Below are 288,358 nucleotides of genomic sequence, written 5' to 3'. Positions count from 1 at the left end.
TTACTTCTAATACACATAATAATTCACAAAATAATCATCCACATTTCCTGTTGCTGCAAGATTATGTTCCTGCTGTAGCAAACTGTCTCAAATTAAGATCCTACATGCAATACCAGTCAAAGGTTTGGACACACCTACTCATTCAAGGGTTTTTCTTTATTTTTACTATTGTATTATAATAATAGTAAAGACATCACAACTATGAAATAACATATATGTGATCATGAAATTACCAAAAAAGTGTTAAACAAATCAAAATATATTTTATATCTGAGATTCTTCAAAGTAGCCACAAGGTATGTCAAGAACTTTGAAAGTTTTTTCAAGTGCAGTCGCAAAAACCACCAAGCATTCATTAGAGTTACCAGCCTCAGAAATTGCTGCCCAAATAACTGCTTCACAGAGTTCAAGTAACAGACATATCTCAACATCAACTGTTCAGAGGAGACTGCGTGAATCAGGACTTCATGGTCGAATTGCTGCAAAGAAACCACTACTAAAGGACACCTATAAGAAGAAGAGACTTGCTTGGGCCATGAAACACGAGCAATGGACATTAGACCGGTGGAAATCTGTCCTTTGGTCTGATGAGTCCAAATTTTAGAGTTTTGGTTTCAACCACCGTGTCTTTATGAGACGCAGAGTAGGTTAACAGATGATTGTCACGACTTCCGCCGAGATCGGTCCCTCTCCTTGTTTGGTCGGCGTTCGGCGGTCGACGTCACCGGTCTTCTAGCCATCGCTGATCCATCTTTAATTTTCCATTGGTTTTGTCTTTATTTTCTACACACCTGGTTTTCATTATCCAATTCCATGTTCCTGTATTTAACCCTCTGTTTCCCCCATGTTTGTTGTGCGTGATTATTTCTATGTTCAGTTCGGTTCATGATGGCGGGTTTTTCCACAGGTGCTGTGTTTACCCGTGCGTAATGTTTACCGTTGGTTATTGGTCAAGTGTATTTGTTTACCTTGTGCCTTTGTTTTTTGAGTAAAGTACGTTGCTCACTCATTTTGCTCTCCTGCGCCTGACTTCATGCACCAGCTACACTCACCTTCTGACAATGATCTTCCCACCGTAAAGCATGGAGGAGGAGGTGTGATGGTGGGGGTGTGCTTTGCTGGTGACACTGTCTGTGATTTATTTAGAATTTAAGGCACAATTAACCAGCATGGCTACCACAGCATTCTGCAGAGATACGCCATCTCATCTGGTTTGCGCTTAGCGTGACAATATTTTTTCCAGGCTGTGTAAGGGCTATTTGACCAAGAAGGAGAGTGATGGAGTGATACATCAGATGATCTGTCCTCCACAATCACCCAACCTCAACCCAATTGAGATGGTTTGGGATGAGTTGGACTGCTAAGTGAAGGAAAAGCTGCCAACAAGTGCTCAGTGTATGTGGGAACTCCTTCAAGACTGTTGGAAAAGCATTCCAGGTGAAGCTGATTGAGAGAATGCCAAGAGTGTGCAAAGCTGTCATCAAGGCAAAGTGAATACTTTGAAGAATTTAAAATATAAAATATATTTAGATTTGTTTAACACTTTTTTTGGTTACTACATGATTCCATATGTGTTATTTCATAGTTTTGATATCTTCAGTATTATTCTACAATGTAGAAAATAGTAAAAAGAAAGAAAAAACGTTGAATGAGTCGCTGTGTCCAAACTTTTGACTGGTACTGTATGTATGGAGAGTTTTGTTCCAAAACACTATATTCACCAATTTTCACATTTGTGTTTTTTCATCAGATATTATTGCTCATGGGTACCTCCATGTGTGCGTAAAACATTGTTGTTCTCAGATTTTTTATTCATAGAATTTAGAAGTGTATTAAAATGTGTTTTGTTGCAAAACGCTATACACTGATTGTACAAATATTAAGAACACCTTGCTAATAATATTGAGTTGAACCCTTTTTCTCTCAGAACAGCCTCAATTCGTCGGGGCATGGAGTCTACACGGTGTCGAAAGCATTCCACAGGGATGCTGGCCCATGTTGACTCGATTGCGTCACACAGTTGTGTCAAGTTGGCTGGATGTCCTTTGGGTGGTGGACCATTCTTGATACACAAGGGAAACTTATGAGCGTGAAAAGCCCAGCAGTGTTGCAGTTCTTGACACAAATCGGTGTGGCTGGCACCTACTACCATACCCTGTTCAAAGGCACTTAAATCTTCTGTCTTGCCCATTCACCGTCTGAATGGCACACATACACAATCCGTGTCTCAAGGCTTAAAAATCATTCTTTAACCTGTCTCCTTCCCTTCATCGACAATGATTGAAGTGGATTTAAGTGACATCAATAAGGGATCATTGTGTTCACCTGGTCAGTCTTTTTCATGGAAAGAACAAGTGTTCTTAATATTTTGTATACTCTGTATATAATGCACCCCATAATCTCACCCTATTCCCTATATAGTCCACTACTTTTGACCAAAGCCCCATGGGCCCTGTTCATAATGTTCATAATGTTTTGTACGCTCCGTGTATATTCATTGTTTAGCTGGAATGGAATGTTCGTATTCTGTACATTTGACTTTGATATGTCAGCCAGGTCACCCATGATACAAGTCAATATTCGACGTCCATCCATGTGTGAGGAAGTCGGAAGATGAAGTGGAAACCGGTCGCTAGGGGCAAATTTTAACTAGGTTTAAGTTTTGCTAGGGCGTTGTGGCAGATGGGTGTAAGCACCTGCCTCTGATTCTAAATATTGCATGTTCGAATCCAGCGATAGAAAGTTGTTAGTGAGATTTTTATTTTAAGCCTATCCCAAACCTTAACCCTTACCTTAACCATTCTGAGTTAATGCCCAACATTAATATTTCTAAATTAATTCCTAAACTTAACCTTAAATACTTTGAAATGTGAAGTTTGCAACAACTTCAAAATTTGACGTTTGAGAAAGATGGATGAACGTCTAATTCTGACGTGAGACTGTGAGAGCTAGTTGGATATGTGGTTGTCTCAACTAGCTATCTTAAGATGAATACATTAACTGTAAGTCGCTCTGGATAAGAGCACCTGCTAAATGACTAAAATGTAAAATATACTACTGTATTGATCATTAAATATTGATGGCACAAATGTATCATTTGTACAGTACTTTATTAAAAAATGTAGTTATTTATTACATTTTACTGTGTAAAACCTAGCAATACTACTTATTTTCTGAGAGTGATACGGATATATAGCGTTTTACTACAAAACCTGATTATTGTCTCTCTGAAATGAAACCATCAAGTGATACATTTCAAACAAACACATGTCTGTCATTGAACTACCCCATGTCATGATTAGATGGTGAAGAAACACACTAATCTATTTTACAAGTTCTTTAAACAATAAAAGCTCATTTATCAACATTTCTTCTGAAAATGGATGTATAGCGTTTTGGAATGAAACTCTTCATTTGTAAATCTAAGCTATGCATAGTATCTGACTGAAGGAACATTGTGTAAAAAGCCCACCCCGCTCAACTTTATCTCTACCAATGCTGATGGACAAGACTCCATCTTGTGGTGCTAATCATAACTATTATGGTCAAAACTCACCATAACGAATGTCATCTGTGGGCAGCGGTTGGCCGTCCTATCGCCTCTGACCACAGAACATCGGCTGTCATTTTCTGGTAATTTCCCAACAATTCTACATGTTGAATCGCCTCAATACACGCCCAGCAGGTGAGATATTGCACACAGCCAACGTTTGTTATGGTATGTCTTGTCCTTTAGATGGTAAAAGTCTCTCAGATCTCAAATCAAGTGCTTAGGGGCAGCTTCATCCTCCATGTCACTCAGGCCCCAACCTGCCTGGTGGGAAGGTGATCTGGTCTGGGAGGTATGACTAAGCCTTAAACATGGCTGAGTGATATCTGCCTACCTGTGGGGACAGAAAGCACCATGTAAAGCTAGCTACCCCTGGAGCATCATGATGACTCAGCATTTCAAGGTTAACTCATCAACAGTGGGAAATTCACTGAGCTGAAAATGACATTAAAGTCCCTTAAGCTTCGTTAAAAACGTTTTCTTTCTCAATTTCACGGTAGAGAAAAAAAGGAGAAAAACTCACTAATTGTGTTGGGGAATTAGTTCCAGCACCGACGAGCAGAGCAATACCATAGATCTTTCGAGGGACGTTGTGCATGCAAATGTAAGTGATGAAACTGCAATAAAATTATAATTGTTTTAGAAATTTCTCTCGAGCTTGGTGAAAAGTTTGACTTACCTATTTTTTAGAGGCATTGTTGAGAACAAATGAGGAGGGAGTACATGGATAAAACCATGCCTGTGTAATCACAGCTCACCACAATCAATGTACCCTCTAAATAGGGTGATTTTGGGACAGTCAGGAGGACATATGTAAGGCTGTGTGTTCCAATGCCATGCTGACTGCACTACAGGGCACAGCAGTAGCAGACAGGGAGTGTGGGGTTGAGGAGGGTAGGTGGAGTGGGGGTTGGTACTCACTGCTCAGGCTGAGTTAGTGAGCCCTGTTTCCAGGCAGGTTTCAGGAGACCAGACAACGCCCAAAGGCTTTTTTTCTCTATCTTTCTCTTTTCTGAAAGAGTGGCTGTTACGTAATGCCGCTCGACAGCTCAGGCCTTACACGGCGGCCTGGGTGATCCACTTTGCTGGCGGGAAGAGAAGCAGGATGGGTGTGTGTTAGAAGGGGTGTGGGGGTGGAGGTTACTGGCATCTGTCAGGGGCACAGCCACTCCCCGGCTACCTCTTCCCCCCACACACACACACTCACACACACAGAGGGAGAGTCCTGACAAAGCAGTGTCTGTGTCGATGTTCCAGCTGGAATCCAGGGAGTGGGTAATGGCTACTCTTACCTCTAGCCATAGTACTTCACATCTCCTCCCTCCTCGCCCTTCTGTTGACCCCCCCTCTACACACACTCAGATGGCTGTAGCTGTTACCGTTAACCACACCTGGTCTCTTTTTTTCTTTCTCTGTCCCTGTGACTCTCTTTCCCTCTCTTTTTCACTCGTCCTCGCTATATCCCTCTCTCTTTCCTCTCCCTCCAGAGCTGGTGCAGTATATCAGACATCCTCGGAGATAAAGCCTGGGCTGCGGTCGTTGAACCCATAACACGTCTCTGACACATTAACGTGTCACTGAACTGTGTCTGTCTAATGAGGTGGGTGAGGCTGCTGACTGACAATGGTCATACATAAATGAGATGAGAGGATGGTGACCAATTGACAGTACAGTGCTGCTTTTGTTCTCAGTGACTCATTAACAGCACAACATAAAAAATGTATTAGATTCAGGTACAAAGCCCTATAGCTTTCTCTGGATTATGTTGACGTCTGTGAGTGTCACATATTTCTCTGGGGAGTATGAAATATAAGATTTAGCTAGGACAGAAAAATTGCCATGTGTTGTATCATTCTGCCCCTGGCATATAGGGATGGGATAACAGCTCAGAAGAACATTCCAGACTTCCAGAATCTGGTCCGTAGGTAACTGACTCTGCTAGGGAGAGAATCACATCATTGTTCTAGCTATCAGCAATAGAACATTTTGCAGACCAATAAACCCTCTCCAAAGTTTTCATCAAAGCTTTCCTAATACTGGAGGGCGTAGCCAAGCACAAAGTGGTAAAAAGCTCAGATAATGCTTCCTTCTAGTTCCACTGACACATACAGCTCTGTCTCCCCTGTCTATTGACTGTTCAGCCTTTCCTCACCATGCATATGCCCAGACTTGCCTTTCTTAAAGCCTGTGTAATACCATAATTAAACAGCACAACAGGAGACGCAAGACACCTCTTTCCTTGTTTAATGGGATTTGTTTTGTGCTAATACACAGATTACTCTGTGTCTTGCTTTTTAAAAAACACACCTTTGACATAGACAGACTGATTGGGTGCATGTAATGAGTAAAGTCAAAGTGCCAATGAATCTAATGTCCTGAGGCGATTCAAAGTGCCACATTCGGAAGAGTTCACACTTAAACTCAATCATCCTGTGGTATTCGCAGAATGGGGTGTTTTCCTGGCTGACACACCAACAGGGGTTTCATTGCATCAATGTCTTTTGTCGTAGATACACATGGGAGATGAAAGGTTGTCTGTGTCTTCTGAGGGATAGGGAATTCTACCTCCAATCAGTAGCGGTAAGTGGGTAAAATGACTGGGGAAGCCAAGCCCCCGCCATATTACAACCTATGTGTTATGATAATTGCATTGTCAAATAGCCCTTAGACAGCCTGAAGGTGTGTTGGTTCATCGGCCTGAAAAACAAATGATAGTCCCATGAAGCGCAAACCATGGCGGATGGTGATTCGCTGCAGAATGCTGTGGTAGCCATGCTGGTTAAGTGTGCCTTGGATTCTAAATAAATCACAGACAGTGTCACCAGCAAAGCTCCCCCACACCATCACACCTCCTCCATGCTTCACCGTGGGAACCACACATGCGGAGATCATCTGCTCACCTACTCTGCATCTCACAAAGACACAGCGGATGAAACCAAAAATCTCAAATTTGGACTGATCAGACCAAAGGACAGATTTCCACCGGTCTAATGTCCATTGCTCGTGTTTCTTGGCCCATGCAAGTCTCTTCTTCTTATAGGTTTCCTTTAGTAGTGGTTTCTTTGCAATAATTCGACCATGAAGTCCTGATTCACGCAGTCGCCTCTGAACAGTTGATGTTGAGATATGTCTGTTACTTGAACTCCGTGAAGCATTTATTTGGGCTGCAATCTGAGGTGCAGTTAACTCTAATGAACTTATCCTCTGCAGCAGAGGTAACTCTGGGTCTTCCTTTCCTGTGGCGGTCCTCATGAGAGCCAGTTTCCTCATAGCGCTTGATGGTTTTAACGGCTGCACTTGAAATTTTCTGGATTGACTGACCTTCATGTCTTAAAGTAATGATGGTTGTTTCTCTTTGCTTATTGAGCTGTTCTTGCCATAATATGGACTTGGTCTTTTACCAAATAGGGCTATCTTCTGTATACCACCCCTACCTTGTCAAAACACAACTGATTGGCTCAAACATATTAAGATGGAATGACATTTCACAACTTAACTTTTAACAAGACACACCTGTTAATTGAAATGCATTCCAGGTGACTACCTCATGAAGCTGTTTGAGAGAATGCCAAGCGTGTGCAAAGCTGTCATCAAGGCAAAGGGTGGCTACTTTGAAGAATCGCAAATATAAAATATATTTTGATTTCTTTAACACTTTTTTGGTGACTACATGATTCCATATGCGTTATTTCATAGTTGTGATGTCTTCACTATTATTCTACAATGTAGAAAATAGTAAAAATTAAGAAAAACCCTGGAATGAGTAGGTGTGCCCAAACTTTTGACTGGTACTGTACACTACTGTTCAAAAGTTTGGTATCACTTAGAGATGTCCTTGTTTTTGAAAGAAAAGCACATATTGTGTCCATTAAAATAACATCAAATTTATCAGAAATACAGTGTAGACATTGGTAATGTTGTAAATGACTATTGTAGCTGGAAACGGCAGATTTTTAATGGAATATCTACATAGGCGTACAGAGGCCCATTATCAGCAACCATCACTCCTGTGTTCCAATGGCACGTCATGTTAGCTATTCCAGGTTTAGCATTTTAAAAGGCTAATTGATCATTAGAAAACCCCTTTGCAACTATATTAGCACAGCTGAAAACTGTTGGTCTGGTTAAAGAAGCAATAAAACTGGCCTTCTTTAGACTAGTTGAGTATCTGGAGCATCAGCATTTTTGGGTTCGATTACAGGCTCAAAATGGCCAGAAACAAATAACTTTCTTCTGAAACTCGTCAGTCTATTCTTGTTCTGAGAAATTAAGGCTATTCCATGTGAGAAACTGCCAAGAAACTAAAGATCTCGTACAGCGCTGTGTACTACCCCCTTCACAGAACAGAGCAAACTGGCTTTAACCAGAATAGAAAGAGGAGTGGGAGGCCCCGGTGCACAACTGAGCAAGAGGACAAGTACATTAGAGTGTCTAGTTTGAGAAACAGATGCTTCACAAGTCCTCAACTGGCAGCTTCATTAAATAGTGCCCACAAAACACCAGTCTCAACCTCAACAGTGAAAAGGCGACTCCAGGATGCTGGCCTTCTAGGCAGAGTTCCTCTGTCCAGTGTCTGTGTTCTTTTGCCCATCTTAATCTTTTATTTTTATTGGTCAGTCTGAGATATGGCTTTTTCTTTGCAACTCTGCAAAAAGCAATATCTGTAGAGTAGTTTCTACGAAAACCATATTGGTGCTCATATAGAACACAGTGTTGATTTACATGTTTCAACATTCTCTTATACACCAAATGTCCCTTAATGTAATCCAAGGGATTTCCATCAGCTTTCAAAAATGTATTTGACAGAGAGGAACCAACATTCACAAAAAAATTATTAAATTCACATGAAATAACATTGGTGTAACTATAGGTCTTATTTCGAACAGTAAATTTAGATGGAATAGTTGTACTCTATCTAGATGCCTTTTCTTAAACAGTTGTTTGAAGATTTTCCAAGATGACTTCATATTATTTAAGGATTCTTGGAATTTGTTAGTAAAATATATTTTTGGGGATATCCAAAGTAGGTGAGTAAATTTGTTCTTATACTTTGTGTAATTTGCAGAATTCAGGGGACAGGGATTTTTAAGTGAGAATTCTTTGAGACCGGTTGTAAACCAAGGTTTCCAGAACCCTTCTGCTGCTCTCTTATGTGGTTTAACTACGGGAAAGCAGTGGTGAAATACAGAATTGAAAGATGTGAGAAAAGTCTGGTAAGCAGACTCTACATCGACTTGATTATAAACATTTTCCAATGAAATATCATCAAAGCGCTCACAATTACTTTTGTTAAATATTCTACATTTAATGCTACTAATCATCCTAATGTGTTCATTTCCTGCTGCCAAAGAGAAGTCATACCCTATTCCCTACATGGTCCACTACTTTTGACCAGTGCCCTATGAATAACTATTTCCTTAACCCATGACTGGAGGCAATCTATCCTATGCAAATATATCTGACGCAGATAAAACAAGTGTACTGATTCATAAACCTTGTAATAGCTTATTCTTTAATCCTAGGTGGTCACACTTTTGGGAAAAACAGAATAGGCTGATACATTCATCAATTACATGTTAAATGCAAAGTTTATTGCAAAGCTGTGTGTATCATTTCCCCCTGCCACACCCACTAGCGGCCTACTGATACTGTTTGTGTGTTGGTGTGTGTGCGTTTTACTGCGTTCAAAACAACTGGGAACTCGGAACTGGGAACTCGGAAATCTCCGACTTTGGAGATTCAAAACAACTGGGAACTCGGAAAAAACGAGCTCCAACTGGGAAAATCGATTTGAATGGTCATCCACCTCGGAATTCCAATTCGGGAACTCGGACCTCTTTCGAGAGCTCCAACTTTCCCGACCTGAAGATCACTGACGTCATGATTTGTCTTCGCATTTTTCGTGTTCCAAGTTGTTTTGAACGCGGCCTATGTGACGAGGAAAAGTGTTAGATATCCATGGTAATGATGACGTCTTCTCCCTTGCTTTAATTTGAGGAAACCCCGTGGCCTCAAAGCCCGCCTCTTCCCCCGCGCTATCATCCTATTGATTCTTGTTCTTAACAGTGTTGGTTGATCCGTCTCAAATACGGGTTCTCATTGGGCTACCGTTTTGTTGGACACGCCCTTTGGTCAGGTTTGGTTGAAGGGATAGATTATTTCCCTGCCCGAAGATCTTCGTAACGTATTTACTCCGAGTGGCGGATTGGAACCAGGTAAAGGTTGGGAAATATATTAACCTTTTTTTCTTTTTTAAATCTTGGTATTGAATGTGTAGGTTATTACATTTAACATGAAGTTCGATTGTTCCAATTTTGTAAGGAAACGTAAACTGTCAATGGATAGTTGGTATACGGTGTCGTTTGGTCGCCTGTGCAGTGGTGCTTCATAAAAAATGATTGATTCGGTCTCGCGCGGGTTAGTCAAGCAAGCTAGTTAGCATTAGTTTATCAAGGCAAAACAACACGGGGCAAACCATAGAGAAACCAACACACTTGCTTGTAAACGAGATCGCAGCAGTTGTAACGGCTAGGATGTTAACTCTTGAACAAGTATTTTTGAGTTACAACATATCAGTCCTCCAACCATTAACTGTCTAATGTTAGCTAGCCAAGTGGTGAATGCGTTTTTATTTTTGTACCTTCTTATTTAACTAGGTAAGTCAGTTAAGAACACATTCTTATTTTACAATGACGGCCTACCCCGGCCAAACCCTCCCCTAACCCGGACGACGCTGGGCCAATTGTGCGCCGCCCAAAGGGACTCCCGATGACAGCCTGTTGTGATACAGCCCGGGATTGAACCAGGGTCTGTAGTGACGCCCCTAGTACTGAGATGCAGTGCCCTAGACTGCTGCGCCACTCGGGAGCCTCGGGAAATTCACTTAGCAACTAATTAGCTAAAGTAACATACTCTTCTAACTAGCAGAAAAGTTTTTAAAGTATATCCAAAGATATAACTAACCCAAGATGGTTCACCTGTGTCGTTTTCAATGGGAGCAAATTAAGCATAGTGGAGAGAACAGGCAAGGGAGGTGGGCAGAGCCAAGCAGGAGTTAGTGAAATCCTTTTGGCATGTTCTAGTATGCCTATTTCCTTTAGGGAATGCCTTCTCTGTTTAGTGTGTTTGTGCCCTTGCACACCTTTTACTCCTTTTTTGAAACCAGCAAACATTATCTACATATCTCGGGGCTGCAGGGTAGCCTAGTGGTTAGAGCATTGGGCTAGTAACCGAAAGGTTGCAAGTTCAAATCCCCGAGCTGACAAGGTACAAATCTGTCGTTCTGCTCCTGAACAAGGCAATTAACCCACTAGGCCATCATTGAAATTAAGAATTTGTTCTTAACTGACTTGCCTAGTTAAATAAAGGTAAAAGAAAAACTTGGTGCAGTCTATTCGTAACACTGATCTTCCTCTCCTCACTATATTTGTTGTGGAGTGGAAATTCCAACCAGATGCTTCAGATTTATACATCCAGTGAGACATCTGGCTCCATGTTCATTATGGTATAATCAGAGATATTAGAGGATGGAGGAGATAAGAATCCCATTGGGAAATGTATGGAGAAACGTATTAACGCCCCACCCAGCAGACTGTCGACCAATCGTTTCATGGTGCATCATGCGGGCGCAATCCCTTCTCAGTCAGGATATGAGGCGCGAAACCTTCCCATTTTCCTCGAAAGTACATAATGTGATTCCAAATCTATACAATATTATAGAGAGCAAGTTAATTCTCACATCTCTGAAAAGATTTGCAATGTTGTACTTGTTCATGAAATTCATGCTAATGTTGGGTTTTTTGGAGCTAGCGCTCAATTGACTCCTTCAATGAGAGCTCAGAATTGTCCAGATTGCACCGTGCGGCCCATTGACGACTCATGGGCATTAGTACAATTTGAATGGCGTTTCCCATCTCCTCAAAAGTATCTCTGGTGTAACGTTATCTGGCTAGTCTCGGTTGCAGATAGCTATCTAACGTTAACTAGCTAAGTGTCAGCATACGTTTTCAAAAGCAGTAATGTTACTGTATTATTGGGGATGCGGGAAGGGTACACATTGTCTGGCTAGGTAGTGCTATTTCACTGAACTGGGTCACTCACCATGACTGAGTTGACTGATGCTGGGAGTGAGAGCTGTGTGCAGTCAATGTTAGCTGGCGTAAGAGGTGCCAAGCCAAGGCAGTTCGGTATCCCAGCTAGCTAATGTTATCTTAACAAATTATTGAATTGATTTATTTTTGTTACAGGTGAACTAACAGGAGTTAAGTTGACTAGCTAGCCAACCAAACGGCCTTACAAGGTGTGCATGCATTGACCATCCTAAACAATCATCAAATTTTCTTCCCCAGGTGTCTGGATAACATACCTGTACCTCCACCCACCTCCCCAACGATTATAACTATCGTTATACACGATCTGTCCCCACACCGTTGTCCCCTTCTCACATCTTCGGACTTTCTTTGAAACGGCAAGCTACAGTTTGAACATACGATAACTCATAAACATGGATAAAACGGAGCTGATTCAGAAAGCCAAGCTGGCGGAGCAGGCGGAGCGTTACGACGACATGGCTTCGTCCATGAAGGAGGTAACGGAGAAGGGTGCAGAGCTGTCATGCGAGGAGAGGAACCTTCTCTCGGTCGCCTACAAGAACGTTGTCGGGGCCCGGAGGTCTGCATGGCGGGTGATCTCCGCCATCGAGCAGAAGACAGAGGGCAGCGACAAGAAGCTTCAGATGGTCAAGGAGTACCGGGAGAAGGTGGAGACAGAGTTACGAGACATCTGCAACGATGTATTGGTGAGTTAATGTATTTCTTCTAGCCAGTATGGGCATGCAGGGCTTTGAGAGAGCCACATTTGATTTACCTCGTTCACCTTCTCTGCTGTAAATTGAGGACAGATACTCGGTGACGACAGTAATAAACCATCTCTGAGCCTGTAGGCTCAGCACAAGCAACAAACGGGGTCACTTGTGTTATATAAAGCTTTTTGATTGATAGAATCACCAACACACTATGTTTCTGTGAGGCTGAGGGTGGCACCAACTTGGATAGATGGTAGCCAAACACAACAGGATTCATACAATTACCAATGGGCTCTTGATTTGAGATACTGAAAAGCAAAAGAAGCTGTCATCCATTCCTTTTCTTGGGGAATGAAATGGTGATTCGGTTGCCTGAGTAGTGGTATCCCCCTCTGTATGAAAATAATCTATTTACTAGTAGTGCACAATGGAGCTGTCATAAGTCCCTCATTCATGGACTTTGACATTGCAATGCTTCTATTTGTGTGACGTATATCTGAAACTATGCAGAAAGGCTGCCCCCAATTGATTCTGACCCACAGTGGTGAAGTGGCATGACCTCCCCTTTCCACTGCTGCTCCCATTCAATGTGTCATAAGGCAGGCAGCACCTCTTTCCTTCCTCTTTAAATTTCACTGAATAGTTTATTAGGGTTGTCAACAGAACAGTCAGACATTCTGAGTCAAAGGCTATGGCAAATGTTCACGTAAGGGTATATTCACGTACTTTTACTTGGCAGACTTGTGTGGTTTAGTTTGATTGTCTGCTTGAGTTTGATATGCCAGGTCAATAACGCAGAGCAGCAGCCAGTGAACTGGGCCTCCAGTGGAGATATTACAGCATCTAGATATGATGATGCGTAAAACAAAACCAAAAAAATACTGTGTATTTGAGTTGGACCTGCGCAACTGATAATATTGGCCAATTTTTTTTTATATTTATTTATTTATTTAACCAGGTAGGCAAGTTGAGAACAAGTTCTCATTTACAATTGTGACCTGGCCAAGATAACGCAAAGCAGTTTGACACATACAACAACAGAGTTACACATGGAGTAAAACAAACACAGTCAATAATATAGTAGAAAAATAAGTCTATATACAGTGTGAGCAAATGACGTGAGATAAGGGAGGTAAAGGCAAAAAAAAGGCCATGGTGGCGAAGTAAATACAATATAGCAAGTAAAACACTGGAATGGTAGATTTGCAGTGGAAGAAAGTGCAAAGTAGAAATAATGGTGCAAAGGAGCAAAATAAATACAGTAGGGGAAGAGGTAGTTGTTTGGGCTAAATTATAGATGGGCTATGTGCAGTAATCTTTGAGCTGCTCTGACAGCTGGTGGTTAAAGCTAGTGAGGGAGATGAGTGTTTCCAGTTTCAGAGATTTTTGTAGTTTGTTCCAGTCATTGGCAGCAGAGAACTGGAAGGAGATGCGTCCGAAGGAGGAATTGGCTTTGGGGATGACCAGTGAGATATACCTGCTGGAGCGCTTGCTACAGGTGGGTGCTGCTAGGTGACCAGCGAGCTGATATAAGGGGGGACTTTACCTAGCAGGGTCTTGTAGATGACCTGGAGCCAGTGGGTTTGGCGACGAGTATGAAGCGAGGGCCAGCCAACGAGAGCATACAGGTTGCAGTGGTAGGTAGTATATGGGGCTTTGGTGACAAAACGGATGGCACTGTGATAGACTGCATCAATTTGAGTAGGGTATTGGAGGCTATTTTGTAAATTACATCGCCGAAATGAATGATAGCGCTGCAATAATTCTGTTACTACTACATTTTGAGAATGTGTGCCCCCCCCCCCCCCATCTTTTTTTCAATCCAAGGCCATTTTATTTTTGCTTTTATACAGGATGGTTGTTTCATGCATTTCCTGTGGAACTGAACTAATTTTAAGCACACACCTTCCTTCCCATGTAGTACGGAACACTATTTTGGGGATCAACTGTAAGTTTGGCTGTCATGGGCTGGTCATATCCCCCAACCCTATCTGGTGGATCCTGTGGCCTTTGCTGTCCCTCAGTTCTTTGTTCAACAGAAGGCCATGGTTGCTTCTGAAATGGCAGCGCGTAGGGCCCTGGTCTAATGTAGTGCACTATATATGGAATAGGGTGCCATTTGAGACGCATACGTGTGTTAGCTGGAAGTTACCTGACTTGTTTGCTCCCAGTGTCCCATCTACTGCCACTATAGGAAAGTGTATTGTTGCACCTGGCTGTAGGGTTTGAGTAGGTGTGGCCATGGTGAAAGACAGCACCTGTAATCTCTCACAGATTACATGTCACAGCCCCTAGTGTTCATCCACTTTAACAAATACTGCTGCTTGACATCCAAATTGTACAGAGGCTATGGGCTAAATGTCAAACAAGGCTAATTTACTCTTAATTCCACACTGTGCTTGCAAGTATCACTTGTGTTTATTTATTTTAAGTATCGACCCTCGCCACCTTTTATCACAGCTTCTTTGGCGTTCTTGACATACTTGCCCAATGCGTAAAACCGAGTTTTAGTTTCTCATTGGTAGTTCATGACCTTCCTGTGGGCTTACTGTATTCAGCTTTAATGTAGTACTCTATTCTCTAGTGTTAACTACTCAACCAGCACAATAACTGTGTGTGTAAAGAATGTATGTAGCAGCCCTACTCTAAATAGGGCAGCGATATTAGTGCTGTTGGCAGATTAAGAAATGTTTGCGCGACGTCTAGCTGTATTGTTCAGTTTATCCCTCCGAACAGTGAGGTGTCCTCCACATCAGGTCTGCGTCCCTAATGGCACCCTATCCCCTATATAGTGCACTACTTTTGACCAGGGCCCTTGGGGAATATGTCGTTTGGAACGCAGACCTGGGCCTCAAAGGAAAGGGGATGGATTGGTTCTAAAAGCCAGGCTAGTTTGATACAGAACCTAATGCACATCCTTGACACCGAGGAAGAGTGGTTTCCTGTCAAAAGGGGGACTTGTGTGGCAGTGACTTCATTCAATAGGCTGTGTCTGAAACATATAGCAAGGTAGACAGGCACACAAGTCCTGAGCACATGTGGCTTTTACAGTTGTCCAGACACACTTATTGTACATTAGCTAGATGTTTGGTGATGGAGGAAAAGCTCACTTGCGTTGTCTCTTGTAGATCAGGCTTAGATCAATCACTCTGGTCGATTAAGCTGATCACTAGTAATCCAGATGGGTCCATCCTCTACTCAACACCCTTTGATCTGGTCTGTGATGGTGTCGGGGTGTTCATCGACGCAAGCCAAGCTCTCGTCCACACAGACCCTGAACTTAACCTACACATGGCGTGCAGAGCCATGATCAAGTGGGTGACACTCGGGGCACAAGCCATGTGTACACTCCTCCCAACGAGGACCAGGGTTCAGTCCCAGTCTCCACCCTTCATCTGATGTCTCCCTTCTAGATCTACGCCTGTCTAATAGCCTCATATGGTTAAGTGGAACTCTCGTTTAAAAATAAACTACACATATGGAATTATCCTGCTGTCACTTCCTGTATAGGAAGCTGTGACCCTGATAGACGGATGTTCGTTGAGGGTGTGCTGGTGTGGCAGGTTCAGCACTGAGCTAGCGCGCACACTGAGCCACATCTGGGTGCTCTAATTCTGCACTGGCCATCTGTTAAAGCGCCCTGCTTTACAGGGCCCCTCTTGGCCAGTGTGCCAAACACTCTACACAGGGCCCCTCTGGGCTAGTGCCCTACACTCTCCAGTTGCCCTCTGTCTTGATTATTGCAGGTCATTTGTGTAACCTACGGTAAGCTTATGAACTCTTATAAACTCAACCAATGTTTATGATTTTATTTATTTAACCTTTATTTTACTAGGCAAGTCAGTTAAGAACATTCTTATTTACCTTGACGGCCTTCCCCGGCCAAACCCTAACCTGGACGACGCTGGGCCAATTGTGCGCCACCCTATGGGACTCCCAATCACGGCAGTTGTGATACAATCTGGAATCGAACCAGGGTCTGTAGTGAACGCCTCTAGCACTGAGATGCAGTGCCTTAGACCGCTGTGCCACTCGGGTGATGGATAACTATGCAGAATGATTACAGCTGCTGATATACTGGAGTCTCAGTATTATTGTGTATGGTACTGATAACCTTTACCATATAGGTCTACTCCTCTTGTGATCATCGTGATTGCTGTTCGTTTGATCTGACTACAATGGATAGTAGGGCTGGGATTTGCTGGGGACCTCGCAATTTGATCTCACTGTGATTCGATAATGCGATTGAATTGCAATTTGATTTTACAAGCATATTGCTTACTATATGTCTGCTGCAGAGATGTGCTGAACCTGTTGACTCACCTGCCTCCCTGCTCCGTTATCAGCTATGTTAACAATGTGGGTCAACAACCAAGTTAACTTCCCTATCTTAGAATAAAGTGTGACATTTCTGTACTATCTACAAATACCTAGGTTTCTGGTTAGACTGTAAACTCTCCTTCCAGACTCACATTAAGCATCTCCAATCCAAAATTAGATCTAGAATCGGCATCCTAATTTCGCAAAAAAGCATCTTTCACTCATGCTGCCAAACATACCCTCGTAAAACTGACTATCCTACTGATCCTTGACTTTGGCGACATCATTTACAAAATAGCCTCCAACACTCTATTCAGCGAATTGGATGCAGTCGGTCACAGTGCCATCCGTTTTGTCACCAAAGCCCCATATACTACCCACCACTGCGACCTGTATACTCTCGTTTGGCTGGCCCTTGCTTCATATTCGTCGCCAAACCCACTGGCTCCAGGTCATCTACAAGTCTTTGCTAGGTAAAGCCCCGCCTTATCTCAGCTCACTGGTCACCATAGCAGCACGCGCTCCAGCAGGTATATTTCACTGGTCACCCCCAAAGCCAATTCCTCTTTAAGCACCAGCTGTCAGAGCAGCTCACAGATTATTGCACTTGTAAATAGCCCATCCAACTACTTCATCCCCATACTGTTAGTTTTTTGCTCCTTTGCACCCCAGTATCTCTACTTGCATATTCATCTTCTGCACATCTATCACTCCAGTGTTTAATTGCTACATTGTAATTATTTCGCCACTATGGCCTTACCTCCCTCATCTTACCTCATCTGCACACACTGTATATAGACTTTTTCTCTACTGTGCTATTGACTGTATGTCTGTTTATTCCATGTGTAACTCTGTTTGTCACACTGCTTTGCTTTCTTGGCCAGGTCGCAGATGTAAATGAAGTTGTTCTCAACTAGCCTACCTGGTTAAATAAAAAATGTCTTGCCTCCTGTCAGTAACAGTTTATGGTATAAAGAATATAGACAAGCTTTCATGTTTAATTTAAGCAACGTTTATTGTACTTGTCAATGTTATGGATGAGTGCGTGGTTTGGTTCTGTTCCTCTCTCTCCATCTGTCGCTTCCGGGTATGCTGGGATAAGGACCAGAGCTACGGTAATCGGGCTGGCTTTGTAGTTCCTGTCCCGAATGGCTCGTTCATGTGAATGAGCATATTGGAAGACTCCATGTCAGTAGGGATGGGATTTTGTTAATGTGTTATATTATATTGGTATATTGTATCATGAGAAATGTGTTGCAATGTGTATAATTCATTATGTTTTGCTGAGTGGAAAATGTAGGCTTTGAAGGTAATTGCTTCATTAATTAGTTCTGGGTATGTTCTGATGGGAGGGGCTTCCCGTTCAAAAGGAGTCTCTCCTTTTTTCTCACCCGTTCAAGGGAGGAACCATTTTGGTTTGAGCTGTTGATGGGGCAGCATTGTTTTTTAAGCTGTCCCCTTAATGTTTACTTTGGATGGCAGTACTGTTGTTTTTCTTCTGGATTCACTATGTAAATAAACACCCTTGCACAAAGTACTTTTGTGGCTCTCTTTTGATTTGATAGAGGTTAGGTTTTTCAGTTTAGCCTTCTGACCTACTCTACGTGACATAAGCCAGTGAGGAATTATTGATAAGGTTGGAACCCAAGTGCTGTTCAGTGTTTCCAGGTGACCCTAATTAATGTTTCTTACTTCATGTAGCTAGCTAGCTTATAAGAAATCCCACAATGTCCTCCGACGAACCATCACACTGTCAATACAGAACTAAGATTGAATCGTACTACACCAGCTCCGACGCTCGTCGGATGTGGCAGGGCTTGCAAACTATAAGACTACAGAAGGAATCACAGCCCCGTGCTGTCCAGTGACACAAGCCTACCAGACGAGCTACGAGGCAAGCAACACTGAAGCGTTCATGAGAGCCCCAGCTGTTCCGGACTACTGTGTGATCATGCTCTCCGCAGCCAATGTAAGACCTTTTAAACAGGTCAACATTCAAGGCTGCAGGGCCAGACGGATTACCAGGACGTGTACTCCAAGCATGCGCTGATCAACTGACATTTTCAACCTCTCCCTGTCTGAGTCCATAATACCAACATGTGTCAAGCAGACCACCATAGTCCCTGTACCCAAGAACACTAAGGTAACCTGCCTAAATGACTACCGATCCGTAGCACTCACATCTGTAGCCAGGAAGTGCTTTGAAAGGCTGGTCATGGCTCACATCAACACCATTATCCCAGAAAACCTAGACCCACTCCAATTTGCATACCGCCCCAACAGCTCCACAAATGATGGTCTCTATTGCAGTCCACACTGCCCTTTCCCACCTGGACAAAAGGAACATCTATGTGAGAATGCTATTCATTGACTACAGCTCAGCATTCAACACCACCCTCAAAGCTCATCAATAAGCTAAGGACCCTGGGACAAAACACCTCCCTCTGCCACTGGATCCTGGACTTCCTGACGGGCTGTCCCCAGGTGGTAAGGGTAGGTAACACATCCGCCATGCTGATCTTCAACACGGGGGCCTCTCGGGTGCGGGCTCAGTCTCCTTCTGTACTCCCTGTTCACTCATGACTGCATGGCCAGGCACGACTCCAACACCAAGTTTGCAGATGACACAACAGTTGTGGGCCTGCTCACCGACGAGGCAGCCTACAGGGAGGTGGTCAGAGACCTGGCCGTGTGGTGCCAGGACAACAACCTCTCCCTCAGCGTGATCAAAACAAAGGAGATGATTGTGGACTACAGGAAAAGGACTGAGCATGCCCCCAACAAACTAACATGGTCCAAGCACGCCAAGACAGTTGTGAAGAGGGAATGACAACCTATCCCCCCTCAGGAGACTGAAAAGATTTGGCATGGGTCCTCAGATACTCAAAAGGTTCTACAGCTGGACCATCGAGCATCCTGACTGGTTGTATCACTGCCTGGTATGGCAACTGCTCGGCCTCCTACCGCAAGGCACTACAGAGGGTAGTGCGTACTGCCCAGTACATCACTGGGGCCAAGCTTCCTGCCTTCCAGGACCTCTATACCAGGCGGTGTCAGGAAGGTCCTAAAAATTGTACAAGAATCCAGTCACCCTAGTCAGACTGTTCTTTCTGCTACCGCACGGCGAGCAGTACCGGAGCGCCAAGTCTAGGTGCAAGAGGCTTCTAAACAGCTTCTACCCCCAAGCTACAAGACTGCTGAACATCTAATCAAATGGCTACCCAGACTATTTGCATTGCCCCCCCCCCCCCCCCAATAGTCACTTTAATAACTCAACCTACATGTACACTAACGTTCAAAAGTTTGGGGTCACTTAGAAATGTTCTTGTTTTTGAAAGAATAACTTGATTGATTACAGGCTCAAAATGGCCAGAAACAAATAACTTTCTTCTGAAACTCGTCAGTCTATTCTTGTTCTGAGAAATGAAGGCTAACCATGCGAGAAATTGCCAAGAAACTAAAGATCTCATACAGCTCTGTGTACTACTCCTTTCACAGAACAGTGCAAATTGGCTCTAACCAGAATAGAAAGAGTGGGAGGCCCCGGTGCACAACTGAGCAAGAGGACAAGTACATTAGTGTCTAGTTTGAGAAACGGATGCCTCACAAGTCCTCAACTGGTTGCTTCATTAAATAGTACCCACAAAACACCAGTCTCAACATCAACAGTGAAGAGGCAACTCTGGGATGCTGGCCTTCCAGGCAGAGTTCCTCTGTCCAGTGTCTGTGTTCTTTTGCCCATCTTAATCTTTTATTTTTATTGGCCAGTTTGAGATGGCTTTTTCTTTGCGACTGTCTAGAAGGCCAGAATCCTGAACATCTAATCAAATGGCTACCCAGACTATTTGCATTGTCCCCCTCATCCCCCCCTTCTTTTACCCTGCTGCTACTCTGTTTATTTATGCATCGTCACTTTTTAATTACTCTACATGTACATATTACCTTAACTAAGGTAATATGTGCCCCCGCACATTGACTCTGTACCGGTACCCCCTGTATATAGCCTCGCTACTGTTTATTTTGTTGCTCCTTAATTTTTATTTAGCAACACCCTGCTAAGAAAGAAACTAGCAAACAGTATTTTGCATATAGTAAGACACCACACACTATTAGTGTAGTTATGGAAAGCAGTATGTCACCAACATTGTGTCCATCTGACCATGAAAAGTGAACATCAACAAAGTGCTTGTGACTGGTTGAGCAACTGCTCTCTCCTTGAGTGACGGGGCAGGGCTTTGTGTGGTTAGCAGGATGAGGGCGAGAGATGACTCAAGTAGGAAACGGAGTGAACTATAACTGACATACACGCTTGAGTTGCGTATCACATTTAACAAACCAAACATTGAAATACATTTTTATAGAAGGTAAAGTAAACTCAAACCGGTCCCTGCATCTGTGTGTGTGTAGTAAAATAGCCCCAGTGGCTAACTATTTGTGGTGCAGAGGGAAAGACAGTGCTAGGGTTAGGGACATGGCAGGGCCCAGCTCTTTTGCTGTCTCTTTTAAATGGATGTCTAAAATGGCATCCTATAGTGCACTACCCATAGGGCCCTTGTTTAAAAGTAGTGCACTATATAGGGTACCATTTGGTACGCATACTGAATGTCTGAGCACATGTTGTGAGTCGACAAAGTTGCTGCCGACGACAGGTGGAGGAAAGGGATCTTCTGTCCTGCTCCCATCCTTCTTCTAGGGATGACTCAAATGGCACCTTTTTCCCTACATAGTGCACTACTTTTGACCAGAGTCCTATGGGTCCTGACCAAATGTGGTGCACTAAATGGGAAGTTAGGTGTCATTTGGAGTTCACCCATAGAGGATGAAGGCAGAAGTTGTCTATATAATTCAATAAGTCTTGACCCTTCATGTTCATTTGAGGGATCTACAATTGCGCTCTTCACTATAACTCTCATGCTGGATTATGAGGTTTTTATTTTTCCTGGTAAAATGGTCAGCGGTACTAAATCATGCCTTGAGCCTGTGAGGAGAGGGATCTCTGCTTCACTAGCCTGCTCCTAACACCCACACGCTGCTGAGGATACAGGAGTGCCCTTTTCTCCATGTTGGTGGTGATGCCACGCAGAGGAAATGGTGGTCAGTCCAGCCCTGTTCCTGGGTTGGCTGCTCAGCTGAAACGTGTGTTTAAGCAAGTGACTTCTCAGAACAAGCAGCAGTTAAGCTGTACTCTCCCCTCTGGCTGTCCATATCTATAGCAGTATTATATCATCTCACTGAACAGTTGGTAGGGCAGTGTATAGTTGCCTGTAAGTGCGTCTCACTCAGGTTGTCGTCAGCCCATGCCGAGCTGATAATCGGGTATTAGAGAGCCAGCATGAACGGCAGCTTGTGGATGGTATCACCTTCACTCAAGCCTTCTTCTGGTTTATCTCTATGCCTCAGCATCTTTCACTGAGTTATCCGGGTTCAGGTCAGTGCTCCCTCTGGACCCAGATTAAACAGCCTTTGTATTTCCTCCCTCCTTCCTTTGGGCTGAACAGTGGCCTCTCCATGTGGAACTATTGACCTCCGCAGGGAGCAGGCAACTGGTTAGCTGTTACCATGCCACACGTGTAGTCTTAGAGCCAGCGTTTGTGCTGCCATGCCAACTCCCTGTCACTCATTGCCATGTGAAACAAGTTTGACGTGCCAATGACGGCAATGGAGGAGACAAGAACACAAACTGATGTGGGACCAGGCTACCTGTCACACGTGGTCTCTAGGCAGGACACGTGGTCTCTAGGCAGGACACGTGGTCTCTAGGCAGGACACGTGGTCTCTAGGCAGGACACGTGGTCTCTAGGCAGGACACGTGGTCTCTAGGCAGGACACGTGGTCTCTAGGCAGGACACGTGGTCTCTAGGCAGGACACGTGGTCTCTAGGCAGGACACGTGGTCTCTAGGCTGTTAGCAGCTTGCCCTTAAAAGGAAGTGGAGAGGCGTTCGGCTCACACAGGAAGCTGGCTGTAGAGTGCTCATTGTTTCGTACCGGTGTTATGTGAATGCCACCACAACCTGTTTTTGTGTTACACCCACAACAAATTGAGGCAGCGGTGAAGCCATCGAGTACAGCTTGGATGACTGATGGGGATCGAAAGTGAGATGCCCCTTTTTGCAACTGAAGTTAAGGCATGACACTGTAGATGCTCTGATTTTCACGCCTCAACTAATCGAATGATGCATCAAAGTAAAGTTACTACATCCTGTTTTTTGGTGTTGCACAAAACCCCCATTTTCCATTGTTTTTGTGAGACAGGCAGGCAGATTAGGGTGTTTTTAATGAGATGGAATGAAGCCAAGTGAAGGAGTCATCACATTTTATGGATGTCACAAAAAAGATCTAGCTAGTTGTGATAGGATGCATCCCATATGGCACCCCTATATAGTACCCTTCTTTTGACCAGGGCCCAAAGTAGTGCACCATCTAGTGCATAGGGTGCCATTTGGGACGTACTCATGGAATTCGTAAAATTAACTCTCCTGTCTGTCTTCTCCCACAGGGGCTGCTGAGCAAATATTTGATTGAAAATGCCCCTAATGCGGAGAGCAAAGTGTTCTATTTGAAGATGAAGGGAGACTACTACAGATACCTGGCTGAGGTGGCCTCCGGAGACGACAAGAAGGGTAAGTGGGTCTCCAGTCTACGTCCCATATGGCACCCTGTTCTCTACATAGTGAACTACTTTGGACCAGGACCCATGACCCAAATGGCCCCATATTTCCTATAAGGTGCACTACAGTCATATGGGCCTTGGTCAAAAGTAGTGCACTATATTGGGAATAGGGTGTCATTTGGGACTCAGATCTAGTCTCAGGACTTCTTGGGCTGCTGGCGCCAACTGGCCTCGCTGTCGCTCCCTGTATTAGTACCAGTCAAACGTTTGGACACCTACTCATTCAAGTATTTTTCTTTATTTTTACTATTTTCTACATTGTAGAATATTCGTGAAGACTTCAACTATGAAATACACATGGAATTATGTAGTAACCAAAAAAAGTTAAAAACAAATCTAAATATATTTGAGATTCTTCAAAGTAGCCACCCTTTACCTTGATGACAGTTTTGCACATTCTTGGCATTCTCTCAACCAGCTTCATGAGGTAGTCACCTGGAATGCATTTCAATTAACAGGTGTGCCTTAATTTAATTTGTGGAATTTCTTTCCTTAATACGTTTGCTCCAATCAGTTGTTGTGACAAGGTAGGGGTGGTTTACAGAAGATGACCCTATTTGGTAAAAGACCAAGTCCATATTATGGGCACAAACATCACTAACAATTACTCTGACCAGAGGCCAACATTGGAATAATATTCCAATCTATTTTGAATATACATCAATAAAAAAGCCTACATGTCAATGTGTAGGTGATATGCATATTTGCTACAGCATCATGTCCAAACTGATGCTGACATGAGGGAGGTGGCAGAAAATGTAGCTTAACTTTAATGAGACTTACAGTTACATAAAGTTAGACTAAATGGCAGTCCAGTTTTGACAAATATAATGAAAGATAATCAACTTTTAGAGGCTTGATTCTGTCGACATACTCGAGGCACGGTTCGTTCAGATCAAATGGTCACGAGACGGAGAGTGTAGGACTGTTGCGCACTGCACATCACTCAGATTCAAGGTGGGTGGAGGTGCTCAGCATTTTTTAAACCACTTACCATGAATTTAATTGTTTAAAACCTTATTTTTTAAAAATATTTTATGAAGCATGTCTTACCTTGTTTCAAAGTAGCCATAGAAATGTTGAAGGAATTATATTAAACACTTAATATGCCATTGAAATCAACTTTTTTTTTTTTTTTCTTGTGCAGCCAAAGGCATAATCCTAGTCATGTTAGTAACCCATGCTAATTGATACGTCTTTAGAGCTCCAGTCTTAATTTCTAACGGATAGTTTCATCTGTCACATGAAACCGCTCACACGTGAGGTGTGCTTTTGAGAACAGTGTTCCTGCTAATTGCAGTTTGGAACATTCCCGTGTAGCCTACAGCCATGTGCACATTGTTGGTCTTATAATATGAAGAAATAAAACTTGATCAACATTTTTAAGCTGAATGGTCCGATCGGTTGCATCAGCCTCATTTGCTTTTTAATATATTTCTTATTTAATGTGCAATGGTTGTATTTAATTTTGAGTCCTGGAAGGAATTATTTTATAAAGACAAAGTATTTGGTGGTTATTTAGCAATATTTTGTAGGCTACCAAGCAATGTTTCATCAGATTTTTCGGCACTAAGCAAATTTCGGGTCTGCTGCTCGCACTTTAGAACTTTGAAAATGATCTGCATCTTCTGCCACGCGTTTACTGTGAACACTAAGGCTGTACCTGCTTTTAAGTTAGTTAGAACAGTGGGCCTACATTACGATCAAAATAGCCACAGTAGTCTATCAGTGGCCTACCATTTAAAAAAAAAAAAAAATGTGTCCCAAAACATTTTAAAAAGCTGTTTTATCATTCAGCCAATGTGTGGTTTTCAATGTAGGCCTACATTCATGAGACTTAAAAAAAAAAAACCTTCAAACTGACTGAATGTTGTTTGATTCAAGAAACCACTTTACAAAATAAAATTCATTATTATTCTCATGCCATTATTTCAGCGACTCAGACAAATTATGCTACCCTCTGTCTATTGCTGAGGGGTTGGGTTAAATGCCTTTCCCTTATTGGCTACTTATCTTATTCAAGCCTGTCTCAAAATACAACACTGCCCCTTTAAGACAAAAAAAAGCTCTTAACCTGACTTGCGTTCCAAAGATGGCTAGAAATGCACGTTTTGTTCTCTTTTAGGAAGCAACCCCTCCCCCATTGCTGACGAGAAATGAGCTGTAACTGGGCTAATAACTCACTAACAAAGAATATGAACAAATGGTTACATGCAGCTCTCACTTTGATCTAAAAACAAGCACATCTAGCAAATGTTCTGTGTGTCTGGAGCTCCATCCAGATCTCTCGCTCCAGGGGATGCAAGCTTGTTGGTTTAATGCAGGCTCAGTGAGTTTGGGCTGTGAATGTGGTGATGGGTATATGAATGTTCCCTCCCTGCTGCTGCGGGGTTCTTTCCCTCCCTCATCCCTCTCCCATGTCTCCCTATCTCATCCATCCATGCTTACCTTCCCTACCTCCATACTTCTCTCCCCTCCTTGCCTCCCTCTCTCTTTTCCTCCTGCCATGCCCCCCCCCCCCAGTGAGTCAGCCCTATCTGCCAGCCGCCTCCTCCCTGGCAAACCTTAGCCACTGAACACGAGACTACACAGAATTACTGTCATGGTTTTCCCCTTACGGCACCGCCCCGACTGAGGAGGTTGAAATATAGGCCTCGTTAGTTAGTAGCCTAACGCTTGCTGGCTTATTTTGGCAGCCAGGCCAGGGACTTTGCAACTTGATCCACATGTATCATACCCAGGGATTATTTGTTACATTGTTGTTCTTAGAAAATGCCATGGCACTATTCAAATCAAAATCAGATTTTATTTGTCACATGCTTGGTAAACAACCGAATTTCACTGTTAGGTGTAGACTAACTTACAGGCCCTTCTATTTGTTATAGAGAAATAATAGAAAAGTAAAACGCATTAAAAATAAACGATGAGTAACGATAACTTGGTACTGCTACCCTCCGTGTGTGTGTAGTCGATGTCCAGGGGTACAAGGTCATTTGAGGTAGATGTGTACATATAACTAGGAATAAAGTGACTGATAATACGCCGTAGCAGCAGCATATGTGGTTAGTGCAAAAAGGGTCAATGCAGATAACCAAATAGCTACCTGGACTATCTATTTAGCTGTCTTATGGCTTTGGGGTAGAAGCTGGTAATAGACAGAACAGTCTGACTTGGGTGGCTGGGGTCTGACAATTTTTTTTTTTGACAGCGTCCGGTATAAAAGTCCTGGATGGCAGGGAACTCAGCCCCAGTAATGTACTGGTCCGTACGCACTACTCTCTGAAGCGCCTTGTGGTCGGATGCCAAGCAGTTGACATACCAAGCGATGATGCAGCCAGTCAAGGTGCTCTCTGGTGCAGCTGTATAACTTTTTGAAGATCTGAGGGCCCATGCCAAATCTTTTCAGCCTACTGAGGGGTAAGGGGCATTGTCGTGCCCTCTTCGCAACTGTTGGTGTATGTGGACCATGATGGATCATTAGTGATGTGGACACTGAGGAAGCTCTCAACCTGCTCCATCGTTGTGAATGGAGGCGTGCTCAGCCCTGTTTCCTGTAGTCCACGATCCGCATCTTTGTCTTACTGACGTTGAAGGAGAGGTTGTTGTCCTGGCACCACACTGCCAGGTCTCTGACCTCCCTATATAGGCCGTCTCTGACCTCCCTATATAGGCCGTCTCGTCATTGGTGATCAAGCCTACCACCGTCCTGTCGTCGGCAAACTTAATGATGCTTAATGTAGCTCCGGTGCTCAACAAAGGATATTTATAAGCCCATTACCTCGTAGCCTAGCTTTCAGGAACGCTTAGTGGCCAGACCAGGGAAAGTGACCCCATTTGCAGCAATGATGGATAGGCCTATCTAGAGGAGTAATATTTTATATTTAAAATTTTACAAAGTTTGTAATGAAACAGACTGGTTCTGTCCCAAATGGCACCCTATTCCCTTTATAGAGTACTACTTTTGACCCTATGGGCCTTGGTGAAGAGTAGTGTACTATATAAGGAATAGGGTGCCATTTGGGACGTAGACAATGTTTTAGAGTTGGAGCTCTATCTCAGTGGTTCCTCCCCTTTCCACAGAGACGATATCCAACTCTCAAGACTCCTACCAGGAGGCGTTTGACATCAGTAAGAAGGAGATGCAGCCCACACATCCCATCCGCCTGGGCCTGGCCCTCAACTTCTCTGTTTTCTTCTACGAGATCCTCAACTCTCCAGAGAAGGCCTGCTCACTGGCCAAACAGGTAAGGATGATGAGACAACACAGCAGGCCACACAAACGGCACCAGATCCCCTATATAGTGCTTTCTTTTGACACAGGGCCTATGGGGCTTTGGTCAAAAGTAGTGCTCTATATAGGGTGAGATTATGGGGTGCACTATATACACTGAGTATACAAAACATTAAGTACACCTGCTCTTTCCATGATATAGACTGACCAGGTAAAAGCTATGATCCCTTATTGATGTCACTTGTTAAATCCACTTTAATCAGTATAGATGAAGCTGAGGAGACTGGTTACATTTTTTTTTTCAACCCTTGAGACAATTACAACATGGCTTGTATGTGTGCCATTCAGAGGGTGACTTGTCAAGACAAATGTGTAAAAAAAAGTGCCTTTTGAACTGGTTATGGTAGTAGCTTTGAATGTGTCAAGAACTGCAACACCCCTGGGTTTTTCACGCTCAAGTTTCCTGTGTGTATCAAGCATGGTCTAGCACCTAAAATACATCCAGCCAACTTGACACAACTGTGGAGTCAACATGGGCCGGCATCCCTGTGGAACACTTTCGACACCTTTGTAGAGTCCATCCGCCGACGAATTGCGGCTGTTCCGAGGGTAAACGGGGAGGGGGGCGTTAACTCAATATAAGAAAGGTGTTCTTAATGTTTTGTTTACTCAGTGTACACGCACAGCTGCATTATGTGCCATCTCTCTCCTGTCCATCTCTATCTTCGCCTCATCTCCCTGTTCATATGCATATCAACCATTGTTATTTGTGTGTTCGCAGGCCTTCGACGATGCCATCGCCGAGCTCGACACGCTGAGCGAAGACTCGTACAAAGACAGCACCCTCATCATGCAGTTGCTTAGAGACAACCTCACAGTAAGTATCCTCTGACCTCCCCCCACCAAGCCACGGGATTGGTCGCTTCATCAACACATCCCACGCACACCATACACCCACAGGCACTGTGACTGCAACCCAGTCTAGTGTATGTGCATCTCATTTCAGTATTTTAATGGCAAGCAGGAGCCAGTGCCATTTTGTGAGTGATAAGCTATGATATAAGATTTGATCCAAGTGGAGTGTAGGTATTTTATATATATATATATATATATATATATATATATATATATATATATATATATATATATATTACACACACAGTGCATTCGGAAAGTATTCAGACCCCTTCACGTTTTCCACATTTTGTTACGTTACAACCTTATTCTAAAATGGATGACATTTTTCCCATCAATTTACACACAATACCCCATAATGACAAAGCAAAAACGTATTTTTCAGACCCTTTGCCATGAGACTCGAAACTGAGCTCAGGTGCAGCCTGTTTCCATTGATCATTCTTGATGTTTCCACAACTTGGAGTCAATTTGTGGTAACTTCAATTGATCAGACATGATTTGGAAATGCACACGCATGTCTATGTAAGGTCCCACAGTTGACAGTGCATGTCAGGGCAAAAACCAAGCCGCGAGGTCGAAGGAATTGTCTGTTGAGCTCCGAGACAGGATTGTGTTGAAGCACAGATCTGGGGAAGTGTACCAAAACATTTCTGCAGCATTGAAGGTCCCCAAGAACCCAGAGGCCTCCATACTTAAATGGAAGAAGTTTCGAGCCACCAAGACTCTTCCTAGAGCTGGCCGAACTTGGCAATCGGGGGGGCCTTAGTCAGGGAGGTGACCAAGAACTCGATGGTCACTCTAGAGCTCTGTCAGAGTTCATCTGTGGAGATGGGAGAACCTTCCAGAAGGATAACCATCTCTGCAGCACTCCACCAATTAGGCCTTTATGATAGTGGCCAGACGGAAGCCACTCCTCCAGTAAAAGGCACATGACAGCCCGCTTGGAGTTTGCCAGAAGGCACCTAAAGGACTCTCAGACCATGAGAAACAAGATTCTCTGGTCTGATGAAACTGAGATTGAACTATTTGGCCTGAATGCCAAGTGTCACGTTTGGAGGAAACCTGGCACCATCCCTACTGTGAAGCATGGTGGTGGCAGCATCATGCTGTGGGGATTTCTTTCTTTTTTTTTGCTGTGGGGACTGGGAGACTAGTCAGGATTTAGCAAAAGATGAACTTAGCAAAGTACAGCGAGATCCTTGATGAATACCTGCTCCAGAGCGCTCACGACCTCAGACTGGGGCGAAGGTTCACCTTGCAACAGGACAACGACCCTAAGCACACAGCAAAGACAATGCAGGAGTGGCTTCGGGACAAGTCTCAATCTCCTTGAGTGGTCTAGACCTGATCGAACAGCCTCTGGAGAGGCCCGAAAATAGCTGTGCAGTGATGCTCACCATCCAACCTGACAGAGCTTGAGAGGATCTGCAGAGATGGGGAAACTCCCCCAAATACAGGTGTGCCAAGCATGTAGCGTCAAACCCAAGACTCGAGGCTGTAATCGCTGCCAAAGGTGCTTCAACAATGTAAAGGGTCTGAATACTTATGTACATGTCATATTTATTTAAATTGGAGAAAGATTCTAAACCTATTTTTGCTTTGTCATTATGGGGGGGGGGGGGGGGAACGAATAAATTTTAGAAATGGCTGTAACAACAGTTGGAAAAAGTGAAGGGGTCTGAATACTTTCCGAATGCACTGTTTACCATTTAGCAGACACTTGATTCTAAAGTGATTTACAGTACAGTCTGTACATACATTTCGTCTGACTTCACTCCAGCAGGGTCTTTTGGATATCTGAGATGCTTATTGTCAGTTGAATGGTGTTTTGTCTTGTGTGTTTCAGCTATGGACGTCTGACAATGCAGCAGATGAGCCAGAGGCTGGAGATGGAGGAGAGAACTGAGATGCTCCCTGTCAGCCCTCGCCAAGAAATACAACAAAAAAATGAGGAAAACAATCATTTTTACACCTTCATTCCTTATTGTTCCACTTGAAATTATTCTAGTAATGAATGCCCATCGTACAATGGAGCTGCAGTGTGTGTGGGACATTAATCATTTTAGTTTTCAACACGACTGCTTTTTGGTATGAAGAAAAGCTCAATTAAGTAAATAATCTCGCCATTCCTCAGTTTGCTTGTCCCCGCCTTCCTGATGTGCAGTTTTTGCTTTAGAAAAATATTAGCTTCACTTTACCAACTGTCTGTTCAACATGACAATATAGGATGTGTGTGTCCAGAAAGATCGTTTTTTTTAATTTTGAAAGGCCATTTGCAAACGGCAAGTATCGTGCAGCCTGGGCATATGGTGGGGAGGGAAAGGCATGTCAAGCTGACAGGAATTCTGGCTGCCTCCACTGTCCCCCTGTGTGTTGGTCTTCCAAAAAGGTTGCTAGGTAGTTGCATCTGTCAACACCTGCTGGCCCATGAAAGACAACCTGACATTGTGTTTATCCCAAATGGCACCCTATTCCCTTTTATAATGCACTATTATTGACCAGAGCCCTCGTAATGCACTATGAAAGGTAATAAGGTGCGATTTGGGATACAGAATATCTGGTAACTTGAACACTCCTGAAACCTGTATTTTATGAGCCTGTGGGCTATCCAACCAGTGGTTGCATCCCTATCACCTGTATAGTGCACTACTTTTGACCAGGGCCCCTAGGGCTGTGGACTAAAGTAAAGTAGTGCACTATAAAAGGAATAGGGTGCTATTTGGTATGCTGTCTGTCAACAGAACAAGTCCTATCCATGGGCTCTTGTAACAAGGTCTCTCCCTTGATGGTTACAATAAACTCCTTCCTAGTTATATTATTCACCTCAATGTGTTACTTTGTAGCATGTCTGACAATAAAAAGTTGGTACTTTAAGACAAAAAAAAGAATGTGGAATGACAATAGAATAAGTACATGCATGCATGCCCCTTTAAAAATGTTTCAATGTACACTGGAATGGGAATCAATATTGCATACAGAAAGTCCCATTTTGTTTTTGTTCAGTACTTTTCTTTGCAGGTTTGTGCACATGTCAGAGGGTGTTTGGTTTGTCCAATGATTGTCATTAGAGATTGAGACCACTAGTGTTTTTGCTAATCATTGATTGTAGGCCCCAAACCTTTGTGAGAATGTTTAATGCCCTAATGTTATGTAACACCTATGTAACATGAATAAAAATGACATTTTGTAAACCATAATTTGTGAGCAGACAGTGTTTATGAACAAGTCATGTTGTGGTTTTGTTTGGTGCCCAATTTGTTTCGTTGGACATTACTAAAAACACCAGGTAATCAGTTCTGTCATTTATATTTTGGAAATCTGTTCCAAAGTATTCTCACGCATAATAGAGCTGTGACCATATACAAATATAAGCCAAGGTTCGAAATGACATTTTTTGTCATCAGTTTTTTTTTTTTTCGGCCAATTTCTAATTATACTCTGGCACCACTACCATACGCTCAAGAAAACAATCCACTCGATCCCTGCTATACAGCATGTTTTACTTGGTTGTGTGTGTAACAATATAGCTTCCATCCCGCTCCTTGCCCCTACCTGGGCTCAAACCAGGGACCCTCTGCACACAACAGCCACTCTCGAAGCATCGTTACCCATCGCGCCACAAAAGCTGCAGCTCTTGCAGAGCAAGGGGGAACAACTACTTCAAGGTCTCAGAGTGAGTGACATCACCGACTGAAAGGCTATTAGAGTGCACCCGCTAACTAGTTAGCCATTTCACATCGGTTACACTGGACTAAACCTATTCACTTTCATTTTGTCTTGGAGCTGTACATGGACAACAAGCTGTCCTTTCCCAAATGGCACCCTTCCCTATAGCAGGGTTTTGGGGTCCCTGAGCCCCTGAGTGCATGTTTTGGTTTTTGACCTGGCACTACACAACTGATTCAAATAACCAACTCATCAAGCTTTGATTTATTTGAATCAGCTGTGGGGGGGCCCCAGAACCAATTTTGGGAAACCCTCCCTTATAGTGCACTACTTTTGACCAGGGCCCTAGTCAATAGTATGGTGCTGAATGGGGAATAGGGTGCCATTTGGGACAAAGATAATACAGTATGTGTCTGGTAAAACTGTGACTGCATGAGGTTCATACAGTCTATCGTACAGAGTGGGAATTCCATGTCCCGGTAGCCTCATTAAAGCCCAGACATAGTAATAGACTAGTAGGGACTTCAGAATGAAAATAGCTGGCTTTAAAGCCCATCTCACATCACTTCAAGAATAGTGTTCGTCAATTTAATGTACGTCATACTATACTTCATTTGACACAGATTATTACGTAATGTCCGTTTGTGCAGGAATAGATGTCAAACAAATGGAATAGGCTTGCTACTGTATAATCATTTAGGTTATTTCATTGTCTTGTCAGTAAATGGCAAAAAGAAAAAGTTATATTTGACTGTAAAAATTACAGTAATTTCACATTATGGGTCTATACAAACACTACAACCCAGTCAAATATTGGTTCAGATTTTAAACGCAAATGTTAGAAGTTAAAATGGGATGACCAAGCATAAAAAAATTGATCAGCCCAGATGTCGCTCGGGTCCTGCTGCTAAAGCTTTATTATCCTTATGTAAGAGTGCTGCAGTAACCTAAGCTACAATTTTCTGCAATATCTTCCGAACGCAGATCGACAGATGAACAGAACAATTTCTTATTTTCATAACTAAAAGCAGTCTATGATAGCAGGTAGATTCACTGCGAAAGAAATATTCGAGTACCGCATCCTGTTACTGTCATTGAGATATAATATGAACTCGAGTGAACATTAGGCGACTGTATATCCCCCCATCATTTCTGTGAATTATTTTATCTCACAACACTTCCAAGTATGCGGCCCTGGTTTCAAAAAGAAGAAACATTTTTGCCCAAACTAGAACTCCGATTTTACAATCTGAACTCCAATCTTTTACAGTTTGCCGAACGACAGAACGTTTGGTTATATTGTCACTGTACTAATTTCGTCACATTGTTACCTTCCTTGAGTATGCGAGAAAAAAAATGGTGCGCTTTTGGGAAGATCATATCCCGATAGGACAAATTCTGTCGAAGCTGTTTTTTGACCAGCGTATCGATTTTTTAGTTTTGACTTATTGTTTAACCGATACATGCTGATATGCAGATATTCTATTTAAAATGTCCCTATTTTTAACGGATGGTGCAACAAAACCAGCGGCTGAGGTTGTAGATCCGTAATATGGTGAGTGGAGAGTAGCCTAACTTGATGTTCCGTTAAACAAGTGAGTTATTTATGATGATTCCCGAGATGGGAATGGTCACAAACATCCCACACACTGGCGCGGTATGGGCCAATGTAGCAATCATGGGCATGGCAGCATGGGAGCATAATGATGATGATAGAACCAAGAACCAATAACCATCCTTATTATTTGGCAGAGATCTGTTTCTCTAAACACTAGGTTAGCTGGCACTGAGAGTTATGAGAAAACTGTTCTGACATAGAATAAAACTGAATAGTTTGAGGTTGAATATGATAGAATAGGTTGGTATATGAACGTTCTTCCTCAGTTCCATGCTCTCAGACTTCGAGGTGCTGCCCCTTGCCAGTCTCCAGACTCACTCAGTTAGGCGGCAAGATGTCCAGACACAGACCCATGCTGAACGACATCTAAGCTTTACTGCCTTATCCAATTTGTAAGTCGCTCTGGATAAGAGCGTCTGCTAAATGACTAAAATGTAAAATGTAAATAGAGGTAGGAACTCCAAGGCTGTGCCTGGCCTATGGGCCTGGTCTAAAGTAGTGCAATATATAGGGAATAGGGTGCCATTTGGGATGTACATCAAATGTCAAGCCTCAGTTGCACTTGTCGCTTGTCTTAATCATCATGAGCATTGTGATTCCCCGTTTCTCACTTGTGCTAGGCATTTTAGGCTGTACCTGAGGACCAACACAGAGCTGTTCACAGAAGACTTCAGGGCCGTGTTCATGGATGAGGATGCACAGGAGGACAGCTACGAGGTCAACAGACAGAACTTTTTCAACGGCCATGTCATTGGTAAGACAAACACCACTGGTTGGACACAGAAACCATCAGACTTAGGTCACATACATTGTCAAGGGGCCTTTAAGTGCATTCATTTGAGATTGCGGCATATAGCTGAATCTACAGGTAGCCTGAGAAATGGACTCATCAACTTTACACCACTTTTGAGGTCTGAAAACATCTGTGGCGAACATCTAATTTTGGAGGGAACTATCACTTTAAAATCTCTTAGAGCCTCAAGAATTTGCTTTGGCTTTGTCCCATGTTTATATTTTGTGCTCTTTCTCAGCAACGTTGTTTAGTCAGTGTTGTCCATTTGAAGGAGAGGAGAACTCCAGAGTACAGGCGCACATCGATGACAACAACTTCTCGGCACACATCCTCACTGACAAAGCAGAGTACAACATAGAGGCATCATATTGTACTATTTCAACGACAGATTATGATACGAAACCAATATGACAATCAACTGAAATGCCTCAGTGTTGTGGACATACTGTATATAAACACCTGGAGTTTATAGGTTACCTTCCAAATGGCACCCTATTCCATACTGCACTACATTTGACCAGGACCCACAAGGCTCTGGTCAAAAGTAGTACACTTTCCTCTATATAATGCACTACTTTTGGCCCTATGGGCCCTGGTGAAAAGTAGTGCATAGTGAATAGTGTACCATTTGAGACACGCATACTTGTTATCCTTATCAAACCTCCTAACAAGTCAAATTAAATCAAATCTCTTTCCCTCCTCAGCCCCTATGGCGGTTCACGGCGGCGCCCCCCGATGGCCATCTGCTGGTATACCGCTCTGAGGACATCAGCCGACTGGCCTCGCCCAAAGTCTGTGGAGACTGACTATAATGACCTGCTGCCTGAGAGCGTGAGGCCAGCTAGACTGCAGGAAGAGGAAACACTGACCTCAAACCGACCTCCCCTGTGCTTTCCCAAATGAATCCTGTCCCTCATAACTCTTAAATCCAAACCACATGTAGACTACATTGGACTCCCAAGTGGCGCAGCAGTCTAAGGCACTGCATCTCAGTGCTAGAGGCATCATTACAGACCCTGGTTTGATTCCAGGCTGTATCATTTTATTTTTATTTAACTAGGCAAGTTATTTACAATGACAGCCTAGGAACAGTGGGTTAACTGCCTTTTTCAGGGGCAGAACAACAGTTTTTTACTTTGTCATCTCAGGGATTCGATCTAGCAACCTTTCGGTTACTGGCCAAACACTCTAACTACTAGGCTACCTGCCACCCCAATCACAACCAGTCGTGATTGTGAGTCTCATAGGGCGGTGCACAATTGTCCTAGCGTCGTTAGTGTTTGGCCGGGGTAGGCTGTCATTGTAAATGGCACCCTATTCCCTATGTAGTGCAATACTTTTGACCAGGGCCCATAGGGCTGCACTACTTTGACCAGGGCCCACAGGGCTCTGATCAAAATAACTGCACTATAGGGAATAGGGTGCCATTTGGGATGCAGTCGATGCCATGTGAAGTAGTCTTTGGCTTGATGGTTGCTTGTGAAAAAACTCTATTTACATTCTCCCTGATGTGATTGGTCGGGCAGATTGAGCTGATTGACTGTGTGGATGACATCTATAGGACGACGTGGTGGGACTATAAAGGATACGGTGTTTAGATCCAACAGGAAGCTAGCTGCAACAGGCTGATGAACCAGGATATGTTCAGATCCAACAGGGAAGCTAGCTGCAACAGGCTGATGAACCAGGATATGTTCAGATCCAACAGGGAAGCTAGCTGCAACAGGCTGATGAACCAGGATATGTTCAGATCCAACAGGAAGCTAGCTGCAACAGGCTGATGAAGCAGGATATGTTCAGATCCAACAGGTAAGCTAGCTGCAACAGGCTGTGGAAAAAGGATATGTTCAGATCCAACAGGGAAGCTAGCTGCAACAGGCTGATGATCCAGGATATGTTCAGATCCAACAGGTAAGCTAGCTGCAACAAGCTGATGAACCAGGATATGTTCAGATCCAACAGGGAAGCTAGCTGCAACAGGCTGATGAACCAGGATATGTTCAGATCCAACAGGAAACTAGCTGCAACAGGCTGATGAAGCAGGATATGTTCAGATCCAACAGGTAAGCTAGCTGCAACAGGCTGATGAAACAGGATATGTTCAGATCCAACAGGGAAGCTAGCTGCAACAGGCTGATGATCCAGGATATGTTCAGATCCAACAGGAAGCTAGCTGCAACAGGCTGATGAAACAGGATATGTTCAGATCCAACAGGGAAGCTAGCTGCAACAGGCTGATGAACCAGGATATGTTCAGATCCAACAGGGAAGCTAGCTGCAACAGGCTGATGATCCAGGATATGTTCCACTATAACCTCTCAGATGATCATTGTCTTTTCCCCGTTTTTTTCTTAAAGAAAATGGAAACTTGTTATCCTTCTGTATTTTCACTTCATTTGACCATTTGTAATGTAGATTAATCAAATCAAAGTTTATTGGTCGCGTACACAGATTTGCAGATGTTATCGCAGGTGCAGCAAAATGCTTATGTTTCTAGCTGCAACAATGCAGTAATATCTAGCAATACAAAACAATACACACATAATCTCCCCCCCATTTTTAAAAAATATCAGAACAAGCAATGTCAGAACATGTCCGGAATATACACTACATGACCAAAAGTATGTGGACACCTACTCGTCGAACATCTCATTCCAAAATATGGAGTTGGTCCCCCCTTTGCTGCTATAACAACCAACAACCTTCGCTCCTCTGGGAAGGGTTTCCACTAGATGTTGGAACATTGCTGCAGGGACTTCCATTCAGTCACAAGAGCATTAGTGAGGTCGGGTACTGATGTTGGGCAATTGGCCTGGCTCGCAGTCATGGTTCCAATTCATCCCAAAGGTGTTCGATGGGGTTGAGGTCAGGGCTCTGTGCAGGCCAGTCAAGTTCTTCCACACCGATCTCAACAACATTTTTCTGTATGGAAGTGGGAATTGCCATGCTGAAACAGGGAAGGGCCTTCCCAAAAGTTGGAAGTACAGAATCGTCTAGAATGTCATTGTATGCTGTAGCATTAAGATATCTCTTCACTGGAACTAAGGGGCTTAGCCCAAACCATGAAAAACAGCCCCAGCCAATTAGTCCTCGTCCACCAAACTTAACAGTTGGCACTATGCATTCAGGCAGTTAGCGTTTCCTGGCATCCTCCAAACCCAGATTAGTCCGTCGGACTGCCAGATGGTGAAGCGTGATTCATCACTCCAGAGAACACGTTTCCACTGCTCCAGAGTCCAATGACACCGAGCTTTACGCCACTCCAGCCGACACTTGGCATTGCGCATGGTGATCTTAGGCTTGTGTGTGGCTGCTCAGCCATGGAAACCCATTTCATGAAGCTCCCGACTAACAGTTATTGTCCTGACGTTGCTTCCAGAGGCAGTTTGGAACTCAGTAGTGAGTGTTGCAACCGAGGACAGACGTTTTCTACGCTCTTAAGCACTCGGCGGTCCCATTCTGTGAGCTTGTGTGCCCTACCGATTCGATTCGCGGCCGAGCCGTTGTTGCTCCTAGATGTTTCCACTTCACAATAACAGCACTTACAGTTGACAGGGGCAGCTCAAGCTTGGAAGAAATTTGACTAACTAACTTTTTGTAAAGGTGCCATTCTAAGGCGGTGCCACGTTGAAAGTCACTGAGCTCTTCAGTAAGGCCATTCTACTGCCAATGTTTGCATTGCTGTGTGATCGATTTTATATACCTGTCAGCAATGGGTTTGGCTGAAAAAGCCAAATCCACTCATTTGAAGGGGAGTCCACATATTTTTGTATATACAGTGCATTCGGGCTCCCGAGTGGCGCAGCGGTCTAAGGCACTGCATCTCAGTGTTAGAGGCTTCACTAAAGACACCCTGGTTCGAATCCAGGCTGTATCACAACCGGCCATGATTGGGAGTCCCATAGGGCGGCGCACAATTGGCCCAGCGTCGTCCGGGTTTGGCCGGTGTAGGCCGTAATTGTAAATAAGAATTTGATCTTAACTGACTTGCCTAGTTAAATAAAGGTGAAATAAAAAATAAATAAATACACACACCCCATAATGACAAAGCAAAAACATTTTTTTAAATTTATTTTTGCTCATTTATAAAAAATAAAAACGTAAATAATCAAATCAAATTGTATTTGTCACTGAATACAACAGGTGTAGAACTTACAGTGAAATACTAAAATATCACATTTACATAAGTATTCAGACCGTTTACTCAGTACTTTGTTGAAGCACCTTTGGCAGTGATTACAGCCTCGAGTCTTCTTGGGTATGACGCTACAAGCTTGGCACACCTGTATTTTGGGAGTTTCTCCCATTCTTCTCTGCAGATCCTCTCAAGCTCTGTCAGGTTGGATGGGGAGTGTTGCTGCACAGGTATTTTCAGGTCTCTCCAGAGATGTTCGATTGGGTTCAAGTCCGGGCTCTGGCTGGGCCACTCATGGACATGCAGAGACTTGTTCCGAAGCCACTCCTGCGTTGTCTTGGCTCTATGCTTAGGGTCATTGTCCAGTTGGAAGGTGAACCTTCACCCCAGTCAGAGAACCTGCTCCAGAGCACTCAGGACTTCATCAAGGATCTCTCTGTACTTTGCTCCATTCATCTTTGCCTCGATTCTGACAAGTCTCCCAGTCCCTGCTGCTGAAAAACATCCTGACAGCATGACTCTACCACCACAATGTTTCACTGTAGGGATGGTGCCAGGTTTCCTCCAGACGTGACAATTGGCATTCAGGCCAAATAGTTAAATTTTGGTTTCATCAGACCAGAGAATCTTGTTTCTCATGGTCTGAGAATCTTTAGGTGCCTTCTGGCAAACTCCAAGTGGGCTGTCATGTGCCAATTTAACCACAAGTGGACTCCAGTCAAGTTGTAGCAACATCTCAAGGATGATCAATGGAAACAGGTTGCACCTGAGCTCAATTTCTAGTCTCATAGCAAAGGGTCTGAATACTTATGTAAATAAGGTATTTTATTTTTTTATTTTTAATACTTTTGCAAACAATTCTAAAAACCTGTTTTGGCTTTGTCATTATGGGGTATTGTGTGTAGATTGCTGAGGATTTGTATTTATTGAATACATTTTAGAGTAAGGCTGTAACTTAACAAAATGTGGAAAAAGTCAAGGGGTTTGAATACTTTCCGAAGGCACTGTATAAATATATTTTTTTCACTGTAGTCATCTTGGTTATCTGGCCCTTGGCTTTGACCCTGTGTGTTTATCCAGAATGCAGAGTTTATGAGCAGTCTCAGTCTTGCGCTTCCAGGCCTCTGGCCCCCAGCAGACCAGCACTCCCCGGATCCAAGCCGCAACTCCATCCCCAACCCTTGAGGCCCCTGTTCCGACCTCCACCCCCATCCCCAGCCAGAGCCCCATGCCCCCCCTGGAGAGCCCACGCATGGACACCATCCGGAAGGACCCCAGCTTTGATGAGGAGGCCCTGGAGGGGGACTTTCCCATGGGGAGTTCAGCTCCACAATCCTTTGAGGACCTGACAGAGCATGGGCCCTTGGCCCTACACAGCGACAAGGCCCTACCCTTCAGACTACAGAGACAGACCTGCATCAACAGCAAGGAGACAGACTGCTGAGAGAGAGGGAGACAAAGAGGGAGAGGGGGAAGAAGGGACGGGAGAGAATGAGAGGAGGAAAGGAGGAAGTGAGGGAGGGGGAGAGGAAGGGAGAATGGAAGAGAGAGAGGGCGGAGGAGAGGAAGGGAGAGAGGGCGGAGGAGAGGAAAGGGTAGAGGAAGGGAGAGAGGGTTAGATGAAAGGGGAGGGAGAGAGGGAGGGAAGAGAGTGAGAGGGAGAGGAAAGGAGGAACGGAAGAGAGTGAGAGGAGGGAGAGGAAAGGAGGGAGAGAGGGGAAGGGAGAGGGAGGGGAAGTGGAAAGGAGAGAGGGAGGGGAGAGAGTGAGGGAGAGAGAGGAAAGGGGAAGAGGAGATGAGAGGAAGGAGGGAGATAGATAGAGAGGGCTCCTAACACAAAGGAGACTGAGAAAGAAAAAGGCAGTGAGAGAGACTGGAGGAGGAGGAGAGGACATAGAGTGGGAGAGGATGCTCACTCAGTCAGCACTGAAGGGCAGACCGCAAAGTAGAACAAGCAGGACTTGTGTAGGACAGAATATGTGGGCTGACAGTTATATAATGTATTATATGGAGTTGGAGAGCAGCTTCAGTTGAAAATGGGAATTCAGTTGAAAGTACCCACAGGGCTAAAATTAAACCTATTGAGCATTGAAAAGCCATTTTCTTCTGAACAAAAAATATAATTCAACATGGTTTAATCTATGAAAGATTGACAATCAGTTCTAGAATGTTCTGTATAAATTGTACCATATTATGTTGTGATGTGAACATTTGCTAAGAACACTACAGAGCACTCCCTATACTTCAACTACTGTAGCAGTGGTAACCCTGTTCACTGCTCTGGTTCCATACCCTCATTGGCTTCGACCCATCCGGTATATTGAAGACGACAATAGGATCTAATGAGAACCAGAGTTGACCTGCCCGGGGTCGTGTTCATTAGGGCAGGGTTTCACAAGCTCGGGCCTGGGGCCCCCCTTGGTGCACATTTTGGTTTTTGTCCTAGCACTACACAGCTGATTCAAATAATCACAGCTTGATGATGAGTTGGTTATTTGAATCAGCTGTGTAGTGCTAGGACAAAAACCAAAATGTGCAGTCAGCAGGGGCCCCAGGACCGAGTTTGGGAAAACCTATATTAGGGCACAGAGTAGCAAAATCTTTTGCTATGGAACCCCCCCTCCGGAACATTCCTTATTGGACAAGAACAACTCCATTGTTTTTGTTATGTTCTTGTTTCGTGCCTTTTGATCACAACCCTATTCTGTCTTTCCCCACACAGTGCATAAGCTAATGAACATTGTCTGTGGTATTTTCATTGTTGCTTCATTGTGATCTACTAGCGACGTTATCTCACTGACGTGTTATGCTTTTATCGAGTTTACATTGTACTTCTCCAAAAATCCCTCTGATATTTCTGAATTTCTTTGTGATTATTTTATGGTCTCACACATCTTTGATCTGGATGAAAGAATGCCACATAAGCCTCCATATTGGATGTGTGATTCACTTGCATCATGCCACAGGCAGGTAGTGGCATGATGACACACCTACTCATTCAAGGGTTTTTCTTTATTTGTACTATTATCTACATTGTAGAATACTAGTGAAGACATCAAAACTATGAAATAACACATATAGAATCATGTAGTAACCAAAAAAGTGTTAAACAAATCAAAATATATTTTATATTTAGATTAGTCAAAATAGCCACCCTTTGCCTTGATGACAGCTTTGCACACTTTTGGCATTCTCTCAACCAGCTTCATGAGGTAGTCACCTGGAATGCATTTCAATTAACAGGTGTGGAATATCTTTCCTTCCTTCTTGAGCCAATCAGTTGTGTTGTGAAGGTAGGGCTAAAATATGAAGTCCATATTATGGCAAGAACAGCTCAAATAAGCACTGCAATTCATCATTACTTTAAGACATGAAGGTCAGTCAATCCGTAAAATTTCAAGAACTTTGAAAGTTTCTTCAAGTGCAGTCGCAAAAACCAGAGGATAAGTTCATTAGAGTTACCAGCCTCAGAAATCGGCAATTAACTGCACCTCAGTTTGCAGTCCAAATAAACGCTTCACAGAGTTCAAGTAACAGACACATAATAACATCAACTGTTCAGAGGCGACTGCGTGAATCAGGCTTTCATGGTCGAATTGCTGCAAAGAAACCACTACTAAAGGACACCAATAACAAGAAAAGACTTGCTTGGGCCAAGAAACACGAGCAATGAACATTAGACCGGTGGAAATCTGTCCTTTGGTCTGATGAGTCCAAATTTGAGATTTTTGGTCCCAACCGCTGTGTCTTTGTGAGATGCAGAGTAGGTGAGCAGGTGATCTCTGCATGCGTAGTTCCCACCATGAAGCATGGAGGAGGAGGTGGGATGGTGTGGGGGTGCTTTGAGGGTGACACTGTCTGGGATTTATTTTGAATTCAAGGCACACTTAACAAGCATGTCTACCACAGCATTCTGCAGCGAATCGCCATCCCATTTGGTTTGTGTCCAAAATTTGACTGGTACTGTATATTTTACTCTGTTTAAGAGGATTGCCACATCCCTAAAATGTCCATAAAATAAGTGGTCGTTGCTCCTCCAAAGTGTTCTTGTGGGAAAATCTCAGAAAGTGTACGTCGCTTTATCTCTTGACCAGAGTTCAGATTTTGAAACTATTAAAGCTGCTATCCTTTGGCCTTACGAGTTGGCCCCAGAGGCATACAGACAACAGTTCTGTAAATTACGAAAGACAGAATCACAAAGCCATGAGTTCGCAAGCATGTCTTTTTGATTGGTGGTATGGTTCTCAAGAGGTCAATGATTTAAATACATTCATACATCTTGAGCAGTTCAAGAATTGCCTCCACGAAAGTTATCCCTACGCAAAAAGCTATCCAGAGAAGTCACCTCCTACTGCCAAGGTTTCAGTCCATTTCTACAGTGCCCAAAGATAAAGAGCCACAGAAAACTGGTTTTTCGTATCCTACAGTTTGTCATTACTGCCGTGAGAAAGGACACATTATCTCTGAGTACCCTAAGTTTTAACAGAAAAATTAGAGAAATGGCTGTTTCTTCTTGTGGAAGCACTTCAGCCCATTAAGACTGGTGCAGCTAGCCTAGCGGTTAAGGTGAAAAATCTGTCGATGTGCCCCTGAGCAAGGCTCCTGTAAATCGTTCTGGATAAGAGTGACTCCTACATGACAAAAATGTTTTGGAGGGTGTTTCACCTTTGTCTGACACTTCAGCAACTGGTTACAGTGTGTCAGTACAAGGGGTGGAGATGGAAGTTCCTTTGTATAATGTGGAACTAGAGTCTGATCTTATTTTTGGTTCCGTTGTCGTTGGAGTAAAGTCTACCGGTGAAGGTGGTCTCATATATTTTGGGAAACGATTTGGCTGGAGGGAAGGTCGTGCCAAATCCTGTACTTTGTAAGGAACCCAGAGTAGAGGAACCTGATGGGTTATCAGAAAGTACCCTTCGTGTTCCCAGCATGTGCCGTTACACGTGCTATGTCTAAGAAGGTCCCCGGGAGCAAGCATTGAGGAGGATGTCAGCGATCCCACCATGGTCAATCCTTCTGAGACGTTTGTAGGTGATCCTGAACCTCCTAACTTGACCTCTCCTTTGAAAACCCCAAAGGTGAGCGAGTTTATAGGACCGCTGAGGGAAGAGAGTGTCCTTACAGCTGACGCTTCAATGTCTAAGAAGCAGCTGATTGCAGAACAGAGTAAAGCCGTTTCCCTCTCCCCTCTTTTTGCTGAGATACATTTGTGTGGGTTACTTTGACAGAGATGGTGTTCTAATGAGGAAATGGTGTTCTCGCACCACTTCTTAGGAAGACGATTGGCCCAGTGTATCTTAAATTCTAGGTGTCACTGAACTGGTTAATTTTCCACCAACCCCGGATTGTCTTGTCTAATTATGCACACCTGATTCCTATTTTCCCCTGATTAGTAATTGTATATATGTGTCCTGTGTTCACCATTGTCTTGTTGGTTATTGTTCCCATATCCGTTGGTCTTGTGAGTACCTGTGCTTTGTTGTTTCGGCTGCGTGTATTGAGTACACGTTATTACGGGTCCCGTGTAGTATTGTGCAATTGTTATTACGGGTCTCGTCCTGTGCGTTATTACGGGTCCTGTTTATTTGAGGTTTAACATCACTCGTTTGTTTTTTGCTTCGTCCCCGTGCCTTGTCATGGCATGTTATATTTTGGGTGGAGTATTAAAACCCCCTATAACGTATTCCTGTGGCTGTCTTCAAACATTTTATACAACGTGACAGGCAGGCCTTGGGGTCAAGACGTATGACCATTTCTTGCATAACTTATTCTGGTCTGAAACAGGCTGTTGTCTTACTGTAAATCCTGTCGTGTTTGCCAGTGGAAGGGTAAACCAAACCAAGCTGTACCGGTTGCACCTTTTGAAGCTTATTCCTGCTTTTGACAAACCTTTCAGCAGTGTTCTGGTGGATTGCATTGTTCCTTTGCCCAAAGCAGAGAGTGGTAATCAGTTTCTCTTGACCATTATGTGCACTGCCACTTGTTTCCCTGAGGCCATTCCACTGAGGAAAATCACAGCTTCCAATATTGTTAAGGCCATGGTGAAATTATTTTCAACTTTTGGACATCCGCAGGTAGTGCAGTCGGACCAAGGTTTGAATTTCATGTCAAATCTTCCAGCAAGTGCTACAACAGTTGGGTCTTACCCACTGCCACTCTAGTGCCTACCACCCAGAGTTTCAAGGTGCTCTTGAGATTTTATCAGACTTTGAAGTCTATGTTGAGAGCTTACTGCTTTCAGTTTGAGAGACTGGGATGAAGGGGTCTTGTGCTGTTTGCAGCGTGGGTGGTTGTTCAGGAATCTCTCGCTTTTAGTCCGAATTATGTGTTTGGACATCATGTCAGAGGTACTTTGAGAATACTGAGAGAGGTTGTTGCAGGGCAACAAATCTGTTGGAGCACGTTAGCACTTTTCAATGTTTTGGTTGCGCTCTTTCCAGGGGGATGAGTTTTAGAAACATACATTATAAACTTATGAGTTTTCAGCAGCTATAAGAAAATAAAGTGATATATTTACCAAAAAGTGCGTGTCTTTTATTTCATTATTGAGCGCCAGTAGATGCCATTTTTACATTGGCGACGGTGATGCATTTAAGTTGTGAGATGGCTTTTTTTTTTTTTTTTTTGGTGTGCAAACTTGTCCAACATAAATATACTGAAACAATATAAAACGCAGAGTTGGACCCATGTTTCATTAGCCGAAATAAAGGATCCCAGAAATGTTCCATATGCACAAAAACCATATTGCTCTCAAATTATGGACAAATTTATTTTCATCCTTTAGTGAGCATTTCTCCTATGCCAAGATAATCCATCCACCTGACAGGTGTGGCATATTAAACAGGTGCAACTTGTGCTGGGGACAAAAGGCCCACAACACAATGCCACAGATGTTTTCAGTGAGTGTGCAATTGGCATGCTGACTGCAGGAATGTCCACTAGAGCTGTCGCCAGAGAATTGAACATTAATTTCTGTACCATAAGCTGCCTCCATTGTTTTAGAGAATTTGGCGTGGGGGAGCGGTTTGCTGTTGTGGAAAGAGTGCGCCATGGTGGGGTTATGGTATGGGCAGGCATAAGCTACGGACTACAAACACAATTGCATTTTGGCTATTTGAATGCACAGAAATACCATGACGATATCCTGAGGTCCATTGTGAGGCCCATCTGTGACCAACAGATGCATAGCTGTATGCCTAGTCATGTGAAATCTATAGATTATGACAGATTTCCTCATGAACTGTGACTTAGTAAAATCTTTGAAATTGTTGCAATATTTGTATAGTATAGGATATTTGTTGTCTTAAGGGGGAAGGTGTTACAGGCTTTGGTTTTCCCATTTGTTTTGAGGTTGGATTTTAACACATAGCTCGTTACCACGTTATGCACACCGACTGGTGTCACCTCGTTAGTCAGTATGTGTTACACCTGCCCTGGTCGCCATCTCGTTAGTGGGAAGGTGTTTACCCTGTGCTGGCCCAGGTGCTATTTAAAAGTGGAGATGTCTTGAGCGATGTGGAGGGTCAACACCTTTAGTTGGCTTGCCCTATTTGAGTTCTAGAAAACATTCCTTTCCCTGATTTTGGGAGAGGAGAAATGTTCTAACCAATACAGTCCACTGACATCTGCAGCTCCTGTCCTGATGTGGTGGTGGTCTCCTCTGGCTCTGCTGTACTGATGTACTGAGGATAGAGAAACAGTCAAGTCATGAACAGATCATACACTCATAGCTTGGTCTTTAAATTACTTCATTCTGTTTCATTGTGTTTATCTGTCATTTGATTATAAATATTTCATCACACTGTAGGATTATTGTTGGTGTCAGCGTGACTGAGCAATGTCTGCTTTAAAAGGGCAAGACTAAGACTGAGCCCCAACTTGATGAGGGTATCCTCCACGCTGTATACGGCGATGATGATAGTTCCTTTTGCACCAGCTCTCAAACAACTCTCAGGACAGACTGCTCTGCATCATACCTGGAGACACCATCACCACACTGGGTCCGCCGTCATCAAAGTGGTCCATACTCTGGGGAGAGGGGTACAGCAGAGTTAGCATGGACCGAGGGGGACAACAGAGTCAGAATTATTAGCGCACACCATAGCAAACCTTTTTGCAAAGGAAATTAAAATTGTTTCTTATTGAATAAGTACAGGTAGTCCCTCCCCGTTTCAGGCTATCTACTATTTGGTGCCTAATAAATATATAAAAAAGTAATAAAATGCCACTAAAATCAAATTTTATTTGTCACATGCCGAATACAACAGGTGTAGACCTTACAGTGAAATGCTTACTTACAAGCCCTGAACCAACAATGAAGTTAAGAAAAAAGTAAGATAAGAATAACAAAATGAAAGAGCAGCAGTAAAATAACAATAGCGGGGCTATATACAGGGGGTACCGGTACAGAGTCAATGTGCGGGAGCACCAGTTAGTTGAGGTAATATGTACATGTAGAGTTATTAAAGTGACTATGCATAGACAATAACAGAGAGTAGCAGCAGCGTTTGGGGGGTGGGTGGGGCAATGCAAATAGTCTGAGTAGCCATTTGATTTGCTGTTCAGGAGTCTTATGGCTTGGGGGTAGAAGCTGTTTAGAAGCCTCTTGGACCTAGACTTGGCGCTCCGGTACCGCTTGCCGTGCGGTAGCAGAGAACAGTCTATGACTAGGGTGGCTGGAGCCTTCCTCTGACACCGCCTGGTAAAGAGGTCCTGGATAGAAGGAAGCTTGGCCCCGGTGATGTACTGGGCCGTACGCACTACCCTCTGTAGTGCCTTGCGGTCAGAGGCTGAACATTCATCTGATTAATGTTATCCACCATGAGGTTTCTGATGTGCTCGAAGACAAAGGGGTTGTTGACATTGATGGCCTTGTGGATCTTGTCGTTCATAGCGTTGATGTAGGTCTGGTAAGCAGCACTTCTTTCAGCCAGAGACTATGCGTACTAGACGGGAATGCCGTGACGCTCCGGGTGGTTCTGCTAGTACACCTCTGAGAAAAAAAGCACACACACACACTAGAGAAGGGTTGTGTTCATTAGAGCACGCAACGGAAAACCTTTTAAAGTGCGTTTCTAATTGGAGGCCAGGTGTCGTTTGGTTCCTAATGAACATTTCCATGATTGAGAGTGACTGGAGCTGTAGAACAGAGGAAGATCCCTGCTCTATAAGCAGGCTGAAGCGGGGACTGGTTGGAGAATCTCATCCAGGATGAGCAGAAATTCCTGGCCTTTTCCCAAGGCAAACACGGGGATGAGACATGGAAACAACATCGCATGAATGGCCTTGTACAGGAACATTTGTCCAGCATATGGGTGCCATCTACTGGCCAGAATAAACAACACATTCTGTATCTATGTGATGCATTGGGGAGATGGTTATTACACTTTATAAAGGCACATCTACAAAAACAAGGTGGAGATGAGTAGATATTCAAGAATAATAAAACTGGACAAAATCAGGGGAAATCATGTACCAATTTCAAGAAGAAGTTGAAAAAGCTCTCCTCATTTTCTAAACTCAGTACTCACTTCTACCCCTGCTATCTCCATCATAAACATGGCTGTGCCCAGGACGTGACCCGCGTGGTAACAGCGTAACATAATGCCGGCCACCTCTTTCACCTCGTAGAGGTTGATGGTCTCAATCTTCTCCATGCTCTTATCCAAGTTGGTCTCTGTGTCCAGCATGTCGTCTGCAGAGATGTTATCTGGAGGAAAAACGGAGACAGTCAGCGACACCATGTGAACCCCAGTTGTCCATAATGGATGATGGCATCTCTACAACGACTCTACACTGCAGCATCCTGTAGTTTCTTCCCCTGAAGACATGGCTGTGTAGATCGAATTCCCAAGTCGACAAGATACAAATTTGCCGTTCTGCCCTCCAAGGCAGTTAACCCCCAACAACAACTGCTCCCCGTGCGCCGATGACGTGGATGTTGATTAAGGCAGCCGCCGCACCTCTCTGATTCAGAGGGGTTGGGTTAAATGTGGAAGACACATTTCAGTTGACTGCATTCAGTTGTGCAACTGACTAGGTATCCCCCATACTGAAACATAGGGACGACCTGGATTTGTCCAATAAAAAACACTTGTTTTCTATTGTTTATTGTGTTTTCTACAGAACAGATGAGAGGGAAGGAAGACTCACTCGCTGATGAGAAGCAGGTCTATCAAATCTATACAGGGAGAGGGCATGCGTTCCATCCAGTCCTTGGTGAATTCCACAGTCCAGCTACAAACGATTGTGCTTATCAGGTTACTTCTATTTAAGTTTGACTAACACATTTTAATGTGTGACAAATGAATTCAGCAAAAAAAGAAACACCCCTTTTTCAGAACCCTGTCTTTCAAAGATAATTTGTAAAAATCCAAATAACTTCACAGATCTTCATTGTATAGGGTTTAAACACTGTTTCCCATGCTTGTTCAATGAACCATAAACAATTAATGAACATGCACCTGTGGAATGGTCGTTAAGACACTAACAACTTACAGACGGTAGGCAATTAAGGTCACAGTTATGAAAAGCTAGGACACTAAAGAGGCCTTTATGCTGACTCTGAAAAACACCAAAAGAAAGATGCCCAGGGTCCCTGCTCATCTGCGTGAACGTGCCTTAGGCATGCTGCAAGGAGGCATGAGAACTGCAGATGTGGCCAGGACAATAAATTGCAATATCTGTACTGTGAGACGCCTAAGACAGTGCTACAGGGAGACAGAACGGACAGCTGATCATCCTCGCAGTGGCAGACCACGTGTAACAACACCTGCACAGGATCAGTACATCCGAACATCACACCTGTGGGACAGGTACAGGATGGCAACAACTGCCCGAGTTACACCAGGAAGGCACAATCCCTCCATGATTTTGACCCCCCCCCCCTTTGTTCAGGGACACATTATTCAATTTCTGTTAGTCATATGTCTGGGGAACTTGTTCAGTTTATGTCTCAGTTGTTGAATCTTATGTTCATACAAATATTTACACATGTTAAGTTTGCTGAAAATAAACACAGTTGACAGTGAGGACGTTTATTTTTTTGATGAGTTTATGACTGCGTGTGTTACATTACCATGATTTTTGGTCCCCTTTAACTCCAGAGTGATGCATGACCTGTCCAGCTCCACTGTTGGAGGGAAACAGGAGTCGACTGTCAGATGATGACATTTGACACAAAGTGACGTTCTGACAGATTCAGAAAAACCACGCATTATGGCAATATTTTGACAGCAAAATAGAAAATGCATCTTGATGAGAACTCATAGTAAGAATGCATAGTGAATTAGTTGGCTAACTACTTGGAAATACCAACTAGCCAGCTAGCTAGCTACATATTTAGCCCGGTAAAAACACTTGGGCATCTTTGGACAATAACTGAGGTAAGGCAATTAATAGGCCATGGAGGAAAAATAATTACAATTTAGCATTTACACTGGAGTGATAGACGTGCAGATGATGATGTGCAAGTAGAGATACTGGGGTGCAAAAGAGCAAGAGGATAAATAACAATATGGGAATGAGGTAGTTGGGTGGGCTATTTACAGATTGGCTGAGTACAGGTACAGTGATCGGTAAGCTGCTCTGACAGCTGATGCTTAAAGATAGAAAGGGCGATATAAGACTCCAGCTTCAGTGATTTTTGCAATTCGTTCCAGTCATTGGCAGCAGAGAACTGGAAGGAAAGGTGGCCAAAGAAAATGTTGGCTTTGGGGATGACCAGTGAAATATACCTGCTGGAGCGTGTGCTACGGGTGGGTGTTGCTATGGTGACCAGTGAGCTGAGATAAGGCGGGGCTTTACCTCGCAGAGACTTATTGATGACCTGGAGCCAGTGGGTTTGGTGACGAATATGTAGTGAGGCCCAGCCAGCGAGAGCATACAGGTCGCAGTGGTGGGTAGTATATGGGGCTTTGGTGACAAAACGGATGGCACTGTGATAGACTGCATCCAGTAGAGTGTTGGAGGCTATTTTGTAAATGACATCGCCGAAATCAAGGATCGGTAGGATAGTCAGTTTTACGAGGGTATGTTTGGCAGCATGAGTGAAGGAGGCTTTGTTGCGAAATAGGAAGCCGATTCTAGAGTAAATTTTTGATTGGAGATGCTTAATGAGTCTGGAAGGAGAGTTTACAATCTAACCAGACACCTAGGTATTTGTAGTTGTCCACATATTTTAAGTCAGAACCGTCCAGAGTAGTGATCGTAGTCGGGCGACAGAGTGTGGGCAGCAATCGGTTGAAGAGCATGCACTTCGTTTTACTTGCATTTAAAAGCAGTTGGAGGCCACGGAAGTAGTGTTGTTTGGCATTGAAGCTCGTTTGGAGGTCTGTTGCCACAGTGTCCAAAGAAGAGCCAGATGTATACAGAATGGTGTCGTCTGCGTAGAGATGGATCAGAGAATCACCAACAGCAAGAGCAACATCATTGATATATACAGAGAAAAGAGTCGGCCCGAGAATTGAACCCTGTGGCACCCCCATAGAGACTGCCAGAGGTCCAGACAAAAGGCCCTCCGATTTGACACACTGAACTCTATCTGAGAAGTAGTTGGTGAACCAGGTGAGGCAGTCATTTGAGAAGACAAGGCTAGTGAGTCTGCCAATAAGAATGCGGTGATTGACAGAGTCGTTCATTGCTGCGACTTGCTTGCTAGTTGAGATTTCTGTTCTTCACTCGGTCAGATTAGCCTACATTTCACTGATCTTAGTAGCAGAAAGCATTTTTGTCTGCAGTTTTCGGTTTGGCTATTTGTTTCAAGTGTATGTGGCGGTTATAGCTTGTATGCCACCCCGGGCGGCTGCCCATGTTGCCCGTACTTAAATCTGCTACTGATTTTGTATTAGTCTATAAATAAATCTCTGTCGAAATTCATCATCTCTCCCATGTCTTAGTCGATTAGTATTTTTGAAAGTGGAAGGATAATAATTCATCCATAGTTGTTCTGAAATGTTTATTGCTTGCCAACATTTGACTCCCTCCTCTATGTTTAATATAACATACATACATGAATTATTCATTTTGGTTGTCTATCCTGACGTGAAATTTGTTCTGGCAGGGGGGAGATGTTCGGCACGACACCGGTATTGTAACAACATTTTAGGGCATAGCAGCAAGAGCAGTTATTAGATTGCTATGATCTGTCATTTCATCATCATCTGGACTGTCATTACAGTACATGTAAGTAGTGACCACTATACTGATCCGTCATAACATAATGAATTGAAGACAAAACACACGAGCCATTTCAAGTTTTAATGACCTTGTAAAGAACAAGAGGGAAGATGATTGTACAGCTACAACAATGTACATACAGAGTTACCCTGTAACCCTTTTGATAGCATTATATATTCACAAATGCTTTCTTGATAAATTACATTTTTTTCCTATGTTAGGATCAAACATATCAGTTTCCCATCAGCAGAAGTGGTCAGGGATGACCATGCACTGTGGCAAGTGTTTGTGATTCACAGCAGTTTAATGACTATGTAATATGTTAAAAAAAACTTTGAACGTCTGTACAACAGGTTTTCATTACATTAGGAATTTACTCTTTTAATACCCATCTGAGTTGATAACACAATACACATTACTGGATTTGAGGGACAACACACCATTTAAAGGTCATCTTTGATTAAGCTAACATGTGCAGCGTATACCATGAATGTGGTCTCCGCGAACAAGGGAACATTGCCTTTAAAATGCACATTGTGGACGAAGCGCGATTGGATTGAATTCTAGCCATAGTCTAACCAGAACTTTTCTCCAGTTATTTCCAGTTGTTCCAACAAATTGTTGAAGTGGAAGTTAAGTTTCTCAACACTTGGGGTGCGGGCTGAACAGTTTCCTCCTTGCCTCTTATTTGGTTAATGTCGTTACATAGTTTGTCACACATTTTCCAGCATTGTAGAACATTCTGTTGGCAGGTCACATAGTATACATCCCCTATTCCGTGCCCTACCTTTGATCAGGACCCATAGGACTCTGGTCAAAAGTTGTGCACTATGTAGGGAATAGGGTGCCATTTGGTGTTTGGATGCATGAGAATAACATCATACACACACACACACTGTGCACATTCCACATCTTTTTCACTCACAGTCTCACATACATAATAAAGTCCAGTGGAGGCTGGTAGGAGGAGCTGTAGGAGGACGGGTTTATTATAATGTCTGGAATGGAATAAATGGAACAGTATCAAACATATGGAAATCCCATGCTTGACTTTGTTCCATCAATTCCATTCTAGCCATTACAATGAGTCTGCCCTCCTATAGCTCCCCCCACCAGCCTCTTCTGATACAGCCATAGATAAAGACAGCCTGGAGGCGAGAGACAGCTTCGGTCACACCATCAGATGCATCAGTCAGTGATGAAGTGTACAAATTTCACAGGGAAGACCCCTCTCCTGGTCGGCTCCCCCTCCATATGTCCAAACTGCAATATACACAGGACAGGATACAGTCAGTGGTACAGATACGACAACACTTGAGTGTGAGTGTGTGTGAGTATATATACACTACTTACCCACCACTCCGGGTCCTCCTCTCCGTCCACTACGATCACCTCTCCCTCTGTGAACGTCAACTCATCTGAGTTATCAGCAGAACAGTTGTAGATGGCTTTCACTCTCTTGGGTTTCTGTTTCTGAGTGCGATAAGGGCCAAATAATAAAATGTAAGTTTATGATTTTGCAAGTGTTCAATCAGTCCTGATGGTAAATCCTAAGACTGTAAATATGACTTCATAATCAGTGTAAATGTGATATTACTGTAGTGATTGCACAGCTCTAATTGGCTAATGTCAGGAGCTAATGATTGGCTGAGGTCAGGTCCTGTGTGGATCATTTGGTAGAGCGTGGCGTTAGCAACATCAAGATTGTGGGTTCCTTTCCCGCTAGGGCCACCCATATGAAAATGTATGCACACACTACTCTAAGTTTGCTTTAGATAAAAGTGTCTGCTAAATGGCATATTTTATTATTATATTAGGCGCTCACAGGGTGGTTGGAGCGGGGCTTCAGTGTCGGAGGTGGGGAGGGACCAGAGCTGTGAGGGGAGCCAGGTACAGGTGCAGCCTTTACTGCTCACACAAACAAAAAAGACACACAGAGACAGGAATCATCAATTCATTGACGTAACACATAGAATAAAGCCACAATTGTATAAGAAGGTTTAGAACTGCAGCTTAATTCTCTTCAATGATGTTTATTGCTGAGGCGTTTCGGCTCCTTTGTCAAAGCCCATAGAGTTGAAGTCGGAAGTTTACATACACTTAGGTTGGAATCATTAAAAGTAGTTTTTCAACCACTCCACAAATTTCTTGTTAACAAACTATAGTTTTGGCAAGTCGGTTAGGACATCTATTTCGTGCATGACAAGTCATTTTTCCAACAATTGTTTACGGACAGATTATTTCACTTATAATTCACTGTTTCACAATTCCAGTGGGTCAGAAGTTTACATATACTAAGTTGACTGTGCCTTTAAACAGCTTGGAAAATTCCAGAAAATTATGTCATGGCTTTAGAAGCTAATAGGCTAATTGACATAATTTGAGTCAATTGGAGGTGTACCTGTGGATGTATTTCAAGACCCACCTTCAAACTCCCTCTTTGCTTGACATCATGGTAAAATCAAAAGAAATCAGCCAAGACCCCAGAATAAAATTGGAGACCTCCACAAGTCTGGTTCATCCTTGGGAGAAATTTCCAAACGCCTGAAGGTACCACAATTATCTGTACAAACAATAGTACGCAAGTATAAACACCATGGGACCACGCAGCCGTCATACCGCTTAGGAAGGAGATGCGTTCTGTCTCCTAGAGATGAACGTACTTTGGTGCGAAAAGTGCAAATCAATCCCAGAACAACAGCAAAGGACCTTGTGAAGATGCTGGAGGAAACAGATACAAAGTGTCTATATCCACAGTAAAACGAGTCCTATATCGACATAACCTGAAAGGCCGCTCAGCAAGGAAGAAGCCACTGCTCCAAAACCGCCATAAATAAAGCCAGACTACGGTTTGCAACTGCATATGGGGACAAAGATCGTACTTTTTGGAGAAATGTCCTCTGGTCTGATGAAACAAAAATAACTGTTTGGCCATAATGATCATCGTTATGTTTGGAGGAAAAAGGGGGAGGCTTGCAAGCCGAAGAACACCATCCCAATCGTGAAGCACGGGGGTGGCAGCAGGAGGGATTGATGCACTTCACAAAATAGATGGCATCATGAGGAAGGACAATTATGTGGATATATTGAAGCAACATCTCAAGACATCAGTCAGGAAGTTAAAGCTTGGTCGCAAATGGGTCTTCCAAAAGGACAATGACCCCAAGCATACTTCCAAAGTTGTGGCAAAATGGCTAAAGGACAACAAAGTCAAGGTATTGGAGTGGCCATCACAAAGCCCTGACCTCAATCCCATAGAAAATGTGTGGGCAGAACCGAGTAAGCGTGTGCGAGCAAGGAGGCCTACAAACCTGACTCATTTACACCAGCTCTGTCAGGAGGAATGGGCCAAAATTCACCCAATTTATTGTGGGAAGCTTGTGGAAGGCTACCTGAAACGTTTGACTCAAGTTAAACAATTTAAAGGCAATGCTACCAAATACTAATTGAGTGTATGTAAACTTCTGACCCACTGGGAATGTGATGAAAGAAATAAAAGCTGAAATAAATCATTCTCTCTACTATTATTCTGACATTTCACCTTCTTAAAATAAAGTGGTGATCCTAACTGACCTAAGACAGGGAATTTTTACTGGGATTAAATGTCAGGAATTGTGAAAAACTGAGTTTAAATGTATTTGGCTAAGGTGCATGTAAACCTCCGACTTCAACTGTACATTAAAGCTATTTGAATCAGAACAGACCAGTTATTTAATATTTTATAATAATTGTATTTGTCTGTTTACCTGGTCCATCAGTTGGTCCAGCAGTCCTGGTGGGAGGTCCTTTAGGAGTGGGTTTATCTGAACTGAACCCACACACACATGAAGGGTCTTAGTTAACTGATAATCACTACATGGAGAACGGGGAGTGAAACCAATCCATCCATCCATCTACTGTATCTATCTATCCACAGGTTTCTCCCTCATTCTATCTTCACACAATATGCAATACTCTTGAATGAGAACTCATGAGCATGCAGTTTAAGAATTCAAAACATCATCCTTCCATGGTCAGTGGCCATATGTATGAAGCGTCCCAGAGTTGAAGTGCTGATTTAGGATCAGGTCCCTCCTATCCACGTAATCATATTCATTGTGATTTAAAATACTAAACTGATCCTAATTCAGCACTCTTACTCTGAGATGCTTGATAAATTCTGCCCCAGTTCTTACCTAGTCGGTGATTTAGGTGACTTGGGCCCTGTGGCTCTCCTGCTGGGATGGTGTGCGGGGACAGGAGAGGGGTGTGCGGGGACAGGAGGGGGCTGTGTGGGTTTGAAGGGGGGTGCTGTTGGTAGGACTGGTGCTCCTGGGATGACCGTTGGCTCTGGAGGCCCAGGTAATACTGAAGGTAAAGGTGGTAGAGGAGCAGTCTTATGGCCTCTAGGCTCCATCACATTGGTCCTCTTGTTCACAGGGGGAGGGGGAGCAGTTGGAGGAAGCACTACATGGAGAGAGGGGAGTGATATCAATCTATCACATAGTTATAAAGGCCTTTTTACATCTGCAGTTATCAAAAATGTACTTATATCGTGTAATACAGTGCTTATATTGTGTTATTTATTGTGTAGTATGATATAGTGCACTTACCATACATGGCGCTGTTGGGGTCTGGGGTGTGAGGGTTTGGGGGGTCTGAGGAGGACCTCTGTCTACCCACCACCTCCATAGGAGCCTGCTTCCACCGTGGACCTGCAAGGTTACAGTCATAGGGTCAACCATTTAGGGTCAACCATTTGTCACATAGGGTCAACCATTTGTCACATAGGGTCAACCATTTGTCACATAGGGTCAACCATTTAGGGTCAACCATTTGTCACATAGGGTCAACCATTTGTCACATAGGGTCAACCATTTGTCACTATTCCAGCAACACTTTCAAGGACCAATGGTCCAGAGCAGGTGTGACAAACTCAATTCCTGGAGGGCCAAGTAGCTGTGGGTTAGAAAAGGAGAAAGATAACATGATTTGAGTATATGAGCAGTAGCAATAAGGAGAGAGGTTGGTTTATGCCCTATTGGGGCGGTCGTATTTTCCAGTAATACATTTGCAGACGCTATAGTAATGGTTCTAATGCAAGGTATTAAGTGCTGTGACCAATTAATAGGCACAAATACCATAACTATTCTCCGGGGTAGTGGGTGGCGCTACCTTGGAAAATAGTTAATAGAAGGAGTAGAGACGGGAGTGAAGAAATCTAAAACACCCTGGACACCGTCGGGAGAGGTTTGGGAATAATAACTATTGAAATGGTGACAAACGGCCCCGATTCTCCCTGTAAAGTGGAGCTAGAGGATTTTAATAAAGCCATGGAGGCGCTGAAAGAAGGGCACAAGCATTCTACCAATTCGGCTCGAATATGGGAAAAATTTAGCAAACTGGATAAAATTGGTCAGCATTTCCTGGCTAACGGAACATTCTAATCTGATAGAGAATTCAGGGAGGCAATTATGACTTGACATAGAACCAGAATCAAAAGCACAATATACCAACGTTTTGATGTCAGCATTCTATCAACAAAAAATTCAAACAGATAAACCCGGAATTAGTAGAAGTACTCAGCCACAGAAAGACTGGGTACGGGAGTGCATTGACAGAATTTGCACTTCAGCTTTGATGGCAGGTTTGAAACCTGTGATCAAAACGGCAATTGCGGGGGTTGTGGATGAAATAGAGCAGGATGCTTTGAGAGTGGAATATAACTCGGCCACAGTGGAAGACACTAACAGTGGTTTCAATGGCCAAGGTAAGACAAAGAACAGTAGCGAAAAAACACCACCGCGTAGGGAGATAGATCCCTGTTTTAGATGTGGGGCCGCTGGGTATTGGAAGAATGAGTGTAGAGTGGAAGTGGAGCCTGTTGCATTCGGAGGAAATGCTGCCATACAAGCGCTTGCCTCTTTTTCAAAAGAGCAGCAACAAATCCTCCTGAAAGTAGCGGGAATGGAAATTTACACATAGCGGTGTATGGCATCGGTTCGATCGATAGTGGTTCATAGAGATCACAGTTTCTATGTGAAGGAAGACGGATGAGATCACGTTTTACACAACTTGTTAATAGAGGCCAGGGATCAAATATCGCGGATTCGGTATGATGAGAAATTGGCTAAATTTGCCACAGGAAAAAGTATTTTGGGTTAAAGAATCTAGGAGAAACGCCCAGGGAATGGATTCTAAAGAGGTAACAAATGAAAAGTATCTGGCCAAACACTCCTGGTAACTCAGAAAACCTTGGGTTTTTTTAATCTCATGAGACATTTTATGTCGTTTTATTATGAAATAGATTTACATTTTACGTCGTCTTATTCTGAAATATATTTCTAGAATGGACGAAAGGGTGGAGGGGTCACAAGGAATTAGCATTGGGGTACCAAACCTAAAATGAACTTCCCTATTTTTTAGTTCATTAACATGGTGGTGCGGTAGTTATGGAGAATCCTGGGGGAAAGAGACCAGTGAAACGGTAGACTCGGTGGTGAGATAATGTCGGAGAAAGTTGAAATGGAAGGAGTCAACGGCTCCAGCTGACATGTTATGATCAGTGTTCTGAAGGGAAATAAGGTTGTGTATGGTGTGATCATAGAACATAGGCCATAAATCTCTGCGTTTGTAAACGGCACTGTGAATGTTAATCATGTTTATTTACTTTTTGGTTTTATTGTCATCGTTTGTCCATTTATAAGTAATTTCCAAGTTTATGTAATGTTGAACAGTAGGATGTCAAATGTTCAAAAAAGGGGGGACTGATGGGTTTGGATTTCTGAACTTTAAATGTTATTAATCATTAGTTATACTAGAGACATGAGGGGTGCCGTAGCCCAGGGGCTACACCAGAGGTTAATGGTTATCTGTAGGAGGAATGTATATGGTGGATGCAGTTAAGCTTGGAATGTATTGAGTGTAGGGAAAACGATCATGTGGCAGGCATTGATAAGGGGAGAGAACCATGGATTAGTGATGAAGGGGGTCGAGGACAGATCAGGTCACGTTAAGGGAGAGTAAAAGTTTATTGCCGTATCACTTAGTTTCCTGCCTAGCAATAAAGATACAATGTTTTGCGAGATGGAGGAGACTCCACCAAAAGTGGGGTACAAACACCACCCCTATTGTAAACATGTTGTGTTCGATTCAGCTGTTTGATCCTCGGGAAGAATAAACTTGGTTTGAGCTTTCATTGTGTCTGTTGAGTTCTTACTCTGATAATTTGGACCTAACGAAAGGAAATAAAAACCAGAAGACACTCTCCAGGACTTGAGTTTGACACCCCTGACCTACCTTTGGTGGCTGTCCTGGAGGGAAGGTGAGGGATGGGTACCACCGGTAACGCTGGCACGCCGGTGGGAGGGGGGCTGAGTTCCAGGATGGTGCCATAGGTCTCGTTGTTCATCATCATGCTGGGGAGATGTGCTCTCTGCTTGTCTCTGACCAGGCTGGCTGCGTCGCGGGCCAGGGAGGCCATGTTGGGACCACCAGGCATTGTACCCATGAGACCACTGCTCGGGACGAAACAGCTGACAGGACGTTCCTGCTCTGACCGTCTGTGGGGGATGGGCTGGTTATGGGGGATAGGGCGCACAGGTAGAGATCATTAGCAGGCTAGTAATGCTATCGATGCCATCTCTTTTAACAATTGGAAACAGATGGTGATATGCTACATGCACAGCATAGCACAGCCTACATACACAGCATAGAACAGCTTATATGCATGGCAAGTGAGTCTGGTATACAGTAGGCAGCACCGATTCCCTTGGGATGTCATAAACACATACACTACATGACCAAAAGTATGTGGACACCTGCTCGTCGAACATCTCATTCCAAAATCATGGGCATTAATATGGATTTGGTCCCCCCTTTGCTGCTATATGTTTTTGAAAGAAAAGCACATTAAAATAACATCAAATTGATCAGAAATACAGTGTAGACGTAGTTAATGTTGTAAATGACTATTGTAACTGGAAACGGCTGATTTTTTTTATGAAAAATCTACATAAGCGTACAGTGGCCCATTATCAGCAACCATCACACCTGCGTTCCAATGGCACGTTGTGTTAACAAATCCAAGTTTATCATTTTAAAAGGCTAATTGATCATTAGAAAACCTTTTTGCAATTATGTTAGCACAGCTGAAAACTGTTGTTCTGATTAAAGAAGAAATAAAACTGGACTTTTTTAGACTAGTTGAGTATCTGGAGCATCAGCATTTGTGGGTTCAATTACAGACTCAAAATGGCCAGAAACAAAGAACTTTCTTCTGAAACTCATCAGTCTATTCTTGTTCTAAGAAATGAAGGCTATTCCATGCGAGAAATTGCCAAGAAACTGAAGATCTCATACAACGCTGTGTACTACTCCCTTCACAGAACAGCGCAAACTGGCTCTAACCAAAATAGAAAGAGGAGTGGGATGCCCCGGTGCACAACTGAGCAAGAGGACAAGTACATTAGAGTGTCTAGTTTGAGAAACAGACGCCTCACAAGTCCTCAACTGGCAGCTTCATTAAATAGTACCCGCAAAACACCAGTCTCAACGTCAACAGTGAAGAGGCAACTCCGGGATGCTGGCCTTCTAAGCAGAGTCTGGACACCCGTTTAACGTCCCATCCGAAAGACAGCACCCTACACTGTATTTCTGATCAATTTGATGTTATTTTAATGGACAAAAAAATTGGTTCTCTTTCAAAAACAAGGACATTTCTAAGTGACCCCAAACTATTGAACGGTAGTGTATGTGTTATGGCTTTTCAACCTCTGCTATATTGTGGATTCAGAGCTATCTACTGTATCTAATAGAACTCAGAGGGTTTACTTTAATGGAAGCTTCTCTAATGTCAAACATGTAAAGTGTGGTGTACAGCAGGGCAGCTCTCTAGGCCCTCTACTCTTTTCTATTTTTACCAATGACCTGCCACTGGCATTAAACAAAGCATGTGTGTCCATGTATGCTGGTGATTCAACCATTCAGCAATTTTCAACACACTCCACAAAGCAAGTTCTGCAGGCTCTAGCTTGATCTTATCTTGATTATTGTCCAGTCATATGGTCAAGTGCTGTAAAGAAAGACCTAGTTAAGCTGCAGCTGGCCCAGAACAGTTTGGGATGAGTTGGACCGCAGAGTGAAGGAAAAGCAGCCAACATATGTGGGAACTCCTTTAAGACTGTTGGAAAAGCATTCCAGGTGAAGCTGGTTGAGAGAATGCCAAGAGAGTGCAAAGCTGTCATCAAGGCAAAGGGTGGCTACTTTGAAGAATCTCAAATCTAAAATATATTTTGATTTGTTTAACACTTTTTTTTGTTTAACACTTTTACTACATGATTCCACATGTGTTATTTCATAGTTTTAATATATTCACTATTATTCTACAATGTAGAAAATTGTAAAAATAAAGAAAACCCTGGAATAAGTAGGTGTGTCCAAACTTTTGATTGGTACTGTATGTACATTTTAACGTTTTTGTTTTTAAATGTTTTTTCTCGTTACGTGTCAGACCCCAGTAGGACTAGCTGTTGCCATGGGGATCCTAATAAATCAAATCAAAATAAAGGTCAACTAGCTCACCTTGTCCTCCATCTCATCTTCGCTCTCGTCCAGGTCGTCGTCGTTGCTGAGCCGCCACTCATACTCCACGTGCACATGGACGTTGAACTTCCCCGTCTCGGCCTGGGTCAGCTGAACACCACAAAGACAACAAACGTACAGTCAACCTCTATCTGTTGTTACCCATGTTGATCATATGGCACCATGGACCCTCCTCTAATAAAGAGGATCATCGTGTTGTTATAGGCTGTATCCTAATCCTCCACCCTTTTCCAAAAGTGTGCCTTTGCCCTCTCATGGATTTAAAAGCATATGAATGGTTTAAGCATTGTCTGGTGGGAGTTTTCACTATTGTTAAATCCATGACGAGAAGTGTGCAAGTTCACATGTTGGGAAAAGGGTGGAGAATTGTGATGCAGTCATTGTGTTAAAATGTCTATGACCTTCAGATTACATTGCAAGCCTACACTCACCAGCTCCTCACACTGCGTATGTTTGAGGCGCTTGGCGATGTCCATTGGTGTTTCTCCTGCCTCGTTGGCTGCACACACAGGCAGACAAACCAATCAGAGCTTCATTAATGTGTTTCTATGGGACTTGACCAGCCCTTTATCATTTGTTTATGGGTTTGTATCTCAAATTGCATCCTATTCCATATATAGTGCACTACTTTTGACTAGAGCCCTATGAGCCCTGATTAAAAGTAGTGCACTATATAGGGAATAGGGTGCCATTTGGGATGCAGATGGATCCTATGAGGGTACTTACCAATACTGACTGAGGCCCTGCCCCGCAGTAGCAGTTTGAGACACTCGCTGTTGTCGGTCAGGCAGCAGTAGTGCAGTGCCGTGCTCCCTTTGGCTGTCTGCTTCTCCAGGTTCCCACTGTTACACACACAGACAAAAGTACAGACAGAGAGACACACACACACACACACACACACACACACACACACGTTGGTTTTACTATCCAAGTGTGGGACAAAAAATGAATACCCATTCAAAATTGTATTTTCCCTAACCCTAAACCTTACTCTTAACCAAACCTTAACCCCAAACCCTAATTCCTAACCCCTTACCCTTACCCTAATTCTAACTCTAACCCTAACCCCTAAGCCTAAAAAGCCTTATTTTACTATCCTTAACCCCAAACCCTAATTCCTAACCCCTTACCCTAATTCTAACTCTAACCCTAACCCCTAAGCCTAAAAAGCCTTATTTTACTATCCTTGAGAGGACTTTTGGAACATAAAAAGAAAAGTTAAGTTAGACACGCAGCTGAGAACTATCACCACAAGGGGGCAACACTGCCGTTCATTGATATTGACAATTATTGGGAGAACAACTTCTGCTCCTATTTAAATATTTCATTATATGCTGTTAAATAACTTCCCCTTTTCACATTTGATATCTGAGAGCTTGTTTGCTTCTGCTACTATAAGCTATAAAACCAGCATCTTTTCACCCAGTACTTTAGTACCTATTTTGGGCCAGGAAGTCCACAATATGGAGGGAGTTGCGGTCCACCATTCGTACTGCTAGGTGTAGTGCTGTCTCACCCGGTTCCTGAGGGCATGAAACAACGACAACTCACGACAACAGTTCGACAACATCAGAATAGCCAATATACCTACCAATCAGAGGTATTCAAATATGACAAATCACACAAAAACATCATTATAAAACTAGAAAAACCAGTCAAGCTTTCTAAGACTAATGCTTCTCTCATGTCATTGTTAGAAGGCAATGTCTACTCCCCAAATGGCACCCTATTCCCTTTACAGTGCACTATTTTTGACCAGGGCCCATAGTGCTCTGGTGAAAATTAGTGGACTATGTACGAAATAGGGTGCCATTTGGGACGCAACCAGTGTCAATCATCTCACATGCTCATTGGCCAGCGGGATGGTCTCCATCAGGTCCACTCCTTCAGCATAGACCTGGATGAGAGAGAGGATGTCTCGGGTCTTCACTGCCTCACACAGGACGTGCAGTCTGGACGCCAAGTCCGCACACTTCCTCTGAGCAAAACGCTTCTCCGTGTACTTGGCTGTGATGTAGTCCTTCCTCGTCTGCCTGAGGGAGACCAGAGCCCAGACAGATAGATGATCAAATACCAGGAAAGAGACAGGAAACAAGTGCAAACCTACGTACAAATTGGCACACTCTCCCTTATATATTAGTGCACAGGAGGTTGGTGGCACCTTCATTGGGGAGGACGGACTAGTGGTAATGGCTAGAGTGGAAGGGGTAGAATGGTATCAAACACATGATTTGTTGCCATTCCATTCACTCGGTTCCATCAGGTTATTATGAGCCGTCCTCCCCTCAGCAGCACAGTGCACTACTTTTATTTGTAAAAAATGTTTTTATTTAACCTTTATTTAACTAGGAAAGTCAGTTAAGAACTAATTCTTCTTTACAATGATGGCCTACACCGGCCAAACCTGGACGACGCTGGGCCAATTCTGCGCCACCCTATGGGACTCCCAATCACGGCTGGTTGTGATATAACCTGGATTCGAACCAGGGTGTCTGTAGACCAGGGCCCATTGAATTGGGTGCCATTTTGGACGCAACCTGAGACATTCAGGACTATAAACAGTATAAAAAAAAAGAAGTGAAACGTATTCGACTTAATGTGAAATGAAATCTATTCAGTGTTGTTCCTGTTTTGTTGGCCTGCCCTGCAGTCTGTCACTTACATGTCACTGGAGGGGTTCGGTTTAATCACGCTCTGTGCAGACAGGTCCGCCTCCATGATCTCATTGAAACCTGCGTTCCCTACATTCTTAGCCAGCTGGGGAAGACCAGGTAGAGCACACGTAAATTTCGTATCGGCTCAGCCTTTATTAATATAGCCTGGTCCCAGATTTGTTTGTGACGAACATGGACAATGACCAATGACCATGTCAAGACACCATGAACAGATCTGGGGACCACACTACTGATAATCTTGCTAACTATACTATAGTACAAAAGTCTGTCAAATAAAATCCTAAAAGCCTGTAGTATCTACCAGGAGCTCTGAGGTTCCCAGGACATCCAGTGTGAGAGACTGTATTCTAGAGTAGTGGACACCCATCTCCCTGTGGATTCCAGAACACTCGATGCAGATGAGCACTCCCAGGTTAGTGGAGAGCCAGGTGGGATCTGAAGACAGAGATAGAGGATATTATCAGTGTTAAGACTAGTGTGCTGTATCCCGGGGTGGTCTGACGCTAGCTAACATTGCCTCAGGGCACACATGTAGAGATGTAGGATCTTAATTTGACCCAGTTTTCTACAGCAGGAAAATAATCCTGCAGCAACAGGAAATGTGAATTATTATGGGGATTATAATCAATGGCCATTTTTTGTAGGAGTTGATAAATTTTTCATTAGGGTAAATCAAGTCTGACATTTTAAAATGGAAGTTACACACTTTAGAAGCCTTTTTAGACCTCGAATACACTACAAGTTTGCATTTCCTCCTGCACAGGAAAATTCTCAGCAACAAAAGATTGATCAAATTAAGATTCTACATTTGTATGCCAGCGCTGGAGGAGAGGCACACCATTTCTCCTCTTCATTTTCCTGTCTTTCTCAACTGTCGCTGTCCAATAAACTTGAAAAATACTTTAAAAAAAGCAATAAAAAGAAAAAAGACTAGAGTGATCCCATTATAAGTTCTCACCTGAAATAGTTGCACCGTTAAATAAAGTTCCACTCCTAAGAAGGAGCTGTAGTTTATTGATGCACTATTTTCAGTGTCCCATGAGTGTAAATTCTACACTATTCCCTATATACACTGAGTGTACAAAACATAAAGAACAGCTTCCTAATATTGAGTTGCACCCCCTTTTGCCCCCAGAACAACCTCAATTCGTCGGGTCATGGACTCTACAAGGTTTTAAAAGCATTCCACAGGGATGCTGGCCCATGTTGACTCCAATGCTTCCCACAGTTGTGTCAAGTTGGCTGGATGTTCTTTGGGTGGTGGACCATTCTTGATACACACGGGAAACTGAGTGTGAAAAACCCAGCAGTGTTGCAGTTCTTGACACACTCAAACAGGTGCGCCTGGCACCTACTACCATACCCCATTCAAAGGCACTTAAATCTTTTGTCTTGCCCATTCAACCTCTGAATGGCACACATACACAATCCATGTCTCAATTGTCTCAAGGCTTAAAAATCCTTCTCTAACCTGTCTCCTCCCCTTCATCTACACTGATTGAAGTGAATTTAGCAAGTGACATCAATAAGGGATCATAGCTTTTACCTGGATTCACCTGGTCAGTCTGTCAGGGAAAGAGTAGGTGTTCATAATGTTTTGTACACTCAGTGTATAGGCCCAGTGGGATTTCAGTAACATCCGACGGCCGGAACAGCCAACACTCTTTCTTCTGTCTTTGCGGAGCTAATCTGACTGACCTAACAAAGACTCCTAAGAATGTGTGTGCAGCACATGGAGAAAAGCCCATGTCAATCGTCAAACCATGCAAGGTTGTACATTCAGCCTTGTAAATTACTAAACCCACATCAGACCCTCACACATTCACATATATCACATATGTACACTGTGCTTACTTCACTTTGATATAATAACCCTCTGGGAGGAAGACCACAAAACGTTCATGCTGCCTTTTCCCAGCATGCTCTGTGTGTCACTCACTGGGCGCTCCGCAGTCGCAGCACACATCGTTTCCGCTCATCCTCTTGACCTCGCTGACAATGGCCTTGGTCAGCTCCTGGACTATGTTGTTCTCCCCTCCCTCATCCTGGTCTCCTTTGAAGGCATCGTTCAGGGCTTCCTCCTTACTGTTCTGCAGGACTGAGATCCATCTGAAAACACAGGCAGCCGAGAGAACCAGTGAGCTCTGAGGGCAAAGGTTGAGTCCCATATGGCACCCTATTCCCTATGTAGTGCGCTACCTTTGACCGGAGCCCTATGGGGAATAGGGTTCCATTAGTGACGCGAAAAACTTTAAAGAGAATCTGAGAGACCAATTACATGTACCACCTGTATGATATACACACCACGTTCACACACAAACCTGCATAGTGCAACAGGCCCAGACAGGTACAGTACTTACATCTGACACTCTGCCTCATCCTCAGCTTGAAAGTGATAGGTTCTATCATCTGTTTAGACAAATAATAGGCTGATTGAGCAACATGCAACTGGCATTTGCAATAAGAGGCATTTGCAGTAAGGGATGCTAAGAGACTCGATGGAAGACACATGTCTGTCATTCAATAAATATCATATCAGAGAGTCTAGGGAATAAAGTATGTTTTCTATCATGCTTTTGCTATTTTAGCTAGATATGCAGACTAGTGTTGCAGATGTTTGAGATGGAGCATCAAAGTGTTGCTTAAGTTACGTGAGAAGAGATCAAAGCTTTTCTTCTCATCCGGGTTACGCTTCACTTGACAGGTAAGCAGGTTGAGTTTAGCTGGTGGTGTGTTAGCCTATGAGAGAGGAGCAGAGAAGAGTAAGAGAACCGAGGGGGCCAGACTGCTGAAGTTGATCATGTTGTATTCATGCCACTTTCCCAGTTGGGTAATGCCAAACAGTAAAAAAACATTTAAAAAATAAAAAGAGAAAGTCAAATGCAGCAGCCTCCTAAAAATGTATCGTTGGCCTTTTCCTCTTTGTCCTGTTGAATGAAACGTTATGCTTACAGCCACATCTCTGTAAAGGCCCAAAGAACAGCAGTGTTGTCGCACAATTACTGTCAGTTATTTCATGTAAAATGCAGGGAAACAGAACAAATGTGATCCTTTTCTTCCATTATCACTGGACAAATTCACTGTGGAAACTATTTCAAATGGCTACCCAGACTATTTGCATTGCCAACCCCCCCACCCCCCCCCGATACGTCGCTGCTACTCTCTGTTATTATCTATGCATAGTCACTTTAATAACTCAACCTACATGTACATGTTACCTCAATTACCTCGACTAACTGGTGCCCCCACACATTGACTCTGTACCGGTACCCCCTGTATATAGCCTCCACATTGACTCTGTACCGGTACCCCCTGTATATAGCCTCCACATTGACTCTGTACCGATACCCCCTGTATATAGCCTCCACATTGACTCTGTACCGGTACCCCCTGTATATAGCCTCCACATTGACTCTGTACCGATACCCCCTGTATATAGCCTCCACATTGACTCTGTACCGGTACCCCCTGTATATTGTCTCTATTGTTATTTTACTGCTGCTCTTTAATTACTTGTTCTTTTTATTTCTTAAACTGCATTGTTGGTTAGGGGCTTGTAAGTAAGCATTTCACTGTCTACACACCTGTTGTATTCGGCGCATGTGACTAATACAATTTGATTTGATGCTCGGGGGGAATTCACTGTGGAAGCCATGCTCAGGGGGAATTCACTGTGGAAGCCATGCTCAGGGGGAATTCACTGTGGAAGTCATGCTCAGGGGGAATTCACTGTGGAAGCCATGCTCAGGGGGAATTCACTGTGGAAGCCATGCTCAGGGGGAATTCACTGTGGAAGTCATGCTCAGGGGGAATTCACTGTGGAAGCCATGCTCAGGGGGAATTCACTGTGGAAGTCATGCTCAGGGGGAATTCACTGTGGAAGTCATGCTCAGGGGGAATTCACTGGGGAAGCCATGCTCAGGGGGAATTCACTGGGGAAGCCATGCTCAGGGGGAATTCACTGTGGAAGCCATGCTCAGGGGGAATTCACTGTGGAAGTCATGCTCAGGGGGAATTCACTGTGGAAGCCATGCCCAGGGGCAATTGTATCTTTCAAACAATATCTCAGTACTGTGTCTGGTGAGAAGCTGCTATAATGTTAGAGGTTTTAGGACCTGACACAGGTTTGTCAGTTACTGAAATGATCAGTCACGACATTCTGTGATCACAACTGAGACAATGCTATGCCTTACAGAATCCCACTGACTGACATGTACTATGTACTGTATATTCACACCGTAAGGAGAGGGCCATGCATGACAGCATGCATGAAGGAAAGTGAGTGACCAATAGGAGAAGACAAAAACAGGAAGTCTCTTACCGTTCCATGGGAGATAGTCAGGAACCCGTTCTTCACCGAACACTTCCTCTTTTGCCACACCTTCCTGAGACTGAAGAAGAGTAAACATTCATTATTTCACTAGAACACTCTATTCCTCTACGGCACAGCTTCTATATCACAAACCACAACCAAATCCAGAACAAATTCCAGAAAGTGTACAGTATTATATAAAGCCATTATTGCATGGAACTCCCTTCCATCTCATATTGTTCAAATGAACAGCAAACCTGGTTTAAAAAAACAGATAAAGTAACACCTCACAGCACAACACCTCTCCCCTATTTGACCTAGATAGTTTGTGTGTACGTATTGATATGAAGGCTACGTGTGCATTTTTTTTAATGTATGTAGTTCTGTCCTTGATGTTCTTGTCTATTAATGTTCTGTATTATGTCATGTTTCATGTTTTGTGTGGACCCCAGGAAGAGTAGCTGCTGCTTTCACAACAGCTAACAAAATACCAAACCATACCATTTCATGAACAGCAAATGGAATGATGTATGTGATAAGGCCATCATATCATCATATTACCCCAGCGCCTCGATTCAAACAGCTCCTCTTGGCTCTGTGTAAGAGACCAGAGGCCAAATTGGTGATTGAAGCTCTGTCCACTCACCCCTCACTCTTCTTGTACAGCATTCCACAGCGTTCTGTACCGTGGGCCTTATTCCCCTGGAGCTGGTGAAGGCTGTATCCAGTCTGCTTGACCTGGGTATCCTAATGCATCAGAGACACACTCAGTCACGAGGACATAACACTTCTCCCATAGCACAGGTGTTCATCTGAATCAAGTTTCTTCAATGTCCTCTCCTGAAGGCCTATTCTACTCTGCTTAAAAATGATGGTGCGTTGCAATTCTATACAGGCCTTTTTGAGAGCCATATATGAAGCAAGCCATTGAGCACTTTTTTGGTTCTACATAGCACCATTTCTTCTAGCAGTGTAGGTGTACACCTTGCAGCCTTATTTTGATATATTCAAATAGAGTGAGTGACTCTAGAATCTGGAAGCAATTGAGATTTGAATGGAGGGCTTGAGTAGAGCCTTGCATTCAGAAAATATTACAGATATCAATGTGTGCAGTGGTCAGGAAGTTTGGAAGGATTTTAAGGGAATAAAAACAGCTATCAGTGTTTAAGAACATTGATTATGGCAATGTCCCAAATAGCACCCTATGGGCCATGGTAAAAGGTAGTGCACTATATAGGGAATAGGGTGCCATTTGGAACTCCGCCTTGATTGGGGAAAGAGCTAAAGTTCACCAAGAAAGCAGACATTCACTCTCCAAGCCACTGGTGGAAACCATGATCAGTCTATTGCATTGTAACATGACACAACACACAAGACTAGTCATCTATACTCCTGTAAGTAGACTAGGGTCTTGTGAGGTAGAACTACTGGCTTTTCCTATTTTCCTATGACAAGACAGGTAAGACTAAATACATTACAGTATATGTGCTATAACTGGTCTGTCATTGGATTATGTCCCTTCCTCTCTGCTACCAAGCTAATGTAACTGGTGGGATCTGAATACTGGTCTCCTACTCAGTAAACCATAAGAACAAGAGGAAATTCCCTCTTGGGCCAAAGGTGACACTAGTTTTAAGTCGCAGGCAGGCAGGGCTACCTCATCCCACCTAAATCACCTGCGCTACTTACTCCAGTGATTGAGAGCTCACCTCTTTCTGTTCAGACTGTAGGGAGGACTTGAGAACGTCTCTGAGCTCACTAAGCTGTTTCCTCTCTCCATCTTGGGTCTGTTTGATCTGAGAAACAGGAAGTGAGAGAACTGTGTGAGGTGAATGACACATTATTGACAGACAAGCAGTAAAACCATGGTAACATCCAAAGAGAATATTAGAAAATATGGATGCTTGGAGAGAGTGGCTCACTATAGTCAAGTCTGTAGCCAGTTTCTCTATGGAAGGTTTGAGGCTATTCACTGTGTTCAGACCATCCTGGAAAAAGCTGCGAGGAGAGAGGAAACAGAGGTCACCAGGAGTCAAGATGGGTCAAGCATTAGCCTCCTACAAAAGACAAATGCATTGACTAAACAGTGCTAATCTGACATCACTTGTAAATGAAAACAACATACTTGCATTGGGCGTGGAAATATTTTATGAGGTTCTGGAGAAAGTCGACCCCCTTCTTCGTTTTAATTTCATTCACTTTGAGAAGATACTGTAGACAAAATAAGACATACCGAGTAACAATATTAACGAACATGTGTAAATACTCCTCCGTGGACCCTGTTGTGTCTTCTATCCTGCATAGCCTCTGATAGGTGAAATAATTAGCCAGTTTCAACCTTCTCACCTCACACATCTGGAGCTGAAAGAGGCGTCTCTCCTTCTCCATCTCCTCAGCGATCTCTCCTCCACTGAACTCTGTCCGTATCATCCCATGTTGCTTAGCATGCTCCTTCTTCTCCTTCTCTATCTTAGTGCTGCAGGGAACACAGAGGGCTCAGTGAGGATGATGAAGCACAGGATGAATGGATGAAGAAGGAAAATCATTCACTAATTAACATGATATCAATATCTGCTCAATCAAAACTTACAACCAACCGATTGCAGCATTACCACAAAAATGGAGGAGGCAAGTGGGAAAGGAAGAAGGTAGGAAACTTGTTTACCTGCCATATATTAAAGATTGGCTGAAAGGAATTGGCATAAATAGAAAAATATAGCAGTTTTATTTGAGGACAAAAATGTTGACAGCTGCATACAGGTTGCAAAATAAATGGGAAGAGATTTTCGATGTACCGATTCCATGGCACATGGTTTCTGAACTGGTACAAAAAAACAACACTTGATTTCGACACTTCGATTTAAATTATTATATACAATTCTTGCCACCAACAGAATGCTATACATATGGGGCATACAACAATCTCAGCTCTGTAGATTTTGCTGCGAAGAGACAAAATCAATAGATTATTTATTCTGGTACTACCCCTATGTAACTTGTTTCTAATCACAGGTTCAGGAAGGGTTAAAAAAATCACAACATGCACTTCAAATTGACCTTAGTGTTGGGCAATTTGGAAAGCCATAGTCAGCCAATCAATAATATAATAATACTCATAGGAAAGGTTTTCATCTTTAGCTCACAATCTGCGAATACTGTGCAATTAGAAAGCTTAAAAATGATGTAAAACATCACAGTACAATTGAAAAATATATGACACATGGAAACCAAATGAGGGTGGTCTATGGTGATAGGTGGGATTAAAGAGCTTATGTTTGGTAATGTATTATTGTTATGTGACAGCTTTCTATAAAAGTACCATGTATGTAAAAGGTATATGTCAAATGTATGTACAAGTAGCAGAAAAGCTGTAAAATATATATATATATATATATATGTCCTCCGAAGATGGGATGGGTTAATAAAAAATAAAATGATATCAATATTTAAACCGTTCTCATTCCCTTAGAGTGAGTCATCAAACCACCAGTCAATCACATCAACCAAAAGGCTCTATGACTACGCCACAGGTGTTTTGTACAAGGCAATGGTCTTTAGTAAACTAGTAACTTTTAAATGCCCTGCCCAGCCCTCATACAGTGAACTAGAATGATCTCCCTGTGAAGTAATTTATCAAATAAATGTATAAAAGAGCTTATTCACGTCTTTTACGCCTGTCATGCTGAAAATTAAAAGATACTGTTGGGACGTCCAACATGTACTGCACAATTTCAGAAATGCAAACCCCTTGTCTGTCCATACCGTAGTTCATTCAACACTAAATAAATCTCAGACAGACAAAAATCAGTGTTCACAAAAAATGTGTGGAGTTTTGTATTGACATACCAACAGGTGCCGCAATAGTAGGTCTAGTGTCATTTTTTCTCTCTTAAGGTCTGTCTGCCTTATCAGCTGTTTCATGAATAGTAGCAGTTGACCTTTTACTAGCTTCCATTGTGTCCCATTTCTAGTTGTTGTTAAGCTGAACCCACACATGCAACTTCATGGTGCAGCTTACTCTTATTCTAACAGGTACGCAGGCTGTTCAACAAATCTATTCCCCCCCACCCCCCTCTGACACATTTTCCTTGTGCTCATAAGGTACAATCACTAACTTATGCTTAACCCACATACAGTAACAGGTTGTGTAGTTTTGAAACTCTCAAACTGTGGTGGTAGTGATGGTAGTGGTAGTGGTGGTTGTAGTGGGTGGGGTGGGTGGGGGATAGTAGGGGTGGTGGTGGTGGTAGTAGTGGTGATGGTAGTGGTGATAGTAGGGGTGGTGGTAGTAGTGGTGGTAGTGGTGATGGTAGTAGTGGTGGTGGTGATAGTAGGGGTGGTGGTAGTAGTGATGGTAGTGATAGTAGGGGTGGTGGTAGTAGTGGTGGTAGTGGTGGTGGTAGTGGGGGATGGTAGTAGTGATGGTGGTGGTGGTGGTGGTGGGTGGAGTAGTGGTGGTGGTAGTAGTGATGGTGATGGTAGTAGTGATGGTAGTGGTGGTGGTGGTGATGGTAGTAGTGGTGGTGGTAGTAGTGGTGGTGGTAGTAGTGGATGGTAGTGGTGGGTGGTGGGTGGTGGGTGGTAGTGAGTGAAAGTGGTGATAGTAGGGGTGGTGATGGTGGTAGTGGTTGTAGTGATGGTAGTGGTGGTGGTAGTGGTGATAGTAGTGGTAGGGGTGGTGGTAGTGATGGTGGTGATAGTAGTGGTAGTGGTGGTGGTGATAGTAGTGGTAGTGGTGGTGGTGATAGTAGTGGTAGTGGTGGTGGTGATAGTAGTGGTAGGGGTGGTGATAGTGATGGTGGTGATAGTAGTGGTAGTGGTGGTGGAGATAGTAGTGGTAGGGGTGGTGGCAGTGGTGTTGGTAGTAGTAGTAGTAGTAGTGGTAGTAGTGGTGGTGGTAGTGGTAGTAGTAGTAGTAGTAGTGGTGGTGGTGGTGGTGGTAGTAGTGGTGGTGGTGGTGGTGGTAGTAGTGGTGGTAGTAGTAGTAGTAGTAGTAGTAGTAGTGGTGGCGGTAGTAGTAGTGGTGGTGGTAGTAGTAGTAGTGGTAGTGGTGGCGGTAGTAGTAGTCGTGGTGGTAGTAGTAGTAGTAGTAGTGGTAGTGGTGGCGGTAGTAGTAGTCGTGGTGGTAGTAGTAGTAGTGGTAGTGGTGGCGGTAGTAGTAGTCGTGGTGGTGGTAGTAGTAGTAGTGGTAGTAGTGGTGGTAGTAGTGGTGGTGGTAGTGGTGGAGGTGGTGGTAGTGGTAGTAGTAGTGGTAGTAGTGGTGGTGGTAGTAGTGGCGGTGGTGGTAGTGGTAGTAGTAGCAGTGGTAGTATTGGTAGTAGTAGCAGTGGTAGTGGTGATAGTGGTAGTAGTAGTGGTGGTAGTGGTAGTAGTAGTGGTAGAAGTAGTAGTAGTGGTAGTGGTAGTGGTGGTAGTAGTAGTGGTAGTAGTAGTGGTAATAGTGATAGTAGTAGTAGTGGTGGTAGTAGTAGCAGTGGTAGTATTGGTAGTGGTGATAGTGGTAGTGGTAGTAGTAGTAGTGGTAGAAGTAGTAGTAGTGGTAGTGGTGGTGGTAGTAGTAGTGGTAGTAGTGGTAGAAGTAGTAGTAGTGGTAGTGGTGGTGGTAGTAGTAGTGGTAGTAGTAGTGGTGGTAGTAGTAGTGGTGGTAGTAGTAGTGGTGGTAGTAGTAGTGGTGGTAGTAGTGGTGGTAGTAGTAGTGGTGGTAGTGGTGGTGGTAGTAGTGGTAGTAGTGGTGGTGGTGGTAGTAGTGGTAGTAGTGGTGGTGGTAGTAGTGGTAGTAGTGGTGGTGGTAGTAGTGGTGGTAGTGGTGGTGGTAGTAGTGGTAGCGGTGAAACAGAGGAAGTTGTGATAATAATAACGTTGCTCAAACTCACACTTTAGTTTCATAATCCTTCCAGGCTTTATCAAAAGGCTTTTTAAGATCCTGTGGAAATAAAACAGAAACATAACAGTATTAATACAAAGGATACAAATGACATGAGCTGAAGTCATGACTTTCAACTGGCTCAAAACTGTGATATTAAAGGTTAAAGGATATTAAGATATTACAGTGCCTTGCGAAAGTATTCGGCCCCCTTGAACTTTTCGACCTTTTGCCACATTTCAGGCTTCAAAAATAAAGATATAAAACTGTATTTTTTTGTGAAGAATCAACAACAAGTGGGACACAATCATGAAGTGGAACGAAATTTATTGGATATTTCAAACTTTTTTAACAAATAAAAAACTGAAAAATTGGCCGTGCAAAATTATTCAGCCCCTTTACTTTCAGTGCAGCAAACTCTCTCCAGAAGTTCAGTGAGGATCTCTGAATGATCCAATGTTGACCTAAATGACTAATGATGATAAATAGAATCCACCTGTGTGTAATCAAGTCTCCGTATAAATGCACCTGCTCTGTGATAGTCTCAGAGGTCCGTTTAAAGCGCAGAGAACATCATGAAGAACAAGGAACACACCAGGCAGGTCCGAGATACTGTTGTGGAGAAGTTTAAAGCCGGATTTGGATACAAAAAGATTTCCCAAGCTTTAAACATCCCAAGGAGCACTGTGCAAGCGATAGTATTGAAATGGAAGGAGTATCAGACCACTGCAAAGGAGAAGACTGATCAGAGATGCAGCCAAGAGGCCCATGATCACTCTGGATGAACTGCAGAGATCTACAGCTGAGGTGGGAGACTCTGTCCATAGGACAACAATCAGTCGTATACTGCACAAATCTGGCCTTTATGGAAGAGTGGCAAGAAGAAAGCCATTTCTTAAAGATATCCATAAAAAGTGTCGTTTAAAGTTTGCCACTAGCCACCTGGGAGACACACCAAACATGTGGAAGAAGGTGCTCTGGTCAGATGAAACTAAAATCGAACTTTTTGACAACAATGCAAAACGTTATGTTTGGCGTAAAAGCAACACAGCTCATCACCCTGAACACACCATCCCCACTGTCAAACATGGTGGTGGCAGCATCATGGTTTGGGCCTGCTTTTCTTCAGCAGGGGCAGGGAAGATGGTTAAAATTGATGGGAAGATGGATGGAGCCAAATACAGGACCATTCTGGAAGAAAACCTGATGGAGTCTGCAAAAGACCTGAGACTGGGACGGAGATTTGTCTTCCAACAAGACAATGATCCAAAACATAAAGCAAAATCTACAATGGAATGGTGCACAAATAAACATATCCAGGTGTTAGAATGGCCAAGTCAAAGTCCAGACCTGAATCCAATCGAGAATCTGTGGAAAGAACTGAAAACTGCTGTTCACAAACGCTCTCCATCCAACCTCACTGAGCTCGAGCTGTTTTGCAAGGAGGAATGGGCAAAAATGTCAGTCTCTCGATGTGCAAAACTGATAGAGACATACCCCAAGCGACTTACAGCTGTAATCGCAGCAAAAGGTGGCGCTACAAAGTATTAACTTAAGGGGGCTGAATAATTTTGCACGCCCAATTTTTCTGTTTTTTATTTGTTAAAAAAGTTTGAAATATCCAATAAATTTCGTTCCACTTCATGATTGTGTCCCACTTGTTGTTGATTCTTCACAAAAAATTACAGTTTTATATCTTTAAAGCCTGAAATGTGGCAAAAGGTCAAAGTTCAAGGGGGCCGAATACTTTCGCAAGGCACTGTAAGTATGGGATAAGCCTACTCCCTCTTGTGCCACCGTGGTTCTGAGTGGTATATTAAAACACACGTTCTGACGTGGTATATTAAAACACACGTTCTGAGTGGTATATTAAAACACACGTTCTGAGTGGTATATTAAAACACACGTTCTGAGTGGTATATTAAAACACACGTTCTGAGTGGTATATTAAAACACACGTTCTGAGTGGTATATTAAAACACACGTTCTGAGTGGTATATTAAAACACACGTTCTGACTGGTATATTAAACACACGTTCTGACTGGTATATTAAAACACATGTTCTGACTGGCATGATAAAACACTGTGATTAATAATATGTTATACACCTACCCCTTTGACCCCTTTCAGGTCTCCTTTCAGTAGACTGTCTAAGGGGAAGGTAATGATGTTGTTCATGTTCTGCAACTGAAAACAACAATTAGAGAGAGAGAGGGACAGAGGGATGTAGAGACAGAGTGACAGAGTGATGTAGAGACAGAGTGATGTAGAGAGAGTGACAGAGTGATGTAGAGAGGGCAGAGTGATGTAGGCAGGGAGAGGGGTGACAGAGTGATGTAGAGAGAGTGACAGAGTGATGTAGAGACAGAGTGATGTAGAGAGAGTGAGAGAGTGATGTAGAGACAGAGAGACAGAGTGATGTAGAGACCGGGTGATGTAGAGACAGAGTAATGTAGAGAAAGAGAGAGTGATGTAGAGACGAGTGATGTAGAGAGGGCAGAGTGATGTAGAGAGAGGACGAGGAGAGAGCGGTGATGTAGAGACAGAGGACAGAGTGATGTAGAGACAGAGAGACAGAGTGAGGGCCGGGTGAGAGAGCAGAGAGAGGGGGGGGGGGGGGGGGGGGGGCAGAGTGAGGGGGGGGGGGGCGGCGGTGAGAGAGCAGAGAGACAGAGTGACGTAGAGACAGAGAGACAGAGTGACGTAGAGAAAGAGAGAAAGAGTGATGTAGAGACAGAGTGATGTAGAGACAGATGTAGAGACAGAGAGATGTAGAGACAGAGTGACAGAGTGACAGAGTGATGTAGAGAGAGTGACAGAGTGATGTAGAGACAGAGTGAGAGAGTGATGTAGAGACAGAGAGACAGAGTGATATAGAGAAAGGGAGACAGAGTGATGTAGAGACAGAGTGATGTAGAGACAGAGTGACAGAGAGATGTAGAGACAGAGAGACAGATTGATGTAGAGAGAGTGACAGAGTGATGCAAAGACAAAGTGATGTAGAGAAAGTGATGTAGAGACAGAGAGATAGAAACAGAGTGATGTAGAGACAAAGTGATTTAGAGAGAGAGACAGAGTGATGTAGAGACAAAGTGATTTAGAGAGAGAGACAGAGTGATGTAGAGACAAAGTGATTTAGAGACAGAGAGACAGAGTGATGTAGAGACAGTGACAGAGTGACAGAGTGATGCAGAGACAGAGAGAGATGCAGAGATAGAGAGATGTAGAGACAGAGTGACAGAGTGATGTAGAGACAAATTGATGTAGAGACAGAGTGACAGAGTGATGTAGAGAGAGTGATGTAGAGACAGAGTGACAGAGAGATGTAGAGACAGAGAGACAGATTGATGTAGAGAGAGTGACAGAGTGATGCAAAGACAAAGTGATGTAGACAAAGTGATGTAGAGACAGAGAGATAGAAACAGAGTGATGTAGAGACAAAGTGATTTAGAGAGAGAGACAGAGTGATGTAGAGACAAAGTGATTTAGAGACAGAGAGACAGAGTGATGTAGAGACAGTGACAGAGTGACAGAGTGATGCAGAGACAGAGAGAGATGCAGAGATAGAGAGATGTAGAGACAGAGTGACAGAGTGATGTAGAGACAAATTGATGTAGAGACAGAGTGATGTAGAGACAGAGAGACAGAGTGATGTAGAGAGTGACAGAGTGATGTCGAGAGAGTGACAGAGTAATGTAGAGACAGAGTGCTGTAGAGACAGAGAGACAGAGTGATGTAGAGAGAGTGACAGAGAGTGATGAGAGAGAGTGACGTTGAGACAGAGTGATGTAGAGACAGAGAGACAGAGTGATGTAGAGACAGAGTGATGTAGAAACAGAGAGAGAGTGATGTAGAAACAGAGAGACAGAGTGATGTAGAAACAGAGAGACAGAGTGATGTAGAGTCAAATTGATATAGAGACAGAGAGATATAGACAGAGTGACAGAGTGATGTAGAGAGTGACAGCGTGATGTAGAGAGAGTGATGTAGAGACAGAGATACAGAGTGATGCAGAGACAGAGAGATGCAGAGACAAAGTGATGTAGAGACAGTGATGTAGAGACAAAGTGATGTAGTGACAGAGAGATGTAGTGACAGAGAGATGTAGTGACAGAGAGACAGAGTAATGTAGAGACAGAGAGATGTAGAAACAGAGTGATGTAGAGACAGAGAGAGTGACAGCGTGATGTAGAGAGAGTGATGTAGAGACAGAGGAGGAGGGCAGAGTGATGTAGAGAGAGTGACAGAGTGATGTAGAGAGAGTGACAGAGTGATGTAGAGGCATAGTGATGTAGAGACAGAGAGAGAGACAGAGTGATGTAGAGAGAGAGTGACAGAGTGATGTAGAGACAGAGATGATGTAGAGAGCGAGAGAGACAGAGTGATGTAGAGAGTGACAGAGTGATGTTGAGAGAGTGACAGAGTGATGTAGAGAAAGTGATGTAGAGACAGAGAGATGTAGAAACAGAGTGATGTAGAGACAGAGAGATGTAGAGACAGAGAGACAGAGTGATGTAGAGACAGAGTGATGTAGACAGAGAGACAGAGTGATGTAGAGACAGAGAGATGTAGAGACAGAGATGATGTAGAGACAGAGAGATGTAGAGACAGAGAGATGTAGAGACAGAGAGATGTAGAGACAGAGAGATGTAGAGACAGAGAGATGTAGAGACAGAGTGATGTAGACAGAGAGATGTAGACAGAGTGATGTAGAGACAGAGTGATGTAGAGACAGAGAGACAGAGTGATGTAGAGACAGAGTGATGTAGAGACAGAGAGACAGAGTGATGTAGAGACAGTGAGATGTAGAGACAGAGAGACAGAGTGATGTAGAGACAGAGACAGAGTGATGTAGAGAGAGTGACAGAGTGATGCAGAGACAGAGTGATGTTGAGAGAGTGATGTAGAGACAGAGAGTGATGTAGAGAGAGAGTGACAGAGTGATATAGAGACAGAGAGACAGAGCTATCTAGAGACAGAGTGATGTAGAGAGAGTGATGTAGAGAGTGACAGAGTGATGTAGAGACAGTGAGATGTAGAGACAGAGAGACAGAGTGATGTAGAGACAGAGAGAGATGCAGAGACAGAGAGATGTAGAGACAGAGTGACAGAGTGATGTAGAGACAAATTGATGTAGAGACAGAGAGATGTAGACAGAGTGACAGAGTGATGTAGAGAGAGTGACAGCGTGATGTAGAGACGAGTGATGTAGATACAGAGAGACAGAGTGATATAGAGACAGAGAGATGTAGAGACAGAGCGGTGATGTAGAGACAGTGAGATGTAGAGACGAGAGACTGAGGGATGTAGAGAGAGTGACAGAGTGATGCAGAGACAGGGTGATGTATAGACAGAGAGACAGAGTGATGTAGAGACAGAGTGATGTAGAGACAGAGACTGTATGATGTAGAGAGAGTGACAGAGTGATGTAGAGACAGAGTGATATAGAGACAGAGTGATGTAGAGAAAGAGTGATGTAGAGACAGAGTGATATAGAGACAGAGTGATATAGAGACAGAGACAGAGTGATGTAGAGACAGAGTGATGTAGAGACAGAGTGATGTAGAGACAGAGACAGAGTGATGTAGAGACAAAGTGATGTAGAGACAGAGACAGAGTGATGTAGAGACAGAGTGATATAGAGACAGAGACAGAGTGATGTAGAGACAGAGTGATATAGAGACAGAGTGATGTAGAGACAAAGTGATGTAGAGACAGAGACAGAGTGATGTAGAGACAGAGTGATATAGAGACAGAGACAGAGTGATGTAGAGACAGAGTGATATAGAGACAGAGTGATGTAGAGACAAAGTGATGTAGAGACAGAGACAGAGAGATGTAGAGACAGAGTGATATAGAGACAGAGAGAGTGATGTAGAGACAGAGAGAGAGATGTAGAGAGAGTGACAGAGTAATGTAGAGAGACTGATGTAGAGACAGAGAGACAGAGTGATGTAGAGACAGAGAGATGTACAGAAAGAAAACACTCCACAAGACACACATCACTCAAGTCTACAACAAGGTGTGAAGGAAGCAATAACACTTCACACTTTGAAATTAGCAGCTGAGCACTCAACTACTTCCTGCACAATATCTTTAAAGGCAGGTTCTGCGTGTCATATAGTCAATAGATATACTATAGATACAGTATCTTTAATAAAGGTGTACACTCCACACACTTGGTTGTAGGCCTAAGCAACAGGCCAAATGAAAGGGCAGATAAAAATATGGGTGTGAGAGAGATTGAGAAAAACAGGGGTCACAATGAATGTGCTTGAGAGGTAGAGAAGAAAAGAGGTAGAGACGCAGTATGTGCCAGTGGTTAGCGCTCTGTGTGTGTGTGTGTGTGTGTGTGATGGGGTCTCACCAGGTTCTTGAAGAGGGCTGTAAGCTCTTTGGTAAAGATGGCGAACTTGAGGAAGGCTGAGCCCACCTCCGGATCCTCTCTAGAGACACAGTTGTCTCCGAACTTCTCCATAGACTGAATGTACTGCTCCTCATTGTCAACATGGGCTGAGAAACACAGTAGTCAAATCAAGTCAAATCACAATTTGTGTAAAAGGGATTTTGCATGGGTAACAAACACACTTTACATCATTAAAAACGAATCAGAGAGGCTTTTCACAGACTCTTATTTTAATAGATTTCTCTTATTTTAATATTTCCCATGGAGAGTTCATCAATGAGCTTGACGCCTTTAAGTTCCTTTCCTGAGGATGGCTCACCTCTCACAGTTCTGGGTGACTTTAACCTCCCCACATCTACCTTTGACTCATTCCTCTCTGCCTCCTTCTTTCCACTCCTCTCCTCTTTCGACCTCACCCTCTCACCTTCCCCCCCTACTCACAAGGCAGGCAATACGCTTGACCTCATCTTTACTAGATGCTGTTCTTCCACTAATCTCATTGCAAATCCCCTCCAAGTCTCCGACCACTACCTTGTATCCTTTTCCCTCTCGCTCTCATCCAACACTTCTCACTCTGCCCCTACTCGGATGGTATTGCGCCGTCCCAACCTTCGCTCTCTCTCTCCCGCTACTCTCTCCTCTTCCATCCTATCATCTCTTCCCTCTGCTCAAACCTTCTCCAACCTATCTCCTGATTCTGCCTCCTCAACCCTCCTCTCCTCCCTCTCTGCATCCTTTGATTTCCTCTGTCCCCTATCCTCCAGGCCGGCTCGGTCCTCCCCTCCGCTCCGTGGCTCGACGACTCACTGCGAGCTCACAGAACAGGGCTCCGGGCAGCCGAGCGGAAATGGAGGAAAACTCGCCTCCCTGCGGACCTGGCATCCTTTCACTCCCTCCTCTCTACATTTTCCTCTTCTGTCTCTGCTGCTAAAGCCACTTTCTACCACTCTAAACTCCAAGCATCTGCCTCTAACCCTAGGAAGCTCTTTGCTACCTTCTCCTCCCTCCTGAATCCTCCTCCCCCTCCCCCCCCCCTCCTCCCTCTCTGCGGATGACTTCGTCAACCATTTTGAAAAGAAGGTTGACGACATCCGATCCTCGTTTGCTAAGTCAAACGACACCGCTGGTCCTGCTCACACTGCCCTACCCTGTGCTTTGACCTCTTTCTCCCCTCTCTCTCCAGATGAAATCTCGCGTCTTGTGACGGCCGGCCGCCCAACAACCTGCCCACTTGACCCTATCCCCTCCTCTCTTCTCCAGACCATTTCCGGAGAGCTTCTCCCCTACCTCACCTCGCTCATCAACTCATCCTTGACCGCTGGCTACGTCCCTTCCGTCTTCAAGAGAGCAAGAGTTGCACCCCTTCTGAAAAAACCTACACTCGATCCCTCCGATGTCAACAACTACAGACCAGTATCCCTTCTTTCTTTTCTCTCCAAAACTCTTGAACGTGCCGTCCTTGGCCAGCTCTCTTGCTATCTCTCTCAGAATGACCTTCTTGATCCTAATCAGTCAGGTTTCAAGACTGGGCATTCAACTGAGACTGCTCTTCTCTGTGTCACGGAGGCTCTCCGCACTGCTAAAGCTAACTCTCTCTCCTCTGCTCTCATCCTTCTAGACCTATCTGCTGCCTTTGATACCGTGAACCATCAGATCCTCCTCTCCACCCTCTCCGAGCTGGGCATCTCCGGCGCGGCCCGCGCTTGGATTGCGTCCTACCTGACAGGTCGCTCCTACCAGGTGGCGTGGCGAGAATCTGTCTCCGCACCACGTGCTCTCACCACTGGTGTCCCCCAGGGCTCTGTTCTAGGCCCACTCATATTCTCGCTATACACCAAGTCACTTGGCTCTGTCATATCCTCACATGGTCTCTCATATCATTGCTATGCAGATGACACACAATTAATCTTCTCCTTTCCCCCTTCTGACAACCAGGTGGCGAATCGCATCTCTGCATGTCTGGCAGACATATCAGTGTGGATGACGGATCACCACCTCAAGCTGAACCTCGGCAAGACGGAGCTGCTCTTCCTCCCGGGGAAGGACTGCCCGTTCCATGATCTCGCCATCACGGTTGACAACTCCCTTGTGTCCTCCTCCCAGAGTGCTAAGAGCCTCGGCGTGACCCTGGACAACACCCTGTCGTTCTCCACTAACATCAAGGCGGTGACCCGATCCTGTAGGTTCATGCTCTACAACATTCGCAGAGTACGACCCTGCCTCACACAGGAAGCGGCGCAGGTCCTAATCCAGGCACTTGTCATCTCCCGTCTGGATTACTGCAACTCGTTGTTGGCTGGGCTCCCTGCCTGTGCCATTAAACCCCTACAACTCATCCAGAACGCCGCAGCCCGTCTGGTGTTCAACCTTCCCAAGTTCTCTCACGTCACCCCGCTCCTCCGCTCTCTCCACTGGCTTCCAGTCGAAGCTCGCATCCGCTACAAGGCCATGGTGCTTGCCTACGGAGCTGTGGGGGGAACGGCACCTCCGTACCTTCAGGCTCTGACCAGGCCCTACACCCAAACAAGGGCACTGCGTTCATCCACCTCTAGCCTGCTCGCCTCCCTACCTCTGAGGAAGCACAGTTCCGGCTCAGCCCAGTCAAAACTGTTCGCTGCTCTGGCACCCCAATGGTGGAACAAGCTCCCTCACGACGCCAGGACAGCGGAGTCAATCACCACCTTCCGGAGACACCTGAAACCCCACCTCTTTAAGGAATACCTGGGATAGGATAAAGTAATCCTTCTAACCCCCCCTTAAAAGATTTAGATGCACTATTGTAAAGTGGTTGTTTCACTGGATATTATAAGGTGAATGCACCAATTTGTAAGTCGCTCTGGATAAGAGCGTCTGCTAAATGACTTAAATGTAATGTAATGTAATAGGATCCTCTATGCCATCCTATAGAGTTAGTGAGACTTGTTAGTGGACATTTCATATCTCTGTGATACTGTCTTTTCTAAACTGACCTGACCTGAAAAATGTTAGGTCTGATCACTGATAAACTTGAGGAAGGCGAATACATTCAATTCAATACAACTTTATCCCCCCAGGGACATACAGAAAGCGTCTCATAGAGTGCTGAGCGTCAGGAATTCTCCCTGTAAGACAGGAAATTGGCTTGGATGTGGTGTTCAATCAATCAATCAAATGTATTTATAAAGCCCTTTTTACATCAGCCGATGTCACAAAGTGCTGTACAGAAAGCCAGCCTAAAACCCCAAACAGCAAGCAACGCAGATGTAGAAGCACATGCAGGAGCATGCAGGAGCTTCATTAGAACAGTGTGCATGTCTCAGAAACAGGATGAAAATCATTCTACTACTTTCCTGACTGACTTCCCACCAGTCTCAACACTTTCAGTTGCCATAAATACATGACATAAATCCTGAGTAAAAACACCTAACCCGGTCTGTTGGTGCTGCCTTGCCAACTCAATAGCTATAGGAGTTGTCAACTCAAGACCAGCACAAACAGATCTGGGACCAGACTAACGATGCCATTCTTACACAGCCTTTCATAACAGTGACGAGCATGTTGGGCCTGTAAAGTGTGTGTAAAGACTCAGAGCTTAGTTTACACAGCAGCTCCAAACAAAAGCAATGTGGCGTTAAAGCTAGACTTAAAAATGAATAATATGTACCCATTTATTGTTGAAGAATATAACTTATAAATGCATGATGATCTCAGTTCAACTGTCACACTCCATGAGAACCCAACATATAAGCTTGTTTTACCCCAACGTTTGTTGAGACTGCTTTTTAGCGAAACCGGGGCGGGGGAAAAGAGCTTGTTATTGTTTCAATGAAGGATTCTAGCTTTAAGGTATTTCTAGCATGTGCAGATCCAACTCGGTTAGAGCCGTGATGATCAGCCCCTGGGATTACACTGGGAGGTCTGTGGACTGGGTGGAGAGGGACAGTCATGGAAGAAAAGGGCCTGGGTTTAACCGAGTAGGGACGTTTAATATACCTCTGCTCCTTAGGCCTGCTGGGACAAGTGTGTGGAATGGGAGGAATGTGTTGAGGTGCTATAAACTCTCTCTCATACACTAATGAGTCAGACACACTAATATTATTGTGCAATATACAACTGGAGTATAGAGGTTAGTGGGTGTAGTGAATGTGATATAGATGCTATATACATTATGGATATATGGAAACTGTACACCAGGACTGACTCACTCACTAATGTACTGTCCTGTAATGTACTGCACTGTACTGTTGGTACTGTAATGCACTGTGTTGTACTGTACTGTAATATGCTCTACTGTAATATACTGTACTGTTGTACTGTAATGTACTGTGTTGTACTGCACTGTGCTGTACCGTAGTGTAGTGTGTTGTACTGTACTGTGTTGTACTGTGCTGTAATTACTGAAATGTACTGTAGTGCACTGTAATGTACTGTACTGTAATTACTGTAATGTACTGTACAACTGTGTTGTAGTGTACTGTACTGAACTATGTTGTACTGTGTTGTACTGTGGTGTACTGTACTGTGTTGTAGTGTACTGTGTTGTAGTGTACTGTACTGTAGGGTAGTGTACTATACTGTGGTGTACTGTGTTGCACTGTACTGTACTGTACTGTGTTGCACTGTACTATGTGGTAGTGTACTGTACTGTGTTGCACTATAATGTACTGTGTTGTAGTGTACTGTGTTGTAGTGTACTGTACTATGTGGTAGTGTACTGTACTGTGTTGCACTGTAATGTACTGTGTTGTAGTGTACTGTATTGTACGGTTCTATACTGTTTAGTACTCACCCAGGCCAGAGATGTTTATGGCCTTGACAGACTTCTTGATCTTGTGGAGAACTCCTCTGTCTACATCTAGAGCCTGTAGGGAGAGAGAACACACAGAGACACATCTATGAGGTACATCTAGAGCCTGTAGGGAGAGAGAACACACAGAGACACATCTATGAGGTACATCTAGAGCCTGTAGGGAGAGAGAACACACAGAGACACATCTATGAGGTACATCTAGAGCCTGTAGGGAGAGAGAACACACAGAGACACATCTATGAGGTACATCTAGAGCCTGTAGGGAGAGAGAACACACAGAGACACATCTATGAGGTACATCTAGAGCCTGTAGGGAGAGAGAACACACAGAGACACATCTATGAGGTACATCTAGAGCCTGTAGGGAGAGAGAACACACAGAGACACATCTATGAGGTACATCTAGAGCCTGTAGGGAGAGAGAACACACAGAGACACATCTATGAGGTACATCTAGAGCCTGTAGGGAGAGAGAACACACAGAGACACATCTATGAGGTACATCTAGAGCCTGTAGGGAGAGAGAACACAAAGAGACACATCTATGAGGTACATCATGTTTAACTATTTGTTACTTGTTTAATTATTTGTTACTTTAATTTTCTATTTTTCTACTAATCTATTTTTTACTTACACATTTTTCTTCTTAACTTCTTAAAGCATTGTTGGTTAGGGGCTTGTAAGTAACCATTCACTGTCTACACCTGTTGTATGCGGCGCATGTGACAATAAAATGTGATTTGATTAAGAGGCTGTAGGGAGAGGGATCACAAAGAAACACATCTATGAGGCAGGAAGTAAACAGAAAGTCACTCACTCACTCACAGCCCAGTCCTTAGTCACTGTGTGTGTATGAATTCCCCTGAGATTAGAGCAGTGAATGTGAGAATGGCCATGCAGTCCTGAGCCCAGCCCTACTGTTTACACAGTAACAAGACAGACATGGAAACATGCCAGCCAAGCCCACGGTCTGCCTGCACAACCATAATGCTATAGTGATAGGCAGCCACTCTCTGTGCGTCCAAAATGGCAACATATTCCCATAGGGCTCTGGTTAAAAGTAGTGCACTGCCAAGATACAGTCTCTGATATGAAGCTCAGAAACCAGAGAGGCTGTAAAAACAAGGAAATGGTTTGTGGGAAAACCACACTTGGGAACGATGGGGATCAGATGGTGTGGTCCTGTAATGGCCTACTAAAAGAACAGTGGAGATTAGATGGTGTGGTCCTGTAATGGTCTACTAAAAGAACAGTGGAGATCAGATGGTGTGGTCCTGTAATGGTCTACTAAAAGAACAGTGGAGATTAGATGGTGTGGTCCTGTAATGTAAACAATGCTGTGTCCTTGGTTGATGTGTCAGCCATTCTCTTACACCCTTTTCACACTATCATGCATACCCAAACCAAATGGTTTTGTTTTACTCCACATGTGTCTGGTGGCCGGACATCACCCAGCCCAGGGAGCCCAGCGGACACTCACCCAGCCCAGGGAGCCCAGCGGACACTCACCCAGCCCAGGGAGCCCAGCGGACACTCACCCAGCCCAGGGAGCCCAGCGGACACTCACCCAGCCCAGGGGCCCAGCGGCCCACCCGCCCGGGAGCCCAGCGGCCTCACCCAGCCCAGGGAGCCCAGCGGCCTCCCCGCCCGGGAGCCCAGCGGCCTCACCCAGCCGCAGCCCACTGGGCACAGACGTCAATTCAACGTCTATTCCAGGTTGGTTCAAAGTAATTTCATTAAAATGATGTGGAAACAACATTGATTCAACCAGTGTGTACCCAGTGGGAGGAAGGCACGGGAGCAGACAAGCTGGGACAGGCTGGGCAGTCTGCGAGAGAGAGAGAAAGCATGCTAGGACAGGAGTGCATCAGCCTAGCCCAAGCCCCAGGGACTCTCCCAGGATGCAGCAGTGATCTACCAAGCTAGAGCTTTGTTCTGAGCTAGACTGGAGAGTGATCCTCCTCTGAGACTATATGGTAGTGTTCCCCACCACATAGCTCTGGTCCAGGGCATTACGTGCATCTTGCTGACACTGAGGCTTCCTGGACAAGAGCTACCCACCATGCAACACAGGCAAGGAAACAGCAAGACACTCCAGTCCACAGTAGGCTGCTCAGGAACTGTCAGGCAGATAAGAGGAACTGGGAAGGAGAGTGCTGTCTGTCAGTCGACCTGATGTAAAAACCGCCATTACAGCTGCCTGCCTGCTGTCTGTTCTCGACATTAGTGTTGTTCTATCTGGCATTACACATCTCATACGTGCAATTGAAGTTGGAAGTTTACATACACTTAGGTTGGAGTCATTAAAACTCATTTTTCAACCACTCCACAAATTTCTTGTTAACAAACTATAGTCTTGACAAGTCGGTTAGGACATCTACTTTGGGCATGACACAAGTAATTTTTCCAACAATTGTTTACAGACAGATTATTTCACTTATAATTCACTGTATCACAATTCCAGTGGGTCAGAAGTTTACATACACTAAGTTGACTGTGCCTTTAAACAGCTTGGAAAATTCCAGAAAATTATGTCATGGCTTTAGAAGCTTCTGATAGGCTAATTGACATAATTTGAGTCAATTGGAGGTGTACCTGTGGATGTATTTCAAGGCCTACCTTCAAACTCAGTGCCTCTTTGCTTGACATCATGGGAAAATCTAAAGAAATCAGCCAAAAATGTGTGGACCTCCACAAGTCTGGTTCATCCTTGGGAGCAATTTCCAAATGCCTAAAGGTACCACGTTCATCTGTACAAACAATAGTACGCAAGTATAAACACCACGCAGCCGTCATACCGCTCAGGAAGGAGATGCGTTCTGTCTCCTAGAGATGAACGTACTTTGGTGCGAAAAGTGCAAATCAATCCCAGAACAATAGCAAAGGACCTTGTGAAGATGCTGGAGGAAACAGATACAAAGTATCTATATCCACAGTAAAACGAGTCCTATATCGACATAACCTGAAAGGCCGCTCAGCAAGGAAGAAGCCACTGCTCCAAAACCGCCATAAAAAGCCAGACTAAGGTTTGCAACTGCACATGGGGACAAAGATCTGACTTTTTGGAGAAATGTCCTCTGGTCAGCTGAAACAAAAATAGAACTGTTTGGCCATAATGACCATTGTTATGTTTGGTGGAAAAAGGGGGAGGCAGGCAAGCCAAAGAACACCATCCCAACCGTGAAGCACGGGGGTGGCAGCATCATGTTGTGGGGGTGCTTTGCTGCAGGAGGGACTGGTGCACTTCACAAAATAGATGGCATCACGAGGCAGGAAAATTATGTGGATATATTGAAGCAACATCAGTCAGGAAGTTAAAGTTTGGTCGCAAATGGGTCTTCCAAATGGACAATGACCCCAAGCATACTTACATAGTTGTGGCAAAATGGCTTAAGGACAACAAAGTCAAGGTATTGGAGTGGCCATCACAAAACCCTGACCTCAATCCTATAGACAATTTGTGGGTAGAACTGAAAAAGCGTGGGCGAGCAAGGAGGCCTACAAACCTGACTCAGTTACACCAGCTCTGTCAGGAGGAATGGGCCAAAATTCACCCAACTTATTGTGGGAAGCTTGTGGAAGGCTACCCGAAACGTTTGACCCAAGTTAATCAATTTAAAGACAATGCTACCAAATACTAATTGAGTGTATGTAAACGTCTGACCCACTGGGAATGTGATGAAAGAAATAAAAGCTGAAATAAATCATTCTCTCTACTATTATTCTGACATTTCACATTCTTAAAATAAACTGGTGATCCTAACTGACCTAAAACAGGGAATTTTTACTTGGATTAAATGTGAGGAATTGTGAAAAACTGAGTTTAAATGTATTTGGCTAAGGTGTATGTAAACTTCCGAGATTCAACTGTATATACTGTATTCTATCCTATTCTACGGTATGTTAGTCACTTAATAATGTTTACATATCTGGCATTACTCATCTCATATGTATATACTGTTTTCTATACTATTCTACTGTATCTTAGTCCGTTCCGCTCTGACATCGCTCGTCCATATGTACATAGTCTTAATTCATTCCTACTTAGATTTGTGTGTATATGTTGTGAAATTGTTAGATATTACTGCACTGTCGGAGCTAGAAACACAAGCATTTCGCTAGATCCACAATAACATCTGCTAAACACGTGTATGTGACCAATCAAATTTGACTTGGTCAACATGACTGAATCATATGTGCATGTATGTGTGTTTCTGTCCAACTTGATATACACTGTGTGTTCACTATTAACTGTGAAATCAAATGGGGGAGGGGGAAAAGCTGTTTGACTTTCAGTTGTGAAACAGAGAAAGCCAATGCAATACAACACTTCCTTGTTTTGAGAGATTCCACTAAATGTAACACTAACACAAGTGTTCGCTAGTCACCTCTCCTCATGTGGTATATTCTGCAACACTGTACACACAGCAGCAGATCCTCTCATATGGCAGTGTGTGTGTGTGTGTGTGTGTGTGCGTCTTCCTCCATTGTGCAAACACAGTATGCCGTAATACACTGTGACAACAATCCAGTGATTCATACAGCCTGCCGTAAGGCCAGTAGTGTATCGGTGGCATAGAGAGACCACTTCCGTATTACCAGCCTATTACCTGCCTGACCTGAGGCATAGAGATCACTTCCTTATCACCAGCCTATTACAAGCCTGGCCTAGGGCAACAGCACATCTCCAGAGACCAATCAGGAGCAGATCTGAATGCCAACAGATGCCAGGAATGCCTTAGGAACACCCGTTGTGATCTACTGTGCATGACAGTAGGCCTTATGCCAACAACACAAGGGTTATGTCCCAAATAGTCCAGCCATATGTATGCCATTTGGGACCTAGTAAGGAAAGCCAATTCAATGGATATGGATGTGTGAGGGATCCACTGGGCATTAAAGGTGTGGTACTACTCAAAGTTTGTATAGGGCTCAAGACTCTTTAATGTGTGGATGTGTCCACACAGTTTTCAAAGTGAAACTGCCTTGTAGGCAAACAGATAAGATAGCTTCCTCACATTGGGGTAAGGCATTTTTGCATAAGTCACAGAGTGTTTGTAGCCTACAATAATGACACCTTTAAAATATGCTCAAGCCTCTTTAACATGTGGAAGTGTCCACACAGTTTTCAAAGTGAAACTGCCTTGTAGGCAAACAGATAAGATAGCTTCCTCACAATGGTGTAAGGCATTTTTTACGAGTCAGAGACCTTTGTAGCCTACAATAATTACATCTTTCAAAGGGAATTTTCAACTACATTTTTTGTCTATGGATTGCTGAATGGCATTGGTTTAGAATGGAATGCCTATAAACTATGGTGTTGTTGGTGGACACTTGTGGAGAATGGCATGGGCGAGGTTCAACACAACTAGGATAAGAAAACCTGCTTTGATTTCGAAAAGAAAAATATTTTTTTTCGTTACTATTTTGAGTTTAGAAGTTCTAGCCTGATCACTTTCAGGGAAACTGAACTAACTCGACAAATAACTGTTAAAATGCGGTTAGGCTACTCTGTGCGTAAAGGCGCACATGTTAATCTAAGAACACCTTTACCACATTTCGAGTCAATTATATTAATAGTTTTCACACTGTCATAGCCTGCACCCACCTCTTCTAATGCTGCCACGGCGTTCCGACAATGGGACATCCGAGTGGTGAAATTCGAGGTTGTGGGCGCTTTGTAGTCCTCGTTAGTTTCAGCCACAAATTCCGTGACCGTGATCAACTCCGGCAGCGGCATGTTTGTTCACTTTAAATGCGTTTATATCTATAAAATACGTTATTCCTCAATTTGTTGTTGATTAAACAGTAAGTTTCACACACAAAAAAAACAACGGAAATGTAAGATTTATAAATCAAAGAGTGCCATACGATCTGTTAGGCTACTCCCAAATTTGCCAATCCAGTATCTGCGTCGATCTACATACAGTAAAACTACAGTAGTAAAATGTCCCTTTATTTGTGGGTTATCCTTGTATCCACGTCGAAGAAAAAGTACTCCAATATTCCATTACTACAGTTTGCCCACGCAATAAAATTATTAAAAACAACGTGAAATCACTTTCTCCCTGTGGGCTATCCGGATCTATCCCACCAGCTCCAGTTTTCACAACAACCTGTGACTGAGCGCATAAAGTGAAGCGTCAACCTGAACATAGAAAGGGGCGGGACGAACGCATGAATTGGCATGTTTAGGCGAAAAGGAGCAGAGATTGATTTACCTTTGCTCAGTTGGCGTTCAACACTCACTAGCAGACAGCTACGACAAAGGTTGAAGAGAAGGTGGCTCCGGCAACAGGTGTGCATCATAGGAACTCTTATTTATGAATGAATAGTTATAAATAACTTTTCCAAATGGTGTACCTCGTAAATAGGTATATGGCCAAGATGTTGCAGATGGCTATAAATAAAAAAAAGGGTTAAGACATACAGTACCAGTCAAACGTTTGGACACACCAACTCATTCCAGGGGTTTTCTACATTGTAGAATAATAAATACATCAAAACTATGAAGAAACACATATGGAATCATGTAGTAACCAAAAAAGTATTAAACAAATCAAAATATATTTTATATTTGAGATTGTTCAAAGTAGCCACCCTTTGCCTTGATGACAGCTTTGCACACGCTTAGCATTATCTCAACCAGTTTCATGAGGTAGTCACCTGGAATGCATTTCAATTAACAGGTGTGCCTTGTTTAAAAGTTAATGTGTAATTTCTTTCCTTCTTAATACATTTGAGCCAATCAGTTGTGTTGTGGCAAGGTAGGGGTGGTATACAGAAGATGGTCTTTTACCAAATAGGGCTAAGTCCATATTATGGCAAGAACAGCTCAAATAAGCAGAGAAACGACAGTCCATCATTACTTTAAGACATGAAGGTCAGTCAATCCGGAAAATTTCAAGAACTTTGAAAGTTTCTTCAAGTGCAGTTGCAAAAACCATCAAGCGCTATGATGAAACAGGCTCTCATGAGGACCACCACAGGAAAGGAAGAACCAGAGTTAACTCTGCTGCAGAGGATAAGCTCATTAGAGTTTATTGCACCTCAGATTGAAGCACTTATTTGGGTTGCAGAGTTCAAGTAACAGACACATCTCAACATCAACTGTTCAGAGAAGACTGCATGAATCAGGTCTTTATGGTTGAATTGCTGCAAAGATTGTGTAAGAGCTATTTGACCAAGGAGAGTGATGGCACTGCATCAGACAACTTGGCTTCCACAATCACCTGACCACAACTCAACCCAGAAAGCAGCCAACAAGTGCTCAGCATATGTGGGAACTCCTTCAAGACTGTTGGAAAAGCATTCATCATGAATTTGGTTGAGAGAATGCCAAGAGTGTGCAAAGCTGTCATCAAAGCAAAGGGTGGCTCCTTTGAAGAATCTAAAATATATTTGATTTGTTAAACACTTTTTTGTGTGTTATAGTTTTGACATCTTCACTATTATTCTACAATGTAGAAAATAGTAAAAATAAATAAAAACCATTGAATGAGGAGGTGTCCAAACTTTTGACTGGTACTGTATATAAAAATGATACACACACACACCCATGTTTATTCATATGAGGATGCATTTTAAGTGTTCTCTTCTTTAGTAATAACAGACTATTTTAACATTGGGAAGACAAAAGAAAATGTAAAACATGGTCAGATTTATTTTTTTACATAAGCAAAGAACATGTATACATTATGTTCCAATCCACTATTTTACACGATGACCCTGCTTTAGACAATGGTCAAATCCACAGTTCCAAGGGAACTGGGGGTACTGAGGGGGCTGCAATACCCGCTGATAAATCACAATTAGGGTTGCAAATGGTCGGAAGCTTTTTGGGAAATTTCCATGGGAAGTTAAGCCCTGGAATTTGGGGAATTTTGCTTAAATTCATCCAAAAAAAGTTGGCTTATAACAGTGAACCTTTTTTTTGTGGGATACACATGGCAATTCTAGATCTTGTGGCATATTTTGGTTAAACTATCCCCAATTCAATGGAATTGCAACCCTCTGCAAGCACAGTGCATTCTTCAATCACATGTACAGCTGATTCTCAAGATCTTGCACACTAATGAGATGCTATTGAGCCCACACTACTACCTCTGTCTGAGCCAAGGACTACATGCTTTCTGGTAAGTTTTGATTACAATACTGAGTGGGGTGAATACATTTTATATGACATACATGATTTTTTGTTAACTAGTAAATAGTAGCCTACAGCAAAGTGTGTTTAAATAATTTCTAACTTAACAATTTCTGCTAGTTAGTTTTTGCTACCATGTGAGTTTTTAGCTTGCTTGAGCCTGCTAACTGAGGAGTGTTAATTCACCTGTTTCCATACAAGTTTAATTTTAAAACATTTATCTTACAAAGGAGTTTTAATCAAACTGCTTAACTATTTATCTGTACATGGAATTGTATATATATATATTTTTATTTTACTCATTTTTTTCTAATCTTTACAGGAAAATGCCACGGGCACTATCTGATGTGTGGAGAGATTTCACTGCAGATAATGTAGAAGGATAGGCTGTGTACATTTGCAAATACTGTGCCAAATCATATGTGAAGAATGCAACAAAGATGCAGAATCATCTGGCCAAGTGCATAAAGTTCCCTCAGCGCTCACAACAAGCAACCTCTGACAAAAGTCCCTCTACTTCTATTCAAGGTGAAAATGATGAATCAGACACCTTATCGATAGCAACAGCTCATGGTCCTCCTGGAATCAGAATCTGTTTTTTTGACTCATTGGAGGAACGTAGTCAGAGAAATGCTGATGAATGTCTTGCTCGAGCTGTGAATGCAACTGGTTCACCTCTGATGCTCACAGGCAATGTCTATTGGAAGAGATTTCTGAATGTTCTTCGCCCAGCATACACCCCTCCAACCAGACATGCTTTATCTACTCATTTTCTGGATGCAGAGTTCAACAGAAGGTCAAGCAAATCATAGAGAAAGAAGACTGTATTGCAATCATGAAGACTTCTGCCTGAAGCCCATACACGCTGCAGCGTACATGTTGGACCCCAAGTATGCTGGCAAGAGCATCCTGTCTGGAGCAGAGATCGACAAGGTCTATGATGTTATCACTACCGTGTCTCGCCACCTTGGCCTGGATGAGGGCAAGGTTCTTGGCAGTCTGGCGAAGTATACTTCCAAGCAAGGGCTTTGAGATGGAGATGCAATATGGCAGCTGTGCCAACATATCTCATTAGCCACCTGGTGGAAGGGACTTTGTGGATCTGTGGCTCTTTCCCCTGTTGCCTCCATCATCCTCCAAATCCCACCAACATCAGCCGCCTCAGTGCGCAACTGGTCCTTGTTTGGGAACACACACACCAAAGCATGCGACAAACTGACCAATACAAGGGTTGAAAAATTAGTGGCCATCCGGGAAAATTTGAGGCTTTTTGAGCCTGACAACAAGCCATCCTCAACAAGGTTGGAAAGTGACAGTGAAGATGAGGCCTCAGATTCCGATGTTCAAGAGGTGGACATTGAGGAGGTCCAGGGAGAAGACATGGAAGCCTGAGAGGAAGACAACCAAAGCTTTAGGTTCTAAGGCTATCATTTTACAGATGTATGTTGAAAACGTTTTTGGGAGATGCGAGGGATCATTCAATATTCCCTTTCTTTTGTTGTTCAGTGAAATCATCCCATGTGAAGAATCAACTCATTTAATCAAAGTTCAATTCAATTTATTTTTTTGCATGCATATACAGCTACAGAGTGGTGTTGTGTTCATTAGGCATGAAACGGAAGAAAACCGTGGAAACGGAAACGTACTATATTAGCTTGTACAATAACAAACGCCAGTTTTCATTGCACCACGTTTTGCTACTGTGTTCCCTAATGAACACGACCCAGGTCTGTAAAGCAGGTTTAAGTTTGGCCCTCCTTACTGTACCTCCTTGGGTGTGGGCACCTCCAGCTTGGTCTTCTCCGGGGCCTTAATGGCAACGACCGTCTGCTCCTGGAACACCTTGATACCACTAATGTCTCTGTGGGTCACATGCTAATGTCCAGAGGCAGTTAAAGAAAATACAACAGCAGGACACACAAATTGTTTGTACTTTAGGACTGGTGACTGTTTCTGCAGCGTAATCGTAATGGCCTTAATCCTAACATTGTGTACCAAAATGTTGGTTCATTCACAGCGTAAATCAAAGAGAGTGACTTTCTTATTTTTTTTGACAGTATTTTATTATCAGTCTGCATTTTGCTAATATTGGGTTGTCTCCTTATCTACTATTCTCAGTGTTGTTAGCTTCTTAAAATACCAGTGTTTGTACCATGTAAAAGGTGGTGTTAGTGTTTGAAAAAAGGCTGTCCTGCTCCTCTCCTCTCCACCTAACCTTCCCACACATTTACATAAGTATTCAGACCCTTTACTCAGTACTTTGTTGAAGCATCTTTGGCAGCGATTACAGCCTCAAGTCTTCTTTTGGATGACGCTACAAGCTTGGCACACCTGTATTTGGGGAGTTTCTCCCATTCTTCTCTGCAGATCCTCTCAAGCTCTGTCAGGCTGGATGGGGAGCGTAGCTGCACAGCTATTTTTAGGTCTCTCCAGAGATGTTCAATCAGGTTCAATTCCCAGCTCTGGCTGGGCCACTCAATGATATTCAAAGACTTGTCCCGAAGCCACTCCTGCATTGTCTTAGCTGTGTGCTTAGGGTCGTTGTCCTGTTGGTAGGTGAACCGTCGCCCCAATCTGAGGTCCTGAGCGCTCTGGAGCAGGTTTTCGTCAAGGATCTCTCTGTAGTTTGCTCTGTTCATCTTTCCCTCAATCCTGACTAGTCTCCCAGTCTCTGCTGTTGAAAAAAATGGACCCATCTTTCCTCCAGACGTGATGCTTGGCATTCAGGCCAAATAGTTCAATCTTGGTTTCATCAGACCAGAGAATTTTGTTTCTCATGGTATGAGAGTCCTATAGGTGCCTTTTGCAACTCCAAACGGGCTGTCATGTGCCTTTTACTGAGGAGTGGCTTCCGTCAGGCCACTCTACTATAAAGGCCTGATTGGTGGAGTGCTGCAGAGATAGCTGTCCTTCTGGAAGGTTCTTCCATCTCCACGGAGTGACCATCGGGTTCTTGGTCACCTCCTTGATCAAGGCCCTTCTCCCCCGATTGCTCAGTTTGGCCAGGCGGCCAGCTCTAGGAAGAGTCTCGGTGGTTCCAAACATCCTCCGTTTAAGAATGATGGAGCCCACTGTGTTCTTGGGGACCTTTAATGCTGCAGACATTTTTTGGTACCCTTACCCAGATCTGTGGCTCGACACAATCCTGTCTTGGAGCTCTACAGACAAGTCCTTCGACCTCATGACTTGGTCTTTGCTCTGACATGCACTGTCAACTGTGGGACCTTATTTAGACAGGTGTGTGCATTTCCAAATCATGTCCAATCAATTGAATTTACCACAGGTGGGCTCCAATCAAGTTGTATAAACATCAAGGACAGGGGAGAAAATCTGATATCAACTTTGGAGGGGACAATTACATTACATTTTCTCAAGAGCAATTCCTGATGGGGACACCAAAAGTAGTGCTGTAACACATAGCCTACATTGTAATATGGTAAATGTATATTGAGGAACTAAAGAAATAAGGTGTTTGCCGTACTCCTAACTACCGGTACCCAAAACTACACTAATCACAACAGCAATATCATTGCCTTTAACAAATCTTAGTTCAGTCACCAGTTTAAGTTGAGAGTGGGGGTATCCATGGCATTTTCCAATTATGTTCCTATTTTACAAGTAAAAAAAATTGAGAACCTTTCATAATGTTGCCAAACAAAGACTCAAACTTACCTGAGACTTCCTGTCTCTGCCAGTCTGTCCCTGCATATCTGTCCCCAACTCTGCAGTCTGTGTGCCATCTGTTGCCTGCTCTGCCTAATGACATCATTGTGAAACATTTCCATTAGAATTTCATTTCTTTCTTATGAACATTTTATCAACTAGTCTTTGAGATATTAGGCTACTAGGGTTCTTACTTTGCGTTTTGGTGTACTGAAAAATACTCTGATGTCCGTCTTATTTTTCTGCCATTTTTCTACCTGGCTGGCTGGCTGGCTACACACACACACACACAGTGTGTAGGTTATTTACAGTAGGAGATGGGCTTCTATCATCTTATCTTTTATCATTCTATTTGGGCTTCGATCTAAAAGGTAGCTAACAAATGTGAAACGGATTAAAATGACAAGAGTTGACAGCTGTATGAGTTCACCATTTACACAACATATGCTGCAACCTTTTGTAATTTTAATAGTTTGTTTCATATTGGCTGGCTTCCAACAATAGCTGAATTTGCAAAGCTAGCGAGCACCAATTCCATTTCAGTGGTGTTCGCTATAATCTTTGCTACCCGGGTTAAATAAAGGTGAAATAAAATAAATAAAAGTTCCCTTGAGACAATTTAGCTTTTGCAACGAGACCATTGAATATATTTAAGACAATGGTAGAAGAGAGTGTAGTTCTGTTCAGTTTGGACTTCAGTTTATCGCTAACCTTATCACAGGGACTTTGAAGCACTAACTTACATCATCTGCATGCTGATCTTGGAATAAATTGACGATAGCAAAGATTCCATATTTGACGAGGCCACAAATGGAATAATTACTAGCTAGCTTAATAGTTAATATTTGCCCGCTAGCTCTGCATATTCAGCTAGTGTGTGTGCGCGAATGACTGGATTAACCTCACGTCAGTTACGTTCATTGAGTGCCTTTCAGACAGTGGATACGACCCCTCTTACCTTGCCAACTAAGGAACTGGCAGTGGATCAAACCATTGTGAGGCAAAGGTTGGGGGGGGGGGGGGGTCGCAATCTTTTGAAATTTAAAAACGCGCTATTAAGTGTCTATAATCAGCACAATTGCTTTCATTGCGTATTATTAATATTATTTAAATTACATAGTTATGTTTCAGTGATATATTGGAGGGGACAAATCATTTTTCCCAGGATGGGGGGGGGGGGTCGTGTCCCCCCCGGGATTTCCGCCCCGATCAAGGATGATCGATGGAAACAGGATGCACCTGAGCTCAATTTCGATTCTCATAACAAAGGGTCTGAATACTTATGTAAATAAGGTATTTCTGTTTTTATTTTTAATACATTTGCAAATGTTTTCGCTTTGTCATTATTGGGTATTGTGTGTAGATTGACGAGGAACCATTTTTTAAAATCTATTTTAGAATAAGGCTGTAACGTAACAAAATTTGGAAAAAGGGAAGGGGTCTGAATACTTTCCGAATGCCCTGTATAGCGGGTGAGGGCATTCATAGCCGACTGCTCAGATGGGGGAGGGCATACCAGTCAACTGTTTCTACATGGTCCTTCTAACCGGACTTAGCAACTTATAGTTTTTACATGGTCCTTCGTATCACCAGATTCTGACCTGCTCTAGTTGAGATGTTGAAAAACCCAGAAGAGGAGTCGTTTCCACGCCCCAGGATGCAGACAAGTTATCCTGCATCCCTACGACATATGGGGCTGCTGTCACCACCCACCTCAGCCCACTCTGACACACAAAGCCGTCAAGCACCGGAGGAAGATGAGTTGCAAGGCCCTACACACCTCTCTCATCTAAGAGACTACCAGCCCTGCTCCAGGCCTCCTCAGTGGTCAGAGTGACCACACACTCGAGTACCTACGTCACGAGCAGCAAGAGATCAGGAGGGCATACTCTAGGCCCACCCGGCCTCAGTCACTGCCGATGGAGCACCGGCACAGCTGCTACTTTCCTGACCCCCACCACTGTAGGCCCCCCCAGCTAAAGCCATCATCACCTTCACGGGAGCGCAATCACTACCGGTACTCCCCGAGTCGGCCCAGCTACTCCCCTGAGAAACACTACTCCAGCGGGCGAGGGCATTCACAGCCGACCGCTCAGACGGGCGAGGGAATTCACAGCCGACCGCTCAGACGGGCGAGGGCATTCACAGCCGACCGCTCAGACGGGCGAGGGCATTCACAGCCGACCGCTCAGACGGGCGAGGGCCTGCTAGCCGACCACTTTTACATGGTGCTTTAGTGCCCAACAGTTTTTTACAGTGTTTATGTTATAAAAGGATATTCTCTGTTGTCTAGGCCGTCCGTCATGTCAAAGAGCTGCTGTGCACAGGTCTTGATGAGCTCATCCAGACTTTCCTCCACCGTCTTCAGGTTCTGCAGCTCCCGCTAAAACCTCTGCTTCGGCCCCACAAAACTGGTGACTGGACACGGACCTCTGGGGAGGGACAGGATGGTACCACACTCAGTTATAGAATACAGACAAACCCCTTGCTACAATGCAGGGTGATCTGGTCTTGGTATTTTATTAGGTCCCCATTAGCTGTTGTGAAAGCAGCAGCTACTCTTCCGAGGGTCCACATAAAACATGACATAATATAGAACATTAATAGACAACAACAGCTCAAGGACAGGAGTCACATATTAATTAGGGCACGCAGTGGAAGACGTTTCTAAACGTTTTGCAACTGAAGAAAATTTGTCTTTCTTACTGGACAAGTTCAGGTGGTAGTCCCTCCCTATTTCAGTCTGTTTTCTTCCATTTGGTGCCTAATGAATACCACCCTGCATGAACACATCCTATCAAAACAGACAAATAAGCACAGAAGGTGGGAGCACAGACTGGCAAAGAGCTTGTGTGTTGAAACCGTAGTACTCACAACCACTTGATCTTGTTGGCAGATTGTTTCTGAATAAGGTTGATCCCTCCAGGCAGTTGGTGAGGTCATAGACCCTCGGTTTGCTTGTGTTGAGGTTCTTTGCCACGAGGTTTAGGTCCATGAAACCATGAGGGATGCCACGCAATAGCCTTAGGAACATCTTGGTCAACAGAGCCAGATCCTGGAGGACAAATGGTGTGTCCGGTACCACTGGATTGGGTTCAGTGGCACTGGCTACAGTAGGAAAAAGGTACAAATATTTTATCAAAGCCAAAACAAGACATTGATTCAACATTATCTGCATCCATAATGGGACCCTATTCCCTACATACACTGAGTTTACAAAACATTAGGAACACCTTCCTAAAATTGAGTTGCACTCCTTTTACCCTCAGAACAAAATCAGTCACATACACGTGTTTAGCAGATGTTATTGCAGGTGTAGTGAAATGCTTGTGCTTATAGCTCTGACAGTGCAGTAATATCTAACAATTACACAACATATACCCAATACACACAAACCTAGTAAAGGAACGGAATTAAGAATATAAAAATATATGGACGAGCAATGTCAGAGCGGCATAGAATAAGATACAGTATAATAGTATAGTATATACAGTATATACATGAGATGGGTAATGCAAGATATTTAGACATTATTATTATAGATTTTATTTTATATTTTCATTTATTTATCTAGGCAGGTCAGTAAAGAACAAATTCTTATTCACAATGACGGCCTATGGGACTCCTAATCACGGCTGGTTGTGATACAGCCTGGAATTGAACCACGGTCTGTAGTGATGCCTCTAGCACTGAGATGCAGTGCCTTAGAGTGCTGCGCCACTCGGGAGCCAAATATTAAAGTGACTAGTGTTCCATTTATTAAAATGGCCAGTGATTTCAAGTCTATGTATATAGGTAGCAGCCTCTATGTGATAGTGATGGCTATTTAATAGTCTGATGGCCTTGATAGAAGCTGTTTTTTAGTCTCTCGGTCCCAGCTTTGATGCACCTGTACTGGCTTCGCCTTCTAGATGATAGCGGTGGTTGTTGTCCTTGATGATATTTTTGGCCTTCCTGTGACATCGGGTGGTGTAGGTGTCCTGGAGGGCAGGTACTTTGTCCCCGGTGATGCATTGGGCAGATCGCACTACTTTCTGGAGAGCCCTGCGGTTGAGGGCGGTGCAGTTGCCGTACCAAGCGGTGAAACAGCCCGACAGGATGCTCTTGATTGTGCATCTGTAAAAGTTTGTGAGGAATTAAGATGACAAGCCACATTTCTTGAGCCTCCTGAGGTTGAAGAGCCGCTGTTGCGCCTTCTTCACCACACTGTCTGTGTGGGTGGACCATTTCAGTTCGTCAGTGATGTGTAGGCCGAGGAACTTGGAAGCTTTTCACCTTCTCCACTGCGGTCCCGTCGCTGTGGATAGGGGGTGCTTCCTCTGCTGTTTCCTGAAGTCCACGATCATCTCCTTTGTTTTGTTGACGTTGATTGAGAGCTTATTTTCCTGGCACCACACTACCAGAGCCCTCACCTACTCCATGTAGGCTGTCTCGTCGTTGTTAGTAATCAGGCCTACTGTACTACTGTTGTGTCATCTGCAAACTTGATGATTGAGTTGGGAGACGTGCTTGGCCACACAGTCATTGGTGAACAGGGAGTACAGGAGGGGACTGAGCACGCACCCTTGTGGAGGTGTTGTTTCCTACCTTCACCAACTGGGGGCGGCCCGTCAGGAAGTCCAGGACCCAGTTGCACAGGGCAGGGTTCAGTCCCAGGGCCTCAAGCTTAATGATGAGCTTGGAGGGTACTATGGTGTTGAATGCTGAGCTATAGTCAATGAACAGCATTCTTACATACAGTTGAAGTCGGAAGTTTACATACACTTAGGTTGGAGTCATTAAAACTCATTTTTCAACCACTCACACATTTCTTGTTAAACTATAGTTTTGGCAAATTGGTTAGGACATCTACTTTGTGCATGACACAAGTAATTTTTCCAACAATTGTTTACAGACAGATTATTTCACTTATAATTCACTGTATCACAATTCCAGTGGGTCAGAAGTTTACATACACTAAGTTGACTGTGCCTTTAAACAGCTTGGAAAATTCCAGAAAATTATGTCATGGCTTTAGAAGCTTCTGTTAGGCTAATTGACATCATTTGAGTCAATTGGAGGTGTACCTGTGGACGTATTTCAAGGCCTACCTTCAAACTCAGTGCCTCTTTGCTTGACATCATGGGAAAATCAAAAGAAATCAGCCAAGACCCCAGAATAAAATTGGAGACCTCCACAAGTCTGGTTCATCCTTGGGAGCAATTTCCAAATGCCTGAAGGTACCACGTTCATCTGTACAAACAATAGTACGCAAGTATAAACACCATGGGACCAAGCAGCCATCATACCGCTCAGGAAGGAGACGCGTTCTGTCTCCTAGAGATTAACGTACTTTGGTGCGAAAAGTGAAAATCAATCCCAGAACAACAGCAAAGGACCTTGTGAAGATGCTGGAGGAAACAGATACAAAGTATCTACATCCACAGTAAAACGAGTCCTATATCGACATAACCTGAAAGGCCGCTCAGCAAGGAAGAAGCCACTGCCCCAAAACCGCCATAAAAAAGCCAGACGACAGTTTGCAACTGCACATGGGGACAAAGATCGTACTTTTTGGAGAAATGTCCTCTGGTCTGATGAAACAAAAATAACTGTTTGGCCATTATGACCATCGTTATGTTTGGAGGAAAAAGGGGGAGGCTTGCAAGCCGAAGAACACCATCCCAACCATGAAGCACGGGGGTGGCAGCATCATGTTGTGGGGTGCTTTGCCGCAGGAGGGACTGGTGCACTTCACAAAATAGATCGCATCATGAGGCAGGAAAATTATGAGGATATATTGAAGCAACATCTCAAGACATCAGACAGGAAGTTCAAGCTTGGTCGCAAATGGGTCTTCCAAATGGACAATGACCCCAAGCATACTTACAAAGTTATGGCAAAATGGCTTAAGGAGAACAAAGTCAAGGTATTGGAGTGGCCAACACAAAGCCCTGACCTCAATCCTATAGAAAATTTGTGGGCATAAAAGAAAAAGCGTGTGCGAGCAAGGAGACCTACAAACCTGACTCAGTTACACCAAATCTGTCAGGAGGAATGGGCCCCAAGTTATTGTGGGAAGCTTGTGGAAGGCTACCTGAAAAGTTTGACCCAAGTTAAACAATTTAAAGGCGATGCTACTAAATACTAATTGAGTGCATGTAAACTTCTGACCCACTGGGAATGTGATGAAAGAAATAAAAGCTGGAATAAATCATTCTCTCTACTATTATTCTGAGATTTCACAATCTTAAAATATAGTGGTGATCCTAACTGACCTAAGACAGGGAACTTTTACTAGGATTAAATGTCAGGAATTGTGAAAAACTGAGTTAAAATGTATTTGGCTAAGGTGTATGTAAACTTCCGACTTCAACTTGAAGTATTCCTCTTCTCTAGATGGGATAGGGCAGTGTGCAGTGTGATGGCAATTGCATCGTCTGTGGATCAATTGGGGCGGTAGGCAAACTGAAGTGGGTCTAGGGTGACAGGTAAGGTAGAGGTGATATGATCCTTGACTAGTCTCTCAAAGCACTTCATGCTGACAGAAGTGAGTGCTACAGGGTGATAGTCATTTAGTTCAGTTACCTTTGCTTTCTTGGGTACAGGAACAATGGTGGTCATCTTGAAGCATGTGGGGACAGCAGACTGGGATAGGGAGAAATTGAATATGTCCGTAAACACACCAGCCAGCTGGTCTGCACATGCTCTGAGGATGCGGCTAGGGATGCCGTCAGGGCCGGCAGCCTTGCGAGGGTTAACACGCTTAAATGTCTTACTCGCATCAATTCGGAACATCGGAATAGCCTCAATTCGTCAGGCCAAGGACTCTACAAGGTGTGGAAAGCATTCCAAGGGATGGTGGTCCATGTTGACTCCAATGCTTCCCACAGTTGTGTCAAGTTGGCTTGATGTCCTTTGGGTGGTGGACCATTTTGATACACACGGGAAACTGTACTACCATACCCCGTTCAAAGGCACTTCAATCTTTTGTTTTGCCATTGACCCTCTGAATGACACACATACACAATCCATGTCTCAATTGTCTCAAGGCTTAAAAATCCTTCTCTAACCTGTCTCCTCCCCTTCATCTACACTGATTGAAGTGGATTTAACAAGTAGCATCAATAAGGGATCATAGCTTTCACCTGGATTCACCTGGTCAGTCTATGTCATGGAAAGAGCATGTTTTGAACACTGTATATTCTAGTACTTTAGTTAGCTAATAGCCATTCACTGTATCTTGATTATAAAAGTAAACCACTGTGTGTTTTATGGATTTAGGGGCAGTTACCATATCTGGATATGAAAATTAACAGTGATAACACTACTCTTGTACTACCAAGTGTTTTGTACACTCAGTGTAGTTCACTACTTTGACCAGTAGTGGGCCCTGGTCAAAAGTAGTGCACTAAATAGGGCATAGGATTCCATTAGCAATGCAGGCAGCCTTTTGGGGGCCCTAAGCGAGATTTTGTTGTCCCCACCCCCACTACTAAACATTTTAGTGGCCCTGTCTCTTGATGGCGGAGAGAAAAACAATACATTTTAAAGTGAAATTCCTGCAATTCTGAACATTTTGCCATGGGGAGAAGAGACATTTTTGCAATTTTATGACAAATTTCATGCAATGATACTCATTTTGCCATGGGGCACAGCGAATTTTTGTGCAGTTTTACAGCTAATCTCCTACAATTCTACCCATTTTCCATGTGGTGGCAAGAATTTTTTACCAGTTTTAAAGCGGTTGCTTAGCGGCCTGGGGCCCTAAGCAACCACTTATGTCACTTATGCCTGGAGCCGGCCCTGGATGCAGGAATTGTACAAGGCAAGGAAGTGTCAGAGGGTCATTCAACGCCAGGTTGATTTTGAATAATAATAGATGTTCAGTAATGATGATCACGCATACCTTGTCTTGTCTTGGTGCCTTCAACCAGTTCACAGGATCTAGATTGAAGAGGGATACAAAACAACAACAACCACTTAAGTGCCTTGTTGCAAACAGGATGTATGTTTTTTAATATTTTTTGTAAATTATGTACAGGCTTCCTTCTTTTCACTCTGTCATTTAGGTTAGTATTGTGGAGTAACTACACGGTTGTTGATCCATTCTCAGTTCTCTCATATCACAACCAATAAACTCTAACTGTTTTAAAATCACCATTGGCCTCAGTGAAATCCCTGAGCCGTTTCCTCCTTCTCCGGTAACTGAGTTAGGAAGGACGCCTGTATCTTTGTAGTGACTGGGTGTATTTATACACCACCCAAAGCCTAATTAATAACTACCATGATCAAAAAGATATTCAGTGTCTGCTTTTTAAACATCTACCAATCAGTGTCCTTTTTTGCGAGGCATTGAAAAACCTCCCTGGTCTTTGTGGTTGAACATGTGTTTGAAATTCACTACTCGATTGAGGGACCTTACAATTGTCTGTATGTGTAGGGTACAGAGTTGGGGTAGTCATTCCAAAATCATGTTAACCACTACTACTCTACACAATGAGTCCATGCAACTTATTATGTGATTTATTAAAAATGCCTCGTTATTTTCAAACACCTAGAGAGATGCTCAGAAGTGTAGAATGCAAGTACCTGTAGTTCAAAACACAAAAGGAAGAATGCTTATTATATTTCATAAAGGCTAGAGAGCTGTTACCTTACATAGATGCAGATGGTTCTGTCTCGGCCTGGTTCATCATATTCTTCTTCAACATCAACATCCTGTAAATAAAATATATGTAGACAGGGATTACTAAAAACAACGACTACAATGAATGCAATAAGAACGCCATCAATCAAAGTGATCATGCGCGTATCCTCTCGTGCCTAGTCGTAGCAACTGCTACAGCATCATCATCCACGAATTCCTACGCGTCCACGGGTTGATCAGATGTAGTGGTCCGTCGAAGTATGGTGGCATGATAGGAATGGCATCATCGCTTTTTCCAAGTGGCGTTATGTGGTCTGTCAGAAAGTGTTTTTCACATATGATGTGCTCCTCCGTTGAATCCTACTTCTCCGTCTTTCGCTGGGGAGCAAGGCACACTTCTATTCGAGTCTGGTCCTTAGGAAAATGTAAAAACCTCTTAGAAGGTCGATTCGGAAACGCTCCTTTATTATTGTCGCTTCGATTAGGACACCCCAGAACCACGCATTTCACCATAGCCAAATATATGTGACGACGACCACCAGCAACATTCGAACGTTTTGTCGCTAAATTAAATATCACGTTTATTTGTTTATCTCAAATTCACGTTTCTTGGACAGGAAAATATGATTTTCAAAGCCGGAAGTTGGCATCATGTGATGAACGTCAGCCAATGAAAATATTAGAAAAGCAAAGGAAGGTGGGATTACGTCTTCCTTGTATGATTGTATGAAATACGTGTCGTTACCGATATTTCTTTTCCGCCACCTGCAGGATTGGGGTGAATAATAAGTGTTTCTGTTAGGGGACGAGAAGAGAAGACCGCAGCGCAGCATCTTATTTTGCGTTCAGTAAACTGTGCGCGAGGTATGGAGCCGAGCAACTGCGCAACGAGCGCCTGAGTTTAATATAATATTTGTTGTCCGCTATTTATAAAGAAAAAATATATATATTAGACTACAGGAGAAATGAAAATAACGTGTAAAAAGCCTATTTCAACTGGAAACGGAGAATAAAAGAACAACTTAACCCTTTTCTTATTTTAATTCAGTGGTACTTGGGCCTATTTTGTCTAGCCTTTAAATTGGAATATGGTGCTGATATTTTCGCAAACCATTGCCTAGAGCAGGAATGAGTCGAATCCTTCCCCGCCCAAATTATGGTTGATTTGGGAAGTATTTGCGCCTAAACCGTGCTGTAGCGCAACCGACAGCCAGTAGTGGCCAGCAGCAAACAGCAGCAGCTACAGCGGTGGATGTAGTATCAGAGTCGGGGCGAATCTGGGATTCACTGTCAGAGGGGAAGAAGAGCAGAGGACTCTCTCAACGTTCTGTGAATCATGGCTACTGAAACCGTGTCCCCGGCATGCACTGGATCCAGTTTGCTGCAACCCATAAGCGAAATCATCAATCTTCCTCTCGACCAGGTAAATAGGTTCATTCTTGTTACTTCTACATACGCTTTTTTTTTCTCAGTATTTCTATCATACGTCGCATGTCCAAAATTGCAGCAAAAACAACATTGTGTAGCCAATGGTCTTTGGTTCCTCACTATCAAACAACGGTATTGGTATTGCCATTTTCCCCTCATAGGAAATCATGAATTTGGATTGGTTTGATACAGTCGTTCAACACGTTGATGCCACATTGGCATAAGCGCACATCTCGCAATAATTGAATTAAATGAAAGGCTCCCTTTAAATGTCACAAAAATGTAACGTTTGGTCGACAATGAATCATCAGCCATACTTTTAAATAGTCTCTTATTTGAACAAATGTGCCGCAGATTTCTGTGTTCAGGATATGTAGCCTGTCTAGACTACAAGAACCCTAGATTTGGATTTACAGTTGACATTGGCTTCTTACTGATCAGGCTATAATGTAACCAGTTTTATTTTACGCACAAAATAAATGACACATTTTCAGTAGCCTAGTCACAGCTGTAGAATAGGCCCATGTGTTTTGCTGCCAGTGCCAAATCAATCTGAATTTATCATTAAGCATGTTTTCAGTTATTACCCTTGTCTATTCCTTGCAATGGTTTTCACATAGGCCCATTCAGGTGACCTGTATATGTAAATGCTTTAGTCTCACTTGTCATTAGAAGACGTCGAAGAACACTCAGATTACATAGCCTACCCTGACCACAGCAGCTTTACTTTACATGTGAAGCCCATCCCATGCAAATATTAAATCTGCAGCACCCACTCTTACAATCTACTGTATACAAGATTTGCATCTGAAAAAGATCAATGGAAAAGTCTCTGATAATATCCCACTAATCTATTCACATTCATAACCAACCAAGTTTGAATCCATGCTCATTTATGTAATGTGGCACATTCATATATTTAGCTAATGCATGAATCCCCAGCGACAACCTTAAGTTAAATGCTGTAATGCTGCTTTTCCCAAACTCGGTCAAATGTAGTGCACTATAAATTGCCTGGCTACCCATCCACATCGCTACGGCCAACTGTTGTGTCTTCTGACGATTTCTAGAATGCGAACACATTCTGACTGTTCTGATTGGTCCCAGAAACCGACAACATTATCAATTTTGATACTCTGATTGGTTAGAGGCGATCCAATTGCTGATTTAAAAATACAATTGTGCAACGCAAATCATTTTGAAGTTACACAAACTACTTCTACGATGGCAGTTTCAGAATTAATGTATCAATTGATAGAGCAGCAGAATTAAATTCAGGGTGAGTCGTCAGTCAACACTACAAAGAGAATAGGGTGCCATTTCGGCACAACTCCAGAGGTTGTGCTGTAGAACTCCTGTTTTTTCCCTTTTAGCCAAAACAAGAGACCAGATGTACTGTAGCGTGCAGTAAATTATCCCATAACATCTCCTACAGTATTCATGAAGGGAACGTGACCACAACAGTGAGTCGTCTGAACAAACATCAATTCCTCTTAACACTCCTCTAGAGGTAACAGGTGTGTTTGTTTAGTTACTTCACTGAGCGAGCTCTATAAATATTTCCATTGGTGTTTTCTCTTTCTCTTCACACTAAAGGTTAGACTTGGATAATACTGTATTGGCTTGGGTATTTTCTATCCACATTGTCCTTTCCAGCACAGTTTCAGAAACTATGGTGGAAGCGTAACCAGGCCAGTCTAGTACAGCTCGGCTTGGTTACTTAACATTATAAACTGAGTGGTTTGAGCCCTGAATGCTGATTGGCTGACAACCGTGGTATATCAGGCCATAAACCATGGGTATGACAAAACATTGATTTTTAATGATCTAATTACGTTGGTAACCAGTTTATAATAGCAATAAGGCACCTCTGGGGTTTGTGGTATATGGCCAATATACCACGGCTAAGGGCTGTATCAAGGCATAAGAACAGCCCTTAGCCGTGGTATATTGGCCATATACCACACCCCCTTGCTTAACTATACCTTCATAGTGTTAAAATGGAGCTGCAACTCTACAGAAAGCTCTGATGACACAAGTTGTTAATAAACAAATAAGTAATCAGGTTCTCTAGGCATTAATATGAGCCCTGGGTCTACAACTGATCATGTAACATTACTCCTTCTTCCATAGATACTGAGCCTTAGCCACAGGCTACAGATCTGTGGTTCACCACTGCACAACTGAATGCGAAGATGCATCAGGCCCTATCAGTTGTTGTAGCCTAGCACCATTGCTACATTCCAGGATGACATAGCCCCGTAATACTGTTGTGACTAAAATTCTCTTTGACTTTGAGATGTAGGATATGATATTTGCCTTAGAAATTCTACAGCAATGTGAGAGTCAGGAAGTCAGTCAGGGGCTGCGGTACAATTCATCAGAGAGTAGCTATATTAGTAGTTATGCTCCCCATAGTAACAGTATGGTGTTTTGACAACACCCTCAAGTGATGTTACTGTGGAAACGACTTTCTAGAAACAAGAGATGGAACCAAAAAAGGAGCGGCTCCAGGGATCTTCCTGTGGTCTAGGTGGTCTGAGCCAGATTCATTTCAGACTTGTACTTTGAAAAGAAACACAGGTGTGTCCCAAATGGCTGCCTATTCCCTTTATAGTGCACTACTTTGACCAGAGCCCACAGTTGGGTTTCTGCGTAGCCATACAGCCACACGGTCATTGTAAGCTGATTTAGTGTAAGGGATTTGTCCAGGGGGGGAAAGGGTATCTGCAGCTATAAGTTATAGGCCTCCTAGCTCTTACTATGCAAACCCTGACCAGGGGCAGAAGACTTAATAATATCAAAGGGATAATAACACTTGGGCCTGCTATACCAAAAAACACAGGTTGCGTCCCAAATGGCACCCTTTTCCCTGTACACAGTGAAATACTTTTTTACCAGAGCCCCATGGAAGAAGTGCGTTGTATAGGGTGGGACGAACACACATATTCCTGCCTAACCCCAGTGATAGTAACCTATTACTATCACTGAAAGAGAATACGGTACATTGTTGCTTTAACTTTAATGGCACCAGCTAGGCAGCCTTTGGTGTTCAGGGGCTTTATGTGTCTAGCGTCTCAGAGTAGGAGTGCTCATCTAGGATCAGGTCCCTCCATGTCTATTTCATTTGATTAATTGTGATCTAAAAGACTAAACTGATCAGCATTCTGAGACACTTCATACATATGGCTCCAAAGCTGTGGTTTAATGGCTCTGGATTCTCTATGGAAGTTGACTGTGGTACTTTAGGCCAACTTTCACAAATGCAGTGACACATCCTGAATGTGAAATGTGTCACAAGCGTTGCTGTCAAACTTTTGCTGTGAATATTTTAGCAAGCAGAGGACCTCAAGCATATTGCATTAGCTGTGTGTGTGTGTGCATGTGTGCGAATGCGCGTGCGTGAGAGAGAATCCTTTGTGCCAAGACATAAATGGTGGTCTTCCCAATCAAGAGTTTTGGCCTGAGTTTGCTGCCCAACACCCTGGGGGCTCAATGAGGAGGAATGCCCAGGGAGTAGAATACGGTTATCTGGCAGTGGTTGCATCCCAAATGGGACCCTATTCCCGATATAGTGCACTACTTTTCACGAAAACCCTATTCCCTGGCTGTATAGTGCAGTACTTTTCACCAGAGCCCTATTCCCTATATATGGGCCCTGGTCCAAAGTGGTGCACTAAATAGGCAATAGGGTGTCATTTGGGACACAACCAGTGTGTGCTGTTAACTATGGGGATGTAACCAACTGAATGAAAAACATGGAGTTAATAATGCTGACATTCGACTAACTCTATTCAATCCAGATTCCCCTCCCATTTAAAATATGAATAATGTGTTGTAGGCCTATGAGTTTGGTGAGTGAACACCAGAGTCAGCTAATTTGATCCTTCCATTGAGGGTTTGGCTGAGGTTAGTTTACATGGGACGATGGGACTGGGTGTTCCTCTCTCTGCAGGGCTGGGATCTGGTTGTGTCCCAAATGACACTCTATTCCCTATTTAGTGCAACAAATTAGGCCTGTAGGTCCCTACGTAGGGAATAGGGTGCTATTGGGGATGGAGCTTATATAGGAGTGCTGATAGGACACTAGGGCCTCACAGGGTTTCTCTTTAGGGGAGCTGTCTCAATGACTACAGGGACCATGATCCTCTGGGTTTATTATGGCTGATGGCTGGCTGACGGTATGGAAGCGGGATGATGGAGAGGCTTCACGAACATACCTGATGTCCAACGAAATAAACATCACTTTGTTTTACAAGTTTTAACTAGCGCCATGCTCCTGTTTTTGCTAGCTAGCCAGCATAAACTATCTATGTGAGAAGGGCTCATCGGGACGACTAACTGAACCGACTCCATTCGTCTCCACTCGACTCAGCTGCGCGACATACACTACCAGTCAAATGTTTGGACACGTACTCATTTCAGGGTTTTTCTTTATTTTTACTATTTTCTACATTGTAGAATAACATTGAAGACATCAAAACTATGAAATAACACACATGGAATCATGTAGTAACCAAAAAAGTGTTAAATAAATTAAAATATTTTATATTTGAGATTCTTCAAAGTAGCCACCCTTTGCCACTCTTGGCATTCTCTCAACCAGCTTCATGAGGTAGTCACCTGGAATGCATTTCAATTAACAGGTAAAAAGTTCGTTTGTGGAATTTCTTTCCTTAATGCTTTTGAGCCAATCAGTTGTGTTGTGACAAGGTGGGAGGGTATACAGAAGATAGCCCTATTTGGTAACATTTACATTTTCGTCATTTAGCAGACGCTCTTATCCAGAGCGACTTACAAATAAAAGACCAAGTCCTTATTATAGCAAGAACAGCTCAAATAAGCAAAGAGAAATGACAGTCCATCATTACTTTAAGACACGAAGGTCAGTCAATCTGGATGTCATAAACTTTGAAAGTTACTTCAAGTGCAGTCACAAAAACCATCAAGCGCTATGAGGAAACTGGCTCTCATGAGGACCGTCACAGGAAAGGAAGACCCAGAGTTACCTCGGCTGTAGAGGATAAGTTCATTAGTTACCAGCCTCAGAAATTGCAGCCCAAATAAATGCTTCACAGAGTTCAAGTAACAGACAGATCTCAACATCAACTGTTCAGAGGACACTGTGTGAATCAGGCCTTCGTGGTTGAATTGCTGCAAAGAAACCACTACTAAAGGACACCAATAAGAAGAATAGACTTGCTTGGGCCAAGAAACATGAGCAATGGAAAGGAGATCGGTGGAAATCTGTCCTTTGGTCTGATGAGTCCAAATTTGAGATTTTTGGTTCCAACCATTGAGTCTTTGTGAGAGACAGAGTAGGGAATGGGTGATCTCCACATGTGTGGTTAAAACCGTGAAGCATGGAGGAGGAGGGGTGATGGTGTGGGGATGCTTTGCTGGTGACACTGTCTGTGATTTATTTTGAATTTAAGGCATACTTAACCAGCATGGCTACCACAGCATTCTGCAGCAATACGCCATCCCATCTGGTTTGTGCTTAGTAGGACTATCATTTGTTTTTCAACAGGGCAATGAACCAACACACCTCCAGGCTGTATAAGGGCTGATGGAGTGTTTCATCAGATGACCTGGTTGAGAGAATACCAAGAGTGTGCAAAGCTGTCATCAAGGCAGTGTGGCTACTTTGAAGAATCTAAAATCTAAAATATATTTTCATTTTTTTGGTTACATGATTCCATATGTGTTATTTCATAGTTTTGATGTCTTCAGTGTTATTCTACAATGTAGAAAATAGTAAAAATAATGAAACTCTGTCCAAACTTTTGATTGGTACTGTTCATCATAAATTTGTGCACCAGGCGTGTCCGTATTGCCTCTCCCACGGGTTCAGCACTGGTCCATAAAAGGTATATGTGTGTGTTCCTAGCTCCACAGGTCTTTGTGTTTTTAGGGCACCTTTTTATGAGATTGATGAGCTAATTTATTGTAAAACATCATTCAGTTGGTGATTCAGCTTTAGGCTATGCTATTTAATGCACAGACAGTATATTTTCTTTGGACATATAGGCCCTAGCTACATTAACCTGAAATGGGAATCTCCTGTTTACTCTGGAATATTCTTCTTCCATTTTTTGAAAAATGAAACTAAAAATGAAACCGTGAGGTAGTATAGAACAGCATGCTTCTGCTTTGAGAATAAATATTTTATGTGGAGGAGCTAATTAATTTAACAAACCTCTTGGGGTTGAGAATCTCTTTGATGTAGAAAGAGGTTTAGAGACAGCCATTAACCCTATATTATTACTCAGCATTTTCACTCACATAGAGAGGGAGGAAAGTAGATATTACACTTACAGGAAGTCTATCCAATTCCAGACAGTCTACCCCTGTGGTTAAGAGTTTTTTTTATTTTTGTGCCTACCAGAACCGATATAGAGAGTGACTATAAATACTTAAGATTTATTACATGGCACTGGATAATTTTTCAAAAAGTGGTTCTAAACCTGCCACATTGCTTATGGATTGATGGGGCACTATGGTAACCCTCAATTTGAATAATCAACATAATCTGAGTACTAGTTTTTATAAATCAGTTCCTCAGTTTGATTACTTTCATGATTTTTCTTTGCCTACTGTGTTCTGTGTGTTATATACAGTTTGTTCTGTCCAGTGGTGGAAAAAGTACCCAATTGTCATACTTGAGTAAAAGTAAAGATACCTTAATAGAAAATGACTCAAGTTAAAGTGAAAGTCACCCAGTACAATACTACTGCAGTCTAAAAGTATTTGTTTTTAAATATACTTAAGTATCACAAGGTAATGTAATTGCTAAAATATCCTTACATTTGAAAAGTAAAACTATACATAATTTCAAATTCCTTATATTAGGCAAACCAGATGGCACAACTTCCATGTATTTTTTTAATTTATGGTTAGCCAGGGGCAGGCCCCAACACTCAGACATAATTTACAAACAAAGCATTTGTGTTTAGTGAGTCCGCCAGATCATAGGCAGTAGGGATGACCAGGGATGTTCTCTTGATAAGTGTGTGAATTCGACCATTTTCCTTTACTGCTAAGCATTCAAAATGTACTTTTGGATATCAGGGAAAATGTATGGAGTAAAAAGTGCATTGTTTTCTTCAGGAATGTAGTGAAGTAAAAGTAAATTTTTTTATAAATAGTAAAGAACAGATACCCCCCAAAAACTATTTAAGTAGTGCTTTAAAGTATTTTTACTTAAATACATTTCACCACTGGTTCTGTCTGTGTGGCAGGCCTACATGTGCGTTTAGTCTGCTCACAGATTCTACTTGGCTGCTAGCTTGCTCAGCTGCTGTGCTGTTCCACCTACAAAAGCACTTCCTTCCCTCTGTGTCAGAGGTTGCATCACAAATGGCACCCTATTCCCTATATAATGCACTACTTTTGACCATAGCCATATGTGCCCTGTTCAAAAGTAGTGCACTAAATGGAAAATAGGGTGCCATTTGGGACGCAAACTCGAGATGTCTTCCTGGAAGAGGGCCAGAGAGGATACTGGAACATGACTGGAATTTCCCCAGTTTCTGTAGTTCCTGAACTCCATCCATTCAGTATCACTAAGCAGGTTTCCATCCAACCTTTTTATGCGAGTGAAGTGTGTGTTGGATAAAACATGTCATGACAGGCCTGATGGAAACAGAACATTTATTTCCAAATGTGGACAAAACAATACGCTAGACAAGGTGGGATCTTTTTGTGTCTGTAAAATTAATTATGCGAGAAATGGCGGTGGAGATGCCCCCATCTGCATCAAAGGGGGCTGCAGTGGAGAGGGTCAAAACCTTCAAGTTCCTCTGCGTGCACATCACAGAGGACCTGACGTCGACCAATCACACCAACATCGTGGTGAAGAGGGCGCAACAGCGCCTCTTCAACATCAGGTGACTGAAGTCATTTGGCATGGGCCCTCCGATCCTCAACATGTTCTATAGCTGCCCCAACCTCAACCGCAGGGGTCGAGCTCCCTGCCCTCCAGGACATTTATGTCAGCTGGGGTCTGAAGAATCCCGGGGAAATTGTCAAGAACTTCAGTCAACCGAGTCACGGACTATTCACTCTGTTACCATCTGGCAAAAGGTTTCGGAGCATCGGGACTGCGACCATCAGGATCCGAGACAGCTTCTACCACCAGGCCATCAGACAGCTGAACAGTTACCCTAGCTGTTTAGCTGCTCAGACCTGCACCTCCGAGACAACTTCTACCACCAGGCCATCAGACAGCTGAACAGTTACCCTAGCTGTTTAGCTGCTCAGACCTGCACCTCCGAGACAACTTCTACCACCAGGCCATCAGACAGCTGAACAGTTACCCTAGCTGTTTAGCTGCTCAGACCTGCACCTCCGAGACCTCCCCCGGCCATCGCGCTGCAGACCTTAGATGTTTGCTGCTCGCCGCACCCCGAGCACTCCCACCAGGCCCGGTTGACAGGCCCAGCGAGCGCCAGACCTGCACCTCCGAGCACCACCACCAGGCCACAGCAGGCAGCCCAGCGAGCGCCAGCCGCACCCCGAGGCGCACCAGGCACAGACCACCCACACACACACACACACACACAGCACACACACACACAGCACACACACACACACACTCACTACACACACACAGACACACACACACACACACACAGACACACACACACACACACACACACACACACACCCCCCGAGAGTCAACGCTGCAGTTCTGTTTTATACTATTTATTCAACTGTGTGACCAAGACACAGTCCACTTCATATTTATATACACAGTAATATGATTTATGCCCTGTATCCTATTGTCTACATAGTCGTTTTATTACTACTACCTCCTCCTTCTAATGACTTATTTGACCTTTGACCTTTGTTTATTATTGATATGGATATTGTACTGCAATGTTGAGGGCGCTAGCACCTTTTATACCTAATGTCAACTGTGTACGTGACAAATATTTGTTTTTATCTGTCTCTTGCCAAAAGTAGTGCACTGCATGGGGAATAGTGTGTCAATTGGGCCATAGCCGGGGGTGAGAGACTACCCTAGTATAACCATCAGGATCGTTAAAGAGAATAACAAGGACTGACTAGCTCATGGCAGTAGTGGTATTACTACCCTCCTCTGCCTGGGTGGGTAGCTTTATGAGGAGGACACCGTCGTTTCAGGAGTGACTCGTTCTCTATGCCTCAAATGGCACTATACGGAGTAGGGGGCCATTTGGGACACACCCATAGAATGATAGGTATAGTAGAGCTCTATGTGAAGTAGTTATATAGATGCATTGGTATTATTATTCACGTCCACTCCCCCCGCTGTAGTAGGCCACTGTATTATTGCATCATTTCCCTTTTTCTCTGGATGTAGGCTATAACTTATCTACTGGAGCTCATTGAACCATTAGAAACAAGGCTCTGTGTTTGCCATCTGCTGCCATTTTGCCCTTGAGCAAGGCACTTGCCTCCTAAACAGCTCCAGTGGCTGTCCCTGCGCACCTATGTTTCTCAGGCGGTTGTGTAGGTGTAATCTGAAAATAAAATGGACAATAAATTCTTCTATAGATGACAGGCGTCATCTCTGGAAACGGCAGTAGTCATTGTGATTTCTCGACAGATCCCTATTACTTTCCGTAAGTGTATGCCTGTCTTTATCTCTGGAAGAAGGGTTTATGATGAGTGTATATGTACATCAAGCAGTGAATAGTGGTCTCCTACGCTTGAGATAAATAATTGAGTGTCTAAGACTAATGTATTGCACTAAGAGTGCACTTAGTGTTCATGGGAGATTGAATCAGCTGAGTGCAACTGTTGGCTGCCGGGTAATAGAGATGGTGATGGCACACTGAGGGAAAATGTTGCGCTGCACTGGGCCAATGGGGATTAATGGGTTAAGAACACTGGCTTTGGTATCGTACCAAATGGCACCCATATTACCTATATAGTGCACCACTTTTAACCAGGTAGTGCACTATGTAGGGAATAGGGTTTAGTTTATTAGGATCCCCATTTAGCTACTGCACATGCAGCAGCTACTCTTCCTGGGGTCCACATAAAACATACAAATACATGACAAATGACAGAACAGTAATCGACAAGAACAACAAATACTATTTACTCACTTCATATATACATATTTATGTTCTTATATACAGTACAGTTAAATTACATCTTTATAATAGGGTGCCATTTGGGACGCAGACTTGGACTAGCCTGACTAGCCACATTTTTGTTATTTATTCCTAGCAGATGCCTAGCAGATCTCCAATGCTTTTAGATTTGTGGGAGTAGCGATCAAGTGCACAGGAGACATTATTGGGAGTGAGACGCACCCTCTTATGTGGACTGAGGTTTCTGTGACTGCAGCCTGTAGGGTGTAGGGGCAGGCTGGAGCTGATAAGTCTTTGGCCAGGGGCAGGGTCTCTGGAACGAAACCTGGGAAATGGAGTATGTGAAAACAGGGAAAGGGAAGAACGGTGAAATCTGCCACTGAAGTAAAAGGTGACACTTTCTGAGTGGCAGAGACTACAGAGGTGTGCGTGAGTGTGTTTGGCGTGTGTGTGAGCATGTGTGTCTTACCCCATTTAGTCGACTGGTCGATTGATTGGTCGATAGGCTCTTGGTCAACCAAGATTTTTTTAGTCGAGCAGCATCTGTCTGGTTTGTGCCTGTCTCAGTGGACTAATCCATTGTGGAGGCAACGGGGTGCCACGGTCCAAGGATAAGTGGAGTGTGGCTCAGATGCACAAGGCACGTCTCTCTCCAAAATGCGCTCTCTCCCGCCATTTTGTGCTTATTCATTGTTTCATAACTTCATTGTGTGCATGGTTTGCTGTGTCTATCAATTCCCCATTTCATATATCACCAGTAGTAGCCTACATTTACTGTTAATTCCCATCATTTTTCTCATCTGAAATGTTTGTTTGGTGTGGGTAAATTCTGTTAATGCATTCAATATAAAATAATTATTACAGTGGTTTATCGTTCTCATGGTCGGAGTGGACACGTTGTTTACAGAACTCACAACCTATGCTACACTTTTGAGAAACAAGTTTTATCTAAAATGCTCCTTTTGATGTTGAGTAAGGACGTGCACCTGATTACGCATGTAGGATTAGTCTACCTGGCCTGCTCGCAAATGTAGACCTATAAATGTGCCCATTTGGGGATGTCTGACAGTATTTCTGATTGTCTTAACTCACCACCACTAATGAGCTGTGTAGCTTCTCAAATCTGTCTTGCTTCACCTCAAATAGCAAATCAAATCAAAGTTTATTTGTCACATGCGCCGAATAAAACAGGTGTAGACCTTACAGTGAAATGCTTACTTACAGGCTCTAACCAATAGTGCGAAAAAAAAGGTGTGTGTGTGTGTGTGTGTGTGTGTGTGTGTGTGTGTGTGTGTGTGTGTGTGAAAGAAATAAAACAACAGTAAAAAGACATTTGAAAATAACAGTAGCAAGGCTATATACAGACACCGGTTAGTCAGGCTGATTGAGGTAGTATGTACATGTAGATATGGTTAAAGTAACTATGCATATATGATGAACAGAGAGTAGCAGTAGCGTAAAGAGGGGTTGGCGGGTGGTGGGTGGTGGGACACAATGCAGATAGCCGGTTAGCCAATGTGTGGGAGCACTGGTTGGTCAGGCCAATTGAGGTAGTATGTACATGAATCTATAGTTAAAGTGACTATGCATATATAATAGAGAGTAACAGCAGCGTAAAAGAGGGGTTGGGGGGGTGGGGGCACACAATGCAAATAGTCCGGGTAACCATTTGGTTACCTGTTCAGGAGTCTTATGGCTTGGGGGTAAAAACTGTTGAGAAGCCTTTTTGTCCTAGACTTGGCAATCCGGTACCGCTTGCCATGCGGTAGTAGAGAGAACAGTCTATGACTAGGGTGGCTGGGGTCTTTGATAATTTTTAGGGCCTTCCTCTGACACCGCCTGGTATAGAGGTCCTGGATGGCAGGCAGCTTTGCCCCAGTGATGTACTGAGCCGTACGCGCTACCCTCTGAAGTGCTTTGCGGTCGGAGGCCGAGCAATTGCCGTACCAGGCAGTGATGTAACCGGTCAGGATGCTCTCGATGTTGCAGCTGTAGAACCTTTTGAGGATCTCAGGACCCATTTTTTTTTATTTTATTTATTTATTTATTTCACCTTTATTTAACCAGGTAGGCAAGTTGAGAACAAGTTCTCATTTACAATTGCGACCTGGCCAAGATAAAGCAAAGCAGTTCGACAACATACAAAAACACAGAGTTACACATGGAGTAAAACAACATACAATCAAAGATACAGTAGAAAAAAATAAGACTATATACAATGTGAGCAAATGATGTGAGATAAGGGAGGTAAAGGCAAAAAAGGCCATGGTGGCAAAGTAAATAAAGTATAGCAAGTAAAACACTGGAATGGTAGATTTGTAATTTGAAGAATGTTCAAAGTTAAAATATAAATAATATGGTGCAAAGGAGCAAAATAATAAATAAAATAAATAAATACAGTAGGGGAAGAGGTAATAGTTTGGGCTAAATTATAGATGGGCTATGTACAGGTGCAGTGATCTGGGAGCTGCTCTGATAGCTGGTGCTTAAAGCGAGTGAGGGAGATAAGTGTTTCCAGTTTCAGAGATTTTTGTAGTTCGTTCCAGTCATTGGCAGCAGAGAACTGGAAGGAGAGACGACCAAAGGAGAAGTTGGCTTTAGGGGTGACCAGAGAGATATACCTGCTGGAGCGCGTGCTACACGTGGGTGCTGCTATGGTGACCAGTGAGCGGAGATAAGGGGGGACTTTACCTAGCAGGGTCTTGTAGATGACCTGGAGCCAATGTGTTTGGCGACGATTATGAAGCGAAGGCCAGCCAACGAGAGCATACAGGTCGCAGTGGTGGGTAGTATATGGGGCTTTGGTGACAAAACGGATGGCACTGTGATAGACTGCATCCAGCTTGTTGAGTAGAGTATTGGAGGCTATTTTGTAAATGACATCACCAGGATGCTCTCGATGTTGCAGCTGTAGAACCTTTTGAGGATATCAGGACCCATGCCAAATCTTTTTAGTTTCCTGAGGGGGAATAGGCTTTGTCGTGCCCTCTTCACGACTGTCTTGGTGTGTTTGGACCATTCTAGTTTGTTATTGATGTTGACGCCAAGGAACTTGAAGCTCTCAACCTTCTCCACTACAGCCCCGTCGATGAGAATGGGGGCGTGCTCGGTGCTCCTTTTCCTGTAGTCCACAATCAGCTCCTAAGTCTTGGTTACGTTGAGGGATAGGTTGTTATTCTGGCACCACCCGGCCAGGTCTCTGACCTCATCCCTATAGGCTGTCTCGTCGTTGTCGATGATCAGGCCTAACACTGTTGTGTCGTCTGCAAACTTAATGATGGTGTTGGAGTCGTGCCTGTCCATGCAGTCGTGGGTGAACAGGGAGTACAGGAGGGGACTGAGCACGCACCCCTGGGGAGCTCCAGTGTTGAGGATCAGCGTGGCAGATGTGTTGCTACCTACCCTCACCACCTGGGGGCGGCCCGTCAGGAAGTCCAGGATCCAGTTGCAGAGGGAGGTGTTTAGTCTCAGGTTCCTTAGCTTAGTGATGAGCTTTGAGGGTACTATGGTGTTGAACGCTGAGCTGTAGTCAATGAATAGCATTCTCACATAGGTGTTCCTTTTGTCCAGGTGGGAAAGGGCAGTGTGGCATACAATAGAGATGGCATCATCTGTGGATCTGTTTGGGCGATATGCAAATTGGAGTGGGTCTAGGGTTTCTGGAATAATGGTGTTGATGTGAGCCATGACCAGCCTTTCAAAGCACTTCATGGCTACGGACGTGAGTGCTACGGGTCTGTAGTCATTTAGGCAGGTTGCCTTTGTGTTCTTGGGCACAGGGACTATGGTGGTCTGCTTGAAACATGTTGGTATTACAGACTCAATCAGGGACATGTTGAAAATGTCAGTGAAGACACCTGGCAGTTGGTCAGCACATGCCCGGAGCACACGTCCTGGTAATCTGTCTGGCCCCGCAGCCTTGTGTATGTTGACCTGTTTAAAGGTCTTAATCACGTCGGCTACGGAGAGCGTGATCACACAGTTGTCCGGAACAGCTGGTGCTCTCATGCATGCCTCAGTGTTGCTTGCCTCGAAGCGAGCATAGAAGTGATTTAGCTCGTCTGGTAGGCTCGTGTCACTGGGCAGCTCGCGGCTGTAATTCCCTTTGTAGTCTGTAATAGTTTGCAAGCCCTGCTACATCCGACGAGCGTCGGAGCCGGTGTAGTATGATTTAATCTTAGCCCTGTATTGACGCTTTGCCTGTTTGATGGTTCGTCGCAGGGCATAGCGAGATTTGTTGTAAGATTCCGGGTTAGAGTCCCACACCTTAAAAGCGGCAGCTCTACCCTTTAGCTCAGTGCGAATGTTGCCTGTAATCCATGGCTTCTGGTTGGGGTATGTACGTACAGTCAATGTGGGGACGACGTCCTCGATGCACTTATTGATAAAGCCAGTGACTGATGTGGTGTATTCCTCAATGTCATCAGAAGAATCACCTTTCTAACCAAGGCCCTTCTACCCCGATTGCTCAGTTTGGCCAGGCGACCAGCTCTAGCAAGAGTCTTAGCGCTTCCAAACTTCTTCCATTTAAGAATAATGGAGGCCACTGTGTTCTTGGGGACCTTCAATGCTGCAGAACATTTTGTCTACGGACAATTCCTTCGACCTCATGGCTTGGTTTTTGCTGTCATGCACTGTCAACAGTGGGACCTTATATAGACAGGTGTGTGCCTTTCCAAATCATGTCCAATCAATTCAATTTACCACAGGAGGACTCCAATTAAGTTGTAGAAACATCAAGGATGATCAATAGAAACAGGATGCACCGGAGCTCAATTTCGAGTCTCGTAGCAAGTAAAATCTGGTTTTAGAATCAATTGAGAATGTCAAAAGTTCCTCAAAGTATTTTAACAATATTTCCAGCTCTCTCCCTTTCAATAACCACTCGGCATGAAAGGAGAAAATGTAATGCTCTGATCCGGTAGAAACGTCATAAAATAGCTCATTACTTCTTATCCATTGCTTAAATAGCCTACAGCTGTGTCTGTCCAGGGCTCACTGGCGCATGAAAGATGAAAGAGTTTTGGCCGACCCAGTTGATAGTTGATACAATGTTTTAAGTTTGTTGCAGAAAGGCTATGCGTAGCCAATGTGTTGATAAGATATTTATTTTTTTCAGGATATTTTGTACATGCTGCATTGTTTTTATTTGTTGGCTTTATGTAAGCTATTTTTACATAGATGGCAATAAAAGTAACTTTTAGATTTGTATAGTTTTCATTTAGATTTAGATGGAATGTAGATTAGCCACAGACAAGGATTTTGAGATGCAAAGAACTGCTCCACAAAAATGTGTATATGAAAATCCTAACTGGCATGCAGATTGGTAGAAATTGTAAGATAAATTGGCACTCCAAATGGAAAAGGTTGACAACCGCTGGTGTAGCCTGTTACCGGCAACTTCAGAAGGGTAATGGCAGAATCTGTGAAGGCCAACAGCACCGGGAGGAGGGTCGGGAACAGGTTTTCTTCTTCTTCTAGTTAGGCTATCTTGAGCTCTGGCTTGAGTCTCTTGAGTCATTTGTGTCTTAAATTATTTAATCAAACAGCGTGCTTAAAGCATCAGACAAGTTCAGTATAGTTAGTTGATTTTATTAAAACACACAGGGTGTGTCAATACAGTGCATTCGGAAAGTATTCAGACCCCTTGACTTTTCCCACATTTGGTTTCATTACAGCCTTATTCTAAAATGGATTTAAAAACAACATCCTCATCAATCTACACACAATACCCCATAATCATAAAGCTAAAACAGAAATGCATCATTTGCATAAGTATTCAGACCCTTGCTATGAGACTCGAAATTGAGCTCCGGTGCATCCTGTTTCTATTGATCATCCTTGATGTTTCTACAACTTGATTGGAGTCCACCTGTGGTAAATTGAATTGATTGGACATGATTTGGAAAGGCACACACCTGTCTAAATAAGGTCCCACTGTTGACAGTGCTTGACAGCAAAAACCAAGCCATAAGGTCAAAGGAATTGTCCGTAGACAAAATGTTCTGCAGCATTGAAGGTCCCCAAGAACACAGTGGCCTCCATCATTCTTAAATGGAAGAAGTTTGGAAGCGCTAAAACTCTTGCTAGAGCTAGTCGCCTGGCCAAACTGAGCAATCGGGGTAGAAGGGCCTTGGTTAGAAAGGTGATAGTCACTTTGACAGAGCTCCAGAGTTCCTCTGTGGAAATGGGAGAACCATCCAGAAAGACAACCATCTCTGCAGCATGCCACCAATCAGGCCTTTATGGTGGAGTGGCCAGACGGAAGCCACTCTTCAGTAAAAGGCACATGACAGCCCGCTTGGAGTTTGCCAAAAGACACCTAAAGGACTCTCAGACCATGAGAAACAAGATTCTCTGGTCTGAATGCCAAGCGTCATGTCTGGCAGGAAACCTGGCACCATCCCTACGGTGAAGCTTGGTGGTGGCAGCATCATGCTGTGGGGATGTTTTTCAGCAGCAGGGAGACTAGTCAGGATCGGGTGAAAGATGAACAGAGCAAAGTACAGAGAGATCCTTGATGAAAACCTGCTCAAGAGTGCTCCGGACCTCAGACTGGGTCAATGGTTCACCTTCCAACAGGACAACGAACCTAAGCACACAGCCAAGACAACGCAGGAGTGGCTTCGGGACAAGTCTTTGAATGTCCTTGAGTGGCCCATCTGGAACCCGGACTTGAACGCGATCGAACATCTCTGGAGAGACCTAAAAATGGCTGTGCAGGGACGCTCTCCATCCAACCTGACAGAGCTTGAGAGGATCTGCAGAGAAGAATGGGAGAAACTCACCAAAAACAGGTGTGCAAAGCTTGTAGCGTCATACCCAAGAAGACTCAAGGCTGTAATTGCTGCCAAAGGTGCTTCAACAAAGTACTGAGTAAAGGGTCTGAATGCTTAGTGGCAAGAAAAAGTATGTGAACCCTTTGGAATTACCTGTATTTCTGCATAAATTGGTCTGATCTTCATCTGAGTCACAACAATAGACAACAATAGACAAACACAGTCTGCTTAAACTAATAAAACACAAACAATTATGTTTTCATGTCTTTTATTGAACACACCGTGTAAACATTCACAGTGCAGGGTGGAAAAAGTATGTGAACCCTTTGATAACTGGTTGACCCTCCTTTGGCAGCAATAACCTCAACCAAATGTTTTCTGTAGTTGTGTATCAGACCTGCACAACAGTCAGGAGGAATTTTGGAGCATTCCTCTTTACAAAACTGTTTCAGTTCAGCAATGTTCTCTGGATGTCTGGTGTGAACCGCTCGAGGTCATGCCACAGCATCTCAATCGGGTTGAGGTCAGGACTCTGACTGGGCCACTCCACAATGCGTATTTTCTTCTTGAAAGCCATTCTGAAGCCATTCTTTTGTTGATTTACTTCTGTGTTTTGGGTCGTTGTCCTGTTGCATCACCCAACTTCTGTTGAGCCTCAATTGGTGGAGAGAGCCTTACATTCTCCTGCGAAATGTCTTGGCATACATGGGAATTCATTTTTCCATTCATGATAGCAAGCTGTCCAGGCCCTGAGGCAGCAAAGCAGCCCCAAACCATGATGCTCCCTCCACCATATTTTACAGTTGGGATGAGGTTTTGATGTTGGTGTGCTGTGCCTTTTTTTCTCCACACATAGTGTTGTGTGTTCCTTCCAAACAACTCAACTTTAGTTTCATCTGTCCACAGAATATTTTGCCAGTAGTGCTGTGGAACATCCAGGTGCTATTTTGTGAACTTCAGACATGCAGCAATGTTTTTTTTTGGACAGTAGTAGCTTTTTCCTTGGTGTCCTCCCATGAACACCATTCTTGTTTTACGTATCGAAGACTCAGAGATCTTAGCATGTTCCAGAGATTTCTCTAAGTCTTTAGCTGACACTCTAGGATTCTTCTTAACCTCATTGAGCATTCTATGCTGTGCTCTTGCAGTCATCTTTGCAAGACAGCCACTCCTAGGGAGAGTAGCAGCAGTGCTGAACTTTCTCTATTTATAGACAATTTGTCTTACCGTGGACTGATGAACATCAAGGCTTTTAGAGATACTTTTGTAACCCTTTCCAGCTTTATGCAAGTCAATTCTTAATCTTAGGTCTTCTGAGACCTCTTTGTTCAAGGCATGGTTCATATCAGGCAATTCTTCATGTGAATAGCAAACTCACATTTTGTGAGTTTTTTATTTTATTTTGCAGGGCAGCTCTAACCAACATCTCCAATCTCGTCTCATTGATTGGACTCCAGGTTAGCTAAGTCCTGACTTCAATTAGCTTTTGAAAAAGTAATTAGCCTAGGGGTTCACATACTTTTTCCAACCTACACTGTGACTGTTTAAATTAAGTATTCAATATAGACAAGAAAAATACAATAACTACTGTGTTATTAGTTTAAGCACACTGTGTTTGTCTATTGTTGTGACTTAGAGGAAGATCAGAACACATTTTTTTTACAAATTTATGTAGAAATCCAGGTAATTCCAAAGGGTTCACATACTTTTCCTTGCAACTGTATGTAGATGTGTTATTTCAGTTTTGTAATTTTCATACATTTGCAAAGAATTCTACAAAAATGTTTTTGCTTAGTAATAATGGGGTATTGTGTTTAGATTGAGGAGGGTAAAAAAAGATTTAATCCATTTTAGAATAAGGCTGTAATGTAACAATGTGGAAGAAGTGAAGGGGTCTGAATAATTTCCGAATGCTCTGTTTATGGAAAAATACACGCATTTTTTTTTACCTAACGATTGTTCAAAAGGAAAGACGACTCTCGGTCGACCAATATTTTTTGTTGTTGTAGGGGACAGCTATAGTTTGTCTGTCAGCGGGGGGGTTCCATTCCTCCGTTGTTTTTTCTTGTCTGAGCGAAGTCAGTCTAAAGCCTGTGTCTTTTAAACAGGGCTCTATGGATAAGGTACTTTTGCTAATGAGAAATTAGAGACCGAAGTGAGATGTTGTCAATAAAAGTGTTTACATTTTTTTTTAATCAACAACTATCACTAATCCTATTTTGATTTAATGTGGGCCTTTGAGCCTGATGTTGTTACCTTCAGAGTTGTGATGGTTTTGCCCTCTGTCTCTACTCTCAATTTCTCGTTGCCAGAGGTACTTTTGCTTCAGAGAGGCAGTCCTTGAAGGCCGTGATTGTTAAGATGAAAAGCCATTGTGGATGTGGCTGACTGCATGGTGGCCGAGCAGACACTTTTTATAGGCCATGTAATCAGTTAGTGATAGCATGTTGCAGCCAATTCAATGAGACAGATGATTGTAAAAACATGGCCTCCGCTCAGCAGCACATCAACCTCCTCTTTGCTATGGCAAGGCATGCAGGCTGTATCCTAGCAACAGGCTTCTTTAGGAAGGATCCCTTCCATCACAGGCTTCAATGAGCCTTAACCAGTTCCTCATTCAGCAGAATGTCTCCTCCTTTGTCTTGCCATTGGATGGACGTTGCGATTCAGCATAGAGACATTCAATTCTTAATACTGTTTGCAAATGAAAGACAAGTAATAGAGAAAGTAATGCCCTTTGTTTTGTTGAAGGTTGTCATTTTCTATCTGAATGTCAAAGATGGACAGCAAGGCAGTATCTTCTAGTGAAACTTGACTTTCTCCCCTCAATTCTTCTGTTCTAGTATACGTCCCAAATGGCACCGCATTCCTTATATAGTGCACTACTTTTGACCAGAGCTCTATGGCCCTGGTCAAACATCAGTGCTCTATATATAGGGAATAGGGTGCCTTTTGGGATGTAGACGTAATCCTGTAAGGGAAGGGAGAGTTCCAGAGAAGAGGAGGGTGGTGGTGTAGTGATGTATGGGTCTCCCCATTCTGTCATCCTCTCTGGACGCTGCCTCATCCTGACCTTATGCAGTAGTTTTCCACACAATGTCTGACATCTTGTGTACTCAACCTTATTTTTGGCCGTCTATTGTTCACAAAAGCTTTAAAAAAACTCCTTATTTGGCGGAAATTGTATTTTACATCCTCCTGACTGAGGTGATGTTCTGTTACCATTGTGAAAACATGATCGTGATGTTACCTCACCTGCACATATAATATGCCATTAGAGGCTGTTAAAAAAATTATTAAGCACAGGTTGGGTTACATCAGCCAATTGTAGTAGGAAACTGAAACTTTATGAAACTTCTAGAAAATGTCTATCTACACAGTTACATTCCCTTGTAATTTGTCCTGTCCAGTGCACCCCAACATGTTCTGGAAGGTTCTTTAACATCTATCAGAGATTACTGCAGTCCAATACCTTATTGTTTTCCAAATGGTACCCAATTCCCTATGTAGTGCACTACTTCTGACAAGATCCCTATGGGCCCTGGTCAAAAGTAGTGTACTATATAGGGAATATGGTGCAATTTTGAATGCAGACCCTCTCTCTCCCCAGAAAAGGCAGTTAGTTCCTGGTCTATCAAGCAGAGCATCCGATTTATTTTCTCTCCATCACTGCCCATCAGTCATGCTGGCTAGCTGGCACATTCTCCTTCACATACAGTACATATCCGCCCCAGCTTTACTTCAACCCACTGCTGTATATGAACCCAGCAAAGAGTTCATAGCCATATGTGCTGATTTAGGATCAGTTTAGCCTTTTAGATCATAATGAATCTGATTTTATTAGGGACAGGGAGGAGCTGATCCTAGATCAGGCTGCAGAGAGCAATAGGAAGGAATACCTTAGCCTAGACACCGAGACAGTAATGGGAAACATCAGGGAGCATGAATTAAAGAAGAAGATGGCTTGGGTGTCTGGCTGGAGCGGAGAGGAGAGTGCTGCCTGCACGGCAGTAGGGCCACCATGACATATTAATGAGAGGTAGATAAATTCAGGGCAGGATTTTTAAAGTAGGTCTAACTCATCCCTCATAACATTCTTTCTGACTCTCTCCCTTCATTTCTCATCTTAAAAGTCATCAATTTGAAAGGGTTTTGCATCTTAAAAAGTCCTCAAATTTAGATGCACTGTCTGGTGCTGTGACATTCTGTACCATTCCTGTCTTTTACATAGTTTAAAACTGCAGCTGTGAGTTTTTTAGGGTTAGTCCACTTTTAGATCAACAGAAAGTATCCTGTGTTAGAAAGAGTTTGATATCCTTCTACTTTAGCCAGGCTGTCGTCCCTGTTCTGTTCCGTTGGACATGTGACCTGGACACAAACATACAGTGAGGGAAAAAAGTATTTGATCCCCTGCTGATTTTGTACGTTTGCCCACTGACAAAGAAATGATCAGTCTATCATTTTAATGGTAGGTTTATTTGAAGAGTGAGAGACAGAATAACAACACAAAAAATCCAGAAAAACGCATGTCAAAAATGTTAGAAATTGATTTGCATTTTAATGAGGGAAATAAGTATTTGACCCCCTCTCAATCAGAAAGATTTCTGGCTCCCAGGTGTCTTTTATACAGGTAACGAGCTGAGATTAGGAGCATAGTCTTAAAGGGAGTGCTCCTAATCTCAGCTTGTTACCTGTATGAAAGACACCTGTCTACAGACGCAATCAATCAATCAGATTCCAAACTCTCCACCATGGCCAAGACCAAAGAGCTCTCCAAGGATGTCAGGGACAAGATTGTAGACCTACACAAGGCTGGAATGGGCTACAAGACCATCGCCAAGCAGCTTGGTGAGAAGGTGACAACAGTTGGTGCGATTATTCGCAAATGGAAGAAACACAAAAGAACTGTCAATCTCCCTCGGCCTGGGGCCCCATGCAAGATCTCACCTCGTGGAGTTGCAATGATCATGATAATGGTGAGGAATCAGCCCAGAACTACACGGGAGGATCTTATCAATGATCTCAAGGCAGCTGGGACCATAGTCACCAAGAAAACAATTGGTAACACACTACGCCGTGAAGGACTGAAATCCTGCAGCGCCCACAAGGTCCCCCTGCTCAAGAAAGCACATATACATGCCCATCTGAAGTTTGCCAATGAACATCTGAATGATTCAGAGGACAACTGGGTGAAAGTGTTGTGGTCAGATGAGACCAAAATGGAGCTCTTTGGCATCAACTCAACTCGCCGTGTTTGGAGGAGGAGGAATGCTGCCTATGACCCCAAGAACACCATCCCCACTGTCAAACATGGAGGTGGAAACATTATGCTTTGGGGGTGTTTTTCTGCTAAGGGGACAGGACAACTTCACCGCATCAAAGGGACGATGGACGGGGCCACGTACCGTCAAATCTTGGGTGAGAACCTCTTTCCCTCAGCCAGGGCATTGAAAATAGGTCGTGGATGGGTATTCCAGCATGACAATGACCCAAAACACACGGCCAAGGCAACAAAGGAGTGGCTCAAGAAGAAGCACATTAAGTTCCTGGAGTGGCCTAGTCCAGTATCCAGACCTTAATCCCATTGAAAATCTGTGGAGGGAGCTGAAGGTTCGAGTTGCCAAACGTCAGCCTCGAAACCTTAATGACTTGGAGAAGATCTGCAAAGAGGAGTGGGACAAAATCCCTCCTGAGATGTGTGCAAACCTGGTGGCCAACTACAAGAAACATCTGACCTCTGTAATTGCCAACAAGGGTTTTGCCACCAAGTACTAAGTCATGTTTTGCAGAGGGGTCAAATACTTATTTCCCTCATTAAAATGCAAATCATTTTATAACATTTTTGACATGCGTTTTTCTGGATTGTTTTGTTATTCTGTGTCACTGTTCAAATAAACCTACCATTAAAATTATAGACTGATCATTACTTTGTCAGTGGGAAAAAGTACAAAATCAGCAGGGGATCAAATACTTTTTTCCCTCACTGTAGCTACTGAAACACTACTATTTCCTCTACATGTTTTGAAACCTCCCTCATCTACAAAGATGCAAACAGCCTCATCCCAGCACCGTTGATGAATGTTCTGTGGTGAATTTTCTCCTAGGTACAGATCTAAGATCACCTTCACCTCCACAATCCTAACCTTAATTGGAAATGCAAAACTGACCCCAAATGAGCACCTAGGGGCAATTTCACCCTAGACGCTGTGAACAAAGTCTGGAAGACAATTAGCTCTGGTCAAACATTACAGCTGTCAGCTGCCCTAAGAACATCTCTTGCTGGGCCCCGGGCTCAATATTTTTAGAGATGCTTCCCAAATGGGACCCTATTCCCTTTATAGGTGCTGGTAAAAATGTGTGCACTTTAAAGGAATAGGGTTTCATTTGGGATGCAGGCTTCAGACCTGACAGACTTCCAACGGCTTCCAGGGATCGACCCAAGCTGTCAGCCAGCCAGGTCAGTTTAGACTGCAGCTCTGTGGAGAGAGACTGGGCCAAGGCTTTACCGCCACCGGACCGTCTCAAAGGACCTAGGAACTTACAGCAGAGAGGCCCCACTGGGTATGCAGGTTCAACGGTAGGAGAGGGAGTCGAGCGAGAGTTGATCACTTTAATAAAAAAACATCTGAAAACTAAGATGATTCACCAGAAAATAGCAACAAAATCGACTGTGGATTCGCATGCAGATAGTTTATTCAGCTGAATAGCTCCCCATGACCCTTTGCACAGCTTTTGAAGAGGTTGTCTTTTGGCTTTTTATTTGCTTGTGTAATGGACTTCCCTGATTTATCATCAAGGAGGTCATCTTTTCTCCAGTCTCTGCATTCATTTCTCCACTTCAGCAGGGTGACCAGAGTTGAACCTCCAGTAGGAATGGGTTGGAGGAATGGGCTCAAACACACAGCCAGAATAGCTTTGGATTTTCATCTGACATGGTGTTAATGTCAGAGTCCCAAATGGCAACCTATTATTTCCTATATAGTGCACTACTTTTGACCAGAGCCCTATGGTCTCTAATCAAAAGTAGTGCACTATGTAGGGAGTAGGTCGCCATTTGGCTCATTTGGTTTTTAATACCCGGCACTTTTAATGAAGCTCTTCCCCTGTTTTATCCTTTTTGTCTTTCATGTTGAGAGGGAGGTGTGTGTGTGTGTGTGGCCAATCCAGCATAGTAAAGCATTGAAGTGCTCATAAAACACTTGTACATGGATACAATCACAAGCTCTTTAATGTGGAAACCTACTGTACACACTCCTCTCTCCACACTATTGTCACTCGCCATGTAGCTCTTGCATTATCATTGTGTATGCCTGAGCCATGCTGAACACAAGCTGTCCAAACAGAGCAAAGGAGATAAGGGCTTTGATGGCTCCCCCCTTCCTGCTGTCAAGCGACCAAAGCAGACCAGGCCATCTGTGTCCAAAAGGACACCCTATTCTCTATTTAGTGCACTACTTTATACCGGAGCGATATGGTTCCTGGTCGAAAGTAGTCACTATATAGGAAATAAGGCACCATTTGGGACGTAACCCAGGGCTCCACAACAGAACACAGTAGCTATTTGATGTGTCACAGACAGCAACAGGCAAGCTGGATGAAGTATGATCGGGAATGTTCATTATGATTTCTTATTCACTCCCCTCCCTCCCTGTCTTGCCAAACGATCGCTGAATTCACATATTGTGGATCGGCCCCATTTTTACAATTTTCGCCTAAAATGACATACCCAAATCTAACTTCAGGCCCTGAAGCAATATATGCTTTTTCTAAGGACCATTTGAAAGGAAACACTTTGAAGTTTGTGGAAATGTGAAAGGAATGTAGGAGAATATAACACATTAGATCTGGTAAAAAGTAATACAAAAATGTATTTTTTTTTACCATCTTTGAAATGTAAGAGAGAGGCCATAATGTATTATTCCAGCCCAGGTGGAATTTAGATTTTGGCCACTAGATGGCAGCAGTGTATGTGCGAAGTTTTAGACTGATCCAATGTACCATTGTATTTCTATTCAAAATTTTGTATCAAGACTGCCCAAATGTGCCTCATTTGTTTATTAATAACTTTTCATGTTCAAAACTGTGCACTCTCCTCAAACAATAGCATGGTATTATTTCACTGTAATAGCTACTGTAAATTGGACAGTGCAGTTACCTTAATAAAAATGTAGGCTTTCTACCAATTAGATATGTCTATGTCCTGGGAAATTTTCTTGTTACTTACAACCTCATGCTAATCACATTAGCCTATGTTAGCTCAACGATCGAGCAGGAATCCTGAAGAAGTTAATAAGTTAAAGATGGCAACAGAGAAGGAAGAAGGAATGCAACTATACTTCCTGTTTAACGTGGAATGAGGGAGAGCTCGGTTTGTTGTTTTTGAAAGTTTGTTGTTTTGGAAGGTGTTGGAAAAAGTTTAGTTACTTACTGGCTAGCTTTTGAGTTTGGATCACGTGCAAGGTGGTTGGCATCAGTTGCTGGGACTGCTACGATCTGTCCAGTGAGCTGTTTGGCGTAGCAGCTAGCTATCTGCTTATCAAGCAAGCTGGGGTTTCTTGAGGAGTTGAACCCAGCCTGCAACGCGGTTAGCCATTGTGGCTGAGACTGCGGATTGTCCTGGGCTTGTGGCTGTCTAGATCCCTGTTTGTTGTTGTTGTTTTCAAGCTTCCCTGCAACCTGCCCTGTCTGGAACTGCGAGGAGTAACGGCGTAACCTACATTTCTACCATGACAAAGACCAAAGCCAGCAGGAGTACTGTTGAGGAAAGTGGTGCCTCTCTATCACAGGTGAAGGGTCTTTTAAACGAACAAGAAGAGTTCTACACGCAGTTGTTACAACAACAAGAAAATAACTTCAAGTATTTTGTCCAAATACTGGTGGAGTCAACAACTCTGAACAAAAATATAAACACAACATGCAAAGTCTTGGTCCCATGTTTCGTGAGCTGAAATAAAACATGTTTTAGTCCTACTTATTTTCCCTTTTCATTAATAAATCAATGTTTCATAGTGAATGGTTGGTGTTAATGCATGGTGTAGAAACTAGATAAAATATAAAATACATTATTTAAAATAAATGTATAGTCTATTTTTAGACTTCAGCCTTTATATAACCATATGAACGTATTCCTATACAATTATTCTGCCCATATGGACAATGTATATTGGCCACGATTACAATATTCTGCCCATATGAACACATTTATTTTAGGCCATAACTGAACCAATTTCTGTAGCATATATATATATATATATATGCGCGCTACAGAAATGATGAATTCAGATTTATATATATTGAACACAAATATAAATGCAACATGTAAAGTGTTGGTTTCATGAACTGAAATAAAAGATCCCAGAAATGTTCCATATGCACAAAAAGCTTATTTCTCTCAAATGATGTGCACAAATTTGTTTACATTCCTGTTAGTGAGCGTTTCTTATTTGCCAAGACAATCCCCCCACCTGACAGGTGTGACATATCAAGAAGCTGGTTAAACAGTGTGATCGTTACAGAGGTGCAGTTTTGTCACACAACACAATGCCACAGATGTCTCAAGTTTTGAGGGACCATGCAATTGGCATTCTGACTGCATGAATGTCTACCAGAGCGGTTGCCAGAGAAATGAATGTTCAACGTCGTTTTAGAGCATTTTTCAGTACGTCCCACCAGCCTCACAACCGCAAACCACGTGTAACCACACCAGCCCAGGACCTCCACATCTGGCTTCTTCACGTGCGGGATCGTCTGGGTGGGGTGGGGGTGTGCTAAGGAGTATTTCTGTCTGTAATATGCCCACCCATAGTTGTGACCCTGCCCAGTCATGTGAAATCCATAGATTAGGGCCTAATTTATTCATTTAAATTGACAAATTTCCTTATATGAACAGTAACTCAGTAAAATCTTTGAAATTGTTCCATGATGCGCTTATTTTGTTCAGTTTAATAAAAGAATGGACGACCTGACCAGAGAGGTCCAGGACCTGAAGAACTATTTACAGTTCTCCCAGGGTCAGCTCAATTTGGCCTCCAGAGTGGCACAGCGGTCTAAGGCACTGCATCTCAATGGTAGAGGCATCACTACAGACCCTGGTTTAATCCCGGGCTGTATCACAACCGGCCGTGATTGGGAGTCCCATAGGGCGGTGCACGATTGGCCCAGCATCGTCCGGGTTAGGGGAGGGTTTGGCCGTCATTGTAAATAAGAATTTATTCTTAACTGATTTGCCTAGTTAAATAAATGATTTTAACAGGAGAAGGGCAAGATGATAGAAATCTCTAAGTCATCTGTTCTGTATCTGAGTCCATGATGACAATGACTGAGAATTCAGATTATCTCGAGGGACAATCAAGGCAGAACAACATGGTTGTGGACAGAATTGCAGAATCTCCACATTAGACCAGGATGGAGTCTGAGGACAACTGATTAATGGACTGCTGAATGGATTTTCTTTTTCTCACTTTGTTTGCTCTTTTTCATATTATGTCTATCTCTGATAAGCTACCCAGGAAAGGGCTGAAAATAGCCCTTATTAATATACCCTATATATACAAAAGCATGTGGACACCCTTTCAAATTAGTGGATTCGGCTATTTCAACCAAACCCGTTGCTGACAGGTGTATAAAATCGAGCACACAGCCAGCTCAGTGACTTTCAATGTGTCACTGTCAAGTGCTGTTATTGTGTAGTGAAAATGTCTAGGCGCAACAATGGCTCAGCCAAGAAGTGGTAGGCCACACAAGCGCACAGAACGGGACTGCCGAGTGTTGAAGCGTGTAGCACATAAAAATCGTCTGTTCTTGGTTGCAACTGCCTCTGGAAGCAACGTCAGTACAATAACTCTTCGTTGGGAGCTTCATGAAATGGGTTTCCGTGGCCGAGCAGCTACACGCAAGCCTAAGATCATGCGCAATGCCAAGCGTCTGCTGGAGTGGTGTAAAACTTGCCGCCATTGGACTCTGGAGCAGTGGAAACGCGTTCTCTGGAGTGCTGAATCACGCTTCACCATCTGGCAGTCCGACTGAAGAATTTGGGTTTGCGGATGCCAGGAGAACGCTGCCTAAAGGCCAGCATCCCGGAGTCGCCACTTCACTGCTGACGTTGAGACTGGTGTTTTGCGGATACTATTTAATGAAGCTGCCAGTTGAGGACTTGTGAGGCGTCTGTTTCTCAAACTAGACACTAATGTACTTGTCCTCTTGCTCAGTTGTGCACCGGGTCCTCCCACTCTTTCTATTCTGGTTAGAGACAGTTTGTGCTGTTCTATGAAGGGAGTAGTACACAGCGTTGTATGAGATCTTAAGTATCTTGGCAATTTCTTGCATGGAATAGCCTTAATTTCTCAGAACAAGAATAGACTGACGAGTTTCAGAAGAAAGTTCTTTGTTTCTGGCCATTTTGAGCCTGTAATCGAACCCACAAATGCTGATGCTCCAGATACTCAACTAGTCTAAAGAACGCTGGTTTTATTGCTTCTTTAAGCAGGACAACCATTTTCAGCTGTGCTAACAAAATTGAAAAAGGTTTCCTGATGATCAATTATGGTTTTAAAATGATAAACTTGGATTAGCTAACGCAACGTGCCATTGGAACACAGGAGTGATAGTTGCTGATAATGGGCCTCTGTACACCTATGTAGATATTCCATTACAAATCAGACATTTCCAGCTACAATAGTCATTTATAACGTTAACAATGTCTACACTGTATTTCTGATCATTTTGATGTTATTTTAACGGACCAAAAAATTTGCTTTTCTTTCAAAAACAAGGACATTTCTAAGTGATCCCAAACTTTTGAACAGTAGTGTACATGTAGGTAGAGTTATAAAAGTGACTATGCATAGATGATAACAACAGAGCGTAGCAGCGGTGTAAAAGAGGGGGGGATGCAAATAGTCTGGGTTGCCATTTGATTAGATGTTCAGGAGTCTTATGGCTTGGGGGAAGAAGCTTTGTCCGCACCCATTGGATGCCGTGATCACAATATAGTGGCTATATCCAGGAAAGCTAAAATGGTATATAATAGATCATACTAAATATTTTGCTGTGACTCTTATGTGGATGATGTTAAAAATATTTGTTGGTCTTATGTGATTATTAAGAAGCATCCAGACGCTGCACTTGATGAATTTATGAAATTTCTTCATTCCAATTATTGATAATTGAAACCGACTGTCTCAATGGATTTATGAGGAATTGAAAAACTGCTTGGTTGAAAGAGATGGGGCAAAGGAGTGGCTAATAAGTCTGTCTGCACAGCTGTCTGGCTGACTTACTGCAAATTGAGAAATGACGTGACTAAACCTAAAAAAAGAAGAATCTGTATCATGAAGCCAAGATCAATGATCTAAAGAATGATGGAAAAGACTTTGGAGGACTTTAAATTAAATTATGGGCAGATGGACAAGTTCAAATCCATTTTTCATCAAATCAGATGGCTTATTCATCACAAAACCATCTGATGTTGCCAATTTTTTTAATGATTACTTAATTGGCAAAGTGGGCAAACTTAGGCAGGAAATGCCCACAATGAACAGTGAGCAATTGTATATTCATGCATAAAAAAAAAAAAAATAATGAAAGAAAAGCATTGCAAGTTTGAATTTTGTAAAGTTAGTGTGGGAGAGGTGGAAAAATGTATTGTTTTCGATCAATAATAACAATCCTCCTGGCATTGACAACATAGGATTGGCTATAGAGTCAGCTACCATCCTCAATAGCTTTCCATCTATCTGTCATGTCTTTAATCTGAGCCTAGAAGAAAGTATTTGTCCTCAGGCCTGGAGGGAAGCCAAAGTCATTCCGCTACCCAAGAGTGGTAAAGCAGTCTTTACTGGTTCTAACAGCAGACCTATCAGCTTGCTGCCAGCTCTTAGCAAACTGTTGGAAATGCTTATAGAGAAGGGCACTCAACATGTACTGCACTGAAATTGATAATAAGATTTCAGTGGAGCCTTTAATATTATTGACCATAACATTTTGTTGATGTTGTTGAGAAAACGTATGTGATATGGCTTTTAAACCTCTGCCAAATCATGGATTCTAATAGAACTCAGAAGGTTTTCTTTAACCTCTTTGGGGTAGCGTCCCACCACAACAACAACATCCAGTGAAATTGCAGAGCGAGAAATTCAAAATACAACATTTTTAATATTAAACATTCATGAAAATACAAGTGTCTTACATCGTTTAAAAGCTTAAGTTCTTGTTAATCCAACCGTGTTGTCAGATTTCAAAAAGGCTTTACGGCGAAATCATACCATGCGATTATCTGAGGACAGCGCCCCACACCAAAATACTTTTCTAAACCAGCACAGGCATCACAAAATCCCAAATAGCGATAAAATAAATCACTTACCTTTTTGAAGATCTTTCTCAGTTTGCAATCCCAAGGGTCCCAGCTACACAACAAATAGTCGTGTTGTTCGATAATAAAGTCCTTATTTATATCCCAAAAATGTCAGTTTAGTTGGCACGCTTGATTTAGTAATCGACTCGTTCAACATGCATACAAACGCATCCAAAAAGTTACAAGTAAAGTTTGTCCAAACAAGTCATACGATGTTTCTAATTAATCCTCAGGTACTCTAATATCTAAATAAACGATAACATTTAAGACGGAGAATAGTATGTTCAATGGGGAAGATAAATAACGAAGGGCGCGCACCTCATTCACGCGCGCAATAAGACTACATTTCTAATGAGAGACACCTTGGAAAAACTACAACTACTCGTTAGTTTTTCAAAAAATAAGCCTGAAACCCTTTCTAAAGACAGTTGACATCTACTGGAAGCCATAGGAACTGCAATCTGGGAGGAATTCATTTGAATATCCCATAGGCTTGCATTGAAATGGCCTGTGACCTCAATATTTTTTCCAGATGGATTCTCCTCTGGTTTTCGCCTGCCGTATCAGTTCTGCTATACTCACAGACATTATTTTAACAGTTCTAGAAACTTCAGAGTGTTTTCCATCCAATGCTACCAATTATATGCATATCCTAGCTTCTGGGCCAGAGTAACAGGCAGTTTACTTTGGGCACGTCAGTCATCCGGAATTCAGGATACTGCCCACCCTGGCCTTAAAAAGTTAACAAAGATTTGCAGTCTGTTTGGTAATGGGTGGCCAGTAATAAGCTGGTCCTGAACATCTCTAAAACTAATAGCATTGTATTTGTTACAATCATTCCCTAAGTTCTAGACTCTGCTGAATCTAGTAATGAATGGTGTGGCTGTTGAACAAGTTGAGGAGACTAACTGACTTGGTGTTACCTTTGATTGTAAACTATCATGGCCAAACGCATAGAATCAATTAAAGGTCGACCGATTAATCGGGATGGGCGATTTCAAGTTTTTATAACAATCGGTAATCTGTATTTATGTCCACCGATTTGCCTATTTTATTATTTTTTTATTTTAAATTTTTTTATCTTATTTTTTATTTTTATTACATTTTTTATTAATTTTTTTAAATTATTATTATTATGTTTTTTTTTTAAATATATATATTTTATTTAATTATTATAAAAAAATGTAAATGACATTTTTTTATTATTATTATTTTGAACACCTTTATTTAACTAAGCAAGTCAGATTAAGAACACATTCTTATTCTAACCACCTGCCTTACATTGCACTCCACGAGGAGCCTGCATGGCAGGCTGACTACCTGTTACGCGAGGGCAGCAAGAAGCCAAGGTAAGTTGCTAGCTAGCATTAAACTTATCTTATAAAAAACTATCAATCTTAACATAATCACTAGTTAACTACACATGGTTGATGATATTACTAGTTTATCTAACATGTTCTGGCTTGCATATAATTGATGCGGTGCCTGTTAATTTCTAACCATAAACATCAATGCCTTTCTTTAAAATCAATACACAAGTATATATTTTTAAACCTGTATATTTAGTTAATATTGCCTGCTAACATGAAATTGTGTCACTGCTCTTGCGTTCATTGCCTGGCTCGTTGCGAACTAATTTGCCAGAATTGTACGTAATTATGACATACCATTGAAGGTTGTGCAATGTAACAGGAATATTTAGACTTAGGGATGCCACCCGTTAGATAAAATATGGACCGGTTCCGTATTTCACTGAAAGAAAAAAAAAAAAAAAGTTTTGTTTTCAAGATGATAGTTTCCGGATTCGACCATATTAATGACCTAAGGCTCGTATTTCTCTTTGTTTATTATATTATAATTAAGTCTATGATTTGATAGAGCAGTCGGACTGAGCGGTGGTAGGCACCAGCAGGCTCGTAAGCATTCATTCAAACAGCACTTTCGTGCGTTTTGCCAGCAGCTCTTCGCAATGCATGGTGCTGTTTATGACTTCAAGCCTGTCAACTCCCAAGATGAGGCTGGTGTAACTGATGTGAAATGGCTAGCTAGTTAGCGGGTGCACGCTAATAGCGTTTCAAACGTCACTTGCTCTGAGACTTGAAGTAGTTGTTTCCCTTGCTCTACATGGGTAACGCTGCTTCGAGGGTGGCTGTTGTCGATGTGTTCCTGGTTCGAGCCCAGGTAGGAGCGAGGAGAGGGACGGAAGCTATACTGTTACACTAAAGTGCCTATAAGAACATCCAATTGTCAAAGGTATATGAAATACAAATCGTATAGAGAGAAATAGTCCTATAATTCCTATAATAACTACAACCTAAAACTTCTTACCTGGGAATATTGAAGACTCATGTTAAAAGGAACCACCAGCTTTCATATGTTCCCATGTTCTGAGCAAGGCACTTAAACGTTAGCTTTCTTACATGGCACATATTGCACTTTTACTTTCTTCTCCAACACTTTGTTTTTGCATTATTTTAACCAAATTGAACATGTTTCATTATTTATTTGAGGCTAAATTGATTTTATTGATGTATTATATTAAGTTAAAATAAGTGTTCATTCAGTATTGTTGTAATTGCCATTATTACAAATAAATAAAATATATATATTTTTTAAAATCGTCCAGTTAATCGGTATCGGCTTTTTTCGGCCCTCCAATAATCGATATCGGTGTTGAAAAATAATAATCGGTCGACCTCTAAATTCAATGGTTGTAGAGATGGGAAGAGGTATGTCCGTAATAAAGAGATGCTCTGCCTTTTTGACACCACACTCCACAAAGCAATTCCTGCAGGCTCTAGTTTAATCTTATCTTGATTATTGTCCAGTCATATGGTCAAGTGCTGCAAAGAAAGACCTAGTTAAGCTGCAGCTGGCCCAGAACAGAGCGGCTCGTCATTGTAATCAGAGGGCTAATATTAATACCAGTCTCTCTTGGCTAAGAGTTGAGGAGAGACTGACTGCGTCACTTCTTGTTTTTATAGGAAACATTAATGAGTTGGAAATTCCAAATTGTTTGCATAGTCAACTTACACACAGCACTGACACACTACACTTACCCCACCAGACATGCCACCAGGGGTCTTTTCACGGTGTCCAGGTTCAGAACAAATTCAAGGAAACGTGCAGTATTATACAGAGCCATGAGTGCATGGAACTCCTTTCCATCTTATACAGCGCAAGTGAACAGCAAACCTGGTTTAAAAAAATGAAGGGATTCTCCCCGACTAGCTTCTCACCCCGCTTAGTTTCTCTGTGTGCGTCAACATCTCAGCATAATGGGCCCTTTTAGTGAGAGAGACCGAGAGAGACCGAGACCCAGCCAGCGCTGCCTACCCGGGTGCATATAAACTATTTACTGTATTCATTTTAACGCTGGCTGTTGGAAATGTGCCTCCTTTTTCAGGGTACACTTGGCTGTAGTCTTGAAGGGATACTTTGGGGATTTTGACATTTTTTAATTTATTTAACTAGGCAAGTCAGTTAAGAACAAATTGTTATTTACAATGACGGCCAAACCCTCCCCTAACCAGTATGACGTTGGGCCAATTGTGCGCCGCCCTATGGGACTCCCGATCACGGGTTCATCTGAGTTCATCTGACTCATGGGAAGTAGATAAAGGGCTTCATTGCCAAAATCCTGAGGTATTCCTTTTAAAGGACCTGCCCATACTGAATGAATGGACGTCTGTGTTTATGTGTTGCTGAGGTGGAGTCATGCATGTGTTAGTGTTGATGTAATGCTCCCCACTTCCTGGTGCTTAACACCTGCTGCATCTCAAATGGCACCCTGTTCCCTATATAGGGCACTACTTTTAGACCAGGGTTCATAGGACTCTATAGTAGATAGGGTGCCACTTGGGACGCTAGCTGACTATGGCTGTGGCTGGCTGAGTTTCAGAGGAGGGTTGGGTTATGTGCTCTAATGTAGTGCTCGTGTTTCTTCTGGCTGTGGTAGAGTGTGGTGGTGACATTGCGTGCGAGGACGGAAATCTCATCATCGCAAACACGTAAACAGAATATCAAAACAGCTCTTTATGTGTGTGAGAGAGACAGTTTGAGACAGACCTGGGGCTTGGACTAACGAATCAAATTGTATTGATCACATTCACAGTTTACAGCAGGTATAAAAGGTGCAGAGAAATGCTTGTGTGCTTATTCCCTCAACAATGCTCCCTCAACAGCTCCCCCTCAACAATACTCCCTCAACAATGCAGTACAATAGCAATAACAATAATAGCAATAAAAAGAGTCAAGTCAAAAATAACAAGTAATATAATAGGTAGTATGCATAGTAAAAATATACTATATTTACTCATATAAATGGCGTAGTGACTTGGTCACGCAGTAGAATAAATGGTATATAATAGAACCGTGTGTGTGTGTGTGTGTTGGAGCCATGTACAGTATGCAATGATACGCAAAATATTTTTTATTGACTTGACTTCACATCCCGCATTACCTATTTACAGTTGAAGTCAAAGTTTACATACACCTTAGCCAAATACATTTCAACTCAGTTTTTCACAATTCCTGACATTTAATCCTAGTAAAAATTCCCTGTTTTAGGTCAGTAAGGATCACCACTTTCTTTTAAGAATGTGAAATGTCAGAATAATAGTAGAGAGAATTATTTATTTCAGCTTTTATTTCTTTCATCACATTCCCAGTGGGTCAGACGTTTACATACACTCAATTAGTATTTGGTAGCATTACCTTTTAAATTGTTTAACTTGGGTCAAACGTTTCGGGTAGCCTTCCACAAGCTTCCCACAATAAGTTGGGTGAATTTTGGCCCATTCCTCCTGACAGAGCTGGTGTAACTGAGTCAGGTTTGTAGGCCTCCTTGCTCGCACACGCTTTTTCTGCCCACAAGTTTTCTATGGGATTGAGGTCAGGGCTTTGTGATGGCCACTCCAATACCTTGACTTTGTTGTCCTTAAGCCATTTTGCCACAACTTTGGAAGTTTGCTTGGGGTCATTGTCCATTTGGAAGACCCATTTGCGACCAAGCTTTAACTTCCTGACTGTCTTGAGATGTTGCTTCAATATATCCACATAATGTTCCCTCTTCATGATGCCATCTATTTTGTGAAGTGCACCAGTCCCTCCTGCAGCAAAGCACTATTGTTTGTACAGATGAACGTGGTACCTTCAGGCATTTGGAAATTGCTCCCAGGGCTGAACCAGACTTGTGGAGGTCTACAATTATTTTTCTGAAGTCTTGGCTGATTTCTTTAGATTTTCCCATGATGTCAAGCAAAGAGGCACTTAGTTTGAAGGTGGGCCTTGAAATACGTCCACAGGTACACCTCCAATTGACTCAAATGATGTCAATTAGCCTATCAGAAGCTTCTAAAGCCATGACATTTTCTGGAATTTTCCAAGCTGTTTAAAGGCACAGTCAACTTAGTGTATGTAAACATTTGACCCCCTGGAATTGTGATACACTAAATTTTAAGTGAAATAATCTGTCTGTAAACAATTGTTGGAAAAATTACTTATGTCATTCACAAAGTAGATGTCCTAACCGACTTTCCAAAACTATAGTTTGTTAGCAAGAAATCTGTGGAGTGGTTGAAAAAAATGAGTTTTAATGACTCCAACCTAAGTGTATGTAAACTTACGACTTCAATTGTATCTCTCATCCGATTTAAAATAAATATTAGAATGTGACCTGCAGTGTGTGTGTTATGCACATATATAGTATGACCGTCTTCCTAACTACAGCCATTTTGATGCTGGAGTATGTGGAAGGAGAGATGAGATAGAAATCCCATGAAGACATTGAGGTCATCCATATATTTGACAGGCAGGACCACGCTCTAGTGGAAGAGTATACTGGGACTTGTGAAGTGTATTCTGTCTGTGGTCTGCATGGATTATGCATGGGGCTTTGTGACACTCATTTTCTCTCTCTCAGTGGAATCGGAAAGACAAAGGAGGAGTTTGAGCTTGGGCATTGATGGCGTGTGTGTGCGCGCGCGCTCGTGTGTGTGCGCACGCTCGTGTGTGTGTGTGTGTGTGTGTGTATGAAACGCACTCAGTGGAATCAGAAAGAGGAAGGAGGTTGGGTTTATTATAACGTCACTTAAACATCACTCACTGACGTTTCCTCTGGAATTAATCAGCCTAATGGACGACGTCAGCCAGTAAAAGTGCTGCTACTTTCTATGGCTGCGTCTCAAATAGCACCCTATTCCCTTTGTAGTGTACTGCTTTTGACCAGAGCCCTGGCCAAAAGTAGTGCACTATATGGGGAATTAGGGTGCCGTTTGCAACGTAAGCCTATGCTAGTTATAAATAGCTGTCTTGCTCTCATTTTTAGTTGTCTGGACAGATGCCTCAGGCAAACTCCACACCCAGTAGTCGCTTGGAGCCAGGCAGCCCACTGTTTACATAGAAACAAAACACAGTCATTAAATCAAGCCTGTAGGGATGCACATATACAGTAGGCCTGAATAAACTAAAAGGTAGTTTGTTTATGCATGAGGTACCACAGGAACCTTTTGAGGGTAATAGTGTACTGTAAATGTTTTGCTTCAATGATTGACTTTTTTGGTGTCTATTTTATTCAATGGTTTGCTGTTGGATTTTTTTGTAGCATTTGTATGTGATAAAATGGATTTAGTAAATAAATGCAGGATGTGTGTGGTACTAGAATGTGACCAAGTGGTTTCACATTCTAGTACCATTTTACTGGAGCTGTTGCTTGGTGATAACGGCAGGATGATTTTTGGATGGATCTGAAGGAGGTTAGAGCTTTAGCTTTTCAAGCCGTGGCCCTAATGGCACCCGACCCCCTATATCCTGGTATTACTAGGTCAAAGCTGTATAGGCAATAGGGTGTCATTTGTGTAATGCAGTGTGTGTCAGCTTCCTGTTAAGTAAACGCTACGTGACCTCTTTTTCCCATCTCCATATAGAAGTATAACATAGTAGGTACGTCCTAAATGGCACCATATTTCATATAGTGCACTACTTTTGACCAGAGCCCTATGTAGAGAATAGGACACAGTGAATCACTGTGATTTAGGTTTGAGTGAGTGTCTTTGTGGCAGCCGGTGACGTGGTCCAGAGACCAGAAGTCTCTATGCAGACTGTTGATGCTTATCTCCCCAGCCTGGTCAGAGAGGCACGACCGGCCTCGCTTACGTGCCTTTTTGTCTTGCAAAACTTTTTCTGGAAGGTACTACGCAGCGCACAGACCCCCTTGCGCACTCAACATTGTCGAGATACATCGAGTTTCCTTGTAGGCCTATTTGGCGGGGAACCTGTGAAGCAAGCTGTTTCTTGCCTGTTTCTGTTTGAGTATTTTATTAAAGAATGTGAACATTTTTTCTGTTAGCTCCTTTTCATTAAATCATGCATAGCTTTTCTTTATATGGCCTAAAGTAAATGTGTTCAAATGATCCTCTCACCATCATTATCATTATTCACATCAATTCAATCAAATCACAATTATCTGCTTTGGTATTGACCTCAGTGAGCAGGCTTTCCGAGTGAGGAGAGACGCATGGGTGGGCCTACCAACTGAAAACAAAAATTATTAGGAAATTCGGACCACAGAAATCCGATGTTTATATAAAATGTCTGCCTTTCCCCCTACATTTGAAGTCTAATACGGTATGTCCATTTAATATAGGAAAACACCACGTCCATTTAATATAGGAAAACACCACGCCCATTTAATATAGGAAAACACCACGCCCATTTGACCTATGTCGTTTCATTTAGTCTCATTGTTTTGAAATCAGTATTTGTCCTTCTTTCCCATTTTGTTCCCATTTTCATTCAAAAAAGATGCATGTGAGATTCACAAGAGATTTCCTATATTTTATGGACATACCGTATTAGATTTGAAATGTAGGGGGAAAGGCAGACATTGTAATGTTGTAAAACGCTGCCCTGACCTGGCTGGACACTCTCACATTCAAATCATTTTCACCTCCCATCGCTCCCATTGTTTGCATTCCCCCCCCAAAAAAATATGCATGAGATATTCACAAGACTATAATATTGGTGACGCCCAACCCTGGCTGGCGATGACACTGAGGCGCTCGTATTTGTCCCACCGGCTGATGTCGAATGCTTCCACCACTTGCTGAATACCTGGTTCTTTCAGCGCCCAGAACATACTTTCAGACAACATGGGTTGGGGAGAATGTTGGGGAGAATGTCAGACACATTGGAAGAAAGCCAATGTTTCCCATAGGTATGTCTTGTTTAAAATAATAATGGCTTTATTATTCATATTATTGATGACAGCATGCCCAACGCCAATAACATGGTTACTAATCACATTCAGAATAATGGAACTGTTAGGAAGCTGTCCTGCAAGACTTGGCGAAGACCAACAATGGAGTGGAGGGCTGGCATCAAACATTTTCGGCTAATCTTGGCGCTACACGCTGCACCATTTTGGAAGTTCATTGAGGCAAAGAGGTGACGAGAATGGAGCAGCAACTTACTGGCGTTCCACCACCATGGCAAAGACCCGTGGATCTGAGGTCACTGGTTCAGAATTACACCATGACTAAATGGCTGGAGTCTTATCTGAAGAGCGTTGCCTACACTTTTAAGTTGCAGTGGTGAATCACAGGAGGTTGGTGGCACTTTAATTGGGGAGAACGGGCTTGTGGTAATGACTGGAGCAGAATCCGTGGAATGGTATCAAATACATCAACATATCGTTTCCAGGTGTTTGATGCCATTCCATTTGCTCCGTTTCCGGACATTATTATGAGCCGTTCTCCCCTCAGCAGCCTCCACTGTTGTGAATACTACAAAATCCATCTGAGAAAAATTAGCACCTATCCTACTTGGAGACTTCTTTGTGACACTTATCAATTTCCACCCTTTCAATAACTCAAATCCTTATGAGACCAGAATGCTAAGCACCTTCCAGGACATTTGTTCATTAGCTTATTTTTATAGTGCTGCATTGTCATGTCGCCTACTCTTATCATTTCTGTATTCTTTGGTTATTTGAAGTAAATGTTTTAGGCCTGCTTATTTTTGCATCATAATTGTTTGTATTTTGCAAAGCTTTTACGTTAATAACAAAATGTTTTATGGTGAATGGTTGGTGTTAATGGATGGTGTAGAACCTAGATAAAACAAAAATACATTATTTAAAACAAATGCATAGTATAGTCTGTTTTTAGCCTTCAGCCTTTATATAACCATAACAAATATTAATATACAATATTCTGCCCATATGAACACCATTTATTTTAGGCCATAACATTTAGACTATATATATTGAACAAAAATATAAATGGAACATGTAAAGTGTTTGTTTCATGAGCTGAAATAAAGTATCCCAGAAATGTTCCATGTAAACAAAAAGCTTATTTCCCTCAAATGTTGTGTTCAAATTTGTTTACATCCCTGTTAGTGAGAATTTCTCCTTTGCCAAGATAATCAATCCACTGACAAGTGTGGCATATCAAGAAGCTGATTAAACAGCATGATCATTACACAGGTGCACCTTGTGCTGTGGTCAATAAAAGGCCACTCTAAAATGTGAAGTTTTGTCACATAACACAATGCCACAGATGTCTCAAGTTTTGAGGTAGCGTGCAATTGACATGCTGACTCATTCTGATTGGCTGGGCCTCGCTCTCCAGTAGGTGGGTGTGCCTATGCCCTCCCATACCCACCCATAGCTGCGCCCCTAGTCAAATAAAATCTATAGATTAGGGCCTAATGAATTTATTTCAATTGACTGATTTCTTTATATGAACAGTAACTCAATAAAATTGTTGTGTTTTATATAAGTATTCAGACCCCTTCCTTTTTCTACATTTTAGTACATTAAATCCTTATTCTAAAATTGAGTAAATAAAAAATGTTCTTCATCAATCTACACATAATACCTCATAATGACAAAGCAAAAACATTTTTTTTTAATATATTTGCAAATTTATTAAAAATAAAAGCAGAAATACCTTATTTACCTAAGTATTCAGACCCTTTGCAATGAGACTTGAAATTGAGCTCAGGTGCATCTTGTTTCCATTGATCACCCTTGAGATCTTTCTTCAATTTGATTGGAGTCAACCTGTGGTAAATTCAATTGATTGGACATGATTTGGAAAGGCACACACCTGTCTATATAAGCTCCCACGGTTGACAGTGCATGTCAGAGCAAAAGCCAAGCCATGAGGTTGAAGGAATTGTCTGTAGAGCTCCGAGACAGGATTGTGTCGAGGCACAGATCTGGGAAAGGGTACCAAAAGATTTCTGCAGCATTGAAGGTCCCCAAGAACACAGTGGGCTCCATCATTCTTAAATGGAAGAAGTTTGGAGCCACCAAGTCTCTTCCTAGAGCTGGCCGCCCGGCCAAACTGAGCGATCGGGGGAGAAGGGTCTTGGTCAGGACGGTGACCAAGAATCTGATCGTCACTCTGACAGAGCTCCAGAGTTCCTCTGTGGAGATGGGAGAACATTCCAGAAGGACAACCATCTCTGCAGCACTCCTCCAATCAGACCTTTTATAGTAGAGTGGCCAGACGGAAGCAAATCCTTAGTAAAAGGCAAGGCAGTCCACTTGGAATTTGCCAAAAGGCACCTAAAGGACTCAGACCATGAGAAACAAGATTCTCTAGTCTGATGAAACCAAGATTGAACCCTTTGTCCTGAATGCCAAGTGTCACGTCTGGAGGAAACCTGGCACCATCCCTACGATGAAGCGTGGTGTGGGGATGTTTTTCAGCGGCAGGGACTGGGAGACTAGTCAGGATCGAGGGAAAGATGAACGGAGCAAAGTACAGAGAGATCCTTGATGAAAACCTGCTCCAGAGCGCTCAGGACCTCAGACTGGGGCGAAGGTTAACCTTCCAACTGGACAACGACCCTAGGCACACAGCCAAGACAATGCAGGAGTGGCTTTGGGACAAGTCTCTGAATGTCCTTGAGTGGCCCAGCCAGAGCCTGGACTTGATCCCGATCGAACATCTCCGGAGAGACCTGAAAATAGCTGTGCAGCGACGCTCCCCATCCAACCTGACAGAGCTTGAGAGGATCTGCCGAGTAGAATGGGAGAAACTCCCCAAATACATGTGTGCCAAGCTTGTAGCCTCCTACCCAAGAAGACTCGATGCTGTCATCGCTGCCAAAGGTGCTTCAACAAAGTACTGAGTAAAGGGTATGAATAGTTATGTAAATTTCAATTTTGCTTTGTCATTATGGGGTGTTGTGTGTAGATTGATGAGGGGGAAAAAACGATAAAGTACATTATAGAATAAGGCTGTAACGTAACAAAAAGTCAAGGGGTCTGAATATCTTCTGAATGTACTGCATATACAATATTCTGGCCATATGAACGAATGTGTATTCAATATTTGTAGCCATTCATGATTTAGTAAAAAGCAGTAAACATACACATTTAATAAGAGACTCGTGAACACATTTATGCAATAGTTAACATACAGAACATTAGTTTACCTTCTTTAATAACCAACTGATAAACACAATTTTGCTACTGCTGGCTTCACATCTTCCCCGGGAAACTCGACGTATTGTAGCCTCACTCAGACAAAAGAGTATCGGAGGAAGGAGTTTGCTTCTGCTGCAGTGTTCGCGGTAAAATATTACGCACTGTGGTGGTGCTTCAACCGGCCGCACCCACACATCACAGAAAGCCCCAAGACAGAGAAGAGAGAATCAACAGAGATACAGATGGACAGAGTATGAGGCACATAGAGTCCAGCGCAGACCAGAGCAGAGACCGAAGCAGACAATTGGAAGTCATCTTGCTCAAAACCCAGAACTCCCCCACTGTAACTGTTATCTTTTATTATAAAAATAATAATAATATGAATAGAAAATTGAACCTCTCATTAGGCCCTATAGAGGTTGGTGCTAAAATGAGACATGATGGTGTGAAATGATCCTGGTCTAGGCTAGCGTCTGAATTATGAAGTAGTTGCAGAGCACTGAGAAGGTGATAACCTGGCTCCAGCCATGAGTCTAATATAGCATACTGTAAGTATATTTGACTGCTTGTTTTTGTGCTTCTGTCCCCACTCCTGGTAGAATGGTGAGAATGTGAACTAAGGAAAGCATGACTCGAGCTATGATCCTGTGATATTCATGTATGCATTTTATGTATATTTGACAGCCTGTACTGTGCGTTAAGTCCTAGAATCCGAGTACTAGTATATTTGGTTTGGCACAGACCTTATTTGGTAAATGCTAGAGTTCAGATGGATGCCACAGTCTCTCCTAGTCTTCGCTAGGCAGCAGATTGAATCACCCGGGGCATAGGGGCGTTGCAATCACTACATGCTGCCAAGAATCCCCCATAATGCCTAGCTTCTACCATTTCCTAAAAGAGCAGTTTGACAGATGGATGTTCTGTCCTTAAACCAGGGCCAGTGCTAGCCTCTCCCACTGCGTCCCAAATTGCACCCTAATCCCTATGGGCTCTGGTCAAAAGGAGTGCGCTATATAGGGATATAGTGTCATTTGGGACACCCCTCTGTCTATGTGCCGTTCATTACATGGTAGCAGAGCTGCAGATCAGATGAGGGGGATTGGCTTTCAGTGGGGCGATGATGAGTTGGATCAGAGGGGACGGACTGTCTGACTCCGAGCTGGACCACCTCCCAGTCTGGTGACCTTTGATCCTGAGAGGGAGAGAGAGTGAGGGAGAGCACGGGTGTCCCCTCTTGTATCCCTGCCAGCTCATCGGTATTCAGCTCACACCGGCCTCAGGACTCTGCTTTGGTTATTGTGTGTGTGTGTGGTCCCTTCGCTCTGTCCAGTCCAGACTCACGTGGTGTGTTACTGTGGCTCCACTGGGCTCTTGATTAGCCATGGCATTTTGGCACAATAGCTAACGAAACGTCGGTTTTATCTGGGTTACAGGGCATCCAGGGTAGCCAGGTGTTGCCGCCCAGGCCCCTGCTTTGGGTGTGTCTCAAATGGCACCCTATTTAATTTAATAGTGCACTGCTTTTGACCAGAGCCATATATGTTGTGGTCAAAGCCCCATGGGCTCTGGTTAAAAGTAGTGCACTATATAAGGATTAGTGTTCCATTTGGGATGCAGCATGGGAGTCACATCTCAACCTGCTTTCTGTTGTTTAGGCCTACATCTTTACCCAGTATCCTTAGCGTGTGTGTAGGAGCCTGGTTAAACCAGACTGAAAGCTGCGCTGACCAAGAGTAACGTCATTCAGTCTGGTTAACCAGGCTATGGCTGTGTCCCAATTGACAAGGAAAAAAGCAGCATTTCAAGGCAGGACGTCAAAATTTGCGTTTCTCAATCCCAAGGTACCTTAAAAGGCTGCCTTCAAATCCCGTCTCAAATGTCGGTTACCTACTGGGAAAAGTACCTACAAAGGTAGCTGCCTCTGGAGGCAGGTATGCAGCAGGCAGCTGCCTTTGGATTGGCACATAGTCTACAGTGCCTTCAGAAAGTATTAATACAAAACAAAATCCTTCGTTTTCTCCTACGACAGCCATTTAACTCTGGAATTGTTTTAAAGTCACCATTGGCCTCATGGTGAAATCCCTGATTTCCTTCCTCTCCGGCAACTGAGTTAGGAAGGATGCCTGTATCTTTGTAGTGACTGGGTGTATTGATACACCATCCAAAGTGTCATTAATAACTTCACCATGCTCAAAGGAAATTCAATGACTGCTTTTTTTTTAACCCATATACCAATTGGTGCCCTTCTTTGCGAGGACATGGAAAACCTCCCTGGTCTTTGGTTGAATCTGTGTTTGAAATTCACTGCTCGACTGAGGGAACTTACAATTATCTGTATGTGTGAGGTACAGAGATGAGGTTGTCATTAAAAAAATAATGTTGAACACTATTATTGCATACAGAGTGAGTCCATGCAACGTATTATGTGATTTGTTAATTACATTTTTACTCCTGAACTTTATTTAGTCTTGCCGCAACAAAGACGTTGAAAAGTTATTGGCTCAAGACATTTCAGCTTTTCATTTTTTATGAATTAGTAAAAAATTCTAAACTTAATTCCACTTTGAAATTATGGTGTATTGTGTGTAGGCCAGTGACAAAAAAATTCTCAATTGAGTCAAATTAAAATTCAGACTAACACAATAAAATGTGGAAAAAATAAAGTGGTGTGAATACTTTCTGAAGGCGCTGTATAGTCTAGTGAGTGTGCATAGGGTCAGTGCAGATAGTTTGGGTAACCATTAATTGACCATTTAGCGGTCTTATGGCTTTCTGAAGGCACTGTATGTGTGTGGTTGCATGGCACGATTATTTTAGCTGTCATGTAACGTAAACAGCAGAAGGTTCTTCTATTTTAGATGATGAAGCTGTCATTTTGACCTAGGTAGTGCTGCTCCTCATTGTTCAGACATCTCCGTGAATGTGTTATCTTCACAGTTAGTTACTGCATGTCTAATTGAACCCACACGCTGTTAACATTGGATTTCTGATCTCATCATCTTTAAAGGGACTTTAAATTAATCCCAAAATCACAGCTAAAGATCAGTGGGCCTCATCTCTCGCCCACAACTACATTATGGTCCTGAAAATGAACACGCCATCCACAACAAAATAACAATATGTACATCTTTCACTCCTTAAATCCTTTCCTTCCATTCTCTTGCTCTCTCCACCCTCCTCTCTCCCTCTCCCCTCCTTTCTCTTTCCCTCCCTGTCCACCGTCCCCTCTCTTTACTCTGCTCCAGGTCAACTTTGTGGTGTGCCAGTTGTTTGCCCTGTTGACAGCCTTCTGGTTCCGTCTGTATCTCCACCCCAGTAAGACCAGTCCCTTCGTCAGACATGTGGTGGCCACGCTACTGGGATTCTACTTTGCTCTCTTCTGCTTCGGCTGGTGAGTCTCGCTACATACACACACACATATATACACACACACAGACTAGGGATGGGGACGGTTAATCGAATATCCGCATATCCGAACTGACGTTAGTATTTGATTACTTGAGTGAGTGTTGTAGGGCTATTTTAAAGGTGCTACACATAGGATTTATTTATTTATTCTAAAACATCCTATGTTTAGCACCTTTAACAATGAAAAAGCTCTGTCTAAATTAAATGAAACTTATGGCATTTTTACCTATTGATTGGACATGATTTGGAAGGGCACACACCTGTCTATACAAGGTCCCACAGTTGACAGTGGATGTCAGAGCAAAAACCAAGCAATGAGGTCAAAGAAATTGTCCATAGCGCTCCAAGACAGGATTGTGTTGAGGCACAGATCTGGGGAAGGGTACAAAACAAATGTCTGTAGCATTGAAGGTCCCTAAGAACATAGTGGCCTCCATCATTCTTAAATGGAAGAAGTTTGGAAGTACCAAGACTCTTCCTAGAGCTGGTCGCCCGTCCAAACTGAACAAATCGGGGGGGGGGAAGGCCTTTGGTCAGGGTGGTGACCAAGAACCCGATGGTCACTCTGACAGGGCTCTAGAGTTCCTTGGTCGAGTTGGGAGAACCTTCTAGAAGGACAACTATCTCTGCAGCAACTCACCAATCAGGCCTTTATGGTAGAGTGGCCAGGCAGAAGCCACTCCTCAGTAAAAAGCACATAACAGTTTGCCAAAAGGCACTTAGACTCTGACCATAGGAAACAAGATTCTCTGGTCTGTTGAAACCAAGATTAAACTCTTTGGCCTGAATACCGAGCGTCCGTCTGGAGGAAACCTGGCACCATCCCTACGGTGTGGGGATGTTTTTCAGCGGCAGGGACTGGGAGACTAGTCAGGATCGACAGGAAAGATGAACAGAGAAAAGTACAGAGATCCTTGATGAAAACCTGCTCCAGAGCACTCAGGACCTCAGACTGGGGTGAAGGTTCACCTTCCAACAGGACAACGACCCTAAGCACACAGCCAAGACAACGCAGGAGTGGCTTCGGGACAAGTCTCTGAATGTCCTTCAGTGGCCCAGCCAGAGCCTGGACTTGATCCCGAGCGAACATCTCCGGAGAGACCTGAAAATAGCTGTCCAGCGACGCTCCCCATCCAATCTGACGGAGCTTGAGAGGATCTGCAGAGAAGAATGGGAGAAACTCCCCAAATACAGGTGTGCCAAGCTTGTAGCGTCATACCCAAGAAGACTCAATACTGTAATCGCTGCCAAAGTTGCTTCAACAAAGTACTTATTTTACGGGTCTGAAAACTTATGTAAATGTGATTATATATTTTTTAAAATATTTTTTTTAATGAATTGGCAAACATTTCTAAACCTATTTTTTTTGCCTTGTCATTATGGAATGTTCTGTAGATTGATGAGGGAAAAAAACTATTTGATCCGTTTTAGAATAAGGCTGTAACATAACAAAATGTGGGAAAAGTTAAGGGGTCTGAAAACTTTCTGAAGGCACTGTAAGCTGTGATGGCCAAACAGGTCGATTAGAGGGGAAAACAATACCCCCATTTGACACCCTGCTCTGCTGCTCCATAAACTGACCACTGTAAGCAGGGGTTGTTTAAGCAGGGGTTGTTTGGGAGATTTGTTGTGTGAAACCTTAGACAGGAGTTTGTTGTGGAGCTACAAGCAGATGGTTATGTTGTGTTCGTTCACATCTGATGCTATCAGGTTAGCCTACAGGGGGATATTGTTGTTGCTTTGCGCGCTGACATTGGACTGAATAGGACTGTGGATGGATATGACTGAATAAGACTGTGGATGAATAGGACTGTGGATCGATATGATTGAATAGGACTGTGGATGAATATGACTGAATAGGACTGTGGATGAATAGGACTATGGATAGATATGACTGAGAGACTTTAACTGTCCTATCTGGCTTCTATCAACACGCGCTACTAGGAGCACTAAAACTCTAGGTCCTTCTGCAAGTCTGACAACCACTCCATTCTCCTGCTTCCGCTTTCAAACAAAAGCTCAAACATGAAGTACCAGTAATGCTCTCAATAAGGAAGTGGTCTGATGAAGCAGACGCGAGGCTACAAGACTGTTTTGTTAGTACAGACTGGGATATGTTCTGGGATTCATCCGATAACGTTGAGGAGTTTACCACAACAGTCACGGGCTTCATCAATAATTGCATAGACGATGTCATCCCCATAGTGACTATACGAATGTATCCAAACCAAAAACCATGAATTACAGGCAATATCCATGCTGGGCTAGTGCTACCGCTTACAATGAACGAGACATGGACATGGACGCATATAAGAAAGCTCTCTACGCCCTATGACGATACATCAAACATGCAGAAAGACAATATCGGAGGAAGATGGAATCCTATTATGTGGCAGAGCTTGCAGATGATAACGGATTACAAAGGGAAATCCAGCTGTGAGTTGCCCAGTGATAAAGAAATCCCAAACGAGCGGAATGCCTTTTATGATCGATTCGAGGAATACAACAGTGTCTTGCGCGAAAGCCCCTGTTTTTCCGGATGACTGTGTGATCTCGCTCTCCATGGCCGACGTGAGCAACATTTTTAAATAGGTTAACAACGACGCATGGCCAAACGGAATACCAGGGTGCATTCTCAAAGCATGTGCAGACCAGCTGGCAAGTATCTTCAGATATTTTCAATCTCTCCTTGTCCCAGTCTGTAATCCCAACATGTTTCAAGCTGACCACCATTGTCCGAGTTCCCAAGAGCTCCAAGGAAACCTGCCTAAATGACTATCGCCCTGTAGCACTCACAACTGTAATTATGAAGTGCTTTGAAAGACTGGTTATGACACATATCAACACCATAATCCCAGACACCCTAGAGCCACTCCAATTCACATGTCGACCCAACAGATCCACAGATGACGCAATCTCAATTGCACTTCAGACTGCCCTCTCCCACCTGGACAAGAGGTGAAATAACTATGTGAGAATGCTATTCATAGACTACAGCTCAGCGTTCAACACCATAGTCCCCTCCAAGCTCGTCATTAAGCTCAGGGCCCTGGGACTGAACACCTCCCTCTGCAATTGGATCCTGGACTTCCTGATGAGCAGTCCCAAGGTGGTGAGGGTAGGCAACAACACTTCCGCTGCGCTGACCCTCAACACGGGGGCCCCTCAGGGGGGTGTGCTCACTTTTCACCCATGACTGCGTGGACACGCATGACTCCTGATCACTGATGGCGATGAGATAGCCTACAGGGAGGAGGTCAGAGACTTAGCATTGTGGTGCCAGGACAACAACCTCTCTCTCAACATCAGTAAGACCAAGGAACGGATTGCTAACTATAGGAGAAAGCTCTTGACCAACTCCACGGGGCTGTAGTGGAGCTGGTTGAGAGCTTCAAGTTTGTTGGCGTCCACATCATATCACTAAGGACTTAACCTCGTCCACACACACCCACACAGTTGTGAAGAGGGCATGCCAGCGCCTTTTCCCCCACAGGAAGCTGAAAAGTTTTGGCATGGGCCCTCGTATTCTCAAAAACGTATATAGCTGCACCATAGAGAGCATCTTGACTGGCTGCATCATGACTTGGTATGGCAAATGCACCGCTTAGGACCACAAAGTTCTACAGGGGCCGAGTTCCCTGCCACCCAGGACCTGTATATCAAGTGGTGCCAGAGGAAGGCCTGAACATTTGTCAAATACTCCAGCCACCCAAGCCATAGACTGTTCACTCTACTACCTTCTGAAAACGGTACCGTAGCATTGGCTCTCGGACCGACAAGCTCAGAGACAGCTCTACCCCCAAGCCATAAGACTGCTAAATAGCCAGTGGTTACCCAAACTATCTGCACTGACCCTATGCACACTCACTAGACTATACAGCGCCTTCAGAAAGTATTCACACCACTTGACTTTTTCCACATTCTCTTGTGTTACAGCCTGAATTTTAAATTGATTAAATTGAGATTTTGTGTCACTGGCCTACACACAATTCCCTTAATGAGTGGAATAATGTTTTTAGAAATGTTTACAAATTATATTAAAAATGAAAAGCTGAAATATATTCAGTCAATAGGTATTCAACCTTTGTGTTATGGTAAGCCTAAATAAGTTCAGGAGTAAAAATGTGCTTAACAAGTTCCATAATACGTTGCATGGATTATCTCTTTGTGCAATAATAGTGTTTCACATACTTTTTGAATGGTTCAACCACAAACAAATTCAACCACAAAGACCAGGCAGATTTTCCAATGTCTCGCAAAGAAGGGCACCTATTGGTAGATGGGTATTTTTTTTTTTTTTTTAAAGCAGACATTGAATATCCCTTTGAGCATGGTGAAGTTATTATTTATTAATCACTACAAAGATACAGGCGTCCTTCATAACGCAGTTGCCGGAGAGGAAGGAAGACAGGGATTTCACCATAAGGCCAATGGTTTTATTTTTTATTTTTTTATTTAACCTTTATTTAACCAGGTAGGCTAGTTGAGAACAAGTTCTAATTTACAACTGCGACCTGGCCAAGATAAAGCAAAGCACTGCGACACAAACAACAACAACAGAGTTACACATGGAATAAACAAACATACAGTAGAAAAAGTCTATATACAGTGTGTACAAATGAGGTAAGGCAATAAATAGGCCATGGTGGCAAAGTAATTACAATATACCAATTAAACACTGGAGTGATAGATGTGCAGAAGATGAATGTGCAAGCAGAGACCCTGGGGTGCAAAGGAGCAAGATAAATAAATAAATAAATAAATACAGTATGGGGATGAGGTAGTTGGATGGGCTATTTACAGATGGGTTATGTGCAGGTGCAGTGATCTGTGAGCTGCTCTGACAGCTGGTGCTTAAAGCTAGTGAGGGAGATATGAATCTCCAGTTTCATAAATTTTTGCAGTGCGTTCCAGTCATTGGCAGCAGCGAACTGGAAGGAAAGGCGGCCAAAGGAAGAATTGGCTTTGGGGGTGACCAGTGAGATATACCTGCTGGAGCGCGTGCTTCGGGTGGGTGCTGCGATGGTGACCAGTGAGCTGAGATAAGGCGGGGCTTTACCTAGCAAAGACTTGTAGATGACCTGGAGCCAGTGGGTTTGGCGACAAGTATGAAGCGAGGGCCAGCCAACGAGAGCATACAGGTCGCAGTGGTGGTTAGTATATGGGGCATTGGTGACAAAACGGATGGCACTGTGATAGACTACATCCAGTTTGCTGAGTAGAGTGTTGAAGGCTATTTTGTAGGTGACTTCGCCGAAGTCGAGGATCGGTAGGATGGTCAGTTTTACGAGGGTATGTTTAGCAGCATGAGTGAAGGATGCTTTGTTGGGAAATAGGAAGCCGATTATAGATTTAATTTTGGATTGGACATGCTTAATGTGAGTCTGGAAGGAGAGTTTACAGTCAGACACCCAGGTATTTGTAGTTGTCCACATATTCTAGGTCAGAACCGCCCAGAGTAGTGATGCTGGACGGGCGGGCAGGTGAGGGCAGCGATCGTTGAAGAGCATGCATTTAGTTTTACTTGCATTTAAGAGCAGTTGGAGGCCACGGAAGGAGAGTTGTATGGCATTGAAGCTCATCTGGAGGGTAGTTAACACAGTGTCCAAAGAAGGGCCAGAAGTATACAGAATGGTGTCGTCTGTGTAGAGGTGGATCAGAGAATCATCATCAGCAGCAAGAGCGACATCATTGATCTATACAGAGAAGAGTCGGCCCGAGAATTGAACCCTGTGGTACACCCATAGAGTCTGCCAGAGGTCCGGACAACAGGCCCTCCGATTTGACACGCTGAACTCTATCAGAGAAGTAGTTGGTGAACCAGGCAAGGCAGTCGTTTGAGAAACCAAGGCTGTTGAGTCTGCCGATAAGAATGTGGTGATTGACAGAGTCGATGCCTTGGCCAGGTCGATGAATATGGCTGCACAGTGATGTCTCTTAACGATGGCGGTTATGATATCATTTAGGACCTTGAGCGTGGCTGAGGTGCACCCATGACAAACTCTAAAACCAGATTGCATAGCGGAGAAGGTACGGTGGGATTCGAAATGGTCGGTAATTTGTTTGTTAACTTGGCTTTTGAAGACCTTAGAAAGGCAGGGTAGGATAGATATAGGTCTGTAGCAGTTTGGGTCTAGTGTGTCTCCCCCTTTGAAGAGGGGCATGACTGCGGCAGCTTTCCAATCTTTGGGAATCTCAGACGATACAAAAGAGAGGTTGAACAGGCTAGTAATAGGGGTTGCAACAATTTTGGCAGTTAATTTTAGAAAGAGCGGGTCCAGATTGGGGGTCCAGATTTTGCAGCTCTTTCAGAACATCAGCTATCTGGATTTGGGTGAAGGAGAAATGGGGGAGGCTTGGGCGAGTTGCTGTGGGGGGTGCAGGGCAGTTGATCGGGGTAGGGGTAGCCAGGTGGAAAGCATGGCCAGCCGTAGAAAAATGCTTATTGAAATTGTCAATTATAGTGGATTTGTCGGTGGTGACAGTGTTTCCTAGCCTCAGTGCAGTGGGCAACTGGGAGGAGGTGCTCTTATTCTCCATGGACTTTACAGTGTCCCAGAACTTTTTTGAGTTTGTGCTACAGGATGCAAATTTCTGTTTGAAAAAGCTAGCCTTAGCTTTCCTAACTGCCTGTGTATATTGCTTCCTAACTTTCCTGAAATGTTGCATATCATGGGGGCTATTCGATGCTAATGCAGTACACCACAGGATGTTTTTGTGCTGGTCAAGGGCAGTTAGGTCTGGAGTGAACCAAGGGCTATATCTAAAAAAATTGAATGGGGCATGCTTATTTAAGATTGTGAGGGAGGCATTTTTAAAGAATATCCAGGCATCCTCTACTGACGGGATGAGTTCAATATCCTTCCACGATACCCGGGCCAGGTTGATTAGAAAGGCCTGCTCGCTGAAGTGTTTTAGGGAGCGTTTGACAGTGCTGAGGGGTGTTCATTTGACCGCAGACCCATTACGGATGCAGGCAATGAGGCAATGATCGCTGAGATCTTGGTTGAAAACAGCAGAGGTGTATTTGGAGGGCAAGTTGGTTTGGATGATATCTATGAGGGTGCCCGTTTTTACGGATTTGGGGTTGTACCTGGCAGGTTCATTGATAATTTGTGTGAGGTTGAGGGTATCAAGCTTAGATTGCAGGGTGGCTGGGGTGTTAAGCATGTCTCAGTTTAGGTCACCTAGCAGCACGAGCTCTGAAGATAGATGGGGGGGGGGGGGGGCAATCAATTCACATATGGTGTCCAGGGCACAGCTGGGGGCAGAGGGTGTTCTATAGCAAGCGGCAACGGTGAGAGACTTGTTTCTGGAAAGGTGGATTTTTAAAAGTAGAAGTTCTAAATATTTGGGTACAGAGCTGGATAGTACGACAGAACTCTGCAGGCTATCTCTGCAGTAGATAGAACTGCCAAAGGGGGCGGAGTTGCAATCTTGTCGGAAAATGTTATAGTTAGGGATGTACATTTCAGGGTTTTTGGTGGTCTTCCTAAGCCAGGATTCAGACACGGCTAGAACATCCGGGTTGGCAGAGTGTGCTAAAGCAGTGAATAAAACAAACTTAGGGAGGAGGCTTCTAATGTTAACATGCATGAAACCAAGGCTTTTACGGTTACAGAAGTCAACAAATGAGAGCACCTGGGGAATAGGAGTGGAGCTAGGCACTGCATGGCCTGGATTAACCTCTACATCACCAGAGGAACAGAGGAGGAGTATGATAAAGGTACGGCTAAAGGCTATAAGAACTGGTCGTCTAGTTCGTTCGGAACAGAGAGTACAAGGAGCAGGTTTCTGGGCGCGATAGAATATATTCAAGGCATAATGTACAGACAAAGGTATGGTAGGATGTGAATACATTGGAGGTAAACCTAAGGCATTGTGTGATGATTACAAAGATATCGTCGATAGGAACATTTAAACCAGCTGATGTCACCGCATGTGTGGGAGGTGGAACTAAACGGTTGGCTAAGGCATATTGAGCAGGGCTAGAGTGAAATAAGACAATAATCACTAACCAGAACAGCAGTGTACAAGGCATATTGACATTAGGGAGAGGCATGCGTATCTCCAGGTGAAAAGGTTCAGAGCTTGCGATAGGAATCCGGGGATATGGAGAGAAAATGGTTTCGGTATGCTCTGGTTTGAATCGTGTTGTGCAAATTGCCGAGAGTTTTCCGAGCTAAAGGTTAGCTGATGACCGCTAGCAGTGGTTAGCTGGCTAGTAGCTTGTTAGCTTGCTAGCTTCTGTTGGGGGATTCCGGTTCCGAAGTAAAGAAAAATACTTCAGAAAAAAGCAGATTCACACCACATTGGGTGAGGCGGGTTGCAGGAGAGTATTTTTAAGTTGAGGTTTAGAAAAATATAAAAAGGATATGCGAAGAAAAAGATAATAAAAGATGTATACATGGGACACGACAGGACGAGGACAAAGACGTCTGACTGCTATGCCATCTTGGACAGACTGGTGACTTTAAAACATTTGCAGAGTTTAATGGCTGTGATAGGAGAAAACTGAGGATGGATCAACAACATTGTACTTCCTCCACTTACTACACTTAACCTAATTGACAGAGTGAAAAGAAGAAACCTGTACAGAATGAAAGTATTCAAAACATGCATCCTGTTTCCAATAATGAACTAAAGTAAAACTGCTAAATATTTGGCAAAGAAATTATCTTTATGTCCTGCATAAAAGTGTTATGCTTGGGGCAAATCTAGCACAACACATCACTGAGTACCACTCTTCATATTTTCAAGCATATTACTGGCTGCATCATGTTATGGGTATGCTTGACATCAGCAAGGACTAAGGAGTTTTTCAGGATAAAAATAAATGGAATAGAGCGAAGCACAGGCAACATCCTAGAGGAAAATCTGGTTCTGTCTGCTTTCCAACAGTCACTGGGAGACAAATTCACCTTTCAGCAAGACTAACCTAAAACACAAGGACAAATATACACAGGAGTTGCTTACCAAGACGACATTGAATGTTCCTGAGTGGCCTAGTTACAGTTTTGACTTAAATCATCTTGAAAATCTATGTACCCATACTGGCAAGGGATACCATGCCAGTATGGGTACACCAATAGATTTATTATCAGGCCAATACGCTGCTGGACTCTTCACCCTCCATTGCTCTCCACTCAGGGCTGAATCAATGTTTATTAGCACTGCTAAAAGAGTTCTCTCATTAACAGATCTGCTTTAATAAGACGAACAGGTCGATGCACCGATGAGGCCTGATGCAAATGAGGGTTGCGTCCCCAAAATGGCACACAATTCCCTACATAGTCCACTTCTTTTGACCAGAGCTCAATTGACCATGGTCAAAAGTAGTGCACTAAATAAGACATAGCGTGACATTTGGGATGCAGACAGGGACTGAGTGCCAGGACGTTTAGTTGTAACACCGTTAGCTCTCGGATTTTATTAGACCCACACACATATTTACAGGGGGTGCATCCCAAAAGGCACCCTATTCCCATAGGTCTCTGGTCAAAAGTAGTGCACTATGTAAGGAGTCGGCCACATTTAAATGGGGCGCCGTTTGTAACATGCTGTACATTGTGAAAAATATTAATTCCCTGCCACAAAATGGCCTGTAAACATTGCAATTTTTTGGCCCACAAAATGACACACGTGGCCAAATGAGGTCAAAACTAGACAAAACGTCTTTAATGTAAACAACGACTGGGTAAAATTTGTAGCACTAAATGATGTGTTGTGTATCCACTGTGGCTTTGCTACTGTGGCCCAGTCATGCTGTTGAGTGTATATGTGTGATATCGGTGAATGTGTGCGTAATCTTTGTGTGTGTAGTCTGTGAATGTGTGTTAAATGAAGCTAATGTGCATTTGATGCCAGGGACAAATGGTTCTCTCTAGGCAGACTGGGCACATGAATCTTGGCCCATTACTCTGACAGGCACATACAGTGCCTTCAGAAAGTATTCACACCACTTTTCCACATTTTGTTGTTTCACAGCCTGAATTTAAAATGGATTAAATGTCGTTTTTTTGTCACTGGTCTGCACACAATACCCCATAATGTCAAAGTGGAATTATGTTTTTCTAAATTGTTGCTAATTAACTAAAAATGAAAAGCTGAAATGTCTTGAGTCAATAAGTATTGAACTCCTTTGTTATGACAAGCCTAAATAGGTTCAGGAGTACCAATGTGCTTAACAAGTCACATAATAAGTTGCATAGACTCACACTAATAGTGTTTAACATGATTTTTGAATGACTATCTTAACTCTGTACCCCACACACAAGTATCCGTAAGGTCCCTCAGTCAAGTAGTGATTCAGCCACAAAGACCAGAGCGGTTTTCCAATGCCTCACAAAAAAGGGTACCTGTTGGTAGATGGGTAAAAAAAATAAAACATTGAATATCCCTTTGAGCATGGTAAAGTTATTACTTACACTTTGGGTGGTGTATCAATATGCCCTAATTCAGTTGCTGGAAAGGAAGGAAACCACTCAGGGATTTCACCATGAGGCCAATGGTGACTTTAAAACAATTAGAGTTTAATGACTGTGATAAGAGAACTGAGGATGGGTCAACATCATTTTAGTTACTCCATAATACTAACCCAAATGACAGAGTGAAAAGAAGGAAGCCTGTACAGAATACAAATATTCCAAACATGCATCCTGTTTGCAATAAGGCACTAAAGTAAAACTGAAAAAAAATGTCACAAAGAAATTAACTTTATGTCCTGAATTCAAAGCGTTATGTTTGGGGCAAATCCAACAAAACTCATCACTGAGTACCATTCTTTGTATTTTCAAGCATGGTAGTGGCTGCATCATGTTATGGGTATGCTTGTCATCGGCAAGAACTATAAACTGAATAGTGTTAAGCACAGGCAAAATCCTATAGGAAAACCTGGTTGTCTGCTTTCCAACAGACACTGGGAGACAAATTCACCTTTCAGCAGGACAATAACCTAAAACACAAGGACAAATATACACTGGAGTTGCTTGCCAAGACGACATTGAATATTCCTGAGTGGCCTAGTTACAGTTTTGTCTTAAATCGGCTTGAAAATCTATGGCAACTTGAGAATGGCTTTCTAGCAATGGTCAATAACCAACTTGATAGAGCTTGAAGAATTGTAAAAATAATAATGTGCAAATATTGTACAATCCAGATGTACAAAGCTCTTAGAGACTTACCCAGAACGACTCACACCTGTAATTGCTTCCAAAGGTGATTCTAACATGTTTTAGTTTGGAATACTTATGTAAATGAGATATTTATGCATTTCATTTTCAATAAATTTGCAAACATTTCTAAAAACATGTTTTCACTTTAATTATGGGGTATTTTGTGTATATGGGTGAGGAAAAAATGTCATCCATTTTGAATTCAGGCAGTGACATAACAAGATTTGGAGTAAGTCAAGGGGGATGAATACTTTCTGAAGGCATTGTTCATGGCACAGGGGACAGGGAGGATGGAGGGAAGGAGAGAGACGGGGAGGATGGAGGGAAGGAGAGAGACATCGAGGATGGAGGGAAGGAGAGAGACGGGGAGGATGGAGGGAAGGAGAGAGACATAGAGGGTGGGGGAAGGAGAGACATCGCGGGTGGAGAAATAGTGAATATTATGTCTGTGATTGATTATAAACAGTTAATCACCTCGCTCTCTGTATTTAGGTATGCTCTCCACTTCCTGGTTCAGAGTGGGCTCACCTATGGCATCATGATCCTCACTGGAGTAGAACACATGCACAAGTAAGTCCAGTGTGTCTGTGTCTTTCTGTGTGTTCTAGTGCCTGTGCTGGTGTGTTGTCCAGGGTATAAGTAGTCTATGAAGGCCTGTCTGAATTATGATGTGCAGACTGGCTACAGATGTCATGCTGGACTGACTCCAGAGTGGCCGTGGCTGCTGCCGGACGAATAATGTTCAAAACACCCAGCAGAGGCAGGCACACAGTGACTCGCAACGTCATCCCAACATCGCACACTGTGTTTCACATCAGCCACTTCTTTACTTCTCATAAATCACTCTCCGGGAGTCGACCTGCATGTACCAGCAGATCACCGCAGCTGCCCGCTCTTATTTTTCAAATGTATATCTGTTACACGATGAGATCATTGGAACACATTTTTATTCTGAATTTAATAAAGTAACGGGAGCAGTAAAAGTGTGATTAATCATAAGTTCTTTCAATGTGAGAGCCGTGCGTGCATACATGCGTATGTGCGTGCGTTTTGTATGTGTGTGCGTGCTTCAGGAGTGTTGGGCTGGCTCCACAGTTTATCATTATCTGTGTCGTAGCTAACCGCGGTGTGCTGACCACAGGCGGACTGCTACATACATACAGCAGCATGTCCTGGAATACTGAACTGAGCCGTCTTGGCTAGCGGCTCCTGGCGCTAATGAAGTGATAAGATCCATTCCTGTCTGTCTGTCTGAGACTGACAGACAGAACACTGTGCGACGTTTAACAGTGAGAATGGCAGAATGGTGAACTTACTAAATAACTGAGAGTTTGACTGTGTGACATTAGGCTGCTTCTTGTGTAAATATTTTCCGTCTGGATTTTAATGATTTGTAAGGCACCGGCGTAATCGTCCTGGGTTGCATCCCAAATGGCACCCTATTCCCTTTATAGTGCACTACTTTTGAACATAGGGCTCAGGTCAAAAATGGTGTACTATATAGGGAATTGGATGCCATTTGGGATTCATCCCTGATGAGGAATTGAAAGCTGACCTGGTGATAATGATGACTGGCCATCATGGCTATCGTTCCGTCCTGTTGCCTACCACCTGTTGGTGGCCATTTTTAGTTTTTCTCTGGCTTCATGATCACTTTAATAACGTCTTCTAATTATTATTTCCCCTTTGATCTCCTGTGTCTTATTGCTGGCTGCGTCCACCGCCAGTTGTTTTCAGACAAATGAGCATCAAAGCATATGAACCTCCTCTAGCTCACCCCGTCTTTATCCTCTTCTAGCCCAGCTGGGGCACCTCTCTGTGGGGTTGCTAACTACTTGAGGCCCACGCCCCATCTGCAGGCCCAGAGGAAACTAATTATATAGATTACTTTGATGTTCAATTGATACTACAGTGGGAAAAATAGGATTGAACAGAGTGGCAAAGGGTAGCGGACTACTGTTATTTTCTTTCTTTCTTTGTCTCCAGTTGTGTGGGTAAGAGATTGTCTGCATCCCACATTGGCACCCTATTCCCTACATAGTGCACTACTTTGGGCCCTGGTCAAAAGCAGTGCACTATATAAGGAATAGGGTGCCATTTGGGACGCAGACAATCCTATTTCCCTTCCCTTAGTTCCCCTCTGAGAAATGAGATTGATCGGTAAACTAAAGCACATATGATTCCAACATGTTTCGCTTGACTTTGATCATGTTGGAGCAGAGCTCAGTGGGTAAATCTATAGGAGGAGGGGGAGGGGGCTGCTGGTGGTGGTAGTAGTGGTACCAGAGGTGTTCTGTCACTGAAGAGGGGTGATGGTGGTGGTCGGGGGGGGGGGGGGGCTGTCTGGCTGATCTGGACCAGAGGTGTTCTGTCACTGAAGAGGGGTGGTGGTGGTGGTGGCTGTCTGGCTGATCTGGACCAGAGGTGTTCTGTCACTGAAGAGGGGTGGTGGTTGTGGTAATGGTGGTGGTGATGATGGTTGTGGTGATGATGGTGGTAGTGGTGGTGATGGTGGTGATGGTGGTGGTGGTTGTAGTGATGGTGATGGTGGTGGTGGTGATGGTGGTAGTGGTGGTGATGATGGTAGTGGTGGTGATGATGGTAGTGGTGGTGATGATGGTGGTGATGGTGGTAGTGGTGGTGATGATGGTGGTGGTGATGGTAGTGGTGGTTGTGGTGATGGTGGTTGTGGTGATGGTGGTTGTGGTGATGGTGGTTGTGGTGATGGTGGTTGTGGTGATGGTGGTAGTGATGATGGTGGTGGTGATGGTTGTGGTGATGGTGGTAGTAGTGGTGGTGATGATGGTAGTGGTGGTGGTGATGGTGGTAGTGGTGGTGATGATGGTGGTGGTGATGGTAGTGGTGGTTGTGGTGGTAGTGATGATGGTGGTGGTGATGGTTGTGGTGATGGTGGTAGTAGTGGTGGTGATGATGGTGGTGGTGATGGTAGTGGTGGTGATGGTTGTGGTGATGGTTGTGGTGATGGTGGTAGTAGTGGTGGTGATGATGGTTGTGGTGATGGTGGTGGTGGTGGTTGTAGTGATGATGGTAGTGGTGGTGAGGGTGGTAGTGGTGGTGATGATGGTAGTGGTGGTGATGGTAGTGGTGGTGGTGGTTGTGGTGGTGGTGGCTGTAGTGATGATGGTAGTGGTGGTGAGGGTGGTAGTGGTGGTGAGGGTGGTAGTGGTGGTGGTGGTGGTGGTGGTTGTGGTGGTGGTGGCTGTCTGGCTGATATGATTCACTGAGTAGTGTTCCGAGTCTCACACTGACCCACGCGTCCTCAGGTGTGACCCACGCGTCCTCAGGTGTGACCCACGCGTCCTCAGGTGTGACCCACGCGTCCTCAGGTGTGACCCACGCGTCCTCAGGTGTGACCCACGCGTCCTCAGGTGTGACCCACGCGTCCTCAGGTGTGACCCACGCGTCCTCAGGTGCGACCCACGCGTCCTCAGGTGCGACCCACGCGTCCTCAGGTGCGACCCACGCGTCCTCAGGTGCGACCCACGCGTCCTCAGGTGTGACCCACATGCACAGTCACAGGTTCTCACAGTGGTGCTGAACGAGCAGAGTGCTCTGAATGCCCTCCCCCCTCCCCTCTCTGAATTGTCCCCCCCTCTACCCGAGTCTCTCCATCCTGACCTTAGTGGTCTGCAGGGAGCTCGACTGCATGCGTCATCGCCACGGAGTGTGTGAACAGACTGACAGTGTTTTGTACTCCCAGAGACTTGAAACAGGTCTCCCCTAACACACGCACACACTTATTTCCTCCCCATGGGGATGTGTGTGTGTTGTGCACATGTACTGTCTGTGCAGGCTGTCTGAGGCTGTGTTCCAAACACCACCCTATTTCCATCCCCTATGGGTCCTGGTCAAAAGTAGTACCCTAAATAGGGAATAGGGTGCCATTTTGGGAGGCTGTCTGGGAGTAGCAGGGCCATTATATCCACTGTGCCTCATTACTGAGTTCAGAGCAGAGGGAGGGAGGGAGGGGGTAGGCTAGGTGTATATGAGGATGAGAGAGTGAGATAGAGAGAGGGTGGAAGAAAGATGGAGAAAGATGTGCCAAGGACATACCAAGCTTTAAGCTAGTGCATACAGATCAACACAGAGCCCCCGCCAAATCACCTGCTCTGCTCAATAATGAGACAGCAGGAGCAGGTGTGTGGCTGACAGACTGGCTGGCTGACAGACTGGCTGACAGACTGGCTGGCAGACTGGCTGGCAGACTGGCTGGCAGACTGGCTGGCAGACTGGCTGGCAGACTGGCTGGCAGACTGGCTGGCAGACTGGCTGGCAGACTGGCTGGCAGACTGGCTGGCAGACTGGCTGGCAGACTGGCTGGCAGGCTTAAACACAAGTTGCTCTACATCCTGCTGGGATGATTATGGGATTTTGTCACCTTAAAGAGAAACATGTCAAGGAAGTTGAAGGTCATTATTTGACTGATATACCCGGATCCCTGTTGTCCATCCATGTGTTCTGTTTTTATTTCCCCCTTGTCTCTTTTACTGGCAGTAATGCAGAGGCTGTGTAGTGTAACATCCCTGTATCAGTCTCATTTGTGTCTGTTACCAGACCACTCATCATTCATGTTAATGGTCATGGGAACACCATGCAGAACCACATCCAGATAGCATCACATCACCAAAGCACTACAGCATCACATCACCAAAGCACTACAGCATCACATCACCAAAGCACTACAGCATCACATCACCAAAGCACTACAGCATCACATCACCAAAGCACTACAGCATCACATCACCAAAGCACTACAGCATCACATCCCCACAGCACCACAGCACCACATCCCCACAGCACCACAGCACCAAATCCCCACACCACCACAGCACCACATCATCACACCACCACACCACCACATCATCACAGCACCACAGCACCACAGCACCACATCACCACATCACCACATCACCACACCACCACACCACCACACCACCACAGCACCACAGCACCACAGCACCACATCCCCACAGCACCACACCACCACAGCACCACAACATACGTATTGTCCTCTTCAGATCATCAGGAAGAGTTGTACAACTGAATGCGTCTTCCGCATTTTACCCAACCCCTCTGAATCAGAGAGGTGAGGAGGGCTGCCTTAATCGACATCCACGTCATCGGTGCCCAGGGAACAGTGGGTTAACTGCCTTGCTCGGGCAGAACGGCAGATTCTTACCTTGTCAACTCGGGGATTTGATCCAGCAACCTTTCGGTTACTTGCCCGACACTCTAACCACTAGGCTACCTGCCGATCATGAAGACGATCACAGCTACATAAATATCTTTGCTGTTTTCCTACACTGAAGGAATTGATTAAGAAGCAAATCAATGCTAGTTTCACAACTCGGACAACTGTTAACAAAATATTACATGAATGGATGTGGAAGATTGGAAATTGAGGCTATCCATTTGCTGCTAAATCCAGAACAAATTCCAGAAAGTGTACAGTATTATATAAAGCCATTATTGCATGGAACTCCCTTCCATCTCATATTGTTCAAATGAACAGCAAACCTGGTTTAAAAAAACAGATAAAGTAACACCTCACAGCACAACACCTCTCCCCTATTTGACCTAGATAGTTTGTGTGTACGTATTGATATGAAGGCTACGTGTGCATTTTTTTTAATGTATGTAGTTCTGTCCTTGATGTTCTTGACTATTAATATTCTGTATTATGTCATGTTTCATGGTTTGTGTGGACCCCAGGAAGAGTAGGTGCTGCTTTCACAACAGCTAATGGGGATCCTAATAAAATACTAACTAATAACGTAAGTGTACATAGATGTTCATCTAGCTTACTGTAGTGATGTTGTCTGTCTGTGTATTTTATCTCAGGTACTGTCTAGTGGTGGCCCTGGGCTATCTCAGCTTCTGTCAGATCACACGTGTGTACGTCTTCGACTATGGCATGTACTCTGCTGACTTCACAGGGTAAGACTTCTCTCTTTCTCTCCATCTGTGGGTTTGGGTCAGGGCTTGGGTGGGGTAATACAGCGCCCTGATGTCCTCATTTAACATTGTGTTGGAAGACTGTGTGAAACCATGCCTGAATTAATGAGACAGCTTTATAAACCAATATAGCTTTTTTTTCATGATAACTCTCTTACTCCCTTTCCCCCTTCTCTTTCATACTGCTCTCTCTCTCTCGCTCTCCCTCTTTCTCTCTCTTTCCCCCCCTCGCTCTCTCGCTTTCTCGCTCTCTCGCTCTCTCTTTTTCTCTCTCTCTCTTTTTCTCTCTCTCAGGCCTATGATGGTGATAACACAGAAGATCACCAGTTTGGCATTTGAAATCCATGATGGTAAGAAGCTTATTTTCTTCAAACCAGACATGGAGAATATATACTCAACAAAAATATAACTGCAACATGCAAAAATGTATTAGGCCCTAATCAATGGATTTCACATGACTGGGAATACAGCGATGCATCTGTTGGTCACAGACCCCCCCCCCCCCCCTCCCCCCCCAAAAAATTAAATAAAAAGTAGGTTTTCTGATCCACGCCCTTATCAGTATCTGGTGTGACCACCCTTTACCCCATGCAATGCGACACATCTCCTTCGCATAGAGATGATCAGCCTGTTGATTGTGGCTTGTGGAATGTTGTCCCACTCCTCTTCAATGGCTGTGCGAAGTTGCTGTATATTGGCAGGAACTGGAATACGCTTGGAATCCAGAGCATTCCAAACATGCTTAATGGGTGACATGTCTGGGACATTTTCAGCTTCCAGGAATTGTGTACAGATTCTTTCGACATTATCATGCTGAAACGAGGTGACGAGGTGATTGCTGCAGATGAATGGCATGACAATGGACCTCAGGATCTCATATTGGTATCTCTGTGCATTCAAATTGCCATTGATAAAATGGAGGCTGCTGAGGGGAGGACGGCTCATAATAATGTCTGGAATGGATCAAATAGAATGGCATCAAACACATGGACACCACGTGTTTGATGTATTTGATACCATTCCACTAATTCCGCTCCAGCTATTACCAAATGTCTGTCCTCCCCAAATATGGTGCCACCAACCTCCTGTGGATAAAGTTAATTGTGTTAGTTGTCCATAGCTTATGTCTGCCCATACCCTAACCCCACCACCACCGTGGGGCACTCTGTTCACAACGTTGACATCAGCAAACCGCTCGCTCACACGTCACCAAATACTTGGTCTGTGGTTGAGAGGCCGTTTGGACATACTGCCAAATGATTAAAAACAACATTGGATGCAGCTTATGGTAGAGAAATTAACATTACATTCTTGAGAACTTGAGACATGAGTGACAAAACTGCACATTTTAGAGTGGCCTTTTGTCCCCAGCACAAGGTGCACCTGTGCTGTTCATCAGCTTCTTGATTTGCCACACCTTTCAGGTGGATGGATTATCTTGACAAAGGAGAAATTCTCACTAACAGGGATGTAAACAAATGTGTGCACATAATGTGAGAGAAATAAGCTTTTTGTTTGTATGGAACATTTCTGGGATATTTATTTCAGCTCTTGAAACATGGGACCAACACTTAACATTTTGCATTTATAGTTTTGTTCAGTGTATTTCTGGATTAGTCACATGTCTCTTCATCTGAAGTCAGATGGATGAAAAGGAAGGAAACTTTAGTAACATGGGATATTCCTCACATCACAATGCCCACATGGCTGGAATATCTCACATACCATCTCTATTTCTCCATAGAGATGTGGAGGAGTTGGATCATAAGGTTGTATTGTTTGTGAGCACACTGTTTCTATTGTACTCTGATAACTAGCCGAACCGAAGGTAAAAGAGAGAAAGAAAGCAGAATAGAAAGTATGTTTGAGAGAATAAGATTCAATAGTTTCTCAAAAAGAATAGCTACACACACACACGGTGACTCGCTCTGCTCTGGAACAGTTTCCCAACTCCAGTCCTCCAGTAGACCCCAACAGCACACATCTTCCTCGTAGCCTCGGACAAACACAGCTGATTCAACTCATTGAGGGCTTGATGATTCGTTGACAAGTTGAATCCGGTGTGGGGAAAACTGGAGGACTGGAGTTGGGAACCACTGGTCTGACGTGTCACATGACGCTCCAAGCTGCATGTCTTGATCCTGTTGGATCCCCTGTGGTGCCTCTCTCTCCCTCCCGCCTCCTTCCCCATCCTCCTCCTACGTTACATTGCATTACACCTATTATCCTTGAACCCTGCGCTACATTCTCCTATCTACAAGTAACTGCCAAAATAAAGGAAACACCAACATAAATTGTCTTAATAGGGCGTTGGGCCACCACGAGCCAGAACAGCATCAATGCGACTTGGCATAGATTCTACAAGTGTCTGGAACTCGATCGGAGGGATTCGAAACCATTCTTCCATGAGAAATTCCATTATTTCGTGTTTTGTTGATGGTGGTGGAAAACGCCGTCTCTGGCACTGCTCCAGAGTCTTCCATAAGTGTTCAATTGGGTTGAGGGAGATATGGTGACTGAGACGACCATGGCACATGGTTTACATTGGTTTAATGAGCATGAAAACATTCAGTGACCACTCGTGCCCTGTGGATGGGGATATTGTCATCCTATTGGGGCAGAGCCACGGTAGAAAAAAGAATAGCCAAAACAATGGCCTGCTCAGCATTTTTATACATGACCTTAAGCATGCTGGGAAGTGAATTGCTTAATTAACTCAAGAAACACACCTATGTGGAAGCACCTGCTTTTAATGTACTTTGAATCCCTCATTTACTCGTGTTTGCATTATTTTGGCAGTTACCTATATCTATGTACAGTATGTATGTAAACTCAGCAAAAAAAAAGAAACGTCCTCTCACTGTCAACTGCGTTTATTTTCAGCAAACTTAACGTGTAAATATTTGTATGAACATAACAAGATCAACAACTGAGACAACCTGAACAAGTTCTACAGACATGTGACTAACAGAAATGGAATAATGTGTCCCTGAACAAAGGGGGGGTCAAAATCAAAAGGAACAGTTAGTATCTGGTGTGGCCACCAGCTGCATTAATTACTGCAGTGCATCTCCTCCTCATGGACGGCACCAGATTTGCCAGTTCTTGCTGTGAGATGTTACCCCACTCTTCCACCAAGGCACCTGCAAATTCCCAGACATTTCTGGGGGGAATGGCCCTAGCCCTCACCCTCCGATCCAACAGGTCCCAGACGTGCTCAATGGGATTGAGATCTGGGCTCTTCGCTGGCCATGGCAGAACACTGACATTCCTGTCTTGCAGGAAATTACGCACAGAACGAGCAGTATGGCTGGTGGCATTGTCATGCTGGAGGGTCATGTTAGGATGAGCCTGCAGGAAGGGTACCACATGAGGGAGGAGGATGTCTTCCCTGTAACGCACAGCGTTGAGATTGCCTGCAATGACAACAAGCTCAGTCCGATGATGCTGTGACACACCGCCCCAGACCATGACGGACCCTCCACCTCCAAATCGATCCCGCTCCCGAGTACAGGCCTCGGTGTAACGCTCATTCCTTCGACGATAAACGCGAATCCGACCATCACCCCTGGTGAGACAAAACCGCAACTCGTCAGTGAAGAGCACTTTTTGCCAGTCCTGTCTGGTCCAGCAATGGTGGTTTGTGCCCATAGGTGACGTTGTTGCCGGTGATGTCTGGGGAGGACCTGCCTTACAAAAGGCCTACAAACCCTCAGTCCAGCCTCTCTCAGCATATTGCGGACAGTTTGAGCACTGATGGAGGGATTGTGCGTTCCTGGTGTAACTCGGGCAGTTGTTGTTGCCATCCTGTCCCGCAGGTGTGATGTTCAGATGTACCGATCCTGTGCAGGTGTTGTTACACGTGGTCTGCCACTGCGAGGATGATCAGCTGTCCGTCCCGTCTCCCTATAGCCCTGTCTTAGGCGTCTCACAGTACGGACATTGCAATTTATTGCCCTGGCCACATCTGCAGTTCTCATGCCTCCTTGCAGCATGCCTAAGGCACATTCATGCAGATGAGCAGGGACCCTGGGCATCTTTCTTTTGGTGTTTTTCAGTGTCAGTAGAAAGGCCTCTAGTGTCCTAAGTTTTCAGAACTTTGACCTTAATTGCCGACCATCTGTAAGCTGTTAGTGTCTTAATGACCGTTCCACAGGTGCATGTTCATTAATTGTTTATTGTTCATTGAACAAGCATGGGAAACAGTGTTTAAACCCTTTACAATGAAGGTCTGTGAAGTTATTTGGATTTTTACAAATTATCTTTGAAAGACAGGGTCCTGAAAAAGGGACGTTTCTTTTTTTGCTGAGTGTGTGTGCGTGAGAGACGACGTAGACTCTGCTCCCAGGCTTCATTCACCTAGGTGAAAGCCTGTGACAGATGCTAGTGAGATCTAGCCTGGTCCCAGATCTGTTTGTGCTGTCTTGCCAACTAGCAAGAGTTATGGGACATCCTGATTGGCCAGTGTTTTACTATGTTCCCAGTATGGGACATCACTATTGGCCAGTGTTTACTGTGTGCCCAGTATGGAACATTGTGGTTGGCCTGTGTTTGCTACTTCCTTTGATACCAGTTCGATCTAACAACACAGAAAGGTCTGTTTGAGATCCAAACTAAAGGTGGATGAAATGACCTCATGTTTGGGAATGAACTTGACCTAGTTTGTTTACGATCAGAAGAGGAGAGTGAATGTTTTAACATTCTGGAATGTGTTCTTTGCCCTTTTTTAGCAGTCACTCACGCAGTCTTGTAGTCTGTCCTTGTGTCAAACAAAACCAAACAGTCTGTGCTCAGGTCGAACATTACCGCCCTGACCCCGTTCTCATTATCTAGGGAGGCTGAGTTATGCCCTACTGTGTTGTTAGTTATTGAGCCTGTTAATGGAGCCGGATTTGGGGTGACTGTGCCGACCAGTATTGGTGTTGGCACCTCTCCTCTCCTCCAGTCCCCAGCAGGCATTAGGCTGTAATGTGAGCTGATTAGCTGTGCTAATCTTGTTATCAGCGTAATGGCCGCCATAAACAACACAGAATTATTTGGCCCGTTTCACTCCGTTCGCCTCGTCCCCGGTGTGCGGCGCGGGACAAGACAAAGCGCTGCGTCGTGGAGGCGGGGTTGGTGAGACAATAGGGACGCGCATTTCCTGGAAGTCAATTTATCGTCCTTTAATTAGCCCATAGATCAGCGGGGACCTACAGAGAGTGAGAGAGACCACAGGGATGTAATGATGTCATTACCCACACAAGACAGTCACAGGAGAGGACAAGACACGACTGAGTTCTCAGACCACTGCCTCTCTCTGGGACTAAGCCTCTGGGCAGGGAATGGTGGCCTCACCCTTGTCAACCATGTACTGTAGACTGTTATGAAATGTTGTTTTCATTCCTTTGCAAAGTCAGTATCTTTGAATGAACTTTTCAACACAAACCCTCCTGATCAAAAGCAAGCATTACATGTGTGTTCTTCTCTACCTCCCTCCCCCAACAGGAATGTGCCGGAAAGAGGAGCAGCTGACCCCAAATCAGAAGCTCCTTGCTATAAGGTATGTTTTACAGGTATGTTTTAGTTATTTTGAGCAGAAAATGGCCGCTTCCAGTATGAGCCTGTGAGGATGGTCTGATTGGCTCTCTAGTCTGGGGGATGACAATACCCCCTTCCACAGGGCACGAGTGGTCACTGAATGGTTCGTTAGGGTTGGGACAACATTCCACAGGCCACAATCAACAACCTGATCAACGCAATACGAAGGAGATATGTCGCGCTGCATGAGGCAAATAGTGGTCACACCAGATGCTGACTAGCCCCATAGCCATGGTGTGCATAACATTTGAGAGAAATATGCTTTTTGTGCGTATGGAACATTTCTGGGATCTTTTACTTCAGCTCATGAAACATGGGACCAACACTTTACATGTTGCATTTATACTTTTGTTCAGTGTAGTGTGTATATTGTGGTTTCTCTGGAGAGGGGTGATATGCTTTGGGGATTCTAACTATGCATGTATCACAGTATGTACTGTCACCGTAATTACTGTAGTGACTGTTGTGATGGTCTGTGAGAGACTGTTTGTGTCCAGCCGTTACTGTCACTGTGTTGTGATGGTCTGTGTGTCACAGCCCTTACTGTCACTGTTGACTGTGTTGTGATGGTTTATGCATCTCCTCCACCTCCCCTGCAGGAGGATGCCCAGTCTGCTGGAGTACTTCAGCTATAACTGTAACTTCATGGGAATACTGGCCGGCCCCACCTCCTCCTACAACGATTACATCGCCTTCATTGAGGGCACGCCCTGCCGTCACAATAAAGACCACCAGACCAATGGGAAGACCAACGGCAGACACAAACAGACTGACCCCTCCCCAAACGTAAGCACTGGTCTCAAATGCCACTATGATTTTTGGAAAGTTACCAAATCGGCAGCATTTTCATGCCACGTTACTCTCAATGCTTGTCTGGAACTTTCTAAGACAGGAAAGCATTTCTGTGTAGTAAATGCACAGTATTCCCTAGTCAGTATTCATTGTTGACTGGATGAACAGCAACATGGCTGTCTTTTGACTTCCTCGTGAAGCTCTCAATTATGCAAAGCAGATGTGAGTCTTTGCTGAGGCTGCTTCCTAAATGGCACCCTGTTCCCTTTATAGTGCACTACTTTTGACCATGGGCCATGGTAAAAAGCAGTGAACTATATAGGGGATAGGGTTCTATTTGGGACAGAGTGTTTCTATTGGCTGATGTTCCCCCCCCTCCCTCCTCTTCTTCAGATTGAAGTCGTCCGTAAACTGGCCACCTGTTTCTTCTCCCTCATGGTTTTCCTCTCGGTCTGTAAAGTGTTCCCTGTGGAACGGAACATCGACGACGACTTCATCGCAAACACGCCCTTCTACGCCCAGGTGGTCTACCTCTACCTGTCCATGCTGACCACCCGGCCCAAGTACTACTTCGTCTGGACGCTGGGTGGGTCTTCTCTCTTTTCCGTTGGCTGATTCTCAACCCTTGTTTTTTGTTTTTTTGAAGGGTGCACTTGCACAGTCATCGTCATTAACAATGGTTGAAACTCCCTTCCGCCAAAGCTTAAACCAATCCAACGCTTTCAAATCCATGACAGGGGATAAAGGGAGAAGGGAGGAGAATCTGGATGTAGCCTTTGTCAGTTTTCAATAGTAAATCTCTTTAGGTCTGTATTCATTGATTGACCCTGAAACCAATTCTTAGCTGCAATATGCTCTGTTATTCCATGTTGACAAGTAACCCCTCACAGACTGAGAACAGATTAGCTTTGTAAGGGGGTGAGATCAGTCCCACTGTGTTTGTGTGTGTGATTGTTTGCAGCAAGGTGTATTGTGTGTGTGTGTGTGTGTGTGATTGTTTGCAGCAAGGTGTGCATCATAGAGAGTATGGTGATAACAAGCAGGTAGAGGTGGGACTCAATTAGCGCTTCTCTGCACGCACACACACACACACACACACACACACACACACACACACACACACACACACGAGAGCACACACACACACACACACAGAGAGCACGGCTGCACGGACTGAATAGCTCCTGTATTGTCCTTCACTGTGATAATACGCTGTTATTAGAATGATAAAGATATTAATGATATTATCATCACTAATAAATGGTGTACTTTGTGGATGTACAGTACAGTGATGGGACATGAATAAGACCGGGACTCATTCAAAGAGGCGTCAGAGCTGTGCACGATAATACTGAGAGAATACACCATATAAAGGCAATTTCCCTGACGTTTGCGGAGAGCACTTTCATGATAAACCGTGCAGATGTCCGCTCAAATGTAAATTACCTTTAAAAGTCAAGTGCAATTCGCCTTTGACTGAATGCCGGCCTGGAGATGGTGTTTCTGAAAGCATGTGTTTGAATTCTGAACAGCTGATGCCATCAACAATGCAGCAGGATTTGGATTCAATGGATACAACGGTGACGGCTCACCACGTTGGGATCTCATCTCCAATCTGAGGATAATGGATATTGAGGTGAAATGTTGAAACATTAGTAGTCTTCACTCATGTCTCAGTATGTTTTTCACAACTCTTTCTATTACAATCTACAGTTAATGTATGTATACTGATGTTGTCCTCCTCTTCTTGGTTCCAGTTTGCCACCAGCTTCAAGATGTTCCTTGACAATTGGAATATACAGACGGCACATTGGCTCAAAAGGTACAGAAACCAGGCTTAGTCTGTAATTGATGAAGACAAAGAGACTTGGTCATAATTTCTTTCTGTAATTATCAACATTAGCTTTCTGACACATTGTACATACTATTTAAATACATTGTAATTACAGTATAGTTTTCATGCTCTAAATCATTTGTGGATACGCCTATAACCAGTGCTCTGAGGTCTTGTCTGTCTGTAAAGTCTGCCACCTAGTGGTCAGTTAGCACTAACAGTCTGCTTTATCTTTATACTGAGTATACCAAACATTAGGAACACCTTCCTAATATTCAGTTGCTGTGCTGTTGTGTTTGACTGGCTGGTTGTGTGTGTGCAGGGTGTGTTACGAGCGCTGTCCCTACAACCCCACAGCGGCTACCTTCATTCTGTCAGCCATGTGGCACGGGGCCTACCCTGGATACTACCTCACCTTCCTGACTGGCATCGTGGTCACACTGGCTGCACGTGCTGTGAGTACTGTATCTCTCTCTGTCGCTCTCTCTCTCTCTAAAACACACACAGACAAAGAAAGGGAGAAACGGAGTCACATAGAGAGAGATCTATCTCTTATTTTCTATCTCTTCTAAAACACACTCAGACACAGACCTCTCCCCACAATGTTCCATCTCTGTCTAGATGCACTAAGCCCTAAACTTTTCATAGGCATAGATAAGATGTCATGCACCGTACCCACTAAAAATCAATAACATATTTTCTGAATGTCAACGATTTCTGCTATTGCCATAACAATAGATATCCTGATGGCCCCATCGTTCCCATCACAGATGAAACAAAGTGTTTGGGCCATGTTCATCCTGATGTACTTTATTTCTGCATCATTAGTGTTAAGAGAATCAGTCATAGTTAGGCTGACATAGAGACTCACTGTGCTCTGAAGGTCTGGCCTGAATAAAGCGTATTTATTAGAGTCTGGGACTGAGTCCCAAATGACACCCTATTCCCTATATAGTGCACTACTTTTGACCAGAGCCCTATGGGTACCTTATGGGTTCTGGTCAACAGTAGTGCACTATATAGGGAATAGGGTTCAATTTGGGATGCAACCTGAGTCCAGCTGGACTGCACAGATAACAGGCCAGCCAGACAGACAGACGGATGGAGAGGAGACCGGGCAGGACTCCGGCTAATGGAGCGTCACCTGAGACACTTTGAGACTCACTGAGGCAGACGACCGCTGGTGGATGAGCTGCTGGGAGAGAAAGTTCAATTGGAAATGCATTACTTGACTCTTAAATTGCGTCCCAAATGGCACGCTATTCCCTAGTGCACTATTTTTGACCAGGGCCCATGCACTATATAGGGAATAGGGTGCCATTTGGGACAAAACCTTAGATATGGTAACTGTAAACGAGGGAGGGAGAAAGTTAAGGGCAGTGCAACATATTTTAGATTTACAAGGGCCATTTGTTGTAAACTTTTGTTGTAAACTTAGATTTTCATTGTTTCACTTCTTTTACTCTGAATTCATTGCTTTGGTTCTTTTTTTTCTCCAGATGAGACACAACGTGAGGCCGTACTTCCTGGGCTCGCCTTCACACAAGCTACTGTATGATGGGATCACGTGGGCTGGCACCCAGATTGCCATTTGTTACACTGTGGTGCCTTTTGTGCTGCTGTCTGTCGGGCCCTCTATGAAGTTCTACAGGTGAGTGGCCAGAAACTATGTTTGCGTCCCAAATGGCATCCCATTTCATTTATTTTTTACATTTTATTTCACCTTTATTTAACCAGGTAGGCAAGTTGAGAACAAGTTCTCATTTACAATTGCGACCTGGCCAAGATAAAGCAAAGCAGTTCGACAACATACAAAAACACAGAGTTACACATGGAGTAAAAACAAACATACAGTCAATAATAAAGTAGAAAAATAAGTCTATATACAATGTGAGCAAATGAGGTGAGATAAGGGAGGTAAAGGCAAAAAGGCCATGGTGGCAAAGTAAATACAATATAGCAAGTAAAACACGGGAATGGTAGATTTGTAGTAGAAGAAAGTGCAAAGTAGAAATATAAATAATGGGGTGCAAAGGAGCAAAATAAATACAGTAGGGGAAGGGGTAGTTGTTTGGGCTAAATTATAGATGGGCTATGTACAGGTGCAGTAATCTGTGAGCTGCTCTGACAGCTGGTGCTTGAAGCTAGTGAGGGAGATAAGTGTTTCCAGTTTCAGAGATTTTTGTAGTTCGTTCCAGTCATTGGCAGCAGAGAACTGGAAGGAGAGAGACCCATATGTCTCTGGTCAAAAGTAGTGCACTATATAGGGAATAGCGTGCCATTTGGGACATATACAGAGAACAGTACTTTACCTCACTCAAGTAAAAAAAAAAAAAAAAGGATTCATAGTTTGTTACCTTGGATGGAAGTGCAAGAAGAATTGTGTTTTTGTCTGAACCTCTGACCAACAGGAGAATTTGTTGCTGAAATGTAGAGGACCGTTAGTCCCTCAAACAGACATTCCTATTTAGAATATGAATAGAGCTAGCAAGCTCTAGAGATATTTGATTTATGATCTTTGAGAATAATCAAGGGCATTAAATACATTTGATGTTAACAATAATTCTACTTATACAGTGGCTTTTTGTTATTTTTCTGAGAAGTTGAATGAACTTGTTGTGTGCCTGGTTGTTGATGGAAAAATATGTACAACACCAAGAGAAATTCCTAGCAACACTTGTTGCTTGGCAATAAGGTTTTCTGATTCTGATATTGATCCCTAAATCATCCTCTCTCGCCTCTGCCCCCAGGTCCTGGTACTTCAGCGTCCACATCGGCTGTGTCCTCCTGGCCGTAGCACTGCCAGTCAAGCCCCGACACCTGCGCCTGAAGGAGGCTCCCGTCCTCTCCCACCAGGACTCCACCGATGGCCACTGCAACCAGAAGACCAAAGCCACATGAAGCAGATTCAGAGACCAGCAACGGTGCACACACACAGAGACTAGCACCAAGGACTGCAGGGACTGTCCAACACATTATTAGAGAGAGAGACTGTCCAAGCTGTGTTTTGGAGTGGGATGACGATTCTCATTTGTTCACGTGAGAAGGGATGGATGGACTGAAAGCTTTGGGATTTACCTATTTAATGCACTACTTTTGACCAGAGCCCTATGGGCCCTGGTCAAAAGTAGTGCACTAGAAAGGGAATAGGGTGCCAATAAAATTTGATTTGATTTGGAACGCAGGCCCTACTGTATTATGAGGACTAGTGGTTGTGGCTCAGCGGGATGGAGGGGTCCCGAATCGATGATGAAATGCCAGTATTGTACTGTTACTGTATTATGGGAGTATGCGAACTTGCCTTATAACCTTTGTCTCTTTCTCCACCCAGTTTTTTTTTTAGCTTTTGTGTATCCTCCTCAGATTGGATATTATTGTGTGTGCGGTGTTTCTCACTCAAGGTGAACAGGTTTTAGGATCAGGTGGGAGAGAGTGGAGTGGTTTCAGTTAATGGTGTTATAGTCCAGGTAAAAAGCAAAGATACAGGAAATTAGGACACAATAATTAAAAGAGAAAGAAAACAAGATAGTGTCCTTGAGGTCTTTTCACAAAATATGTAAGGTGTCCAACAACTCTGCCCAGAAGTGGGTGAAAAAAAACGCGCTTTGGTGATGAAATGTCACTTCCTTATGTTATTAAATACATTTTACCAAGACAAATATGATTATTCATGTTCTGAATCGTGGGGACTTTCGCTTTCATATCATTAACATTATAGCCCAAAAGTCAGATTTTGTTACCTAATACGATAATAAGCACCGAACTCTGTTGACATAGCGGTGCAGATTTCTCATCACTTCTGAGGATTTTACTTTTTGTGGTCCTCGTCTTCAGAGTTGTTTCCGCTGGTCACAAAAAGCAAAATTAGCATGACACAAGCTGAATTAAATGTAAAATGCTTTGAACAGAAAAAGCTTGGTATAAGCTCAGTGCTCCGTTGACATTTCAGAGATATGCTTGCTTTTGAAAGAAATCTTTGATAAAGGACAGGATTTTTGCATTAATATGAAAAGTGTATACTAAAATATGAAAATACTACATGTCATGTCTCAACATCTGTTTCTATCTTACCTCTATATTGTTTCATGTCCTCCAGATTCAAGAAGAAAGCCTGTCAGTTTGCCTTAATTCTCGCACAACATCCAGCCTAGGCTGACGGAATGCATTTTTCCCAAATTTTTTTTGACCACTTTTTTCCCCCTCTGGCCTCCATTGATTTGGTCACCCTAATTTTGGCCATCCTACAATAACTTTTGAAAGGATTATGATAGAGGGATGAGGTTTGGAGCATTGGTTTTCTTAGAGGAGTATTTACACAATTAATATTATACTGAAGAAAAATATAAATGCAATATGCATCAATTTCAAAGATTTTACTGAGTTACTGTTCATATAAGGAAATCAGTCTATTGAAATAAATGAATTAGGCCCTAATCTATGGATTTCACATGACTGGGCAGCCACCCACTGGGGAGCCAAGCCCAGCCAATCAGAATGAGTTTTTCCCCACATAAGCGCTTTATTACAGACAGAAATACTCCTGACCCGTGGTTACACGGGGTCTGCGGTTGTAAGGCCGGTTGGACATACTGCCAAATTCTTTGAAACATTTTTGGAGGCGGCTTACGGGAGACAAATGAACATTTAATGTAATTCTCCGGCAACAGCTCTGGTGGACATTCCTGCAGTCAGCATGCCAATTGCACACTCCCTCAAAACTTGAGACATCCGTAGCATTGTGTTGTGTGACAAAACTGCACATTTTAGAGTGGCCTTTTATTGTCCCCAGCACAAGGTGCACCTGTGTAAAGATCATGCTTTTTAATCAGCTTCTTGAAATGCCACACCTGTCAGGTAAATGGATTATCTTGGCAAAGGAGAACAGGGATGCAAAGAAATGTGTGCCCAAAATTTTTTGAGAAATAAGCTTTTTGTGTGTATGGAACTTTTATTTCAGCTCATGAAACATGGGACCAACACTTTACATGAAGCAGTTATATTTTTGTTCCGTGTATTTTACCCATTGGTCAAAATATGCATTTTTGATTGGACACCCTACAGTATGATGATTAATGGTCTCAACAGGGAAAATTTCCTGAATTACACCCGTTTCCCTACATACAGTAAGTAGTACACTTCTTTTGACCAGAGCCCTATGGTTCCCGGTCAAAGTAGTGCACTATATAGGGAATAGGGTGCCATTTGGGCAACACCCCAAGGACTTACTCCAGACTGTTTGCTTTTACTGGGTGATGTTATTGGCTCACTTCAATGTCACTTCTGTTTTCTTCTGTTGAATGTCATTGTGTGTTGTTATTATATAACGGTTTGACACAATCAAAATCTGAAAATAATGGTTGGTTAGAGAAAGAAACCACTGAGGGATTATTATGGAACGTATCAATGATTTAAATCAGTCACCTAAACTCATTTAGCAGGTAATTCCATGCTGTGAGAGTACTAACCCCTTATTCATGAATTGTGTGTGAGCAGTGTGAGGGGGGAGATGGTCTAGTATTTCCATGTGTAGAGGTACATTTTGTCATTTCATGTACTTGTTATTTATGTGATTCTAATGGACTCGTGGTATGTTCGACAAAGGTGAAAAGCTGGTGGAAAGGTAGGAAAATTAACATAGGATCATGTTGAGCTGGAGGTGAAAGGGACAAAATGACAGTATTCATGGAAACTGCTTCTTCAGACAGTTCTGATTCTATTTTCATTACGAGGGGAAGTGAAAACTAAACCAACTTTCTTCTTGAGTCCATTGTAAGTTTAGGTAAATATGGTCATTGTGAGAAACCTTTGCTTGAGGCTCTGGAGCAAAGAGAATGGAATGCTCATCATAGTCCCGAGCAGCCAACCCTGCTAATTGTTAATGTGGATGATGTGGATGGTTTGTTTTTGTATATTATGTGATTAAAAGATGGATCTTTTTGGAACTTGACATAGTAAGTGTGATATGTAAAAGGTGAATAACTGTGGTTTAATTGTTCCTATTACATTGTTTGTCCCCAGGCTCAATTGCTACCATATGCTGTAGGTTTGACAGCTAGGGAGTGAGACAGCCAGTGGACTAGATTACACAGGAGAAACCAGCATGCTGAGAAGCACATAACAAAAAGAAACTGACTCATACAACCTACATGGCTTAATTTACAAGTCAAGGTCATTTGTTTGTTTCGGAAACCATATTTGTTTAAGCCCTGACAGCACTGTTTGAATGGCGTGGAGTAGGCTAGTCCTTCCTCACATAGGCCACTGTAGAATACTCACGTAAACTGTGAATCAGAGCTTGGAAATGTGTTACCTTGGCTTCATACCCCAAGGGAGTAGGCCTATAGCTTTGTACAGGCACCTGCCTCTGTGTCATAAGCAGTGCATATTATTAGATGGCATTGAATATTTCTGGTGGTGGAATGGGCCTATACACTGCCCAGGCTATAACAGCTCAGCACCTGCCCTTTACTCTCCTCATAAAATGTTGGACTTTGACCTACCATACAATAGTTATTAGTCAGTACGGCAAAAGGGGTTTGAAACATTATTTTCCTCAACACAGCAGCAGCTCCTTTGCAAATGAAGATATCGAGAAAGAATGTGAAACCAAACAAAGGAATGTATAAATAAGAGCAATAACCTGAAAGGTGGTAGGCTATATAGAGCAATACATCTACAACACACCAAGAAGGCTTTGACATAACATTCCCAATATTATTACATTCACAACATTTTCTAGTCAGTTAATAAAATATCATTAGTGACCTTGCAGTTTTCGACAATGGCAAATTCAACCTGTACAGTAATTTAGTAGCCTAGTAAACCCAGCATCTCAAAGCGCCACACGTCACCGTTAGTAGGCGGGGAGAAGATGATTTGACGGACAGCGGGGAGGAAGCCACCCGAGTCAGTGCTGTGTTTTTCTGGTCCACTAAAATGGCTGTTGTCGAGGATGGGGAATAGCCTGTGAGCACTACACGCATATAAGGCGAGGATTGAGAAGACTACACCGAAGTGTGGAACATTTATATTCGTTTTATTAAAAGGTATGTCACTGTGAATTGCCGTTTCTCACGTATAAGCATCGAAATGTGTCCTCCATTGATAGATGACGTTTGATTGACAGCTCGAGTACATCTGAATGTTATTGTCTGACTGCTTGCTAACGTTAGCAACTGCAGTCGTCTAGCAAATGTCATATTCGCTTTTAAACAGATGTTATCAACTAATTGTGATCATTGCCATTTATTCAAAATACTGCAATCAATAATGGTCGTAGTCAGGCACGGAAATATTATTTTTCTTTCAGAAGATGTGATATCTCGTGCGATCTAACGTTAAGCGAGCTGACAGTCTATGGTTTAGTTAACATTCGATATGGCAAGCCAAATAAATAGCTGCTAGCTAATATCTAAATTTTGTTGGAAATTGAAATGAGCTAGCAACCTTATTATTCCTTTGCTAGCTACTGTAACGGTACCAAGGTTGTCCGCTTGTTAGGTTGTAGCTCGATAGTGTGCAGCCCACAATTCTGGGCGTTCCTACATGTGGGCGTTCCTTTATGTGCAGGAACGCCTACCCTCGAGCACCTCATTGGTTCCTGCATGAACTCCGTCGTTAACAGAACTGCAGGAAAACCGTGCCTGACAGGCGGGGGCGAAGGACACTGTTTCAGTATGATATGTTGGATAAAGGAATAAAGACAGACACCAATGTCAAGTTCAATAGCCTTGTTCATGCATTGTACAAATCCCTACACGCGGATTCCGGGGAACAGTCCGGCTAGTCGATTACCTATCAACTAGACTCCGTAATAGACACTGTCTACCTGTGTACAGCTAGCTAGCTACTGTTGTCACCCCTTTCCTTTCTTCTGTGGGGTTTATTGGCGGCTGGCATCCAACGTTATTGCGCATTAATGCCACTTACTGTACTGGAGTGCCCATGCCTCCCCCCAGTCCTAGCTTAAAAATGGACCAATAGAAGTACACTATATATACAAAAGTAAATATTCGGCTATTTCAGCCACACACATTGCTGACAGGTGTATAAAATCGAGCACACAGCCATGCAATCTCCATAGACAAACATCAGCATTAGAATAGCCTTACTGAAGAGCTCAGGGACTTTCAACATGGCACTGTCGTAGGATACCAACTTTCCAACAAGTCAGTTCGTCAAATGTCTGCCCAGCTAGAGCTGCCCCAGTCAACTGTAAGTGCTGTTATTGTGAAGTGGAAACGTCTAGGAGCAACAACGGCTCAGCCTCGAAGTGGTAGGCTACACAAGCTCACAGAACGGGACCGTCGAGTGCTGCTCTCGGTTGCAAAACTTACTACCGAATTCCAAACTGCCTCTGGAAGCCACGATAACTTTTCGTCTGGAGCTTCATGAAATGGGTTTCCATGGCCGTGCAGCCGTACACCAGCACAAGCGTTGGCTGGTGTGGTGTAAAGCTCGCTGCCATTGGACTCTGGAGCAGTGGAAACGTGTTCTTTGGAGTGATGAATCACGCTTATAACGTTAATATTTCCCTTCACTGGAACTAAGGGGCCTAGCCCAAACAGTGAATCACAGCCCCAGACCATTATTCCTCCTCCACCAAACTTTACAGTTGACACTACGCATTGGGGAAGGTAGCGTTCTCCTGGATCCACCAAAAACCCAGATTTGTCTGTCAGACTGCGAGATGGTCCGACATTCTAGACAATTCTGTGCTTCCAACTTTGTGGCAACAGTTTGGGGAAGGCTCTTTCCTGTTTCAGCATGACAATGCCCCCGTGCACAAAGCAAGGTCCATACAGAAATGGTTTGTCGAGATCAGTGTGGAAGAACTTGACTGGCCTGCTCCCGAGTGGCGCAGCGGTCTAAGGCACTGCATCTCAATGCTAGAGGCGTCACTACATACCCTGGCTCGATCCCGGGCTGTATCACAACCGGCCGTGATCAGGAGTCCCATTGAGCAGCGCACAAATGGCCTAGCGTCGTCCGGGTTAGGGGAGGGTTTGGCCGGGGTAGGCCGTCATTGTAAAATAAGAATGTGTTCTTAACTGAATTGCCTAGTTAAATAAATAAAAAAACAGAGCCCTGACCTCAACCCCATCGAACACCTTTGGGAGGAATAGGAATGCTGATTGCGATCCAGGCCTAATCACCCAACATCAGTGCCCAACCTCACTAATGCCCTTTTGGCTGAATGGAAGCAAGTCCCCGCAGCAATGTTCCAACATCTAGTGGAAAGCCTTCCCAGAAGAGTGGAGGCTGTTATAGCAACAAAAGGGGGACCAACTCCATATTAATGCCCATGATTTTGGGATGAGATGTTCAATGAGCAGGGGTCCACATACTTTTGGCCATGTATTATATAAAGAGGGGTTCCTGCAGATTCAGGAATGCCCACATACAGGAACGCCCTGAATTGCGTGCCGCAATTACAACCTTCTCTTGTAGGTAGCTAGTAGCAGGCAATGATTGGTAGCAGCCCCTATTGGTTGAACAAGTCATTTGTTTCTACATCCTGATGGTGATGACTGATGATGATGATGATGATGATGATGGTGTAGCCGAATCTAATGCATCGTATCAAATCAACAAGCGGTGTCATTGCACACAGTGAATATGCATAAACTATGCATCATTTTGATGTAAACCCCACATTTAAAAACCTTGCATTATTATTTGAGCTAGCCGATTAAACTCAACTCCAAGATTTACAATGGAGTTGAGAGCTGACCAGTGTGCGCGGACTGGAGTTGTGACATCACATATAATGAAGTAAAAAAACAACAACAAAAAAAATGATTTCAGCACCCAAAGAATAGCCCGCAGTTACACACTACATTGTTCTGTGTAACTGATTTCAGCACCCAAAGAATAGCCCGCAGTTACACACTACATTGTTCTGTGTAACTGATTTCAGCACCCAAAGAATAGCCCGCAGTTACACACTACATTGTTCTGTGTAACTGATTTCAGCACCCAAAGAATAGCCCGCAGTTACACACTACATTGTTCTGTGTAACTGATTTCAGCACCCAAAGAATAGCCCGCAGTTACACACTACATTGTTCTGTGTAACTGTGGGCTGTTCTTTGGGTGCTGAAATAAAAACTCTCCAGTCCGCTCACACTAGTTTCCGCTCAACAACATTGTAAATCGTGGAGTTGAGTTTAGTCAGCAACAACCAAGCTTGCACAGATGTAATGTATGTATGTTTATTTTTCAGTACTTTTGCTTTGATACAGAGAAGCACAACACATAAATAGATGTAGCCCAGTCTGAACAGACGGCAGAGACAATGCAGAAGTTCCAGATTTTGACCTATAGCGTAGTCTGCTTATCCCTTTCATATTCACTGCATACCACAGATACTGTACTATAGCTGTTCCATCTAGGCCTATATTTGTTGCATACCACAGATAGAAGGGAAGGTCAGGTTCCAACCCTCATACTAGGCCTACATCATATTAATGAAGTTACTAACTGCTGATGTAATAAGGGCTTTATAAAATACTTTTGATATAAGTCGCTAGGTCAGTGGTGCTGCTGGCCTATATTGAGCCTGTTTTTCTCCACTGTTCCCTGTCCTCTGAGCATGTGCCAGAGAGGCTGGGTGGTACCTCATCCTCATGCATAATTCAATATCAGCAGCCTCAGCCAGGGGGAATAGCCTAGTCAATAGGGCTGGCCAGGACCAGTGTATGTGGAGGCATAAATTACAGAGTGAAGAGACAGCAGGCAAAACAACCCACAGAGAGAACAGTATTATTCCCATAGGTAAGATTGCTCGGTTGTGTCAATGTAATAATTGCGCCGTGTCCTGTCTGTATGCGACAGCCGACAGATTAATGGCATTGGCAGCAGTGCAGCACACGGCGATGTGGTTTGATGTTTAGCTGCCTTGCCTCCACTTTCTATTCTTTGTGGCTGCTTTCAGCTGTTGTGTTACTGTTGCTGCAATAGGTAGTGACGTGTGGTGGAATACTGGAGGGCTTGTGCTGCTCCCTGCTCTGTGGGGATGGAAGGAATGCTTTTAACTGGCTGTCAGCCCGCCAGCAGGACCAGGCTACTTAATCTAGTCATTCTTTTCATGTCACACAGAAGGGGTTTGTTTTTGTGGCTTGACTGACCGACGCCCACACCCATGTTAAGGTCATATGCTTGGCTGCCTGACTGAATTGTAAGCTTATATTGTCTGCGCTTGTATTGTGTTGGATAGGAATGTAGTTACTGTACTAAAACTGTCCAGTTTTCTGGAGAAACACATTATGGATGATGATTAATAAACTTGAGTTAATGGTTACAGGCAGACATCACTTAGCTACCTAGTCTATAAATCTGTCTCAAAGAGCCTGTGTGAATAGTTGTAAATATGTGATTATTAACTGGGTGGTTCGAGCCCTGAATGCTGATTGGCTGACAGCCGTGGTATATCAGACCGTATACCACGGGTATGACAAAACATTTATTTTTACTGGTCTAATTATGTTGGTAACCAGTTTATAATAGCAATAAGGCACCTTGGGGGTTTGTGGTATATGGCCTATATCCAGGCACTCCGTGTTGCGTCGTACATAATTACAGCCCTTAGCCGTGGTATATTGGCCATATACCACACCCCCTCGTGCCTTATTGCTTAATTCTTTGCAATACATTTTTTATTGTATTTTTATGCCATTGGTGTTTACCTATGAATTTATAGTATGACCTAGGCTAAAATATAATTTTTAACTATGCCATAAACATATGGATAATTACAATGCAATAGCACTTTATATAACCTAGCGCCAATAACAGCAAAGCACATGCTTTGAGAAGACTAAAAAAACAAATTAGACTAGCTGCCATTTTGTGTGCCTGTAAAATAGGAAGAAGACTGTGTGTGCACAAGCATTGCCAAGAAGAGGCTATTCTCTGAGTGAGAAAATAAATACGGTATATGTCAGACGATGATAGCAGCCAGGAGGACTTTAATAAACCAAGCAAATATCTCTTTCAACTCTTGCTGCTGTGGCTGCCTGCCTGGGTGACAATCCTGTCACCAAAGCAGTGAGTGAGTGGCCCATTGAAATCTGGCGCTGGCTTAATTCTCTGAGTCTGATGTTCTTTAAATGTCAGGAGATAGCTAGGCCTAGGCCCAGGCCCCCTGTGCTGCAGGAGCCAGATAGCACTGGAGAGAGTCGACCGACACGCACACAGTAGTCGACCCACTTGCTGGTTGCCAGGGTCAGATAACTAGGCTATGTCCTCTGTTCTAGCTCTTTCTCACACATTCACTGTTTCACACTGCTTTTTAATCAAACTCCAAATATAGCATAACCTAGCCTTTCATTTATAAAAGTTAGCCTATAACTAGTGAGGGAAAAGCATGTTTTTTGCTGTTATATAAAGTGTTTATTACACTGTTGTTAGCATCCCATGCCTTCCCACCAATGTTATCCCACCCTAACATCCCTTCTGTCCTGTATCTCTCCCACAGAACTAGAATGAGTAGAACGGAATCCCCAATCAAGTCAGTGATGCCATAATGTATGGTTTGGCAGCCATTTTGTGTGTACCCATGCCATAGGTAAAGTGTTAGTAAAGCGTTCTATTTCTATGATCTCTCCCCATGCAGGTGCTGTGGTGGTGAGGGGAAGTAGCTGCAGCCATGGACACCACCACCTCCATCAAGATGACCACTCTGGCCATCCAGAACCTCTTCAGCTACGTGGAGGAGGAGAACCTGGCAGCGCTCAAGGCCCACCTGGACAAGTTCAAGGAGGTGGACGGCAGGAGTGACGTGAGTATCCTCATACTATCTAATAGGCCTACAGGTATACTACTCTAGCTATAGTTATTATATATAGGCTGCGTCCCAAATGGCACCCTATCCCCTATATAGTGTGCTACTATTGACCAGTGCCCAATGGGCCCTGTTCAAAAGTAGTGCCCTATATACGGAATAGGGTGCCATTTGGGGACACAGTCTAATAAAGGTAAAATATAGCCTAGAGAAGTGTCTGTTGAAGATAAATGGGAAGATTGGGTCTATTATTGTACAAAGTAATATCGTTCATTGTGTTTCTAGTATGTCTTTCAAAATGCATGCCTTTTTCCCCCTCCGTAACAGAATGGTCAGACACCCCTGATGCTGGCTTCGGAGCAGGGCAGTATTGAGATTGTACAGGAGCTCATCAGGAGAGGAGCCAATGTTAACCTGGATGATGTGGTAAGATAGATGGATCATAAACCCTCTCCGTCTTTGTTCCTGTTAATTTCAAGGCCTAGCCTATTATGAAGACATTGACTTCATTATAACAATCATCGTGAACGTGCCAATCATTGTGAACTCTGCCTGATGGCTCCATGGTAACGGTAGTCACCGTTGTTTCCATGGTGACCGGTGTGATGTGCTATTCTCTCTCCCTCAGGACTGCTGGTCTGCTCTGATCTGTGCTGCTAAGGAAGGCCATGTAGAGGTGGTGAAGGAGCTGTTAGAAAGCAGTGCTTACATAGAGCACAGAGACATGGTGAGATACCTGTTTGATTGGCAACAACCCCTAAGTAATAGCAGTGTTTTGGTGGTTTAATTAGCTACGGTACCAGTCATTCCAGGGTTTTTCTTTATTTTTACTATTTTATACATTGTAGAATAGTAGTGAAGATATCAAAACTATGAAATAACACATATGGAATCATGTAGTAAACAAAAGTGTTAAACAAATAAAAATATATGTTATGCTTGAGATTCTTCAAAGTAGCCACCCTTTGCCTTGATGACAGCTTTGCCCACTCTTAGCATTCTCTCAACCAGCTTCATGAGGTAGTCACCTGGAATGCATTTCAATTAACAGGTGTGCCTTGTTAAAAGTTAATTTGTGGAATTTCTTTCCTTCTTAAAGCGTTTGAGCCAATCAATTGTGTTGTGACAAGGTAGGGGTGGTATACAGAAGATAGCCCTACTTGGTAAAAGACCAAGTCCATATTATGGCAAGAACAGCTCAAATAAGGAAAGAGAAACGACAGTCCATGAAGGTCATGAAGGTCAGTCAATCCGGAAAATTTCAAGCGCTTTGAAAGTTTCTTCAAGTGCAGTTGTAAAAAACATCAAGCGCTATAATGAAACTGGCTCTCATAAAAAACATCAAGCGCTATAATGAAACTGGCTCTCATGAGGACTGCCACAGGAAAGGAAGAACCAGAGTTAACTCTGCTGCAGAGGATAAGTTCATTAGAGTTTATTGCACCTCAGATTGCAGCCCAAATAAATGCTTTACAGAGTTCAAGTAACAGACACATCTCAACATCAACTGTTCAGAGGAGACTGCGTGAATCAGGCCTTCATGGTCGAATTGCTGCAAAGAAACCACTACTAAAGGACAACAATAAGAAGAAGAGACTTGCTGGGGCCAAGAAACATGAGCAATGGACATTAGACCGGTGGAAATCTGTCCTTTGGTCTGATGAGTCCAAATTTGAGATTATTGGTTCAAACCGTTGTGTCTTTGTGAGACGCAGAGTAGGTGAACGGATGATCTCTGCATATGTGGTTCCCACCATGAAGCATGGAGGAAGAGGTGTGGGGGTGCTTTGCTGGTGACACTGTCTGTGATTTATTTAGAATTCCAGCATGGCTACTACAGCATTCTGCAGCGATACGCCATCCCATCTGGTTTGTGCTTAGTGGGACTATCATTTGTTTTTCAACAGGACAATGGCCCAAAACACACCTCCAGGCTTTGTAAGGCCTATTTGACCAAGAAGGAGAGTGTTGGAGTGCTGCATCAGATGACCTGGCCTCCACAATTACCTGACCTCAACCCAATTGAGATGGTTTGGGGCGAGTTGGACTGCAGAGTGAAGGAAAAGCAGCCAACAAGTGCTCAGCATATGTGGGAACTCCTTCAAGACTGTTGGAAAAGCATTCCAGGTGATTACCTCATGAAGCTTCCGCCTTCCCTGTAGCTCAGTTGGTAGAGCATGGTGTTTGCAACACCAGGGTTGTGGGTTCGATTCCCACGGGGGGCCAGCACAGAAAAAAATAAATATATGGAATGTGTGCATTCACCACTGTAAGTCGCTCTGGATAAGAGCGTCTGCTAAATGAAAAAAAATATAAAATAATACTAAAAGAAGCTGGTTGAGAGAATGCCAAGAGTGCAAGCTGTCATCAAGGCAAAGGGTCGCTACTTTGAAGAATCTCAAGTATAAATTATATTTTGATTTGTTTAACACTTTTTTGGTTACTACATGATTCCATGTGTTATTTCATAGTTTTGATGTATTCACTATTATACTACAATGTAGAAAATAGTAAAAATAAAGAAAAACCCTTGAATGAGTAGGTGTATCAAATTTTAACTGGTAATGTATATTATACTGTACAGTCCTATCTCAGCAGCGCTTACATAGAGCACAGGGACATGCTGAGACACTCAGTCAGTTCAACTGGCCACAATCAGTAATAAGCTATAATGTTTTGGTGATTGTATCAACTTGATTTGTATGCTTGTCCCAGTCCACTTCAGTTAGTGTTTTCAATAAAAACACAGAACTATTCAATGTACAGGCTATGCTTGTAATTTTTTTGCATGCAAAGCCATGAAGGTACTGTAATGTGTGCAGGATTGTGTTTGTGTACAGTAATTGATGTTGTTCTGCAGGGAGGCTGGACGGCCCTCATGTGGGCTGCCTATAAAGGCCGCGTGGAGGTAACCGAGGTTCTCCTTGAGAACGGAGCCAACCCCAACACTACTGGGCAGGTAATGGCAGTCAATCAAATACCTATTCATGACGTATTCCTCACATGGGTAATGGCGTTCCTATACCTGTCATTCATAAACCCTCATGGCTAAGGAGATGCAGTACGTCACAACCCCATCTATCCAGCCATTGACTAAGTACCTCTGACTTTCTGTCTTCATCATCAGCAATACAGTGTGTACCCCATCATCTGGGCAGCAGGCAGAGGTCATGCTGAGATCGTCCAGGTCTTGCTGGAGAACGGAGCCAAGGTCAACTGCTCTGACAAGGTGAGACAACTGATTGGGACGCATGGCTGGGAAATACCAACCTTTGGGTACCTGGTGGCCCACTGGGTTAGTGGTGTCCCAGTTTGGCCAGAAATAGGGACCTGTGCCAGTATGGATAACCTTGTGTGTGTCTTTTTCTCTCAGTATGGTACCACCCCTCTGATCTGGGCAGCCAGGAAGGGCAATTTTGACTGTGTGATGCATCTGCTGGAGAATGGAGCCGATGTCGACCAGGAGGGGGCGGTATGTCTCTACACCACAGAAATACAATATCTTGTAATGAACAGATATTCTAATGAACAGATATGTTAATGAAAATTATTGTTCTGCAGTCTACACCTCTCACTCTGATATCACCTGTCTAAAGTCATAGAGAAAGGCTCTGTACATCTTCCTCCAATCTTCTCCCTCCCCCTTGTAGAACTCGATGACAGCTCTGATCGTGGCAGTGAAGGGAGGTTTCCCTGAGGTGGTGAAGGAGCTTCTGAAGAGGAACCCTAACGTCAACATGACAGACAAGGACGGGAACACAGCCCTGATGATCGCTGCTAAGGAGGGCTATACTGAGATAGTACAGGACCTGCTGGATGCTGGCACCTACGTCAACATACCAGACAGGGTGGGCAAGGGAGCGCACACAGATTGTGGATTATAAGTGCTGTATTGAGATGTGGATGTAGTGTAAGCTGTGTGCTGACCTGTGTGTGTGTGTGTGTGTGTGTGTGTGTGTGTGTGTGTGTGTGTGTGTGTGTGTGTGTGTGTGTGTGTGTGTGTGTGTGTGTGTTGTACAGAGTGGAGACACGGTGCTTATCGGAGCAGTGAGAGGAGGACATGTGGAGATAGTGAGGGCTCTGCTGCACAAATATGCCGACATAGACATCAGAGGACAGGTAGGGAGTCTGACACCTGACTACTTATATATAATATGTGTGTATGTATGCCATTTAGCAGATGCTTTTATCCAAAGTGATTTACAGTGCACACATTTAATTGAACCCACTCTCCTGGCATTGCAAGCATCATGCTCTACCAGCTGAGCTACAGAGACCCATACCGTGTGTCCAAATGGCACTCTACTGCGTGTATAGTGCACTACTTTTGACCAGGGCCCATAGGGCTCTGATGAAAATGAGTGCACTATTTAGGGGATAGGGACACAGATGTTCAATACAACATTATTGATGACAGTAAATACAATCCACCTCACCTTCTGCAGGACAACAAGACAGCCCTGTACTGGGCTGTGGAGAAAGGCAACGCCACCATGGTGAGAGATATCCTCCAGTGCAACCCCGACACAGAGACCTGCACCAAGGTGAGAGAAAACACCTTACAGTAAATCTAACCATATCTCAACTATCACCAGACGCACACACATATTCTATTTAAACGGCTTTCTCACCTGTTTTTATGTGTCCTGGTGTCAGGATTTAGAGAGCCCTCTGATCAAAGCTACTAAGATGAGGAACATTGACATAGTGGAGCTTCTGCTGGACAAAGGAGCCAAGGTGTCTGCTGTGGACAAGGTACACCTCTTTTACATCTATACCCATATAAAGCATTTTATAAACTGGGTGGTTCGAGCCCTGAATGCTGATTGGCTGACATACTGTGCTGGCTTGGGTATTTTCTATCTACATTGTCCTTTCCAGCACGGATCCAGAAACTATGGTGGAAGCGTAACCAGGCCAGTCTAGTACAGCTCGGCTTGGTTACTTAACATTATAAACTGAGTGGTTTGAGCCCTGAATGCTGATTGGCTGACAGCTGTTGTATATCATAGGTATGACAAAACAATTATTTTCACTGCTCTAATTACGTTGTTAGCCAGTTTATAATAGCAATAAGGCACCTTGGGGGTTTGTGATATATGGACAATATACACTCCACGTTGCGTCATGCATAAGAACAGCCCTTACCCATGGTATATTGGCCATATACCACACCTCCTCGGCCTTATTGCTTAAATATTTTCACGGAGTGTACAAAACATGCTCTTTCCATTACATAGTTTTCACCTGGTCAGTCTATGATCCCTAATTGATGTCAATCAGTGTAGATGAAGGGAAGGAGCCAGGTTAAAGAAGGATTTTTAAGCCTTGAGATAATTGAGACAAGGATTGTATATGTTTTTCATTTAGAGGGTGACAGATTTAAGTGCCTTTGAACGGGGTATGGTGATAGGTGCCAGGTGCACCGGTTTGAGTTTGTCAAGAACTGCAACACTGCTGAGTTTTTCATACTCAACAGTTTCCAGTGTGTATCAAGAATGGTTCACGGGCCTCCCGAGTGGCGTATTGCATGCAGTGCTAGAGGCGTTACTACGGTCCCGGGTTCATATGCCGGGCTGTGCCACAACCGGCTGTGGTCGGGAGTCCCATAGGACAACGCACAATTGACCCAGCGTTGTCCGGTTTAGGGGAGGGTTTGGCCGGTTGGGCTTTATTTGGCTTATCGCGCTCTAGTGACTCCTTGTGGCGGGCCGGGTGCCTGCGGGCTGACCCCGGATTCCAGTTGAACGGTGTTTCCTCCGACACATTGGTGCAGCTGGCTTCCGGGTTAAGCTGGCGGGTGTTAAGGAGTACGGTTAGGCGGGCCATGTTTCAGAGGACGCATGACTCCACCTTCGCCTCTCTCGAGCCCGTTGGGGAGTTGCAGCGATGAGCCAAGATTGAAAAAAGGGGTAAAATACATTGTTTCACTGCTAGTGATGAAAATGTTTGTCAATTTTGTTGCCGACTAACCAACGCCTATTAACTGGTTAACAAATGGTTAAATTAATTCCAAACAGTGAAATGAAGTGACCAACAGAAAATACTATGCATGGTAGGAACTGACATTTTAAGAGCTTAAAAAACATGTGACAATAGCAAGCCTATCCTCTCATATTACTGTAATGAATCCGAGAATGCAGGACACCACTACTCTAAAAGACACACCTGATGCCCTTACCTGACAGAGATGAGAAACATGAGAGAAAGGCCCTACACCTTGGCCAGAGCGTCCGGTGTACACTCTAAATTTACGAACGGACAATCTGATAACGCTCTGAATTTACAAACACCCAGAGAACACTCTGCGCGCTCTCTGGCACTCCAGATTGAATTTACAAACACACCCGAAGTCTTAAAATGTCTAGCTAGTAATTTGTTATGCTAATAAGCTAGCGGGAGGTTGCATAGCAACATTATCAACTTCCGGTAGACAGGTGAAGCGCTAGTACGCTCAACTGGAAGGATAATGTTCGTTTACAGTATACTTAAATGAACTAATAGTATGTAGTAAATTCTCATTAAGTATGTATTATACAGTATGTGTATTCGAACACAGCTTTTAGAAATATCACATCTACATAAATATTCAGACCCTTTACTCAGTACTTTGTTGAAGCACCTTTGGCAGCCTCAAGTCTTCTTGGGTATGACGCTACAAGCTTGGCACACCTGTATTTGGGAAGTTTCTCCCAATTTTATATGCAGATCCTCTCAAGCTCTGTCAGGTTGGATGGGGAGCGTCGCTGCACAGCTATTTTCAGGTCTTTCCAGAGATGTTCGATATTTTTCAAGTCCGGGCTGAGCCATTCCTGCGTTGTCTTGGCTGTGTGCTTAGGGTCGTTGTCCTGTTGGAAGGTGAACCTTCGTCTGAGGTCCTGAGCGCTCTGGAGCAGGTTTTTATCAAGGATCGCTCTGTACTTTGCTCCGTTCATCTTTCCCTCGATCCTGACTAGTCTCCCAGTCCCTGCCGCTGAAAAACATCCCCACAGCATGATGCTGCCACCACCACCAAGCTTCAACGTAGGAATGGTGCCAGGTTTCCTCCAGATGTGATGCTTGGCATTCAGGCCAAAGAGTTCAATCTTAGTTTCATCAGACCAGAGAATCTTGTTTCTCATGGTTGGAGAATCCTTTAGGTGCCTTTTGGCATACTCCAAGCGAGCTATCATGTGTCTTTTACTCCGGAGCGGCTTCTGTCTGGCCACTCTACCATAAAGGCCTGATTGGTGGAGTGCTGCAGAGATGGTTGTCCTTCTGGAAGGTTCTCACATCTCCACAGAGGAACTCTGGACCTCTGTCAGAGGGACCATCGGGTTCTTGGTCACCTCCCTGACCAAGGCCCTTCTCCCCCGATTGCTCAGTTTGGCTGGGTGGCCAGCTCTAGGAAGAGTCTTGGTGGTTCCAAACTTCTTCCATTTAAGAATGATGGAGGCCACTGTGTTCTTGAGGACCTTTAATGCTGCAGACATTTTTTGGCACCTTCCCTAGATCTGTGCTTCGACACTCCTGTCTCAGAAGGCTACGGACAATTCCTTTGGTCTCATGGCTTGGTTTTTGCTCTAACATGCACTGTCAACTGTGGGACCTTGTATAGACAGGTGTGTGCCTTTCCAAATCATGTCCAATCAATTGAATTTACCACAGGTGGACTCCAAACAAGTTGTAGAAACATCTCAAGAATGATCAATGGAAACAGGATGCACCTGAGCTCAATTTGGAGTTTCATAGCATTTACATTTACATTTAAGTCATTTAGCAGACGCTCTTATCCAGAGCGACTTACAAATTGGTGCATTCACCTTATAATATCCAGTGGAACAACCACTTTACAATAGTGCATCTAAATCTTTTAAGGGGGGGGTTAGAAGGATTACTTTATCCTATCCCAGGTATTCCTTGAAGAGGTGGGGTTTCAGGTGTCTCCGGAAGGTGGTGATTGACTCCGCTGTCCTGGCGTCGTGAGGGAGCTTGTTCCACCATTGGGGTGCCAGAGCAGCGAACAGTTTTGACTGGGCTGAGCGGGAACTGTGCTTCCTCAGAGGTAGGGAGGCGAGCAGGCCAGAGGTGGATGAACGGAGTGCCCTTGTTTGGGTGTAGGGCCTGATCAGAGCCTGAAGGTACGGAGGTGCCGTTCCCCTCACAGCTCCGTAGGCAAGCACCATGGTCTTGTAGCGGATGCGAGCTTCGACTGGAAGCCAGTGGAGAGAGCGGAGGAGCGGGGTGACGTGAGAGAACTTGGGAAGGTTGAACACCAGACGGGCTGCGGCGTTCTGGATGAGTTGTAGGGGTTTAATGGCACAGGCAGGGAGCCCAGCCAACAGCGAGTTGCAATAATCCAGACGGGAGATGACAAGTGCCTGGATTAGGACCTGCGCCGCTTCCTGTGTGAGGCAGGGTCGTACTCTGCGAATGTTGTAGAGCATGAACCTACAGGATCGGGTCACCGCCTTGATGTTGGTGGAGAACGACAGGGTGTTGACCAGGGTCACGCCAAGGCTCTTAGCACTCTGGGAGGAGGACACAAGGGAGTTGTCAACCGTGATGGCGAGATCATGGAACGGGCAGTCCTTCCCCGGGAGGAAGAGCAGCTCCGTCTTGCCGAGGTTCAGCTTGAGCTGGTGATCCGTCATCCACACTGATATGTCTGCCAGACATGCAGAGATGCGATTCGCCACCTGGTTGTCAGAAGGGGGAAAGGAGAAGATTAATTGTGTGTCATCTGCATAGCAATGATATGAGAGACCATGTGAGGATATGACAGAGCCAAGTGACTTGGTGTATAGCGAGAATAGGAGTGGGCCAAGAACAGAGCCCTGGGGGACACCAGTGGTGAGAGCACGTGGTGCGGAGACAGATTCTCGCCACGCCACCTGGTAGGAGCGACCTGTCAGGTAGGACGCAATCCAAGCGTGGGCGGCGCCGGAGATGCCCAGCTCGGAGAGGGTGGAGAGGAGGATCTGATGGTTCACGGTATCAAAGGCAGCAGATAGGTCTAGAAGGATGAGAGCAGAGGAGAGAGAGTTAGCTTTAGCAGTGCGGAGAGCCTCCGTGACACAGAGAAGAGCAGTCTCAGTTGAATGCCCAGTCTTGAAACCTGACTGATTAGGATCAAGAAGGTCATTCTGAGAGAGAGATAGCAAGAGAGCTGGCCAAGGACGGCGTGTTCAAGAGTTTTGGAGAGAAAGGAAAGAAGGGATACTGGTCTGTAGTTGTTGACATCGGAGGGATCGAGTGTAGGTTTTTTCAGAAGGGGTGCAACTCTCGCTCTCTTGAAGACGGAAGGGACGTAGCCAGCGGTCAAGGATGAGTTGATGAGCAAGGTGAGGTAGGGGAGAAGGTCTCCGGAAATGGTCTGGAGAAGAGAGGAGGGGATAGGGTCAAGTGGGCAGGTTGTTGGGCGGCCGGCCGTCACAAGACGCGAGATTTCATCTGGAGAGAGAGGGGAGAAAGAGGTCAAAGCACAGGGTAGGGCAGTGTGAGCAGGACCAGCAGTGTCGTTTGACTTAGCAAACGAGGATCGGATGTCGTCAACCTTCTTTTCAAAATGGTTGACGAAGTCATCCGCAGAGAGGGAGGAGGGGGGGGGGAGGGGGAGGAGGATTCAGGAGGGAGGAGAAGGTAGCAAAGAGCTTCCTAGGGTTAGAGGCAGATGCTTGGAGTTTAGAGTGGTAGAAAGTGGCTTTAGCAGCAGAGACAGAAGAGGAAAATGTAGAGAGGAGGGAGTGAAAGGATGCCAGGTCCGCAGGGAGGCGAGTTTTCCTCCATTTCCGCTCGGCTGCCCGGAGCCCTGTTCTGTGAGCTCGCAGTGAGTCGTCGAGCCACGGAGCAGGAGGGGAGGACCGAGCCGGCCTGGAGGATAGGGGACAGAGGAAATCAAAGGATGCAGAGAGGGAGGAGAGGAGGGTTGAGGAGGCAGAATCAGGAGATAGTGCAGTGCAGAGGGTCTAAATAGCAAAGGGTCTAAATACTAAATACTTTCTAAAAACCTGTTTTTGCTTTATCATTGTGGGGTATTGTGTGTAGATTAATGAGGATTTATTTATTTAATACATTTTAGAATAAGGCTGTAACGTAACAAAATGTGGAAAAAGGGAAGGGGTCTGAGTACTTTCCGAATGCACGAATGCATACAAGGGTGAAAGTAGATTTAATTTCTTACTGGTGCGGGACACCCAAGTGCACGCACACATTTTTTTAAATAGGCCAATTATAAAAATGACAGGGTGGCCAGCTCTGCCGACACTGACAAACAGATCAATAAAAACAATGTTGTCTGATCCATATAATCGGCCTACGAAAAGGGGACACACATACAATATGACGTCCATCAAACCCGGAGGAGGAAATGATTGTCCAAAAACAAACGAAGTAGCAATGACCCAATGATAAAGACGGTGAATATGCACACTCACCAGGGATATGGCCGATGTTCTCCGCTAGTGCCAATTAAGTTAAGAATATTGATAACTAAAAGACAGATTGGATTATTTTCATTGTTATCAATAGCGATTTGCTTTCCAAACAGTTTTTCTGCGATTCATATTTTTTAATATTGAGATATGCCTGGCTGGGTCTCTCTGCTTTTCCCCGACAGTCGCAACTCAACAATCATATATTTGGTATTTGCAGCGCGCTGCCCAAATTGCGGGCTATGCGGTTTGAAACTATCCACTTGTCTTTTTCTTTTTTTCTTTTTTTTTTAGCTAATGATCCTCTGTGGCCAAATCATGCTTTCTGGTGTAGTAGCCTATTTTAAATGATTGTATTTATTTCTGTATAGACAGGATTAGGCTAATTAGGCTGTATAGTTTTGGCAATTTAATTCAATTTACTTTAGGGAAATTTTAGCTTCCTCTAGCTTCATGGACACGCCTCCTATGCCTTTTAATGTGACATGAACACAACTAGTCATGATGTTTTCATCTGATTGTCAAACAGTCACTTCAAACCTCTACGGGATCGGTCCCCCCGCAGGAAAGTTGAGCTAACGTAGGCTAATGTGATTAGCATGAGGTTGTAAGTAACAAACATTTTTGCCAGGACATTGCACTGCTGCCAAAATCTAAATTGCGCCTGTTTTTTTTTTTTTTTGTATTATCTTTTACCAGATCTAATGTTTATATTCTCCTACATTAATTTCACATTTCCACAAACTTTGTGGAATTGTTTCCTTTCAAATGGTATCAAGAATATGCATATCATTGCTTCAGGTCCTGAGCTACATGTAGTTAGATTTGGGTATGTCATTTTAGGCGAAAATTGAAAAACCGATCCTTAAGAAGTTCAAAGGCGCTCCTGTCGGCTACCAGATCACATTCGTTCACTCACAAAATAATTTAAGCATCCAAACCCCAACAGTGCACTGTGCATCCGCAATTTGTTGAATGGAAAGAGACATCAGTTACAAAACACCTGCATGTATTGTAATGTCATTCTGTGATTGTCATTAGGCCTACACTTGTAGCCTGAATTGATGCATCCATGGTTATCCATGCGCGCCTCGGTCTCGGCCACTCATGTCCGCCATGTCCGCCTTGTCCGCGTGTGTCTCGCCACTCATCTCCGTTTGACAAAACGTGAGTGTTCTCCTCAAACCACAGCGCAATTTGGAACGTATACCACCTGGTTTCCAGTCAATTTGCAAATGTTTCATGCGGCTGACATGCAGTAATGTTAAATAATGGTGTTATAGCTTATAGTTCTTTGGGCATGTTGTATTAATTGTGATATGCTCATGTTTTACCGGCACGGCGTACCCCCACTATTTATTTTTGCCAGGACGCCGTATCGGACCGTACCACCTTACTTTCACCCCTGTATATATCTAAACTCAGCAAAAAAAGAAACGTCCCTTTTTCAGGACCCTTTCTTTCAAAGATAATTTGTAAAAATCCAAGTAACTTCACAAATCTTGATTGTAAAGGGTTTAAACACTGTTTCCCATGCTTGTTCAATGAACCATAAACAATTAATGAACATGCATCTGTGGAACGGTAGTTAAGACACTAACAGCTTACAGACGGTAGGCAATTAAGGTCAAAGTTATGAAAACTTAGGACACTAAAGAGGCCTTTCTACTGACTCTGAAAAACACCAAAAGAAAGATGCCCAGGGTGCCTGCTCATCTGCGTGAACGTGCCTTAGGTATGCTGCAAAGAGGCATGAGGACTGCAGATGTGGCCAGGGCAATAAATGGCAATGTGAGACGGCTAAGACAGCGCTACAGGGAGACAGGATGGATCATCCTCGCAGTGGCAGACCACGTGTAACAACACCTGCACAGGATCGGTACAGCCGAACATCACACCTGCGGGACAGGTACAGGATGGCAACAACAACTGCCCGAGTTACACCAGGAACGCACAATCACTTCATCAGTGCTCAGACTGTCCGCAATAGGCTGAGAGAGGCTGGACTAAGGGCTTGTAGGCCTTTTGTAAAGCAGGTCCTCACCAGACATCACCGGCAACAACGTTGCCTATGGGCACAAACCCACCGTCGCTGGACCAGACAGGACTGGCAAAAAGTGCTCTTCACTGACGATTGCGGTTTTGTCTCACCAGGGGTGATGGTCGGATTCGCGTTTATTGTCGAAGGAATGAGCGTTACACCGAGGCCTGTACTCTGGAGCGGAATCGATTTGGAGGTGGAGGGTCCGTCATGGTCTGGGGCGGTATGTCACAGCATCATCGGACTGTGCCTGCAATGACAACAGGCTATCTCAACGCTGTACGTTACATGGAAGACATCCTCCTCCCTCATGTGGTATCCTTCCTGCAGGCTCATCCTGACATGACCCTCCAGCATGACAATGCCACCAGCCATACTGCTCGTTCTGTGTGTGATTTCCTGCGAGACAGGAATGTCAGTGTTCTGCCATGGCCAGTGAAGAGCCCAGATCTCAATCCCGTTGAGCACGTCTGGGACCTGTTGGATCGGAGGTGAGGGCTAGGCCCATTCCCCACCAGTAATGTCCGGGAACTTGCAGGTGCCTTGGTGGAAGAGTGGGGTAACATCTCACAGCAAGAACTGGCAAATCTGGTGCAGTCCATGAGGAGGAGATGCACTGCAGTACTTAATGCAGCTGGTGGCCACACCAGATACTGACTGTTACTTTTGATTTTGACCCCCCCTTTGTTCAGGAACACATTATTCCATTTCTGTTGTCACATGTCTGTTGAACTTGTTTAGTTTATGTCTCAGTTGTTGAATCTTGTTATGTTCATACAAATATTTATACATGTTAAGTTTGCTGAAAATAAACGCAGTTGACAGTGAGAGGACGTTTCTTTTTTTGCTGAGTTTATATATACTGTATATACATTGTACGTGGCATATACAGTCAGGATCCATAATTATTGGCACCATTTGATGAAGATGAGCAAAAAACTGTATAAAAGAAATAATACAAATACTGATCTATATTGCATGCTAATTTTTGTTGTTGAAATTATTATTTTATACTAATACAATTGCTTAACTAATAATCTCAAAAAGAGAGGGGTAAAAATTATTGGCACCCCTGGTTTCAATACTGATACTGAGCATTTTTCTAAAATGTTTTATGAGATTGGGTAACACATTGGGAGGGATCTTAGACCATTGCTCTATACAGCTTCTTTCCAGAGCTCTATTTTCATGTCATTAGACATAGCACCGGTTCCAATCCAAGTGCCAATGCCGTTTACCAAACTCCAGGTGGTGCTATGGTCAGGTGACATGAAAACACATCTCTTCTTTGGCCACTTGGACAGAAGCATATGCAGAAAAGTATCTTATATCTACAGTAAAATATGGTGGTGGATCTTTGATGTTATTCAGCTATTTTGCTTCCACTGGTCCTGGGGCCCTTGTTAAGGTCAATGGCATCATGAACTTTACCAAGTACCAGGATATTTTTGTCAAAAAACCTGCCAGCCTCTGCCAGGAGGCTGACACTTGGCCACAAGTGGATCTTCCAGCAAGACAATAACCCTAAGCACTAATCAAAATCCACAAAGAAATGGTTAATTGACCACAAAATCTACATTTTTCAATGGCCATCTCAGCTGCTGGACTTGAACCCCGTTGAAAACCTCTTGTTTGAATTAAAGAGGGTAGTCCATAAGAGCAGACAAAGTATATCAAGGATTTGGAAAGATTCTGAGCCTTCTGAGGAATGGTCCCAACGTTTTAGCCAATCTCATGAAACATTTGAGAAAAAGGCTCAGTGTCGTTATCCTCGCAAGGGGAGGGTGCTAGAGTATTGAAAACAGGGGTCCCCTATCTTTTTTAGATTTATTTGTATTAATTATTAAACAGAATCTCTCTGAGCAATTGTATTAGTTTAAAATAGTCAAATGTTTCAATTTTTTGGAGAACATAATATACTATATTATTTATTTTATAGTCTTTTTTGCTCATCTTTATCAAGGGATCCAATAATACGTAATCTGTTAAAGGCAGAAGAGTCAGTAGGTATACAATCTGATACAGGAAAAAGAAACGGAGAGCCACACACTCTAGGAACTCAGATGCAATAATTTAATAACCTAATAACCAACGTTTCGACAGACAAGCTGTCTTCATCAGGGTATAATGACACACACTGAGGGTCACTAGTTTATATAGTGTCAAAGGACACACACAGGTGTCTGTAATCATGTCCGGGTGTGGCCTGATATCATTGGTTAATTCTCAGATATAAAAATAACATACCAAAAACATGAATGTATAGCATACGATCATAGATACAATTTGGCTACATAGGCAATTACAATGAATAGCAAAATCACAAGAATGGCTTCAGATCAAAGGCTATGTTGATACCGAAGGGAGCAATGCTTTTTAAATTAAAGATACCATCCGTCTCTCTCTAGAGAGGTGACACTCCCCTCCACATCGCCATCCGTGGGCGGAGCCGCAGACTGGCGGAGCTCCTCCTGCGTAACCCTAAAGATGGCCGCCTGCTCTACAGGCCCAACAAGGCCGGCGAGACCCCCTACAACATCGACTGCAGCCACCAGAAGAGCATCCTCACCCAGATCTTTGGAGCCCGTAAGTTTCCCTACTCTCCGGCAGCTCAGTCACTTTCGCCAGTTAAAGGAAAATTCCACCCAAAAACAATATTTTTGGTATTTGTTTCTTTAGTCTATTGTTGAAACTTTCAAAATACAGAAATCATCCCTGTATAATGCCTTTTTCAAGGTATATAAAACTTGATTGCTGACAAGCAAAACATTTTGGGACTATGCCAACAATGGACTAATGAAACAAATACCAAAATATTGTTTTTGGGTGGTTTTCCTTTAATAGTCTCACTGCTATAACCTTTGTGTTTGACGATAGGGTGTACAAAATCTAAATAAATTTACAAAGAAAATTGGTACACACAAATTATACACTGTATGTACTCCCATCTAGAACTGTGTTGACTAACCTCATCCTATCTTTCTATGTGTCCCTCTCAGGACACCTGTCCCCTACGGAGTCTGACGGAGACATGCTGGGTTATGACCTGTACAGCAGTGCCCTGGCTGACATTCTCAGTGAGCCCACCATGCAGCCACCCATCTGTGTGGGCCTGTACGCCCAGTGGGGCAGCGGCAAGTCTTTCCTGCTCAAGAAACTGGAGGGTAAGGAACTAGGCAGTCCACTTGTCAAGGCTCCACTCACTTCTATACAAGAGTCTGAGCTTTTATTATACTGCTCAAATAGAACAAAAATGATATGTTAAAAATATGTTATACATGTTAATAATAAGATAGCTGTTAAGGCCAGGCACCACACCCTAATAGAGTAAATGTTTTTGTTGGAGAACAAAACGTTTTCTCCAACACAATTACCAGACTAGATACAGTTGTATGTGTATGTAAACGTATGACCCACTGGAATTGTGATACAGTGAATTATATGTGCAGTTGAAGTTGGAAGTTTACATACACGTTTGAGTCATTAAAACTTGAGTCATTAAAACTTGTTTTTCAACTACTCCACAAATGTATTGTTAACAAACTATAGTTTTGGCAAGTCGGTTAGGACATCTACTTTGTGCATGACACAAGTAATTTTTCCAACAATTGTTTACAGACAGATTATTTCACTTATAATTCACTGTATCACAATTCCAGTGGGTCAGAAGTTTACATACACTAAGTTGACTGTGCCTTTAAACAGCTTGGAAAATTCCATAAAATGATGTCATGGCTTTAGAAGCTTCTGTTAGGCTAATTGACATCATTTGAGTCAATTGGAGGTGTACCTGTGGATGTATTTCAAGGCCTACCTTCAAACTCAGTGTCCCTTTGCTTGACATCATGGGAAAATCTAAAGAAAACAGCCAAGACCTCAGAAAAAAAATTTGTAGACCTCCACAAGTCTGGTTCATCCTTGGGAGCAATTTCCAAATGCCTGAAGGTACCACGTTCATCTGTACAAATAATAGTACGCAAGTATAAACACCAACGGACCACGCAGCCGTCATACCGCTCAGGAAGGAGATGCGTTCTCTCTCCTATAGATTAACGTACTTTGGTGCGAAAAGTGCAAATCAATCCCAGAACGACAGCAAAGGACCTTGTGAAGATGCTGGAGGAAACAGGTACAAAAGTATCTATATCCACAGTAAAATGAGTCCTATATCAACATAACCTGAAAGGCTGCTCAGCAAGGAAGAAGCCACTGCTCCAAAACCGCCATAAAAAAGCCAGACTACGGTTTGCAACTGCACATGGGGACAAAGATCGTACTTTTTGGAGAAATGTCCTCTGGTCTGATGAAACAAAAATAGAACTGTTTGGCCAAAATGACCATCGTTATGTTTGGAGGAAAAAGGAGGAGGCTTGCAAGCCGAAGAATACCATCCCAACTGTGAAGCACGGGGGTGGCAGCATCATGTAATGGGGGTGCTTTGCTGCAGGAGGGACTGGTGCACTTCACAAAATAGATGGCATCATGAGGAGGGAACATTATGTGGATATATTGAAGAAAAATCTCAAACATCAGTCAGGAAGTTAAAGCTTGGTCGTAAATGGGTCTTCCAAATGGACAATGACCCCAAGCATACTTCCAAAGTTGAGGCAAAATGGCTTATGGACAACAAAGTCAAGGTATTAGAGTGGCCATCACAAAGCCCTGACCTCAATCCCATACAACATTTGTAGGTAGAACTGAAAAAGCGTGTGTGAGCAAGGAGGCCTACAAACCTGACTCAGTTACACCAGCTCTGTCAGGACGAATATGCTAAAATTCACCCAACTTATTGTGTGAATCTTGTGGAAGGCTAGCCAAAACGTTTGACCCAAGTTAAACAATTTAAAGGCTATGCTACCAAATACTAATTGAGTGTATGTAAACTTTTGACCCACTGGGAATAAAAGCTGAAATAAATCATTCTCTCAACTATTATTCTGACATTTCACATTCTTACAATAAAAGTGGTGATCCTAACTGACTTAAGACAGGGGATTTTTACTAGGATTAAATGTCAGGAATGGTGAAAAACTGAGTTGAAATGTATTTGGCTAAGGTGTATGTAAACTTCGACTTCAATTGTACATACTGTACGTTACATACTGTACTTTAACAAAGCAATAATTCAACCAGACTTCACCAGCAATGCAAACAACACACTGAAATATTGTAAGGGGTTTTTATATAAAAAAATCAGAAATATTGTTTACAAATATGCAAATAAGGTTATTTCATTAAATGTGCATATTTGCTCCCTCCGGACACTGGAGGAAGTCAGCCTAATTTAAAATTAACATTTCTTAAGACACTCCAGGACCTGACTTATACATAACATATATATATAACATAAATACTTCTTTCTACCTGTAAAATACTATAGAAACGTACGTAAAATTCATTTTTGGCCGATTTTTCTGAAGAAAATGCCATCTAGAGTAGAAATTTGTCAACGTATCAACAATTCCCTATGAATAAGTCTGAAGAATAAGTTTAAGGATAACCACGCAACATTTGGTGAATGCAGATGCTTCTGAGGCTGAGAAACACGAGTTGGCGTGTAGGAAAAGGCTGACTTCCGGGAAATGGCAGTTAAAGACAATCACTCTGAATTTAGACTTAGAAACACCAAACAGCTATTTAGACCCAATCACCATCTCTTCAAAGTAAGTTACTATATATAGTCTAGTTTGTTACATTCTCTATGAAATGGACTTTTAAATTATGTGTGATTCAATGTAGTGGTTTGAAATTATGGATCATCGACATTTTAACATTGTTGTTTTTACTTTTTGAAAAAACAAATATTAATGGACCAAAATACCAAACAATCTCAAAATTGATAAGTAGATGCAAAAAAACATAATTTTAGCCTGTGGTGTCTGGATTTAATATTAACAAATTATTTTATCAGATACTTATAAGATTGTAGGTTCATTTGTGAAACTCAATCTCATAAGTATCTTTATCCTCCTTTCATCTCCTCCCTCTCTTCAGATGAGATGAAGACGTTTGCTGGCCAGCAGGTGGAGCCGTTGTTCCAGTTCTCCTGGCTGGTGGGGTTCATGTCCCTGCTGCTGTGTGGTTCTGTAGCTCTGGTCCTGGGCTTCACCGTCGACCCCAAGCTGGCCATCGCTGTCTCCCTCAGCCTTCTGGCCTTGCTCTATGTCTGCTTCGGTGAGACCGTCACTCTGTCATCCATTTTCTATGGTCCAGTAGTCTTGTAGTCATTGCTATCCGTGATCGTTGGTACGTCCTTACCCCCATTCACGTTGAAATGTAAAATGGTTAAGCAAAGGTTAGGGTTAGGTAAGGGTTATGGTTAAGGTTAGGGTAGGGGTTAAGGTTAGGTTAGGTTTAGGGTAGCGACGTCCGGAGGATCCCGTAGTCTAGTAGCCTATGCTCCCGAGTGGCGCAGCGGTCTAAGGCACTGCATCTCAGTGCTAGAGACATCACTACAAACCCTGGTTCGATTCCAGGCTGTATCACAGCCTGGAATCGTGATTGGGAGTCCCATAGTGCGGTGCACAATTGGCCACTTTCAATGACACAGTAAGAGCTCATTCTAACTGTCTGTCTCTCTCTGGCTTTTCCAAACACTTTCAATGACACAGAGTTTGACGCAGTAACTCTGTTTGTCTTCCTTTGTTTTGTAGTGGAGGTGTCTTTTAATGACACAGTTTCCCTCTCTGTGTAGTGCTGGTGTACTTCGGCAGTCGTCGCGAGGGTGAGAACTGGAACTGGGCGTGGGTGATAAGTACCCGTTTGGCCCGACACATCGGTTACCTGGAGCTGCTACTCAAACTGATGTTTGTCAACCCCCCTGACCTGCCAGAGCAGACCACCCGCGCTCTGCCCGTTAGGTACACACACACACACACACACACACACACACACACACACACACACACACACACACACACACAAACCACCCATGTCCTGCCCGTCAGGTACCTTTATAAGTTGTAGTTTGTGTTTGACCGATGATTTAATGTCCACCCCTTCCCTTTACTGTTGCAGGTTCCTGTTCACGGACTACAACCGTCTGTCCAGTGTGGGAGGGGAGACCAGCCTGGCAGAGATGATAGCCACCCTGTCTGATGCCTGTGAGAGGGAGTTTGGCTTCATGGCCACCCGCCTCTTCAGGGTCTTCAAGACAGAGGAATCACAAGGTAACCAATGACCAGAAGAATCACTAGGTAATGATCAGAGGAATCACAAGGTAACCAATGATCAGAGGAATCACTAGGTAATGATCAGAGGAATCACTAGGTAACCAATGATCAGAGGAATCACTAGGTAATGATCAGAGGAATCACTAGGTAATGATCAGAGGAATCACAAGGTAACCAATGACCAGAAGAATCACTAGGTAATGATCAGAGGAATCACAAGGTAACCAATGATCAGAGGAATCACTAGGTAATGATCAGAGGAATCACAAGGTAACCAATGACCAGAAGAATCACTAGGTAATGATCAGAGGAATCACAAGGTAACCAATGACCAGAAGAATCACTAGGTAATGATCAGAGGAATCACTAGGTAATGATCAGAGGAATCACTAGGTAATGATCAGAGGAATCACTAGGTAATGACCAGAGGAATCACTAGGTAACCAATGACCAGAGGAATCACTAGGTAACCAATGACCAGAGGAATCACTAGGCAATGACCAGAGGAATCACTAGGCAATGACCAGAGGAATCACTATGCAATGACCAGAGGAATCACTAGGCAATGATCAGAGGAATCCCAAGGTAACCAATGATCAGAGGAATCACTAGGTAATGATCAGAGGAATCACTAGGTAATGATCAGAGGAATCACTAGGTAACCAATGACCAGAGGAATCACTAGGCAATGACCAGAGGAATCACTAGGTAATGACCAGAGGAATCACTAGGCAATGACCAGAGGAATCACTAGGCAATGACCAGAGGAATCACTAGGCAATGATCAGAGGAATCACAAGGTAACCAATGATCAGAGGAATCACTAGGCAATGACCAGAGGAATCACTAGGCAATGACCAGAGGAATCACTAGGCAATGACCAGAGGAATCACTAAGTAATCACTTGCTCCCGAGTGGCGCAGCGTTCTAAGGCACTGCATCGCAGCGCTAGAGGCGTCACTACAGACCCTGGTTTGATCCCAGGCTGTGTCACAACCGGCCGTGATCGGGAATACCATAGGGCGGCGCACAATTGGCCCAGAATCGTCCGGGTTAGGGGAGGGTTTGGCCGGGGCAGGCCGTCATTGTAAATAATAATTTGTTCTTAACTGACTTACCTAGATAAATAAAGGTTAAATAAATAAAAAAATCGAGTCATGAGCAGAGAATCACTAGGTAGTGAGCAGAGAATCACTAGGTAGTGAGCAGAGAATCACTAGGTAGTGGGCAGAGAATCACTAGGTAGTGGGCAGAGAATCACTAGGTAGTGAGCAGAGAATCACTAGGTAGTGAGCAGAGAATCACTAGGTAGTGGGCAGAGAATCACTAGGTAGTGGGCATAGAATCACTAGGTAGTGGGCAGAGAATCACTAGGTAGTGAGCAGAGAATCACTAGGTAGTGAGCAGATAATCACTAGGTAGTGGGCAGAGAATCACTAGGTAGTGAGCAGAGAATCACTAGGTAGTGAGCAGAGAATCACTAGGTAGTGGGCAGAGAATCACTAGGTAGTGAGCAGAGAATCACTAGGTAGTGAGCAGAGAATCACTAGGTAGTGAGCAGAGAATCACTAGGTAGTGGGCAGAGAATCACTAGGTAGTGGGCAGAGAATCACTAGGTAGTGGGCAGAGAATCACTAGGTAGTGGGCAGAGAATCACTAGGTAGTGAGCAGAGAATCACTATGTAGTGAGCAGAGAATCACTAGGTAGTGGGCAGAGAATCACTAGGTAGTGAGCAGAGAATCACTAGGTAGTGAGCAGAGAATCACTAGGTAGTGAGCAGAGAATCACTAGGTAGTGAGCAGAGAATCACTAGGTAGTGGGCAGAGAATCACTAGGTAGTGGGCAGAGAATCATTAGGTAGTGGGCAGAGAATCACTAGGTAGTGAGCAGAGAATCACTAGGTAGTGGGCAGAGAATCACTAGGTAGTGGGCAGAGAATCACTAGGTAGTGGGCAGAGAATCACTAGGTAGTGAGCAGAGAATCACTAGGTAGTGAGCAGAGAATCACTAGGTAGTGAGCAGAGAATCACTAGGTAGTGACAAATTAGTCAGGTCAGTTTACTTGATTGAATCCGCTTTGGGCATATGTGTTTGACTTTATTGGCACTACTTTAAATCTCTGTCGGTCACATTCATAAATACACCAATCACATACTCTGGTGGTTTTCAGTAAGAACTAGGAACAAAGGGTTGTCTAACAGACAATGACAATAAACATTGTTGTTGCACAAATTTTGTTAGTAGCCTGCCTCCTGCTTCCAAATGTTTTTATGCATACTGAGTACTTTAAAAATTGATTGTATTTTAGGGAAGAAGAAGTGGAAGAAAACTTGCTGCGTTCCCTCCTTCGTCATCTTCATCTTCATCCTGGGCTGCCTGATCACCGGCATGGCACTCCTCGCCGTCTTCAAGGTGGACGGGGCCAACCAGACGGTGAACGCCGTGCTGATCGCCATGGCCTGCGCAGTGGGCCTGGCACTGGTGCTCAACTGCCGGACCTGGTGGCAGGTGGCCGACTCGGTGCTCAACTCTCAGAGGAAGAGGCTGCACAGCGCTGCCAACAAGATGCACAAGCTCAAGAGCGAGGGCTTCATGAAGGTAGGGATGGAAGGCCAGTCGTATATATCCGCGCAAGCACTTGGAAACACATACACAAAACACGAACACACACACACACACACACACACACACACACACACACACACACACACACACACACACACACACACACACACACACACAACTGTTTGATTCTCCCTCTCACCATATCACTGCCTTGTAAAACTAGTATGACCTTTCTCACCCATCCTCCTCCTCTCTCTGTCTCCATCTCTCCTCTCTCTCTCCTTCTCTCTCACACATCCTCCTCACTCTCTCTCTCTCTCTCTCTCTCTCTCTCTCTCTTCCTCCTCTCCTTCCTCCTCACCCATCCTCCTCTCTCCTTCCCTCTCTCTCCTCTCTCCTCTCTCTCTCTCTCTCTGTCTCTCTCTCACACCAATCTTCCCCTCTCTCTCTCTCTCTCTCTTTCTCCTCCCTCTCTCTCACCCATCCTCCTCTCTCTCTCTCACCCATCCTCCTCTCTCTCTCTCTCTCTCTCCTCTCCCCTTCTCTCTCTCTTCCTCCTCTTCTTTTCTCCTCTCTCTCTCCCTCCTCCTCCTCTCTCTCTTTCTCTCTCCTCCCTCAGGTGTTGAAGAATGAGGTGGAGCTGATGGCGAGGATGGCTAAGACCATCGATAGCTTCACTCAGAACCAGACACGTCTGGCTGTCATCATAGACGGCCTGGACTCCTGTGAACAGGACAAAGTACTGCAGATGCTGGATACGGTAAGACACACACACACACACACACACACACACACACACACACGCATGCAGCGCGTGGGCACATACACACACACGAACACACACGAACATAGTCACATGGTGATAGGGTATACAGTATCACTCTGAACAGGAACGCAATGGTTTTGACCAACTGTTTGGACCGTCTCACCCTTTGTGTTGCCTTGGTGTGCAAATGTAGTTATTTCCGAAGACGATCTTTCCCAAGAGAGCAAAGATTACCTAGTTATACAGTACATAGTTATAAATCAGTCACAAAGTTTCCAGAAGCTGTCATGGTTTTTCTTATTATTTACAGTAATAGAATTGTCTTTAATCTAATATTCAAGGGGCATGGTCATCTGAACCAGCTGTTTCTTGTTTACTAATGAAATCTTTGGTCTGAGGAAATAATGGATCTTTTATGCATGATGTCTTTGTAATAATAAGCAACATCCCTCATACGTTTAGACTGATTTGTCTAGACATTTGATAGTAGTCACAAAATCTAATATTTCAATGTCTTTTGCACATTGGGATAATGGAGTTATTAGCTAACTGTGAGCTATGGCAGAAAGAGTTTTAGAATAGACTAGAACAAACTAATATACTATATCCACCACACACACACACACACCCTCACCAGAACATACTAGTGGGGTTCACTCTGGCTCTAGATCGGAGACCAGCACCACAACTGCACTTATGATGGCATTTGCCACGGCCATAAATGCGCTTGATAAAAAGCAACATTGTGCTGCTCTGTATGTTGATTTATCAAAGGCATTTGATTCAGTTGACCATAAACTCAGTAACATTGGTCTCAGTGAAGGGGCAGTAAATTGGTTTAGGAACTATCTTTCTGACAGAACACAATGTGTATATACTGACAATAGCTTTCTTCAGATTAATAGAGGTGTGCCCATTTTAGGTTCCATTTTAGCTCCTGTGTTGTTCTCAATTTGTATTAATGATTTGGGAAATGGGATGCAACCAGCAAAGTTACATCTATATGCAGATGATTCAGTCATATATTCATGTGCTGCTTCTCTGGTTCAGGCTGTTGAAAAGCTCCAGACTGCTTTTCAGTCACTTCCTTTATGGTCTCAAACTGGTCTTGAATGTACAAAAAACTGAATTCATGACCTTTACCAGCGCTAGAACTCAGCCAGAGAAGGTTAGCATTGTCACATCTGGTGGCTTATCCATTGAAAAAGTGTCATCCTACAGATACCAAGGTATATGGTTGGATGGCAAGTTGTCCTTTAAAGTTCATATGGATAATCTTGTGAGGAAGCTTGAATTGAAATTGGGTTTTTCTTTTCGTAATAAGACTTGCTTCCCGCTTATGACTAGAAAGAAGCTTTTCAGGCCACTTTTCTCTCTGTAATTGATTATGGTGACTTGTTGTATATGCATGCAGCCTCCTCCGTATTACAGAGACTGGACTCTGTTTATCATGAAACCTTGCGCTTTATTACAAATGCCAAGTCACTCACCCAACATTGCACCTTGTACCAAATGGTGGGTTGGAACTCACTTTATATGTGCAGAAAGCTACATTTGTATGTGTTCATCTACAAAGCCCTTTTGGGTAAACTCCCTCTTTACCTCTGTAGTCTAGGTCTCCTTCACCACCAGCAGTTACCATACCCAGTCTGCTAGGCGGTTGCTACTTAAAGTCCCCAGGACATTTACAGTATTAGCCAAGACTGCCTTCTTGTCTTGTGTACCAGTGGCATGGAATAGTCTATAATTATGTTGTTGATGTGTATTGATCATGTTGATGTGTATTGTTGTATGTTTTAATTCTGTAATATAGTAAGAATGGCACCAGAGGAGATGGCTGCTGTTTTATGTGCTCCTAACCAATTCAAATCAAATCAAATGTATTTATATAGCCCTTCGTACATCAGCTGATATCTCAAAGTGCTGTACAGAAACCCAGCCTAAAACCCCAAACAGCAAGCAATGCATGTGAAAGAAGCACGGTGGCTAGGAAAAACTCCCTAGGAAAAACTCCCTAGAAAGGCCAAAAACCTAGGAAGAAACCTAGAGAGGAACCAGGCTATGAGGGGTGGCCAGTCCTCTTCTGGCTGTGCCGGGTGGATATTATAACAGAACATGGTCAAGATGTTAAAATGTTCATAAATGACCAGCATGGTCAAATAATAATAATCATAGTAGTTGTCGAGGGTGCAACAAGCACGTCCGGTGAACAGGTCAGGGTTCCATAGCCGCAGGCAGAACAGTCGAAACTGTAGCAGCAGCACGGCCAGGTGGACTGGGAACAGCAAGGAGTCATCATGCCAGGTAGTCCTGAGGCATGATCCTAGGGCTCAGGTCCTCCGAGAGAAAGAAAGAAAGAGAGAAAGAGAGAATTAAAGAGAGCATATTTAAATTCACACAGGACACGGATAAGACAAGATAAATACTCCAGATGTAACAGACTGACCCTAGCCCCCCGACACATAAACTACTGCAGCATAAATACTGGAGGCTGAGACAGGAGGGATCAGAAGACACTGTGGCCCCATCCGATGATACCCCCGGACAGGGCCAATTGTGCCAATTGTGCTATTGTGTGTGTTTTTTCGTGTTATTTGTAACTTATTTTGTACATAATGTTTCTGCCACCGTCTCGAGTGACCGAAAATAGCGTCTGGATATCAGAACAGCGATTACTCACCTCGTACTGGATGAAGATTTTTTCTTTAATGAGTTGGGATTTACTTCAGACACCGGACAAGGCCCGAATTCCCGTCATTCGCATGAAGAAGAGACAGAGATATAGGGATCGTAGGTTGGGGTGCCATGTAAGAATCCGATGGCGAGTGGGTAACCCACTTCTACCATCAGTCCTATTAGCCAAAGTGCAATCATTGGACAATAATCTGGATGAGCTCCTATCAAGACCTTCCTACCAACATTAAAAACTGTAATATCTTATGTTTCACCGAGTCGTGGCTGAACGACGACATGGATAACATACAGCTGGTTGGGTTTTCCGTGCATCGGCAAGAGAGAACAGCTCCCTCCGGTAAGACAAGGGGTATTGGTATTTTATTAGAATCCCCATTAGCTGTTGCAAAAGCAGCAGCTACTCTTCATACCCCAACCAGAAGCATACCCCAACCAGAAGCCATGGATTACAGGCAACATCTGCACTGAGCTAAAGGGTAGAGCTGCCGCTTTCAAGGAGCGGGACTCTAACCCGGACGCTTATAAGAAATCCTGCTATGCCCTCCGACAAACCATCAAACAGGCAAAGGGTCAATACAGGACTAAGATTGAATGCTACTACACCGGCTATGACACTTCAGATGTGGCAGGGTATGCAAACTATTTCGGACTACAAAGGGAAGCACAGTCATGAGCTGCCCAGTGACACGAGCATACCAGACGAGCTAAATTACTTCTATGCATGCTTTGAGTCAAGCAACACTGAAGCATGCATGAGAGCCCCAGCTGTTCTGGACAACTGTGATCACGCTCTCCGTAGCCAATGTGAGTAAGAGCTTTAAACAGGTCAACATTCACAAGGCCGCAGGGCCAGACAGATTACCAGGACGTGTACTCTGAGCATGCGTTGACCAACTGGCAAGTGTCTTAACTGACATTTTCAACCTCTCCCTGTCCGAGTCTGTAATACCAACATGTTTCAAGCAGACCACCATAGTCCCTGTTCCCAAGAACACCAAGGTAACCTGCCTAGATGACTACTGACCTTAGCACTCACATCTGTAGTCATGAAGTGCATTGAAAGGCTGGTCATGGATCACATTAACACCATTATTCCAGAAACCCTAGACCCTCTCCAGTTTGCATACCGCCCCAACAGATCCACAGATGACGCAATCTCAATTGCACCAGGATAACAACCTCTCCCTCAATGTGATCAAGACAAAGGAGATGATTGTGGACTACAGGAAAAGGAGGGCCGAGCACACCCCCATTCTCATCGACGGGGACTGTAGTGGAGCAGGTTCAGAGCTTCAAGTTCCTTGGTGTCCACATCACCAAGGGACTGTCATGGTCCAAACACCCAAGACAGTCATGAAGAGGGCACGACAACGCCTATTCCCTGTCAGGAGACTGAAATGATTTGGCATGGGTCCTCAGATCCTCAAAAAGTTCTACAGCTGCACCATCAAGGGCATCCTGACTGGTTGCATCACCGCCTGGTATGGCAACTGCTCGGCCTTAAGGCACTACATGTATTGTCACTTTACCTCTACCTACATGTACAGTATCTCACAAAAGTGAGTACACCCCTCACATTTTTGTAAATATTTGAGTATATCTTTTCATGTGACAACACTGAAGTAATGACACTTTGCTACAATGTAAAGTAGTGAGTGTACAGCTTGTATAACAGTGTACATTTGCTGTCCCCTCAAAATAACACAACACAGTGAGTACACCCCTAAGTGAAAATATCCAAATTGGGCCCAAAGTGTCAATATTTTGTGTGGCCACCATCATTTTCCAGCACTGCCTTAACCCTCTTGGGCATGGAGTTCCCCAGAGCTTCACAGGTTGCCACTGGAGTCCTCTTCCACTCCTCTATGACGACATCACGGAGCTGGTGGATGTTAGAGACCTTGCACCCCTCCACCTTCCGTTTGAGGATGCCCCACAGATGCTCAATAGGGTTTAGGTCTGGAGACATGCTTGGCCAGTCCATCACCTTTACCCTCAGCTTATTTAGTAAGGCAGTGGTCGTCTTGGAGGTGTGTTTGGGGTCGTTATCATGTTGGAATACTGCCCTGCGGCCCAGTCTCCGAAGGGAGGGGATCATGCTCTGCTTCAGTATGTCACAGTACATGCTGGCATTCATGGTTCCCTCAATGAACTGTAGCTCCCCAGTGCCGGCAGCACTCATGCAGCCCCAGACCATGACACTCCCACCACCACGCTTGACTGTAGGCAAGACACACTTGTTTTTGTACTCCTCACCTGGTTGCCGCCACACACGCTTGACACCATCTGAACCAAATAAGTTTATCTTGGTCTCATCAGACCACAGGACATGGTTCCAGTAATCCATGTCCTTAGTCTGCTTGTCTTCAGCAAACTGTTTGCGGGCTTTCTTGTGCATCATCTTTAGAAGAGGCTTCCTTCTGGGACGACAGCCATGCAGACCAATTTGATGCAGTGTGCGGCGTATGATCTGAGCACTGACAGGCCGACCCCCCACCCCTTCAACCTCTGCAGCAATGCTGGCAGCACTCATACGTCTATTTCCCAAAGACAACCTCTGGATATGACGCTGAGCACGTGCACTCAACTTCTTTGGTCGACCATGGCGAGGCCTGTTCTGAGTGGAACCTGTCCTGTTAAACCGCTGTATGGTCTTGGCCACCGTGCTGCAGCTCAGTTTCAGGGTCTTGGCAATCTTCTTATAGCCCAGGCCATCTTTATGTAGAGCAACAATTCTTTTTTTCAGATCCTCAGAGAGTTCTTTGCCATGAGGTGCCATGTTGAACTTCCAGTGACCAGTCAGTATGAGGGAGTGTGAGAGCGATGACACCAAATGTAACACACCTGCTCCCCATTCACACCTGAGACCTTGTAACACTAACGAGTCACATGACACCGGGGAGGGAAAACGGCTAATTGGGCCCAATTTGGATATTTTCACTTAGGGGTGTACTCACTTTTGTTGCCAGCGGTTTAGACATTAATGGCTATGTGTTGAGTTATTTTGAGGGGACAGCAAATTTACACTGTTATACAAGCTGTACACTCACTACTTTACATTGTAGCAAAGTGTCATTTCTGCAGTGTTGTCACATGAAAAGATATACTCAAATATTTACAAAAATGTGAGGGGTGTACTCACTTTTGTGAGATACTGTACATAGTACCTCAATTACCTCGACTAACCTGTCTATAGCCTCGTTACTGCTCTTTAATTATTTGTTATTTGTCTATTTTAATTAATTGTTTACGTTAGTTAATACTTTCTTAACACTTATTTTTTCTTAACTGCGTTGTTGGTTAAGGGCTTGTGAGTAAGTTCACTAAGACTTTCACCTGTTGTATTCGTTGCATGTGACAAATAACATTTGATTTGTATTGATAGTTGCTGCCTTCTTGTCGCGGTCTTCCTTGAAAAAGAGACTCTGGGTCTCAATGGGCTTCTCCTGGTTAAATAAAGGCTAAATAAAAAAGAAAACATATGTATCCTGTTCCTCTCCACCAGGTGAGAGTGCTCTTCTCCAAAGGCCCCTTCATCTCCATCTTCGCCAGCGACCCCCACATCATCATCAAGGCCATCAACCAGAACCTGAACAGCGTGCTCAGGGACTCCAACATCAACGGCCATGACTACATGAGAAACATCGTCCACCTGCCGGTCTTCCTCAACAGCCGGGGGTTGAGCAGCGCCAGAAAGATGTGTGTGGCAGCGCCCGCTAATGGAGACACCGGAAACTCAGACGGTAATCCAAACCATTCAGACGGTAAAGACCGACTCACACACACACATGCCCTGTATGAAAGGAGCTGTAAAAATCTCAGACCACACACACACGGGCATGTACACACATGAACACACACATTCAGGCATACACACAAATGAACACACTCACATCCACCTTCGCATTCAGATATATACACCGGCACACACTTAACTGTATGTGTCAAATCATTGGCTAATATTAGGTCTGGTTTCTCATCTCTTGTCTTTGTTGATATCTGTGTTCAGGTTGGCATGAGGAGCTGGACAGGAAGCTATCCCAGCACAGCATCGGAGAGATGACCAAGTTTGGCAGCAAGACAACCCTGAACCGCAGGGTAAGAGAGAGAAGAGACAGTGTGGGTGGGTGGGTGGCCTGGTGCTTGACCCAAACCTGGTGGGTTCCCAAAGAGTACAGGCATATGGGTCAACACCGCCCGTCACCAATAGTATGGTCAAAGGACTTCAGAGGTGTCATCATTAAATCAATATAATAACCACACATCTACACAACAGGTTGTCATATGAAGGTGTTTTCATCTTATTCCCTTCAAAGGGCACTGCTTTTGTTTTCTGGTCAAAAGTACTGCACTATAAAGGAAATAGGGCTCCGTTTGGGACGCAGCTAGTAAAAAGCCAATAGCTGGAAATACGCAATAGGAAATAACTACAACTTCTGTGTATTAGGATCTCTTGACTCAATTATGTTTTTAGAACCCAGTGTGACTGTCCAGCTACTGCGCTTATTATGACTGTAATCCAATGAGGTTTAATCCAATCTGCTGCGTTTCTCCCCCACCAAGCCACATGATGTGCAGTTTAGTGTGACTTTAATGTGAGTGGAACCTGCCTGATTGCTGCGTTCACCATTCTATTCCATATCACTCATCAGTCTGGCATTCCTCCACATTGAGACTGTTTGACCCTATGCTATATCTGCACATCTATTGGAGAAAGGCCATACTGATACGTGCGGTAAAACAGAATGGTGAACACAGCGATCAGGCTGCTTCCACCAGACTACTGAGAGCACTCCAGCTGTAACCTACCCTAACCTTAAAGGGGGGATCTGCAGTTGCTACATCCATGGACTTAATCAATGAATAATGTGTACCCATTGATTCTTGAAGAATATAACTTATAAATGCCTCATGAGTTTAGTTCAACTGTCACACTCCATGAGAACCCAATGTTTGCAAACAACGTAAATGTAAACAAACACTGTATAGCCTCAAATCAGGGTTCAAACTAAACTTTTGATATCATGGATGGTCTGTCCTTGTATCCATAGCTCTGTCTATGAATTTGAGAGTGGTTACATTTCTCCAGCCCCATCCCTCAGCTTTTTACCAAAACAGCAGCAGGGTCAGGCTTTGTTATATAACTGCAGATTACTCCTTTAACCTTAAACCCAAGCCCCTCTTACTCTATTGAGACCCCAAGTGTTGTGTACTCAAGGACCTATGCCAAATCTCAACTTTTTCCATTATTTTCCTATTTTCTCTACTTTTGAAATATAAGTACACTACATAGCCAAAAGTATGTGGACACCTGCTCGTCGAACATCTTATTCCAAAGTCATGGGCATTAATATGGAGTTGGTCCCCCCTTTGCTGCTATAACAGCCTCCACTGTTCTGGGAAGGCTTTCCACTAGATGTTGGAACATTGCTGTGGGGACTTGTTTCCGTTCAGCCACAAGAGCATTAGTGAGGTTGGGCACTGATGTTTGGCGATTAGGCCTGGCTCGCAGTCTGCGTTCCTAGTCATCCCAAAGGTGTTCGATGGGTTTGAGGACGAGGCTCTGTGCAGGCCAGTCAAGTTCTTCCACACCGAACTCGACAACCATTTCTGTATGGACCTCGCTTTGTGCACGGGGGCATTGTCATGCTGAATCAGGAAAGGGCCTTCCCCAAACTGTTGCCACAAAGTTGGAAGCACAGAATCGTCTAGAATGTCGTTGTGTGCTGTAGCGTTAAGATTTCCCTTCAGAACTAAGGGGCCTAGTCCGAACCATGAAAAACAACCCCAGACCATTATTCCTCCTACACCAAACTTTACAGTTGTCACTATGCATTGGGGCAGGTAGCGTTCTCCTGGCATCTGCCAAACCTAGATACGTCCGTCGGACTGACAGATGGTGAAGCGTGATTCATCACTCCAGAGAACGCGTTTCCACTGCTCCAGAGTCCAATGGCGGTGAGCTTTACATCACTCCAGCCGATGCTTGGCATTGTGCATGGTGATCTTAGGCTTGTGTGTGGCTGCTCGGCCATTGAAACCCATTTCATGAAGCTCCAGATGAACAGTTATTGTGCTGACGTTGCTTCCAGAGGCAGTTTGGAACTCGGTAGTGCGTTTTGCAACTGAGTACAGACAATTTTTACGCGTTTCGGCACTCGGCGGTCCTGTTCTGTGAGCTTGTGTGGCCTACCACTTCTATTCTATTCTACTCTATCTTAGTCTACAATGCTCGTCCGTTCCTTTACTTTAGATGTGTGTGTATTGTCTGTATTGTTGTGAAATTATTAGATATTACTTGTTAGATATTACTGCACTGTTGGAGCTAGAAACACAAGAATTTCGCTACACCCGCAATAACATCTGCTAAACACGTGTATGTGACCAATAAAATGTTATTTGATTTGATTAGACATTTCCACTTCACAATAACAGCACTCACAGTTGTCCGGGGCAGCTCTAGCAGGGCAGAAATTTTACGACCTGACTTGTTGTAAAGGTAGCATCTAATGACGGTGCTACATTGAAAGTCACTGAGCTCTTCAGTAAGGCCATTCTACTGCCAATGTTTGTCTCTGGAGATTGCATGCGTGTGTGTGCTCGATTTTATACACCTGTTAGCAAAGGGTGTGGCTGAAATAGCTGAATCCACTAATTTGAAAGGGTGTCGACATACTTTTGTAGAAATATACACACTGAACAATAATATAAACGCAACATGCAACAATTTTAAAGATTTTACTGAGTTACAGTTCATTTAAGAAAATAAATTACGCCCTAATCTATGGATTTCACATGACTGGGAATACAGATATGCATCTGTTGGTCACAGAAACCTTAAAATAAAAAGGTAGTGGTGTGGATCAGAAAACCAGTCAGTATCTGGTGTGACCGCCTCATGCAACACGACACATCATCGCATAGAGTTGATCAGGCTGTTGATTGTGGCCTTTGGAATGTTGTCCCGCTCCTCTTCAATGGCTGTGCGAAGTTGCTGGATATCAAATCAAATGTTATTTGTCACATGCTCCGAATACAACAGGTGTAGTAGACCTTTCCGTGAACTGCTTACTTACAAGCCCTTAACCACAATGCAGTTTTAAGAAAATAGAGTTAAGAAAATATTTATTAAATAAAATAAAGTAAAAAAATATATAAAATAAAAAGTAACACACAATAACAAGGTTATATACAGGGGGTACCAGTACAGAGTCAATGTCCAGGTTAGTCGAGGTAATTTGTACATGTAGGTAGGGGTAAAGTAACTATGCATAGATAATAAACAGTGAGTAGCAGCAGTGTAAAAACAAGGGGGGGGGGGTCAATGCAAAAAGTCTGGATGGACTGCAGTTAGGTCAAGACCCTGGTGAGGACGATGAGCACCCAGATGAGCTTTCCTGAGACAGTCTCTGACAGTTTATGCAAACCCACAGTTACATCAGCTGTCTTGGTGGATCCCGCAGGTGAAGAAGCAGGATGTGGAGGTCCTGGGCTGGAGTGATTACACGTGGTCTGCGGTTGTGAGGCCAGTTGGACGTAATGCCAAATTCTCTAAAACGCAGTTGGAGGTGGCTTATGGTAGAGAAATGAACATTAAATTATCTGGCAACAGCTCTGGTGAACATTCCTGCAGTCAGCATGCCAATTGCACGCTCCCTCAAAACTTGAGACATCTGTTTCATTGTGTTGTGTGACAAAACTGCACATTTTAGAGTGGCCTTTTATTGTCCCCCGCACGAGGTGCACCTGTGTAATGATCATGTTTTTTAATCAGTTTCTTGATATGCCACACCTGTCAGGTGGATGGATTATCTTGGCAAAGGAGAAATGCTCACTAACATTTTAGAGAAATGCTCACTCAAAATTTGAGAGAAATAACTTTTTGTGCGTATGGAAAATGTCTGGGATCTTTTATTTCAGATCATGAAACATGGGACCAAAACTTTACATGTTGTGTTTTATATTTTTGGTGTGTGTGTATATATATTTATATAGTGTGTGTATATATTTATATAATGTGTGTGTGTGTGTGTGTGTGTATATTGCACAATGCAACACGGAGTGCCTGGATACAGCCCTTAGCCGTGGTATATTGGCCATACACCACAAAGCCCCAAGGTGCCTTATTGCTATTATAAACTGGTTACCAACGTAGTTAGAGCAGTAAAAATAATACACGTGGTATATGGTCTGATAAACCACGGCTGTCAGCCAATCAGCATTCAGGGCTCGAACCACCCAGTTTATAAATGTATATATATCATGCTATATTACATGTGACAGTTTAACACTGTGTAAACAGCAAACCGTATGTGATTGTTGTTTCCTCTCATGCATTAATATAACGTTAGTATATGGTTCCAATGCGTTAATATAATGTTAATGTGTTTGCTCTGTGTAAGCTTGGGCGATATACCGTTTATACTGTATACAGGGGTATTTCGAAATACCGACGACGGTGTGATGTTCAAAGTGGCTTGATGTCAAGAGCAAGTTTCTTGGTTACAGCAGAGACATTCAATCCCCTCGTGGATCAAGATCCCTGTTGTTTTGTGCGTCCCCCTCCCCCAAAAATACATATACAGTACGGTGCCTTCAGAAAGTATTCAGACCTCTTGACTTTTTCCTCATTTTGTTACGTTACATCCTTATTCTAAAATGTATTGAATCGTTTTTTTTACTCATCAATCTACACACAATAACCCATAATAACAAAGCAAAAACAGGTTTTTAGAAATGTTTGTATTAAAAATAAAAACCGATATCACATTCACATAAATATTCAGACCCTTTATCCAGTACTTTGTTGAAGCTCCTTTGGCAGCGATTACAGCCTCGTGTCTTCTTAGGTTTGACGCTACAAGCTTGGCACACCTGTATTTGTGGAGTTTCTCCCATTCTTCTCTGCAGATTCTCTCAAGCTCTGTCAGGTTGGATGGGGAGCATCACTGCACAGCTATTTTCAGGTCTCCAGAGATGTTCGATCAGGTTCAAGTCCGAGCTGTTGCTGGGCCACTTCAAGGACATTCAGAGACATTCAGAGCCACTTCTGCATTGTCTTGGCTGTGTGCTTAGGGTCATTGTCCTGTTGGAAGATGAACCTTCACCCCAATCGGAGGTCCTGAGCACGTTTTCATCAAGGATCTCTCTGTAATTTGCTCTGTTCATCTTTCCCTCGTTCCTGACTAGTCTTCCAGTCCCTACCGCTGAAAAACATCCCCACAGCATGATGCTGCCACCACCATGCTTCACTGTAGGGATGATGCCAGGATTCCTCCAAACGTGATGCTTGGCATTCGGACCAAATAGTTCCATCTTGGTTTCATCAGATCAGAGAATCTTGTTTCACATAGTCTGAGAATCTTTAGGTGCCTTTTATGCAAACTCCAAACTGGCTGTCATGTGCCAGCTTTAGGAAGAGTCTTGGTGCTTCCAAAAGAATAATGGAGGCCACTGTGTTCTTGGAGACCTTCAATGCTGCAGAATATGTTTGGTACCCTTCCTCAGATCTGTGCCTCGACACAATCCTGTGTCAAAAAATCATACATTTGCGAACATTTCTAAAAACCTGTTTTCGCTTTGTCATTATGGGTTATTGTGTGTAGATTGCTGTGGGAAAAAAATGTTGTCATCAATTCTAGAATAAGGCTGTGACCTAACAAAATGTGGAAAGAGTGATGGGATCTGAGTACGTTCCGAATGCACTGTGTATATAATGCCCAACCATATATCTATTATTATAATATATGTTATTGTTATATATGTTTTTGTAAATAGCGTCCCTTTTGTGCACTTCCGGTAATACCCTACACCTCGGTTTGGTAATCTGGATACCGCCCAACCATATGTCTCTGCATAGGACACATACCGGAGACGGCAGATGCAGAGGACGGTGACACGGCAGATGTCCTTTGACCTGAGCAAGCTGCTGGTGACAGAAGACTGGTTCAGTGACATCAGCCCCCAGACCATGAGGAGGCTGCTCAACATCGTCTCTGTCACAGGTGGGTCACACACACACACACACACACACACCTACGTTGACTCACGCGTCCACACACACATATGGACACACCTACAGACACACCCACATGTGTGCATGTACGCATGCACATGCGCACACACAGACACACACACACTAGAGGTCTTCACAGATATACCCGAACCCGATTACCTGAGATCCGAACAGGTCGGTTCCACATTTCTTGGATCCCGGGTCGGATCACGCTCGGTGGCCATGACCCTCGGATCTGCTGAAAATATGTGAAATATCAACCAGATCCAAAATTATATTTGAAGAAGAAAATATTCTGATGACAATATATCCTCTATAAATCACATTTGCTACACGTGGCATTTGGTTCAGTCAATAGCGTTAATCTCTCTCTGCCTCTCTCTGTCTGGCTTGAGCTCTGCTATAGTAAACTTGCAGCATTGTTTCAACTGGGCCCTCACTGTCTCCCAGACAGCTGTATTTGTGTTCAGAGAAGTGTTCAGATAGCCTATTTTAGGACGTTTCCACTGGAGATATGGGGTCAACAATATGTTGCTATTTCACACCAAGGCGCAGAGGTTACTTAAGCCCATCGAGAAGTCTGATATTGGAAATATTTTTCAAATACAGTGAGGAACTATGGTCATTCACAATGGATGTACAACACTCTGTTGGCATTCTGTGTGAGGTGACAAAATAATTACTTTAAGAGGCTCGGCTGGTCATAAGTGGTGTTGAGTTAAAGAAATGGCCTACTCTCAGACATGCCCAAATGGGAACTTTTATAGGCCTACATTTGTGCACAGTGCACATTTGTACTTCTATGCATGTTGAAGCAAAATATATTTAAAAAATAAACATGAGAAAAAGGGCAAACAATTCACACAATGAAACAATGAATGCACACAAAGCGCATTCTGGAGAGAGACGTCTATAGTGCCTTTTAGCCACACACCCCTTCTTCTGGTATCAACGTTTTAAATTAGGGATGTCATTTATGAAAATCCTAAGCTAACACACACACTTTGTTTACCACAAGTTTACCCACTGAGTTTACTACATGAACCACAATGGACCATACAGATTATGGCATAATTTTATTGAGGAAAGCATGTTAGTTTTGTCCAGTCTGACTTACACAATGCTGGTCTGTCTATAGGTCGTCTGCTGAGGGCAAATCAGATTATGTTTAACTGGGACCGCCTGGCATCGTGGATCAACCTTACTGAGACATGGCCCTACAGGACCTCCTGGCTCATCTTGTTCCTGGAGGAGACTGAAGGCATCCCTGACCAGGCCGCCCTCAAGACTATCTACGAGAGGTAATGTAGAGACCCTGCAAAACTACATCTAAGACCATCTAGCAGAGGTAATATACTGTAGTCCCACTCTACCCCTATAACACTGGGCCACCCTCAAGACCATCTAGCAGAGGTAATATACTGTAGTCCCACTCTACCCCTATAACACTGGGCCACCCTCAAGACCATCTAGCAGAGGTAATATACTGTAGTCCCACTCTACCCCTATAACACTGGGCCACCCTCAAGACCATCTAGCAGAGGTAATATACTGTAGTCCCACTCTACCCCTATAACACTGGGCCACCCTCAAGACCATCTAGCAGAGGTAATATACTGTAGTCCCACTCTACCCCTATAACACTGGGCCACCCTCAAGACCATCTAGCAGAGGTAATATACTGTAGTCCCACTCTACCCCTATAACACTGGGCCACCCTCAAGACCATCTAGCAGAGGTAATATACTGTAGTCCCACTCTACCCCTATAACACTGGGCCACCCTCAAGACCATCTAGCAGAGGTAATATACTGTAGTCCCACTCTACCCCTATAACACTGGGCCACCCTCAAGACCATCTAGCAGAGGTAATATACTGTAGTCCCACTCTACCCCTATAACACTGGGCCACCCTCAAGACCATCTAGCAGAGGTAATATACTGTAGTCCCACTCTACCCCTATAACACTGGGCCACCCTCAAGACCATCTAGCAGAGGTATGCATGCTGTAGATCCCCAACCTTAAAAGATCTTCTTGAAACACCTGTCCAAATGATAGAACTTAGGGAGTGTTTAGTTGCATGCGAGAGGATTGTATTTAATTTTGAAAGATCTGTCTGAAGATGTGAGGCCAAAGAAGAACTACATTTTCACAAAAAGACACAGTGGAAAAGTTATTATAGAAGAAGGAATACATTTACTCCCATTGATCCATTAAGACAGTTACATCCCAAATGGCACCCTATTCCCTATATAGTGCACTATGGCAGGTAGCCTGGTGGTTAGGAGCATTGGGCCAGTAACTGAAAGGTTGCTGGATCGAATCACTGAGTTGACAAGGTAAGAATCTGCCGTTCTGCCCCTGAGCAAGGCAGTTAACCCACTGTTCCCTGGGCACCGAAGACGTGGATGTCGATTAAGGCAGCCCTCCTCACCTCTCTGATTCAGAGGGGTTGGGTTAAATGCGGAAGACACATTTCAGTTGATGCATTTAGTTATACAACTGACTAGGTATCCCCCTTTCTTTTCCTTTTGTACAAGAGTAGTGCACTATATAGGGAACAGGGTGCCATTTGGAACACACAAAAACTCTGACGTGATGAAACAGTCAGATTAGTCACTGGGCAATAAGGATTAGTTTAATAGGTTGAATCGTCATTATAATTGCATCCCATTGGTTGGATTATTGTATTTTTAATGTCAATTACTTCTCAGACAGAAGCTTAGTCGTTGCAAAATAAAGTTGGGTGGTTTTTGGTGTAAAAGGGTGTTGCCGAAAATAATGAATGACTTATGTTCTATTCACGTTTTTGCCCCTGAAATGATTTAAATTTCCTTCATTGTCACTCCAAATACAATAATATGTCATTCAAAAGACTCTAATCCATGAAGCTCACAGAATAATTTTTTTTAGAAAGGAAAATGACATTTTCCTCATTGCAATTTATTCCCCGTTTTTGGATATAGATATATTTTATGTTTTTTGTATTTACATTTTGTTGTTGGTCAGCTGCGAAAAATGGCAAACTAAAGAAGCAACCTTTCAGTGTAGAAGAGCTATAGCTCTTTCCTCGCCTGTCTTCATTAGGCTTCAGTCTTACCTCTGGTGTTTTAGGATCTCCAAGAACATTCCGACCACTAAAGACGTGGAGCCCCTGTTGGAGATTGACGGGGATGTGCGTAGCTTCGAGGTGTTCCTCTCCTCTCGGACGCCCGTCCTCAATGCACGCGACATCAAAACCTTCCTACCCTGCACCGTCAACCTCGACCCCAAACTACGAGAGATCATCGCAGGTGAGGGAGAACGTATTTGTGTTTGTGTCACTGAATAATCAGGGTTCCACACAAATAATTCCAATTCGTTTTGGAAATATTATGCAGGCATCCATTCTCTTTCCAACTTGAATAACAACTTGCAGATTTTGGAATGTATCATGAATTTGTCAGATGAGTTAATGTCAGTATTTTAGATTTCACCTCTTGATTTCAATTGTTTGTATTTCAACTCTTGATTTCAATTGTTTTGATTTCAACTCTTTGTATTTCAACTCTTTGTATTTACATTTTTATTTATTTAAACTCTTTCAATTTCTGTATATCTGCGTTCCTCTCCCCCCAGACGTGCATGCTGCAGGTGAGGGTGAGCATAGCTAGCTGTGTCTGTGTCAAATAATTAGGGTTCCACACAAGTCAGGCCAGAACCTTTTGTCGATATGATGTAGGCAATCTGAACTGTTGGCTTTTGGATGTCATTACAGTTACAGTAAGTCATATGGTTTCATGTCTATGTGCAGATCCAACTTTTTTTCCAGACTTAAGAGTTAAATTACATTCTAACATTTAATGACACATTTCTCTTTACCTGTCTGTCTCTTCTTTCCCCCCCAGACGTGCGTGCTGCCAGGGAACAGATGAGCATCAGAGCGGTGACCTATCCCAGCCTGCCCCTGCAGGAAGCCGCTCTCCGCCCCACCTCCGTCTACAGCCAGCAGTCAGGCATGTCCGCCTGCTCCCCCTCCACCTCCTTCAACGGCCACTTCAACTCCCCAGGGCTGGTGTCCCTACCACCCCACAGCAGCAACTACAGTGGTATGGCTGGCCCCCAGCACCCCTTCTATAACAGGGTGAGTGTATGAGGAAGAACACCCTCATGTCGCCAAGGACATTGCTATTCCATATAGGACTGAGAAGGGCCTGGTTCGAAACGGAATGACCAAAGTTTCACATGTAAATCGTCTGGCTCGTGTCAGTTAACTCATTCAGTCGTATGCTGTCTGGTAGGCGATCACTGACGGCCTCTGTAATAAAACAAAGGGCTTTGAACCTCAACACATTCCTTTGCCTACATTTCCCACCTTGTTATCGTCCCCCTTCTCACTTTGTGGGACACTTCTGGTTTATAATTTGCAGAGCTGTCTTGTTATTTATAGTTCCCATTTAAGTTGAAGTCTCTGTGCTGTAACATGATGAGGTGTTTGTACTGTGTGACCCCTTGTTTGGACATACATACATACATACATACATACATACATACATACATACATACATACATACATACATACATACATACATACATACATACATACATACATACATACATACATACATACATACATACATACGCATGTATGTATGTATTTGACATGCTGTGACTGTTTAATTTGCTTCAGTCTGTATTTCATAATCAGACACCTCAATTGTTACGCTGGTTTCATATTTAAGTGTTGTATTTTTTATTTATTTCACGCCATGTTAAATGTGTTTCCTTTCTCCCTGGTATTCCCCTCCCTCCAGCCATATTTTCCCCATCATGTTTACCAGCTGCCACGCCAGTATGTGGGCAGTTTCCCTGTTCATGCCCCTCCACCACGCCCATTCCCACTTAAAAGTGGCTTTCCCCGGGATCCGAGCAGTGGACTCGTAAGTATTAGAGGTAGTGAGTAGAGATAGTTCATCTAGAATGGATGTATAGCCATGTTATAGAGAGAGAAATGATTGTCCTTTCAGATTTCATTAGCTTACATATGCTTGTTTGAACCTTCTGATTTGGGTTGTTTGAACATCAGAACATTTCAATTCGGATTCTATCAGAGACGTTCATCTCACCAGATAACCCCTATTGCAGAAACATGCTTCCACTCTCCCTTTCTCTTTCTTTGTCAGACATCCCCCCTTCCACACAGACACACACACACAGACAGGGCTCTAAAGTGCAACCGAATTTGGTCTCATATCCGACAAATATTTTTCTGTGCGACCAGTAGTTTTATTTTGAAAGCACTGTGCGACTAGGAAACAAATCTCCCAGATAATTGTTGTAGTGATAAGGCTTCCCTGTACTGAAAGTTTATGAGTGCCCTAGAGAAAAAAGCTGATTCGATAGGGTTATGGTTGCACCATTACTACAGAGAAAACGGCTTGCTTCTAGCCCAACCAGGTCAAAAGATTTGACCCATATTACCGGGGCAACATTTGAATCTGTAGCAAATCGCCAGGACCGACTTTTACATTCATAAACCATGTCGTGGGCCGTTCTAAAACTACTCGTGAGTTAACCATTTGTTTACACATTGTTCAGTCAAATTACCTCATTGGCTAGCTAGCTAACAACCTGGTAACTTTACCAGTATATCCAAACATTTGGGGTCACCGATAGGAAAAGGGACAGCTTTCTCAGGTGATCAATGAATGAATTACATATCTCTTGCGTGTTGTCATCACAAATCTGACGTTTTTAAGAGACAGTGTACACTTTTCAATGTAATCCATCTCAATAGGAAAATAGAGCTTTAACACAATGTAGAAACCTAATATTCCACATATTATTTTGTTATTCCTATCAAAATGGTAGCTTTTATAATAACCTCATTTCTTTACAATGTTACATGTTAGTTTCTAGGGCTCAACATGTGCTTCAAAAGCAGCTAAAATTCATATAGGCCCGATATAGGCTGTGTAGGCTGTATCTGCTCCTAGATTTCATGTGGTGCGCCTAGATTTCATGTGGTGCTCCTAACTTTTTTAAGTTGGGAGCACCAGTGCTACCAATGAAAAATGATCATTTAGAGCTCTGTACACAGACACAAACACACAGAGAAACTAGAAACACAGAAACATTGACCCTGCTATTACAGTATCCAACTGTCCTAAACAACACTGAACGCCTCAGAGACATCAAAAACATTATTCTCATCCTCACAATGAAGGCATGCCCTCTCTCACCTCTTTCTCTCTCTCCACTCTCTTCCTCTCTCCACTCTCTCTCAATGTCCTGTCTTGAAGATATGTATGTCTCCCTAATGTTTTTTTCTCCTCTAAGATGATAATGTTGGCATCTGTGTGTCTTCCTAATGTTCTCTCCTCACATCCCTCTCTGATGGAAACCTGCTGTAGTCACTCCCTCCTCACCTTTCCATCTGTTTCTTTCCACCTCTCGTTCTCTCTCCTCCCTCCAAGCAGTTTAAGGTACCGTCTTTGAAAAAGAAGCAGGTACTGAATCCATTCAGATGTTTTCTCTAACTCCTCCTAACTAGACCTAGACCGACAAACTGACCCCCTTCGGAAGGGATCTGACCTCTGTAATCCCAGCATGCACCTTGGAAACTCTAGCCCACTCTCTTGAATGGGAACTAGGAGTTACAGGCATGCTACACTGGAGTAATACCTTTTTGCGGAGCGCGAGAAGCTCCCATTCATGTCAATGAAACCTGGGTGGAAGTGGTACAGCTCAGCTCTTGTTCCCGAGGAGGTGTGGTATATGGCCAATATACCACGGCTAAGGGCTGTCCTTAGGAACGACGCAACGTGGAGTGCCTGGATACAGACCTTAGTCGTGGTATATTGGCCATATACCACAAACCCCCAAGGTGCCTTATTGCTATTATAAACTGGTTACCAATGTAATTAGAGCAGTAAAAATAAATATTTTGTCATACCTCTGATATACCACAGCTTTCAGCCAATCAGCATTCAGGGCTCGAACCACCAGTTTATAATGATATTTTTGTCACGTGCGGCTCACATCCGAGAACAGTTGATAAAGTGGCGTGTATTCTGCTCACGCCGGCAAAAAACGACACATCCAGTATAGTAGCTTCAGCGACACTAGTGTAGCTCCCTTGTTAGGGCACTAAGTGATGCTACAAGGCCGCTGACTAGTGAAATCTTTGATCTGCTTCTGTCATACTATTTAAGACCTATTTACAATTACAGATGTTTTGTAACTTTGTAAGATACATTGTAGATCTGTAACACTTGTACAAGTCTCTATAAGCATTTCAAACATTTGATTTCGTCTGGCCCTTCTAGCTGAACTCTCCTTACCTAAACCCTCATACACGCCACCCTCTTCCACCTCATCAAAGTGGACTTGTCTTATGAAGACCGCCCTCCTACTCCGAGTCAGTGACGTTGAGCATATAGCCTGTGGTTTCATAAAGACCTAAAACTAACCTGTTTGAAAAGTGAATAATAATCCTGCACCATGTATTGCTGTGTGCATTCTATCCATCCTCAACGTTACTGTGATACTGGGTGTGTATCACTTACCGGTTAATTACTAGAACAGACATCCTCATTCAAGTCAAGTCAATGGTCTGAGGAGCTGTTCTAGTGATTCTATTTCTACACGCTTAGAAACAAAGGTGCTATCTAGAACCTTAAAGGGTTCTTCGGCTATTCTTCGGCTATTCCCACCTTTTGTAGAACCCTTTCTGGTACTAGGGGAGAACCCGTTTGGTTCCATGTAGAACCTGGTCCACAGAGTGGTTTTCCTATGGGGAGACAGCCGAAGAACCCTTTTGGAAAGCTTTTTTCTAAGAGGGTATGGTCTAACTCCTGAATTAGTGAGTAGCCTAGTAGTAATAGTAGATAGCAGGAAGTGACGTCACAGATTACATCCAAGTTTGTTTTTTTACCCTACAGTATTCTCTCATCCACTCACTGACAACGTTTGGTTTGGACCTAACCTCTAACCCCATTGTCATATTGTACTCACCCTCAGGATAGCGCCACTCATCAACAACCCATTGTAGATGAAATCATATTGTAGTTCTCTCATACCTACTGATGCTTTATGTCGCCTACATTCTTTTCATGTTGCTCTCCCCTTTCACTGGGCCTTCCTGTGTTACCTTTGCAGATTTCAACAATGTTTCAGCATGGAATTCCAATTCTATTATATTTTGTATCATTGCATTTCTACTCAAATGGGCAGAGGTTACTATTGATGAGTACAGCACATGATAACTTTGAGAAATGTAATCTTGACCTCCATCAAATGGAACCATACTGTATTAACCAATAAGCCATGTTTTACCTGTTGGTTGAATCCTCTATCTGGTCGCTGACGGTGTGTTCTGGACCTGGTTGTGTGTGTGTGTGTGTCAGGGTTCAGCCTCGGTGGTGTCGGGGACCCCGGCCATCCTCCTGAGCTCCATGAACACAGACACAGTGTGTGAACGTGTCAAACAGATCGAGGGTATCGACCAGAGCATGCTGGCCCAGTACACTGCCACCATTAAGAAGGTGAGCAGAGAGAGAGAGTTCTCTACCATTAACCTCTCTCTACCATTAACCTCTCTCTCTACCATTAACCTCTCTCTCTACCATTAACATCTCTCTACCATTAACCTCTCTCTCTACCATTAACCTCCTCTCTCTCTACCATTAACCTCTCTCTCTACCATTAACCTCTCTCTCTCTACCATTAACCTCTCTCTCTACCATTAACCTCTCTCTACCATTAACCTCTCTCTACCATTAACCTCTCTCTCTACCATTAACCTCTCTCTCTACCATTAACCTCTCTCTCTACCATTAACCTCTCTCTATCATTAACCTCTCTCTCTACCATTAACCTCTCTCTACCATTAACCGCTCTCTCTACCATTAACCTCTCTCTCTACCATTAACCTCTCTCTACCATTAACCTCTCTCTCTCTACCATTAACCTCTCTCTCTCTACCATTAACCTCTCTCTCTACCATTAACCTCTCTCTGCCATTAACCTCTCTCTGCCATTAACCTCTCTCTACCATTAACCTCTCTCTACCATTAACCTCTCTCTCTACCATTAACCTCTCTCTCTACCATTAACCTCTCTCTCTACCATTAACCTCTCTCTACCATTAACCTCTCTCTACCATTAACCCTCTCTCTACCATTAACCTCTCTCTACCATTAACCTCTCTCTCCCACCATTAACCTCTCTCTACCATTAACCTCTCTCTCTACCATTAACCTCTCTCTCTCCACCATTAACCTCCTCTCTCTCTCTACCATTAACCTCTCTCTCTCTCTACCATTAACCCTCCCTCTCTACCATTAATCTCCTCTCTCTACCATTAACCTCCTCTCTCTCTCTACCATTAACCTCCTCGCTCTCTCTCTCTACCATTAACCTCCTTTCTCTCTACCATTAACCTCCTCTCTCTCTATCATTAACCTCCTCTCTCTCTCTACCATTAACCTCCCTCTCTCTACCATTAACCTCCTCTTTCTCTCTACCATTAACCTCCTCTCGCTCTCTCTCTCTCTCTCTCTCTCTCTACCGATAACCTCCTCTCTCTCTCTCTCTCTACCAATAACCTCCTCTCTCTACCAATAACCTCCTCTCTCTACCAATAACCTCCTCTCTCTCTCTACCATTAGACTCCTCTCTCTCTCTACCATTAACCTCTCTCTACCATTAACCTCCTCTCTCTCTCTCTCTCTCTCTCTCTCTCTACCATTAACCTCCTCTACCATTAACCTCTCTCTCTCTCTCTCTACCATTAACATCATCTTCCTTGTCTCATTCTCCTCTTTGTCTCTCAGGCTAATGTGAATGGCAGAGTTCTGACCCAGTGCAACATTGATGAGCTGAAGAATGAAATGAAAATGAACTTTGGAGACTGGCAGCTCTTCAGAGGAACTGTGAGTTTAACCCTAAACTTGCCTCTTGCCTGTTCTTTTCTTTTGTAGTGGATTTACCAATAGCTTTAACACTGGACACTGCTGTTATCAATTACTTCTTAACCCAGTAATTACTCATTAGCCCAGCCGTATTTCTCACTTCCTCCTCCACTTCCTCTTCTACTTTCTCTTCCTCTTCTTCTTCCTTTCCCTCCTACTCTTCTGCCTTCTCTCGCCTCTTCTTCCTCTTCCTCCTCTTCCTCCTCTTCCTCTAGGTGTTGGAGATGCGTCACGTGGAGAGCCAGGTGCTTCATGAGGAGGCTCCCAGCGAGGTAGACAGCAGTGTGGTGGGCCACGGGGAACCGAGGCGCCAGGTCGCCCCACCCCACGCCGGCGCCGCCAACCTCGACGCCAACTCACCCATGTACAGCTTCAACCTGAGCTTTGAGGAACTGAGCAATGTGGGACTGGACGAGCCTCCCAGGCACAGCAACAACACATGGATGGTGAGTGACTGGTGGTCTCTTCCATTGTAGGGAGGTCTATGTTGCATCATTATATTACATTGACAGAAGACTGGAACTGTGTAGCTATGTACAGTACCAGTCAAAAGTTTGGACACCTACTCATTCAAGGGTTTTTCTTTATTTTTACTATTTTCTACATTGTAGAATAATAGTGAAGACATTACAACTATGAAATAACACATATGGCATCATGTAGTAAACAAAAAAAGTGTTAAACAAATCAAAATATGTTTTATATTTTTGATTCCTCAAAGTAGCCACCCTTTGCCTTGATGACAACTTTGCTGACTGGTGGCATTCTCTCAACCAGCTTCATGAGGAATGCTTTTCTAACTCTTGAAGTAGTTCCCACATATGCTGAGCACTTGTTGGCTGCTTTTCCATCACTCTGCGGTCCAACTCATCCCAAACCATCCCAGGCCAGGTCATCTGATGCAGCACTCTATTCTTCTCCTTGGTCAAATAGCTCTTACACAGCCTGGAGGTGTGTTTTGGGTTATTGTCCTGTTGAAAAACAAATGATAGTCCCACTAAGCGCGAACCAGATGGGATGCAGAATGCTGTGGTAGCCATGCTGGTTAAGTGAGCCTTGAATTCTAAATAGATCACAGACAGTGTCACCAGCAAGGCACCCCCACACCATCACACCTTCCTCCTCCATGCTTCAGGGTGGGAACCACACATGCTGAGATCATCCGTTCACCTACTCTGCTTCTCACAAAGACATGGCGGTTGGAACCAAAAATTTCAAATATGGACTCATTAGATCGAAGGACAGATTTCCACCGGTCTAATGCCCATTGCTCGTGTTTCTTGGTCCAAGAAAGTATCCTCTTCTTATTGTTGTCCTTTAGTAGTGGTTTCTTTGCAGCAATTCAACCATGAAAGCCTGATTCATGCAGTTTCCTCTGAACAGTTGATGTTGGGATGTGTCTGTTACTTGAACTCTGTGAAGCATTTATTTGGGCTGCAATCTGAGGCTGGTAACTCTAATGAACTTATCCTCTGCAGCTGAGGTAACTCTGGGTCTTCCTTTCCTGTGGCAGTCCACATGAGAGCCAGTTTCATCATAGCGCTTGATGGTTTTTGCAACTGCACTTGAAGAAACTTTCAGAGTTCTTGAAATTTTCCAGATTGACTGACCTTCATGTCTTAAAGTAATGATGGATTGTCGTTTCTTGCTTGTTTGAGCTGTTTGAGCAAATGCGCAAATTAACTTTTAACAAGACATTCCTGTTAATTGAAATGCATTCCAGGTGACTACCTCATGAAGTTGGTTGAGAGAATGCCAAGAGTGTGCAAAGCTGTCAGCAAAGGGTGGCTACTTTGAAGAATCTCAAATATATTTTGTTTTGTTTAACCCTTTTTTGGTTACTACATGATTCCATGTGTTATTTCATAGTTTTGATGTCTTCACTGTCTTCACTGATGTCTTCTACAATGTAGCAAATAGTCAAATAAAGATAAACCCTTGAATGAGTAGGTGTGTCCAAACTTTGCACTAGTATTGTATATGTACAAAACCATGAATTAAGCCGTTGGCCTTTATGTAAACTAAATGATAGCCTTCATATGTACTTAGACCACAGATCTAGGAGATGTAATGTTCCATGTCCCCCTCCCTAGGCCCCCACCCACCGCACCCCCAGCATGTCCAGCCTCAACTCCCAGGAGTCGTCCAACGACATCGTCAAGCTGACGGAAAAGCAGCAGTCGGAGTACCGCAACGCCTACCAGGAGTACATCGCCCAGATGGCCACGTTGGAGGTAGGCGGAGGCGGGGGAGAGAAGCCCGTCCAGCCCCACCCAAACCAGTTCATGACCTCCGCCAGCTCTGAGGACAAAACCAAGGACAAGGCTACCACCAAGAGAAGCACCTCCAAGCTTCCCGCCGTGGATGCCCCGGACTTCACCACCGCCGAAGCACCCCTGGACCCCATCACAGAGGAGGACGAGAAGCAGGACCACCATGGCTCCTCCAAGAACCTGCTCGGACGCAAGGCGCCCGGGTCCAGTGACCGGGGGAGCGGCCTGTTCCAGGGAGCAGCCGACCTCAAGATGAAGACCGGCGGGCTGCCCTACCAGAAGCTCACCAGCGACGACGAGGATTCGGAGAACTCCGACGCTCCTCTCCTGGGGGATGCGAAAAAGCCAGGTGACCCCAAAGCATCCTCCCTGGCTCTGGCTAAGGGTAAAGAATACCTGTCTGACGCCATGCTGGATAAGAAGGATTCGTCTGACTCCGGCATGCGCTCCAACGAGAGCTCGCCCAACCACTCCCTGCAGGATGAGGAGGCTGACCTGTCCCAGCTGGAGCAGGCCAACCTGATCGAGCTGGACCAGGAGGACAGCCAGAGCCGGGCAGCCAGTAAGAGGGGTCTGCCCAGCAGCCTGAGTGGTCTCCAGGACCCAGCTGTGGCCCGCATGTCCATCTGCTCCGAGGACCAGTGCAGCCTGCTGGCCAGCAGCCCCGAAGAGAGCTGGCCCTCGTCCAAGAGCTACAACCTCAACCGCACGCCCAGCAACACCACCCTCAACAACAACACCAATGCCCAGCAGCAGGGGAACCAGCAGCGTTGCCAGGGACAGAGGGCTCCGGTGGGGTCCACCGACACCACCTGTTCCACCCCTACTTCCTCCTCCATCAGCGAGGTCATTGTCTCCACGGGTTCCGGCACCACCAGTACCACCACCAAGCCCGGCCCGCACAACGAGAACGTGCGCGTGGTGCACCTGAAGAGGGGGCTGAACCCCGGGGATCCTCCGGAGATCACCACCGTGTCCTCTGACACCGTCACTTTCGGAGAGGAGCGCGAGAGCATCCTGTGAGCCCCACGCCCATCTCATACCCAGGAGAGCACTTAGTCAGTAGATGTTTGGTGTGGTAATCTGACAATGCATGCGTAGCAAGGTACCGTAGCTAGCTAAATGGGTAAATAAATGATGTTAGTGCTTGGTGTGCACTAAGTAGATAGCCTTGTTAAACCAGCCTGATCTGGCAACCTCACCATGTGTTACAGGAGAGCGCAGCGGTCAGTCTGGTTTCACCAGGCTACTAAGTAGAGGTAGCTCACTGAGATGTTGTATTCTGTATTTGTATTGTCTAAAGCGAAGTGAAGTGACCTCTACTAACCGTAGATGTTCTCCTCTGGAGGTGAAGGTAGCTAGCTACGTACACTGTAAAAAAAGATCTTTAGATCAACCTAATTTACTTCACCTCTGGTAAAAACAACATTATTATGACAAATATATGAGTCAATGCCAACTGTTATATTTCATTATATTTGAAGTTGTAACCTGTTTATTTCAACACTATACCTACATTTCCCCTTTGGTTAAACTTAATATAACAAATACAAAAAATATTTAACAATATTTGACAATACAACCAATATTTTTCATCTTGTTCCTAGTTCAATTTTTACTTTGGAGTTACCTATCCAAATGTCTTCAATTGTGTTACAAGCAATTTAAATCAACAACCTATAAAATAAGAAAATAAGATGTTTTAAAATAATGTTTCCAAACTTAAGACCTTCACATTTAGTAACCACAGTATCATAACCAAGCAATGGCTACCATCACAAAGAAACATTATCAGGTGCTTTAGTATCATTACAGATGATGGCAGTGTACAAGATTAAGTTTGAATAACAAATACAATAGACCACCTCAACTGGAATGACATTCACTCTCAGGGGTGGGCAAAAATAACCAACTGAAGGCCACGCCCCCCCAATAAGCCACGCCTCGGTAACTCTTCTGATAGGCTGCCGCTGCTACATTGCCCCTACCGCTATTCAATGTGCATGAGGCGTTGAAAGCAATTTTCAAATAAAAAAATCACATTGATCTGACGAATTCGTTAGTTGATTTCAGACAAATTGATAGAAATTGAATGAACCAAAGCGTAAATTTTGATCATTCCAATCAGTAAAAGCACTTAACAGCGCCGTCCCATTTTTTACAGTGCAGTATAATTTATAACTTAACTACGTACAGTGACTGACTAACTATCTGTTTATTGTTTTGCACTACAACAAGCATGGTGGCCTGGGTGGCAGTCTGTTTGTGCCATCTCGCCAACTCCTTGTCATGCTAATGGCTTGACAATGAGCAATGGAGCTGGCAAGAGCACAAACAGATCTGGGACCAGGCTACAAGCATGCCTCAACAGTGTTAATATTAGCTGCTGCTGCCTATGTGTGTCAACAAGTGATGTATTGAGCTTGTGGGTGGGTAAAAGAGAAGATACCTGGTATAGATGAAGAATGAATGCATATGAACACGTGAGCCAAATGAACAAAATTGTGCGTGGGATCTGTTTTTGTCGTGTCTCAGCAAATGACATGGAGGAGAGTCAACTGAACTATTCGTCTCATTGCAAAAGCCACCGGCCTTTTAACTATTTTACCTTCCTATGGGCCCTGGTCCAAAGTGGTGCGCTATCGGTGGAATAGGGTGCCATTTGGGATTGCATCTCCTGCCAACACGAACAAAAATGTTGGATAAAAGGGAGGGACGTTGACACTAATATGCGACAACAATAGCAATTTAACAACAAATTGACAACGAGAAGTAATCTTCAGAAAAAGTTATTGATCGCTGCAAAATTCAGTTGCTGACTCTTCGCCATATGATACATGGGACTGTATGTATGCTGCTTTGTAATGAACAGTGGGTGTAAAGTAATTTGGTTTATTACATGTTGTCAGGGCCTGTCTCCTCCCGTAACAGTAGTAGAGGCCAATAGTAGAGGCCCCATTTGTGAATCCAATGCCATTAAATGTACATTTTAATTAAGCAGATATAAAATGTACACTTAATGGCGTCCGATTCACAAATCTGGCCACAGATTGGTGTTGCATGCATACCTAATGAACTGTACATTGCATGCGTAAATGAGTTTGCAAATATCAAAGAGTGCTCTCCTATGTGTTGCATGCACAGTGATGTTGTATGGTGTCTTAACCAGTCGGATGAAGGGAAAGAAGGGAGTGGTGCCGTCAGACGTTATCTGACTGAAAAATAAAACCTGGATGTTGACCTTCTACAGTCTAGCCTCTTGTATGTTCTCACAAAGAAATGAGACATTATACGTATGAACCACTAAGTGTTCTCATACTTTCATACAGCACTTCCTTCTTAACGTCGGCCAGCAGGAGGCGTGCTCCCCCATGCAAAAATATGATGTGCCATTTTGCAGACGCTCTCATCCAAAGCGACTTAAGAGTCATGCGTGCATAAATTGTTTTACGTATGGTTGATCCCGGGAATCGAACCCACTATCCTGGAGCTGCCATGTGTTACCAACTGTGCTACAGAGAACCACCAGTGAGTGACTAGATGGATCTGGGCATGCCAGCACACCAGCCTAGATAACTAGATAAGATTAGTACTGCAATGCATTGAGCCTTGTGATATCGTCTTCCTAATTAATCTGACTCCATTCAGATACATTTAAAAGCAAGTTAAAGGGAAGTTGCACCATCCTTTGCTGTAAGAGAAAGTATAGTGACAGTAATTTAAAAGATTGAAAAAGGTCAGGTATTATAACGTAATATGGATATTAACATAACGTACAGTATAAGGAATATACTTTATTATTGTATAAAAGTGCAATTTACAACATTTCTTTGAAAGCCGCAGTACAATAAAATGCATCTTTATATTCTCTGCAACAAATCAGCTACTATACAGGCATGATTTTGTCTTAACATTTATATACATCGACTGACCATTAGTCTGTCTGTAGTAATGTGCCACTTCCAAAAGAAAAGGCTATCTCCTCTTGTGGAAAGATATCTTGTTTCAATACTGTCATTTCAGTCAGTCTGTCATTGTGTTCCCATCATTGTTGAGGAATCATTCTTCAGTTGGAAGAAAAGATATCAGCCAGGCCAGTAGATAAATAAAAAGTAAAAACAACAACAACACATATCTCCTTTTAGGAAGACAAATGAAAGTTAAATCAAGCGGAAATCCAGCCAGCCATTGGAGGGGAACATGAGGTCTTGTTTAAAACACACCTGTCAGAGACTGGGAAGAGAAAAGAGGGTCGTGTTTAAAGAGAAGCCAAGCTAAAGGACAGACGGGGAACTGGACAGTCAGAATGGCGCCTGAGAGGAAGACGCACTTCTTTTTCTACTTTAACCAAACACTGAAATACTGGTGAGGGTGTATCTCATATGGCACCCTATTCCCTATGTAGTGCACTACTTTTAACCAGGGCCCTTAGGGCACTACATAGAGAATAGGGTGCTATTTGGGATGCAAACACTGAAATACTGGGCAGTCCCTGAGCACCAGATGGAGGCGTCGACGGAGGAATAAGCAACATCCTGTCAACCTCTAAGTCCAACGTGGAAATGGAACTATACTATAGCTATAATGATGCTGGCAGGCGCCGGCTTTTCCTCTGCAAATGATCTACAGACCGGTTGTTTTCAGAACCCACAACCACTGACTGGAGTAGCCAGTCTGTCTTATGTAGCCAGAGACTATTATTTCATGATAGGTTATTCCATCTACAGTGATGTCATATCTTAGTCAACAATATAACACTTCACATAGACTACCCTTTTCAAAGAGCAACTTATGCCAAGTATCCATGACCTAATACACAAAAAAAAAAACGCTATCTAGAATCTAAAAATGAGTATTTTGCCTGTCCCCATAGGAGAACCCTTTTTGGTCCCAGGTAGAACCCTTTTGGGTTCTATCTTTCCACAGAGGGTTCTACATGGAACCAAAAAGCATTCTCCTATCGGGACAGTGTAGTTTGGACCCATTTGAGCGCAGCTTGTTTTTTCCTAATGAACAAAATGACCATTCCACATAGAAATGATGGATACAATAATGGCAGTAAGGACACACTTACCCATTCTGTGAAGGAGAGTTTAGCTGTCATGAGTCTCCGTCCCTTTGGGGAAGTGGTCACTTGACTGTAAAAACAGGCAAGACAACCACTGTTAAATATGACCATTTGCAGAGAGAGGCTCCTGGCATTGCTGAGTTAGTACAGTTGCAGTGATCTGATCTCTATTGGGCTGATGCTACTTTCATTCACCACCAAGCTGTCATGTGTACAATAACCAACAGTGGCACATAGTCAAATGAAAAAGCTTTATGAGAAGCCAAATAGGCAGACTGCTTTGGAAATAATGTAAAAAATAGATATATTCTAAAAGCCTTTAATTAAAGTAAGCATATAAACATATATTACCTAGGCCACATTGATACTGTACATGTCATAGGATTCAGGGGATCCATTCAAATATAGGAATTCCAACTGAACACGCTAGAATCTGTGTAGCCTACTATGGTTCCGTCTATTTCTTTTTCCGAACCACTCCAAAACAGAAGCCCTCTTATTGGAAAAATCAACCTATTCGATTCTATTTTTACCTGAAAGGTGATGAGGCTGATGTCTGAGTTGATGGTTGCTAGGGGATTCCTGGGTGATGCTGCCTGTCCCTGTCCCAGTCGCTGCTGCTGATGTTGGCAGCTGGAGAGGGACGAGCTAGAGTCCAGTGCAATCTGAAGGTCCAAGATATAGTCTATAACATGCTGCAATATCTCAATTTTACTGACGTTCCCGTTCTGTGGGAGGCTGGGCACGAGTTCCTTCAGCATTGTGTAGCAGTCGTTCATATTGTACAGCAGACTCAGAGGGTCATCCATCGGGCTCTTGCTCCGGGAGATGCCGAGGGTATGTTCCGATGAGTTGGAGATGTTGTTCCTCATAGACCGCTCCGGGCTTATTGCTTTCATGACGACAGTTGAGTGCGATAAGATATTAAGCATGAAAGAAACCGGTATTTTAGGCTAGTCTTTGCCGTGTACAATCAGTCAGCACGTTGTCAATTGTTCTTATAAAGGCTCGTGAACGGGGCTTGTCTCACATCAGGGCGAAATGCACGTCGATTGGCTACCTAGAAGTGTCAATCACTATCCCAAGCAACAGTATTGGTTTAAATGCGGAAGATCTTTTACATCCCTCCCATATTTTCCGCATTCTTGAGCAAGTTATGTGAAGGCGCGCACTAAAGTGATGCTATTCTCTGTTACCTGCGAGATGAGGTTGGCGGGCCCTTGTGAAAATCTGTTTTGAAGTCATCTGAGTCTGTATTTCTGATCTAAATGAAAGCACATCCATGTGCCAAATGTAGGCTACCTCGTAATTACGCAGATACAATTAAGTTGGATGTTTTACCATCTATTACATTTCCAAGTTCCAGCTATTGTTAGTCTATATTATTTTCCATAGAGGGAAATTGCAGGGTTTCGTGGCCACTAGCTCATCTGGAGTGAGTTTACTTCACAATGCGCTAAGCTGTGCTCAGTTTCTCAATTTCTTTCCCACTGTACCAAGTTGAACCCAATCGGATGATGGCTTGGCACAACGGAACTCAACACACACTGCAGTAGCTGTAGCGAGTTGCCTGCATCGCCGCAAGCTCCCACTTCTACCGACTCCCTGGCGCCAGCGTTGTGACGACATCCAATTCACAGCAGCCCGAGAAGCCAGTCGGCGCGGCGCCGCTCAGGCAGCTGCTATGACGACGGCAGCTGCAAGTCAGCGCGCGGGCTCTCAGCTGACTTAAGATGGAGCTCCTCCCGGTGCCTGCCCTGGAGTCGCCGGAGTCATACACCTGCACTGGTGGTTTGCTTTTCTCAACACAACAGATTAACTGTTTCATAACTGTATACTGTCTTATTTCACTAGCTGTCCTAGATGCCACTTTTCTTTTCTCCTCATTTCAAAGTACCCTGTCACTCAATGCTGGTGTCCCAAATGGCACCCTATTCCCTATATAGTGCACTAAAATATAGGGAATATGGTGACATTTGGGTTTAATACACTATATAGGGAATATGGTGACATTTGGGTTTAGTACACTATATATGGAATAGGGTGACATTTTGGACGTAGCCAATGCTTCATTATGTATTTTCCATGGTCACTCTTGGAAAAGAGTATAGGGAATATGGAGACATTTGGATGGATGCAGCATGTACCCACTTTCCCTCAGTTTCATATGGAGGATGCAAACAAAGTACAAAAATAAGCCATAGTCTCTTAAAAAAGTTAGGGGGAAAATAACACTGATGTTTTCATGATATTCAAACTGGGTAGGAAGAAGAGACCTGGAGCAGTTGTGAAAATATCTCTTTCCAGCACTCGTACATAGAGTGAATGTGTTCATTTTAACCTTCTGAGTTAAGAACGACAGGCACGTTTGATGGAAAGAAAGACAGAAGTATGTATTTACACGGCTGTGACTGACTGCCAACCTAGATTTATCATATTAACTAAATGTCTCACGTTGTGGTATTTTCCACCCTGCTCATCAATGTTGCACTTTATCCAACATGGGTAGTATTACAGGGCTTATGTTCTATCCTATGATATTTATTCTGGACAGCATGCTTGTTGAAGCTGGGACAACATTTACCTTGCATTTCAGAGCAACAATTAATCCTCTATCATAGAATGAACTCAGGGACTCCCTTACTTTTAGATGAAACGTTTTCCTGTACACTCTTAGAAAAAAGGGTTCCTAAAGGGTTCTTCAGCTGTCCCCATACGAGAATCAATCAATCAATCAAATGTATTTATAAAGCCCTTTTTACATCAGCCGATGTCACAAAGTGCTGTACAGAAACCCAGCCTAAAACCCCAAACAGCAAGCAATGCAAATGTAGAAGCACGATGGCTAGGAAAAACTCCCTAGAACCCATTTTGGTTCCAGATAAAACCCTTTTTGGTTCCAGGTAGAAGCATTTTGGGTTCCATGTAGAACCCAAAAAAGGAAGCAAAATAGTTCTACCTGGAACTAACAAGGGTTCTTCAAAGGGTTCTTCTATGGGGACAGCAGAATAACCCTTTTAGGCTCTAGATAGCACCTTTATTTCTAAGAGTGTAGAGCAATCAATCGTTAGTTATCTAGGTTTGATTTCCACTGATTTATCTCTCAGTTTCTCAATTGTTTTTATGTGTCATATTTGTTGACATGTTCGTTGACATGTTTGTTGACATGTTTGTTGACATACAGTATATTTGCTCTGTGGGAAGAATAGCAGCATCCCACATTCAACCCATTTATGTGCTAAAGGAAAGAAGGCACTTTAGTTTGGTGTTCCCCATGGGTCTCGTTCTACCTCTGTCTTCTGAACGACTCCTATGGAAATGGGTGCTGGCAGGCCTCTGTAATGGCTCTGGATGCATCCCAAATGGCCCCCTATTCCCTAAATAGTGCACTACGTTTAACCAGATGTTTGTGGAATGTTAAGTTGTCTATTGTCTTTGTATATGAATATTTGTGTATTGTCTAAAAAACGAAATAAAAGTACTGAGAATGAGGATACAAATGGTTGCAGCCTAAAGCCCTTACCAAATGGCACCCTATTCCCAATAGGACACTATAGGACTCAAAATACAGACATCATCCCCGTATGATGCATTTTTCATCATATGATGCAAAATGCAACATAATATGATGGCAAAACACATAATACGGGGAAGATTTTTGTATTTTGAAAGTTACATATCTTGAAAACTTGATTGCTGACAAGCAAAACATTTTGGGACTATGTCAACAATGAGTAATGAAACAAATACCAAAAGATTGTTTTTGGGTGGAGTTTTCCTTTAACATTCCACAAACATAGATCCACTAAAGGAGACATGACCTTGGCTGGGACTTAATTCCCAACCTTCAACATACAGTAGAGAACACCTACTCAGGCGTACATCTATTTCAACAAACATTAATGACATCAAACTTGCTCAGATCCACATGCTCCCAATCCAAGCGTGGGCCGCGCTGGGCATCTCCGGCGCGGCCCACGCTTGGATTGCGTCCTACCTGACAGGTCGCTCCTACCAGGTGGCGTGGCGAGAATCTGTCTTCTCACCACTGGTGTCCCCCAGGACTCTGTTCTAGGCCCTCTCCTATTCTCGCTATACACCAAGTCACTTGGCTCTGTCATATCCTCACATGGTCTCTCATATCATTGCTATGCAGACGACACACAATTCATCTTCTCCTTTCCCCCTTCTGACAACCAGGTGGCGAATCGCATCTCTGCATGTTAGGCAGACATATCAGTGTGGATGACGGATCACCACCTCAAGCTGAACCTCGGCATGACGGAGCTGCTCTTCCTCCCGGGGAAGGACTGCCCGTTCCATGATCTCGCCATCACGGTTGACAACTCCCTTGTGTCCTCCTCCCAGAGTGCTAAGAGCCTCGGCGTGACCCTGGACAACACCCTGTCGTTCTCCACTAACATCAAGGCGGTGACCCGATCCTGTAGGTTCATGCTCTACAACATTCGCAGAGTACGACCCTGCCTCACACAGGAAGCGGCGCAGGTCCTAATCCAGGCACTTGTCATCTCCCGTCTGGATTACTGCAACTCGTTGTTGGCTGGGCTCCCTGCCTGTGCCATTAAACCCCTCCAACTCATCCAGAACGCCGTAGCCCGTCTGGTGTTCAACCTTCCCAAGTTCTCTCACGTCACCCCGCTCCTCCGCTCTCTCCACTGGCTTCCAGTCGAAGCTCGCATCCGCTACAAGACCATGGTGCTTGCCTACGGAGCTGTGAGGGGAACGGCACCTCCGTACCTTCAGGCTCTGATCAGGCCCTACACTCAAACAAGGGCACTGCGTTCATCCACCTCTGGCCTGCTCGCCTCCCTACCTCTGAGGAAGCACAGTTCCCGCTCAGCCCAGTCAAAACTGTTCGCTGCTCTGGCACCCCAATGGTGGAACAAGCTCCCTCACGACGCCAGGACAGCGGAGTCAATCACCACCTTCCGGAGACACCTGAAACCCCACCTCTTTAAGGAATACCTGGGATAGGATAAAGTAATCCTTCTAACCCCCCCCCCTTTAAAAGATTTAGATGCACTATTGTAAAGTGGTTGTTCCACTGGATATTATAAGGTGAATGCACCAATTTGTAAGTCGCTCTGGATAAGAGCGTCTGCTAAATGACTTAAATGTAAATGTAAAATGGGCTAAAAGTCTTTGACCAGGTCAAAAGTAGTGCACTACATATGGAATAGGGTGCCATTTTGGACGTATTCCCATTTTGGACGCACACAATCTAACATATTTTTGCCTCTGGATTACAGTAATTTCATCTTGTATAATGTTTCTGTAATCAATGTTTTCATTCGTAGTTCTCAGTTCTGTTCTGTCAGTTCAATACGATCACACAATCATGTCATGATTTCTCCTGGGGAACAACTTTTACATCAGGTCTTCTTATTGCCCACAGTGCTGCCTCTCTCTCTCTCTCTCTTCAATACAAAGGGCTTTATTGGTATGGGAAACATATGTTTACATTGCCAAAGCTAGTGAAATAGATAAGCAAAAGTCTCTCTCTCTCTCTGAATTCAATTCAAAGGGCTTTATTGGCATGGGAAACATATGTTCACATTGCCAAAGCAGAAAACGGATATCTAGAGAATCACACTACTCTTCCTTCCTCTTATTCTTCCTTCTTTACCTCGTCATTCTCTCTCTGTCTCTGTGTTGAGGATAGGAGAACTTCATAGGACAGGTGTTATTTGCTCTGCTGTCTCAAGGCCATGCTGCTGAAACTTCAAAGGGGGAGATGGGAGAGAATACCTGCATAAAAGGTTAGACTTGGCATCTTTCTGTTTGGCCTGGACTTCCTCTCGCCTGGCCTCTGAGCTCTGGTCAGCAAATGAGTCCCAAATGGCACCCTATTCCCTATTTAGGGCACTACTTTTGACCAAGGCCCTATGGAATAGGGTGCCATTTGGGACGTATATGATGTGTGTGTGATGAGCTACAGGCCCCATTTGCTCACATAGTCCTGGTGGAAATACACACCCTCGTGTCAGAGATGGGTCACAAACCTCGCTGTGTACAGAGAAGATTATTATTGGGAAGGAACGCGGTGGGGGTGGAGCATCTCGGAAGGAAGGTGGTGGTTTAACTCCTCTTCGTTTCTCTCTAACTCAACCCCTGATCAGACCTGGTTTTGACCTTCATAGAGTGTGAACTCACACATGTATGTGTAACAGAGTTCACTCCACAGCTAGCTTGAAATGTTGTGCATAGAGCCATCCAATTGATACCTTTTGGGTGGCTCAAACTGTTGGAACGTTGTCATGGAGGGTGGTCACGTGTGTTATTAAAGCAGAGGTCCCGAGTTCCAGACAGGTATGAGCCAAATCAAGGGGAAGTGGTACTCAATAAGCAAAAATCTAATCAAATCGTATTTGTCACATGTGCCGAATTCAACCTTACTTACAAGCCCTTAACCAACAGTGCAGTTCAAGAAATAGAGTTAAGTAATTATTTACTAAATAAACTAAAGTACAAGCATTTCGCTCCAGGTTAGTCGAGGTAATATGTACATGTAGGTAGGGATAAAGTGACTGTGTCCCGTTGTATAATGATCGGAGACAGGCACAGGAATACATAATGGGGGGGTTCAATTACTCCACCCAAAAATACAACATGACATGAAAAGGCATGGGGACGAAGCCCAAAACAAACACGTATATAAAATACACAGGGATGTAACCCAAACTAAGAGCGAGGAGTAAACCTCTAATATATACACAGGGCGAGACCCTTAACACTACACGGACGAGACCCAAAATAACAAATGCACAATACATGTCGCACGAAGCTGAAACAACAAGGTACAGGTATTCATAAGATCAACGGACATGGGAACAATAATCGACCAAGACAATGGTGAACATATATACAATTACTAATCAGGGGGAATGGGAACCAGGTGTGCGTAATGAAACAGTTTGGTGACGTCTAGATTCCAGTGACGTAGACCTCCGGAATGAGCAGCAGCACCGCGCGGATCCGTGACAGTACCCCCCCCCCCCCCCCCCCACGCGCTGCACCAGCAGTGGAACAACACCGACCTCGGGGATGACCACAGGGAATCAGTGCGGGTCAGTTGCAGCTGCCGAAGTTGTGGCGGCGTCGGACAGGCCAGTTGCAGCTGCCAAAGTTGCGGAGTCGTCGGACGGGCCAGTTGCAGCTGCTGAAGTTGCGTCGTCGGACGGACGGCCATTCCCGCTGTCTCCATTTAAGGTCAGTTATTCTGTCACGTTGTATAAATGATTGGAGACAGGCGCAGGAATACGTAACAGGGGTTTGAATACTCCACCCAAAAATACAACATGACATGAAAAGGCATGGGGACGAAGCCCAAAACAAACATGTATACAAAAACACAGGGATGTAACCCAAACAAAAGACTAAGGTTAAACCTCTAATAAATACACGGAACGAGACCCATGATAACAAGTGCACAACAAACACAGGACGAGACCCGTAATAACGAGTACACAATACACATAGGTACTCACAAGACCAACGGACATGGGAACAATAATCGACCAAGACAATGGTGAACAGAGAGCACATATATGCAATTACTAATCAGGGGGAATGGGAACCAGGTGTGCGTAATGATCCAGTTAAGTGACTCCTAGAGGCCGGTGACATGGACCTCCGGAACTGGTGCACGGAATGAGCAGCAGTACTGGGGGGATCCGTGACACTATGCATAGATAATAAACAGCGAGTAGCAGCATTGTAAAAACAAATGGGGGATCAATGTAAATATGTAAAAGCAATCAACGTGACGTCCATAACATATGCAGACACACGCACACATTTGCATTTAAGGAAGTGCAAGTCCGGAAGGCACGGCAGGCTAATTAGAGTGGATTCAAATCAGACCATTAAGCGATGTGACACTACATTCAACAGAGCCATAGCTTGCATCCCAAATGCCACCTTATTCCCTATTTAGTACACTACTTTTAACCTGGGCCATTGGGGCTCTGCTAGAAAATAGTGCCCTATACAGGGAATAGGTTGCCATTTGGGACACAGATTTACAGTCAGCAGAGAGGAAAACAGATATCTAGAGAATCACACTACTCTTCCTTCCTCTTATTCTTCCTTCTTTATCTCGTCATTCATTCCCCTCTTTCCTGTCCTCTGTGGTGGGGGCCAGGCTATGGGACCAGACTACGGAGCCAGGCCAGGTGAGAAGTGTCTTTGCCTGGGTCAGTGAGCACCGTGCTGGGGGAAAGACCCACAGGGAGAACACCTGCCTGGTGCTGCCCATCCTCCCACTCTCTCTCTCTCTCTCTCTCTCTCTCTCTCCCTACCCCTCCTCTCCACTCCCCTCCTCCTTTTCTATCTCTTTCTCTCTCTCTGTCTCTCTCTCTCTCTCCCTCCACCCCTCTCCAACCCCCCCCCCCCCCCCCCCCCCCCCCCCCCCTCCACTCCCCTCCTGCTCCACTTGCTTCAGCTGCTAACACAGTCAGGCGCCAGGCGGACATCTGCCCACCTCTGGGTAATGGAGCTGTCACTAATGTAGTCCGTTTACGCCCTGCTCTCATTTATGTCTCTCTCTCTACTCCTCTCTTCCACTCACACTTCACTCCCTCCTTCCATCCCTCTGAGCACTGAACTGTATAACTGCTGAAATTATGTCAAACTTTTCTCACCCTCCTCTCACTCCCCCAGTGACTGCCCCTATGTGACGCAAATTAAGATAGTTCTAACTTAGGCACTGTGAACACCTTGAGATATTCTGCAAGAATCTCAACTGCATACTCCTCACATCATCTCTCCTCTCCTCCTCAAAACCCATTGGAGGAGAAGGTCAGAGGGGAGGGACATCTGGCTTTCTCATCCAACGGGTCTTGAGAAGGAGGTGAGTAGTGAGGAGAGAGGATGCGAGGAGTACGCAATTGAGATTCTCCCCACCTTCAGTTTTATGTTATGTTTTATGTTACGCTACGTTTTTTTAATTCAATACTGATGATAAACAAAGACTTTCAATTAGTGACAGCCAGGGAGAATCAATGTGCACTGTAAAGGGATTAGGGTGTCCTTTGGGACGCATCCTGGGTCAGCGGCAGGCCAGAGACTGGGCTTCTCCACCCAGGAAGACTAGGGATACTCATCCTCTCCTCTGGTTCTCCTGTGCCTCTTGTGCTCCTGCATCTGCAGTGCTTCCTCTTTGGCGTTTTAGGCTGGTTATCTGTAAAGCACTTTGACAACTGCTGATGTAAAAAGGGCTTAATAAAATACATTTGATTGATTGATTGATTGTGTTACATTAGCTGCCCTGTCCTACTGTGAACTGGAATGTTCCTCCCTATAAATGACTGAATGACATCTACTTAGCCATTGGTATTCGCTTTGATCTATAATTAGAGAAACAACTCGAAAACAACATAGCTGTCACGACTTTCGCCGAAGTTGGTCACTCTCCTTGTTCAGGCGGCGTTCGGCGGTCGACGTCACCGACCTTCTAGCCATCGCCGATCCACTTTTCATTTTCCATTGGTTTTGTCTTGTCATCCATCACACCTGGTTCCAATTCCATCAATTACATGTTGTGTATTTAACCCTCTGTTCCCCCTCATGTCCTTGTCCGTAATTGTTTGTTGTAGTGCTTGTGCACGGTATGCTGGTATTTACCGGGTTTTGTTTGAACCATTTATTGTATTGTTCTGTTGACGGTGGTTTATGGTTATGAAACACAACCGTTGTAAATCAGTTTCCGCTCTCCTGCGCCTGACTTCTCTGCCGCCAGTAGCATGGCATTACAATATCTCTTATATAAAGATGTAGGATTTTAATTTGAACCAGTTTGCTACAGCAGGAAAATAATAATTCAGCAACAGGAAATGTGAATTATTATGTGGAATATTATTAATGGGCATTAAGAGTAATCAAATTAAGATCTTACATTTGTAGTATGTACAAACAGTATGTATCCACTTACAGCTGGACAAAGCTGCACATCATGCAATGAGACAATATTAAAGCTGTGGCCCTGTGAGTATGACTACTAATCAATGATCCTGTGAGAGGCATTGATTAGACTGGAAGGCTCTTCAGAGGGACAACAGCTTCTCCTTCACACCAAGGCCATGGCAGCCATTGTCATGCACTCCACATTCTCACATATAGGCCTGGGAGGAATTTAATCTGTTTTTCTCATTAAAGTGTCATATTGTTATTATGAACAATTATAACTATTTGGATTATCCACGTATGTATTCATATGAAAATTAGTTTGTGGAGTTAATTAAGTGTTGTGTTAACTATTGTGGAGCTGGCTGTGGTTTATCATACAATGCACAGTAATAACCTTTATGCTATTCTGTCAGATAGCTCAGTGCTGGACTTATGTGGAAAGTGGAGACACTTTAAAGTCAGCGTTGATGAAGGGAGATAAAAGCTACAATGCATCTGGATGACTGTATATGTCTGGTAAGATAAAGTAACACACAAGAGAAAGGAATGCATTTCTGCAAAATGACAGGTCTCTAGCTGCCCTCACTCATTAACCTTCATATCTGTGGAAATTACGAGAGTCTGATTATAATGATGAAATACAGGTGGAGGAGTGCTAGCTGCATGCATACCATTTTCTTTGTATGTGTTTTATGAGAGGTTTAGTATAAGCAGCTGGAGACTGAGAGAAGAGTGGAGAAGGAGCGGGGAGAGGAGCTGGGAGAGGAGCGGAGAGAGGAGCGGAGAGAGGAGCGAGGAGAGGAGCAGAGAGAGGAGCGGGGAGAGGAGCGGGGAGAGGAGCGGGGAGAGGAGCGAGGAGAGGAGCGGGGAGAGGAGCGGAGAGAGGAGCGGAGAGAGGAGCGGAGAGAGGAGCTGAGAGAGGAGCGGAGAGAGGAGCGGAGAGAGGAGCGGGGAGAGGAGCGGGGAGGGGAGCGGGGAGAGGAGCGGAGAGAGGAGCGGAGAGAGGAGCTGAGAGAGGAGCGGGGGAGAGGAGCGGAGAGAGGAGCGGAGAGAGGAGCGAGGAGAGGAGCGGGGAGAGGAGCGGAGAGAGGAGCGAGGAGAGGAGCGGGGAGAGGAGCGGAGAGAGGAGCGGAGAGAGGAGCGGGGAGAGGAGCGGGGAGAGGAGCTGAGAGAGGAGCTGAGAGAGGAGCGGAGAGAGGAGCTGAGAGAGGAGCTGAGAGAGGAGCGGGGAGAGGAGCGAGGAGAGGAGCTGAGAGAGGAGCTGAGAGAGGAGCGGAGAGAGGAGCTGAGAGAGGAGCGGAGAGAGGAGCGGAGAGAGGAGCTGAGAGAGGAGCGGAGAGAGGAGCGGGGAGAGGAGCGGGGAGAGGAGCGGAGAGAGGAGCGGAGAGAGGAGCTGAGAGAGGAGCGGGGAGAGGAGCTGAGAGAGGAGCTGAGAAAGGAGCTGAGAAAGGAGCGGAGAGAGGAGCTGAGAGAGGAGCGGAGAGAGGAGTGGGGAGAGGAGCGGAGAGAGGAGCTGAGAGAGGAGCGGAGAGAGGAGTGGGGATCTGGTAAAAAGATGCACTGGTAATAAAAATGCGACTTTAAAGGTAATGATTAAATTGCATGTTTTGTGGAGTGCTGTATAATATGGTAATTGCTGCAGCACTGTGGCGAGATGCCAGATCAGGAGGGACAAAACAGTAATCAAGACTAGATGATATGGAGGAAAGCCACAAGGAACTATCAAACTATCCCTGCTTTACAAGCTCTTTGTCATGCCTCCTCTATCCTCCGCTGTTTTGTTTGTTTGTTTCAGTGGCTTAAAATAAGTTAGGGGCCTGGGTGAGTGTTATGGATTATTGCCTATTGTGAACCAAACCAGTAGCTGCTGAGGGGCACCATATTAGCTGCTGGGATGATGAGTGACTGTCAGAGGAGAGATGTTACATATCCTGTGGAGTTTGACACTTCCACCCATAATCATGCTCCCATAGAAAGTATATGGTCATGTCCCAAATGGTACCCTATTCCCTATATAGTGCACTACTTTTGACCAGAGACCTGGGGTAATAGGGTGCCATTTGGGACTCATCTAACACCTTTATTTTATTCCGTTCTCCCCAAAACATATTACGGTGGAAACAATGCTCTGTCTGTCTCTGTCTGAGCCAATGAGTGTCTTTATATCTCTACATCAATATACTGCACAACTAGGCCTACATCTCAATCACTTCCACTGTGTACACACTTTATTCAGCTCCCATCTACAATACTTTATATTATTCAAAGGCATACACTGGTGTGTGAAATCATCTTCCTCCCTTTACAAGCTCACAGACAGACAGACAGACAGTCAAGCAGGAAGGCAGACAGTCAAGCAGGAAGGCTGGCAGGCAAGTAGACACACAGGCAGATAGGCAGGTAGCCAGCCAGACAGGCAGACCTACAGGCAGACAGGCAGGTAGCCAACAAGACAGGCAGACCTACAGGCAGGTAGGCAGCCAGCCAGACAGGCAGACCTACAGGCAGACAGGTAGGTAGCTAGCCAGACAGGCAGATATACAGACAGACAGGCAGGTAGCCAGCCAGACAGGCAGACCTACAGGCAGACAGGCAGGTAGCCAGCCAGACAGGCAGACCTACAGGCAGACAGGCAGGTAGCCAGCCAGACAGGCAGATAGCCAGCCAGACAGGCAGACCTACAGGCAGACAAGCAGGTAGACAACCAGACAGGCAGACCTACAGGCAGACAGGCAGGTAGGCAGCCAGCCAGACCTACAGGCAGACAGGTAGGTAGCCAGCCAGACAGGCAGACAGGCAGGTAGCCAACCAGACAGGCAGACCTACAGGCAGACAGGTAGGTAGCCAGCCAGACAGGCAGACAGGCAGGTAGCCAGCCAGACAGGCAGATATACAGACAGACAGGCAGACAGGCAGGTAGCCAACCAGACAGGCAGACCTACAGGCAGGTAGGCAGCCAGCCAGACAGGCAGACCTACAGGCAGACAGGTAGGTAGCCAGCCAGACAGGCAGATATACAGACAGGCAGGTAGGCAGCCAGCCAGACAGGCAGACCTACAGGAAGACCTACAGGCAGACAGGTAGGTAGCCAGCCAGACAGGCAGATATACAGACAGACAGGCAGGTAGCCAGCCAGACAGGCAGACCTACAGGCAGACAGGTAGGTAGCCAGCCAGACAGGCTGATATACAGACAGACAGACAGACAGGCAGGTAGCCAGCCAGACAGGCAGCCCTACAGGCAGACAGGTAGGTAGCCAGCCAGACAGGCAGATATACAGACAGACAGACAGACAGCGGCAGGTAGCCAGCCAGACAGGCAGCCCTACAGGCAGACAGGTAGGTAGCCAGCCAGACAGGCTGATATACAGACAGACAGACAGACAGGCAGGTAGCCAGCCAGACAGGCAGCCCTACAGGCAGACAGGTAGGTAGCCAGCCAGACAGGCAGATATACAGACAGACCGGCAGGTAGCCAGCCAGACAGGCAGACCTACAGGCAGACAGTTAGGTAGCCAGCCAGACAGGCAGATATACAGACAGACAGGCAGGTAGCCAGCCAGACAGGCAGATATACAGACAGACCGGCAGGTAGCCAGCCAGACAGGCAGACCTACAGGCAGACAGTTAGGTAGCCAGCCAGACAGGCAGATATACAGACAGACAGGCAGGTAGCCAGCCAGACAGGCAGACCTACAGGCAGACGGGCAGGCAGACAGATTATTTTTATCATCCTCCTGATTCTCAGAGAAGGAACCCTTATATAAATGTATATTTAACTTTCATGTCAGCAAATCTACCACTACCACCTATGTCATCTTGTTTCCATTTCAATGGTAGGCTGGTGGTACAGTATTTCAGTGAGTGGAATTTCTCCTTTGTTTTCATTTCCAAGATGGTGTCCTCCCAGGCAGGAGTGGGCGGACCGGTGTGTGTCCACTTCCATGGGTGAGGACATCCGTGTCCGTGCTACCACTGTGACTCGTCCCAAACGGCATCCTTTCCCCCTAAATAGTGCACTACTTTTAACCAGCGCCCTATGGGCCCTGGTTAAAAGTAGTGCACTTTATAGGGAAAAGGGTGCCATTTGGGATTAAGCCTGAGATAGAACCTAATCTTTCTCTGTCTCAGTGAGGAGGATATCCCTGCAAGATAAACTGAACACCAGCACAAGGCGTTTTTATCAGGATTCTGTTGTAAGGTACAGCACTCAATCTGTTCCACAGCAAGTAAATATGGTGGGTTGTGTCCCCAATGGCACCCTATTCCCTATATAGTGCACTACTTTTGACCAGGGCCTTGATCAAAAGTGGCACGCCATATAGGGAATAAGGTGCCATTTGGGATACAAGCTGCATGGCCTTTTCTGCCGGAGCACAGAGCATAGAGCACAGAGGCTACCGTGCAGGCCGGACTCTGATTACAATCCAGGAAAAATACATTGTTTGCATCACAATGGCACCTTATTCCCTCTTTGTTGCACTACTTTTGTATAGGCCTTGGTCAAAAGTAGTGTCCATAGAGCTCTGGTAAAAAGTAGTGCACTGTACAGTAGGGAATAGGGTGCTATTAGGCAGTTATCTGTGACACTGTTCAGACAGTTCCCTTTCTGCTGACAAACCCTCCGTTTGTCTTCAGTATCTCAGGCTGATAGTTGAGGTAGTCTTCAGTATTTCAGGCTGATAGTTGAGGTAGTCTTCAGTATTTCAGGCTGATAGTTGAGGTAGTCTTCAGTATCTCCGGCTGATAGTTGAGGTAGTCTTCAGTACCTCAGTCTGATCATTGAGGTATTCAGTATCTCCGGCTGAAAGTTGAGGTAGTTTTCAGTATCTCAGGCGATTCGTTGAGGTAGTCTTCAGTATCTCAGGCTGATAGTTAAAGTAGTTTCTTGCACACTTCTTGGCTCGTGTTTTTGTCTCTAAAGTACTGTATGATTGAGAGGAGCTGTTGAACTTATTTTACATAATGCTCAGTGGTTAACTTGAGCTGGAGCTGTGGACATTAAGCTAGGGTTAGGGTTCTCATCACTAAGTACATCCTATGAACAGTGTTTGATAGGGCGTTACAGAGTGAGGAAAAGAAAATGGAAGTGGATATGTGGAAATGGAAGCTCCTTGAAAGCGGGACTCTAACCCGGAAGCTTATAAGAAATCCCGCTATGCCCTCCGACGAACCGTCAAACAGGCAAAGCATCAATATAGGACTAAGATCGAGTCTTACTACACGGGCTCTGATGCTCGTCGGATGTGGCATGGCCTGCAAACCATTACAGACTACAAAGGGAAGCACAGCCGAGAGCTGCCCAGTGATACGAGCATACTGGACGAGCTAAACTACTTCTATGCTCGCTTCGAGGCAAATAACACTGAAACATGCATGAGAGCACCAGCTGTACCGGAAGACTGTGTGATCACGCTCTCCGCAACCGATGTGAGTAAGACCTTTAGACAGGTCAACATTCACAAGGCCGCAGGGCTAGACAGATTACCAGGACATGTACTGCGAGCATGCGCTGACCAACTAGCAAGTGTCTTCACTGACATTTTCAACCTCTCCCTGTCCGAGTCTGTAATACCAACATGTTTTAAGCAGACCACCATAGCGCCTGTGCCCAAGAACATTAAGGTAACCTGCCTAAATGATTACCGACTCGTAGCACTCACGTATGTAGCCATGAAGTGCTTTGAAAGGCTGGTCATGGCTCACATCAGCACCATCATCCCAGAAACCCACTCCAATTTGCATACTGCCCCAACAGATCCACAGATGATGCAGTCTCTATTGAACTCCACACTGCCCTTTCCCACCTGGACAGAAGGAACACCTATGTGAGAATGCTATTCATTGACTACAGCTCAGTGTTCAATACCATAGTGCCCTCAAAGCTCATCACTAAGCTAAGGACCCTGGGACTAAACACCTCCCTCTGCAACTGGATCCTGGACTTCCTGACGGGCCGTCCCCAGGTGGTAAGGGTAGGTAACAATACATCCGCCACGCTGATCCTCAACACAGGGGCCCCTCAGGGGTGTGTGCTCAGCCCCCTCCTGTACTGCCTGTTCACTCATGGCTGCACGGCCAGAAATGGCTCCAACGCCATCATTAAATTTAACAATGACACAACAGTTGTAGGCCTGATCACTGACAACAACGAGACAGCCTATAGGGAGGAGGTCAGAGACCTGGCCGTGTGGTGCCAGGACAACAACCTCTCCCTCAACGTGATCAAGACAAAGGAGATGATTGTGGACTACAGGTCAAGAGGACTGAGCACACCCCCATTCTCATCGATGGGGCTGCAGTGGAGCAGGTTGAGAGCTTCAAGTTCCTTGGTGTCCACATCACCAACAAACTAACATGGTCTAAGCACACCATGGCATTCGTGAAGCGGGCACAACAAAACCTATTCCCCCTCAGGAGACTGAAAAGATTTGGCATGGTTCTCTTTCTGTCTTTCTCTCGGAGGACCTGAGCCCTAGGACCATGCCTCAGGACTACCTGGTATGATGACTCCTTGCTGTCCCCAGTCCACCTGGCCGTGCTGCTGCTCCAGTTTCAACTGTTCTGCCTGCGGCTATGGAACCCTGACCTGTTCACCGGACGTGCTTGTTGCACCCTTGACAACTACTATGATTATTATTATTATTTGACCATGCTGGTCATTTATGAACATTTTAACATTTTAACATCTTGACCATGTTCTGTTATAATATCCACCCTGCACAGCCAGAAGAGGACTGGCCACCCCTCATAGCCTGGTTCCTCTCTAGGTTTCTTCCTAGGTTTTTGGCCTTTCTAGGGAGTTTTTCCTAGGGAGTTTTTCCTAGCCACCGTGCTTCTTTCACATGCTTTGCTTGCTGTTTGGGGTTTTAGGCTGGGTTTCTGTACAGCACTTTGAGATATCAGCTGATGTACGAAGGGCTATATAAAAATAAATTTGATTGATTTGAAATTTGGTTCCTCAGATCCTCAAAGGTTTCTACAGCTGCACCATCGAGAGCATCCTGACTGGTTGCATGACTGCCTGGTAAGACGTGTCCTGTTGTGATTCTAGTAATCTCTCTCTCTCTCTCTCTCTCTCTCTCTCTCTCTCTCTCTCTCTCTCTCTCTCTCTCTCTCCCCCCCCCCCCGTTTATTGGCATGATGTAACAATGTACATATTGCCAAAGCTTACTTTGGATATTTACAATATGAAAATAATAAGAATCAAAATTGTCAACGGGACAACAGTAACAACAATAACCAAGGGTCAAAATAACCATACATTGAACAATAACAATAAGCATAAAGGACATGTGCAGGTTGGTTGGTCTGTCAGACACTGTCCCTCATCTTATGGCAGGCAGCAATGTAGTGCACAGCCAACCCACAGCTCTCTGCATCCTCCCCCAACAGGACGGGTAGCGTCTTTGGTCTTTGAAACCTTGAATAAGGGTTTCAAATTTGGGGAAAGAACACTCTCTAATTGTTTTATATTTTTCACGTTTTGTCAGGAAATGCAGCTCCGTCTCAGGTTCTGCTGTTGTGCAGTGGTTGCACAGCCTTTCCTCTACAGGGAGCCAGGTTTTCCTGTGTTTACCCTTCTCAATGTCAAGGCTGTGCGCACTGAGCCTGTACTTTGTCAAGGTTTTTCTAAGGTTTTGATCAGTAACCATGGTCAAATAGTTAGCCAAGGTGCACTGTCGATTTAGGGACAGATAGCAATTCATTTTGCTTTGTGCTTGTGCTTGTTTTTCCCAATAAGCAATGTAGTTTTGTTTTGACTGTGTTGTAATTTGGTTTATTCTGATTGATTGGATATTCTGGTCCTGAGTCTTCAGTGTATTAGTAGAATAAGTTTGTGAACTCAGCCCCAGGACCAGCTGGATGAGGGGACTCTTTTCTTTGCTCAGCTCTTGGCATTGCAGGGCTTTGTAATGATATGAGAGGGGGTCACTGTATTTTAGATGTTTCCAAAACTTAATTGCTCTTTTTTGAGTTTTTATTATTAGTGTATATTGGCCTAATTCTGCCCTGCATGCATTATTTGTAGTTTTCCTCTGGACATGTAGGAGAATCTTACAGAACTCTGCATGCAGGGTTTCAATGGGGTGTTTGTCCCATTTGATGAAATCTTGTTTTGCAAGTGGACCCCACATCTCGCTGCCATACAGTGCAATTGGTTCAGTGACACTTAGTCATTGTCACTAATGACAATTTGTTTTAGACAAATTTTAATGGGTATTTCAATTTGAATTCGTTTTTTAATGGTGTAGAATGCCCTGCGTGCTTTCTCTCTCACTTCATTCACTGCCTCATTAAGGTGTCCAGTTGAGCTTATTTTTAAACCTAATTAATTGTAGTGTGTGCAGTACTCTATATATTTTGTACCAATTGAGAACTTAGGTCTAATTCCCTGAGATCTGGATCTTCTCTGGAAAATCATTTTAGTATTTTTGGGGTTTACTGCCAGGGCCCAGGTCTGGCAGTGCTGCTCTAGCAGGTCCAGGCTCTGCTGTAGGCCATGTGCTGTGGGTGACAGCAGGCATAGGTCATCTGCGAAGAGTAGGCATTTAACCTCTGAATTGTGTAGACTAACACCAGGGGCTGAGGACTTTTCTAGAATAGTGGCCAATTCGTTGATGTAAGTATTGAAGAGTGCAGGGCTCAGATTGCAACCCTGGCGAAGGCCCCGCCCCTGGTTAAAGAATTCTGTTCTTTTCTTGACAATTTTAATGCTGCACGTATTGCCATACATTGTATACATCTCTCTATCTCTCTCTCTCTCTCTCTTTCTCCCTCTCTCTTTCAATTTAATTTCAATTTAAGGGCTTTATTGGCATAGGAAACATATGTTAACATTGCCAAAGCAAGTGAAGTAGATAATATATACAAGTGAAATAAACAATACAAATGAACAGTAAACATTACACTCACAAAAGTTCCCAAAAGAATAAAGACATTTAAAATGTCACATCTGAGGAAAATATGTGTCTCTAACATAGTCAATATATATTTGGCAGGTTAGGAAGTGCAGCTCTGTTTCCACCTCATTTTGTGGGCAGTGTGGAGTTTATCAAAATTAGATTTTTTGGGGGATTCTTTGTGGGTCTGTGTAATCTGAGGGAAATATGTGGCAGGAGGTTAGGAAGTGCAGCTCAGTTTCCACCTTGCACGCTTCTTGGCTCGTGTTTTTGTCTCTAAAGTACTGTATGATTGAGAGGAGCTGTTGAACTTATTTTACATAATGCTCAGTGGTTAAATTGAGTTGGAGCTGTGGACAAGAAGTTAGGGTTAGGGTTCTCATCATTGAATGCATCCTATGAACAGTGTGTTTGATAGGGTGTTACAGAGTGAGGAAAAGGAAATGGAAGTGGATAAGACGTGTCCTGTTGTGATTATAGGAACCTGTCTCTTTAAGACTCTGGCCTCTCACTCTCTCGCTCTCTCTCAATCTCTGTCTCTCTCTCTCTCTCTCTCACTCTCTTTCAATTTAAGAGCTTTATTGGCATGGGAAACATTTGTTAACATTGCCAAAGCAAGTGAAATAGATAATAAACAAAAGTGAAATAAACAATAAAAAGTACAAAAGCAAAGATAAATAAACATGAATATGGGTTGTATTTACAATGGTGTTTGTTCTTCACTGGCTGCCCTTTTATTGTGGCAACAGGTCACACATCTTGCTGCTGGGATGGCACACTGTGGTATTTCACCCAATAGATATGGGAGTTTATCAAAATGGGGTTTGTTTTCGAATTCTTTGTGGGTCTGTGTAATCTGAGGGAAATATGAGTCACTAATATAGTCAATATATATTTGGCAGGTTAGGAAGTGCAGCTCTGTTTCCACCTCATTTTGTGGGCAGTGTGCATATAGCCTGTCTTTTCTTGAGAGCCAGGTCTGCCTACTGCGGGCCTTTCTCAATAGCAAGGCTATGCTCACTGAGTCTGTACATAGTCAAAGCTTTCCTTAAGTCTGGGTCAGTCACAGTGGTCAGGAATTCTGCCACTGTGTACTCTCTGTTTAGTGTCAAATAGAATTCTAGTTTGCTCTGTTTTTTTGTTAATTCTTTCCATTGTGTGTTGTGTCTGTGAACAGAGCCCCAGGACCAGCTTGCTTAGGGGACTTCTTGCCTTGTCTCTCAGATTGTTCACAGCTTTGTGGAAGTTACCTGTGTCGCTAATGTTTAGGTTGATGTATGTATAGTTTTTTGGGGCAACGGTGTCTAGATGGAATTTGCATTCGTGGTCCTGGCAACTAGACCTTTTTTGGAACACCATTATTTTTGTCTTACTGAGATTTACTGTCAGGGCCCAGGTCTGACAGAATCTGTACATAAAATCTAGGTGCTGCTGTAGGCCCTCCATGGTTGGGGACAGAAGAACCAGATCATCAGCAAACAGTAGACATTTGACTTCAGATTCTAGTAGGTTGAGGCCAGGTGCTGCAGACTGTTCTAGTGCCCTCACCAATTCTTTGATATACATGTTTATGAGGGTGGGGCTTAAGCTGCATCCCTATCTCACCCCACGGCCATGTGGAAAGAAATGTGTGTGTTTTTTGACAATTTTTGTTTGTGAACATGGATTTTATAATGTTGTATGTTTTTCCCCCAACATCACTTTCCATCAATTTGTATAGAAGCCCCTCATGGCAAATTGAGTCAAAAGCTTTTTTGAAATTAACGAATCATGAGAACACTTTGCTTTTGTTTTGGTTTGTTTGTTTGTCAGTTAGGGTGTGCAGAGTGAATACGTGGTCTGTCGTACGGTAATTTGGTAAAAAGCCAATTTGACATTTGCTCAGTACATTGTTTTCACTGAGGAAATGTACGAGTCTGCTGTTAATGATAATACAGAGGATTTTTCTATAGTAGTTATAGTTATTGGGGTCAAATTTGTCTCCACTTTTGTGGATTGGGGTGATCAGTCCTTGGTTCCAAATATTGGGGAAGATGCCAGCGCTAAGGATGATGTTAAAGAGTTTAAGTATAGCCAATTGGAATTTGTGGTGTGTATATTTTATCATTTCAATGAGAACTATCAACACCACAGGCCTTTTTGTGTTGGATGGTTTGTAATTTGTCCTGTAGTTCATTCAATGTAATTGGAGAATCCAGTGGGTTCTGGTAGTCTTTAATAGTTGATTCTAAGATTTGTATTTGCTGTTTTTTCTTTGTTACAGTGGCTTGCGAAAGTATTCACCCCCCTTGGCAGTTTTTCTATTTTGGGGGGTTTGTATCATTTGATTTACACACCATGCCTACCACTTTGAAGATGAAAATATGTTTTATTGTGAAACAAACAATAAACAAGACAAGAAAACAGAAAATTTGAGCGTGCACAACTATTCACCCCCCCCAAAGTCAATAATTTGTAGAGCCACCTTTTGCAGCAATTACAGCTGCAAGTCTCTTGGGGTATGTCTTTATAAGTTTGGCACATCTAGCCACTGGGATTTTTGCCCTTTCTTCAAGGCAAAACTGCTCCAGCTCCTTCAAGTTGGATGGGTTCCGCTGGTGTACAGCAATCTTTAAGTAATACCACAGATTCTCAATTGGATTGTGGTCTGGGCTTTGACCAGGCCATTCCAAGACATTTAAATGTTTCCCTTTAAACCACACAAGTATTGCTTTAGCAGTATGCTTAAGAGACTTGTCCTGCTGGAAGGTGAACCTCTGTCCCAGTCTCAAATCTCTGGAAGACTGAAACCGGTTTCCCTCAATAATTTCCCTGTATTTAGCGCCATCCATCATTCCTTCAATTCTGACCAGTTTCCCAGTCCCTGCCGATGAAAAAAAAACCCACAGCATGATGCTGCCACCACCATGCTTCACTGTGGGGATGGTGTTCTCGGGGTGATGAGAGGTGTTGGGTTTTCACCAGACATAGCGTTTTCCTTAATGGCCAAAAAGCTCAATTCGAAGCCCAGCTCTGTGGATTGTTTGGCTTAAAGTGGTCCTATGGAATGAGCACAACAATTTACAAAAATACTCATCATAAACGTTGATAAAATATTAAACTATTATTCAAAGAATTATAGATAAACATCTCCTTAATGCAACCGCTGTGACAGATTTCAAAAAAGCTTCATGGGGAAAGCAAACTTTGCAATAATCTGAGTACAGCGCTCAGAAAACCAAACCAGCAATACAGATACCCGCCATTTTGGAGTCATCTAAAATCATAAATAGCATTACAAATATTCACTTACCTTTGATGATCTTCATCAGAATGCACTCTCAGGAATCCCAGGTCCACAATAAATGTTGTTTTGTTCGATAAAGTCCATAATTTATGTCCAAATACCTCCTTGTTGTTTGCGTGTTCAGTAAGCTACTCCAAATGTTGGAAGCGCGGCAAAAATTTCAAGACGAAAAATAAAAAAAAGTTATATTTACGTTCGTAGAAACATGTCAAACGTTGTATAGCATCAATCTTTAGGGCCTTTTTAACATAAAACTTCAATAATATTCCAACCGGACGATTCCAATGTCTTGAAAAATGTTATGGAACACAGCTACCTCATCATGTGAATGCGCTCCACTGAACTCATGTCCACTCCTGAGTCAACAACTTCCAACTTCCTTTGTTCACTCTCTGTTCACCATAGAAGCCTCAAACAACTTTCTAAAGACTGTTGACATCTAGTGGAAGCCTTAGGAAGTGCAAAATGAACCCCAAGTCACTGTGTGTTAGATAGGCAATGACTTGAAAAGACTACAAGCATCAGATTTCCCACTTCCTGGTTGGATTTTTCTCAGGTTTTTGCCTGCCATATGAGTTATGTTATACTCACAGACATCATTCAAACAGTTTTAGAAACTTCAGAGTGTTTTCTATCCAAATCTACTAATAATATGCAAATATTTGACTCTGGGCCCGAGTATTAGGCAGTTTTCTCTGGGCACGCTTTTCATCCGAAAATGAAAATACTGCCCCCTATACCTAAAAAGGTTGACTTGCCTAGTTAAATAAAGGAAGAAAACAAATCGGGCTTAGTGGTGTTGCAGACTCTGGGGCCTTTCAATGACAGTTAGATTGCACACAGGTGGATTTTATTTAACTAATTATGTGACTTCTCAAGGTAATTGGTTGCACCAGATTTTATTTAGGGGTTTCATAGCAATCGGGGTGAATACATATCCACGCACCACTTTTCAGTTTTTTATTTTTGGGAATTTTTTTAAACAAGTTGTCTTTTTCATTTCACTTCACCAATTTGGAATATTTTGTGTATGTCCTTTACATGAAATCCGAATAAATATCCATTTAAATTACATGTTGTAATGCAACAAAATAGGAAAAACACCAAGGGGGATGAATACTTTTGCAAGGCACTGTATATGGCCAAAAAGATTGGAGAAGTGGTTCACCCATACATCTCCCTTTTGGATAGATAACTCTTCATGTTGTTGTTTGTTTAGTGTTTTCCAATTTTCCCAGAAGTGGTTAGAGTCTATAGATTCTTCAATTACGTTCTGATGTGCTGTTCCTTCTTTTTCCGTAGTGTATTTCGGTATTGTTTTAGTGATTCACCTTAGTGAAGGCGTAGGCTCAGGTTTTCTTTCTGTCTCTTTCTCTCTCTCTATCTTCCTGTCTCTTTCTCTTTCTTTCTCTCTCTCTCTCTTTTTCTCTTTCTTTCTTTCTTTCTTTCTCTCTTTCTGTCTAGGGGTAAGTGGCAGCTCAACAATTTGCTGCTGCATACTCATCATGGCGGCATCCCAAATTGCGCATTATTCCCTATGTACTGAATGTACTACTCAAAAGTAGTAGACTATATAGGGAATAGGGTGCCATTTGGGATGTAGCCTGGGCACCACTGTGGGTAATAGGCACCTATATTAACTGCCTGAATGGTGTCTAGACACATTAATTAAGATATAAAATGGGTGTCTTTAAGGCTCTCTTGGAAGGGAGCACTCAGTCGATGTATTGTAAGGTGATCTTGTCTGATCTCTATCAGTCAGCCTTTTGACCGTCTCCCACAGCAAGTAAAAATGCACTGTTTGTCTGTTACTTCGCTGGCTTATTTTGTACCATTTTGGCAGAGAGGACACTGAGATTTCCCAACTGTAAATGAATCCTTTAACGTTTTAGGGTATACTATCTACATCTACAATATTATGTTGGTATCAACAATTGTACTATCTTGCCAAAATGTACATTATTGTGCCTCAAAGGCATACAGATGTAGGATCTTAATTTGATAACTATTTTGTTGCTGAGAATTTTCCTGCCCCGCAGGAAATGTAGAGAAGCTTCGTGATTTACATAAATTCACTGAAAACCTACACTAACACATGGCTGCTGAGTGGAGGACGGCTCATAATAATGGCTGAAATGGAGTGAGTGGAATGATATCAACTACATGGAAATGTGATTGATACCATTCCATTAATTCTGTTCCAGCCATTACTATGAGCCCGTCCTCCCCAATTAAGGTGCCGCCGGCCGCCTGTTCCTAATTTTGGCCAGCTACAGTGCCTTGCAAAAGTATTCAGGGACAGTATTCATAATTTAAATAGATTTTTATTTGGATTTTATGTAACGGAAATACACAAAATAGTCCAAATTGGTGAAGTGAAAAAAAAAAAAAGTTTATTATTAAAAACAGAAAAGTGGTGCGTGCATATGTACTGCTATGAAGCCCCTAAATAAGATCTGGTGCAATCAATTACCTTCAGAAGTCACATAATTAGTTAAATCCACCTGTGTGCAATCTAAGTATCACATGATCTGTCACATAATCTCAGTATATATACACCTGTTCTGAAAGGCCCCAGAGTCTGCAACACCACTAAGCATGGGGCACCACCAAGCAAGCGGCACCATGAAGACCAAGGAGCTCTCCAAACAGGTCAGGGACAAAGTTGTGGAGAAGTACAGATCAGGTTTGGGTTATAAAAAAATATCAGAAACTTTGAACATCCCACGGAGCACCATTAAAACCATTATTAAAAATGTGAAAAAATATGGCACCACAACAAACCTGCAAAGAGAGGGCTGCCCACCAAAACTCACGTAAAAGGCAAGGAGGGCATTAATCAGAGAGGCAACAAAGAGACAAAGATAAGCCTGAAGGAGCTGCAAAGCTCCACAGCGGAGATTGGAGTATCTGTACATAGGACCACTTTAAGCCGCACACTCCACAGAGCTGGGCTTCACAGAAGAGTGGCCAGAAAAAAGGCATTGCTTAAAGTGTTCGCCAAAAGGCATGTGGGAGACTCCCCAAACATATGGAAGAAGGTACTCTGGTCAGATGAGACTAAAATTTATATTTTTGGCCATTAAGGAAACCGCTATGTCTGGTGCAAACCCAACACCTCATCACCCCGAGAACACCATCCCCACAGTGAAGCATGTTGGTGGCAGCATCATGCTGTGGGGGTGTTTTTCATCGGCAGGTACTGGGAAACTGGTCAGAATTGAAGAAACGATGGATGGCGCTAAATATAGGGAAATTATTGAGGGAAACCTGTTTCAGTCTTCCAGAGATTTGAGACTGGAACAGAGGTTCACCTTCCAGCAGGACAATGACCCTAAGCATACTGCTAAATAAATACTTGAGTGGTTTAAAGGGAAACATTTATATGTCTTGGAATGGCCTTGTCAAAGCCGTAGGCAGACTTGGCTCTCAAGAGAAGACAGGCTATGTGCACACTACCCACAAAATGAGGTGAAAACAGAGCTGCACTTCCTAACTTCCTCCTAAATGTATGACCACATTAGAGACACATATTTCCCTCAGATTACACAGACCCACGAAGAATTCTAAAACAATCCAGTTTTGATAAACTCCAATTTTGTTTGGGGCGGCAGGTAGCCTAGTGTTTAGAGCGTTGGGCCAGTAACCGAAATGTTGGTGGATTGAATCCCTGAGCTGACAAGGTAAAAATCTGTTGTTCTGCTCCTGAACAAGGCACTGTTCCTAGGACATCATTGTAAATACGAATTTGTTCTTAACTGACTTGCCTAGTTAAATAAACAAAATTAAGAACATGCATATTTATTGGGTGAAATACCACAATGTCCAATCACAGCAGCAACATTTGTGACCTGTTGCCACAAGAAAAGGGCAGCCAGTGAAGAACAAACACCATTGTCAATACAACCCATGTCTATTTGATTTCCCTTTTGTACTTTAACTATTTGTACATCGTTATACAACACTGTATATAGACGTAATATGACATTTGAAATGTCTCTATTATTTTGGAACTTGTGTGAGTCTAATGTTTACTGTTCACTTTTTATTGTTTATTTCACTTTTGTTTATCCATTTCACTTGCTTTGGCAATGTTAACATACGTTTCCCATGCCAATGAAGCCCCTTGAATTGAATTGAATTGAATTGAGAGAGAGAGAGAGAGAGAGAGAGAGAGAGAGAGAGAGAGAGAGGGCATGCAGAGAGAGAGAGAGAAAGGGCATGCAGAGACAGAGAGAAGGAGAGAGAGAGGTGGAGAGAAAGAGGAAGAGAGCAAGAGCGAGAGATCTACTGTATACAGTTAATGGCTGATGGGTTGGATGGGGTGATGAAGGAGATGGATGGGGAGGGAGGGAGGGAGGAGAGGGGGATGGTCTGATGGAGTGATGTAGTGGATGGATGGGGGAGGGAGGGAGGGAGGGAAGAGAGGGGGATAGAGCTGATGGAGTGATGCTCAGCTGGGGGATGTGATGAGGTTAAATGGGGGAGTCTCCCTCTCAGGCAGCGTGGGTCATACATCCTCCAGGGAAATAGAGATAGAGAGGAGGAATTCTGATCCAATAGGAGGAAAGAAAGGTGGAGGGAAGGACGGTGGAGGGAAGGACGATGGAAGGAAGGAAGGAGGGAATGACGGTGGAGGGAAGGATAGTGTAGGGAAGGACGGTGGAGGGAAGGATGGTGGAGGGAAGGACGGTGGAGGGAAGGATCGTGTAAGTAAGGAGTGAATGACGGTGGAGGGAACACCTAAACAGGCATGTTGCACTGTATGTTTTTGTACAATGTGCTCAAATGTTACAGTTGTGTTGAGTTTGTAGCCTTGTGGGCTTTTCCAAGTACCCGTACTGTACTTGGTATTTATTAGGATCCCCATTAGTCACTGCAAAAACATCAGCTAATCTTCCTGGGGTCCACATGAAAAATGGCATAATACTTAATACCAAACATTATTAGTCAAGGACTGAAATACATGAATGTAAAACGTCACACATAGCCTACATATCAGTACTTACACACATTATCTAGGTCTAATACATAATACAGTGCAAGTTACAATAGAATATATATAAAATGTCTGTGTCTCTTCACAGTCCCCTTTGCGCACTAAGGTGTTCTTTTATCCGTTTTTTGAAACTGGTTTTATTGCTAGCTTGAGTTACCTGGGGTGGCAGAGAGTTCCATGTGGTCATGCCTCTATTTAATACTGTGCATTTCCCAGCCTCCGTTCTGGACCTGGAGACTGTGAAGATACCTCCAGTTGCATGTCTTGTATTGTGCTGATTAGTGTACGAACTGTGTGCCAACTACTTGAACAGACAGTTCTGTACCTTCAACACATCAATACCTCGCACAAAGACCAATAGGGATGCAGTCAATCTCTCCTCAACTTTGACCCAGGAGAGACTGACATGCATGTTACTGACACTTTACCTCCGTGTACGTCTAAGTGCAATACGCGCTGCTTTGTTCTGGACCAACTGCAATTTAGCTACAGTACAAGTCAAAGGTTTGGACACACCTACTCATTCAAGGGTTTTTCTTTATTTTTTACTATTTTCTACATCTAATAATAGGGATGACGTCAAAACTATGGAATAACACATATGGAATCATGAAGTAACCACAAAAGTGTTAAACAAATCAAAACATATTTTATATTTGAGATTCTTCAAAGTAGCCACCCTTTGCCTTGATGACAGCTTGCACACTCTTGGTATTCTCTCAACCATCTTCACCTGGAATGCTTTTCCAACAGTCTTGAAGGAGTTCCCACATATGCTGAGCACTTGTTAGCTGCTTTTCCTTCACTTTGCGGTCCAACTCATCCCAAACCATCTCAATTGGGTTGAGGTCAGGTGATTGTGGAGGCCAGGTCATCTGATGCAGCACTCCAACACTCTCCTTCTTGGTCAAATAGCCCTTACACAGCCTGGAGGTGTTGAAAAACAAATGATAGTCCCACTAACTGCAAACCAGATGGGATGGCGTATCACTGCAGAATGCTGTGGTAGCCATGCTGGTTAAGTGTAACTTCAATTCTAAATAAATCACCAACAGTGTCACCAGCAAAGCACCCCCACACCATCACACCTCCTCCTCCATGCTTCACGGTGGAAACCACACATGCGGTGATCATCCGTTCACCTACTTTGGTTCTCACAAAGACACGGCGGTTGGAACCAAAAATCTCAAATTTGGACTCATCAGACCAAATGACTGTTTCTGTTGGTGTCCTTTAGTAGTGGTTTCTTTGCAGCAATTCGACCATGAAGGCCTGATTAATGTCTCCTCTGAACAGTTGATGTTGAGATGTGTCTGTTACTTGAACTCTGTGAAGCATTTATTTGGGCTGCAATCTGAGGTGCAGTTTACTCTAATGAACTTATCCTCTGCAGCAGAGGTAGCTTTGGGTCTTCCTTTCCAGTGGCGTTCCTCGTGAGAGCCAGTTTCATCATAGCACATTATGGTTTTTGCTACTTGAAGAAACGTTCAAAATTCTTAACATTTTCCGGATTGACTGACATTCATGTCTTAAAGTAATGATGGACTGTCATTTCTCTTTGTTTATTTGAGCTGTTCTTGCCATAATATGGACTTGATCTTTTACCAAATAGGGCTATCTTCTGTATACTACCCCTACCTTGTCAAAACACAACTGATTGGCTCAAACACATTAAGAAGGAAAGAAATTCCACAAATGAACTTTTACTTAACAAGGCGCACCTGTTAATTGAAATGCATTCCAGGTGATTACCTCATGAAGCTGGTTGACAGAATGCCAAGAGTGTGCAAAGCTGTCATCAAGGCAAAGGGTCGCTACTTTGAAGAATCTCAAATATAAAATATATTTTGATTTGTTTAACACTATTTTGTTTACTACATGATTCCATGTGTGTTATTTCATAGTTTTGATTTCTTCACTATTATTCTACAATGTAGAAAATAGTAAAAATAAAGAAAAACCATTGAATGTGTAGGTGTCCAAACTTTTGACTGGTACCGTATGCCCTCTTTTGCCGCACATGACCACACAGCTGGGCAGTAGTCCCGGTGCGACAAAACTGGGGCCTGTAAGACTTGTCTGGTCGACTGAGATGTCAAGAAGGCAGAGCAACGCCCTATCATGGACGGACCTCTTCCCGTTTTAGCAACCATTGAGTCTATATGTTTTGACCATGACAGCTTGCTATTTAGGGTTACACCTGGCAGTTTAGTGTCCTCAACTTGCTCAATAGCAATATTATTCAGTAATAGATCTAAACGAGGTTTACCGTTGAGCAAGTAATATGACCCAAAAATGATGCTTTTCATTTTTTTGATATTTAGCACTAGCCTGAAGTTACCCATTCTAAAACTGACTGGAGGTTTATGTTAGGGGTGTCAGTTATTTTGTTTTACTCTTGCAGACGACGTGCATACTGTTGAGTCGTCAGCATACATAGAAACACAGTATTTGATCAAACACAAGTTTTTCTAAAAGTTTGCTAAGCACTTGTAACAGGCTGATTGGTCCGCTGGTTGAACCATTAAGGGTGCTCTGCTATTCTTGGGTAGCGAAATGACCTTTGCCTCCCTCCATGTCTGAGGGCCCACATTGTATTCTAGGCTTAAATTTAAAATGTTTCAAACAGGAGTCACAATGTGTTCCGCTACAATCCTCCAGAATTTACCATCCAGGTTGTCAGTACCAGTGGTTTGTCCTTATTGATAGCAAAAAATGTTTTACCTCTTCCACACCCACTTTGTGGAACTCTACACTACAGTGCTTGTCTTTCATTATTTGGTCCATTATGCATGAATATGAAGGCTCAGAATTTGTTGTTTGCATGTCATACCTAAGTCTGCTAATCTTGTCAACAAAAAAAGTTATTAAAGTGGTTGGATACTGAAGGTAGTTAAAGTACTGGGACTGGAGAGTGGTAATGGATACTGAAGGTAGTTAAAGTACTGGGACTGGAGAGTGGTAGTGGATACTGAAGGCAATTAGTACTTGGACTGGAGAGTGGTAATGGATACTGAAGGTAGTTAGTACTGGGACTGGAGAGTGGTAATGGATACTGAAGGTAGTTAAAGTACTGGGACTGGAGAGTGGTAGTGGATACTGAATGTAGTTAGTACTGGGACTGGAGAGAGGTAGTGGATACTGAAGGTAGTTAAAGTACTGGGCCTGGAGAGAGGTAATGGATACTGAAGGTAGTTAAAGTACTGGGACTGGAGAGTGGTAGTGGATACTGAAGGCAATTAGTACTTGGACTGGAGAGTGGTAATGGATACTGAAGGTAGTTAGTACTGGGACTGGAGAGTGGTAGTGGATACTGAAGGTAGTTAGTACTGGGACTGGAGAGAGGTAATGGATACTGAAGGTAGTTAAAGTACTGGGCCTGGAGAGAGGTAATGGATACTGAAGGTAGTTAAAGTACTGGGACTGGAGAGTGGTAGTGGATACTGAAGGTAGTTAAAGTACTGGGATTGGAGAGTGGTAGTGGATACTGAAGGCAATTAGTACTGGGACTGGAGAGTGGTAGTGGATACTGAAGACAATTAGTACTGGGACTGGAGAGTGGTAATGGATACTGAAGGTAGTTAAAGTACTGGGACTGGAGAGAGGTAATGGATAGTGAAGGTAGTTAAAGTACTGGGACTGGAGAGTGGTAGTGGATAGTGAAGGTAGTTAAAGTACTGGGACTGGAGAGTGGTAATGGATACTGAAAGTAGTTAGTACTGGGACTGGAGAGTGGTAATGGATACTGAAGGTAGTTAAAGTACTGGGACTGGAGAGTGGTAATGGATACTGAAGGTAGTTAAAGTACTGGGACTGGAGAGAGGTAGTGGATACTGAAGGTAGTTAAAGTATTGGGACTGGAGAGTGGTAATGGATACTGAAGGTAGTTAAAGTACTGGGACTGGAGAGTGGTAATGGATACTGAAGGTAGTTAGTACTGGGACTGGAGAGTGGTAGTGGATACTGAAGGTAGTTAAAGTACTGGGACTGGAGAGTGGTAGTGGATACTGAAGGCAATTAGTACTGGGACTGGAGAGTGGTAATGGATACTGAAGGTAGTTAGTACTGGGACTGGAGAGTGGTAGTGGATACTGAAGGTAGTTAAAGTACTGGGACTGGAGAGTGGTAGTGGATACTGAAGGCAATTAGTACTGGGACTGGAGAGTGGTAATGGACACTGAAGGTAGTTAGTACTGGGACTGGAGACTGGTAGTGGATACTGAAGGTAGTTAAAGTACTGGGACTGGAGAAAGGTAATGGATACTGAAGGTAGTTACAGTACTGGGACTGGAGAGAGGTAATTGATACTGAAGGTAGTTTAAAGTACTGGGACTGAAGAGAGGTAATGGATACTGAAGGTAGTTAAATTACTGGGACTGGAGAGAGGTAATGGATACTGAAGGTAGTTAGTACTGGGACTGGAGAGTGGTAGTGGATACTGAAGGTAGTTAGTACTGGGACTGGAGAGTGGTAATGGATACTGAAGGTAGTTAAAGTCCTGGGACTGGAGAGTGGTAATGGATACTGAAGGTAGTTAAAGTACTTGGACTGGAGAGTGGTAGTGGATACCGAAGGTAGTTAGTACTGGGACTGGGGAGTGGTAATGGATACTGAAGGTAGTTAAAGTACTGGGACTGGAGAGAGGTAATGGATACTGAAGGTAGTTAAAGTACTGGGACTGGAGAGTGGTAGTGGATAGTGAAGGTAGTTAAAGTACTGGGACTGGAGAGTGGTAATGGATACTGAAGGTAGTTAGTACTGGGACTGGAGAGTGGTAATGGATACTGAAGGTAGTTAAAGTACTGGGACTGGAGAGTGGTAATGGATACTGAAGGTAGTTAAAGTACTGGGACTGGAGAGAGGTAATGGATACTGAAGGTAGTTAAAGTACTGGGACTGGAGAGTGGTAGTGGATACTGAAGGCAATTAGTACTGGGACTGGAGAGTGGTAATGGATACTGAAGGTAGTTAAAGTACTGGGACTGGAGAGTGGTAGTGGATACCGAAGGTAGTTAGTACTGGGACTGGGGAGTGGTAATGGATACTGAAGGTAGTTAAAGTACTGGGACTGGAGAGAGGTAATGGATACTGAAGGTAGTTAAAGTACTGGGACTGGAGAGAGGTAATGGATACTGAAGGTAGTTAGTACTGGGACTGGAGAGAGGTAATGGATACTGAAGGTAGTTAAAGTACTGGGACTAGAGAGAGGTAATGGATACTATAGGCAATTAGTACTTGGACTGGAGAGTGGTAATGGATACTGAAGGTATTTAAAGTACTGGGACTGGAGAGTGGTAGTGGATACTGAAGGTAGTTAAAGTACTGGGACTGGAGAGAGGTAATGGATACTGAAGGTAGTTAAAGTACTGGGACTGGAGAGAGGTAGTGGATACTGAATGTAGTTAAAGTACTGGGACTAGAGAGAGGTAATGGATACTGAAGGAAATTAGTACTTGGACTGGAGAGTGGTAGTGGATACTGAAGGTAGTTAAAGTACTGGGACTGGAGAGAGGTAATGGATACTGAAGGTAGTTAAAGTACTGGGACTGGAGAGAGGTAATGGATACTGAAGGTAGTTAAAGTACTGGGACTGGAGAGTGGTAGTGGATACTGAAGGTAGTTAAAGTACTGGGACTGGAGAGAGGTAGTGGATAGTGAAGGTAGTTAAAGTACTGGGACTGGAGAGAGGTAGTGGATACTGAATGTAGTTAAAGTACTGGGACTGGAGAGTGGTAGTGGATACTGAAGGTAGTTAAAGTACTGGGACTGGAGAGAGGTAATGGTTACTGAAGGTAGTTAAAGTACTAGGACTGGAGAGAGGTAATGGATACTGAAGGTAGTTAAAGTACTGGGACTGGAGAGTGGTAGTGGATACTGAAGGCAATTAGTACTGGGACTGGAGAGTGGTAGTGGATACTGAAGGCAATTAGTACTGGGACTGGAGAGTGGTAATGGATACTGAAGGTAGTTAAAGTACTGGGACTGGAGAGAGGTAATGGATACTGAAGGTAGTTAAAGTACTGGGACTGGAGAGTGGTAGTGGATAGTGAAGGTAGTTAAAGTACTGGGACTGGAGAGTGGTAATGGATACTGAAGGTAGTTAGTACTGGGACTGGAGAGTGGTAATGGATACTGAAGGTAGTTAAAGTCCTGGGACTGGAGAGTGGTAATGGATACTGAAGGTAGTTAAAGTACTGGGACTGGAGAGTGGTAATGGATACTGAAGGTAGTTAAAGTACTTGGACTGGAGAGTGGTAGTGGATACTGAAGGCAATTAGTACTGGGACTGGAGAGTGGTAATGGATACTGAAGGTAGTTAAAGTACTGGGACTGGAGAGAGGTAATGGATGTTGAAGGTAGTTAAAGTACTGGGACTGGAGAGTGGTAGTGGATACTGAAGGTAGTTAAAGTACTGGGACTGGAGAGTGGTAATGGATACTGAAGGTAGTTAGTACTGGGACTGGAGAGTGGTAGTGGATACTGAAGGTAGATAAAGTACTGGGACTGGAGAGTGGTAGTGGATACTGAAGGTAGTTAGTACTGGGACTGGGGAGTGGTAATGGATACTGAAGGTAGTTAAAGTACTGGGACTGGAGAGAGGTAATGGATACTGAAGGTAGTTAAAGTACTGGGACTGGAGAGTGGTAATGGATACTGAAGGTAGTTAAAGTATTGGGACTGGAGAGTGGTAATGGATACTGAAGGTAGTTAAAGTATTGGGACTGGAGAGTGGTAATGGATACTGAAGGTAGTTAAAGTACTGGGACTGGAGAGTGGTAATGGATACTGAAGGTAGTTAGTACTGGGACTGGAGAGTGGTAGTGGATACTGAAGGTAGTTAAAGTACTGGGACTGGAGAGTGGTAGTGGATACTGAAGGCAATTAGTACTGGGACTGGAGAGTGGTAATGGATACTGAAGGTAGTTAGTACTGGGACTGGAGAGTGGTAGTGGATACTGAAGGTAGTTAAAGTACTGGGACTGGAGAGTGGTAGTGGATACTGAAGGTAGTTAGTACTGGGACTGGAGAGTGGTAATGGATACTGAAGGTCGTTAAAGTACTGGGACTGGAGAGTGGTAATTGATACTGAAGGTAGTTAAAGTACTGGGACTGGAGAAAGGTAATGGATACTGAAGGTAGTTACAGTACTGGGTCTGGAGAGAGGTAATGGATACTGAAGGTAGTTTAAAGTACTGGGACTGAAGAGAGGTAATGGATACTGAAGGTAGTTAAATTACTGGGACTGGAGAGAGGTAATGGATACTGAAGGTAGTTAGTACTGGGACTGGAGAGTGGTAGTGTATACTGAAGGCAATTAGTACTTGGACTGGAGAGTGGTAATGGATACTGAAGGTAGTTAGTACTGGGACTGGAGAGTGGTAGTGGATACTGAAGGTAGTTAAAGTACTGGGACTGGAGAGTGGTAGTGGATAGTGAAGGTAGTTAAAGTACTGGGACTGGAGAGTGGTAGTGGATAGTAAAGATAGTTAAAGCCCACAAATTTTCCGAAGCATTGATGGATTTGACAAATGGCCCTGTGCCACTGTGGCCCTCTGACAACATTGACTTGACCCAGCAGCAGCACAGAGCAGTAGGACACTCACTCAGACTCTCAGCATCTCCAGGTAAATGGCTGCTACCTGAGAACTGTCAGGTGGGGATGAAAAATAGAGCTGGTAAGATGTAATACATGAAGGTAATAAAAACAGTTGATGCTCTCTCTGCTATTGCTGTACATGAGATAATGACAGAAATATGTCCACGTCTGGGTGAATTTGTCATGAATTGCAGCTATTGTTCTCTGAAATAATCAAATAGATATGTACATTCTATATGACTTATACTGTATATGACCACCTGGGTTTCTCACTTGCTGAATGTTGTTCTAGTCTGTTTTGCAATGTTGCAATGTCTTCTTCCATCGGGTTGGTGGACTGCAGCATGGGAAGGATAGGTTTTCCAGGAAGGTATAGCTAGCATGTGTCCCAAATGGCACCCCATTCTTTATGTAGTGCACTCCTTTTGACCAGAGCCCTATGGACCCTGGTCAAAATTAGTACACTTTATAAGGAAAAGGGTGTCATTTGGGGGGCACCCTAGAGCACTTACTGCAGGTCCCTGCAGGGCAATAGCCAATGACAGGCCGGGCTGCTGGCCGCTGTGAAATATGATGGTAGTAAGACTGCTGCATTTAAAATCAGATGAGTCAGGGCTGTGGGAGAACGGTCTCTCTCTCTCTCTCTCTCTCTCTCTCTCTCTCTCTCTCTCTCTCTCTCTCTCTCTCTCTCTCTCTCTCTCTCTCTCTCTCTCTCTCTCTCTCTCTCTCTCTCTCTGGGCTGTGGGGGAATGGTTTCTCTCTCTCTCTCTAAACTAAATTCTCTCTCTCTCTGGGCTGTGGGAGAAAGGTCTCTATCTCTCTCTCTCGTTCGGGCTGTGGGAGAATGGTCTCTCTCTCTGGGCTGTGGGAGAATTCTCTCTCTCTCTCTCTCTCTCTCTGGGCTGGGGGAGAATGGGCTGTTCTCTCTAGCCTCTGTACTGCAGCATGGCACAATTCAGCCATGGCAAGCTGGCCTGCCTGTCTGGGCATACTGTATATACCAGTCCTTGGTATGGCTCCTAATATAATCGGGATTTTCTCAATGGAGCAAATAGTCTTATTCTATGGTTAAAACAATACGTACCTTTAAAAACTATTTAAAACCTCAAAGAACCCCCAGAGGATGGCACATGAAAGCACTAGAATCCATTTATGTGGTCCTCATAGCTTCAAATAAATCATCCTGTTTGTATCCTCAATGAGGTTTCTTGGGCACATCTTGTAAAATCTTGTCATTTTTCTTTGTGGTCATGGAACAACAATATAAAATCCAATCACAAGGAATGTTATGGTATCCAATCACTTCACAGAATATTACATCTCGAAATGGATGAATAATTCCATAACAGCAAAGCATTCAACGGAAAACGTAATGAAGGACAAATGAATAATGAATAAGGACACATTTAATACCACTCAAATCCCATTTCATGGATGCAATTACGCCAAGACCCTGAGTGGTGAATGAGGTCAGTCAGTACATTGGTTGGTAGCCTATCTGACATGGGTTGCTGCTCTACTCTATGGTTAAATTGAGGTAGAGGTAAATGGCAGAGTGGGACTAGACTGTTCTGTGCGAGAATGGGCTGTGTGAGAAGAATGAAGGCTAAATATTGAAACATTGATTTGAAAAGAAGATCATGTTTTTACCTTTAATATAAAGTAGTTTGTTTCACCAGATGGAGACAGCGAAGGAAATAGGAATTATTTATGCACATACTGTTAAAAGCTTACAATTACTGTATTGTACATGGTTTTAAGACTGGATGAATGGTTTTCAGACTGGATGAATGGTTTTCAAACTGCTAATTGGCAAAAAGAACGGTATTAAAATCAAGAACATGGAATTGTTTAATTGCATTTACCATACACCAAGATGGTGTTTTTTGAGTGACTTGTTAAATGAATGCTTGATTCCTGTTAATTTCCTGTGTAGCATGGGTTCCATTAGCTTACTGTTGGAGAACATGATCTGCATGTAAAAACATCTCCGCCAGAGCAAAGTACTAAATATCATATGATAACTGATGCTTTCTGACACTAGATGACACAGAAGTTTAGGCTTTTCTCCATCGTTTTGACACTGTTTGTTGTCAAGGCCTCTGGCGCTGAGAGATAATATATTCTGTTTAATTATAAAACATGCACTCTATAACCAAACCAATGACCAAAACAAATTAACAACAAAAACAACAACAAAAACATGATGGTTCTCGACAACATGATGGATAGCTAGGAAAGTATCTGTCTGAAAATGTCGAAATTGCCCCTGAGAAAGTAGCATCAGTCATTCAGTTGAGGTGTGACTGCTGTGAGGCCCTGAGGAGCTGTCTTTGTCTTGTTATCAGCTTCAAAATATGACAAGACAAGTGGGGCCGGCCCACGATCGAGGCGGAAGAGACTGAGCGAGACAGGAACAACATGTATGTGGGGTGGCAGGTAGCCTAGTGGTTAGCGCGTTGGACTAGTAACCGAAAGGTTGCTGGATCAAACCCCAGAGCTGACAAGGTACAAATCTGTCGTTCTGCCCCTGAACAAGGCAGTTAACCCACTGTTCCTAGGCCGTAATTGAAAATAAGATTTTGTTCTTAACTGACTTGCCTAGTTAAATAAAGGTAACAAAAAAAAATGTGTTTCCTTTACGATAAGTGGCACCAGAGAAAATGTTGTTTTTACATGACAGGAACTAGAGCAACGACACTTGATTTCACAGAGCGTGTTTTCAACTGTACAGTTTATGGTATAAGATGCTCAACAGAGCATGTATCTCAGGAGTGGTGCATCTTCTCAAAGATAGTGTGTTGTGAGTTTCCTCTTTCAATCTGTCGCTCGGCATGACGGCACTGTATACTTTTAATGACCTTTGTCCATAAAGAGCCCACATTTGCAAGACAAACAACAATGTGGTTTTGCATCCGTAACCAGTACGTTGCCTCTGGTCCAAACGGCACCCTATTCCCAATATAGTCCCCAGTGCACTACATAGGGAATAGGCTGCCATTTGGGACACACCCACAATAAGAAAATCCCTTTGTGACCCATAACAGTAAAACACCCCTGTTCACATCACAAACATTTGAATACACTCCTACCAGCGTGAAAATCCATAGAAGCAGCTGTAAAACAGTGAGCTGTAGTCTGGAGTGTTTTGCATGTGTTGATACTGGTTTCCCATAGCAGTACTGGCTAGCTGAAAGGACAGACAGATCCAGAGCAGGATAAGATGCAAAGTCTCAGAGTTGATCCCGCTGTGGCTATTGTGCAGTTGCGGTAGATCTATTTAGGTAAATGTCACCACTCCTTTGATTAAGGCCATGGGAGCAGGCAGAGGGACACCTGTGAGATAGGACACACCTGAGATGACGAACTCCCTTGCCTGGACCAGAGGGGACAAGACACAGAAGGGCAGCATCGTTAGTGAATGTACAGTTTAGCTTGTAGCCACTTATTTAAGAGCATAGCGGAAAGTCTGCTAAATTACTGAAATGTAAAATGTAAATACATTGTGTGGAAAATCTAATAGAATAGTTCTAGAAATTGTCTTCTGAGGCCAAAATGCTTCTGTCATCATCCAGTAGAAAAGGTTAATGAAGTTCTGTGTCTGTATTGGTCAAGCTATTCACTGTGTCTCATTATTGGGAATGATTTAGCTGTACTGAAGTCACATTTCACCTTCCACCAAAACATTAACCAATGCCCCATTTTAGATAATAGCTAATTGATGAAAGACGAAATGACAGAGTCTGACTTTGAGGGTCTGAAAGGTTGGCTTGATTGTTTTTTGATTTATATGGATATCAATTAAACCCCATCTGTTGTGATAGTCTCTTCTTTGTCCTCTACGGTGAAAGCAGATCTCTTTTGAAAATGACTTTTTGTTAAGACAGACATCGTTGCAGACTTAATGGTTTATGAAAAACTCGTAAGTAGCAGCAGTCTCTTGGAGTCTGAGAGCTGTAGAAAAGGGCTGGTCCATTGATCCAGGCTGAGCTAGAAGAGTGAAGCTGTCGATTGTAATGGAGGTGGCTCAGTGAACATGAGTAACCTGAGGTCTTGTGTAAGCTCCCCACGCAAATGCCTAGGCTTTAGCTCAGAGGACTAACACAGTTCTGTGGCGTGTAGGTGTCCTGGGTTTGAACCCAGCGGCAGTCTCTCTCTGTCCTCTATGTAGAGCTCTTCCCCATCTGCCTGGCTAGTAACAGGTCCTCTCTCAGAGCTGGGTCATATTCATTAGCGCGCACCATTGCAAAACATTTTGCAATAGAAAATGGTTGTTTCTTATTGGACATGTTCAGGTAAATCTATCCCTGTTCAGTCTGTTTTCTTCCGTTTGGTGTTAATGAACACGACCCTGTTCAGGCTTGTGTCTAAAGTCTATCTTCTGCCATTACCTGTGTCTGTGTTATGGCTGGCTACTGAGACTCTGCTGTTTCTCCCCAGTCTAATTATTTCATGTTAATAGGCAGGGACCCGTGAAGAGTATCTCTCTCTCTCTGCCACAGACGCAATTACTATGGCTCCGCCGAATTTGAAAAAATCAGATCACAATCGATTGTGCTGAAGAATGGGGTCACTTGAGTTTCGCATCAGAGTGACTTCATTCATCGGGAGGGTTCAAGTGGAATTAAAAGCACAGTTTTGAATTGAATCATGATCTTAGGGGTCAGTAAAGTAGTGTAAACATGACAAATGTAACATTTCTGATGAATGATCAATGCTTAGAAGTATCTAGGGAGGACGGAGGAGAGAGAGGTGGAAGGGAGGAGAGAGAGAGGTGGAAGGGAGGAGAGAGAGAGAGGTAGAAAGGGGGTGCACGGTGAGCTTCAGGTGTGAAGCCTCACACACACACACACACACACACACACACACACACACACACACACACACACACACACACACACACACACACACACACACCGCTGTGGGTCTTATCCAAATACCGTGGGCCCTTGAGCGACAGACACAGCCTCCCTCCCTCCCTTCTCACCTTTGGTTCATGTGGGGCCCACCCACCCCAGCCAACAATGAGCCTAACCAGGGACAAGCCTACATGGCACAGGGAGAGCAAAACCACCCAACCTTGCCTGTCTATACTCTTCAGTCTTCACTGAGAGCTGCCACCTAGAGAATACAACAGTTTCTACATCCCAAATGGCACCCCATTCCTTATGTAGTACACTACTTTTGACCAGGACCCATACATAGGGAATGCAGTGTTATTTGGACCCAGATAGGGCCTTTCCTCCTCTGCCAGCACGCCTGTTTCCTCCTGCCTCCCACACTGCCACAGTACTCAGATTGTATCTGGTTGGGCTATATGCAGTGTCAGCCCAGTTTTTATTCATGTAATGTAATCTCTGGCAGCACGGTCATAAAGCATTTCACACATGTCATGTTTCGACTCCAGGGTTGGTTTTGGGTCAGCGAGAGAGTAGAGAAAGAGGGGAGAGAGAGAGAGAGAAAGAAGGGAGAGAAGAGAGAGAGGAGATAGAGAGTGAAAGAAGGGAGAGAAGAGAGAGAGAGGGGAGAGAGAGGAGAGAGAGAGAGAAAGAAGGGAGAGAAGAGAGAGAGAGGAGAGAGAGAGAGAGGGGAGAGAGAGAGTAGAGAGAGGAGATAGAGAGAGAAAGAAGGGAGAGAAGAGAGAGAGAGGGGAGAGAGGGGAGAGAGAGAGGAGCACCACGAAAAGAAACAGAAGCTTAATTTGCTAAAGTGCCATTTCCTGCTGCTTAGCGTTGAGTCTGTTTCCATTAGCTTAACGAGAACATAAATATGTCTCTTCTTTTTCTCTTTAAGAAAACAGTTGGCTGGCGCAAGGAGGCTCCCTTTTCACAGTCTGCAGGATCTGCATGTGACTGCAATGTTCCATGGCACAACCAGAGGACTTTTTACTTGAGGTGACAGAGTAGCTGTTGTGTGTAAGGTTTCTCTGTCAGTTTTGCAGGCAGTGCAGTAAAATGTCCAATGATCTATGAGGCCGATTCAGAACCGAGTTAAGCGGGCGTAAATGGAACATAATTCCCTTTTAATGCACTTCTCTCTATGCGTATTCTGACCTTGAACTTAAGCATGAGAGTAGTATGCTATTCACCCGCTATTCGTTCAAGGTGTAGATCTAAGAAATGAAGGTGTGTCTACAGCATTGGAGGCTGCTGAGGGGAGGCCGTCCTGCCCTCAGCATCCTCCACTGGTCTACAGATAAGCCGTATTTTGACCTTAATTCCTTCATAATTCCGCCACCTTTACGTGTGAGGAAATTGTATTAGTTTATTTTACAATTTGTATAAATACGGGAGCCATCATCAGTAATACCCACATTCATTTATAACTCACATTTCTTCAATTTGTAGCTTACATTTTGCATCATTCCCTTCGGTTTACCTTTCCTCTGTCACGTCCTCATAGTTGTTGCTGAGGGTCGCTAGCATTAGTGGATCATGTTAGTCTAACGTTGTGCAATAACTTGGGACATGTAGTCTATTTGAATTATGGAACTCAGACCATGTAGCAGGTTAAACGTGGAGCCTGGAGCACGGTTCACCACGACTGGACCGTTGTCATACAGTTCCATGATTAGTGAGGATTAGTCTTTTGTTCAAACCTGATTTGTACACTTTTTTTCCACCTTCCAATATTTCATGGTTTGATCTAGAATATGACAACCTTCAGGATGAATCAAACTACTGTATTTTTATTCATCAATATATTTTATGAGTAAAGGCTCTCCAAACCTGTTTTTTTTGTTTATGAATCATTCATACTTTCCTAACCCTAAAATGTACAGGGTTATTTATAAATCTACCGGTTGGTGCTGAAACGGAGACATTTCATTGATCCCTATAACTGAACCCGTTCTCTCAATGTATTCTGTCGACAAAATTCTAATTAAAAGGTACACTGTATTTAAAGGGATGTCTTAAGATAAACGTACTGAACCCTATTGAATGACAACTCTGAGAAAATCTGTTGGTCAGTCAGTGGGAGGGAACCACACCTGCATAGCCTGTTACTCACCTGTATAAGGTGTCTGAATACCAACTACTGAACACTTTTGGTATCACGGCTCAGGCTACGACCCAAATACAGACACAGGAGGCAGATAGTACGAGTCTCAGAGGTTATTATAGTTCAGGGGGCAGGCGAAAGGTAAATCAAGGCAGGCAAAGGGTTGTAATCAGGAAGGTGCAGGACAAAGGGTCGTAATCCAAATCAGAGTCAGGCAGATAGAGGACGGCGGGCAGGTTCAAGGTCAGGACAGGCAGAAAGGTCAGAACTGGGAAGACTAAGAAAAAAAAAATAGAACACAGGAACACACTGGTAGACTGACAAACAGAAAAGGGAGGTATAAATACACAGGGGATAATGAGGGGAGATGGGCGACACCTGGTGGGAGGTGGAGACAAGCACAAAGACAGGTGAAACAGATCAGGGTGTGACGTTTGGTTGTTTTCAATATAAGTCCATTCCATTGATAACAACACGGTTAAACAAATACACTTTAGATGGGCTAAATCACACATTTTATTTTACAAAATATGCTTATGATGGTTGGCTTGGCTTCATTAATCAAATGAAAGTAAATACGTTCTTGAATTGGAATCCTTAACTCTGGATTTAATTTGGAATAAAGTTATGACATTCCTCTCTCTTGCTGGAATGACTCAGTTGTGGGTTAGTGGAGCTGTGGGTGCTGCAGCAACAGTCTTTGGTGCTGAGAAAACAAACTGTGAACACATCCAACACAGAGACAGCATATCCCAGAGGGACTGATGGCTCTCTCTGTGTTGGCTGGGACAGTCTTGGGCTGCACGTCTGAAAAGACACCCTATTCACTATGGTCAAAAGTAGTGTTTTATATATAGGGCATAGGGTACCATTTCAGACGCATCTTTTGGTAATATACTGGAATACAAACTATGAATGTGATTCTATAATTCTATGATTTTATTATTCTATGATTCCATAAATGTGGATTCTTATGGACGTTTACCACAGTTCTGTGTTTATAGAGGACTTACTGTATATAGAGGGAGGGAGAATAATGATGCTGATATATTACAATTTTCTGTAGCCTGGACTAAATTATTTCCAGCCGTAACCTCAACAAGATCGTCCATACAGTCATTGGGAGCCAGCCTATTGCTACAATGACTGGCCTGTGGCTTTTGAACACCAAGGTTTGTAACCCTTTCGTAGGAACACCGTCAATACTATAGACACACTGCACAAATCCTCCATATATTATCAATAAATAGTAACATAACCTCTAACAAACGTCTGGAAATTGGGCCCCCGCAGGTGAGGTGTGGAATTCCTGGAAAAGGGGATTGGAACTTACAGCTGCAGGAGGATGACTGCCCGCTGGCCCCTGGTCATCTTCCATAACATCATTGATGTGTCCTCATACAATGCCTTCGTGATATGGAACAAGATCAACCCTACCTGGATGCCTGATAAGCGGAACAAGAGGAGGGTGTTCCTGGAGCAGCTGGGAAAGGCACTTGTAACCCCACACATTCAAAGAAGGGAGCACCTCCCCCGCACAGCAGCCTCTGCAGCGCTTGTGAAAGCTGTTCAGGGGGCTGAATCTTGTCCTGATCCACCTGAGGCTATAGCTGGGGCAGGCAAGAGGAGGAGATGACAATTCCTCCCCCCCAAAAAGGACTGTAAAACAAATACTATGTGCTGCACATGTGAGAAATACATCTGCAAAGTCCATGCACACACACTTGCATACTGTCCTACATGTGCGAATTAGAGTTGATTGATTTATGTTCTTCAAGTTTTAGTTTTGTATCTATTATCTTATTTTATTCTTATTTATTGTTGTTGTTTATATACCTTGTGGGTGGAGGCAATGGTTAACAAAATGGGAGAAGACTAGTATTTTGTAGTTGAATTTCTCATTGTACAGTATATAAGAATATATCACTATGTTGCCAAAAAGGTTCAATACTGTTATTGTTTCCCTTCAATAAAATGCATTCAAAACTACTTTCTGCACATTTCTGCTACTATCTTAGGCTATACAAGTGCTATCTCTTGCTAAAATGTAATGTTTACACCTATGCATTACCTTTAGCAATGATAATAATAATAATAATAAACCTCTACTTTAGTAAAGAAAACAATTATGACAGGTATGTTGTAATAAAAACGAGTGGTGTCCACTGATTGAATGCAGTCTTTCTGCATTGTGAAGAGAGAAAACCCAGATATTCACAAAGTGTGTGATGAATGACAGGTTGTTTCTTCATGCAAAATAGATTTGGGGTTTAAATTAAATTAAGCTTCTTTATTTTAGGGGTTTAGTGAAGGCGGGTCATTTTTTACGCTTAGGACAAGTGGAGTATACAAAATGTTAAGACTACACAAAGGTTAAAACTGCATTGTTGGTTAATGGCTTGTAAGCATTTCCCTGTAAGGTTTTGTATTCGGTGCATGTGACAAATAACATTGTATTTTAGGTGTATTGATAGTTGATGCCTTCTTGGCTAGGTCTCCCTTGAAAAAGAGACCTAGAAAACATATGTATCCTGTTCCTCTTCACCAGGTGAGAGTGCTCTTCTCCAAAGGCCCCTTCATCTCCATCTTCGCCAGCGACCCCCACATCATCATCAAGGCCATCAACCAGAACCTGAACAGCGTGCTCAGGGACTCCAACATCAACGGCCATGACTACATGAGAAACATCGTCCACCTGCCGGTCTTCCTCAACAGCCGGGGGTTGAGCAGCGCCAGAAAGATGTGTGTGGCAGCGCCCGCTAATGGAGACACCGGAAACTCAGACGGTAATCCATACCACTCAGACAGTAAAAACACACACACACACACACACACACACACACACACACACACACACACACACACACACACACACACACACACACACACACACACACACACACACACACACACACACACACACACACACACACACACACACACACACACACACACTGTAGGAAAGAAGCTGTAAAAATCTCAGACCACACACACGGGCATGTACACACATGACCTCATAAATGTTTGACTAGCATGTTAGTAATCCTGTCATTTATGATTTGACTTTATGAAACACGTAATGAATTATGCAATTTTTTAATT

The 288,358-nt window shown here is 43.7% G+C and overlaps 5 protein-coding genes and 1 pseudogene across 12 annotated transcripts; 3 read left to right on the top strand and 3 right to left on the bottom strand.

Annotated features, from left to right (window-relative positions):
* Positions 1–9,621: 9,621 nt before the first annotated feature.
* Positions 9,622–31,155, top strand: LOC106571252 (14-3-3 protein zeta). Of its 2 annotated transcripts, none has more exons than XM_014144068.3 (6): positions 9,622–9,765; positions 11,899–12,347; positions 23,171–23,294; positions 27,425–27,588; positions 28,357–28,452; positions 30,340–31,155. In XM_014144068.3, the coding sequence occupies exons 2-6, from the start codon at positions 12,054–12,056 to the stop codon at positions 30,397–30,399; spliced, it is 738 nt and encodes a 245-aa protein (XP_013999543.1). In that variant the 5' UTR covers positions 9,622–9,765; positions 11,899–12,053; the 3' UTR covers positions 30,400–31,155. The 2 variants fall into 2 exon arrangements, with proteins under 2 accessions (XP_013999543.1, XP_013999542.1); XM_014144067.3 differs by having other exon boundaries at positions 9,644–9,771.
* A 20,793-nt stretch (positions 31,156–51,948) lies between these two features.
* On the bottom strand, positions 51,949–91,645 carry LOC106571254 (arf-GAP with SH3 domain, ANK repeat and PH domain-containing protein 2). Its single transcript, XM_014144069.3, has 28 exons — positions 91,118–91,645; positions 85,489–85,561; positions 80,682–80,827; positions 76,427–76,501; positions 74,324–74,373; positions 70,797–70,926; positions 70,576–70,661; positions 70,373–70,448; positions 70,160–70,246; positions 69,097–69,197; positions 68,460–68,529; positions 66,790–66,877; positions 66,499–66,547; positions 66,078–66,247; positions 64,440–64,573; positions 64,126–64,220; positions 63,307–63,496; positions 62,901–62,986; positions 62,190–62,305; positions 61,895–61,962; positions 61,443–61,553; positions 59,160–59,436; positions 56,474–56,575; positions 56,057–56,327; positions 55,628–55,689; positions 53,707–53,789; positions 53,235–53,354; positions 51,949–53,144 (listed from the first exon to the last, which is right to left on the bottom strand). The coding sequence occupies exons 1-28, from the start codon at positions 91,247–91,249 to the stop codon at positions 53,070–53,072; spliced, it is 3,123 nt and encodes a 1,040-aa protein (XP_013999544.3). The 5' UTR covers positions 91,250–91,645; the 3' UTR covers positions 51,949–53,069.
* Positions 91,646–93,152: 1,507 nt separating this feature from the next.
* On the bottom strand, positions 93,153–106,495 carry LOC106571260 (transcription factor E2F6; annotated as a pseudogene). The gene is made up of 7 exons (XR_014380533.1): positions 106,487–106,495; positions 105,959–106,018; positions 105,207–105,244; positions 100,193–100,426; positions 99,598–99,750; positions 95,423–95,535; positions 93,153–95,043 (listed from the first exon to the last, which is right to left on the bottom strand). The product of XR_014380533.1 is annotated as a transcription factor E2F6 (transcript).
* Positions 106,496–106,740: 245 nt separating this feature from the next.
* LOC106571255 (membrane-bound glycerophospholipid O-acyltransferase 2) lies at positions 106,741–183,739 on the top strand. Its single transcript, XM_014144071.3, has 13 exons — positions 106,741–107,370; positions 152,279–152,424; positions 164,108–164,185; positions 169,478–169,573; positions 169,886–169,941; positions 175,079–175,133; positions 175,771–175,957; positions 176,357–176,549; positions 177,496–177,599; positions 177,721–177,785; positions 178,120–178,252; positions 179,297–179,448; positions 180,548–183,739. Exons 1-13 carry the CDS (start codon positions 107,284–107,286, stop codon positions 180,696–180,698), a joined length of 1,503 nt encoding a protein of 500 aa, XP_013999546.1. The 5' UTR covers positions 106,741–107,283; the 3' UTR covers positions 180,699–183,739.
* A 907-nt stretch (positions 183,740–184,646) lies between these two features.
* Positions 184,647–241,720, top strand: LOC106571256 (kinase D-interacting substrate of 220 kDa B). Of its 6 annotated transcripts, none has more exons than XM_082961690.1 (30): positions 184,647–184,843; positions 190,414–190,578; positions 190,909–191,007; positions 191,210–191,308; positions 193,442–193,540; positions 193,709–193,810; positions 193,955–194,053; positions 194,232–194,429; positions 194,602–194,700; positions 195,027–195,125; positions 195,238–195,336; positions 205,443–205,620; positions 206,034–206,198; positions 209,029–209,208; positions 209,729–209,894; positions 210,052–210,203; positions 212,516–212,805; positions 213,392–213,532; positions 219,738–219,975; positions 220,242–220,330; positions 226,092–226,236; positions 227,386–227,548; positions 229,364–229,542; positions 230,137–230,372; positions 231,043–231,168; positions 232,708–232,737; positions 234,637–234,774; positions 236,065–236,163; positions 236,418–236,648; positions 238,296–241,720. In XM_082961690.1, the coding sequence occupies exons 2-30, from the start codon at positions 190,447–190,449 to the stop codon at positions 239,496–239,498; spliced, it is 5,274 nt and encodes a 1,757-aa protein (XP_082817816.1). In that variant the 5' UTR covers positions 184,647–184,843; positions 190,414–190,446; the 3' UTR covers positions 239,499–241,720. The 6 variants fall into 6 exon arrangements, with proteins under 6 accessions (XP_082817816.1, XP_082817814.1, XP_082817817.1 ...); XM_082961688.1 differs by having other exon boundaries at positions 219,738–219,996; XM_082961689.1 differs by lacking the exon at positions 184,647–184,843 and adding an exon at positions 188,449–188,573 and having other exon boundaries at positions 219,738–219,996.
* A 530-nt stretch (positions 241,721–242,250) lies between these two features.
* id2 (DNA-binding protein inhibitor ID-2) lies at positions 242,251–244,514 on the bottom strand. Its single transcript, NM_001141410.1, is given in 3 exon segments — positions 242,251–242,708; positions 243,550–243,613; positions 244,077–244,514. Coding segments are annotated over 2 exon segments (444 nt in total). The 5' UTR covers positions 244,476–244,514; the 3' UTR covers positions 242,251–242,708; positions 243,550–243,568.
* Between the last annotated feature and the right edge of the window lie 43,844 nt (positions 244,515–288,358).

Source organism: Salmo salar, chromosome 15 (genome assembly GCF_965601325.2).
Source record: "Salmo salar chromosome 15, fSalSal1, whole genome shotgun sequence".
NCBI classification, from domain to species: Eukaryota; Metazoa; Chordata; class Actinopteri; order Salmoniformes; family Salmonidae; genus Salmo; species Salmo salar.
This window is presented reverse-complemented; position numbering and strand designations above follow the sequence as displayed.

Bases quoted from the DNA above. Each gene is read 5' to 3' on its own strand.
- LOC106571252 (XM_014144068.3), top strand. From the start codon at position 12,054: ATGGATAAAACGGAGCTGATTCAGAAAGCCAAGCTGGCGGAGCAGGCG. The intron at 12,348-23,170 runs GTGAGTTAATGT...CTTCTCCCACAG, and splicing joins ACATCTGCAACGATGTATTG to GGGCTGCTGAGCAAATATTT. The intron at 28,453-30,339 runs GTAAGTATCCTC...TGTGTGTTTCAG, and splicing joins TGCTTAGAGACAACCTCACA to CTATGGACGTCTGACAATGC.
- LOC106571256 (XM_082961688.1), top strand. From the start codon at position 190,447: ATGGACACCACCACCTCCATCAAGATGACCACTCTGGCCATCCAGAAC. The intron at 212,806-213,391 runs GTAGGGATGGAA...CTCCTCCCTCAG, and splicing joins AGAGCGAGGGCTTCATGAAG to GTGTTGAAGAATGAGGTGGA. The intron at 213,533-219,737 runs GTAAGACACACA...CCTCTCCACCAG, and splicing joins TACTGCAGATGCTGGATACG to GTGAGAGTGCTCTTCTCCAA.
- LOC106571254 (XM_014144069.3), bottom strand. From the start codon at position 91,249: ATGCCGCTGCCGGAGTTGATCACGGTCACGGAATTTGTGGCTGAAACT. The intron at 66,878-68,459 runs GTAAGAGACTTC...CCTCTCTCATAG, and splicing joins TGACTATCTCCCATGGAACG to GCTAACACACCACCAGCTAA. The intron at 56,328-56,473 runs GTAAGTGCACTA...CTCTCCATGTAG, and splicing joins CCCCAACAGCGCCATGTATG to TGCTTCCTCCAACTGCTCCC.
- LOC106571255 (XM_014144071.3), top strand. From the start codon at position 107,284: ATGGCTACTGAAACCGTGTCCCCGGCATGCACTGGATCCAGTTTGCTG. The intron at 177,600-177,720 runs GTGAAATGTTGA...TCTTGGTTCCAG, and splicing joins TGAGGATAATGGATATTGAG to TTTGCCACCAGCTTCAAGAT. The intron at 179,449-180,547 runs GTGAGTGGCCAG...CTCTGCCCCCAG, and splicing joins CCCTCTATGAAGTTCTACAG to GTCCTGGTACTTCAGCGTCC.